Source organism: Jaculus jaculus, chromosome 14, assembly GCF_020740685.1.
Source record: "Jaculus jaculus isolate mJacJac1 chromosome 14, mJacJac1.mat.Y.cur, whole genome shotgun sequence".
Classification (NCBI taxonomy): Eukaryota; Metazoa; Chordata; class Mammalia; order Rodentia; family Dipodidae; genus Jaculus; species Jaculus jaculus.
Genome location: NC_059115.1, coordinates 9,331,513 through 9,614,921, shown reverse-complemented (window position 1 = coordinate 9,614,921; position 283,409 = coordinate 9,331,513). Strand labels below are relative to the sequence as shown.

The window sequence follows — 283,409 nt, the reverse complement described above, 5'->3', positions numbered from 1 at the left end:
CTCATTTTTATTCTTGACAGTCTGTCCCTGCGATGTTAAGAGGCCTTGTTCACGGTAGATGGCACCCTGAACATGAGCAGTGGCAAAGGCTTATCTGCTGTCGGTATAGATGTCGGCTATCAGTCCCTGGCTCAATTTGAGAGCTTTTGCCGGGGCTCTTGATTCAGCTCGTTGAGCTGAAGTCCCAGGTGGTAGGGCTGATGCCCAGGTGGTCTCAGAGAGGGTCACCACTGCTTCCCCAGCACACCTGATTCCATCCTGCACAAAACTGCTTCCTTCTGCAAAGCAGGTGACATATGGTTCAGTCCAAGGCACATCAGTCAGGTCTGGTCTGAGTCCTTGTGTTTGTTGAAGGACGTCAGTGCCATCATGGAGAATCTTTAGATCAGGGTCAGGTAATCAGGTAGCCGGGTTAAGGGCAGAACAGGCCTGAAAAGTTATCCTGGGAGGGTTGAGTAACAAGGTTTGGCAGTGAGTGACTCGGGCATTTGTCATCCACCTAGCAGGGAGGGTCTTTAGAACTCCCTCTATTGAATGCGGGCTAGTTATTGTTAAAGGCTGTCCCAGAGTCAGTTGACAGCATCCTTGATTAGCATAGCTGTGGCAGCTAGGAGGCGCAAACAGTCTGGCCATCCTGATGCCAGAGTCCAGCCTCTTGGATCGGCAGGCGGCTGGATGCTCCCAGGAGCCTAATTGCTGAGTCAGTACTCCCCAGCTCGCTCATCCAGAGACAGTTGGCAGGGCTTGTGGATATCAGGCAACATCAGGGCTGCTGCTTCTAGGAAAGCCTTCTTTATCTGTTTGAAGGCTTGCTCCTGTTTCTCATGCCAGATGGAAGAACTTTCATCACCTCGGGTTGACTGGTGTAAAGGCTGCGCTAACTCTGCAAAGCCGGGTATCCAAAGTCTACAAAACCCCGCAGAGCCCAAGAATTTGCGTATCTGTCTGCGTGACTTGGGCGGGGGTATTCCTAAGATAGTTTGTTCTCTGCCAGGGGTCAGCCACCTCTTTCCTTCCTCTAAGATGTATCCCAGGTAGGTAACCTCAGTAGCACAAATTTGGGCCTTCTTAGTGGATGTCTTTTATCCCAGAGTGGCCAGAGTCTATAATAAGTCTTCAGTGGCCTAGAAGCAAGTGTCTAAACCTTTTCTCTCCAAGAAGAGGTCACCCACATATTGTAAAAGGTTCACAGTGGGGTGAGCAGCCCGATGCTCACTCAGGTCCTGGTGTAAGGCCTCATCAAATGTGGTGGGCAAGTTTTTAAATCCTTCAGGCAGTCTAGTCCAAGTTAATTGTCCTTTTACGCTGAGTCTTAGGCCTTTCCTTCTGAAAGGCTTAGCAGGTGGGTCCCCCAATGGCTGACTGAACAAAGTTCCTGCTAGGTTGCCTATCTATTTCTTTATTTCCCATACTTGCTGCCAATAGGACTTTAGTGAGTTCTTTCATCTGCTTTTCTTCTGGGGTCTCTCTATTGCTAAAAACCTTGGTAGCAACTAACGAGAGAGGTTTTTACCTTCAAACCCATCAATATGCTGGAGTTTCCTCTTTATGTCTGGTGCTGCCTGGTTAACAAAGGCCAAATTGATAGCCATCTGATTTCCTAGGGCCTCAAGGTCCAGGGGAGTGTAAGTTCTATATACTTCCAGATGCCTCTGTAGAAAAGCCCCTGGGGATTCCTCCTTACCTGAATTACCTGGCTAACTTTAGACAAACTTGTGGGCCTCTTCGCAGCGGCCTGGAGCCCACACATTAGAATCTGGTGATAGACCTTTAGTCACTCCCTACCTTCAGTGGCGTTGGGGGTCCATTCTCTGCGGTCGGGTTGTGAGGTGGGAAAGGTGTCTGCCATCAAATGTTCACCTCCTGTAGGACGTCTGTCACGACCAGGGCCCAGTTTCTGACATTCTCTCTTAATTCTGTGTCTTTCCTCTATAGTGAAAAGAATCTGGAGGAGTTGTTGTCAGTCTTCCAAAGTAGGCTGCTGGGTAAAAAGAATTGTGTCTAAAAGATTTATTAAGGCCTGGGGGTTTTTCAGTAAAAGAAGGATTCTGAAGTTTCCAGTTATAGAGGTCACTGGTGGAGAAAGGAGTATAGACAAGAAGTTGGTGTCCCTCGCTTCAGGTGGTCCTAGGGCTGTGAGACGGGGTGCAGCGGGAGCTTGGGGTCTGGGTCTGCCAGGCCATGTATGGAGGGGGCTGGGTTCTGGATCTGAAGAGGTTAGAGGATTGGAAGGGGGTAGAGGTTGAGGAGAAGTAGGGAGAGGGGGAGAGGAGGGCTGCCTCAGAGCGGTGGACTAAGGGCTGTTGGGTGAATGGGGCTGTAGGGGGGGTGGGAAGATCATCCTCAGGGGGAACGGAAGTGGGGAGGACCTTGGGAGCGTTTGGGTCCAGCATTAAAATTGTGGACTTGTTGGCAGGGGGAACCAAGTGTCTCAACCAGGCCAGGGGGGTCCTAAGGTAAATATCATCAGGCCATAATGTAGGGGATCTGGTCAGTGTGTCCAGGGTGCCTTTTTAAAGATGACAGCCTGACTTTTGAGAATTAGAGATAGATCAAAGGTGCCCTCTGGTGGCCAACCTGGAAGGAAAGCCATTCGAGGGAACAAAGGGTTCAGTTTGCCTGGTTTCACTTTTGCAGTTGACTTGATGGCAGCCTCCTGGAAATCTTTGAAATGAGAAATAGGTCAAGGGGGGGCTGTAGGTTTGGATGTCATGGATCCCATTGTGTGTACACAGAACAAAGTTGCACACAATACAATAGCAAAACCCGCAGCAACAAAACATGCCGTTAAACCAGACAACACAACAGATGAGTCATTGCGCAGAACCTGAAAATTTCCAAAGGGCTGTAGATGTACTGCCCAGTGGCTAGAGTCCACGAAGGGCCAAAAATAAACAGCCCAATAGTCAGAGAAGGGGTCAGAGCATCCGCCCACACACACACCATTCCCCTCCAACTCTGAGATCAATAGTGCATCCACCTGTTCTCCTGTGAGCCCCAGTTTGTCTAGACACCAGAACCAGATATCAGAGAAAACCAGAAAAACCAGAGTGCCTGTACAAAAGAATAATAACTTACCGCTTGCAACCTCCATGTCAGCTTTCTTTCTGCAGAACCTCTTGATCCTGGATGAGCCCCCAAATACTGGGTCTGAGAATCGCAAGATAATGGAGAGAGAAAAGACCAGACAAAGGTGCACAGCAAAAGAATTTATTGATAGGCGCCTCAGGAAAATAAGCTGATTGATCAGGGATGCAGCCAGGCTTGAGAGCCAGGTCTGTGACCCCGAGGGGCAGAGGGAGGACAGGATTTATAAAAGGAAAAACCACAAACAGTTGCAAGGTACAGATAAACAGAACTTTTCATGGAATTTAACAAGTTTCAGTAACTTTCAGTTCCTGCCAGGGTGGATGCTATCTTTAGGGCTTTACAAGCACAGATGGTGAGGTCAGATGATTATATCAGGAAACTGTAAGCATTTTTATAAGCAACCACACAAGCAAGAATGTTCCTGTCAATACATTTTCTCGCCAAGTTCTATAAGATGGAGTCATGTTCCTAAAATGGAGTTTCTCTGGTCCTTTCAAGGTGTTTGTCTGAAAAGCCAAAGGATTCTGGTTCAACTCTCCAGGACCCACGTAAGCCAGATGCACATGGTGTGGTGGCACATGCATCTGGAGTTCATTTGCAGTGGCTAGAGGCCCTGGTGCGTCTATTTTCTCTCTCTCTCCCTCTTTCTGTCTCTAATAAATACATAAATAAAAATTTAAAAATATTTTATTTATTTGAGAGAGAAAGGTGGGGCGGGGGAGAGAGAGAAAATGGGCACACCAGGGCCTCCAGCCACTGCAAATGAACTCCAGATGCAGGTGTCCCCTGTGCATCTGGCTTACACAAGACCTGGAGAACTGAACCTGAGTCCTTATGCTTCCCAGGCATGCACCTTAACCACTAAGCCATCTCTCCAGCCCAAAATATATAGTTTTTTAAATATTTATTTACTGGTGGGCAAGGTGGCACACGCCTTTCATCCCAGCACTTGGGAGTGGAAGTAGGAGGATTGCCATGAATTCGAGCCACCTGAGACTTCATAGTGAACTCCAGGTCAGCCTGGACTAGAGTGAAACTCTACCTCAAAAAAATAAATAAATAAATAAAAATATTTATTTACATCAGACAGAGCACCAATGGCATATCAAAAAAATAATTCTACACATCTAGTGAACCAATGAGTTTACTCTGTTTACTTATAAGAGCACTGTTGGGCTGGAGAGATGGCTTAGCGGTTAAGGCACTTGCCTGCGAAGCCTGAGAACTCATGTTCCAACGTCAAGGTCCCACTTAGCCAGATGCAGTGACACAAGCATGCAATGTCGCGCATGCGTCAAGGGGGTGCGTCTGGAGCTTGTTCACAGCAGCTAAGCCCCTGGTACTCCCATGATCTCTCGCACGCTCTCTCAAAATAAATAATAAAAAGAGAGCACTGTTGACCCTCAGGCAGCTGCGGCATGGAAGACGACTCACGAAAACTGCCTCCCAAGAGCTCCCCGCACAACCTGCAAGGGTTTTCTCTAGCAGTTGTTTATTTTTTATATAGCCGTGAGGAGGGGCTTTGTGACTCTTGTACCATTCTTAGTGTCTAAAGTCGTAAGTTTTGTGAACTTCCCAAGTCTTGTAAGTTTTGTTAGTTTCCTGAATCTGATGACCACCCCCCCCCACTCCAGTACAGAATGGTTTAATTCTGAGGAAATAACTAAGCAGCAAATACTCACACCCACTAGAATAGCTGCAACGCTTCTAAGTTTTTTATTACTTACTGATATTTTTATTATAAGGTTGTGCTTTTTTTTGGTTTTATGAGGTAGTGTTTTGCCCTAGCCCACGCTGACCTGGAATTCACTATGTAGTCTCAGGATGGCCTTGAACTCATGGTAATCCTCCTGCCTCTGCTTCCCAAGTGCTGGGATTAAAGGCACGTGCCACCATGCCCGGCAAAAGGTTGCAGTTTTAGATCCATTTACCCCCATCCTAATTCTGCTGAGTGTCTACTTTGGTGGGGTTATTGGTATTCATGGGTGGAGACCAAAAAGCCTCAGTCAGCCTGAGGGCAGGAGACAGAGCCTCAGGCTCTTCCCTCCCACCCTGAGGCTCTTACAATCTCTCCAGAATGTTCCGTGAGCCTTGACAGGTGAGGTAGGGATCTAATTTGGTGTTCCTTTCTCTGTAGCCTCTGGATCTCTGTTGGATGAGGTCTGAGTGACCACAGTGTGGGTCACCATCGCCCTGGGACTCTTTCAGGCTAGCCACGAGCACGGCACTCATGTCACCATGGCCTCTGCAGTGACGTCTGGGTCCGGGCAGACGAGGTAGAGCTGACCCGTGTCATGGTAGACAGTTGGCTCTCTATTCTTGATGTGTCCTGGTTCTCCCCAGTATTCTCCATCATCTATAAGATAGAACTAATTGTCCAAGCAAATGCGAGAGCAGTTTGGACTAAAGGGGATAAGCCTAGTTAGTTATTAGAAAGTATTATGTGCACGTCCACTCTTTGTACTTTGCCGGAACCTGCCAGCTGAAAGGGTCAGAACCTGATGGAGAGTGAGGGTTAAAGAAAGACAGGAGAAAGAATGAAAGCAAGGACTCCAGTCCAGGACTGAAGCGCCGTTTATTTCTCAGAAGTCCTTTCTAATATCTTCTTGCAAACAGTTTGCCCATGTACAAAAATTCCATGACCTTCACACAAGTTTCTATCAAAACAACTTCTTTCTGTTACAGAGTTACGCACCTTGACCACTTCTCAGTATAAAAGATTATTCCAAGGTTGGGAGAGAAACAAACCCTCTGTTCCCAGCAATACAAGCATAAATGTTTAAGGAGCGGTCAGCTCTTGCCAGTAACACTGAATGTACATAATTTTGCGTACTTGCAGGTGCAAAAGTCTTGTTGCCAAACAGCCCAATGCTGCAGATTCAAGGCCAGCCCAATGGCCCCCAACACTACTTAAAGAACAGTGGAGGTTCTCTCTGGGGTCTATTGGCATCCTGTCCTAGGGAATCTAGCTTGGTTCCCTGAACTACATATGAGTTCTCCCCCACTGAGCAGATCTCATGTCCAACTTGGGAACAGTTGGTTGCCTGCATTGGCTGTGTGTCACTGTGGCACAAATGTGTACTTCTTGCTCATCTGGTTGGTTTTGTATCTGGCAGGATCTCCTGCTCATTCATTCTGTTGGCAACCGTTATTCTCCAGCTGCTCTCAGAGCACTTTCCAGTACTGTAAGCCTAGCAGGAAGGGAACTGGATTCCCTCTCGGTTCCAGCATGGTCACTTGATGTCTTGTGACCTCAAACTGTGGTGTCTTCAGCAATAGGAACTTACCTCTTAGCTCTTGCAGGTAACCAAGTGTTTTTGCAATGGCTTGTATTATTTTGGGGACCATGTGTCTCCCTGATCAATAACTTACTGTGGTTGGAACTTAATTCTGGCCCTGGGAATTACCAACCCGAGCCCATGGTTTTAGGGTTATGTTTTCTACACCTTCTATCAGGCTCTTCTGTTCAGGTCCTCCTCGCCCTTATTGAGGGTAAGGATTTACAGAACAGTATCCAGGAAGAAGGTTTCTACTGAATTGATTCATGTTGTCATTAGTTTTGTATAACCCCCGGTGCCCCCCCCCCATAGGCCCTTCCTCTACCCCAGGCCTTTCCATCTTTCTCTCTTTTTTTCTTTCTTCTTTCTTTCTTTGTTTCTCTGCTGACCATCAACTTGCTGTCAAGAAGCCCTTCTTCCCCTCCCTCCACATTTCTCCTTTTCCCTAGCCTCATTCTAGTACCATGTTGATACTTATAACACCTTACAATTACCTGATAGCTATAACTTTTTATTTTATTTTATTTTATTTTATTTTATTTTATTTTATTTTATTTTATTTTATTTATGAGAAAGAAAGAGGCAGATAGGGACAGAGAGTAGGAATGCCAAGGCCTCTAGCCACTGCAAACAAACTTCAGATTCAAACAACACCTTGTGCCTTTGCCTTTACATAGGTACCAAGGAATTGAACCTGGGTTCTAAGGCTTTGCACTCAAGTGCCTTAACCCCTGAGACTTATCTCCAACCCAGCTATTACAAAATAAAAAAACAAGTATTGGTAAGGATGTGTAAAATTCAAGGCCTTACATGGTAGTAACACATGATGATGTGCCATTTTGGAAAACAGTCTTGCAGATACTCAAAATGTTAAATATGGAGTTACTACATAACTGACCATTTCCACTCCTCAGCTCTTCTCATTGTGGTAGACTTGCAGTGAGTCTGGTGGCTTAAATGTAAAATGTGTCCCATAGCCACATAGCGTTTGTGATTTAACCTCATACTTGATCCTCAGCTGGTGCAGCCTTTGGGAGGTGGAGTCTTGCTGGAGGAGGTGTGTCACCAGGGGTAGATGTGGGATTTTATAATCTAGCTTCATTTGCCAGTGCCAGTTCAGCTCACTCTTGCTGCTTCCTCCAAGCTGAAATGACAATATATGATGCTGTACTGCCAGTCTTTGCCATGTTTTCCCTGTCGTGATGAAACTTCCCCTTGAAACTGTTAGACAAAATAAACTCTTGTCTTCCATAAGCTACTTCTAGTTGCATGTTTTGTGCCAGAAACAAGAAGTTGAATGTGACAGTGAGGGAGAATGTAATAACAGAAAGAACATGCCACAGAGAAAAGCCACGCAACTTATGGTGGCTAGGAAAGAGAGGAGAGAAAATAGAGCAAGATGTAGCCCCAAAGACACACTGTTGCAGTCAGGTTGCTGGTGGAAATCACCCAACCAAGAGCAGCTTGTGGGAAAAAGAGGTTTATTTTGGCTTACAGGCTCGAGGGGAAGCTCCATGATGGTAGGGAAAATGATGGCATGAGCAGAGGGTGAACATCACCCCCTGGCCAACATAAGGTGGACAATAGCAACAGGAGAGTGTGCCAAACACTGGCAAGGGGACACTGGCTATAACACCCATAAGAACAACCTCCAACAATACACTGGGTCCAGGAGGCATTAATTCCCAAATCTCCATCAGTTGGGAACTTGCCTGTGAAACCTGAGGACCCTGGTTCAAGGCTCGATTCCCCAGGACCCACGTAAGCCAGATGCACAAAGTGGCACATGTATCTGGAGTGTGTTTACAGTGGCTAGAGGTCCTGGTGCACCCATTCTCTCCCTCCTTCTCTCTCTTTCATGCGCTCTCTTGCTCTCAAATAAATAAATAAAATTAAACAAAAACTTAAAATATATATACTTTTTAAAAAACTCATTTGATGGTTAGAGAGATTGCTTAGTGGTTAATGCACTTGCCTGTGAATCCTAAGGACCCAGGTTCGATTCCCCAATACCCGCATAAGCTAGATGCACAAGATGGCACATGTGTCTGGAGTTCGTTTGCAGTGGCTAGAGACCCTGGTGGGCTCATGCTCTCTATATATCTTCATCTTTCTCTCTCTCTCTCTCTCAAATAAATAAATAAAATATTTTTTTAAAAAAACTGATTTGAGCTGAGCATGGTGGCACACACCTTTAATCCCAGCACTTTGGAGGCAGAGGTAGGAGGATCACTGTGAGTTCAAGGGCAGACTGAGACTACATAGTCAATTCCAGGTCAGCTTGGGTTAGAGTGAGACTACCTAAAAAAAAAAAAAAAAAAAACCTCATTTGAAAGACTGCTTTGAGAAGAGAGTTCCAAGACTCCCTGATTTCAAAACTTGGCTATGGAAGTATTCCCTCATGTTCAGCCATGCGGTATCTCAGAAGGGACACATGCATCTATAATCCCTACACACCTACAGCAGTGGGAGGTAGAGACAGAATACCAAAGTTTGTGGGCCAATTAGACTGGTTTTCTCAGCAGCAAAAGCAATACAGGAAACCTTGTTTCAAACAAGGTAAAAAGAGAGAACCAATGCCCCAAGGTTGTCCTTTGACTTCCACATGCATGCCATGAAGTGTGCGCATATGTACACACACGCGTGCACGCGCGCAATTTTAAAAACTTTTAGAACCCTCTGCCTGGCTCCAGGCTGCCTGAAATGGGTGGCATCAGTCATCCTGACTACAGAAACTAAGTCAGTGCTTTCTCAAGGGAGATTTCCCAAGTGGTTCACAGAGTGATAAATGCATAAATGAGCCATCATTGCCCTGAAGGGCCAATTTTCATCACTACAGGTATGAACCTGCAGAGTCAAGGCATTACAAGTACTTAATTTACAGTAAGAAGAATAATAAGCCCTCAGCACCCTCATTTTGTCCCCCCCCCCTGCGATGCACATGGGCACTCACAGACAACACTCTGGAGATCAACACCTAGCAGGAGGTGACCCAGTACACAGCCTTGACCAGCAACCAAGGCAGTGAAAGGCCCAAGAATTCAGAAGCTCAGAAATACTATCACGCTCCAAAGGGAGCTTAAGCGGGCCACCTGCATACCTCAAACTCCAGGTTTTACTCTCTGTCAGAAGCAAGTAAAGAATCCCTCTTCTCATTGTATCAGAGCCCACTCCTAATATAAAACTAGGTAAAAGGGCATGAGATAGCCCTCAAGGATGGGAAATGAGTAATGAAGTGAACCACTTATTTGGTTTCTGTAAATAGCCTGCACCATAAGCCTTAATAGCCCACACTGTAAGCCTTAGTAGCCTACACTGTAAGCCTTAGTAACTCGCACCATAGGCTGTAGCAGCCTGCCTCAGACCACCAAGGTCATAGGAGGCTGATACCATACTCTGTTACCCCCACCTAAGGAATTGCACAAGTGCTGACCTCCAAGGTCACAGGAGACTGATACCACACTCTGCTACTCCCACCCAAGGACCTACGCAAACGCTGACCACCAAGGTCATAAACTAATTGGCTTAGAAACTATGGGTGGCACCAACTGACTGGCTAACACCCTGCGGGGCTCCTAATATTAGAAAATGATTGGTCTAAGGCACAGGCTTTGTTAGAAACCCTATAAAAACTACCCCATTCCTGCATTCGGGGCTCTGCAGTCCTCTACCCCTGTGCGGTGTACGACTGTGGGCCCCAGCGCGCTTGGAATAAAATCCTCTTGCAGTTTGCATCAAGACTGCTTCTCGTGAGTGAGTGATTTGGGGTGTCGCCTTATCCGGGCAGAGCGTGGGGACCCCCTGTGGGGGTTTTTTCCTACAGCAGCCCCTCCACACACACACACACACACCCTCCGCCAAAGACTTTCAACTTCCAGGTCCACCCAGCTTTTTAAATTTTTGTTTATTTATCTGCAAGCAGAGAGAGATAGAGAGGAGAAAGACAAACAGAAATGGACATAGGCTTTGCAGGCAAGCATGTAGCCCTGGCCCAGTTTTATTTTCTCCTGGGCACTTACACCTCCAGCAAATGTCTGTTCTGTCTGCCAGTGTGTAGCCACTGAACTTGGGGTCCTGGTGAACCAGGAGTCCGCTTGCTGTTTTCCCAGCCTCAGTCCCTGAAAGACCTCAGCCACACAGCCTTCGGGAACCACCTGCCTGGCAGCTGCATGTGCTCAATCCCAGCCCCAGCCTTGATCTCCATGCGCAACTCACTCGGTTCCTTTTCCTCTCCCCACATTGGGCAGCTCCAGTCATCACCAGCTTAGGACCAGAGCCATGGGGCTTCATTTACTCATTTTCCCAGCCCTCCTCTAAATGATGCCTTTGAATGAGTAACTCTTAGTTTTAGTTTATGCCCCAAAATATACCACTGAAATGAACTTACACTATAGCAGTCATATTTAGTAGCAGAATTCGATGTATGTTCTAAATATGCATTGGGACATAATGATGAAAATATACTATTAACACTTAGTATGGTGTTTACTATAAGTATACCTCAAACATATCATTGGAGAGATATAAATGTATGCGTGGGATTTTATTTGGACAGGCTCTATGTAGTCCAGGCTAGCCTGAAACCCACTATGTAACCCAGGCTGGCCTCAGCAGCTGCAAACAAACTCAACACATATGCCACCTTGTGTGTCTGGTTTTATATGGGTACTAGGGAACTAAACCTGAGTCCTTTGGCTTTGCAGACAACCCCACCGTAACCATTAAGCCATCTCTCTAACCCAGCTTTGTTTTTTTATTGAGATGAGTCAATGTTGCCCACAGTGGTCTGGAGGTCCTGAGAACACATGTCAGGCTCCTTTTTTGTTGTTGTTGTTTGTTTGTTTGTTTGTTTGTTTGTTTTTCAAGGTAGGGTCTCACTCTAGCCCAGGCTGACCTGCAATCCACTATGTAGTCTCAGGGTGGCCTGAAACTCTTGGTGAAACTCCTACCTCTGCCTCCCAAATATCAGGATTAAAGGCTTGCACCACCACCATGCCGGGCTGTGCTCCTAGTATTTGAAAGTACAGGGGTGAGCCATTGTGTCCAGGCTTATTGGGTTATTTTTGTTTTTGGAGGCATGGTCTCAGTGGAGACAAGGCTGACCTGAAACTTACTCTCTATCTCAGGCTGGCAGCAAACTCCTGATGATCCTCCTACTTCAGCCTCTAGAGTGCTGGAATCAAAGGCATGCACCACTACACCCAATTCCATTTTGCAATTTTTAAAACATACATTAATTCATTCATCATTTATTTATTTATAGGAGGGAGGGATGACAGATGGGAGGGAGCCAGCCAGAGCCTCCAGCTGCTAGAGACAAACTCCACACACATGCAGCTCTCTGTGTCTGGCTTCACATAGGTACTGGGGAATAGAATCTGGACAGTAGTGCTTTGCAAGCAAGGCCTTTTAACTGCTAAGCCATCTCTCCCACCAATTTTGTATGGGGGGGTGCTGGGAAGGAGTAGGTTCGAGATAGGGTCTCACTCTAGCCCAGTATGACCTGGAGAGAGAGAAAGAAATCAAAATATAAAAAATTGGGCTGGAAAGATTGCTAAGCGGTTAAGGAGTTTGCCTGCAAAGCCTAAGAACCCCCAGGTTCGATTCCCCAGAACCCACGTAAGCCAGATGCACATGGTGGCCCACGAGCCTGGAGTTTGTTTGCAGTGGCTAGAGAACCTGCTGTGCCCATTCTCCTTATTGCTCAAAATTTATGCCTGTTCCCAAAATGAGACAGGCCCCCCGCGGTCTTCTGGGAGCTGTAGTTCTGAGCCGATCTGCGCACGCGCAGCCCCGGCTGGTAGCTGCATCCTCCCTCCGGCCGGCTACTGGGAAGTAGTGAGGGGAGTTTGAGCCTTGACTGCGCTCGGAAGACCACGCTCGGACTTGGAGTCTTGATGCCCGGGCTCCAAGATGTCGCGAGCTGCGTCGTGGGGACCGCGGGCGATACCGGAAGTCAGCACAAGGGCTTCTGGGAACTGTAGTCCGGCGCACGTGCACGCAGACGCGCTCCAAGCTATTGGTCCTTGGCGGCCTTGGTGTTTCCACTCAGCCGGTAAGAGAGATGGGAGGCCGGTGGGGGGGACGGGAAGGGTCCAGATTGGAGTGTTGTTTCCTCTTAGGTGCCTTGGGGGCGGGGCCTGTCTCAGGGGCTTCCTGGGTCTGTGGGGAGAGCCAGGTGCTAGGTTTGTTTTGGAGGGAAGGGGAATCAGCCTGAGTATTGAGTCCCAGCTACGTAGGATCCAGAAAACAAGCTCTCGTTTATCTCAGTGGTACTGTGTGTCTGCTAACCATCACTCACTCGTTTTCACTGATACTGCAAGTATATATTTGGATAGTGTCTACCCGCTGACAAGGACTCAGACAGGCCCATGATTATCTGCTACTTTAGTTTTTAACTCCCCACCACCATTTTATTTCAAGAGGTTTTTCTTCATCTAAAATTGTTAGAAGACAGGTGTAGGGGTTTGATTCAGGTGTCACTCATAAACTCAGGTGTTCTGAATGATAGGTTCCCAGCTGATGGAGATTTGGGAATTAACGCCTCCTGGAGGCAGAGTAATGTTGGGGGCAGGCTTATGGGTATTATGGCCAGTTTCCCCTTGTCAGTGTTTGGCACACTCTCCTGTTATTGTTGTCCACCTGATGTTTGCCAGGAGGTGATGTCCACCCGTGGCTCATGCCATCGTTTCCCCCTGCCATCATGGAGTTTCCCTTAGAGTCTGTAAGCCAAAATAAACCTTTTTTCCTATCAACTGCTCTTGCTCAGGTGACTTCTGCCAGCAATGCAAACCTGACTGTAACAACAGGTGTGACCTCTAGCATCCTAAGATACCCTTCCTCACATACATATGCCAGGACACACCTTCCAAATAACCTTACAAGAAAATCTGACATGGACACCATCTTGGAGAGAACCCTACCACACTTTACATTCCCCAGATGTCCCCACCAGACTGGCTCAGCTGAAAACACTTGTGATCTCAGGAGAAACTGACCTTCGGGCATGTGGTTATGGACTGGACTGAGGAGTGGGAGCAACTGGAGCCTTCCGGGAGGACGTTGTTCCACGATGATATGCTGGAGTCCTTGGGTAAGGCTGTGTCCATACCCACCATGGTGTAGAGTATAGATTCTAGTTCTCCTGGGTTAAAAATGTGCATATGGTTTGGATTTCAAAGCACATACCTGAGGGGTTTTTTGTTGTTGTTTTACTGTAGGAAATATCAAGTAGGATAAATATTAGTAATTCATAGATCAGAAAATACTAGAAGCAGAGAAACATGAGGTAAGTGAGACACACTGGCCCCAAGGTTGCAGAATCTGAGGGTGGACCTGGGTCTTCCCTTGGTGCTCTAAGGAGCCTCCTCTTTGGCACGGTAGATTTGGGGCTACTGAAACAAAATGTGTTAGCCTGAGTAATTTTTTTTTAATTTTTTTTGGTTTATTTTTATTTATTTATTTGAGAGCAACAGACAGAGAACGAGGCAGAGAGAGAGAGAGAGAGAGAGAGAGAGAGAGAGAGAGAATGGGCGCGCCAGGGCTACCAGCCACTGCAAACGAACTCCAGACGCGTGCGCCCCCTTGTGCATCTGGCTAACGTGGGAACCGAGCCTCGAACCGGGGTCCTTAGGCTTCACAGGCAAGCGCTTAACCGCTAAGCCATCTCTCCAGCCCCTGAGTAATTTTTAAACAATAGAAATGTCTTGTTCCTAGTTCTTTAGACTGGGAAGTCCAAGAACAAGGTACCAGCAGATTGTCTTGATTCATTTTTGATGGCACCTTCTGGCCACATTGTCACACGGTAGAAGGGACAAGGGAGCTCTCATGAGCCTCTTGTAAAGCATTAAGCCTGTAGCCACATCTCTTAATACTGTCATTAGGTTCTGACATAAGAATTTTAGTGGACAATGATTGAGATGGGGAGGTAATATGATGAAGAATGGAATTTCAAAGGGGAAAGTGTGGGGGGAGTATTACCATGGGATATTTTTTATAATTATGGAAAATGTTAATAAAAAATTGTGAAAATTTTTTTAAAAAAAAGTTTTAATGGGACACCCAACATTCAAATCAGAGCAGCTTGTGGTCTGGGGAGATGGCTCAGTGGTAAAGGCACTTGCTTCCAACCAAACAACCTCTTTCTGTCCTATTTGTACATAAACATTTTTGGAGATGACAATTAAAATTACCACAGTGCCTTTCTTGGTGCAAGGTCAGCAGAACAAAAATGGTCTACATCCCAGATATCTTTTAAAGACCCAAAAAGGTTCTTGGTTTGGCTACCAAATCACCTGCACTATGGTCATTTTTGTCAGCTGGAAGAGGCAGGGTACTGATGCACACCTCACTAGGGGTGGGGTCAGGGACTAAAAGTGTGGAAATGGATTATCTGAGGAACACTGGGGGCTGTTAAAATAACCACCTCAGCTACTCAGTATCCCAGCCCTTTGAGACATGGTACATTGCAAGGGGATGGGCAGAGGATCAGGCAGTTGCTGGGATACAAATATTTATGCCATGGGTGTCCCCTTGAGCAGGACGTTGGTTCTAAAAGCCACATCCCATCTCTTCTGCTGGAACATGGGGCTGAGCTGTGGGCAGCACACTCTGGAGTTTCTCAAAATGTTGCCCAGGTGAGACAGGTCTCCAAGACTGGGAAGAGCTCCCCAACCTGCACCTCCAGGTTCTTGGTGTCTGCTTTTTAATTCTGAGCAGATTGACCACTTACTGTTTTTAGTGAGTATTCACCACACACCCATTTTGGTGTGAGTCAACTTGAATTACCATCTTTACAGTTTTGTTTTGTTTCTGGCTTTTCAAGATAGTGTTTCACTCTACCCAGACTGACCTGGAATTCACTATATAGTCTCAGGGTTTCTCGAACTCACAGTGATCCTCCTACCTATGCCTCCTGTGGTCGTTTGGTTCAGGTGCCCCCCATAAACTTAGGTGTTCTGAATGCTAGGTTCCCAGCTGATGGAGATGTGGGGATTAACGCCTCTGGGAGGGAGTGTATTGTTGGGGGCGGGCGTATGGGCTTTATAGCCAGTTTCCCATGGCAGTGTTTGGCACACCCTCCGGTTGCTGCAGTCCACCTTATGTTGGCCAGGGGGTGATGTCCACCCTCTGCTCTGCCATCGTTTTCCCCTGCCATCGTGGAGCTTCCCCTCAAGCCTGTAAGCCAAAATAAACCTCTTTTTCTACCAGCAATGTGAACCCGACTGCAACACCTCCCAAGTGCTGGGACTGCAGTTGTGCACCACCATGGTGCACATGGAGGAGAGCACACAATAAACAAATGAAGTAAAAATAACCATAACATGATTACAAATGGTGATTGCTAGGGAAAGGAAAGCAAGGGTCCTTGGAGCTAGATGACTGGATTCTCCAAGGAGGAATGGACTCAAGGCTGAGTTGTGAGACAACATCATCCCATGAAGAGGAACAGGAAGTGCAGAGGCTCAGTCAACACTTACTTTGTAACAAAACATCAAACTGCTGTGGTATCAACCAGAGTCAGGTATTGACTCTTGCAGCATGGGTCGGTGAACCCAGACTGGGTTCTATGTGCCTGTAGTTAGTTAGGATGTTTTCTTATTTTTGCCCGGCTCTTAAGTCCAGCATGCAACAATGGCCCCTGACAGGTAGTTTTCCACTGACATTGGATTCTCACCCTGTTCCAACTGTGGCCTTTCCCCAGGTTTCAAACAAGACTGCAGAGACTGACCTGTTCATTCAGTATTCCAGCCAAGCTTTTGATGTTACCAGTAGCACAGTGGTTATCCATGTGGACTCAGCTATGGAAAGGCTAAGCTTCCTGTAGATATTTTCCCTGAATACTGTTGCCATTCTGTCCTTTCCCCAATCTGCTTCTCTGAGTTCCTGTATTAGTTATCTTCTCAGTGCTGGGACAAAATGCCCAACAGTTGCAGCTTCAGGAAGGAAAGGGTTTGTTTTTAGTTTTATATTTTCTAGAAGTTTCATCACAGTGGAGAAATTATGGCAGGAGCTGGAAGCTGGTGCACATCATCTCATCAGCAGGGAAGAAGTAGAGGTGCCACCAAGTCATAAAACCTTAAGGCCCACCCTTAGTGATATATTTCCTCCAGCAAGGCTTAACCTCCTAAAAATTCTATAACCTTCCCAAGAACACCATTTTGCTGGGGATCAAGTATTCAAAAACACATGAGGCTAGGGGCATTATACTGCTACCACTGTTCCCCTTGAAAATTCCATCCATAGTCCTAGCTCTAGATTTGTTTCTCTCCTGGTTTGTAAAACGTTTAAAACTATTTTTGCTGGGTATGGTGGCACACACCTTTAATCCCAGCAACTCTGGAGGCTAACATAGCAGTATTGCTGTGAATTCAAGGCCACTGTTAGACTACATAGTGAATTCCAGGTCAGCCTGGGCTAGATTGAGACCCTACCTTGAAAAACCAAAATACTGTTTTTTGTTGTTATTTTGAAACATGGCCTTGCAATGTATAGCCCAGAGTGGCCTGGATGTCTTTATTTTCCTTCTTTTTTTAGATATATCTTATTTATTTATTTGACAGAGAGAGAAAGAAAGAAAGAGAATGGGCATGCCAGGGCCTCCAGCCACTGCAAACCAACTCCAGACATGCTCCCTTGTGCATCTGGCTTACGTGGGTCTTGGGGAACTGAGCCATGGTCCTTTGGATTTGCAGGCAAATGCCTTAACCACTAAGCCATCACTCCAACCCCTTTATTTTCCTTCTTTAGCCCCCTAAATACTAGGAAGACAGGCACGTGTCGCTGTCTGGCTAAAACATAATTTTAAACTTGTATATCGATTTTTTTCAAAATTATCAGCTTAATATTTAATGTACCACTACCATCACCACCTTCACATACATTGCAAACATCTTTTACCCTTGAAAAGAGATTAAGGGGTTGTTTTTAATTTTTGTTTCTTTTAGACTTGGGAAATAGACAAGAAAACAAATTTTTAGCTCCAAAGCAAGGATCCTCTGGAGAATTGCCCAATAATATTTTCCTGGTGGAAAGACTGTGTATGATGTATGACAGCTCAAGAGTGAGGACAGTGTAGGCCTCTGTAAATGCAGGTAAAAGCCAGTGGGCAGGTGGCCTACATGCCTGTGAAGACACCCACTCAGGAGCAGAAGGGGAATGGGATAAGGGAAAACATGAGTGTGAGCAATAGTCTCTCAACCCAACTAATTACTGCTGAAAGGCAAGGCCCTCAGGTGTGTGAAACACAGGGAAAGGGGGAGACTGTTCAACCACAAACCTATGCAAAAAAAAAAAACTTCACAAATGCCAAAAATGTGTAAAGGCCTTTCGTCATAGCTCAGCACTCACTGAGCATCACCAAACACACACAGGAGAGAGACCTTTTGAAGGCCATGAATGTGGAAAATGTTTCTGAAGCAGTTCAGCACTTACCTAACACTGGGGAGAATCCCTACCAGTGCCTTCAGTGTGGCAAGTGTAAGGTTCAGGAGTGACCAAGGACCACAGAGACCACTCTGATGCAAAAATGGAAGTGTTTTTTTGTGGGGGGACACAAACTGCCAGGCCTGACACTCAAGAGCACAGCAGTCAGCTTGGGGTTGTTATGCCCAGCTCTCGGCACCCCCAATCACCACCAAGGAGAACCAAACACGTATGCAAAGGCAAGGAGCTTTATTTTGGGCTTAAGCTCAGACTCTTGACTTCAGCAGCGCAGTGGGTTTGTACCAGAGCCCTGAGCAGCAAGGGGGCAGGGTTTTTTTTTTGATAGGAATTTGAACAAAGAAGCAGGGGGTAATCGTTATGTGATTGGTTGATTTAAGCAGTAACTGCACTTGTATTTTTCTGAGAGGCTTAGGATGCTGGTGGGCAAAGCTGGTGGGCAGGGGCCTAGGGGAATTTCAAGCAGGGTAGGTAACCTTTATTGTGATTGGCTATGTGTGTTTGAGGAACTTAAGCAACTTATCTTATGACCATAGAAATGTATGGCATAAGCAGTCTGTGGTCTTTTTTTCAGTAACTGTTAAATTCTTATTTAAACCTTGCCAGGAAATAGAAACTTAGGCCTACTGGTGACTCTGAAGCCTGTCATGGCGTCCCTCTGGTTCCTGAGTCCTTCAGGGCTACAGATAGCAGCCTTTACAGGCTCTCCAGCTGGGGGAAGGGAAAGAATTTCTTTGTTGGGGCAGCAAATCTCTGTTCTTTACATTAGCCACAGCGTGAGGCCAGAAGTGACCCAGTGAGAAATAAGGGGGCAGTAACTCTAGACTTGGAGCCGTCTTAGGCAGGGGAGGGAAAATGGCTGGGCAATTGCTTGAGGAGTGTGGATGACCCACTTCTATGTTGCCCTCCTGCTGTCCTCGGCGACTCCATTTTGTCCTGACCTAGCAGTAGGGCCTTCAACCAGATGGCTCCATGATCTAGCACCAGAGAACTCACACTGGTGAGAAACCACATGAGTGCAGTAAATGTGGGAAATCCTTCCTTTTCAGGTCCTCCTTCAGTCAGCATGAGCAGACACATACAGGTGAGAAGCCCTATCAATGCAGTGAGTGTGGGAAGCCCTTCAACCAGAGCACACTCCTAACCGAGCACCAGAGGATTCACACTTGAGAGAAGCCCTATGGATGCAACAAGTGTGGGAAAGCATTCAGCCACAGTTGCTCTCTCAGCCAGCACGAGCGTTCACACACAGGAGAGAAACCCTGAAAGTGCAGTCAGTGAAGGAAAGCTTTCAGGCAGAGCCCTCACCTCACCCAGCACCAGAGAATCCACACTGGGAAGAAGTCTTACAAATGCAGTGACTGCGGCAAGACTTTTAGCCAGTGTTCATCTGTAACAAAACATCAGCGAATCCACACTGGTTAAAAACCCTATGAATGCAATGAGTATAGCCAAGCCTTTGGCCAGCTTGCTCCTCTTGTTCAGCATCAGAGGATCCACATAGGAGAGAAGCCCTATGAATGTAATGAGTGTGGCAGAGCCTTCAGCCAGAGCTCCCTCCTCATAGAACACCAGAGGATTCACACCAAGAAAAAGCCCTACAGGTGCAATGAATGTCAATGAATGCCTTCGGTCACAGCTCATCCCTCAGCCAGCATGAAAGGGCACACACTGGCAAAAAGCCCTACGAATATCAGGACTGTGGAAAGTCCTTCAGGCAGAGTACCCACCTCAGTCAGCACTGGAGGATCCACATGGGAGAGAGGTCATATGAGTGCAGGGACTGTGGCAAGGCATTCACACACAGCTCCTCCCTTGCCAAATACCAGAGAACTCATACTGGGTAGATCTACTCCACCTGGGGAAGCCTTAACCCATAGCCCATCCCATGTTAGACTAGATCTTGTCCTCATGGAAAACAACACAAATACATTTATAAATCAGCCTTCACATCCCACACACTCTTAAGGGTTCACAAATGACTGGGAATGCAAAGCTCCAGGTCATGCATCACCAGATCTTAACAGGAAAATGTGGAGATAATCAACACTGAGATCCTGAAGCTTGAGTACTCACTAATGCTGTTTTCTAAACCTACAAAAAAGAACCATATTCCAATCACATGTTCAAAGTGGGGAGAAATTTAGCAAATGCCTCTCATGAAAAAGAACCAGATGGAGCCAGAATTTGTTACTGCACATTATATTCTTGGGAGTGGTACTCATGAACCATTGAGAGTGATGATGATATTCCTAAAATATTCAGCCACATGTTCCCAGAGTGAGTGCTATCTTCAAGAAATCACTACGGATACTTGACCATCCTGGTACCCAGCTGATTTAATTAAATTTGCCAGGGTATGTGGCAACCTGTCCCACTTATTTCAGGTCTATATTACAAAATATCAGCATATTAGGAACAATTTAAGTTAGGTATCTTCATTACTTTGCATTATATTAACATTCATGTGCAATGATATTAAAAAAATATTGGAGCCAGGTGTGGTGGCACACACCTTTAGTCCCAGAGCTAGGAGGATTGTTGTGAGTTCAAGGCCACGCTGAGACTACATAGTGAATTCCAGGTCAGCCTGGGCTACAGTGAGACCCTACCTCAGGGAAAGAATAAAAGAAACTTTGTATGGGAAGACTTCAGACATAAAACTACTTCCATGAAGTATTATCTTTACTGTGTTTTCCATAAATTTTACTGTAGAACACACAGGCATTAGAAATGTGTATGTTGTTGCTTTACAAAAAGGAAAGATTTATTACACTGTTAACTCATTATTTCACAAACAACAGCACATCACATTTGAATCTGTTTTTTACAAGTTTTCTTTTGGCAAGTGCACAAGTTAACCCTCTCATGAACTACTGAATTACTTTTTAGTGTTTCTTCCTCCTGGTAGTAAGTAAATTTTGTTTTCTTTCATTTTTTCCCCCCTTAGTTTTTTGAGGTAGGGTCTCACTCTAGCTCAGGCTGACCTGGAATTCACTATGCACTATGCAGTCTCAGAGTGGCCTCAAACTCATGGAGATCCTCCTGCCTCTGCCTCCTGAGTGCTGTGATTAAAGGCATGCACCACCATGCCCGGCTTTATTTTTTTTTTTTTTTTTTTTTTTAAGAGAGAGAGAAAGAGGCAGACACAGTGAAAGAATGAGTCCAGGCACACCAGGGCCTCCTGCCACTGCAAACGAACTCCAGACACATGTGCCACCTTGTGCATCTGGATTTATGTGGAGACTGGGAAATTTAACCTAGGTTATCAGACTTTGCAAACAAATGCCTTTTGCCACTAAGCCAGCCATCTTTCCAGCTCTTGTTTTGTTTTCTTTTGATGTTTTAGTTTAGTTTTTGTTTTATAGCTTAGGCTGGCATGAACTCAGATTCTTTTGCCACCACATGCTAAATTCTGGGATTACAAGAGTACACCACAGTATCTAGTCAGCTTTTTTGTTTTGTTTTCTGGTTTGGGGGATTTGTTGTTGTTGTTTTCTGAGATCCGGTCTCACTCTAGCCCAGGCTGACCAGGAATTCACTATGTAGTTTCAAGGTGTCCTCAAACTCACAATGATCCTTCTGCCTCTGTCTCCCGGGTGCTAGGATTAAAGGTGTGCACCAGCTGGGCATGGTGGCTCGCGCCTTTAATCCCAGCACTTGGGAGGCAGAGGTAGAACGATTGCTGAGTTCAAGGCCACCCTGAGACAACATAGTGAATTCCAGCTCACCCTGGAATCCACAAATAGTATTTCATCTAAAAATCACCTGTAAATGGTAACTAGCCACCCTCATTAGAAGGTGCACTTGGGAGCTAGAGAGATGGCTTAGCAGTTAAGCACTTGCCTATGAAGTCTAAGGAACCTGGTTCAAGGCTCAATTCCCCAGTACCCACATAAGCCAGATGCACAAGGCAGTGCATGCATCTGGAGTTAGTTTGCAGTGGCTGAAGGCCCTGGTGCGCCTATTCTTTCTCTCTCTCTCTCAAATAAATAAATAAAAAAAAAAGAAAGTGCACTTGTGCTGTTTTTGGTCCTTGACTGTCAGTAGTGCTTATATCAGTTATGCTTATTTTTCTTTTTATAAATTTTTGTTTATTATTATTTCCATTTTTCAAGGTGGGGTCTTGCTCTAACCCAGGCTGACCTGTAATTCACTATGCAGTTTCAGGCTGGCTTGAACTCGTAGTGATCTTCCTACCTCTGCCTCCCAAATGTGGAGATTAAAAGTATGTGCCACCGTGCCCAGCTTTATACTTATATTAATAATTTTATTTATTTGAGACAGAGAAAGAGACAGAGAGAGGAAGAGAGAGAGAAAAAAATGAGTGCACCAGTGCATCCAGCCACTGCAAACAAACTCCAGACACATGTGCCACCTAGTGCATCTCGCTTATGTGGGTCCTGGGGAATTGAACCTGGGTATTTGGGCTTTGCAGACAAGTGCCTTAACTGCTAAGCCATCTCTTCAACCATATGCTGATTTTTCTATTCACAGTACTAATCTGAGATTTTTCTCTTGGGGTGAGTCACGCTGTAGTTTTCCAGTACTGTCCTTTGATATGCTTGTGGGATGCATTTTGGGAATTAAAATAATACAAAAGGTACATAAGAGAGTCATAGTAAATACTGTATAGCAGATATGTCAAAAACAATGCAAGCACACTGGTAATTTTATAAGCACTCCAGTAGTCCCATTTAGAAAGCAGTAAGAAAGTGGAATGTGGTGGTATACACCTGTAATTCTAGGACTTATGAGGCAGAGGTAGGAGGACTGCTTTGAGTTCAAAGCCACCCTGAGAATACATAGTGTGATTCCAGATCAGTCTGGGCTAGAGTGAGGTCCTATCTCAAAAAAGTAGGGGGCTGAAGAGATGGCTTAGCAGTTAAAGTGCTTGCCTGCAAAGCCAAAGGACCCAGGTTTAATTCCCCAGGACCCATGTAAGCCAGATGCACAAGGTGGTACATGTATCTGGAGTTTCTTTGCAGTCACTGGAGGCCCTGGTGCACCCATTCTCTCAATATCTGCCTGTATTTCTGTTTCTCAAACAAACAAATAAATAATTTTAAACGTTTTTTTAAAAAGAATATTTCAAATTCAAGACCAGCTTGAACTACATAGAAAATCGTCTCAAAACTGTAAAGGTTGGGGGTGTAGTTCAGTGGTAGAACATTTACCTAGTATGCACAAGGCCCTGGGTTTGATCCCTGGAGCATAAAATTCTGATCTTTTTATACATACAAAGTCTAATGACATATGTATGAAGATGCTGTAATGAAATCCATTACTTTGTATGTTAACCTAAAAATAGTCAGAAATAGGTATATATCAACAAATCTGGGCATGATAATACATGCCTGTGATCCCAGCACTCCTGAGTCAGAAAGATCATAAACTCAAGGCTAGCCAAGAAGACTGTACCTCAAACAAATTTAATTTAAAAAATACCTCGTGAGGTGTGATGGCATGCACCTGTAATATAAGCAGTAAATCATAAATTCAAAGTCATCGTCAGCTACCTATCAAGGATAGCTTGATCTATATGAGACCCTCTCTCAAAAATAAGTAAAATAAGTATTTACCCCCATATGTCCCATGTTGTTGTTGTTATTTTTGGTTTTTTGGGGTAGGGTCTCACTCTATCCCAGGCTGACCTGAAATTCACTCTGTAGTCTCAGGATGGCCTCGAACCCACAGTGATCCTCCTACCTCTGCCTCCTGAGGGCTGGGATGAAAGGCATGCCCCACCATGGCTGGCTCCATGGTATCATTTTGATGTGTAAAAATTATGGTTCCAGCTGGGTGTAGCGGTACACACTTTTAATCCCAGTACTCAAGAGGCAGAGGTAGGAGGATTACTGTGAGTTCAAGGCCATCCTAAGACTACATAGTGAATTCTAGGTCAGCCTGGGTTAGAGCAAAACCCTATCTCAAAAAGAAAAAAAAAATTATGGTGTGGGGGTGGGGAGGGAGGGAATTACCATGGGATATATTTTGTAATCATGGAAAATGTTAATAAAAATTTTAAAAAAATTATGGCTCCAGCCCAATGGGGTGACTCATGCTTATAATCCCAGCATTTGGGAGATTGAGATAAGAAGATAACTGAGGTCAAGGATAGTCTGGGCTACAGAGTGAATCCCAGGTCAGCCTGGGCTGAAAGAAGTAATAATTATGACTGCAATTTGTGTAGACCGTCTTTGACATGTGCGCACTTTACACTTACAGCACACCTCAGCTCTCTGGAGCTCCATTCTAAATGCTCGCTGGACACGTGCAGCCGTGCTGGACAGAGCACTTCACTAGCTGGTTCTTCACGCAGTTATGCTGGCTCCTTTCCCATTAATCACATGTATCTTCCTTTATCTGTGCATCCCTCCTTGAGCATCTACTCTCTTTACACAGCAGATGTATGGCAGAGATCAAATTAAGTGATTTGATGGGTTCCAGAATCTAATTTATTTTATTTTATCTTTATTTGAGATGCAAAGAGAGAAGGAGAGAGAGAATGGGCACACCAGGGCCTTCAGCCACTGCAAACGAACTCCAGATGCATATGCCACCTTGTGCTTACGTGGGTACTGAGGAATTGAACCTGGGTCCTTCGGCTTTGCAGGCAAACGCCTTAGCCGCTAAGCCATCTCTCCAGCCCCTAGATCCTAATCTAGTTGAGAAATATTATATCAGAAACACACACCTTTATTTGAGTGATAAAGACTGGAAGAAGGGAGAGCTTCTGCAGCTGAGTGCTGGGAGGAACCGGTAAACATGGAGGGAGAGGTAGTGTGGGAAACTGATCACAACAGTAGACTACTAACTCAGGCAAGAATCCTCAGTGGAAGATCAATGCATGCTCTGATCTTATAGTAACCTTTTTCATTGTCTTTTTCTTTAAAAAAAAAAAAAAAACTTGGAGACAGGCATAATCCCAGCACTGGGTGATGCAGAGGTAGGAAGATTGCTGTGAGTTCAAGGCCTGCCTGAGGCTACATAGTGAATTCCAGGTCAGCCTGAGCTACAGTGAGACCCTACCTCAAAACCTAAAAAGAAAAAAATTACTGCAAAGAGGAGAGAACTAGGGAATTATTGAACCTGAGCCATCAGGCTTTGCAAGCAAGTGCTTCTAACCATTAAGCAAACTCCCTGGCTCTGTTGGTTTAAAGTATTTTTCAATTTTTGCTTTCGCTTTATTTACTTGAAAGAGAGAGGCAGATATATATTTATATATAGAGAGAGAATGGGCATGTCAGAGCCTCCAGCCACTGCAAACAAACTATAGACACATGTGCCACTTTGTGCATCTGGTTTATGTGGGTCCTGGGTAATTAAACATGGGTCCTTTGGCTTTGCAGGCAAATGCCTTAAAATGCTAAGCCATCTCTTCAGCCCCCCCGTTATATTTTTAGAGTAGGATCTCAATCTAGCCCAGTGACCTGTAACTCATTCGGTAGCACAAGCTGGCCTCAAACTCAAAGTAACCCTACCTCAGCCTCCAGAGTGTGAGGATTAAAGGCGTGTGCCACTACAAAACAGCCCGACTGGTAATGATCTTAACACAGATTGCTTAGTAGTTGAGAAAAACCATGGAGAAACTGAACGCTATGAGCAGGTAGGCAGAAGAGGCCCAGGAGGGCTGTGGACTCTGACAGGATATACACATAAGGAGAGCGGCTCACCTTGTCAAGGAGTGCACAGGTGTCTGCACTGCTTTTATTTTTGTGCTTTTCCTCTAAGTTCAGGTTTGAATATAAACAAAAGGCACAGACCCCTGGTACTCTCACGCGTAACAGGAGATAAGACACTGAAAGGTCGGAGTGCTTTAACGCAACAGGAAGAAACCAGCGGCAGAAGGCGACAGGCTCACAGGTCACACCAGAAATGAGGTTGGGAAGGTGCCTTTAGGATTTTTTTTTTACTTACCAGGGTTGAAAACTTGATGAATAGAATGGCTTATCCCTTAGCATACCTGGTCACTTTTTTTTTTTAATTTTATTTATTTATTTATTTGAGAGCGACAGACACAGAGAGAAAGACAGATAGAGGGAGAGAGAGAGAATGGGCGCACCAGGGCTTCCAGCCTCTGCAAACGAACTCCAGACGCGTGCGCCCCCTTGTGCATCTGGCTAACGTGGGACCTGGGGAACCGAGCCTCGAACCGGGGTCCTTAGGCTTCACAGGCAAGCGCTTAACGGCTAAGCCATCTCTCCAGCCCAAACCTGGTCACTTTTTGTAACGACCTCCCTTGTTTAACAGTAATTTTGTCTAACATTGTGATTGAACTCCCATCCCGTTTTCACAACCTGTGGTTTTCTACGATAAAAGCTGACTCCCCGAGCAGTTGGGGGCTGCACTCAGATGATCCCGAGCTCTTAGGGTGTGGTCCTGATGCGTCAGCCCTTACCCAGCATCCTGTCGTCTGACCCTGGGCGGCAGCCTCTGCACGCCAGGCCTCGGGGGAAGGCCTAGTGGTCCACAGGGCGGGCAGGGCAGCGGGACAACGCCAGCAGAGAGCGCGGGAAGTGACTTCGCCACTGTACCGCAGAGGAGCCGCAGCACCGCCCGCAGAGGGCGGACGGGACGCAGGCTTCAGGCCGTCGCCCAGGAGAGCCGCAGCCCCGGGGAAGGGCGGCGTCAGCGGGAGCCCCCGCGGCGTGGGGCAGCAGCCTGGGGCCGGAAGGGATGGGAAGAGGACGCGAATGAAGACCCGGCCAGAGCGACAGCACACGAGTCCGGTAGGGCTCCACGACGCTGCTGGGGGCGGGGAGGGGCTGGGAGAACCCCGAACCCCGACTGCGAGGGGAGCTCACCTCTGACGCCACAATGCGCGCGTTGAGACACTCCGTTTGCTACATTCCCGGATGTGGCTGTCCAGACACTGCGTCTGCTGCATTCCCGGATGTGGCTGTCCAGACACTGCGTCTGCTGCATTCCCGGATGTGGCCCTCCAGACACTGCGTCTGCTGCATTCCCGGATGTGGCCCTCCAGACACTGCGTCTGCTGCATTCCCGGATGTGGCCGTCCAGACACTGCGTCTGCTGCATTCCCGGATGTGGCCGTCCAGACACTGCGTCTGCTGCATTCCCGGATGTGGCCCTCCAGACACTGCGTCTGCTGCATTCCCGGATGTGGCCCTCCAGACACTGCGTCTGCTGCATTCCCGGATGTGGCCGTCCAGACACTGCGTCTGCTGCTTTCCCGGATGTGGCCGTCCAGACACTGCGTCTGCTGCTTTCCCGGATGTGGCTGTCCAGACACTGCGTTTGCCAGATGCCCGGCTGTGGCTCTCCGCAGACCACGGAGCTGTCCGGGACAAAGCTTAGGCTCGGGCCAGACTGGGAGGGAGGGAGGCCACACCACAGGGAACAGGGTTTCCAGTCCCAGGTTCTGTAGTTAAATCTCCGCCCCCTGATGAGTTTAACGAACTGAAAACCAACATACTCACCTGCTGCCCAGCCCACAATCACAGAATCCCGATCGGTACGTGAACCTCAGAGCTGCACCTCAGTCCCCATCGGTATGTCAATGTCAGAGCTGCACCTCAATCCCGATTGGCACAGGAACGTCAGAGCTGCACAGCCGAAAAGTGGAACCCACATTGTAACCTCTAAACACGCGACTGTACCACTTTCTTCGGCTATCTACAGATTACTCAATGAACAAGATACTGGAAATTCCCAGGAATCTGAGAGAGAGAGAGAGCCAAAGTGTCTCGCTCGGAAAGGGATTTTACACAGTGGCTTCCAGGAGAGACTGGTGCCCAGACAGTGATTGGCAGGGCCACATCCAGACAAGGACTGCTCAGCAGTTAAAACCTTGAGCCCAACACTCATGCTATGACATGGTTCAACAAATGAAAAACTATAAATGAAATAAAATAACCAGAAAGGGCCATAGATTACATGCCACATTTTTAACTTGCCTATTAGACCATTTTCCTGGAAATGACCACTGTGTCAGCTGAATTCCTTGGGCTGTCTAGAGAGCATAAACTTTTTAATTTTCATATGCTGGCACTTGCCTGCTCATATTCATATATATTGGAGGATCATCGCCATTGCTCCTACAAATATTATTTTCCTTTGGGAAAGGCAGTTTTGCTGTCCACTCCTGCATCTTCTCCGGGGAAGCCATGCCTCTGACTGCTGCTGCCCATGAATTCCATTTGTGACTTTACTGCTCCTCCCAGTAACTGACAAGGCAGAGAATCACCCCTCCCCTAAGGCTACCCTTCTTATAAACACATTGCCCCTGGTGTCACTCTCCCTCCTTGGCTATATTCTTTCTCTCACCTCTGTTTCTCTAGTCTCTGTTAGAATCCAGGATTGACTGGAGCAACGTGAGAAATACAAGAGAGAAACGAAAGCCAACCTCAACAGCAGAGACTTTACTGAAGAGACAGTAGCTCTTCCAGGACGGAACTACCATGTTTGAATGTGAGAGTAGAGATATAAATGATGAGGGATGGCGGCGTGGTCTTTGGGAGTCAAGAATGGGAGGATAAGGACTAAAGGCCTGCCCAGGTGGCCCGGTAGCTCTCGAGGCTGGATCTTTGAGTCATGAGCTTGCTTTCAACAGGTGTGCCTTATGTTATGGTCCAGGAAAGTGTTATGGTCCACCAAGGTCAGTGGTCTGAAGTCAGTGGTTCATTAACCCTTCAGTTTCCATTCCAGTTGCTCTTCTCTCTGCTCAGCTAACATTTTCTGTTCTACAGGTTCCCTCACTGCCTTTAATACCCCTATATCCTCCTTACACTCTCAAAATACATTGCTCCCTTCACCTCTCAAAGCCCTCCATTCTGTTATCTTAATCCATTTTCTACTATAGCTCGCACATGATATTCTCATGAGTTTTTAGTATTTTATTTTTATTTATTTGAGACACAACAAGACAGAATGGGAGCACCAGGGGCTCCCGCCGCCACTGCAAACAATATCCAGAGGCATGCGCCACCTTGTGCATCTGGCTTAGGTGGATCCTGGGGAATCAAACTTTGGTCTCTTGGCTTTGCAGGCAAGAGCCTTAACCACTAAGCCATCTCTCCAGCACCAGGAGACGGAATATACTGACCATCCTTAGTCCCGATTAGAGACCCACTGCTCACACCTATGATGCTCATCAAATACTGGTTGATTGAATAACTGAGCTAGAAGATATATTCCAAAATATTAATAATGATTGCTTGACAGGTGAGATTCTGAACACATTCTTAGTGTACATAATTTTCTATATTCTTTTTTTTTTTTTTTTTCTGAGGTAGGGTTTCACATTAGACCAAGCTGACCTGGAACTCACTATGTTCAGGGTGGCCTCAAACTCATGGTGACCCACGTACCTCTTGTGTCCCAAGTGCTGGGATTAAAGGCATGTGCTACCATGCCCGGCCAGAGTAATTTTATGTATACATCTATCAAAAGGAATAAAATTTCAAAACAATTTTGATAGGCCTGGTGCTGGTGAAGAGGCAGAGGAAGAGCAATGTCACCTGTTGCTGGTGGGAAAGCAAAGGGCTGTGGTGCTATGGAAAGGAGTGTTCACAGCTTCTTACAGTTACAACTCCACACAGATTACATGGACCAACAATTACACTCCAAGTTGTTTACCCAACAGAAATAAAAACTTAATATAGAGACTGACCTTCATCAGAGAGCTGTGAAGAAATCCGTACCCGTTCTGAAACAACCAACCACACAAAGGTGCACCCTGCTCTTATTCTGGAGTGAGACCCAGGCAGGATGGGGTTCCATTATCGTTCATGTCTTCCAGAAGATGACAACCCATAGAGGACTCTTTTATGTACCTGCTACTACCACACTTTCCATTCCTTTCACATGCCCTACCCTTAATTAACTCATAGGATACAGATTAATGGAAAGTGAGGATACAATATCCATAATGATGAATGTCCCCAGTCTCCATGACGGTTATGAGAACCTGTTGTGATCCTCACATTCTTGGGCTCTGAACATGCCTGATCATGATCAAAGGTGCCGTCTCCTTAATAAACCAAGGAAGGAATGGGAGCACAGGTAATGGAAGTCCCTTCCTTACATTTTCTGAGATTTCTTTTCACTAAGGGCTACTCATTCATAGAATTTAATATTTAATTTTTTGGATAGTTCTAGAATTCAAGGTTGTGTGAATGCACAAAGGGCACCCAGCCCAAACAGGCCATTTCTACTTTCAAAGTAGACAAAAGCCAACAAAAGTCTTCCTCCTCTTCTTTTTTTTTTACTTATTTTGTTATGGAGAACTAGGCTTATTAACTTATAGGGCAGCAGAACACACTGAATAATTGAGTAGGGCAAATTGGAGGTCAAAAAGAAGTAGGGCTGGGAATGTTGGTGCACACCTTTAATCTCAGCACTCAAGAGGCAGAGGTAGGAGGATCGCTGTGAGTTTGAGGCCTCCCCTCATGAGACTACATAATGAATTCCAGGTCAGCTTGGGCTAAAGTCAGACCCTGCCAGAAAAAAAAAAAAAAAAATTAGAAGAAAAGAAAGAAAAAAGAACTAGAAAAAAAAAAACATATATATATTGCCTGCCTCATATAACAAACTACTGGAAATACTGTGGCTTAAAATCAAACATCGGTTCTCTCAATTTAGAAGAACTTAAGTCAAAACTCACTCTTTTTTGTTTTGTTTTACCAGACTAATAAGGACACAGCTGTCTGTTTTTAGTCTCGGGGGAGAATTCCATTTCCTTTTCCTTTCTGTCCTCCAAAGGCCACTTAACATTCTGTGGCTCGTGGATCCCCCAGCTTTGAAGCCAGGAATACAGTTGTACTCACCCTTTGAAATTCTTTACCTTGAGACATAGTTCAGTGATTAGAGGCACAAAGCAGCTCATGTGTCTGGAGTTTGTCTGCGGTAGCAAGACAAACAAATGCTCATTCATTAATTCTCATTCATTTTCTCTATCTCTTCCCTCATAGTGAAAATATTCAAAACAGCCCAGTGTGGTGGTGTATACCTTTAATCCCAGCACTCAGGAGGCAGAGGTAGGGAGATGGAGGCCAGCATGGGTAAAGAAGAGAGTCCTCTGTGAGTCTTCCAGAAGACATGAAGGATAATGAAACTGCTCTCTGCACGGGTCCCACTCCAGAATATGTAAGAGCAGGGTGCTCCTTTGTGTGGTTGTTTCAGCATGTAGTTTTCCCTCTGCCCTTCAGGTCTGATGATGGCTTCCTGTCCTACGATCTGACGTGTGGAACCAAGAAGCAGGGACAATGCTGATATCAACACTACATCTATATTTTACTTGAGAGTAGTAATTGCCTTGGGTGGTCTGGACAAAAACATTTTCACTAGAGGTTTGTGCATGCATGTACTTCTAAAGATAATCTTTAAGTTATAAATGCTTGCACATGCTCTGGGAATATCATACCACTTTTTTTTTTTCCAAAGTAGGTCTCGCCATAGCTCAGGCTGACCTGGAATTCACTCCATAGTCTCAGGGTGGTCTCAAACTCAAAGCAATCCTACCTCTGCCTCCCGAGTGCCGGGATTAAATGTGTGTGCCACCACACCCAGCTGACACTATGCTTTTCAACAATAGTCAGAAAGAATGGAGGTGAGATCTATATACACCTGTGTCAGCAAACGGTTGCGGGGTCCATCAGGTGCCTCTGTAGGGAGTGTTTAGCAGTCTCCTGGACCTACACCCACTAGGCACCAGTTCCTCCCCCTTAACACTCTGACATGACTATGCAAATGTCTCCACAAGTTCAAAGGGTAGCAAATGACCCCTGAATGAAAATTTTGCCAGTTTTCTATTTTGTCTAAATGGAATCTCACAGCATGCACTGTTGCTCAGCATCATGTCTATTAGATGTATACATGTTGTAGTTCATTTTTACCACTGTGTAATATGTCAGTGTGAATTCACTATTCTACTGGAAGCAGTGGTTCTCAATTGGGGAGGATTTTGATGTAGATATACTACCCTGGGGTTACAAGACAGAATGGTGGTAACATCATGGCTCTCCTCACCTAGGACTTTCCACCCACTCCTTGAGAATCTGATGAAAGAATCATCTGCATAGAAATTAAAGGCCATGGGCTGGAGAATTGGCTTAGCAGTTAAGGCGCTTGTCTGAGAAGCCTAAGGACCCATGTTCCACTCTCCAGGTCCCATGTAAGCCAGACGCAAGGTGATGCAAGTGCACAAGATCACACATGCACACTAGGTGGCACACACATCTGGAGTTTGATTACAGTGGATTGAGGCCCTGATGCACCAATTCTGCCTCTTTTTCTATCTCTCTCACTCACATAAAAAAGGCCAGCCTGTTGGTCTTGCCTCAATAAATAAATAAATAAATAAATAAATAAATAAATAAATGGTCATGTATACAAACATTTCAAGCATCCAATCTTCTTATAATGTTGGCACATGCAGTCAAGGACTACAAGCCAGGCTACAATGAATTAAGATGGGAACAAGGTCATACTCATTTCTCTTGTTTGGGGCTTAGCTGATCAGTTCACTATCAGAGGACTTCCACAGAGAGAAAACTGGTTTCTAATGTAAGCAACTCACAGCCTTAACTAGCTCCACCTTCATTCTGATTCATGGTCTACAAGAGAGAGACATAGGAGACAGGGCCAAGAGAAAGTTTACAGGGTATCACTCACAGGCACCTGAAGCTGTCAACCAACTTGCCTGGCTTTCAATCAGCAGTGCATTGCCTCCAATTCTTCATGACAAGATTATTTCAGACTTCATCCTGAGATCCAGCACCTTCCTCCAAATCTCCTCAAGGTCCAAAGGAAATGATTCTAGGCTGTGAGGTACTCTGGTTCCAGATATACAGCTTCCTAGCACCCTTATTTAGCCTCTACTGCCAAAGAAGATTCAAAGAAAGCCAAACCCACCTCCTTTTCAGTTTCCCTTATATACACATTATCAAATTACATAAGGAAAACCAATAAATAATTGTGGTCCCCTCAGAAAACTACCTATTTTCCCACCATCCATTTCTTTTTTCTTTTTGGTCTTTCAAGGTAGAGTCTCACTCTAGCCCCAGGCTGACCTGGAAGTACTCTATAGTCTCAGGGTGGCCTCATAGTGATCCTCCTACCTCTGCCTCCCAAGTGCTGGGACTAAAGGCATGTGCCATCTTGCCCAGCTTTCCACCATCCATTTCTTACCTACATCCAAATGTGCACATATGTTTACAAGACTGCAATAACACTCTCCTATTTTTTACTTCATTGCCATCTGATAAGCATTTTCAACATGGTAACAAAACCCATATAATTTTGATTCAAAATGGATGAACTTTGAACACATTAAAGTATCCTAAATGAATAACAATGGTGAGAGTAGGTTATAACCAACATAACAAAACAATATTTTGTCTTAACAAGAAAAGTAGTGTGTCATATTTCTTAAGAGCATCCCTTTCCATCATGGAGGGTGGTTTTAGTCTTAAGAAAGATAGTGTCATTTCAATCACAAACAACTTCTTCAACTATTTCCCTTGTTGAGTGAGTCCTCAGTGTTCTGTCAGGACTACAGCAGGCAACAAACTCTTATCCTGAGATAGCTGGGCAGCATCATGCAGACCTCTCACCAATGGCTTTGCTAACACAGGAAAGAAAGAGCTCTTGCCTAAAGCTTCTCTTCCTAATGACACAAAGTTTGATTTTAATAAGCATTTGCTTATGTACAGTAGGGTGGATATTCACTATTAAAAGATGCCTCTTACTGGTTACTTACTGAACATAAATACAAATTCTTTCCAACTTAAGCATCCTGATATAAAGGCAAATGATGTCTCTGGGAAAAATTTTCCTCACATTCTCATATTTTATTCCAGTGTATGTACTACATGTTGGACATAGGCTGCATCATCCCTGACACCATTCCCATATCATTCAATGAAGTTCCCAAGTAATAGATTTAATGAGGCTATGGAATGCTTCATGTTAATAAGTTCCCTTGACAAAAGATTATTTTTTACTGTTAGATTCACATCTGAAGGACATGTTCTTTATGCACATTTTCAAGAGGTTGGAAGCAGAGCATATAGCCCATGGTCACTATGCTTCCATGGGTTGTTCTTCCAGGTGTGTTTTCTGATGTCGGTCAAGGGCAGAGTTCCTTCTAAAGATCTTTCCACACTGAGGACACTGGATGGGGCTCTCCCTTTTATGGAGTCTCTGATGTACTACAAGGTGAGAGTTCTGCTTAAAAGACTTTCCACACTCCAGACACTGATATGGAGTCTCCTTAGTGTGAATTCTCTGATGCTTGGTTAGACAGGAGCTATCCCTGAAAGCTTTTCCACACTGACTACACTCATAAGGCTTCTCACCAGTATGAGTCCTCTGGTGCCGGATGAGTCCAGCAATGTTCCTGAAAAGCTTATGACACTGGTTACAGCCATAGGGCTTCTCTCCAGTATGAATCCTCTGGTGCCTGATGAGGTATGCACTCTCAATGAAAGTTTTCCCACACTCCTTACATTCATAGGGCTTCTCCCCAGAATGGATTTTTTGATGCACAATGAGGTGAGAGCTGCGATTAAAGGATTTCCCACACTCTGCACATTCAAAAGGCTTCTCCCCAGTGTGGGTCCTCTCATGCTGGGTGAGGTATGAGCCATCTCGAAAAGCCTTTCCACATTTGCTGCACTCATAGGGCTTCTCACCAGTGTGGATTCTGAGATGCACAGTAAGGTGGGAGATGTCAGTGAAAGGTTTGCCACACTCATTACATCTGTATGGTTTCTCCCCTGTGTGAGTTCTTTGATGCAAAATCAGGGAAGAATTTCGGTTGAAAGTTTTTCCACATTCTGGACACTCAAAAGGCTTTTCACCTGTGTGAATCCTCTGGTGCTGTGTCAGAGCTGATCCGTCACTGAAAGCTTTCCCACACTTAGTACATTTGTAGGGCTTCTCTCCTGTATGGATCCTTTGATGCACAATCAGATTATAGTTCTTGGAGAATGATTTTCCACACTCATTACAGTTATAAGGTTTCTCTCCAGTGTGAGTTCGGTGATGCAAAACAAGAGAAGAGTTGCGTTTGAAACATTTCCCACATTCAGTACATTTATACGGTCTCTCAGAGGAGTGACTTCTGTTTTCATTAAGAGATGAGCTGAGGGCAAAGATGTCCCCAAAGTCCTTACCTTTATAAAGTTTTTTGCTTCTTTTCATTACTTTTTTGTCACAAAGGGGAACAGTAAAATGACTAAAAGATTTAAGACTTTCTGAGTATTTATAAGGTTTGTCCCTCACTTGGTTTTTTGTAAGTTGAGTAACTTCCATGGAAGGAAGGAAGCTTTGACCACAAGCGTCACTGTCACCAATTCTCTTAGTTGCACAATTTGGGGTACAACTGTGTAAGGCTTGGTCACAATCCAAAATGTTAACATCAGAATCATGAACATGGAAAACATTAGTTGTAAGAACTCGCTGAGATGGTGGAAGGCCTGAGTTTATACTCAAATGCTCCCCTAAACAAAGACAGTCACAACTTGTTTCCTGAGCCCTGTTTTTCTCCCAATTTAAAGGAGATTTCCTCAAATGACTCTCATGATTCTCACAGTCCCAAGTGCCACCTAGAATAGAAAAACAGGGACCCTCCCTTGTTAATCCTTCCATTTCTACTTCATGAGATGGCTCTTCATCAGGAATATTCTGAGCATCTACCTTCAGTCTCATGTCTCACACTGCAAAAAAACAAAAAAGACATGTTAAGAGGAGTGAAAAATGATAATGGGCTAGATGGGTATGAATTTTCCTAGTTTCATTTTAAAACTCATATCTGTGAAAGAAACAGTAGAAACAAGGGCTGGAGAGATGGCTTAGTAGTTAAGGCACTTGCCTGCAAAGCCTAAGGACCCACTTTAAGCTCCCCAGATCCCACAGAAACACAACATGAAACATGTGTAAGTTCATACATGTGCACAAGATGGCACACGCATCTGGAGTTCAATTAAAGTGGCTGGAGGCCCTGGTGCACCAATTCTCTCTCTCCCTCTCTCTCTCTCTCTCTCTGCACACACACACTCTCATAAAAAAAAAAAAAAAGCCAGACATGGTGGCACACATCTTTAATCCCAGCACTCAGGAGGCAGAGGTAGGAGGATCACCATGAGTTTGAGGCCACCCTGAGACTACATAGTGAATTCCAGGTCAGCCTATACTAGAGCAAAACCCTACCTCAAAAAATTTAAATAAAAAAAAACAAATCCAGTCTGTTGGACTTAACTCAAAAACGAAAGAGAGAGAGAGAGAGTAAAATGAGAGCCAAGAGAAAAAAACAAGAGTAGGCTCAAGTCACAGGGGTTTGGTGAGATGGCTTAGCAGCTAAAGGCGCTTGCTTGTAAAACCTGCTGGCTCAGCTTCAATTTACCAGCATCCACATAAAGCCAGATACAATTCAAAGCTCAAGGGTAGCAACAAGAGATCCTGTGTCAGAAGGTGGAGCACAGACATCTTGAGGTTGTCCTTTGACCTCCACATATACAAAATAGTATCCATGCACATGTGCGCGCGCACACACACACAGGGCCTGGGGAGATGGCTCAAAGGTGAAAGGCACTTATTTGAAAAGCCTGAAGGGCCCAGTACCCAAGTAATGCTAGATATACAAAGTGACACATGCATCTGGGGCTCATTTGCGATAGAAAAAGGCCCTGGCATACTCATTCTCATTCTCCCCCACTCCCAGTTGCACATAAATGAGTAAAATGTTAAAAAAAAAAAAAAAGTAAAAGGAAGCTAGGCATAGTGGCACATACCTTTAATCCCAGCACTTGGGAGGTCAAGGTAAGAGAATCCTAGGCCACCCTGAGACTACATAGTGAATTCCAGGTCAGCCTATGCTAAAGCAAGACCCTACCTTGAGAAAAAAAGAAAAGAGAAAAAGAAAAAAAGAAAGAAGAGAACAGAAAAAAGGAAAAAAGAGAAAAAAAAAAGAATTAGACTGTGAGTTTTAGGTCAGCCTACATGAGACCCTGGCTCAAAAAATACAAACACACTCACACACATATCCATAACAATGAATGTGCATAAAATAAAAAAAGGTGTGCTCACACCGTACATACAAGTTCAAAGGCTATCAGTGAGCTTGACAGGATAATTTGGTAGCAGCTATTGAAATGTAAATACTTTTCTTTTTCATGTTCTTTTTAAACCATTTAAATTAGCATACAAAGAAATGGGTTTTATTATTGCATTGCCATACATGAGGTGTTATAGTTCATTTGTTGTAATTCATTCTCCTAAAATGGTTTTCTTGATTTTTTGTTTTTCTGGTAGGGTCTCCCTGTAGCCCAGGCTGCCTGGAATTCACTATGTAGTCTGAAGGTGGATTCAAACTCATGGCAGTTCTCCTTCCTCTGCCTCCTGACTGCTGGAATGAAAGCATGTACCACACCACACCCAGCCATGGTTTTCTTTCTTCTTCCTTCCTTTACAGCAATTCTACTTATAGGAACCTCAAAAAAGTATGAGCCGACTCCCCACCCTGCCGCCGGCGCGTGACGTCAGGACGCCGTGCGTGGCGCCGTCGGGCGTCAGAGAAGGGAAGCGCTGCCGCTGACGCTCGCTGCGCGCCGGCGTGGGGCTCGGGCTCACCGAGGGGAGCCGCGGGTGGCGGGCCGCCGCTGCGCTTCCTCAGCCTGCCACGGCGTCTATGGAGGTGCTGGAAGCGCCCCTCAACCTGGCTCACCAGCAGAGCAGGCAAGCAGACCGGTTGTTAGCTGCGGGGAAGTACGAAGAGGCAACTTCTCGTCACAAAAAGGCTACGGCGTATCTCTCTGCAGCCATGAAGCTGGCCCAGTCTGAGCAGCCTCGCTTGTCACTGGAACTGCAAAGGGACAGCCACATGCATCAGCTGCGCCTTACCCAGGCGAGGCGGAAGCGGGCGCAGCGAGAGGAGCGGCTGAAAGCGCCGCAGAGCACACAGAGACGGGGGCCGCTGCTGCGGCGTGTCCCAAGCGCTCTGCGGAGGTGGCGGGGGCCGGGGCCTCCATCTGCCTCAGGAGCACAGCCCTTCCACAGAGAAACACCTCCCTGAAGTCCAGGGGGTCTTCGACAGGGATCCAGACACACTGCCATTTTTACTTCAGCAAAAGAGAGAGGCAACAGAGCCGCGTACTGGCAGCAAAGCCCCCAAGGCCGAGAAAACCATCATGGAGGAGCAGGCCACCAAGACTGCAGACTTGACGCGGCACGTGGAGCTCCCGGTGGCGGAGAATGAAAGGCTAAGGAGGGAGAACAGGCAGCTCAAGGCCAGACTTGTGAGAGGCGCTGCGGAGAAGGAGCTGGACGTGGACACCGACTTGCTAGGGAAGTCGGAGCTGTGGAGCCTGCCCCCCAACTCAGAGCCATCCGCAGCCGCCTGCCTCCACGTGGCAGAAGTTCGCCACGAACACCGGGAAGGCCAAGGACATTCCGATCCCCGATCTGCCCCCACTGGACTTCCCATCTCCAGAACTGCCACTCATGGGGCTCTCGGAGGATATGCTCAAAGGATTCATAATCAATTAAAATGGGAGGCCATTGGAGAGAGAGTAACAGTTAATCCAGGGAAGAGGAGGGGAAAGCCAGAGGGTCATCCCGGCAGTGCTCGCGGCGTGCTCCGCAGAGGAGGCTGCCAGGACCTGGGAAAGTCACTGTGAAATGCGACGCCACTGAGGCGCGACTCAAGGTAATGACTCCAACCTGGCAGATGCTAAACTCTGGGAGGTTTGATTTCTCCTGATGCAAACCAAATGGCTACCTAGAATAATTTTTTCAAACTTATTTTTCTTCAGGGTTAAAAATGTATAAAAGTATGTCATATGTAATTAATCGATAATGCCATGAATGATAATGCAGAAGCCCACTGCGGTGGCCTGCAAGGCTGCCTGGGACTCGAACATGCTTTCTATCATGCATTGACTGTGCTGTGCACATTTTGTTTGTTGAAACAAAGGTGTGTCGGAGACCTTTCTAGAAACTACATGTGCCACACTTTGCACTACTCTTAACATAATGACAACCTCAAGACTATCAGGAGAAATATTTAAATTTCCATTTTATGAAGAAAGGAACCAAATTATTAGTTACGCATTTTTTAAAATATTACCAGGGCTGGAGAGATGGCTTAGCGGTTAAGCGCTTGCCTGTGAAGCCTAAGGACCCCGGTTCGAGGCTCGGTTCCCCAGGTCCCACGTTAGCCAGATGCACAAGGGGGCGCACGCGTCTGGAGTTCGTTTGCAGTGGCTGGAAGCCCTGGCGCGCCCATTCTCTCTCTCTCCCTCTATCTGTCTTTCTCCTTGTGTCTGTCACTCTCAAATAAATAAATAAATAAATGAACAAAAATATTATAAAATATTACCAGTTTACATAATTAATCAGGGTCCGTATTAGTTCTAACTCTGTGTGTTATATGACGCATCATTTGAAACTACAGAAGTGTCCTGTGTTTTAAATGATGCGTGAGAGTAACGCTAGCTAGCAACATTTGATTGTAAGATATCAATAAAGTCATTGTGTTTCAAAAAAAAAAAAAAGTATGAGCCCTAAGCCCAACAGATGAATATTTGTCATGATCTATGGAACAGTCAAAAGGCCAGAAAGAAGAAGATAGTCCAGTGTAGTAAAGAATAAATATTGCTGTAATATTAGATATTGATCACTCAATATCTAAATAGAAAACCATGGGAGGGCTGAAGAGATTGCTCAGTGTTTAAAGGTACTTGCTTGCAAAGCCTGGTGTCCCAGTTTAAAGTCTCAAGTATCCACATAAAGCTAGATGCACAAAGTGGTACATACATCTGGAGTTCATTTGCAGTGGCAAGATGCCCTGATTTGCCCATACTCACTTTTCTGTCCCTCTCTCTCTCCGGTCTTCCTCCCTCTCTCTGCTTGAAAATAAATAATAAAATGATTTTAAAAATATCATTCATTCATATATTTTTTTTTTCACTTATTTGAGAGAGATAAACAAAGAGAGATGACAGAGAGAATGGGTGTACCAGGGCCTCTAGCCACTTCAAACAAACTCCAGATGCATGCATAACCTTTTGTATCTGGCTTACATGGATATTGGGGAATCAAGAATGGGTCCTAAGGCTTCACAGGCAAATGTCTTAACCAATAAGCCATCTCTCCAACACAGTAAAATATTTTTAAACAAAAGAAAACTAAAGTTAATGATGTTTTCTCACAAACTGCTGAAGAAAAAACTATCAACTTCACTATAATTTGAGGACACTAAGATAAAGACAAATTCAGAAAAGCAGAGTTTAATTCCAAAGATTTAAGCCAAAATAGAGAAACTAGTTCTTCAGGAAGAGACATACACACAAAAAATTGAATGAAGGGAACAAAAAGAAAAAAGAAAATGAAGAAAGGATATTGAAATCAAATCCAGATGAATGCACCAATAACAGTGACTCCGGGAATTAACCAGAGGAACCAAATGGTGGCAACAAAACTAATTATTCTGGAGCTGGGTGTGGTGGTACACACCTTTAAACCCAGCACTTGGGAGGCAAAGTTAGGAGGATCACCATGAGTTCAAGGGCAACATGAGACTACATAGTGAATTCCAACTCAGCCTGTGCTAGAGTAAGACCCTACCTTTAAAAAAAAAAAAAAAAGATATAGTCCAGCACCAAAAGGCAATAGTGCTAAGGTAGAAAAATCTTAGAGGAAAAGAATAAAGAAAAGCATGGCACACTACTTTAATCCCAGCACTAAAGGAGGTAGAGGTAGAGGGAGGAGGATTGCTGTGAGTGTGAGGCCAGCCTGGGACCACAGAGCAAGTGCCAGGTCAGCCTGGGCCAGAAGATCCTACCTTGAAAAACAACAACAAAAATAAATCAGATCAAATTCAGAAGAAGCACAGATGAGGCAAGTTAACTGGAAAGTATAATCAGTAACAATACAAGCAAAATGCCTGCATGTAAAGACTATATTTAAAAGGTGTTTGTAACAGACTGTATTTAAAAGGCATTTGTAGGGCACAGGAGATGGCTCAGTTGGTAAAGTACTTGGCATGCAGGCATGAGGACCAGTGTTCTGATTCTCAGCAACCTCATAAAAGGTGGTCATGGTGGCATAAACATTTTTTGGCATATACATTTTTTTGTTTTTAGTATCTTATTTACTTATTTGTTAAGAAAGAAAGGCAGGCAGGAAGGGGGAAAAGAATGGGTGCACCAGGCAGGACCTCTGGCCACTGCAAGTGAACTCAATATGCATGTGCCACCTTGTGCATCTAGCTTACATGGGTACAGGAGAATCAAACCTGGGTCTTTAGGCTTCACAAGCACGTGCCCTAACTGCTAACCCACCTCTCCAGCCCAACATACACTTTTTCAAAAGAAGTCTTTATTTGCAAGTGTGTGTGTGTAAGAGATAGAGTGGGGGAAAGAAGGGAGGGAGGGAAGGAGAGTTTGTATGGGTATGTCAGGGCCTACTGCCACTGAAAATGAACTTCAGATACAAACACTACTTTGTGCATCTGGCTTTATGTGGATACTGGGGAACTGAACCCTGGCTGTTAGTCTTTGCAAGCAAATACCTTTAACCACTGAGCCTTCTCCCTAGCTCCATGGCATATAGTTTTTTGGGTTTTTTTTGTTTGTTTGTTTGTTTGTTTGTTTTGGTTTTTCGAGGTAGGATCTCACTCTGGCTCAGGCTGACCTGGAATTCACTATGTAGTCTCAGGGTGGCCTCGAACTCTCGGCGATCCTCCTACCTCTGCCTCCAGAGTGCTGGGATTAAAGGCATGCGCCACCACGCCCGGCTCATGGCATATAGTTTTAATCCCAGTGCTGAAATGGAGATAGGAAGTTCCCTAGGGCTTACTGGCTAAACTAGTCTAGCTGAAAATAGTCAACTCTAAGTTCAGTGAGAGACTTTGTCTCAAAAATATATTATGGAGAGCAACTGAGGAAGTCATCCAATATTGACCTCTGGCCTTACACACACACAAATTACACACCCAGATAGATTGATAGATAAGATAGATGATTTTATACACACACACGTTTTTTTAAAAAGGTATGTGTAATAGACATGCAAAAGTAAACACACACACACACACACACACACAGAGAGAAGATAAAATGAATAGACTGGAACAGGAAAACTGCTACTCAAAAAAAGATTTGGGGGCTGGAGGGATGGCTTCATAGTTAAGGTATTTGCCTGCAAAGCCAAAGGACTCAGGTTCGATTCCCCAGGACCCATGTTAGCAAAATGCACAACAGGGGTGCACATATCTGGAACTGGTTTGCAGTGGCTGGAGGCCCTGGTGTCCCATCTCTCACTCTTTCCCTCTTTCTCTGTTAAATAAATAAATAAATAATGTTTTTTTACGAAAAAGAGATTTGGGGGCTGGAGGGATGGCTTAGCAGTTAAGGCATTTGCCTGCAAAGCCAAAGGACCCAAGTTTGATTCCCCAGGACCCATGCTAGCCAGATGCATAAGGGGGTGTATGCATCTAGAGTTCATTTGCAGTGGCTAGAAGCTCTGGTGCACCCATTCTCTCTCTCTAGCTCGCATGCACTCTCTTGCTCTCTCTTTTTTCTCTGTCAAATAAATTAATTAATTAAAAATTAAAGTGTGGGGAGGGAGGGAATTACCATGAGATTTTTTTAATAATCATGGAAAATGCTAATAAAAACATTAAGAAAAAAAGAAAAAATTTAAAAAAATTAAAGTGATCATGTGAAAAAAAGAGAGATTTGGGTCTCTTTACTAATCAAAGATAAGCCTCAAGTGAAGATCAAAGATAGTACAACAGTGCTAAAGTGCATCAAAGCCAAGTGCAGCCAGACGTGGTGGCACACACCTTTAATCCCAGCACTCAGGAAGCTGAGGTAGAGGTTCACTGTGAGTTCGAGGCCACCCTGACACTACATACTCAATTCCAGGTCAGCCTGAGCTAGAGCGAGATGCTACCTCAAAAAACCAAAAACACCATCCAGGGACATGAGTGATGCATGCTACTCCTAGAGTGACTCTGTGGGCTTTATTGTGTGTCTAAAGTCCTTCACAGGCCAATTCGTTTGGACAAACCATAAATGCCCTTGAGTGTACTCCAGAACAACAGTATCTGTTCCACCATTAGAAAGACAACCAACATGTGGGCAATCCCTTGACCACCATACAAAACAATGAAAAGCAGCTTAACCATGCACAATGTGGGCTTTATTTGTAATTATTCTTTTATTGCCTTCTATTATGAAAATTGACTAAAAAAAAGATTGAAAGCTAGCTAGCTCACTGCTCATACTATACTCCATAAATATGTACAATTCCCATATAACAACTAGAAGTAAAAAACAGATTAAAAAGAAGAAAGATGGACCAGAGAGATAGCTTAGTGATTAAGGTGTTTGCCTGCGAATCCTAAGGACCCAAGTTTGATTCCCCAGAACCCACATAAGCCATATGCACATGGTGGTACATACACGTGGAGTTTGTTTGCAGTGGCTACAGGCTCTAGCATGCCCATATTCATTCACTCTCTCTAATAAATAAGTTAAAATAAAATATATTTTTAAAAAGAGAAAGAGCTGTAGAGATGGCTCAGAGGTTAAAGGTGCTTGCTTGCAAAGCCTGCCAGCCCAGTTTCAATTCCCCAGTACTCACATAAAGCCAGATGCACAAAGTAGCGCATGTGTTTACTTGCAGCAGCAAGAGGCTCTGGAATGCCCATTCTCTCACAAACAATAAATAAATAAATATATAAACTTTCAACTAAACAGTTTAATTAAATAAAAGTCAATATGAGCATTCATAGAAAAAATATCTCAAGGGGCTGAAGAAATAGCTCATCAGCTAAGGCACTTGCCTTCAAAGCCTAACAACCAGATCCAATTCCCCAGTACCCACATAAAGCCAGATGCACAAAGTGGCACATGTATCTGGAGTTCATTTTCAGTGGCTAGAGGCCCTGGCACACCCACTCTCCCTCTCTTGTCTCTCCTTGCAAATAAATAAATAAATAAAATTTTTAAGATTTTTTTTTAAGGTGTCACAAATGTCTAGCTTTCATTGGTAGCAACAAAGGCCATGGATCAACTGCTCTCCCCACACACATGTATATATGTAAATAAATAGTTTTAAATTTTATTTATTTGTATGCAGAGCAATACAGATACACAGAGAGCATATGTATGGGTGTGCCAGGGCCTCTAGCCACTGTAAACGACCTCCAGATGCATACACCTTTGTTCATCTGGCTTCACATGGGTATTGGGGAGTCAAACTCAAGTCATTGCGTTTTGCAGGCAAGCACCTTAACCACTGAACCATCTCTCCAGTCCAAAATAGGTTTATTTTCATATTTATTTATTTTTATTTTGTTTTGAGGTACAGTCTTGCTCTGGCTCAGACTGACCTGGAATTCACTATGTAGTCTCAGGCTGACCTCAAACTCATGGTGATCCTCCTACCTCTGCCTCCTGAGTGCTGGAATTAAAGGCATGAGCCAACACACTTGACAAGATTTATTTATTTATATGCAAGAAAAGATAGAAAAGAAATAGGGCTGGAGAGATGACTTAGCGGTTAAGGTAATTGCCTGCAAAGCCAAAGGACACAGGTTCAATTCCCCGGGTCCCATGTATGCCAGATGCACAAGGTGGCACATGCATCTGCATCTGGAGTTCATTTGCAGCCGTTAAAGGCCCTGGTGCACCCATTCCCCCCAATAAATGGGTGTGCCACGGCCTCTAGCCTCTATAAACTAACTCCAGATGCATGTGCCACCTTGTGCATCTGCCTTATGTGAACACTTGGGGAATAGAACACAAGTGGTTAGGCTTTGCAGGAAAGTGCCTTAACTGCTGAGCCATCCCTCCAGCCTAAATAAACATTCTTTTTTTTTTTAAAGGTAAAAAGGAAGGCAGGGTATGGTGGCATACACCTTTAATCCCAGCACTAGGGAGGCAGAAGTAGGAGGACTGCTGTGAGCTCAAGGCCAGCCTGGGCTTGAGCGAGACCCTATTTCAAAACAAAACAAAACAAAAAGCCATTCAAAGTAGCATCTCCATGAATGATTTTTAAAATTATTTTTTAATAATTAACAACTTCCATGATTGTAAACAATATCCTATGGTAATTCCCCCCCCCCCCCCACTTTCCCCTCTGAAATGCCACTCTTCCATGGATGATCTTCCAATAACAAAGAGGAAAGGTGGATAGCAAGTTTTTTTGTTCAAGGTAGGTCTCACTTCAGCCTAGGATGATCTGGAACTCACTCTCTACTCCCAAGTTGATCTTAAACTCATGGCGCACTTTGGCTCCCAAATGCTGGGATTGCAGGAGTGTGGCACCATGCCCAGAAAACAGCAAGTATTTTAACCATATGTTAAAAGATTACCACCACTACCAACTTCACAAAACACCGAGAGAGATTTTCACTTGGATAGTTTCCAGTGCAGGAGAACCTGAATTTAGTCATAACAGAATCAACCAAAGACTACGGTGCAACAAGCTGCCTCTTAAAAAAAAAAAAAAAATCAGGTCTGGAGAAATAAGCTAATGGTTAAGGCGCTTGCCTGCAAAGCCAAAGGACCCAGGTTCAACTCCCCAGGACCCACGTAAGTCACATGCACAAGAGGGCGCACGCATCTGGCATTCATTTGCAGTGGCTGGTGGGGCGCCCATTCTCTCCCTCTACCTGCCTATTTCTGTATCTCTCTCCCTCTCTCTCAAATAAATAAATAAAAATAAAAATTTTTAAAAAATCAATGACAAAACAAAACAAAATCGGTATCATGGTGTGGAGGGACGGTAACATTAAAGGTTAATGGAGGGCTGGAGAGATGGCTTAGCGGTTAAGCGCTTGCCTGTGAAGCCTAAGGACCCCGGTTCGAGGCTCGCTTCCCCAGGTCCCACGTTAGCCAGATGCACAAGGGGGCGCACGCGTCTGGAGTTCATCTGCAGAGGCTGGAAGCCCTGGTGCACCCATTCTCTCTCTCCCTCTATCTTTCTTTCTCTCTGTGTCTGTCTCTCTCAAATAAATAAATAAAAAATTTAAAAAAAAAAAGGTTAATGGAAACTTTAAAGACAACTTGAGGGACGGAGAGATGGCTTGGCGTTGAATCATTTGCCTGCAGGCAAAAAGACCTCTTTCAATTCCCCAGGATCCAGGTAAAACAGATGCACGAAGGGGCACATGGGTCTAGAGTTCATTTGTAGTGGCTGAAGGCCCTGATGTACCCATTCTCTCTCTGTCTCATATAAATAAATAAAATATATATTTAAAAAAAACTACAGGGTGTGGTGGCGCACGCCTTTAATCCCATCACATTGAGTTCAAGGCCACCCTGTTACTTCATAGTGAATTCCAGATCAGCCTCATCCAGATTGAGACCCTACCTCAAAACAAAGACAACTTGATACATGTGATCCTGGATTGAACCCTGAATATGTCTCTGTCTTTGTGTGTGACACACACACACACACACACACACACACACACACACACACACGAGAGACAGAGAGAGAGAAAGAAAGAGAGAAAGATGGCTAAGCGGTTAAAGGCATTTACTTGCAAAGCCTGAAGGTCTGCTTCCTTCCTTCCCCAGTGTCCACATAAAGTCAGATGCACAAATGCAGTGACAACCTGGCATGCTCATTCTCATTCTATCTTTAAAAATAAAAATTTTTACGGTAAAGCTAATATGGCCAAAAATGTTCATAAGAGAATCTGGGCGGTTCTATGAACGTCCAGGAAACTCTTCTTGCAATGTGGGTGTGAGACGTTCCAAAATCAAACGCTGGATGGAAGAATGGAAGAAAGTTGCTTGCGAGAGTCAACACTGGGCAAAAACAAACCGTGGCGTTCGGAACCTTTTTAGAAGGAAATGAGCCACTGAGACCTCGGGAAAAGGCGAAACCGCCAGCTACGCAGGAGAAACGACAAGAAACGCGGCCAACGCTGGGACCCAAAGTAACGTTTAGTGTCAAGGCCCGGCGGGGCGAGAAGACAGCACCGCCACCGCCGCGAGCCGGCCAGTTCCGGGCGGGAGGGACGGACGGACCCCGAGGGGCTCCGAAGACACGCGGCCCACGCGGGAGAATGCCGAGACACCACCTCGCCGGCCACGGGCGCCAGCCGGACAGCGACCTCCCCCGCCCCCGGGCCTGCCCGGCCCTCTGCCCTCGCGGAGCCGGCCGCCCACGCGCAGCTCGCGGCCACCCGCCCACGCGGCGCCCGGCGGGAAGGCTGAGGCACGGAGTCACTGAGGAGGCGCGGCGGGACTCACCGCGGGCCGCGGCGGCCATGTTGGCGGCGACTGCGCATGTGCGGAAGCGGGCCCCCGGATGTGCGCGTCCTAAGAGGCTCCGGCCGGGGCGCGGGGACCCGGACGTTTGGCTACAGCCGCCTGTCGGGGTTTATTGACGGATTCCGTTAGGGCTTCTGTCACTGGGGGGTCGTGGGTACTCGTTTTTCTGCCATGGTTTGAGTTTAACTGGTTTTCCTGGGCTCGAGGGCTCCTCCCGCCTGAGCCTCCCCTGGAGTCTCATCACCATTATTTTTATACAGAGCCTTATTTTTATGTTATCATTTGACAAAATGCTTTTTTAAAAAGCATATTTTATTTATTTATTCGAGAGAGTGAGAAAGGAAGAGAGGGAGAGACAGATGGGCGCGTCAGGGCATCCCGCCACTGCAGATGAACTCCAGACCCACGCGTCCCTTGTGCATCTGGCTAATGTGGGTCCTGGAGAATTGAACCGCGATCCTTTGGCTTTGTAGGCAAATGCCTTAACCACTAAGCCATCTCTCCAGCCTGACAAAATGCTTTAGTACAGAGAAAACTTAATCAGCTTAATGTGCCTCATTCATTGACAAGTGTACATTTGAAACAAGCCACACATTTTTAGAATAGGGTGTCATGAAGTCTACATGCTACTTTGTAGAAAACTTCCAACATCTAGAAATTAGTAACAGCCAGTTAGACACAGTTTGAAAGAAAGTAAATGTTCCCAATTTAATGTACATTTGTATAGAATAATTCTCATTTAAAAAAAAATTGAAGTCAAGCCATGGAGGTACATGTCTGTAGTCTCAGGACTTGTGATAATGGAGACAAGGAGGATCAGGGCTTCAAGGCCAGCTTTTGCTGCATGAAACCATGTCCCAAAAATCTTACCTCCCCATAAAAATGTACAAACAATAAATGTCTATATATTCCCCCACCATTATTTGCCAGGGAGTTTGAGTGGCAATCCCAAGCAGCCCTTGGGAGTTATGAAGCCCAGAATAGGAAACCTATATCCCAGAGCACAGTTGAAGCAAAGGCTCGAAGAAGTGAGTCTCACAGAATCTACATAATTTTATTATTATTATTTGAGAGAGAAAGAGATAGAGAGGATGGGCGTGCCAGGGCCTCTAGCCACTGCAAATAAACTCCAGACGCATGTGCCACCTTGTGGATGTGGCTTACATGGGTACTAGGGAATTGAACCTGGGTCCTTAGGCTTGGCTTAAATTATAATCTCAGAGATAATCACCAAGCAAAACCAGCATGAACAAGACAAGAACTGTTTTTTGGTTTTTTTTTTTTAATTTTTATTTATTTATTTATTTGAGAGTGACAGACACAGAGAGAAGGACAGATAGAGGGAGAGAGAGAGAATGGGCACGCCAGGGCTTCCAGCCTCTGCAAACGAACTCCAGACGCGTGCGCCCCCTTGTGCATCTGGCTAACGTGGGACCTGGGGAACTGAGTCTCGAACCGGGGTCCTTAGGCTTCACAGGCAAGCGTTTAACCACTAAGCCATCTCTCCAGCCCCCAACACTCATTCTTAATACTTTAGTTTTACTTATTTTTAACTTATGCCATCACTGAACAAGTCCATTTTTCTGCAAATTTCATAACTTCATTTTTCTTTACTGCTGAGTAGAACTCCAAGATATCAGAATATTTTAATTTGGTTTACAAAGTCCATGATGTTTGGCTATCAATAAGCATACATCACCGTCTGGAGTTCGTCTGCAGTGGCTGGAAGCCCTGGCGTGCCCTCCCTCCCTTTCTCCCTCCCTCCCCCCCCACCTCTCTGTCACACTCAAAATAAATAAATAAAAATGAACAAAAAAAAAAAGAATGAGTGTTGGAGGAATTGAGGAATTACATCTTAAATCACAACATAACATTGTTTAGAATTTCTTTTACTGTTCACCGTGAAGTAAGTAGTTTTCAAGTATGTGACAGATAAATGCTGTTAATGTTTCAAATGTGGCCCATTTATCTTATAAAATGGGGGGGGGAGTAAATAGTTCCTCTGTGAGATTTTTTTTGAGGCAGGGTTTTAAATATAACCTTAGGAGAGAACTAAATAACAATGTGTCAAATTTCACCTTAAGATTTAGCTAAACGGTTGCCAAATAGAGGAACCTAGTTAACTTGTTTGGGTACTCTAAATTCAGTGTTTCATGACCTTTATTATGACCAGATTAACATCAATGAGTTAAAGTTAAGTTTACAACCTGAATACCATAACAACCTGCTACCAGCCAAAGCCATATTTTGTTAGTCTGATGTAAACCCTAGGCTAATGGTCATTTTATATCTCAAGAAATCTGTAATCGGATTAAGTACTTTGTCTTTAACCTTCTGCTTAAGCTTCCTCATACCTTCATCTACTTACTTTACTCACATCTTCATCCACATATTTTACTCACACCTTCATCCACACACTTTACTCATGTCTTCATCCACACACTTTACTCATGTCTTCAACCACACACTTTACTCACACCTTCATCCACACACTTTACTCATGTCTTCATCCACATACTTTACTCATGTCTTCATCCACACACTTTACTCATGTCTTCATCCACACACTTTACTCATGTCTTCATCCACACACTTTACTCACACCTTCATCCACACACTTTACTCATGTCTTCATCCACATACTTTACTCATGTCTTCATCCACACACTTTACTCATGTCTTCATCCACATACTTTACTCATGTCTTCATCCACACACTTTACTCATGTCTTCATCCACACACTTTACTCATGTTTTCATCCACACACTTTACTCATGTCTTCATCCACACACTTTACACATACCTTCATCCACATATTTTACTCATGTCTTCATCCACACACTTTACTCATGTCTTCATCCACATATTTTACTCATGTCTTCATCCACACACTTTACTCATGTCTTCAACCACATACTTTACACATACCTTCATCCACATATTTTACTCATGTTTTCATCCACACACTTTACTCATGTCTTCAACCACACACTTTACTCACACCTTCATCCACACACTTTACTCATGTCTTCATCCACATACTTTACATACCTTCATCTACATACTTTTACTTTACAATCCACTAACTGCTGTGTAACAATCTTTCTTATCAAACATTTAACATCCAACATTTAAAGTTTCCTCTCCAGTTTATCTTCTTTAGTCTGTTCATCATATAACGACCAACAAAAACTTTTATTGTCCTTACCAGAAGACTTTTAATATGACCATTTAAGTTTTTTTCTCAAAAGGCCTTTTGAAATAACTTATTTTATGAAAGAGTAGACCAGATTTGACTTATACTATTTACCCAGAATAAACATATCGATTTTAGAACTTTGTTTCTTATAGCTTTCCTGAAACACAGTTTTGTTTTGTTTTTTTCTTTTTTGGCTTTTTGAGGTAAGGTCTCACTCTAGCCCAGGCTGACCTGGAATTCACTATGTAGTCTCTGCATGGCCTCAAAGTCATGATGATCCTTCTACCTCTGCCACCCGAGTGCTGGGATTAAAGGCATACACCATCATGCCTGCTCTGAAACAGATTTTTTAAAATATATGAAACCAGCTGGGCGTGGTGATACACACCTTTAATCCCAGCACTTGGGAGGCAGAGGTAGGAGACTCGCCATGAGTTCGAGGCCACCCTGAGACTACATAGTGAATTCCACATTAGCCTGGGCTACAGCAAGAACCTACCTCGAAAACATAAATCTTGAGGCTGCTGTTAGTTTAACAGAAGCATACAAAGATGAAGTAATACATTTACAAATTTTTTATAAGTCCCCATCTGTTTATAGTGACTTGCCATTTACCCATTATCATGCTGGAGCCAGGATCATGCGATTCCCTGTGCTTCCAGACCCTGGACTCTGCAATGTAGGAAACTAAAAAAGGGCCATTTTTCCCCTAAATTCCAGGGAGGATTTTGGTCTTCCCTTCCTTTCTGATCTTGCCATTTTAGAACTCTTTAAGGGTAGGAAGATCTTACTATTATTATTATTATTATTTTTAACCTACGATCTTAATTACTGTTAGTGTTCCTTCTGGGGGAAACTCAACAGTAAAAGTTGGCTATACCATCTACTACAGTGGGCTTAGTGGAGTACATCCCCACAGTGAAATGGCACTGCTCAGAACAGAAATCATTCTGCAGCCTTAGGGCTGTGAGCCACATACATACTCAAACATACACATTCATTTTAAGTGCACTTTTCATAGATTCTAGACAACCATTTCCCCTTCACACATTCATTCATTTATTTGTTTATTCAAAAGTTATGCATTCCCATTTTAAATTTCTATTTTATTTACAACTCCAGAGATTAAAATAAAATCTTCTTACCAGGCAGGAGTCAGGAGTGGCTGAGGGATCTGGAGGAGCTGTTGGGGTGAGGTGGCTAGAAGGACCTGGTAAGAATAGCAGGTAGAGGGCTGGAGAGATGGCTTGGCGGTTAAGTGCTTGCCTGTGAAGCCTAAGGACCCCGGTTCGAGGCTCAGTTCCCCAGGTCCCACGTTAGCCAGATGCACAAGGGGGCGCACATGTCTGGAGTTCGTTTGCAGAGGCTGGAAGCCCTGGTGCGCCCATTCTCTCTCTCTCCCTCTATCTGTCTTTCTCTCTGTGTCTGTCGCTCTCAAATAAATAAATAAATAAATTAAAAAAAAAAAAGAATAGCAGGTAGAGCAGAGAGAAGGCCGTGCACAGAGAGTGAAAAATAGGGTATTTCAGACCATTTGCCTATACATTGGCCAAAGTTATTTAAATCAGTGAGAATTTGGAAATCACAAGTACCATTCTCAGGCAATTTGGACCCTGGTCCAACTTATATTGTGGCCAGAAAGAGTTGCAAGGAAAGATGTCGTCCAAGAGTCATAGAGACTTTAAGTTCTTAAGGAGACAGGGAAAGCAAAACAAGGGAGAATGAAAGGAAGCAGGGCTTAAGCTGGGTTTACACAGAACACCAATATGACCCCCTGGCCCATCAGGGTGAACAGGGCCTGCACCTCCCATGTGGGCAAAGCCGTACAGGTCTGGCCGCCCAAGAGGGCAACTGGAAGCCTTCCTATCCAAGTAATGAGCACCAGATGTAAGATTCAGGAGTGACCAAGACCACACAGACCACTCTGAGGCAAAGATGAAAGCTTTTATTCTGGAAAAGCACAAGCTGCTAGGGCTGACTCGCAAGAGCAGAGCAGGGTCAACTTGAAATTCCAGATAGTGAGCTATATCATGCTCTTCAGTTGGGGGAAGGTGAGGAAGGGAAAAGTAAAAAAAAAAAAAAAAAAAAGGTTTCTTTAGGGGAGATCTAAGATAGCCAGGGTGTGACTCCAGAAAGTGACAAGATAAGGGGCAGGAAATCATGACCTGGGGGCACTGTTGGGCAAGGAAGGGATAATGGCTGGGCAGTTACTTGAGGAACGTGAGTAACCTACTTTCCTACATCGCTGTCACCACAAGGTGACTCCATTTCGGGAACCTGTCCCAACCCAACAGTGGCCAGCACTTTACCCAGTAAGCCATCTCCCTAGATCAAACCTCTCCTTTCACAATTATATTAACTGTTCTTAGCCCTGACAATTTCCCATGCTCTCAAGTCTGCTGGGTTTGATAATACTATTGTGTGTGTGTGTGTGTGGTGTGTTCACACGTGTGCAGATGTACATGGCCCTTGCAGGCATGTACACAGGGCAGAGGAAAACATTGAGTATTTTTGTCTATTGACCATCTGAGAGTTCACTTGAGATGAAATCTCTCACTGAACCAGGGCTGCCATTTTCTCAGTCAGATTGGCTGACCACCAAGCCTCAGTGATTCTCCATTCGCCACACCTCAGTAGAGGACTAGATTTCCAAGCAGGTACAGCCATTCAGCTGCTTATGTGGGTGCTAGGAATCAAATTCAGCAAGTTAGGCCCTCTAGGGCCCTTGTTCTTATTGTGGCAAACACTCTTTTTATCAGCTCAGCCATCTCCCAGCTGCACTATTCTTTCTTTCTTTCTTTTGTTCTTTTTCTTTTTTCCTTTCTTTTTTGATTGTTCAATGTGATACTATTAATATAATTTTTACTAATACAAATTTTACCAACACAATACTATTTTATGATCATGATAGTGTTCAGTGATAGACTAACAGTGGGATTAACCACAAAGTAAAAGCTTTCAAATCACAGACTTAAATTAGGGCTCCAGCTCATAAAGTCTTAAGTGAGTTGTTTTACCATTATGGATAATTTTTATTTAATATTTTATTTTATTTATTACAAAGGTAAAATGAGGGTGCTAGGGCCTCCAGCCACTACAAACCATCTTACATGGGCTTGGGGAAATCAAACCTAGGTCCTTAGGCTTCACAGGCAAGAGCTTTAACCACGAAGCCATCTCTCCAGTCCTACCATGTATAAGTCTCCCCCCCCCCCATGTAGTGTCCCGCTCTAGTTCACTAGCTCAGGCTGACCTGGAATTCACTATGTAGTCTCAGGCTGGCCTTGAACTCACAGTGACCCTCCTACCTCTACCTACCAAGTGCTGAGATTAAAGGCATGCGCCAGCACGCCTGGCTACATGGGTAAGTTTTTACACGGTTATAAAGACTAAACATTAGGGACAGACAGCCCTCAACACAGAACTACTACTACTTTGGTGTTCTGTACAACTTCTGAGCTTGAGTTCATCTTCATGACCTCTAAGTGAATGCACTTCCCAGCCGTATTGAACATGTCAGTTCAATTGCAAGTCAGTGTTAACTGGAACCTCTTCCCTTTTTTTTTTTTTCTTCCTGAGGTAGGGTCTCACTCTGGCCAAGGCTGATCTGGAATTTACTACATAATCTCAGGATGACTTCAAACTCACAGCCATCCTCCTACCTCTGCCTCCCAAGTGCTGGGACTAATGGGGTGCACCACCATGTCTGGCTCCTCTTCCATTTTTTGTCCTCAAGGGGAGGTAGGGAAAGAGGATGACATTCTCTTCCACCTGACTCCTGAGGCTCCAACTTCCCAGGGCAGGCACAGCAGCCTGCTCGGGCTGGTGGTGATCATGAGTGCACAGGGAGAATTTGAGCGCTGTCTGCACACCCTAGTCCATACAGCTTGTATTCACCTGTGAGCTAACTCAGCACCCATACTTCTCTCCTTATTACCTAACTACCATTGTTTCTAAACAAGAACCCTAACCAGTACATTTTTTTAAATAAATGAAAAGTAAATTGGTATCAGAGACACAAAACATTTTAGTATCTTTTCCTCCATGATTGAATATACAAAGATAATGGAAGTAATATAGTCTCCTGCTGGAAAGATGAGTCAAATATATCAAAATCCACTCACTGAATTTTCTTTAGTCCTCCAGAGAAACTATTTGAAGAAAAGGCAGAAATGCCCTCGCAGGAATACTTCTGTGGAAGGACCTCGAATGCTTTAGGTGCAAGTGTGCCTAGCTGGCAAAGTCATACATTACATCTCTTACATTTTTAGCTTGCTCCTCCATAGAACATCCTCGTGTGAAACAGCATGCAGCATACAAATACCCACCAGAAGGAACACTTTTCTTCTACTACCATGATAGGGAGTTTTCCTCAGGCAAGAGACAATACCTTGCGCCGTTCCAATGTGACCGGCAGCATGATCTGTGTCAACGTCCCTCACACCCAACACTTATAGTGTCAAATAAAGAAGAGAGCTCTCAGGGCTGGAGAGATTGTTTAGTGGTTAAGGTGTTTGCCTGCAAGGCCAAATGGCCCAGGTTCAATTCCCTAGAACCCACATAAGCCAAATGCACAGGGTGGTACATGTGTCTAAAGTTCATTTGCTGTGGCTGGAAGCCCTGATGCACTCATTGTCTATCAGCCTCTTTCTCTTTCACTCTCTCTCTCAAATTAATAAATAAAAATAAATACTTTTTTTTTTAAATGAAGGGCTGGGCTGGAGAGGTGGCTTAGTGGTTAAGCACTTGCCTGTGAAGCCTAAGGACCCCGGTTCGAGGCTCGGTTCCCCAGGTCCCACGTTAGCCAGATGCACAAGGGGGCGCACGCATCTGGAGTTCGTCTGCAGAGGCTGGAAGCCCTGGCGCGCCCATTCTCTCTCTCTCCCTCTACCTGTCTTTCTCTCTGTGTCTGTTGCTCTCAAATAAATAAATAAATAATTTAAAAAAAAAATGAAGGGCTGGAGATGACTAAGACTATATAGTGAATTCCAGGTCAGCCTGGGCTAGAGTGAGATCCTAAATCAAAAAAATAAAAAAGAGGGTAAGGGGGAAAGTGGCATTTTCTTTCTCTAAGATTCATGACCACAGTGAACTGCTCTTCTCTGCCACATCCTGTCAGCCATGATGGACTGAACTCTCTGAAACAGTGAGCCAGATTTAGCTTTCCCCCTTAAGTGTTTATGTTGGTATTCTCTCACAGTAAAGATAAAATGATTAACAAACCCACTGACTGACAAAATGAAAAGAGTACATGTATGAATGTGTCAGCAGAAAGGTAGAAAGTAGAATTTTTGGCTCTTTAGAACCACAACTGTACCGCAGACCACACATCCAACAGGACAATGAAATGTCTATAACTTTTGTGACAAAGGCTGCCCTTGTCTTCCACATTCAACATCACTGACCTAAGTTATAAGGGCACTTCTCTATATTAGTCCCTTAGCCTGTGGTGACCAGGACTATGAGGCCACGTAGATAAGGAGCAGGAGAGATAGGTATAACAAATGATACTTGGGAAAGCTCTGATTTGGGAAAAACTGTAAGGATAATGAATTTGGGGGGAGGTAATTAGAATCAAATTTTTCTCCCATAATTTCCATGACACAGTGAAAAACTGAAGTTTAAGTTTAATCAATTACCACTCACTGTACAGGAAAAATACAAAAGTCAAGATTGTGAGAATGCTTTTGGTTAAAACACTGAACCTTTTAAGTCTTACAAATGGTTCAGTGAAGAAAAATCTTATAAATAAAACAGATGTGGCAAAAAGTTAAATGTAACATAACTTTCTCAGCATATGTAAAGTAAGACCTGAGAGAGCCCATCTAAATGTAAGGAATGTAGAATGTTTATGCAGAGGTCCTACCACCACTGACTCAAAATAGCTGATCAAAGAGAAATCCTTTATGTTAGAAATCTCTTCAATCTCTTTGCATACTTTAATATTAGAGAAGTCATACTGCATAGAGTTCACATAAATGTTGAGAAGTCTTTGAACAGAGCACAGCTTTTTTTTTTTTCTTTAGAGAGAGAGAAAGGAGAGATAGAGTATTGGCACACCAGGGCCTCAGACACTGAAAGTGAACTCCACACACTTACACCTCCTAGTGGGCATGTGCGACCTTGCACTTGCCTCACCTTTGTGTGTCTGGCTAATGTGGGATCTGGAGAGTCAAAGATAGGTCCTTAGGCTTTGCAGGCAAGAGCCTTAACCACTAAGCCATCTCTCCAGCCCGAACACAGCCTTTTTGACCTATGAGTAAATGCTCTCAGGAGCCAACCTTCCACAAATGTTGTTGATTGTGGGAGTCTTTCCTAGGGAAGATTCTTTTCAGTACATTTCAAAACTCAGGAGAAAAAAAAAAATAACATAAATAACTGTTCTCACTTTGTCCCCCTATTAACATCAGAAAATGCACATTGTGGAAAACAAAAAAATGGAAGTAGTCATGGTGTGAAAAGCTTCAGACATAAATCAGTCCTTAGGCAGCAACATCAGAGAATTCACACTGAGAAAACTATACAAGAGCCTCCAGGTTTTCCTGCTTACTCAGTGTAAGAGGATTCACACTGGACACCTCTATGAGCAAAGCCAATGTTGGCAATATTTCAATTGCAGCTTTTACTTTACATCAAGAAATTCATGAAGGTTACAAGCAACTTGTAGAACATAATATTAAAGCACTTTCAATGGAATGCCATTTCAAATTTGTCATTAGAGATAAGCCATAAAGGAGGAAAACCACAGTATTTTTTCAGCGTAGGTAGTGTGCTGAATGTGGTATATGTGGTGTATTCCCAAAATGTGTGTGGAAAGGTGTACCTCAGGAACCAATAAGGCAGGAAAGTCAGGAGAACAAGGCCATACTCAGATACATAGCTAATATGACATGTAAATGAAAAGTACTGTGGCCATGGAAATAAAATGAGGCTGTGTGGCTACACTGAGGAGTATCACATGGAGCTGGGATTGAGAATCAGTTTCATGCATGTCTTCACAAAAAGCATCTGGCGGCTACAGAGATTGCCTAATGGTTAAAGGCACTTGCTTGCAAATCTTGTAGCCCAGATTTAATTCCCCAGTCACCCATGTAAAGCTGGACAGGCATTCATTTCAGTAGCATGAGACCCTGACATACACACGTGTGCAATTAAAAAATATTTTTATTCATTTTCAGGGAGAGACAATGGGAGTACCAGGGTCTCTTACCACTGCAAGCCAACACCAGATGTATGTGACACTTTGTACATCCACCCTTACATGGGCACTAGGGAATCAAACCTGGGCCAGAAGGCTCTGAAAGCAATTATCTTTAGCCACTAAGCCATCTCCACACCAAAACAAAAAGTTTTAAAGGCTACCTGGAGTGCTCATGGAGAAGTAATAGGGTTGGAAGTTTTCTCCATGCACCCTGATGACCTTCCTCTTGTTCCTTTTAGAAGGATCCTTTGAAATGCTATCTTCCTTCCTAAACACAAGAAAGCACTCACACTTTTCCTTTCCCCACTGTGGAAGGACACCTTTCCTTTCAAGCACTCCCAGCAAACTTTCTGCCAGGCTCCCCGTCTCCTGGCCACAACCTGCATATTAAGACTACTCAGTTCCAGGTCTCTTTTGGCAGCAAACCTACAGCATCAAATACACTCAACTTGGGCCTGTAGTCAACTCAACCTGAAGGGAAGCTTCTTGGACAGACGAGCTTCACCCAAGCTGGCCTTTGTGTCAAAGACTGTGGCTATGCCACCTTCTTTAAGTGAAACAGAACCTGCTTCCCTACAAGTGCCAAAATGGCCATCTACTTTACAACTACTCATAGCTAGTAAATCAATGTATGTGTCAATCCTTACCTAATGGGGTCTGAAAAATGTTTTCTGCCTTTTCTATAGTAGGAGCAAGAATATCTAACCACAGACAATGCCATTATGGTCATTACCTTGTGTGCTGAAAGGGTATTTGTAGATTTAACTACATTAAGGCTCTTTAGCTAGAGAGAGTATCAGAGAATATTTATATCAGGCCCAATGTCATCAAAAGAATCCTTGTATAAGGAGTCAAAGTTAGAGATACAAACATGCCAGTCTGCTGTTTTCAAAAGAACAGGAAAGGGCCAACAAGTCAAGAGATATAGGTACCCTCTAGAGGCTGGAAGAAGAAGTGCAATAGATTCTGTCTTGCATTGAGGGGGAGATGGGAAATTAAGAACATAATTTAGCAGTATAAAGAAACCAGAGAAAGCCGGGTGTGGTGGCGCATGCATTTAACTTGGGTCCTTGGGGAATGGAGCCTCAAACCGGGGTCCTTAGGCTTCACAGGCAAGCGCTCAACCACTAAGCCATCTCTCCAGCCCTAGAATCTCTTTTTTGTTGTTTTGAGACAGGGTCTCATTCTAACCCAGGCTTATCTGGAATTCACTGGAACTCATTCTGTAGCCCAGGCTGGCCTTGCTGGGATTAAAGGTGTGAGCAATCATGCCTCACATAAAACCTCTTTTCTTTTTGTGAAATTTTTGTTTATGCATTTGAATGTATGTGTTTGTGTGTGGGTAGACCAGGGCCTCTTGCCCCTGAAAATGAACACCAGATACTTGCACCACTTTTTGCATCAGGCTTAAGTAGTAGTTGGGGAATTGTCAATAGATTTTTCAAGAAACTTTAACTGTTGAGGCATCTTCCCAGGCCTTTATCAATCTTTTCACCTATATTTTTCCCCAAGGTAGGGTCTCACTTTAGCCCAGAATGACCCAGAACTCACTCTGTAGCCCCACAGACTGACTTTAAATTCACAGTAATACTCCAACTCAGTTTCTCAAGTGCTAGGATTAAAAGTGTGCATCACCAAGCACACTCTTAAAAAAATTATAAAAAATTAGTATTATAAAGCTACAACATTGGGGCTAGAGAAATTCCTCAGCGGTTAATGATACTTGGCTTGCAAAGCCCAATGGCCTAGGTTGATTCCCCATTACCTACATAAAGCCAGTAGTACATGTGTCTGGAATTCACTTGTAGTAGCAGGAGGCCCTGGTGTGTCCATATTCACACACACTCATTTTCTCTCTCAAATAAATATTTTTAAATTTACAAATTGTGGATTAACTGGCCTTTATACTGTCTTTTCTCAATCTTGTGCAAATTATGCACTTGACAAGCAGGCACTATACCAGATTGTGTGATGTTTTATGATGAGGGCTGACTGTATGTACTTTACTACCCTGCTAAAACCTAAATGTTTATAAATTCCACTAACTTTGGTCCTTAAGGTTTTGAACAAAGAGTTTGGACTTTTAATTATATTGTATGTTTGTTACAAAGTTTTCAATGTAGCCCATAGTAGACGTGAATTTGGCTGGCTTCAAATTTGCTGCTCCTTCTTCTGCCTTCTGAATGTTGAGATTACAAATATGCACCACCACACTCAGCTTGTTATCATTTGAGAAGAAAAAGGGACATAAGATTTTTATATCTGACATGTATAATAGTTGACATAGTCCAAATTCTTACTTTTTAAAACAAATCAAATCACTACTAAATACCATGAAAATCTGTAAGAAACAAAAAATCCAGCATAAGCAAATACTTAAATTAAGATGAATTTCAAATATCAATTGCTGGTCTCAAACTCACAGCAATCCTCCTACCTCAGCCTCCCAAATGCTGGGATTAAAGGAATGTGCCATCACGCCAGGCTCAAATATCATTTTTCAATGATATATTTAAACCAGCTTTCATCTGAAAATCACTTTTTTCAACTTTTTTTTTAAGGTTGGGTCTCACTCTAGCCCAGGCTGACCTGGAATTCACTGTGTAGTTTCAGGGTGGCCTTGAACTCAGAGTGATACTCCTACCTCTGTCTCCTGAGTGCTGCGATTAAAGGCATGAACCACCACACCTGGCTTAAATATATTTTTAGGTTTTATTTATTTATTTGAGAGAGAATAAGAAAGAGAAGAGAGACAGACAGAGACAGAGAGAGAAGAGAATGAATGGGTGTGCCAGGGCCTCTAGCCACTGCAAATGAACTCCAGAAAAATGTGTCACCTTGTGCATCTGGCTTTGTGGGTACTGGGGAATCAAACTCAGGTCCTTAGATTTTGCAAGCAACTGCCTTAACTGCTAAGCCATCTCTTCAGCCCCTGAAAATCATTTTTAATCCTATACCATATAAGTAGAAACCAATACAAGAACTTCAACAATGCTTGCCTCCTTGAGATGTTAAAGCCTCCACGTAAAGGTGAGCTATTCAAATCACTTCATATCCAAAAATTAAATTATTATTCATGACAATTCAGCAAGGATCTTCTACACAACATACTGTCATATTAGCCAGGATTACACATTTTTTTAAATTTTTTTTTCATTTATTTATTTATTTATTTGAGTGCGACAGACAGAGAGAAAGCCAGATACAGAGAGAGAGAGAGAATGGGCGCACCAGGGCCTCCAGCCACTGCAAACGAACTCCAGACACATGCGCCCCCTTGTGCATCTGGCCAACATAGGTCCTGGGGAATCGAGCCTCGAACCGGGGTCCTTAGGCTTCACAGGCAAGCACTTAACCACTAAGCCATTTCTCCAGCCCAGGATTACACATTTTAAAACATGAAAAAAGAAAGAATACTTATTCAGTGGGCTGGACTATAGGTAATGGCTAAGTCATTAAGAAAATACTGTAAGAATAAAAGACAGGTGTGTACCTGAACAATGTGTAGTCAGAGTGGATCCTATCTACCTTGGCCATAAAAATTCACACACCCCGGAACCAGTTTAGCAGCCACCATGAGCAGCATGCCTAAGGGGCAGAGCTGCTGACACCTTACCTGGAAACCCCAAAGAGGTAAGAACACGGGGCTCTGGAACCCAGGAGGACATGATGACAGAAGGCCCTAGGCATGGCGAGAACAGAATTCCTAGACCCTAAGGAAGATAAGCCCGCACCAGGACCTGAGACCAGAGGAAGGCAAGATAGACCAGGAGGAGAACACGAGACAGTGGTAAACAGAAAACAAGAGAAATACTTCCTCATCCTGGGCTGCAGAAGATGTGAGGCAGGCTTGTCAGGGGAGGACTTCCTCTTGTCCTTCTGGGATACCAGTAGGTCAGCCACCAGGGACAAACAACAGACACGGTGCCAAAGGACCGTGACCAGGTCACATCTCCTCCCCAAGCGTGGGGTAACCATTAGCCCTGCTCTTTTTCTCCAGACCTTGCCTGCACATTTGAGGCTCAGCCTCCCTGGAATGTAGTCGAGGGTGGGAGGGGGGGATGAAATTTAGCTCTTGCTTGCACACCTCAGACCTCCCTGGTCCCTTGCTCTGCTCGGGAGAAGTGGAGGTGAACATTTGACCAAGGGCCCCCCGTGCACTCCCAGTCCAACCAATCTCCAACACGCACACCAACCCCCTTTCCACCACCAGCACCACCAACTTTAGGAGCCCACCTAACCCAGGCCAACGTACACACTAGGCATGCGCGCCCGACTTCTCAGAAAAGCTTGGCAAGATTTTTGTTGTTCTTTGCTTCTTTTTATTATTATCATCATTTATTATTGTTATTATTAACAACATATTTTGTATAGATACATCATGTTAAACCCCGCAGACTTGTTCCCGGAACCTAGTGCTCTCCGAAGAGGTGGGCGGACCTAAAACACACCGGAACCCTTTTCTCCACCCAGGGAACTTGGCAGAACACCAGCTCTGCATCCCACTCCTTCCGCCCCCCACCCGCCGCCCCATCCACAACATGGGCACACAGTCAAATTTGGGGCCAGTCAGGGCCACTCTCCTCTACTTCACTAACTTCCTAACTCTCCAGCAAGCGTCCAGCGCTCCCACGCGGCCTAACGTATTCCTGCACTTCCTGCTCGCCCCTCCCCAACTTCCGGTCCGCCGACGCGCGGCCCCTGTCCCGCTGGCGGGGTTACAAAGTCTCTGGGTCTGGGGTCCCTGCCCGCGGGGGTGTGGGGTGGTGGGGACGCGTCTACCCACCTGAGGGCCACCCCTGGCTCCTTCGGGCTACCGACGACTGCCGTCTTCCTGCACACGTCGGCTTCGCCCGCCTACACACTTAGACGGGCGGCGGCGGGGTGCGCGGGGGCTTCTGGGAGTTGTAGTTCCAGTCTCCGCTGGAGCCGACGCATCTGGACCCGCAGGCCAACGGTCGCCATTGTTGGGCGCGCGAGGGGCCGAGTGCGCGCGTATGCGTGTGTGCGCGCGCGCGTGCGCGGGGTGTGCGTTTGCGTGTGTGTAAGACAGAGAGGGCTCGCTGTGGACTTCGTGCAACCTACGTCTTAGAATTCCGCCACAAGTTCAGGACCGGTCCTTTGGGTGCTGCCCACGCCTACGGGCCGGGAGAGGGGTCAGTGCGCTCGTGGACCCCGGATCGCCCGGGAGAACGACGGCGCGCTGGTGTGAGGCTGGGTAGCGGGAAACCCGCGCGTTCCGTTCCGGTTTGGGGCGAGTCCCGAAGAGCCAAGTCTGCTTTCTCTCGGGGCAGTCCGACCTGTACGCGTGTGGGAGTCGGGCACACGACTTAAACTGGGCATTTCCCGATGTGTGTGGGGTGGGGGGGACTGGTGATGTCCCACTGAAGGACGGACGGACTTGGGGCCATAGGCGGGAGGGACACCCTCCCACCCCGACATATCCCTTGAGACTCCCCCTCCTTGCTCCCCTACCTTTCCAACTTCAGTTTTCTCAGGACTCTGCCCACTCCCACGAGAGAAAAATTGAGGCGGAAAGCATGGCCTCCACACGCCTGGCAGCCTGGCCCAGAGTAAGTAGAGGTTTCTTTGAGGGTTTGTTTTGTTTTGTTTTGTTTTTGAGTCTGCACCTTCTATCAAATGATCCCCAAAGTCCAGAGCTCCCAAAGCGATGGAGCTTGAGAGACGGTGCCTGACAAATGGGAACCTCCTCGCTTGCTCTCTAAGGACTGATTTAGAAAAGAAACCGAATTCCGAACTGGAGATTCTCAAACTGGAGAAGGAAGTGACAGGTCTAAGCAGAAATGCCTGTATTTAGTTTCCACCCAGTACTTATAGCATCAACCAAGAGGTAACATGAGTTAAATAAGGAGACCAAGAGAGGTGTAGATTGAGTTCTGGCAGGGGCCAAAGGTGGGATCAGAAGGCTTGGTCAGCCCAGGGACTTTCCTGCTAGGCTCACACACCAATCTCAGAGTTTATCAATCACAGAATGATAAACAGGTTTTCATAAACCAGAGGTGTCTCTTGTCCCCCCCCCCCAACCTCCAACTAATTTTCAGGCTTGGCTTGGCTTGGCTCAAGGCTCCAAAGATAGGAACTTAATTAAGGGCCGTAGAAATGGCTTAGTGGTTAAGGTGCTTGCCTGTGAAGCCTGAGGACCCAGGTCTGACTCTCCAGAACCTTGACTCAGATGCACATGGTGATGCATGTGTCTGGAGCTCGTTTGCAGTGGCTAGAGGTCCTGACGTGCCCTCCTGCCAGCCCACCACCCCCAAACAAAAAAGAAATAATAAGTTTTTTAAAAAAGAGATAGGAACTTAAGATGAGACAGGTAGCATGATCTCAGGTGATCTTGGTCAGCTGCCCTTATCTTTCTGTCACTGTGGAGGTGGAAGTGCCCTGGCTAAGTAGGCTCCTGTGGGTTTTAGGAACCTGTGAACTTTGAAGATATAGCACTGACATTTACACCGAAGGAGTTGGCACAGATGGATATTAAACAGAAGTCTCTGTACAGAGAAGTGATGCTGGAGAACTACAGGAACCTGATTTCAGTGGGTAAGGCCAACTTCTGTGTCAAGAAAGATCTGTGTTCGAAGGGTGGTGATGGGGTCAGCACTAGCGAGGCAGATGTCACAAAAGGACAGCCTAGGCTACATAGTTCCAGGCCAGCTTGGGCTATAATACTGATATCCTGAATCAATTTTTTAAAAAGGAAAAGGGAAAGAAAGAAAAAAAAGTACTCTTTTTACCTCCAAATATGGTGCCTCTGAATTGTGTCTGCTTGGGCTCAGTCCGGAGGAATCAAAGTAGAAGTGTGAAGTAAGACCCTGGGAACCTGAGAGGACTTTTTTTTTTTTTTTTTGTACCCATAGGAAAAAGGCAACTTTCCTGCATGGCTTTGAAAACTTCATTCCAATGCATGCATGCATCAGAGCCTCAGGATACCAGGGATGGCCTGTCACTGAGGTTTTCAGTGATGTTGGAAGACCCTGATCTCTTCCATCTTTGTGGTTCTTAGAAACCTTTTTATTTTCTGGATGATTATTGTATGGCCGAGGCTCCATGCTTCATTTCTGTGTTCAAGGAAGAGAAGGGGACAGTCCTAGACAGCTCTCTTTCTGAGCTGTCATTTAGCAAGGAAACAAAAGCCTTCCAGGAGGTCCCCAAGTGAACGATCTTCATATTGTACTGGCTAGAACCGGCAAGGAAGACTGACAAAGGGAATGGATACATGGCTGTTTCTGCCCTAGGCCCAGAATCCTGTCATACCTGAGCAGGGGTGGAGGTTGGGGCAGAATATTACAGCAGAAAACCTTTTGCTCCAAGCACGCTCTCCAAGTTCTGTCTCTTTTCCCTTGAGCAGAGCGTCACCTTTCCAAGCCAGATATGATATCTCAGTTAGAGGAGGCGAAACACTTCTGGCAGATGGAGAAAGACATTCCTCAAGACACTTTTCCAGGTGAGAGTGAGACGTGTGAGGTTTCCCACAAGGGGTGGGCCTTGGTCCTCACTCAGTGACGTCCTGCTTGCTTGAAAGTGATCCTGGTAGTGGCAGGTGGTCGCGTGTCAACAGCAACTTCCCACTCGTGCTGCTCACTCTCTACTGCTTCCTGCTTCAGCAGTCACTTAGAACTGTGGATTTCCAGCCCGACATTTGTAGGTATGTTTACATAGGAGTATGTAAATGCATGTTTATTTATCGGAGAAGGCATAACCAGTACAGACAGGTCAGCATTCCTTTTATGAGCTTCAGTGTAGTCCATATTTGATTTTTTCCTATCTTGATGGCTATAACTTTATTGTACATTCTGCACATATAAGTTCATTTTTCTGTAGATTGAGTTCTTAGAGAAATAGAACCATTAGATTACCAGTTTATAAACTAAAACTCTGATGGCAGGGCTATAGAGACGGCTCAGTGGTTAATGTGCCTGCCTGCAAAGGCTTTCAACTAAGGTTCACGTCCCCAGTATTCACATAAAGCCATATGCACAAAGTAGTGCGTGCATCTGGACTGCATTGTGTCTGGAGGCCCTAGCAGGCCCATTCCCTCCCTCCCTCGCTCTCTCTCCTATCTCGCTCCACTTGTAAATAAATAAAATTTATTTTTAAAAAATCTAATAGCAACAGTTAACTTTCTAAATGTTGTAAAATACATGTAGTTGCTCAAGTGGATTAACATTCCTTTCCCCTTTGTCACCACCAATTTGTAATTTTTTTGTCTTTGTAACTCAGGCTGGCCTGAACATACATAGCTTTGCCTGGCCTCAAATTAATTGTGATTCTCCTTCCTCAGTATCCCAAATGCTGAGATTACACACATTTGGCTTATGATAGCCTTTAAGGTTTGCAAAGCTGATGAGCAAAAGAGAAAATGTTCATTTTGTGTGTGTGTCATAACAGCTAGAATAGACGATTTTGTGTGTGTGTGTTTATTGCATATATCACCTTTTGTCTATATTCTTTGGATTAATGGGAACTTATTCTGGTTATTAATATTGAAATATACTTTTCAGACCAACATTTCTATATTTTTTTTTTTCAGTTTTTATTTGTTTATTTTTATGTGTGTGTATAGTGTGTCATGGTCTCTTGCTGCTGCAAATTAATGCACTTCTAGCCTTACATAGGTGGCTGAGGAACTGAATACCAGGCTAGTAGGCTTTGCAAGCAAGCATCTTTAACAGCTGAGCCATGTCTTCAGTCCCATCTTCTACTTTACATGGTCTGCATACAGAACTTTTATAATTTCAAGAGCGATTTCTTTTCCAATCTGTGTTTTGTTTTGTTTTTGGTTTTGGTTGGTACTGGAGATTTAACTTGTGCCTGGTAAGCAGAAGACATGTTACTGCTAAATTAACATCCTCAGCCCCTGTCTTTCTTTATGGAGGAAGATTTGAGTGTGTGGAGGGTTGCTGTTTTGTTCATGTTGTTTATGTAGGTCAGGCTGACCTGGAACTCACTGTGCAGGCAAGGTAACCTTGAATTCCTATGTCCTCCTATCCTGACCCTCTTGCCTCCTTCTAAGTGCTGGGATCACAGGTTGAAGGTTTTCTTTTCCTTTTCTGAGGTAGGGTCTCACTCTAGCTCAGGCTGACCTGGAATTCACTCTGTAGTCTCGGGGTGGCCTTGCTGTCATGGTGATCCTCCTACCTCTGCCTCCTGAGTGCTGGGGATTAAAGGCGTGCGCCACCACACTTGGTGCCTTGTCTTTATATAATGTAAACATATTGTTCAGATGTTTTCATGAATTCAAACACTTAAAGGTTCTCCGTCCCACCAAGGTAGGGTCTCACTCTGGTCCAGGCTGACCTGGAATTCACTATGTAGTCTCAGGGAGGCCTTGAACTCATGGTGATCCTCCTACCTCTGCCTCCCGAGTACTGGGATTAAAGGCATGCGCCACCATGCCCAGCATGGTATTTTTTATTCAACTTATCTGCAGACTTTTTTCTGTTGACTTTGTACCAGGAAATTTAATGAAAACCTTATGGTATGGGGGCAAAGCTCTTTCAACACTATATACTGATTAGGTTTGCCGCTGCTGCTTGTTGGACAAACCATCTTTGTGTAGACTAAATTCATATTGAGATAGTGCACAGGCCTCTTTTGGGCTCTCCTTGTGCTTTCATTTTCTTTTTCTCTCTGGGTAAATGCCATATTAGTATGCTTATTATTGCTCTATAATGAGCTTGGCTAAGTTTTAGCTCCCTTATAATTAAAACAAAAAAATCAAGTTGGAGGGATGGCTTAATGGTTAAGGCATTTGCCTCCTCAAAGCCAAAGGACCCAGGTTCGATTCCCCAGGACCCATGTTAGCCAGATGCACAAGGGGGTGCACACATCTGGAGTTCATTTGCAATGGCTGGAAGCCCTGGTGTATGCATTCTCTCTCCCCCTCCCCTGTCTCTTTTTCTCTCCCCTCTTTCTCTGTCAAATGAATAAATAAATAAGAGTAAAATGTTAAAAAAAAAATTCTTAGATGCCCTCGGCCATCTGATCTCCAAATGAACACTTACTAGATTGTTGGAGTTAGATGAAAAAAAATCTGGTTCAAATGTGTACAACATTTGGTTGAATATACATTGTTGCTGTTACCTGATCCGGTTAACTGTTTCTCAGGCTTGCACGGTTGTTCCAGATGAACCTGTCATATTGATAATCCTGTGGTCATTTGCAATAGATATGTTAGGGTTTTTGTGAGATTTCTGGGATAGGATCTCATGTAACCAAGCTGGCCATGAATTTACGGGTGCTGAGATTATAGGCAGGCACCAGGCACACCTGGCTTGTGTTAATGGTTTTCTTTAAATTTCCTGGTACAAAGTCAACAGCAAGTGTAAAGTGGAAATTACATTAATATTTTCTTTTCTTTGGACAGCCCACATAGTTAAATCATCACATTCAAAACATGGTGCTGGGCTGGAGAGATGGCTTAGCTGTTAAGCCGCTTGCCTGCGAAGCCTAAGGACCTGTGTTCTACTCTCCAGATCCCACATTACACAGAAACACCAAGGTGAAGCAAGCACAAGGTCACACATGGCACAAAGGTGGTGCAAGCGTCTGGAATTCAGTTTCAGTGGCTGAGGCCCTGACACACCAGTTCCCCCCTCCCCCCCCATCTTGTGCTGACAGTGTGAAACTTCGGTGTCAAGATGGTAAACTTTCTGGGTTTTAACCAGTGTTGTGCTGGATTTTGTTTTGTTTCACATCACCTTTTACCTGGATGAAGAAATAGTGCTTTCTAATGAATAAAAAGTCAGTAAACACCCTGTACTTCCCTTTTCCAGAGTCTTCTGAGGGACTCGTAAAGGTTTTCTTTTTTCAGTGAACTGGTCGTATTATAGACTGCTCTGTTCTTTATGCTCTGGTAAGGAGCATCAGAGCCACCTATGTCTAGTCGTAATTAACTTTCAGATCTGCATCTGATCCCCATCTTTGATAATGACTTATTTACCACAAGAGGGACTAGTCATGTGACTCCTTGCTTCCTTTTCTGAACCTTACTCTGATGTCTTCATGCTTCAGCTTAAAGGCTTAGCATTAATGTTTTCTAGTTTTGTTTTTTGGTGGGTTTTTTTTTTTTTCCCCTGCATTCTGAGATCTTCCTTCCACTCACTTTAAAAATCTTTCTGAAGCTCAGTGGAGTGATGCACACCCTTTCCACGAATTGAGAGGCTGATGTAGGAGTGCAGCAAGTTCAATACCAGCCTGGGGTACAGGTCATCCTCTGCTAGAGTGAGAACCTGTCTTACCAAAGAAAGAAAGAAAGAGGGAGGGAGGGAGGAGAGAGGAGGGGAAGAGGAATAAAAGAAAAGAAAATCTTCCTGTTAGTATAGGCCACCAAGCCATACCTCACCTGCAAAACCCCAAGACACCATAGGCAGTATCTCTACCCACATGGTTACTCACTTTGCTCCAACTTGCCAGTGTCATTTCTTGTGTTTGTGTGAATGTCCACTTCCTGACAGTTCTGTGTCTTATCCTTCTTGGAACTCCTGTCCATGTCCTGCATCGGCATGCTTACTGGCTTTGCATTTCTAGGTAAGCTGGTAGTTTCCTGGAGCACTGTGGGTCCCTGTGGTTGCAGTAGTAGCGTCTGAGGAAAGCTGGACTCGCAGTAGCGAGGAAATTAGGGCAGTGTCCCAAGGTTAGAAGCCGTGTGAGGGGAGGCACGTCAGCACGCTCGCTCAGACTGGGCCTGAGGAGAAGGTGTACAAACCGTGTCCACTCTTACAGAAAGAATCCTCTGTGAGTTATTTTCCTCCTTGTCCTTCCCTTTCTTTTTAATTTTAACTTTTGGTTTTCCAAGATAGGGTCTTACTCTAGCCCAGGATACCATCTGGAGTTCACTATGTAGTCTCAGAGTACCCTTACGTTCACAGCAGTCCTCCTACCTCTGCCTCCACAGTGCTGGAATTAAAGGTAAACACCACCACAACGGGCATCTTCCCTTTCATTTTTTCCATATTGTATTTATTTATTTGAGAGAGAGAGAGGAGATTTTAAAAAAGCACATAAGAGAGAATGAGCACACCAGAACCTCTAGCCACTGCAAGGAACTCCAGATACATATGACAACTTGTGTATTCAGCTTTACATGCGTACTGGGGAATCAAACCTGGGTCCTTTGGCTTTTCAGGCAAGCACCTTAATCACTAAGCTATCTCTTTATCCCTTTTTCCCTTTCTAGTACTTCCCAAATAATTATCCAGGACCTCTTCTGTCTTCATAGACTAACTAGCTAACCACCTGTAAATAGATTGCATGAATGTGATCAGTTGTAAGAAGTGTTGAAAAGAATGTGGGTGCATGAGTGTGGGGGGGGGTGAGGAATTGCTCTTGGGAAAATAGCAACACTGTCCAATGACGTTTGCTTCTTTAAAGCAAACAATTCTGTAGACTGTAGGAATGGCAGTAAGCTCGTACAGCTCAGTGGTGGAGCACTTGCTAAGCAGCTGTAATGCTCTGCGTTTAATCCCAAGTAGACACATAAAGCAAATCCTGGGCATGGCGGTTCATGGATTTAGTCCCAGGCTAAGATAGAAGGACCACAGTGAACTCATGGTCATCCTGGAGCTACAGAAAGAGTTCCAGATAAACTTGGTCTAGAACTTGGTGAGACCCTGCCTCAAAGAAAAAACAAATAAATAACCACAAAATCTGTCTCAAAAAAAGAAAGACACGGGGGGGGGGGGGGGGAATTACCATGGGATATTTTTTTATAATGGAAAATGCTAATAAAAATTAAAAGAAAAGAAGACACATCCAGTCACAGATATATTATTTAATATCATCATGAGATGAAAAAGAGGTTGACATATTTAGGAAACAAGTGTTGACCACTGAGTTGGGAATAGGTGATTAAAATATATAAAAACATATGGATTAAGTTGGCAGAGCCCACATGGAGTCACAATCTGTGATTAGAACTTGACTTTCAGTATTATGCTGCTGTGTCCTAGTTTGTTTGGTTGGTTGGTTGGTTGGTTTTTCGAGGTAGGGTCTCACTCTAGCCCAGGCTGACCTGAAATTCACTATGGAGTCTCACGGTGGCCTCGAACTCACGACGATCCTCCTACCTCTGCCTCCCGAGTGCTGGGATTAAAGGCGTGCGCCACCACGCCCAGCTTCTGTCCTAGTTTTTGCAGCTCACTATGGTTGGTTTGTGCAAAGGGAGCCGTGATAGGATACCAGTGATGTCCGGCAGTAGCTGCAGTAGCACCCGAGGGAGAGGGCGTGACGACCGGGCCTGAGAACAACGGCAGGTTTAGGAGTGGGGGTGCTGAGGACAACAGCAGGTTTAGGAGTGGGGGCGCTGAGAACAACAGCAGGTTTAGGAGTGGGGGCGCTGAGGACAACGGCAGGTTTAGGAGTGGGGGCGCTGAGGACAACGGCAGGTTTAGGAGTGGGGGCGCTGAGGACAACGGCAGGTTTAGGAGTGGGGGCGCTGAGGACAACGGCAGGTTTAGGAGTGGGGGCGCTGAGGACAACAGCAGGTTTAGAAGTGGGGTGCTGGGCTCGGTGGGCTCAGTGGTGCGGGAGAGTAGTTGACTGGGAGCGGGAGGGATCCGCAGAGAACTGCTCACACACACTGGCATCTTTGAAGGGATGTTCTTTATAACCTCTGTGTTTGCTGCGTGTTGTTGTTTTGTTGTTGTTGTTGTTGTTTTTCAGTGTTAGGGATTGAACCCGTAGACTTACACAGCTAGGCAAGCACTTTCCCAGTCTACATTCCATTCACATTAGTTTTGCATATACTAAAATCGTGCTGTTTTTTAAAAATGCATTTTATTTTTATTTATTTATTTACTTATTTGAAAGAAGGAGGAAGACAGAGAAAATGGGTGCACCAGGGCTTCCAGCTGCTGCAAACAAACTCCAGATGCTTGTGTCACCTTGTGCATCTGGCTTACATGGGTCCAGGGGGATTGAACCTAGGTCCTTTGGCTTCACAGGCAAGCCCCTTAAACACTAAGCCACCTCTCCAGCCCAAAATTTGCTTTTGAAATCAGGAAAGGACAGATATTTTCTTGAATTTTTAGAATTAGCCAGTTACATGGAAAACTCTGGTGAAGGCAGACTTTTTTTTCAAGGTAGGGTCTCATTCTAGCTCAAGTGCGGGATTAAAAGCATGTGCCACCCCTCCCTACTATGACTCAAGTTTTTCAACCGTCTCATGTCTCTTCTGGTTTTGTTAATAAAAATTTAAATGAACAGAAACCATAGAGAGAGCCAAAGTTTGCAGAGCTAGTTAAATTCACTGGTTTGAACCTTGGAAGGAGGTACAGACAGCATAGAAAACATGGGAGTCGAGGCTGGAGAGATGGCTCAATGGTTAAGGCGCTTGCCTGTAAAGGCTAATGGCCCAGTGTGCTTCCCCAGTACCCCTATTAAAATCAGATGCACAAAGTGGCACATGCATCTGGAGTTTGTTTGCAGTGGCTATAAGCCCTGGCACACCCATTATTTCCTCTCTGCCCCTCTTCTTTCTGCATGCAAATAAATAAACAAATGTAGAAACTTATGAAATTTTATTATTGCTAAATGAGGCAATGCATCTTCTACAGTAGTCTATCCCAACATTGGTATTCTGTTTGTGTCAGTGCACATAACAAATTAAAGACAAAGCTGAGCCTTTTTTTTTTTTTTTTTTTTTTTTTTTTTTTTTTTTTTTTTTGAGGTAGGGTCTTGCTCTAGCTCAGGCTGACCTGGAACTCACTATGTGGTCTCAGAGTGGCCTCAAACTCACAGTAATCCTCCTACCTCTGCCTCTCAAATGCTGGGATTAAAGGTGTGTGCCACCACACCCGGCTAGTTAAGCCTTTTTTTTTTTTATTTGAAAGTGATAGACACAGAGAGAGAGAGAGAATGGGCACACCAGGGCCTCCAGCCACTGCAAATGAACTCCAGACATGTGTGCCTCCTGTGCATCTGGCTAACGTGGGTCCTGGGGAATTGAGCCTCGAACAGGGGGGTCTTTAGGCTTCACAGGCAAGCACTTAACCACTAAGCCATCTCTCCTGCCCAAGCTAAGCCTTTTTTAATATTGTATTTTATTTATTTATTAGAGAGACAGAGAAGGGACACACTAGGGCCTCTAGGTACTGCAAATGAACTCTAGACAAATGCTTCACTTTGTGCATCTGGCTTACATGAGTTCGGGTAATCAAACGTAGGTTTTAGGCTTCATAATCAGGCATATGCCTTAACCACTAAGCCATCTACCTGTCCAGCCGTAAAGCTGAGCCTTTATTTATTTATTATTATTATTTTTTTTTTTTTTGCCTTTAGCCCAGGCTGACCTAGAAGTCACTATGTAGCCTTAGGGTGGCCTCAAACTCACAGCAATTCTCTACCTATACCTCCCAAGTGCTAGGATTAAGGGCATGAGCCACCACACCCAGCTAAAGCTGAACCTTTTTGTCAGCTTAACCTGCATGCCTCCCTCCAGCTTTTCATCATATTAGACTGACAGCATGTAATAATTAGGAAAGCACTGCAGAAAAGAGACTGTTCAATAAGCCATGATCATAGAATACTTGACATTTTCAATTTAGAAATTAAGAAGGATCCAGATGTGGTGGGTTGTGCCTTTAATCCCAGCACTCTACAGACTAAAATAGGGAAGATCACCTTGAATTTGAGGCCAACCTGGGCTACAAGGTGAATTTCAGGTGAGTTTGAGCTAGAACAAAACCCTGTCTCAAAAAAAAATTGAACAGGGATCACCCTATAAGTATGTTATTGACAACTCTCAAAATAAACACTAAGTATGCATTTATAAACGTATTTATGTAATTTATATGAAAAGTACTTCCTTTTTTTAGTTTGGTTAAGGAATGGAAGCCAATACTTGTAGATTATATTCTTTGTGTAGCCTAAAACGATTCCCATATAGGCTATAGAGTGAACATAGTAGAGAATGAAGGACAATAATGGAGTACAATGTTTTTAAATATATTTATTTGTTTGACAGAGAAAGAAGGATAGAGAGCGAATGGGCGCACCTGGGCCTCCAGCCATTGCAAACAAACTCCAGACACGTGCGCCCCCTTGTGCATCTGGCTAACGAGGGTCCTGGTGAATCGAACCTGGGTCCTTTGGCTTTGTGGGCAAATGCCTTAACCACTAAGCCATCACTCCAGCCCCAATTGTTTTATATAAAACATAATTCATCAAAGAACAGAGTGGAATAATGTTTAGTGTGAGAAAGCCCAATTTCAGTTCATCTTGGAGATTACTAACTAAGAGAAGGCTCACACAAGTATTCATCTGTAAAGATCTCGATGAAGGAAATCTTTCATGAGATTTTCAGTATCTGAGGATCTGAAGGACAGAAATCTCAGGATTTCTGAAACTTAGCAGGAAAGACTAAGTAACTTGATTGTGGGTGAATTAACACTGCTCAAAAAAAAAATAAAAACTCAAGTCAGACCTGGTGGCACATGTCTTTAATCCCAGTACCTGGGTGGCAGAGGTAGGAGGATCACTGTGAGTTCAAGGCCACCCTGTGACTACACAGTGAATTCCAGTTCAACCTGGGCTAAAACAAATAAGTAAGCCCTCCAATTTTGAGTGGAAAATTCTTACACAAAATATATCTGAGAACTGAAATTAAGAATATAATTGCTACAGAAGGAGTTTCACAAGTAGTTCTTGATCCTCAACACTGAATTTATGCTAAAAGTAGCACACAAATATAATAATTAGAAAGTCATCAAGTGGGGCTGGAGCGATGACTTAAAGGTTAAGGCACTTGCCTTTGAAGCCTATGACCTAGATTTGATTACCCAGTATCCATGTAAGCCAGATACACAAGGTGACACACACATCCAGAGTTTGTTTGTAGTAGCTGGAGGCCCTGGTGTGCCCATTCTCTTCCCCCCACCATTACTCTCTTCTCTCAAATAAAAAATTAAAATATTCTTTTTAAAAAAGGAAGTAACCAAGTGTCACAAAATTCCCCTACAAGTAGCCCAGTGAACATAACAATATGAGAACTTCTTCAGTAGGAGTCCTCATTATGCTCCATATCAGAGGACTCATATGGGCAAAGATACTTAGAATGTATTCTATAGGGAAAATATAAGCCTTATTTGACAGTGAACAATAGAAATTTAATAGAAAGGATCTCACTGAATAATAAAAATAAATTGTCTTGGTTTTAGAAGCCATACTTCTAACCTAGAAGCCATTCAAAAGGAAAACTTAGTAAAAGTTGAACGTAATTGAATAAATTTATTAAACTAATACTGTATTTTCTAATTTGTCCTGAGCATCTAGAACAAATTTAAAATGGTATGGCTTAGAGTAGGCATCCTTATTTTGATTCTGAATTTCCCCATTTGTTAGTATGATGGCTGAATTACTTGGTGCTCATTATTTGATAGTGGATTTAAGACAGTAGAAAAGCCATGAGGTGGAGGTGGACATTGCTACATCAAATTCTGAGGGGATTTGGCTGAAAGTCCAGAATGTTGAGGGCCTATCAAACTTTTTAACTTTTTTTTTATTTATTAGCAAGCAGAAAGAGATAGAAGAGAGGCTGACAGAAAGAATGGGTATGTCAAGTCCTTCAGCTGCCACACATATTCCAGATGCATGTACCACTTTGTGCATCTGGCTTTACATGGGTACTGGGGAATCAAACTTGGGTCATTGTACACTATAGGAAAGCACCCTAACCACTGAGCCACCTCTCCAGCCCCCCTGCGAAACATTTTGCTGGAACCCAAGTCTATTCATGTGTTTGCATAAATTGTTGATCTTCAAGGATATTTTGATCCTGTTACTACTCTCTGGCATCCAGATCTAGTACCCAGGAGAATTCCATTGTCTGGAATGCCTTAACTATTAGGTACAAAGGAAAACCAGTGAGCTAAGTTATTGAAACAAACATTTGTAGGGTGAGAGTGGAGAAAAACCTTCAAAAAGTCTGATTAAAAAGGAGGAAAATGATTTGTTTTTAGTAGCTGGGCCTGGTAGTTCCTACAGGCCTGTTATCTCAACAGCCTGCCATAGTGAGGCAGAAGAACTGCAAGTTCAAGGCCACCCTGCACTACTTAGTTAAAAAAATGTGCTGGTGGCTGAGGAAATTGCTCAGCACTTAAGAGTACTTGCTGCTTAAACCTGAGGGCCTGGGAAGACCTGAGACTATTTAAGTTCTGTTGCTGCAGAAGCAACATAAACTGAGCATGATCATGCAAGTCTTACCATAATTTTCAGGGACGACCATGTTTTATGGTTGAGCAATAGAGGAAATCACCCAAAGTTCTCTTCTGACTGCAGTGTGTACATCTACACACATACACACTCTACACACAAATGCCTACATGCTTTTTAAAAATAAGAAGTGTTATGGGGATATCAGTCAGTGGTAGAGTGCCTGTTTGAGGCCCTAGCTTTAATCTCATCTCTAATACTGCAAATATGAGAAGGGGTTGAAGAAATGAAATCAGAAAGAAAATGGGAAGAAAACATTGTAAAAGTTCAACTTCTTTGTAGACAAAATGGGAGAAAATAAAAGCTCATTAAGTACAGAATAAAAGGCAAGCTAAAAAATAATAAAGAATGGGCCAGGCATGGTGGCATGGCTCACACCTTGAATCCCAGCACTTGGGAGGAGGAGGTAGCAGAATCACTCACTGTGAGTTCAAAGCTAACCTGGGACTACAGAGTGTGTTCAAAGTCAGCCTAGGCTACAGTGATACACTACCCCCAAAAATAAAACATAATAATAATGCTGTACAGATTCTGTGTCTTGTCCATCTGTCTTCTCAAGTCTGTGATAAATTGAGTACCTTTCTGATCTTCTGAGATAACAAGTCCAATCCAGGTCCACGTGAAATGAACCATGGGCTAGAATGAGACCCTTTCTTGACCAAATAATAATGGTAATACAGGATGGGGGAAAAAGTACAGATATTCACCAATTCTTGTAACCTACTGATAAAGCTTTGCATATGAGACTCTGTCAGATCCTTATTTGATGATACAAAACAATGTTTACCCCATGTTTCCCAAAATAACTATATGGAGATATATATTTTTAAACATGTAAGATGCGTATGTTTTTTTTAAATATATCCAAAGTAAACACTAATATTGCTGTGTCAGTTCTTCACTGGAAACATGGAAATTAAGACACTGATTGGTAGGTGGGTGATTTTTTTTTTTTTAACTGTGTTCCTTCTCTTAAGTCATCAAAATTGGTCCTATACAAAATGATAAAATGTATAATTTTTATAACTTTGTTTGAGTCGGGGGGATGGTGAGGAAGGGATGAAGGGAAGGAGAGCGGTGTATTTGGCAAACATGTGAAGATCAGAGACTAATGACTTCTACCTTGTTTGAGGCCATCTCTCATTGTTCCCTGCCTCCAAGAATTCAGGTGTCTGTCCTGACCTTTCACCTTGTTTGAGGCCGGCTCTCATTATTCCCTACCTCCAGGAATTGTTTCTGTCTTGCCATAGGCAGGCTAGGACTACAGGCCCTCTTGGGGTTTTAAAGGTAGGGTCTTGCTTTATCCCAGGCTGACCTGGAATTCATTATGTAATCTCGGGGTGGCCTCAAACTCATCGCGATCCACCTACCACTGCCTCCCAAGTGGTGGGATTAAAGTTGTGTACCAGCATATGTCCAATTTTACATGGGTTCTGAAGATCTTAACTTGGTTTTTCACACTGAGCCATCTTTCTGAACTTTCACCTTTTTTTTGTTTGTTTCCCGATGTGGGGTTTCACTCTTGCTCAGGCTGAGCTGGAATTCACTATGTAGTCTCAGGGTGGCCTCCAACTCACAGCAAACCTATAACTTCTGCCTCCCAAAAGCTGGTATTAAAGGCATGTGCCACCACTCCCAGCCACCTTATTCCCCCCGCCCCTGTGGTTTGGGGATTAAATCCAGGGCCTTGTTCATTCAAAGCAAATGCTGCACCAGTGAGCGACAGCTTCAGCACCACCCACCTTGTTTTTGGAGACAGGGTCTTGCACTGACTCTAGAGGCTAGAACAGCTAGCCAGCAAGTCCTAAGGGATCCTCCTGTAACTGCTTCCCCAGCACTAGATTACAGTTATGTGCCACCACACTCAGCATTTAAGTGAGTGGAATTTCAACTCCAATCCTCATGTTTGCTTGACAAGCTCTTTATCCACTGAGCTATTTCCCCACCCCAAACTCATGTTTTTAACCAATTCCACTTCAGTACTGTTCTGGGCAATGAGTATTTTTGAACTTTCTTTTTAAAGATGTTTATGGTACATGAACTTCTCAGTAATAATACAGGCTATAGTGTTGATGAATTCTTATTTCAGAGTACACCGTGCTTTCAAAATGAGCATCTTTCACTGCTAGGCCATGTCCCAGCTCCCAATACTGTTTAAACCCATCACCATTGAATAAATTATTATGTAGCATTCCTATTTGAAGAAAATTGTAAATTGCTAGAGTGTGGAAGACTTAAAGGTAGAAGTATTTGGGACTGGAGGATAGCTTATTGGTTAGGGAACTTGCCTGCAAACCCTAACAACCCCAGTTTCATTCCCTAGTACCCATGTAAAGGCAGATGCACTGTTACAAGCATCTGGAGTTCATTTTCAGCAGCTGGAGGCCCTGACATGCCCATTCTGTCTCTCTTCTATCTCTATCTGCTTGCAAATAAATAAATTAAAATATTCAAAAAGTAGAAGCATTGGGCTGGAGAGTTTGTTCAGTGGTTAAAGCACTTGCTTGCAAAGCCTGGCAGTCAGAGTTGAATTCTCCAGTACCTACATAAGGCCAGGTGCACTAAGTGGCACATGCATTTGGAGTTCATTGAGACCCTTGCATGCCCACAATCTCTCTCCTTCTCTGCCTCTTCCTCTCTCTCAAATAAATATATAAATAAAATATTTTTTAAGAAAACAACCAGTAGAAGCATTGACTTTTGTGAGACCTTTTAAAGACCATAAGTTCTTAATTCTTTCTTTACTGAAGTCAAGCAGTCATCCAAGCCTTTTGCCTCTGGAAAAATACAGCGGTTGCCATTTTACCAGTGACCAGGAATTCAAGTATCTTGCCTTGGCTGGATTGGAAAGAAGACAGGTTGAGTTATAAATCAAGTATGAAGTATTGATGTGCTGAACAACAAAGGGATGGTTCTTGTTTGAGGCAAGGTGGAGAAGACACCATGTGATTACAGTGCTGCTCAGAATAGTGTTTACTGTGAGACATGAATTATTTCTGGAACTTTTCAGGTGGTATTTTTGGATCCTAGTTGACCTTGGGATAGTGAAATATTTAAAACTAAAAGTTAGGGTAGGAGAAATGGCTTAGCAGTTAAGGCATTTGCCTGTGAAGCCAAAGGACCCAGGTTCGATTCCTCAGGACCCATATAAGTCAGATGCATAAGGGGCACATGCATCTGGAGTTTGTCTGCTGTGGCTGGAGGCCCTGGCATGCCCATTCTCTCTCTGTCTGTCTCACTTCTATCTCTCTCTCTCTGCTTGCAAATAAATTAAATTTTAAAAAAATAAACTAAAACTGAGCTGGGCAAAGTGGTGCACGCCTTTAATCCCAGCACTTGGGAGGCAGAGGTAGGAGGATCACCATGAGTTCAAGGCCACCCTGAGACTACATAGTGAATTCCAGGTCAGCCTGGGCTACAGCAAGACCCTACCTCGAAAAAATTTAAATTAAAAAAAGAAAACTAAAAACTAAATAAGGAAGGACCATACAGGGTTTTTATTATGCAGCTCTCTGACTGTGGCTACGTAGGTCAGTCACATCTGTAGACTTGGTCATAAGAAACTAATTTACCCATTGCAGTGATGAACTAAAGAGCTACTTTTTTTTTTTTTTTTGCTTTTTCGAGGTAGGGTCTCGCTCTAGCCCAGGCTGACCTGGAATTCACTATGGTGCCTCAGGGTGGCCTCGAACTCACGGCGATCCTCCTACCTCTGCCTCCCAAGTGCTGGGATTAAAGGCGTGCACCACCACGCCCGGCATAAAGAGCTACTTATGAAACAGTTTCCTGGGACAGAATTACCTTGATGGCTTGGAGATTGTCCATGCATTGAAGTTTTTAAGCACTGAAGTGCATAAAATGACAGAGACAAGCAATTCTCTCATGGGCTTCTGAGCGTGAGTCTTACTGTGTTGTCCTAGGTTTTCTCGTTTCCAGTTACAGTATCATGATAACTATAGAATATGTGTGAGCCAGGGCGATATCGCTGAGCGGGGTACAGGTCCACTGGGCTCCCAGTATCCTTTATGGTGCAGAGTCCCTGACATACCTAAATTCTAAGGCTCTGAGCTTGAAACAGAAAACAACTTTTTCTTTTGGTTTTTCAAGGTTGGGGTTTTACTCTAGTCCAGGTTAGCCTGGAATTCACTATGTAGTCTCAGGGTGGCCTCAAACTCAGTGATCCTCCTACCTTTGCCTCCTGATTGCTGGAATTAAATAGGCATGCGCCACCATGCCTGGCTTGGAAAATAACTTTTTTTTTTTGCAGGGGGAGGGGTTGAGGTAGGGTCTCATGGTGACCTAGAACTCACAGCAGTCCTCCTACCTCTGCCTCCTGAATGCTAGGATCAAAGGTGTGTACCACCACGCCTGGCTCAGAAAATAACATTTAAAAAAAAAAGATGTATTTATTTAAGAGAGAGAGAGGAAGAGGCAGAGAGAAAGAGAGAATGAATGAGCACTCCAGGGCCTCCAGCCACTGCAAACAAATTCTAGGCATTATGCACCCCCTTGTGCATGTGGTTTATGTGGGTCCTGGGGAATCGAACCTGGGTCCTTAGGTTTAACAGGCAAGCACCTTAACCGCTAAGCCATTTCCCCAGCCCAGAAAACAACGCTTTAAATGAGCATTCACTGAAAGGTTTGGACAAAGTACCGAGTTGTCACGAAGAAAACAGAATATATGCATGAGCAAGGTTATAGGACAAGCCAGATGTGCTGCTGGCCTGTAATCCCAGCATTCCGAAGGATCAGGTGAAGGAAGCAAGGGTTCCAAGCCAGCTTAGATTCCATATTGAGTTCCAGACCATCTGGACTAACATAGAAAGGCTGTGCCTCAAATAAGAAATGAAAAAAAAAAAAAAAATAGGGCTGGAGAGATGGCTCAGAGATTAAGGCACTTGACTATAAAGTCTAATGACATGAATTCAATTTTCTAGTACCCACGTAAATCCAGATGCTCAAAGTGGCACATGCATCTGGAGTTGTTGAAGGTCCTGGTGTGCCTATTCTCTGTGTGACCATGCCCTTAACCACACATTTGGGAGGCTGAGGTAGGAGGATCTCAGTGAGTTTGAGACCAGTGTGAGACTACATAGTGAATTCCCGGTTAGCCTGGGCCAGAGTGAGACCCTACCTCAAAAAAAAGGAAAGAAAATAGTGCTGAGGAGATGTCTCGGCAGTTAAAGGTGCTTGCAAAGCCTGCCAGCCTAGTTTCAGTTCCCCAGTACCCATGTAAAGCAGATGCACAAAAAGGTGCATGCATCTTGAGTTTGTTGGCAGCATTAAGAGGCTGTGCATGTTAATCTTCTCCCTCTCTTTTTGTAAGCAAAATTATTTATTTTAAAAATATATATTTTACTCATTAGTTGAGAGAGAAACAGGCAGAGAGTGAATGGGCCTAGCCACTACAAATGAACTCCAGATATGCATGCCACCTTGTACATTTGGTTTTACAGTGGTACTGGGGAATTGAACCCAGGTCCATAGGCTTTTGTAGGCAAGCACCTTAACCCCCTGAGCCATTTCTCCAGACCCCTCTACTTTTTTTTCTTTTCCTGTTCTTTTTTCAGTATTTTTATTTTTTGCTTTTTGAGGTAGGATCTCACTGTAGCCCAGGCTGACCTAGAATTCACTATGTAGTCTCAGGGTGGCCTCAAAAACACAGCGATCCTCCTCCCTCTGCCTCCCGAGTGCTGGGATTAAAAGCGTGTGGCACTGTGCTCGGCTCTTTTAGGAATTTTTTTTTTTAACAGATTATACTCTTTAAACTTCTTTTAAGACTTTATTTATTTATTTATTTTGTGTTTTGAGATAGCGTGTCACTCTAGCCTAGGCTGCTCTTGAATTCACTATGTAGTCTCAGGCTGGCCTCAAACTCAATAGTAATCTTCCTGCCTCTGCCTCCCAAGTGCTGGGATTAAAGGCGTATGCCACCATACCTGGCCTCTTCTGATTTTGTTCTTAATATATTCATATTTAAGATATGCAACATGCTTTGATATAGTCAGATACTGGCTTTGTCCTGGAAGTTTGATTTGAACCCATGCTACATTGTCCATAACATTCTTAAAAAAATCCTTAAAACCTTTAAAGGAAAAATTAATATAAAATATAGGATTTTGATTACTTTGATGTGAAAGGGAGATATGATGGGAAGAGCATGATACAATCTTCAAAGGTACTAATAAGCTTTTCTTTAACTTGTGCTATTTAGAGAACTGTACTTTTTAAATTATTCTTTTTTTTTTTTTAATTTTTTCTGGTTTTTCGAGGTAGGGTCTCAGTCTAGCTTAGGCTGACCTGGAATTCACTATGTAGTCTCAGGGTGGCCTTGAACTCATGGTGATCCTCCTACTTCTGCCTCCGAGTGCTGGGATTAAAGGCATGTGTCACCATACCTGGCCTAAATCATTCTTTAAACTGGAGGAGCGCATCTTATATAGTATGTTGTATACATTATATGATATTTACAAAAATTAATAGAACTGATGTAATAATAAAAATGATGCCTGGCAAATCTGCTGAAGAATAAATAATGGTGAATATATCTGATGAAAAGTAAATAATGAGTGGGAAAGAACTTGTAAGTTAAGCTGTAGGGCACATGAAGGTGCAAAGAGAGACGGCTGATTTTGAAGATAGGAAATTATAAATGATTTCCTTCAAATGTGCAACCCCTGTTCTTTAAGGAGTGTGATTTTTTCTTCTGATTTCAATATGAAATACTCAGCATGACAAGTATACTTTAACAACCACACTAAAACTTTTCCTTACCTGGGCCTGGTGTCTCACACTCAATCCTAGCACTCAGGAGGCTTAGGTTAGAGGCTGGCTGCAAATTCAAGGGCAGCTTCAGAAAAGCAACTCATTTCATACTGTTCTGTGTTCCTTTTGCATTGGTCACTCAGTTCAGTTCAGTAGCCGTGCTGTTTTTGAGGATTTGTTCAGGATCCAGAATTGAACTGCCCCAGGTTCTTGGCCCCAGTGGAGGTGGGAAGGAGTTCTTCCCCCTCAGTTCTGTAGGAATCTGCATTGTCGGGTCCTTTCTCCATCCTTACTGCTTCTTAGTCTATTTTTTTGTTATCAAATATTTATTTTTATTGACAACTTCCATAATTATAGACAATAAATCATAATTCCCTTCCCCACTTTGCTAGTTAATTTTTTTAAAGGTTTCTCAGCATACCAATTTTTTATGGTTTATTTATTTATTTATTCATTTATTTATTTGTGACAGAGAGAAACAAGAGACAGAGTGAGAATAGGCACACCAGGACCTCCAGCCACTGCAAATGACCTCCAGATAACATGTGCCACCTTGTGCATCTGGCTTATGTGGGACCTGGAGAATCAAACCTAGGTCCTGAGGCTTCATAGGCAAGAGCCTTAACTGCTAAGCCATCTCTCCAGCCCCTTAGTATAATTTTTTATTTAAATAGCTGTTTGGATATAATTTGCATACCATAAAGTTAGTTCCTTTTAAATTTTGTACTTATTTTCAAGCAGAGAAAGAAGACAGACGAGAGAGAGAGAGAGAAGGAGAATGGGCACTCCTGGGCTTCTAGCCACTGCAAATGAACTCCAGGTTCATGCATCACTTTGTATGTGTACTGGGGAATTGAACCTGAGTCATTAGAGTTTGCAGGCAAGTGACTCAACAGCTGATGAGCCATATCCAGCCCAAATTAATCATTTTCAAATGTATAATTAAATGGTTTTTATTATGTTCATAAGGTTATACAACTATCACCAGCATCTAATTCCAGACCATTTTTACCACTCTAAGAAGAAACCCCACCCTGGTGTGATTCCGTCCTACGTGTCTTGTATGAGGAGCTGTAGTTGTCTCCAGCCATCTCCTCACAGCCAAGTGCGTGCCACTCCCCCTGGAAGATCCGACGGACATGGACATGAGCCCACTGAGGCCTCAGAACTACCTTTTTGGTTGTGAACTAAAGCTGACAAAGATTATCACTTTAAGGTGGATAATGATGAAAATGAGCACCCGTTATCATTAAGAATAGTCAGTCAGTTGAGGGGCTGGGGCAAAAGATGAACTACACATCGCTGAGGCAGAGGCAATGAATTGTGTATGAAGGCAATCCAGTTAAGTAACACTGGCAACTTTGAAAATGTCTGCACAAGGTGGTGCATGCATCTGGAGCTCGTTTGCAGTGGCTAGAGGCCCTGACATGGTCATTCTCTCTATATATATCTCTCTTCTATCTCTCTTTCTCTGCTTGCAAATAAGTATTAAAAAAAAAATCGAACAAAATGGAAATGACTCAAAACTTTAAGACACCGAGATCAAAAGGTCAAGAAGCCTTCAGAAAACAGGGAAAAACTCCTAAAACACCAAAAGGACCTAGTTCTATAACCAAAAATGCAAGTAAGTATAGAAAAGGTGGTTCTCTTCCCAAAGTGGAAGCCACGTTCATCAATTGTGTGAAGAATTGCTTCCAGATGACTGACAAAAAGGCTATTCAAGATCTCTAGCAGTGGAGGAAGTCTCTTTAAGAAAGTAGTTGAAGCAGTTCCTTGAAATTTTCCATCTTCATTTCTGTAACCATTGATATCTGGCAGTCTTTTTTATAGTACAAAGTGAGAACTTTCTCTACCATGTTTGATAAATGTTGTCCAAGTTCCATTGCCAAGAATGTGTTGTCTAAAATGCCTCTTTAGTTTTTAAAGCTGGACTCCACCCTTTGCTTGGTTCTAAGTATGTATGGAATGTTATGATAGGCCATAGTAGTAGTGGCCAGACATGGAAATAGTGGAGAATCAAAAACGTCACCTGTGAAATAAGCCCAGTATTTTAATAAAGTAAAAAAAAAGGAAGGAGGAAAGAGAAGAAACCCCGAACCCTACGAGCCATCACGACGCAATGCCTTCAGTGCTTCCACCTCCTGTCAGCCACTAATCTATTTTCTGTTAGTGTGGATTTACCTGTCCTGGATATTTCGTACCACTGTAATTATATAGGATATAGTCTTTTATATTTGGATGCTTTCAATGATTCATTCTTTTTTTTTATTTTTTATTTTTAGGTTTTACAAAGTAGGGTCTCACTTTAGTCCAGGCTCACCTGGAATTCACTATGTAGTCTCGGGGTGACCTCAAACTCACAGTAATCCTACTACTTCTGCCTCCTGTGTACTATGGTTAAAGGTGTGTGCCACCACGCCCGGCCAATGCTTCATTCTCTTATTACCAAATCTTTCAGTCTACAAATGGACACCACTTTCTTTGGACACATGGTCTCTGCTTTGTAACAATTTGATGTGATGTATTTGTTACTGATGATAGTTCTAACTATAGTGGGTTTATCAACTCATAACCAAGTCAGAGCTGAGGATGTAATTCAGTGATATAACACTTGCCTAGCATGTGCAAAGCCCTGGGCTCAATCCCCAGCACAGCAGAGAATTTTTTTTTAAAGATCAGGGTTAGAACGTTGGCCCAGTGAGTGAGCTGTGAAGGCAAGCTTGATCCCCAGCACCTACCTGAAAAGCCAGACATTGCCACACATGCCTGTAATCCCTGAACTGGGGGAGGCAGAGATAGGATCAATGGGACTCACTGGTCAGCCAGTCTAACTGAAAAACAGGAAGCTCCAGATTCAGTGAGAGATGTCTCAGGGAAATAAGGCAGAACAGCAATTGCACAGGATACTCAGTATCCTCCTGGGGCCTCGGCATGCGTGTACATGGGCCGTGCACATTTACATACACAATTACCACTCATACTATACACACCAAAACATAAAAATTTAAAAATAATAAAAACATATACCCAAAGCATAAGCCAAGGACTCCCTGGTTCTGTAAGTTCAGGCCTAAGCCCAGCAAGGGGAAAGGACAGAAAAAACTCCAGTTCCACACTTTCACTCCAAGGCCTGCTTTAAGCAGTCCCTAATACTCCTTGCTTTCCAGGAGTTTGAGCCACTGCTTCAGGGATGTCTGATAACTTCATGTACTTTCTACCCTTTCCTCAAAGACTCACTCATCTTCATATTGTTTGACCATTAAAAATCTTTAAAAGGGGGCTGGAGAGATGGCTTAGTGGTTAAGGCATTTGCCTACAGAGCCAAAGACCTTGGTACAATTCCCCAAGACCCACATAAGCCAGATGCACAAGGGGGTACATGTGTCTGGAGTTCATTTGCAATGGCTGAAGGCCCTGCCATGCCCTTTCTCTCTTTCTCTGCTTCTTTCTCTCCCTCTCTGTCTCTCTCTCTCTCTCAAGTAAATAAAAAATAAAAATCTTAAAAGGGGGGGTTGGAGAGATGGCTTAGCAGTTAAGGTACTTGCCTGTGAAGCCAGAGGATCAAGGTTCAATTCCCCAGTACCCATATAAGCCAGATGCACTAGTTTTGCATGTGTTTGGAGTTCATTTGCAGTGACTAGAGGCCCTGGTGCGCCCATTCTCATTCTCTCTGTCTTTCCCCCCCCCCCCCACTTCAGTCATTTTTCATGCTCTGCTTTTGCTTTTGCTTTTGCTTCTTTCAGATTTTTCAGGTTTTGTTTATGGAAGATAAGATCTCATATATCTCTAATTGGCCTTGAACTTTTATTTCTGTTGTCTTCACATCCAGAGTGTTGGAATTATAGATGTGTATCAGTTCATTCAGTTTTATGTGTTGCTGGGGATTAGACCCAATGCCTCTTTGTACATGCTAGGCAAATACTCTTTTCAAGTGCTCTACCCCCTCAGCCCTACTTTCTGGAGTTTGTTTTGTTTTTGAGGTAGGGTCTGGCTATGTGGCCCTGTCTATACTGCAACTTGGTATGTATACCAGGCTGGTCTCTATCACGCAGAAGTCCTCCTTCCTCTGCCTTGGCAGTGCTAGGATTACAAGCGTATATCCCACTGCTTAGCTTTTGCTCTGCTTTTCATTTACAGAATGTCGTGGGGCTGCAGCAGACCCTCAAGTGATGCTCTTTCCTCCTGAGAGTCCCCTAACGAACATCAAAGTTGTTGAGGTCCTTACATTGAACCAACAGGTAGCTGGTCCTCGGAATGCTGAAATTCTGGCCCTCTATGCAGAAAATGGGGGCGTGGCTCAAGGCATCCTTACTGAGACATCTCAACAGCTAGGCAAGCATCTGGTTGACACTGAAGCCGCTCGTCAAAGGTTCCGGCATTTCCAGTATGAGGAGTCATCTGGTCCACAGAAGGCCGTGATCCGGCTTCGTGAGCTGTGTCACCAGTGGCTACAGCCTGAGGTACACTCAAAGGAACAGATTATGGAGTTGCTGGTGCTGGAGCAGTTTCTGGGTACACTACCTGAGAAGCTCCGATTATGGGTGGAGTCACAGCATCCAGAGGACTGTCAGGCAGCAGTGGCCCTGGTGGAAGGTGTAACCTCAGGATCTATGGAGGATGGTAAGTAAGAGATAGTTCTGTGAGTGCTTCTTGGAGGACTGAAGAACTTGAACTCCAGGCTTTCTGGGTAGTAGCTAGGGAAGGGTTGTTCCCACTCTATCCAGACCTAGAACATGTGACTTCCACGTGTTACCAAGTCAGAGCTAATGAAAACCTGAGGTGGAGCACCACCCTGCTGTGGTTCCTGGCTGCCCCAGGCCACTATCCATCAGTTTCCTGGAGGCATCCAGGCAACTATGTTGCAGGGTCTTGAGTGGCCGTGAGTGCGACAGGAAGAAACACCTAGGAGACTGTGACAGAAGACAGCTCATTTATTTGTTAGGGGAATGGGTTTATAAGCATTCATGTAGTAGCAAGAAAATGTACGGGTATGGGTCACAGGGGGATTGGCTGTGTGAAGGCTGCTTGCTGATACCTCATTAACATACAGGGTTAGGGTAGGGGTATGGGTCACATGGCCACAGGAAAACCAAAACCTAAGCTTATCAGGACATCCAGGTACCCAGGCGGGGGAAGGGAGCAATCTCACTCCTGCCAGTCTCGAGGCTTATCAGGGTCGAGGCCTGCTGTGGCCTGGGGCCCGTAGCTGTGCCTGACAGCTCAGGCCTGCGTAAACCTCCAGTGGCCCAGGGCTTTCAATTATGCCTGACAACGCACCCTTTGTTGTTATGATGGGGCAGTATCATCATATTGAATGAGATCTTTGTAGTCTATCACAGGTCTAGGTAGAGCTAGATGATACACAAGGACCTGATTGGTAGCAACCTTAGCAATATTAGTTATTTGTTGTCTGAGAAATTTGATAAGGCAGGGGGCCACAAGTAACAGGGTTTCTGTAGCCAGGAGGGGGCCAAGGAAGGGGAGGAGCCAAGTGGCTAAGAGGTTAGAGAACCAGGTGGTGGGGTCCTCAGGTTTGTAGCAGTCAAGTAGCTCCTTGCAGAGTTTTTTGAGAGTTTTAACATTTTTTTCAACGACATTTGAATCATTGACAAAAAAAACAACATGCTTCTCCCAAGACCACACATGTCCCCCCATGTTCATCAGTTGATGAGGTCTAAGACTGTGCAGTTTTGGAGTACCATACCCATGAGAGAGTTTAATTGTCTCTGAAGAGACTCGAGGCTGTTTGTAGTAGATATCATGGCCTGGTCAAGCGTGTCTCGGAAGTCTCCCACAAGGTGGTTGGCCTGGACAAGAGCGGCTCCTGTAGCTCCAAAGGCACCAAGGTACAGCGTCAGGCCAAGCCTACCAGTAGAGGGATGAAAATCTCTTGGTTGATGTAGGCGGAGCTGATAGGCAGCTTCCTCTTCCTCATAGAGATACACCCGTGGACCAGTCAAGACTGGGGAAGAATAAGTGGGAAAGGAAATATTTATGCATGGGGTAGTTAGCCCTTCACACCATAGGAGAGCAGGTGTCTTGACACAAGTGGTCCTGGTTATGGAAACATTAAGGAGGCATTCAGCTCTGGTCAGCTTGGAGCTGAACAGGCAAAGGGGCATATCTTGACCCAAATCAAAAAGGGGAATATCAGTAAGACAGGGTTGGGAATAGTTCGTTGTAGATGTGGGATATTCAAGGGTGGCATTATAGGGACCACGGTTGGGGGGGGCGGGTCATGAACACACAAAAGAAGCAGTTAGAAGCATTGGGGTGGTTAGTAAAGGGGTGAAGGTCCGCCACATGTTGGATGTATTGTGTCCAGGTTATGGCAGCTTGTATTTTTTTCCATGACTTGTTTTTCCTGTGAAAGAATGTGGTGGTGAGAAAGAACCGGGTGGGAGGCAGGAACAAGCTGTCTAGAGATAAGAAGGTCGATGGAGGGAGATAGTGAGAGGCCATGAATGTAAAGTTTTCCTGTCACCCCCACCCACCAGTGTTCATCCCAGGGGTCTAGTATGGCAAACTGTTTTTGGAGGAGCGGTAGACATATCTGAACCTTTAGTGGTGTGGTGTGGAGGACATTCCCCTTTCCAATGGCCTTTCTTTCTGCATTTGAAACATTTTCCTTTAGTCCTCAAGGCAGGAACAAAGGCCTGTGCTAAGGAGACAGCCTTATGTGAGGCAGTCGTGATATCATAAGTAGCAACTTTCCATTTATCATAATGCTCATCCTTAAGGCTTTGGCAGACCAGTCTACACTCTGAGGTCATGTCTTCCCAAATGATATTTGAGGAGGAGGCCCCTGGTTGTTGGGTCAGGATTTTTTTTTCTCTAGGTTGATTTTAGTTAATATAAAGTCAGAGAGGGTTTCCTCTGGCTTTTGACCTCCCTCCCAGGAAGGGTCCTGACTGTGGAAAAACAGTTCTTTGGAACTGGGCAAGAGATAAGAAAAACTTTCCTGCCCTTTTTACCTTAAAGGTTCCAGTCACCCCAACTCTACCCCCCTCATTTCTCCCTCTCATGAGAAGACACTCTAACTGCTGTTAGAGGACAAGGGGCGACGAAGTCAGATCCTTAACTATTTTCTGCTGAACAGGGCACGAAGTTGTGGCATTTAGAGTCTCTCCCAGAGAAGGGAATTACTCTAAAGGACCCTGGAAGTGTATTGATGGAGTGTAGGAAGATATTCTTGGAACAGAACATTGGGGAGAAAGAATAAAAGTAAGGATTATGGAAAATGTTAATAAAAATTGTGAAAATAAAAGATAAATAAATAAATTTTAAAAAAAGAAAAGAGTAAAAAAAAAAAGAATAAAAGGAGTTAATGAGAAGTGAGCACACCGCAAACTGGTCGCCTTCAGGGCCATCTTTCTTGTGGACTTCTAGGCCTTGGGGAGTATTTGAGTAGATGGAGTTGGATTGTCTCAGGACCATCTGAGCATGAACTGGCTGAGATTTTCTTCCAGAACTGTTCATCGAATGCCACAGTAGTATTTGACATGGCTTGAATCTGTTTCCATATGGCTTGTAAAGCAGATGAGATATTAGCAGTTATAAGAAACATATGCACAACATTTAACCTTGATAGTAGCCTTCCAGAATGTAACTTGCTAAATTCATCCTGGGGCTAGCCAAGGCCTAAAGTTTGGGCACCATAGGGCCATTGGGTGCCATTAAGGGCTGTACAAATATATTTTTGTTGTTTTTGTTTTGGGTTTTGGTTTTTTCAAGGTAGGGTCTCACTCTAGCCCCGACTGACCTGGAATTCACTATGGAGTCTCAGGGTGGCCTCAAACTCACGGCAATCCTCCTTCCTCTGCCTCCCAAGTGCTGGAATTAAAGGTGTGCACCACCACGCCCAGCTACAAATATATTTTTAGTCTCAGAACTTACTTAAGGATGTCCTGGCATGAGTTAGAAGAGACTCACCGTTGTTCCCAGTATAAGGAGGTCTTTTGAATTAAACCACCTTTAGTCAGAGTCATCTATATATATTCTAGGTTTGAAAATAACCCTTTTGACATCTATAGTTGTTTGTCCATACAGTTGAATTAGAGATGATGGCAGCATGTCTTAAGGTCTTGCTTGTTTCCCCTCTCGGAAAGCTCTCGTATTACTTGATAGGCCATTCATATATTTGAGGCATCTCTTTATCTTTGGTTATACATTTCTCTCTGAGTGTTTAAGACTAAGCAAGTAGCCAAAATTTAATCAAGGATTAATTTTGGAGGTCACTAATGGCTCTCCAAAGGAGACTTCGGGGACCCAGGATTAGCCCTATAGCTTACTGGTGTTTTCTGTCTGTTAGGAGGAGTCAGGGCCATGCTGGCCAAGTTGTTTTCACTTCTTTGGGAAGCCAGGAGGACTGATTGCTCATCAATTGTGACTGTCTTGTTTTAGACTGTACACCAATTTTTTGTTTGTGTCTCCATATCCTCCCTGCTCAGGAAGACAGGTGACTTACCAGGGGGCCAGTGTAGAAATGTACCATCATCTCCAGTGGCCTCATGACCTGGGAGCACAGGCCAAAATATTGGCCCTTTTAGCTCTGATGATTCCAATTGGCTTTGGCTTCTACATAGGTGATTAACACTTAGAAAGGAAGTTACAACAGCCTGGATGTATGTCCATATAGAGCACATTTGATTACTGAAATAGATTTAAAGAAGGGCACAAGAGCTTCTTAAAATCATTTTGTCCAACCTTTTAAAATTCTGTTGTCCCATGGCAGCATAAGCCATATATGAGGCATAGAAAGTTGGCATACAGCCGTTAAATATCTAATAGTTATAAATACAGGCAGAACCTGCTATCAGTCTTGAAAATACAAATTTAACCTAGAAAAGGACAAGTAAGACAGTCTTAGCACCTGTGTTTGAAAAAAAATTTTTTTTTTCCCAAGGTAGGGTCTCACTCTAGCTCAAGCTGACCTGAAATTTACTATGTGGTCTCAAGATAGCCTCAAACTCACATCAGTTCTCCTACCTCTGCTTCCCAAGTGCTGGGATCAAAGGCGCAGCCCTGAAAACATGTTTGATTAGTTCAGGTACTTGTATGGATACTAATTACCCAGGGAACATTGAAAACAGAACCACAGAACTTAAAATTATTTCTCTCAGATGAGGACCATTGTTTGAGCATTAGGCTAAAGTAGGAAGGACATGACTCTAAAGTAGGGAATATGTCTTAAGAGTTAATTTTGTTATAAGCACTGGACTTGAGATGCCAGAAATGAGGCAGTTACTTTACATACAATAGAGCAGAATCTGGTCTTTGTTGAACCAAAATAGCTAAGCTCTTGAGAAATCTCTTTTGAAAGAAAAATACACCACTTGACAATCAATGATTTTAGCTTAATCTTAATAGCCATTGATTTTATGTACCATAGAAATTGTTACTAACATAAAACAATTCTGTGTCTTACCCATGACTTAAATTTGATAATGCTTAAGCAAGCTATCCCAATATATTTTACCTAACAGGAGCATAAACGTTATAACCTTTATCTTAAGACTCAGTTTCTCCAATAGTTGACAGCCAGGTATGGTAATGCACGCCTTTCATCCCAGCACTCGGGAAGCAGAGGTAGGAGGATTGCCGTGAGTTCAAGGCCACCCTGAGACTACAAATTCCTTATTAGCCTGGGCCAGAGTGAGACCCTACCTCGGAAAAAAAAAAAAAAAAAAAGTTGACAAATAGAGGAACCTAACTTACTTTACAAGAGTTTTAAAGCCAGTTTTTATAACCCTTAAACCATAACAAATTAGCATCAGTGAGCTGTTAATGAGTGAGGCCTTAACCATAAGACTTAATTTCTAGGATTAAAACCTGGCATCAGGAAAACATGTTTTAGATTTTATCCAATTAAATGTCCTTCCCTGAGCAACTTTTATTACTATCATGATGTCCTGATGACATCTACCTTTTTTCTTTTTCTTTTTTTCCCTCTCTATAACCACCCCCCCCCCTTTTTTTGGCTTCCTGATTATAAAACAGAAGATGCCACCTGGAGCAACTGTGTTAAAGTTCTTACCCGGTTTGGTTACCAATTTTGTAATTTCTTACAAATACCAGATGTTGACTGAGTGAAGAATTTATGAGAAGAATTTCCTTCTCCATGGTATCTGGAGTTACATTAGTATGTTTCTAATGGTCTCTTTAGTCTTTGGAGAGAAGTAATGGGCAATTCCTGTCTCCCTGTATTATCCAAATGAGCTCAGTTGTTTGTTTGTTTGGTTGGTTTGGTTTTTCAAGTTAGGTTTCACTCTAGCTCAGGCTAGCCTGGAATTCACTATGTAGTCTTCATGGTAAAGTCATGGTGATCTTCCAACCTCTGCCTCCCAAGTGCTGAGATTAAAGGCATGCGCCACCACTCACAGCTGAGCCCAGTTTTTAAAGAGACAGGCTAGCAGAGACTTTGGGCTCTCTTGGAAACTGATTGTCCCATCTGAAATGAAATGGAGGAAAACAAGAAGAACCTATAGTCAGGTTATGCCCCATCCTAACTCAGATCTTCATGTTGGAGGGGGATATCCCTCCAGCTGGATTAGGGGAGAAATTTCCCTTGAGGTAAGGTCTCATTTTATCCTAAATTGACCTGAAATTCAGAGTGACCTCAAACTCATGGCCATCCTCCTGTTCAGCCTGCCTGAGTGTTGGTGTGCCTGGCTGAAACTTTTCCCTGTTTTCTCCCCAATCACAAGGGGCCAGACAGCACAGTCTATGTGCCTCCTAGAGCAAGGAAGGTCCAAGATACGTATCTGTGCTCACCCACAAGGCCTTCCAAGCTCAGGTTCTTGCACACTTTTCCCCCAGTCCCCAGCTGGCGCCTTACATCAAGTCATATAAAGTTAGCCACTTTTGCTGGAGAGATGGCTTAGTGGTTAAGTGCTTGCCTGTGAAGCCTATGGACTCCGGTTCGAGGCTCGATTCTCCAGGACCCACATTAGCCAGATGCACAAGGGGGCGCACACATCTGGAGTTCCGTTTGCAGTGACTGGAGGCCCTGGCACGCCTATTCTCCCTCTCTCTCTATATATATATCTGCCTCTTTCTGTCTGTTGCTCTCTAATAAATAAATAAAGTTAGCCCCTTGTCACTCTGAGCGCAGTTGTGGAGATTTCTGCCCTTGCTCCCATTTTGGTGCCTTAGATGCCAAGCTGGGCGGGGGCATCCTCTGGGACCATTTTCCCTTCTCCACTCTGTGGGAACCTAGGATATGGGACCTCCAACTGGTCAGTGAATGTTTGGGACTAAAGAGTTTTATTATTCTAAAGGTAATTTTTGGTCTTATTACCTTAAATATCCTACCCTTTGTTGATATTAGAGAGACAGGTGAGATCATTTACTTGATGTCTTTTTTTTTTTGGTTTTCGAGGTAGGGTCTTACTCTGGTCCTGGCTTACCTGGAATTCACTATGTAGTCTGAGAGTGGCCTCGAAATCACAGTGATCCTCCTACCTCTGCCTCCCGAGTGCTGGGATTAAAGGCATGCGCCACTACGCCCAGCAGTACTTGATGTCTTTTTATCATATGTTCTTACCTTGATATACACTTAGGTAAGTGTGATGCTTGTTTTATGTAAGGAATTTGTAACCTTGTAACCTTGATCAAATACCTTGACTCAGTTTACCTATCTGATCTCTTTATCTAGTGAGAAATTTCATCTAACAGATGTCACTTTAGGTGTTCAAAAGAGAAGAACTATAAAGAGAACCAAATGTTTGTCATTCCCTTTCCCTTCTGAGAGACAATTGGCCATTTTGTCTCTGGACAGGGTCTGGGGGACACATGGCTTAAACTTGCATAGGGTCTGAGATAAAAGGGGGCGTCATCCCTTTCTTCAGCTTGCCGTGACTTTAAATAGCATATAACAGTAAGCAAGAGCAAAAGGAAATAACAGAGCAGAGAGCTAAACATCCTGACATTCCTTGCCTTATGCTGAACTTGTTTGTTTTACCTAGGAAGTTTATTTTACTCATTTACAATACACAAGGCAATAGGGTCTTGTCTATGTCTAATGTGGTTAAACCTCCAAAGAATGTGAATTGCACCTGTGCTTATGACTTTGTGGCCCATGTAGATAGAACATCACCTGTGTCCAGTGTAAGCTGAATTTGCATTAAGTCTACGTCCCTGTATAAAACCTTAAGAGCACATGGTCTTATGGGAGTAGAGAGGGTGCCTCCAGAGTCCAGCCTCCTCACAGGGTGAATACTCCCCGGAGCCAGCTTCATGAAGGGGAAAGGAGGCAGGGGGCCAGGGCCACCAGGGAGGGAAGTGGAGACACTGCATCTGCACAGGCCGAGGTGCCACTATGTCAGCATGCATGTGCCTGCCACCAGACCCAAGCCTCCTTACCGTGCTTGCGCAGCCGTCTTGCAGCCCCGCCACCACCCTAGCAGAGAACTTGAAAGGAGATGACAAGGGAGTGAGGGGAGAGATGGGTGCACAGATCATGGATTACAGAGACCTGCCATCCTTTCTGAGACCCATATCCCTGCTGATCCATTCATGTGGTGTCCCTTTCAGCATTGCATATCTTTTCTGTGGCCAGTATTCAACAGGAGGGGAAGGAGGACATGGACATTCCGGTGATGGTGCTACCTGAGGTAAGAACTTTACCCTCTGTTTCTGTGGTCACAGCATCCTCTAGTGTGTCGCTCCTAAAGTGTCTGCGCTAGGCCTTACTGAGGCTACATACAGAGTAAGCCATTTCATCCTTTTGAGTTCTTGGGACTTACCGGGATTCTGAAATAGCCCAAGTTCCAGTCATTGTGACCTGAGAGCAGAAACAGCATGAAGCAAGAAGGTGACTAAGGGTTGGCTGTGATTTGAGAAGGGGAAACAATCACTGGCAGGCTGTGGGGACCACGTTGTACTGTTAGAACAGTACAGCTGTGTCTCCTTCAGAAACACATATTTAGGGAATTATAATTGAAAGACCGTACTAGGAGGTATGAACAAAACAGAACTGGCCTGACCCTGCCAACCATCAGGGTGATTTTGTTGTTGTTGTTTTGCATGGTTTTTTGAGTTAAGGTCTCACTCTAGCCCAGGCTGACCTGGAATTCACTATGTAATCTCAGAGTAGCCTTGAACTTGCTGTGATCCTCCTACCTCTGCCTCCCGAATGCTGGGATTGAAAGTGTGCACCACCATGCCCAGATGGGGTGGTGTTTTGCATGTTCCATTGGTCAGTGCTGTTTGCGCTGTATGTGGTAAAGTCCTCGTATAGTGAGCAGTCTGGGTTAGGCTTTTAGCAAGATTGATGTTAGCTAAGGTAAAGAATATGACCAAACACAGACTTCTGGTTCTGTTTTGTTCCTTCTGAGGCAGGCTTTGTTCCATCTGGACAAAATGCCTCCCAGATCCAGTCAAAGGAGTAAAGCAGGGAGAGAAGGTCTTTCCTCTTAGGGTCTTAATCATCTCCCCATAAAGAGGTGATCATGTATAGCTGAAGGCTGTACCCCAGGTCAGATTTGACCCAAAAAGCAACAGTTTAGTCTTCAATATTGGTTCTACCATGTGGGGTAAAGCTATTCCTAGAAGGGAGCATGTTCTCCAGTAGGATTTTGTGCATACAGTGCAGGCTTAATAGAGGTGTGGGTATGGTAGAAGTCATTGGTTTATTGCACTGTAACTCTTCGTGAGCCAGGAGCTCCACCTCCCAGCTTAGGACCCATACTCTGACCTGTGAAAAGGACCTAGTGGGCCTTTCCTGGGCTCAGTATTGTTGTCTTAAGCAATCTCTCAAGCAGAGGAGATGGTCTCTAGCTATCCTAATGTCCCAGTAGCCTTTCTTCTATCTCTACTAACAAGTCCCAAACATGTGTAATACTACAGGAGCCAGTGACCTTCCAGGATGTGGCTGTGGACTTCAGTAAGGAGGAGTGGACGTTGCTAGGCCCATCACAGAGGACCGCATACCATGATGTGATGCTGGAGACCTTAGACAACCTAGTCTCTGTGGGTAAGACTGAATTTGCTTTTGGAATAACTCAGGATCCAATCAGGACTCTTACCTTCTCAACCCTACTCCAAAACCTAAAGGGTATCTTGTTCTGTCCAGGTCCTTTAGCTGAAACTGCGGTGGGAGCCTTTGATGAACAGAGGCAACCTCAGGAGCTAGCCCTGAGGGAATGAGACAAAGCTCCTTAGCTTCACCCCTTCTTGGTCACCTAATGGTTTCGTTTTGCTGCTGCAGTTTTTCACAGACTGGATTGAATGACCACATGTGTATTTCTGGGGGAGGGTTCCCTTAATTATGTGTTACACTGTCAAATACATCCTGGAACTTTGACTTCAGTATCCACAACTTCTGGTTTCTTTTAGGATGGCAGACTACACTGGGAAGCAAAGAATTAACTCCAGGTTCAACAATGTCAGCAGTAGAACCAGTTCATGATGTGCAAGTGCAGGAATGCTCAAGGAGTGGTACCCATTCCTCTGTCGTAGAAGGTGTCTTTCAAGGGGGAGTTCAAGAAGTCATAGGCACAGAATTGGAACAAATGGAGCTTGTGCAAGAAACAGAAATCACTCAGAACCAGCTCTCTGAAAGCTCCAAATCCCAGGGAAAAATTAGTCTTCATACAAGCCAAGGTTCACTCCAGAATGTTCCTCCTAGAAAACACTTGCACACACCTGGCTCAGAGATTAAAAGTCTAACTCATGGGTTACATGTAAAAATTGACCAGATGTTCTGTGATGGGGGAAATGCCACAGACAGCATAAGTTCCATGACACAGGGTTCACCTGTAAAAACTCCCCAGAAGGGCTGTGAAGTGGAGAAAGCCAGAGACGGCAGTAATTCCATGACACGTCATTCACCTATGAAAACTTCCCAGAAGGGCTATGAAGTGGGAAAAGCCAGGGGCAGTAGAAATTCTATGGCACAGGGTTCACTTGTAAAAACTCCCCAGAAGGGCTGTGAAGTAGAAAAAGCCAGAGACAGTAATTGCATGACACATCATTCACCTATGAAAACTTCCCAGAAGGGTTGTGAAGTGGGGAACGCCAGAGGCAGTAATTGCATGACACAAGGTTCACCTGTAAAAACTCCCCAGAAAGGTTTTGAAGTGGAGAAAGCCAGGGGCAGCAGTAACTCCATGACACAGGGTTCACCTGTGAAAACTCCCCAGAGGGGCTGTGAAGTGAAGAAAGCTGGGGCCAGCAGTAACTCCATGAAACATGGCTCCCATCTTAGAATTCACCAGAAGGACTCTGAACGGGGAAAGACCAGGAATAGCAGCAGTTCCGTAAAACACAGTTCACCTGTCAGAATTCTCCAAAAGGTCTCTGAAGGGGAAAAGGACAGGGACAGCAGCAGATCCATGAAACAGAGATCACATATCAGAATTCTCCAAAAGGTCTCTGAAGTGGAAAGGGTCAGAGAAAGTAGCACTTCTGTGAAACGCACTTCACTTGTCAAAATTCACCAGAAGGACTCTGAAGTGAGAAAGGCTAGGGACAGCAGCAGATCTGTGAAATACAGTTCACATGTCAGAATTCACCAGAAGGACTCTGGAGGGGGAAAGGACAGGGACAGCAACAGTTCCATGAAATACGGTTCACTTGTCAGAATTTTCCAGAAGGACTCTGAAGGGGCAAAGGACAGGGACAGCAGCAGTTCTGTGAAACACAGTTCACATGTCAGAATTTTCCAGAAGGACTCTGAAGGGGCCAAGGACAGGGACAGCAGCAGTTCTGTGAAACACAGTTCACATGTCAGAATTTTCCAGAAGGACTCTGAAGGGGCCAAGGACAGGGACAGCAGCAGTTCTGTGAAACACAGTTCACTTCTCAGAATTCACCAGGACTCTGAAGGGGGAAAGGACAGGGAGAACAGCAGTTCTATGAAACACAGTTCACATGTCAGAATTCACCAGAAGGACTCTGATGGGGGAAAAGCCAAGAAAAGCAGCAGTTGTAGGAAGGGCAGCCGGCATGCTCAGCAAATTACTTTTATAAGAATTCACAAGGGGAGTCAAATTTGCAGATGCAGTGAATGTGGTAAAATATTCCGGAATCCAAGATACTTTTCTGTCCATAAAAAGATTCACACAGGAGAGAGGCCCTATGTGTGTCAAGCCTGTGGAAAAGCATTTGTTCAGAGCTCTTCCCTCACACAGCATCAGAGAATTCATAGTGGAGAAAGACCATTTGAGTGTCCAGAGTGTGGGAGGACCTTCAATGACCGCTCAGCCATTTCTCAGCACCTGAGGACTCATACTGGAGCTAAGCCTTATGAGTGTCAGGACTGTGGGAAAGCCTTCCGCCAGAGCTCCCACCTCATCAGGCATCAGAGAACTCACACTGGGGAGCGCCCATATGTGTGCAACAAGTGTGGAAAAGCTTTCACCCAGAGCTCACACCTTATTGGGCATCAGAAAACACACACTAAGATGAACCACAATGAGCATCCGCCTTGGGATGAAACTCTGGAGGATTGACTGACAGAGCTTAGAGGGTAATCCCCCATCAACGGGTAGCTCAGCACTCAGTAGACAGAGTGAGCAGGAGATTACCAATGAATTAACTTACTAATTTTATTTAGTTGGATATTTAGCCAAGCATAATTGTTTTTTAAATCAAGGAAGGGCTGGAGAGATGGCTTAGCAGTTAAGGCACTTGCCTATGAAGCCTAAGAACCCAGGTTCGATTCCCTAGTACCCACATAAGCCAGTTGCACATGGTGGCATATATGTCTGGGTTCATCTGCGATGGCTAGAGGTCCTAGTGCAAATAAGTAAAATAAAAATTGATGAAATTTTCAACTCATAAGTGTTGAAAAGCCAGTATAGGGTGGTAAGATCTATATACCATTTTTTTAAATAAACTTTTGCTGAGGTCGTACCTCAGTGTTAGAATGATATGCACTGATAATTATATTCAGGGTAAAGTATTTATGTATGTGTATGGGCAAGAACTAAAAGAATGTAGATAAATAAACTATTTTTCAGCATATAAACCTGTGTTTTCCCATTTAATTTGGCATCTTTAATGCTTACAATGATCAACATTCAAACAAGTATGTGGTCAGATAGTTCTAGCAAATTAGGGCAGTGGTACTGACCTCTAGCCCCCAAGTTGCAGGTGATTTGAAGGGGCAGGTAATTCCCCTCCTTAGGGTATGTGGTAGTAGGGTTAGACATGTAGATGGTGGGAAACTTCAAAGGGTCACTGGAGACCCAATGGGCTGGAAGTTTTCAGTGACCCAAGTGTCACCTGCAAATATTTACTCACTTTAAATTTCTACTTGTCCCAAGGGACTCAAGAGAACTTTCCCAGTAAGTTTCCCATCACTGAGAAAAGTAACAAAATACTGGCAGCACCAGGACATGTGACTGATACCAGCTCATATGATAGGAGAAATTCTCTCGGTCAAGCAGCTTTTCAAAGGTGCTGTACTTTGACCCATGCTCCAGGTCTCCGTCACGGGTTTTCTGAGTTCTGTATACCATTGGAAAACATATTTGGGCTGCTTATACCTCAGTGGTAGAGAACACGATTTGTATGTGTGAAGCCTTGTGGGTTCAATATCAGCATCATGCACACACAGTGTATTAGTGCCCTTAGGAGCTAATCCACAAGGCAGGTACAGTCATGTCCTAAGTGAATGATTTGCTGCTTTTTCTGAAGGAAATAGTCCATGGAGACTGGGTCAGAGGACATACAAGAGGCCACCAGTGGTAATACTGGGGGACGAGCTCACCCTGATATAAGGACTTCCTCCTTCAGTTAATCCTTCATAGAAGCAACTTCAAAGACCCACTCAAGAGGAATGTGTGGATTTCTAAACAGGTCAAGTTGACAACAAAACTTAACTTTAGAAGTCTACCCCTTGTCAACTTGACACCAAACCATATCACCTTACCTCATGCTTAATTTCCAAATGAAGATAGTAACAAGGTCATAATTCTGCCTAACATGGCATAACTGTCCCATGTACAACTGGAAACATACACTCTTACACCACCCCCAACACAAACCAAGGTCCCTTGAGGAATTTTTAGTCTCTAATATAACAGGTCAAATATAAATTCAACAGTTAACTAGTGATATAATCTTAATATTGATTGCCTAATAGAGATATAGAAAATCAAAAGCATCTTAATATTGGTGTAGATATGTGCAAACACTCATTAACAAGGTAGAACAGAAACATTCATTGCAGTTGCAGTCCTCGTTTTTGTAACTGGCCATGTTACCTTTGCTGGTATTTGAAACTACCATCTTCTACCCATTCTGTATTTCCTCCACTTTCAGCAAGAACCTCAGCAGGTCTTTGTTCTTTGCCTGCAGGAGTGACCCATACCTACATTCCTGAAGAAATCTGAGCTATTTAGCACACTGCCTTGATTAGGTTGTTAGAGTTGTCCACAGACTTTCATAATAGGGCATGGTAACACCAAGAGGAACCCTAAAGGATCTTTTGCTCTCCAGTCATACTCTTCCTTACCTGTATTGTGGAGGAGCAGTCCAATTCCCCCTGGCAATCTGGATCAATCACCGTTGCTAACACTAACTCCTTTCTTAGCCTGTTCACCCAAGGGCATCAGGAGCCCATTGTGGCCAGGGGGAAGTATTAGCTTCCAGTTCAATGGAATATTCTTTGTTCCTCCTGATAAAAGTACTTGCCCCTCTGGAACCAAGACTTCTAGGTCACCAGAGCATAAGGTTGTGGGAATAGAAAGCAAAAAAAAAAAAAAAAATTTTTTTTTTTGGTTTTTTGAGGTAGGGTCTCACTAGCCCAAGCTGAGCTGGAATTTACTATGTAGTCTCAGGGTGGCCTTGAATTCATGGCAATCCTACCTCTGCCTCCCGAGTGCTGGGATTAAAGGCATGTGCCACCACACCTGGCTTTAGAAAGCAATAATTTGACTCACTTGGGGTGATGGTAAGTGGTAACATTCCCATTTCCACCTCTTGATTCCTGGACCCATGAATTCGGGCTATAGGATAAACAGTACCATGTATAGGACGCTGACTCGGAGCATGTACAGCCTGCTGCAGCACACTCCCCCAGCCCTCCAAGCTGCTGCCACCTAGTTGGTGCCATAACTGTTTCTTTAAATGGCCATTCCACCATTCTGTCAAGCCAGCTGCCTCAGGGTAGTGGGTCACATGGTAAGACCAGTGAATCCCATAATCATGAGCCCACTGCCTCACTTCCTTGGCTGTGAAGTGAGTTCCTTGGTCAAAAGCAATGCTGTGTGGAATAATGTGATGGTGGATAAGGCATTCTGTAAGCCCAAGGATGGTAGTTTTGGCAGAAGCATTGTGTACAGGAAATGCAAATGCATACCCAGAATAAGTTGTCTATTCCAGTAAGGACAAAACTGCCCTTTCTATGATGGAAGTGGTCCAATGTTGTCAACCTGCCACCAAGTTGCTGGCTGGTCACTCTGAGGAATGCTACCAGGGGTTCAGAGTTGGTCTCTTGCTGGTGGATTTGGCGCTCAGCAACTGTAGCCAAGTCAGCCTTAGTGGAAGTCCATGTTGTTGGGCCCGTGCATAACCTGCATCCCTGTCACCATGACCAGTTAGTTCATGGACCCATTGGGCAATGACAGAGGTGGCTGAGGAAAGAGGTTGGCCACTATCCACAGAACAGGTCAGCTTGTTTGCTTGATTATTAAAGTCATCCTCTGATAAGGTCACCTGATGGGCATTAACATGGGACACAAGTATCTTTATATCCTTTGCCCACTTACAGTTCTATCCACAAACACCTTCCCCAAATGTCCTCACCATTTTTCTAACTGTGCTCCTTCCAAGTCCCAGACCATCCAGCCAAACCACTGGACACAGCCCATGAATCAGTGTATAACTTCACATCTGGCCATTTTTTCTTCCAAGAAAAATGCACAGCCATATGCACTGCCCATAGTTTTATCCATTCTGAAGGCTACCCTTCAACACAGTCCTTCAGAGTCATCCTGGAAAGGGCTGTAATGCTGCGGCTGTCCACTTCTGGGAGGTGCCCATATGATGCGCTGAACCATCAATAAACCATGCCTTAGTCCTCTCCTCCTCAGTCAATTGATCATAGGGCATGATGCCATATGTGCATGCTTGGGAACAGGAGGCATTAGAACAGGAGTAGAAACCATAGGAATTTGGCCAACTTCCTCATGTAACTTACTTGTGCCTCCAGGGCCTGCTCAAGCCTGATCACGTATATACCACTTCCACTTGATGATGGACTGCTGCTGTGCACGTCCAACTTTATGGCCTGGTGGGTCAGATACACCCAGTTCATAATGGGCAGCTCAGGTCACATAGTGACTTGATGACCCATGGTCAAGTGTTTAGTTTCCACTAAGATCCAAAAGCAGGCCAAGAGCTGTCCCTCAAAGGGAGAACAATTGTCTGCAGAAGATGGCAGGGCCTTGCTCCAGAATTCCAAGGGTTTCCCCTGTGATTTACCTATGGGGGCCTGCCAAAGGCTCCAAACAGCATCCCTATCTGCCACTGACAACTCAAGTATCATCAGATCTTCTGGAACATATGGCCCAAGTGGCAGAGCAGCCTGAACCTGTTGAAGAGCTGTTTCTTGTTTTGGGTCCCACTGAAAATTAGCATCTTCCTGAGTCACTTGGTATATAGGACAGAGTAACACACCCACATGAGGAATGTGTTGCCTCCAAAATCCAAATCGGCCCACTAAATGTGCTTCTTTCTTTTCTTTTTCATCTATTTATTTATTTATTTATTTATTTGAGAGCGGCAGACACAGAGAGAAAGACAGGTAGAGGGAGAGAGAATGGGCGCGCCAGGGCTTCCAGCCACTGCAAACGAACTCCAGACGCATGCGCCCCCTTGTGCATCTGGCTAACGTGGGACCTGGGGAACCGAGCCTCGAACCGGGGTCCTTAGGCTTCACAGACAAGCGTTTAACCGCTAAGCCATCTCTCCAGCCCTGGAATACTATTTTAAAGCAAGGCAGGAAACAAGGTCCCTATTCATTTGTATAAGAATAGACATATATTTTATACATAAAAATATATTATTTTGATCTGGGTGTGGTGGTGCACGCCTTTAATCCCAGCATTCGGGAGGCAGAGGTAGGAGGATCGCCATGAGTTCAAGGCCACCCTGAGACTACAGAGTGAATTCCTGGTCAGCCTGAGCTAGAGTGAGACCCTACCTTGAAAAACTATATGTGTGTGTGTGTGTGTATGTGTGTGTGTGTGTGTGTGTGTGTGTGTGTGTGTAAATTTCAGCAGGCTGGAGAGATGGTTCAGCAGTTCAGGTGCTTGCCTGCAGAGCCTAACAACCCAGTTTATTCCAGGTAAAGCCAAGTTCCAAAATTGGTAAATGAGTCTGGAGTTTGCAGTGGCTAGAGGCCCTGGTGTGTCCATTCTCCTCTGTCTGTCTCTCTTCTATCGCTTTCTGCTGGTAAATAAAAAAGTAATTAATTATAACATTTTACCTGGGTGTGGTGGTGCATGCTTTTAATCCGAGCATTCAGGAGACAGCTGTAAAAGGATCGCTGTAGTTAAAGGCCAGCCTGGGAGTGAGTTCCAGGTCAGCCTGGGATAGAGTGAAACCCTACCTCAAAAAACCAAAAATATTTTCTTGTATGCCAAAAACATACAATGAAGAAATGAATATATTATGAAAAATGCAAAAAAAAAGTTTTAGCAGAATGACCTTTAATCCCAGAAATTGGGAAGCAGAGGTAGGAGGATCACTGTGAGTTTAAAGCCACCCTGAAACTACACAGTGAATTACAGGTCAGCCTGGGCTAGAGTGAGACCCTACCTCAAAAAACCACAAAAAAAAGTACAAGATTATCCTTTATAGCCTACCATGAGTACCTATAAAATGACCAAAAAGCAAAGATGTAAATTAGATAAAACACAGAAATGAAAACATAATATGTTCAATAAGAATATGTGAAGCCTCAAATCACAATCAGTTAGGAAATACAAATTAAATGAAACATTATGCTCTTATTGTTTGGTTTTCGAGGTAGGGTCTTACTCTATCCAGGTTGACCTGCAATTCACTATGTAGTCTCAGGCTTGCCTCAAACTAACAGAGATCCTCCTATCTCTGCCTCCCAAGTACTAGGATTAAAGGTGTGTGCCAAATAATGCCCCTTTTTTGTTTTGTTTGGTTTGGTTTGGTTTGGTTTTTCAATGTAGGGTTTTACTGCTGCTCAGACTGACCTGGAATTCACTATGTAGTCTCAGGGTCACCTCTAACGCATGGTGATCTTCCTACCTCTGCCTCCCAGGTGCTGGGATTAAAGGCATGTGCCACCACACCTGGCAAATGCTACACTTTGTAAAAAATATTTTAATGTATGTATGTATTTATTTATTTATTTATTTGAGAGAGGGAAGGAAGGAGAGGGAGGGATAAGTAGGCAGCTAGAGACAGAGAATGGGGCATGCCAGGGCCTCCAGCCACTGCAAACAAACTCCAGATGCATGTGCCACCTTGTGCATCTGGCCTACAAAGATACTGGGGAATCGAATCTTGGTTGTTAGGCTTCACAGGCAAGCACCTAAACAATGAAGCCAACTCTCCAGCCCAAAATACACTTATTTTTTAACATGGAGCACTCTTTGGGACTTTGACAATAGAAATACAGGCACTAGTTATGGGTGCATGAGAGAGTTTGCCACAGCATTGCTTGTCAACATGTTTAAAGATTGGAAAATGTGCAAGATAAATCCTAGGCACTTACATTTGATGAAAGGAAAGTTGTAGAACTGAAACCGAATCAAAATGAAAACCAGTGTGCTACAAATAGGTCATGGGAAAACAAAAAAAAAAAATAGGTCATGGGAAATCTGAATGTAAAGTTCATGTATGAATTTTTAGTGTTAAAATTCATTATACACTTGGGCCAGAATAAAATAGAGACACATCACAAATGGAAGCATTAATTCATTAATTTAACTACCATATGGGAAACTAAATCATCTTCGGCTTGAATGTTATAGTCCAAGTTTTTTCCACTCCAGGTAACTCATGGCTGACAACATTTACACATATCTGGCTCACAAAGTAAAAACGTTTGAAAAATAAGTCCATTTTCAATAACCATTCATCAAACAACAAAAGTGGGAACAGAATGCAAAAAAAAAAAAAAAAGTGAGTATGCACATGCTACCTACCAAAGCTTCACCTTTAGCAACCAACAAAATATGAAAAATAAAATCAGGCTGGAGAGATGCCTGAGTGGTTAAAGCACTTTGCCTGCAAAGCCAAAAGATCTAGATTTGATTCCCCAGCACCCACATAAGCCAGCTGAACAAGGTGGTGCATACATCTGGAGTTTGTTTTCAGCAGCAGAAGGCCCTGGTATGCCCATTCTTTTTCCATCTCCTTCTACTTCTCTCTCTCTCAAATAAATAAATAAATAAATAATAAAATAAAATTTCCTTTAATATACTTAAAAATAAATAAGAATAAACATTACAATATTCAGTGATCATTCTTTTTATCATAATATGTTTTTAATAATCAGAAGAAATATCAAAGTAGAGGAAAAACTTGTGATTATAATAAATGATTCAGGGGCTGGAGAGATGGCTTAGCGGTTAAGCGCTTGCCTATGAAGCCTAAGGACCCCGGTTCGAGGCTCGGTTCCCCAGGTCCCACGTTAGCCAGATGCACAAGGGGGCGCACACGTCTGGAGTTCGTTTGCAGTGGTTGGAAACCCTGGCGCGCCCATCCTCTCTCTCTTCCTCTACCTCTATCTGTCTTTCTCCCTGTGTCTGTCACTCTCAAATAAATAAATAATGAACAAAAAAATATATTTAAAAAAAATAAATGATTCAGTATTTCACCATAATATATCCCTAAATGAATTCCAGACAATCCTTGCTGCAAAATAATTCAGAAGTTTTAGTAAATTTAAGAAAATAAATCTCTTTTCTCAAAGCTCATATGTTTCTCAAAATTGGGAAACTCACAGAAGAGGGAAATCATATGCATGCCATGAGTACTCATACCAACAAAGCTATAAGGATGCGATGAAATAGGAGGTCTACTAGCTGGTGCAACTAATTTGTTAGAGATTGTAAAACTCATATGGGAGTGCTTTTCTTCAAAAAGGCACAAATAATTAGCAATCAGTGAACTCACACTGAAGTAAAAGGATTTCTAATCCTTGAATGAAATGTTTCAGTTGTGTCCTTGATTTTGATACATCAAAACAGCATAGTTGACAAGACCATCATCAAATTAAGAAATCTATCAAATCTTTGGCCTTATTTAACAAAAGAAAACTCATTCTGGAGAGAAGTGTGGTGAGTAGAATTAACATGAGGACTTCAGCTGGAGTTCTCACTTTGTAACACATCAGAGAATTCATACTGAAGAGAAACAGCATGATTGACCTGAATATGCAGTTTGAACATCTCTTAAGAAACTTATGAGTGTTCTGAAGATGGAAAACCCATCATCCAGCCATGTGGAAAATCCTTCACATGTTCTCTTTTTTTTTATATTTTATTCATTTATTTGAGAGAGAATGAGTGTGACAGATCCTCCTAACATGGTAAATGAATTCCAGATACATGTGCCAAATCTGTGCATCTGGTGATATATATGAGTACTAGGGACTCAAACACAAGCCATCAGGCTACAAGTGCCTTTAATTGCTAAGCAATCTATTCAGCTCATGTTCATGTTCTTACGTTTGTTTTCTTTTCTTTTTCTTTTTTTGAGTAGAGGCTCACTCTAGCCCCAGCTGACCTGGAATTCACTATGAAGTCTCAAGGTGGCCTTGAACTCATGGTGATCCTCCTACCTCTGCCTCCCAAGTGCTGGGATTAAAGGCATATGCCACCATGCCTGGCTAATGTTCTCTCTTTGTTTTTATTTATTTTTATGTATATATTTTTGAGAGCAACAGACAGAGAAAGAGGCAGAGAGAGAGAGAGAGAGAGAGAAAATGGGTGCACCAGGGCCTCCAGCCACTGCAAACGAACTCCAGGTCCGTGCACCCCCTGGTGCATCTGGCTAACGTGGGTCCTGGGGAATCAAGCCTCAAACCGGGGTCCTTAGGCTTCCCAGGCAAGTGCTTAACCACTAAGCCATCTCTCCAGCCCCTGTTCTCACTTTCTTATGGTAAAAATATTCTAATTGGCATCCAGGTGTGATTGTGCATGCCTTTAATCCAGCACTCAAGAGGTAGAGATATGAGGATTGCTGTGAGTTTGAGGCCAGGCTGGGACTATGGAGTGAGTTCTAGATCATCCTGGGCTAGAAGGAAACTCTATCCAAAAAAAAAAAAAAAAAAAAAAAACCAATTTCTAATTGTGACATAATTAGCAAAAAAAACATGAATATAATGAATATGAAAAGATCTTCAGCAGGACATTTAAACTTATGTGTCAGCAGAAAATACTTAGTGGACAGAATCTCTCTATATATTTTCAGTTGCAGAAAAGATTTCAGGAAGTACTCTACTTATGTTGGGTATCAGATAACATATTCTTGAAAAAAATGGTGACATTTTAAAAAATATTTTCATTTATTTACTTGCATGTGAGTGAGTGTTTGTGTGTCTGTGTGTATGAGTGTGGGTTTGGGCATACCATAATGTCTTGCCACCAAATCGATGCCAGGTGCTTGCTCCTGTTATATATTTGTTTATTTATTTATTTATGAGACATAAAGGGAAAGAGGCAGAGAGAGAGAATGGGTAACCATGGCCTCTAGCCACTGAAAACAAACTCCAGCCTCATACAGCACCTTGTGCATCTGACTTACGTGGGTCCTGGGAATTGAATCTGGGTCCTTTGGTTTCACAGACAAAAGCCTTAACCCCTAAGCAATCTATCCAGGTCATTGCTCCAGTTTTTGTGTCTGGCTTTATGTGGATGCCGGTGAATCCAGGTAGTCAGGCTTTGTAAAAAAGCACCTTTAGGTTTAGAGATGGCTTAGCTATTAAGGTGCTTCCGTGCAAAGCCCAAGTACCCAGATTTGATTCCCCAGAGCTCATGTAAAGCAAATGCAAAAATAGTGCATGTATCTTGAGTGATTTTACAACATCTAGAGCCCTGGTGCACCCATTTATTCTCATTCGCATTCTGTCTTTCTCTCTCTCCTTGAAAATAAAAAAAAATTAAAAAACAAGACATAGCCGGGTGTGGTGGCGCACACCTTTAATCCCAGCACTTGGGAGGCAGAGGTAGGAGGATCACCGTGAGTTTGAGGCCACCCTGAGGCTCCATAGTGAATTCCAGGTCAGCCTGAGCCAGAGTGAGACCCTACCTTGAAAAAAAAAAAAAAAAACAAGAGATAGTAAAGTTGATATGATTTCTGTGAACATTAAAACAGGGCTGTGGGGCTGGAGAGATGGCTTAGTGGTTAAGCACTTGCCTGGGAAGCTTAAGGACCCAGTTTCGAGGCTCGATTCCCCAGGACCCACGTTAGCCAGATGCACAAGGAGGCGCACGCGCCTGGAGTTCGTTTCCAGTGGCTGGAGGCCCTGGTGCACCCATTCTCTCTCTCTCTCTCTCCCTCTCTCTCTCTCTCTCTCTCTCTCTCCCTCTCTCTCTCTCTGCCTCTTTGTCTGTCTGTCACTCTCAAATAAATAAATAAATATAAACAAAAATAATTTTTTTTAAAAAAGGAGCTGTGGCCATGGTTCTAGTGGTAAGAGATGGCTTAATGGGTAAGGTGCTTTCCTGAAAAGTCCATAGGCTTCAATTACCCACATTCTGATACACATGGTGGTACATGCATCTGGAGTTCATTTGCAGTGGCTAGAGACCCTGTCATACCCATTTTCTCTTTTTCTGTCTATCTCATAAATAAAATAAAATAAGAAAGCGTATTTTTCCATGCATAGTGGTGCATGACTTAATCCCAGCACTGGGAGGCAGAGGTAGGAGGATCACCATGAGTTCAAGGCCACCCTGAGAATACAGAGTGAATTCCAGGTCAGCCTGGACTAGTGTGAGACCCTACCTTGAAGAAAAAAAAAAAAAGGAAAAAAGAAAGAAAGTATATTTGTGTATTTTTTTTAAATGAAGAGTTTATTTATTTATGGCATACCAAGGCTTAGGTATCATTTACCCTAGCATTTTCAAACACAATTAAAAAAAATTTTTTTTAATTTTTTATTTATTTGAGAGCGACAGACACAGAGAGAAAGACAGATAGAGGGAGAAAGAGAGAATAGGCATGCCAGGGCTTCCAGCCTCTGCAAACGAACTCCAGATGCATGCACCCCCTTGTGCATCTGGCTAACGTGGGACCTGGGGAACCGAGCCTCGAACCGGGGTCCTTAGGCTTCACAGGCAAGCGCTTAACCGCTAAGCCATCTCTCCAGCCCCCCCAAAAATTTTTTTATTAACAACTTCCATTATTATAAAAAATATCCCATGGTAATACTCTCCCTCTCCCTTTGAAACTCCATCCTCCATCATATCCGCTCCCCATTTCAATCAGTCTCTCTTCTATTTTGATGTCATGATCTTTTCCTCCTCTTATGATGGTCTTGTGTAGGTAGTGTCAGGCACTGTGAGGTCATGGATATCCAGGCCATTTTGTATCTGGGGGCAGCACGTTGTAAGGAGTCCTATTCTTCCTTTGACTGTTACATTCTTTTCACCACCTCTTCCACAATAGACCCTGAGCCTTGGTAGGTGTGATAGAGATATTGCAATACTGAGCATTCCAGTCACTTCTTTCCAGCACTATGATGCCTTCTGAGTCATCCCAAGGTCACTGCTATCTGAAACACAAGATTCTCTACCAAAAGTGAGAGAAGCATAAATATAAGGGTATGAACATTAAGAGAAGTGTTTACTGGGCAGTTTGATAAGCACAGTATATATATTTAGCCAGACAGCAGCAGACATTATACCCCTAGGGCTCATGACTACCCCTATTTAAGTTTTCAGTATCAGGGATGTATTCCCTCCCTTGGAGCGGGCCTCCTGTCCAATTAGAGGGCAGTTGGTTTCCACCATACCAGACATGTCACTATTGTACCTGTTGGCTCATTCGGCCTGGCTGGCCTAATATATAAGGCTTTCAGTATCCACTGTTGAGTGTCTTCACTGGATATTTTTCTCTCTCCCATTGAACTGCATGCAGAATGGCTTCTTCCAGCTTCCTGTCAGGTGGCCTAAGACACATCTTTGAAGAGTCTCCCCAATCAGGCTGAGATGGTACAAAAATGCACAATTTGAGGATGCTTTCAAGTTTGGTTTTTTTTTTTTTTTTTTTTAGTAAAGAATATCAAAACCATATATCCACATGTGTTTTGTTTTTGTTGGCTTTACCTAAAATTTATATGTGTGGCTTGTTGAAGGCTCTAAACAAACAGGCATGCTGACATATGCATATAAGCCCAGTGCTCCAGAAGCTGAAGTAGGGGGATCGCTAGGTCAAGACTAGTCTGGGCTACATGTAAAGCTAAGTTTGCACTGCGATGGCACAGGAAGGGGAGAGCAGCTCAGCAACAGTTCAGGGTTCATTCGGAGTGAATGCAATGCCTCTGGCAGAGGATCCAGAGCCTGCATTCTGCTTACAGAGTGGGATAGTTATGGGCCCTACAACTACCCAATCCCTTGAGAGGAGGAAATAAGAGAGGCCATCACTGATCCCATTAGAAGAAAGGAAGTGGGGGTGGAAAGTTTCAGTTTAGAAAAAAAAAAAACACTAGATATTTTAATACTTGGGATTTTCCTCTGCAAAATGGAGGCTCCTAGAGCTAACAGGACATAGTGAGTTCAAGTCCAGCCTGAAATAGATTGCAAGACCTGTTTCAGACAGTCAAAACACACACCTGAACTAAAAAAAAAAGAGAGAGAGAAAGAAAGCAAGATTGGGGAATGGTAGAATATGCCTGTAAGCTTAGCACTTGGGAAGCTGAAGCAGGCAGATCACTAAGATGAGGCTACAAAATGAGTTCCAGGCCTGGTCCACATAGCATGACCCTGTGCCCCCCTCCCCCCCAAAAAAGATAGGAAAGGACTGGAGAGATGGCTTAGCAGTTAAGGTGCTTGCCTGTGAAGCCTAATGACCCATGTTCAATTCTGCAGATCCCATGTAAGCCAGAGGCACAAAGGTGAGGCAAACACAAGGTCACACATGCCCACTGAGTGGCCCAAGCATCTGGCGTTGGATTTCAGTGACTGAGGCCCTAGCGGGCCAAATCTCTCTCTCTCTCTAAAATTAAAAAAAAAAATAGGAAAAAGGGTTTTTAAAACTTGGAGGGGGCTGGAGAGATGGCTTAGCAGTTTAGGTACATGCCTGCAAAGCCTAAATCCCAGGTTCGATTCTCCAGGTCCCACTTAAGCCAGATGCACACGGTGGCACATGCATCTGGAATTCGTTTGCAGTGGCTGGAGGCCCTGGCATGTCCATTCTCTCCCTCCCTCTTTGTGTCTGTCTCTAACAATCAAATAAATAAATCTTAAAAACTGGATGGGTTGAGACAGGGTCTCATGTAGCCCAGGCTGGTGTCACATTGGGCTATTTGACAGAGGATAACCTTGAGTTTCTGATCCAGGCCTTCACCTCTTAACTGCTGGCATTACAGTCCACTATGCTGAGCTTGTTTGTTTGGTGTGTGTGTTGCTTTGTAATTTATTTGCAAGGAGAGAGAAAGGCGGAAAATGAGCATGCCTGAGCCACTTTGTGCGTCTGGCTTTATGTGGGTACTGGGGAATTGAATTCAAGCTATCAGGCTTTGCAACCTTTAACCACTCAGCCATCTCCCCAGGCCATTAAGATTTTTTAATGTTTTCACCATAAGGAAATGATAAATGGGCCAGATATGTAGTGTGTATTCGTAATCCCCAGCACTTGGGAATTAGGCAAGAGCTGAGTTCTGAACCAGTCTCCGCTATCCAGTAAGACCCTGTTTCAAAAATATAAAAATAAATAAATGTTTGAAGATTTGACAGAGGCTAGTAGAACAAAGAGGCTTCTTCTATGTCATCCAAGAGAGTGCTTTGGGGCTAGAGAAATGGCTTAGTGGTTAAGGTGCTTGTGTGCAAAGCCAAAGGACCCAGGTTAGATTTCCCAGTACCCACGTAAACCAGATGCCCAAGGTGGTGCATGAATTTTGAGTTTGTTTGCACTGGCTAGGAGTTTGTTTGCACTGGCTAGAGGCCCTGGCGCATCCATTCTTGCTATCTGCCTCTCTTCTCTGTCTCTCTCTCTCTTTCTTTCTCTCTCTCTCTCTTTCTCTCCCTCTCCCCTCTCAAATAAATAAGTAATACTCTTAAAGCAAGTGCTTGGTAGAGAACCTAAGAAAGAAGACTCCACCCTGCACGAGAGATACAGACAGGCAGGAGGAAAGTAGAGGACAGACAGACACTATGGTACTGGGCTGTTTAGAAGCTAACGGGGAAAAGTGCCTACCAGAGAGACAACAGGGGTGAGGGTAGAGAAAGAAAGAGGGAAAGGTGGCTGGGAAAATGGCTTAGCAGTTAAGGTCTTTGCCTGCAAAACCAAAGGACCCAGGTTCAAGTCCCCAGGACCCACGAAGTCAGATGCACAAGGTGGCACACACGTCTAGATTTCATTTGCAGGGGCTGGAGACCCTGCCCGCCCATTTCTCTCCACCCCCCCCCCCCGCATCTTTCTCTCTCCGTCTCAATTAGAGAGAGAGAGAGAGAGAGAGGGAGGGAGGGAGGAAAAGACGAGACAGGACCCGCTGTTCCACTCCTGATGATGTCTTACAGAAACAACACATCGCAGCGTGTGATGCTCATGCGTCTGTCTCACCTGCAGATACAATCTGGGACGTCCTCTGTGGTCACCACCTTCCCCTCCCCTCCGTGCCGCCCCACACGGGTGACAGTAACAAACTCAAAGGTGCCTGTCATTTTGGTTCAGGTAAATTTAAGTATAACCAGAGAGTAACGGAGCAAGAGGTCGAAAGCCCCGGGTTCTCCTGTGCATTTATTTCCAGCACCCGGAACTGGTCCAGGATCTCAAATTAAGCCATGTCATCCGCCGCAGAGAGCCGAGCGGCAGCAGAGACGCCGCCACCACCGAGGCGCCGCCGCGGCTCCGCGCACCCACCACTGCGCAGGCGCACGTCCCCCTTCGACAGACGGGCGGGAGGAGGACGACTTCCCTGCCACCCAGGGCCCGCTGGGACCCGCAGCCCCTGGAAACGGCTTGCTGCCTGCGCGTAACCCGCACGCTCCGCGGTCTGTGACTGCCATTGGCTGCGGCCAGAGCTGACGGTGGCTCCCATTGGTCTAGTTCTGCGTCTCGCCGCGTGGGCTTCTGGGAGTTGTAGTCTTAGCGTCACTGGCGCTGCCGCCATTGTCCGGAGGGCGACTGGTCGGGTGGTCCTTTTGACTAGAGCTGCTCGGCAGGCTTTGGGGTGGGGGTGGGGGTGGGGGGTCGCTTGGGGCGCCTGAGCTCGACCTGTGGGCCCAGGATGGACCTCCAGGACGAAGCGGCCGCAGTGGTGATGGCCTCGCGGCTGCCGGCAGCACGACTTCAGGTAACAATAGCAGCGGTGGCGACTGCGTGGGCTCCGTGCAGACGACTGGGCCTGGACGCCTTTTGCACGGAGGGAGGCAGACGCGGAGAGTCGAGCGCCGATCGGGGAGGGGGAGGGGGAGGGGTCCCGCCCAGGCCGCTGGGTCTTCCAGCGCGCATGCTCCGGCGCCCCGCCTCCTGCCATCGGGTAGCCCCAGGGGTCATCCCCTTGAGGCCCTGGCATACCCACCCTCCCAGGTTCATCTCCGCCCTAGACGACCCACTCCCCCATGTCAAGAGAAGCTGTTCTCGGGCTTGAAAGATGGCTTAGCGGTTAAGGCCTGCAAAGCCAAATTCGATACCCCAAGACCCACATAAGCCAGATGCACAAGGTGGCGCATGTATCTGGAATTCAGTTGCAGCAGCTGGAGGCTCTGGCATGTGCCTAATCTCTCCCTCTCTCTCTGTTCCTCTCTCTTAAATAAAAATAAAGTATTTTAGAAAATAAAAGGTCTGGAGAGATGGCTTAGTGGTTAAGGTACTTGCCTGTGAAGCTTAAGGATCCAGGTTCGACTCTCCAGGTCCCACATAACCCTTTTTTGGGGGGTTGTTGTTCCCCCCCCCCCCCGAGGTAGGGTCTCACTGTAGCCCAGGCTGACCTGGAATTCCCTATGGAGTCTCAGGGTGGCCTCGAACTCAGGCAATCCTCCTACCTCTGCTTCCCGAGTGCTGGGGTTAAAGACGTGCGCCACCACGGCCGGCTCAGCCTCTCTGTCTCTCTCTCTTTTTTTTCCCCTCTCCCTTCTCTGTCTCTTTTTAAAAGAGTTATGTGGAAGCCGGGCGTGGTGGCGCACGCCTTTAACCCCAGCACTCGGGAAGCAGAGGTAGGTGAATTGCCGCGAGTTCGAGGCCACGCTGAGACTCCATAGTGAATTCCAGATCAACCCTATCTCAAAAAACCAAAAAAGAAAAGAACAGAAAAGAAAAAAAGGCAGTTCTCGGTAATGACAAGAGGTCCAGCGCTCTAGATGGCAGGCCCTGTAGTGAGTGGACCCACAGGCCACAAGCATCAGGTTAGTGTGTCAGTAGGATTGGGAGCACAGCACAGGACTGTCAAGTGTGTGCAAAGCCGTCTTGTCATCAGAGCTCCAGCACTTTTAGGCAGCCCGGCTGCTTACTCTGATCTTCATAAAGTTTCATGGCTGCCTTAGCAGAAACCAAAAACAATTTGCAGTTCAAGTTCGGAACTTTGAAATTATGTACTTCCTATCTTGTGCGTTTATGGGTGTCTATGGGGTTTGCATTGTTCTGCATTTGGTACACAAAAAGAGATTATTTGTAGCCTTTCTTGTGTTTTTATTTATTTATTTGCAAGAGAGACAGAGAGGATGGGCGCGCCAGGACCTCCTGCTGCTGCAAATGAACTCCGGACCCATGCACTGGTTTGTGCATCTGGCTTTACTTGAGTACTGGGGAATCAAACCTAAGCCATCAAACTTTGCAAGCAAGCACCTTAACCGCTGAGCCATCTCTCCAGCTATAGTCTTAGATTATAATTTTTAAAACACCTGTTTATTTGAGAGACAGAGACAGGAGGGAGACGAAGAGAATGGGCACACCAAGGCCTCTTGCCACTGCACATGAACTCCAGATGCGTATGCCACTCTGTGCATCTGGCTTTATGTTGGGTACTAGGGAATTGAACCTGGGTCATCAGGCTTTGGAAACAAGCACCTGTAACCACTGAGCCATCTCTCCAACCCAGATTATAGATTTTTGCATGAAATATGAGCACAGAGTAGAACTGAGAATTTAGGCTGCCTGACAACAGCCATATGAGTGTGCCACTTTGGTGGGGAATCCTTTAGCTCCAGTCAAGGCTGAGGTAACAGTGACCAAGCATCTTGCTAGGATGTGTTATCTATTGCTCTGTAAGAACACACCAGAAAAATGTAGTGACCATGGGCTGGAGAGATGGCTTAGCGGCTAAGGCACTTGTCTGCAAAGCCAAAGTACCCGGATTCGCTTCCCTGGGACTCATGTAAGCCAGATGCACAAGGTGATGCATATGTCAGGAGTTCTTTGCAGTACCGGGAGGCCCTGGCACATCCAGAGTGAATGAGTGTGTGTTTGTGTATGTGTGTCTTCATCTTTCTCCTCTCTGTCTCTCAAATAAATAAAAATTTTTAAATGTAGCAATCTGAAACAAGTGTCAATCCTACTTCAGTTTCTGATGTACAGGAATCCAGGAATGGACTAGCTGGCGATTCTAGCCCAGGCTCATGAGAGATGGCTTAGCGGTTAAGGTGCTTGCCTGCAAAGCCTAAGAACTCATGTTCAAATCTCCAGGTCCCATGTAGCCAGACTCTGGGACTACAGAGTGAGTCCCAGATCAGCCTGGGCTAGAATAAGACCCTGCCTCAATAAAAACAAAATAAGGGCTGGAGAGGTGGCTTAGAGGTTAAGCACTTGCCTGTGAAACCTAAGGACCCCAGTTCGAGGCTAGATTACCCAGGACACACGCAAGCCATGTGCACAAGGGGGTACATGTATCTGGAGTTTGTTTGCAGTGGCTAGAGGTCCTGGGATGCCCATTCTCTCTCTCTCTCTCTCTTTTTCTCTGTCTGTTGCGCTCAAATAAATAAAATTTAAAAATAATAATATGAATAAGATGGTACCCTGAGGCTACATAGTGAATTCCAGGTCAGCCTGGACTAGAGTGAGACCCTACCTCGAAAAAAAAAAAAATTGAAGAAAATGGACACCCTTGTCTTGTTTCTGATTTTAGTGGAAATGCTTTAAGTTTTTTCCCCATTTAGTTTAGTGCTGACTACATGTTTGTTGCATATAGCCTTTATTATGTTGAGATATGTTCCATCTAGTCCAAGTTTCTTTAGTACTTTTGTCGTAAGATGATATTAGATTTTGCCAAATGCCTTTTCTGCATTTAGAGATGATCGTGTGATTTTGTCCTTAAATACATTTATGTGCTATATTATATCTGTTTATTTGCATATGTTGAATCATCTCTACATCTTTGGAGTAAAGCTAGTGTGGTCCTGGTGAAAGATCTTTTTGATGCCTTCCTATACTCTTATTTGCATATATTTTGTTGAGTTTATTTATGTTCACCAGGGAGGTTGGTCTCTAATTTTCTTTTTTTTGTTGTTGTTGTTTTGTTTTGTTTTATCTTTGGTTTTGTTATTAGGGCAATATTGGCTTCATAAAGGGAGTTTGGTAATGTTCCTTCCTTTTCTGCTTTACAGAATACTTTGAGAAGTATTGGTGTTTTAATTGTCCTGTGAAGGTCTGGTAAAATTCTCAACAATGAAGGCTTCTGGGGCCTGAGCTTTTATTTTTTTTTTTTTTCTTTTTGGGTTTGTGAGGGTCGAGGCAGGGTTTCACTGTAGCCCAGGCTGATCTGGAATTCACTGTGTAGTCGCAGGCTGGCTTCAAACTCACAGTGATCCTCCTACTTCTGCCTCCCAAGTGTCAAGATTAAAGGCGTGTGCCACCACACCTGGCTAGGCCTGAGCTTTTTTTAGTTGGAAGTTTTTTTTGGTTTGGTTTCAGTTTTGTTTGGTGGTGGTGGTGGTGGTTTTTGGAGGTAGGATCTCACTTTAGCCCAGGCTGACCTGGAATTCACTATGTATGTAGTCTCTGGCTAGCCTCGAACTCACAGCAATCCTCCTACCTTGGCCTCCCAAATGCTGGGATTAAAGGCATGTGTCACCACATTTGACTTAAATTTTTTTTAAATATTTTTATTTATTTATGAGGAAAGAATGAATGAATGGGAGCACCAGAGCCTCTAGCCACAGCAAATGGACTCCTGATGCATGCACTACTTTGTGCAGTTGGCTGTACGTGGGTACTGGAGAATCAGATTCTGGCCAGCACACTTTGCAAGCAGGTGCCTTTTAACTGTTGACCATCACCCAGCCTGTCTTCTTATGTTTAAATTTCTTCTTACCGTGTGTGTGTGTGTGTGTGTGTGTGTGTGTGTGTGTGTGTGTTGTACGTACATGAAGATGCAGATGCAGTGCCCACAGACTCAGAGCCCAGTGCGCACAGGATGCTAGAAGAGAACATCAGCTGTCCCCCTCCGTCGCTAATCTGCTTGCTTTCCTTGAGACCCAATCTCTTCACTTCTACAATTTGCATGTTACATGCTCCCCACCGGTTCCCTCGTCTTTGTTCCCCAGAGGACTTGGAGTTACTAGTGTGTGTGGCCACACCCAGTGATTTACATGGGTTGCGGTGATTCAGAGTCAACCATCTTGGCTCTGTCAGACCCCCATCCTTGCACAGGAAGTGCTCTTAACTGCAGAGCCACCTCTCTAGTCCTCATTTATTTGCTTACCAAACTCTAGATGCATAAAACAATTTGTGCATCCAGCTTTTAGGTGGGTTTTGGTGAGTCCAGCCTGGGCCATCAGGCTTTACAAGCAAGCACTAACTGCTGAGCCATGTCCCCAGCCTCACCTCTTCTCATTTTTGATAACCATTTGAACCATGAAAGCTTTTGGGGTTTTTTAAATTATTTTTTATTTATTTATTTGAGAGTGACAGAGAGAGAAAGAGGCAGATAGAGAGTGAGAGAGAGAATGGGCGCGCCAGGGCTTCCAGCCTCTGCAAACAAACTCCAGACACATGCGCCCCCTTGTGCATCTGGCTAACGTGGGTCCTGGGGAATTGAGCCTCGAACCCAGGACCTTAGGCTTCATGGGCAAGTGCTTAACCACTATGCCATCTCTCCAGCCCGTTTTTTTTTTTTTTTTTTTTTTTGAGAGCGACAGACACAGAGAGAAAGACAGATAGAGGGAGAGAGAGAGAATAGGCACGCCAGGGCTTCCAGCCCCTGCAAACAAACTCCAGACACATGCACCCCCTTGTGCATCTGGATAACGTGGGACCTGGGGAACCGAGCCTCGAACCAGGATCCTTAGGCTTCACAGGCAAGTGCTTAACTGCTAAGCCATCTCTCCAGCCCTCCAGCCCGTTTTTTTAAATATTTATTCATTTGTAAGCAGAGAGAAAGCGAGACAGAGAGAGACAGACAGAGAAAGCTATAGAGAGAATGGGTACGCCAGGGCCTCCAGCCACTGCAAACGAATTCCACATGCATGTGCCACTTTTTGCATCTGGCTTTATGCAGGCACTGGGGAATTGGACCAAAGTTGTTAGGCTTTGCAGGCAAGCGCCTTAACTGCTAAGCCATCTCTGCAGCCCAGCTGTGAGTTTTGATGAAATTTTATTTGTTGAAATTTTATAAATTTGAAAATTTATTTGTATTTTCTTTTTATTGTTTGTGTTTTGGGTTTCATATCCAAGAATCTTTTGCTAGCTCCAAGTTCACAACTAAGAGTTTTTATGATTTTAGCTGTTATATTTGCATATTTTTTCCATTTTTTAAGTTACTGTTTACATATGATGTGAGATTCAGAAACAACTCTATTTTTTTAATTTTTATTAGCATTTTCCATGATTATAAAAAAATATCCCATGTTAATTCCTTCCCTCCCCCCTGTATTCTTTTGTATGTGGCTAATTTTTTCTTCAAAAGTACTTTTTTCCATTTAATTGCCATCCCAGCCCCAAAGCAAGGGTTGTGTACATGGAAAGTGGGAGGCACAGGCAGATACATACTCGGTGTTTCTTGGAGAGGAACTGGCTAAGCCACTACTCTGATCCAGAAATAGCTGCCTTTCAAACATGGCCTCAGCCACCCTGCAAGCTCTGTTAGTAAGACAAATCTTCACAAATGACACATCATATTAACTTGATTTTTCACTTAAAAGTCTGGCCTGGGCTATACACATGGTGGTGCATACCTTTAATCCAATTTAGGAGGCAGAGGCAGGAGGTTCACTGTAAGTTCAAGGCCAGCCTGGGACTATACAGTGAGTTCCAGGTCAGCCCAGGCTAGAGTGAAACCCTGCCTTGAAAAAGACCATAAAGGCTGGAGAAATGGCTTAACAGTTAAGGCACTTGCCTGCAAGGCCAAAGGACACAAGTTCCATTCCCCATGACCCACATAAAGCCAGATATATAAGGTGGTACATGAGTCTGTAGTTTGTTTGCAGTGGCTAGAATCCCTGGCACACCCATTTTCTCTCTTTCTCTCTCAAAGAAAGAAAGAAAAAGACCTTTAAAAAAAAAAAAAAGTCTGGCTGGAGAGATGGCTTATCTTAAAGCCTTGGGTTTGATTCCCCAGTACCCACGTAAGCCAGATGCACAAGGTGGCACATGTGTCTAGAGTTCGTTTGCAGTGGCTTGAGGAAGTCTGGTTGGATGTGGTGGCAATGCCACTTCGGAGGAGAGGTAGGAGGATTGCTGTGAATGCGAGGCCACCCTGAGACTCCATAGTGAATTCCAGGTCGGCCTGGGCTAGAGTGAGACCCTACCTCGAAAACAAACAAACAAAATGTCTGGCCTGATTTCACCCTTATCTGTAGATTGACAGTTCTGACCATATGGACTTTGTATTTCTCCACAGTGAGTTTTCACTCCCTGCTGTTTCTTCAGGCAGGGTACATGTTGCAGTCCGGTTCACATTGCTGGTAGAAATCACCCAACCAAGAGCAGCTTCTGGGGAAAATAGAGATTTATTTTGGCTTACAGGCTCGAGGGGAAGCTCCACAATGGCAGGGGAAAACAATGGCATGAGTAGAGGGTGGACATCACCCCCTGGCCAACATAAGGTGGACTACAGCAATAGGAGGGTGTGCCAAACACTGGCATGGGGAAACTGGTTATAACACCCATAAGCCTGCCCCCAACAATACATGGATTCCAGGAGGCTTTAATTTCCAATTGCCACCAGCTAGGGAACCTAGTATTCAGAACACCTAAGTTTATGGGGGACACCTGCATCAAACCACCACAGTACATACTCCTTAGCTTCTGTCCCCACTACTCACACGGTTAGTCCTGTTACAGGCTCTTCCACCGCCCACTTCAGTCCCCTGCACCTGCCTGAAAGCAGATGGCTTTCTGATAGCTTTATTTGTTGTTGTTTTGTTTTGGTTTGTTTTGTTTTCATTTTGTTTAACTATGTAGTCTCAGGATGGCCTCTAACTCATGACAGTCCTCCTACCTCTGCCTCTGGAAGGTCTGGTAGCTTTCTTATCAAGGTGAATGATGACCCTCTCTTGGTATCTCAGGATCAGTAAGCATCTTACCTAGCTCCTGCTTCGTAACAGTATCACAAAATGTTATGTCTTAAAACAGTGATCTAGGGCTGGAGAGATGGCTTAGTGGTTAAGCCCAAGGACCTATGTTTGACTCTCCAGAACCTACATAAGCCAGATGCATGTGTTGGCGCATGCATCTGGAGTTCATTTTCAGTGGCTAGAGATGCTGGCTTGCCCATTCTCTCTCTCAAATAAATAAATGTGTTTAATGTTTCAGGAGCCAGTGACTTTCCGGGACGTGGCCGTGGACTTTACCCAGGAGGAGTGGGGACAGCTGGATCCTACCCAGAGGACTCTGTATCGTGATGTGATGCTGGAGACCTTTGGACACCTCCTCTCTGTGGGTAAGGACTGCTTCCTAAACTGGGATGACTGAATATTACTGACTATAGGTTGTGAGCCCCTGGGGTGGGGTACACGTGCAGAGAAGCAGGGCTGGTCTCTTGGTTACAGAGCAAAACCTTCTTTTGATTGTGAGGTGTCCATGTGTCCTGCCTGATGGTCAAGAGTCTGAGCTGCCTGGACTGGTTGCTTCCTCTGCAGAGCACTTTCTGACCTGCTATGTCTTTCCCTGTTTTCAGGTCCTGAGCTTCCCAAACCCAGAGTCATTTCCCAGTTGGAGCAAGGGACTGAGCTCTGGGTGGTCGAGAGAGTAGTCACCAGGGATTGCCATCCAGGTGAGAACCCCATCAAGTGGGTCCCCCTAGTGAGGGCATCCAGGCCACTGGAGATGCCCTTCATGGGAAGAGTGGTGTTTTGGGTCCTCCAGAGACAGCTTCCCACGAGTTGGATACTCCCGGCATGATCACCTATAGTCAGAAGATCGCAAGACCAGGCAAGAGAAAAGGTCAGGGCGAGGTCCCAAGCACAGCTCAGCCTGTGCAATCACATGGACTGTGCTCAGCGCGGCAGAGGAATGCTGTCTGCAGGGAGCCTGTTTAGGGACTCAGTATCCAGGCTTTTCTTAGGGGCTGGTCACATGGGCGCCATCTACCTTGTATGTAAGATTCCTGTGTTGGAATAAGTGACATTGTGTACACTTAACAGTGGCTCAGTGACCTACTATCACTAATCCTATGAGCAAGCTTCTCTAAGAATGGCAGCCTTGTTACGTTGTCAATTGCCTCCTCACTCTCCTCTGAGCACAGAGGCCATTCAGTGCGTCTCCAGTGGTGATGCCTGCTCCTCTCCTCCATTTTCCTTTCCAAATCACTCCTCTTCTCGTTCTGTGATTTCATGTGCAGGTCTTTAAGCCTGTCCCCACATCCGTCTGTTAGTAGAAAGGACCGGGTTAGGTACGAACCCTCAAAGCCAGGCCACAGCAGCTCAGGAGAAGAGGGAAACATTATTTTCAAGTAACAGTAACCTAAGTGGGTATGGTGGTGCACACCTTTTATCCCAGCACTTGGGAGGCAGAGGTAGTAGTATCACCATGAGTTCGAGGCCACCCTGAGACTACATAGTGAATTCCAGGTCAGCCTGTGGCTAGAGCAAGACCCTACCTTGGGGAAAAAAAACAGAAGAAGAAGAGGCAGGAATCTGAGATGGCACTGGCTTGGCATCTTCAAGGGCTCATGGTTTTGTGATGCTCAGGGTTACAGTGTGCCTATAGCAGTTCTACCCATAATATCTGTGCTCCAGACAGGAAGGGAGGAAGTGGGAATAGTGTGAGCCACATCTCTCATCTTTTATCAGAACTCCAGATATTTATTTATTTACTATTTGCAGGAAGAGAGAGAGAGAGAGAGGAAAAAAAAAAAAAGAGAGAGTATGGGTGTGCCAGATCTTCCTGACACTGCAAGTGAACTCCAGATGCATGTGCCACTTTGTGCATCTGCCTTTACGTGGGTACTGGGTAATTGAACCCAGGCTGTCAGGCTTTGCAAGCAAGCACCTTAACCGTTGAGCCATCTCTCCAGCCCTTTCTTAAGTTTTTTTTTTTAAGTTATTTATTTATTTATTTATTTGAGAGCAACAGACACAGAGAGAAAGACAGATACAGGGAGAGAGAGAGAATGGGCGCTCCAGGGCTTCCAGCCTCTGCAAACAAACTCCAGACACGTGGGCCCCCTTGTGCATCTGGCTAACGTGGGACCTGGGGAACCGAGCCTCGAACCGGGGTCCTTAGGCTTCACAGGCAAGCGCTTAACTGCTAAGCCATCTTTCCAGCCCATCTCAAGTTTTTTAAAAATTTAACTTATATATTTGAGTGAGAAGAAAAAAGAGGCAGATGGAGAAAGAGAGAAAGAATGGGCATACCAGGGCCTCTAGCCACTGCAAATGAACTCTAGAAGCATGTTCCACCTTGGGCATCTGGCTTATGTGGGTCCTGGAGAATTGAACCTTGGTCCTTAAGATTCACAGGCAAGTACCTTAACTACCAAGCCATTTCTCCAGTCCCCCCCCCACACACACTTTTTTTGAGATAGGGTCTTGTCTAGCCCAGGCTGACCTGGAATTAGTCTCTGCATGGCCTCCAACTCACGGCAGTCACCCTACCTCAGCCTACCAAGTACTAGAATTAAAGGCATGCACCACCACACCTGGCTTTTTTTTTTTTTTTTTTAAACAGGGTCTCATGTAACCCAGGCTGGCCTCAAAGTTGCTGTGTAGCATAAGGATGACCTTGAATTCCTCATCATCCTGCCTCCATTTCCTGAGTGGAAGGTTAAGTAAAGCAGGAAGAGCCTGGTAGCAAGTCTTTGCCAAAATAAATTAATTAATTAAAAAAAAATTTTAAACCACAGATTTCTTTTTTTTTTTTTTTTTTGAGGTAGGGTCTCAGTCTAGCCCATACTGACCTGAAATTCATTATGGAGTCTCAGGGTGACCTCGAACTCATGGCAATCCTCTTACCTCTGCCTCCCGAGTGCTGGGATTAAAGGTGTGCACCACCACACCCGGCAGATTTATTTTCTTATACTTGTGGAAGTTAGAGTCAAATGGTTCATTGGTGCTAATGTAAAAGTGTGTGTTGGGACTGTAGAGATTGCTCAGTGGTTAAGGCACTTACCTGCAAAGTGTAAAGCCCTGGGTTCAAATCCCAAGTACCCATGTAAAGCCAGATGCACAAAATAGGACAAGCATCTGGAGTTCACTTGTAGTCTCTGGAGGTCCTGGTACACCCATTCTCTCTGTGTGTCTTGTGTGTCTCTCTGCTTGCAAATAAATAAATCAAAATTAATTTTTTTTAAAAAGCGTGGGTTACTGTAAGGATCTCAGTTTGTGATAAGTTGTGACAGCTTAAAAAGCTAGTTCCTTTTTGGGGGTGGGAGAATCTTGCTCTAGCCCAGGCTGACCTTGAATTCACTATGTAGTCTCAGGCTGGTCTTGAACTCCCAGCGATCCTCCTGCCTTTGCCTCCCAAGAGTGCTGGGATTAAAAGTGTGCGCCACTGGCTGGAGAGGTGGCTTAGCGGTTAAGCGCTTGCCTGAGAAGCCTAAGGACCCCGGTTCAAGGCTTGGTTCCCCAGGTCTCACGTTAGCCAGATGCACAAGGGGACGCACGCGTCTGGAGTTTGTTTGCAGAGGCTGGAAGCCCTGGCGCGCCCATTCTCTCTCTCTTCCTCTATCTGTCTTTCTCTCTGTGTCTGTCGCTCTCAAATAAATAAATAATTTTTTTTTAAAGTTAAAAAAAAAAAAGTGTGCGCCACCATACCCAGCTGAAACTAGCACATTTTTACTCCTTTGTACCTGGCCCAGGAATGAGGCTTTTGAGGGTTTGTTATTTGATGTATTCATTTTTGGTAGCTACAGCAGTGTTCCTGACCAAAGCAACTCTGGAAGGAGAGGTTTGTTTTTACTCCTGGTTTGAAGTTGTAGTCCATGTTGGAGAAGGCATGGCATCAGGAGCTTGAGGTAACTGGCCACATTGCTTCTGCAGTTGGGAAGCAGAGAGATGAATACTGTGCTTATCTCACTTGCCCCTTTCCATTCAGTCTAGGTCCCCAGCCCATGGATGGGGGTCACCACGTTTGGGATGGGTCTTCCCACACAGACATGCCTAAAAATTTGTTGCTAGGATGGTTCCAAATCCCATCCAGTTGACAAGATTAATCATCACACTTGGTGTCTAAATAAGAGGGGCTCGGGGACTTTCTAGGGCAGGGTCCTAGGACCCTGTAACCATAGCAGACACCCAAGGTGTTGAGAGCATGCTTCCTCCTAATTCTTCCTACAACAGCTCAGCATTCTGTTTTTCCTATAGGCTGGGTGCTTGGACCAGAAATCCACACATCACTTAAGGAGCAAAGCCTTCTTGAGAAGGACCCATTCCCTGTCACAGAAAGGGAAGGGTTTCCAAGGAATGCTCCTTGTCACTCCATGACAAGAATAGATGGGAAGTGTGGGTCCCAGAGCCGAACATTCAGGAAGGACTGGAGTAATACGAAGCAGCTGGAAGGCCTCAAAGAAGTACCAGTTCAAAGTGAAAACTATGAGAGTCTTGGACTTGGGGGAAACTGTGACCTTAGTTCAAACCCAGACCCATTACCAGAGATTTCTGAGAGAAAGTATTCCTCTTATGACTCACAAGTGAAAAACACAGAATGTAACTCGAGCTTACCCAGGCAGCAGACAGACTCCCCAGTAGCACAGCCCCTCGATGGCAGTGGCCGTCACAAAGCCTCTGACCAGACTGTCTCTGCTATAGAACTCACAAAAAGCCAGGTGCAGGATAAACCCTACAAATGCACTGACTGTGGGAAGTCATTTAACCATAATGCACACCTCACAGTGCACAAAAGGATCCACACAGGAGAACGACCTTACATGTGTAAAGAGTGTGGGAAAGCCTTCAGCCAAAACTCCTCTCTTGTTCAGCATGAGCGAATCCACACTGGAGACAAGCCTTACAAGTGTGCCGAATGTGGAAAATCTTTTTGCCACAGCACACACCTTACTGTGCATCGTAGAATTCATACAGGAGAGAAACCCTATGAGTGTCAGGACTGTGGGAGGGCCTTCAATCAGAATTCATCCCTGGGTCGGCACAAGAGGACACACACTGGGGAGAAGCCATACACCTGCAGTGTATGTGGGAAATCCTTCTCTCGAACCACTTGCCTCTTCCTGCACCTCCGCACGCATACCGAGGAGAGGCCCTATGAGTGTAACCACTGTGGGAAGGGCTTCAGGCACAGCTCTTCCCTGACCCAGCACCAGCGGAAGCATGCCGGAGAGAAGCCCTATGAATGCCGACAGAGGCTGATCTTTGAGCAGGCACCAGCTTTAACAAAACACGAATGGGCAGAAACCCTTGGCTGTGACCCACCTTTGACTCAAGATGAAAGGACTCAACGGAGTGACAGGCCCTTTAAATGTAATCAGTGTGGAAAATGTTTCATTCAGAGCTCTCACCTCATTCGACATCAGATAACTCACACCAGAGAAGAAGGGCCCCGTGGACGCACCCGAAGACGTGAACAGTCATGTGGCCGGGCCTCAAAGCCCATGCGGCATCAACACTCAAATTCAGAAGAGAGCCCTGTAGACCAGGCAAAGGCAGGACAGCCAGCCAGCAGGGCTCTGGCCTTGTTTGACCTCCATGAAATCAGGCAGGAGAAAAACCCTGTGCATGTTATTGGGGTACAAGAACCTTCCCTGTTATTTGACATCAGAGAATCCACATAGCAAGGAAACTCCACATGACCTTTGAACCACAGGTGCACACAGTGGTAAGTCTACCCAATGTACTAAGTTAGAGAAGATGGCCTAATGCTGATGCGGATCTCTGACCTTTAACAAATGGTGCTTCCCAAACAACTGAGGTTGGTGATTCCCCCAGCAGACTTGGGTTTTGTTTTTGAGACAGGGTCTCATATAGCCCGGGCTGGGCTTGAATTTGCGTGTATCCAGGGATGACCTTGAACTCCTGATCCCCCAGCCAACACCTCCTAAGTGCTGGGTTACAGTTGTGTTACACCATACCCAGTGACAACAGACATTTTTGGTTTTGGGGTTTTTTTGTTTTTTTTGTGGGTTCTTTGTTTGAGGTAGGATCTCACTCTAGCCCAGGCATATTTGGAACTCTGTAGCCCAGGCTGGCCTGGAACACACTGCAGTCCTCCTACCTCAGCCTCTGGAGTGCTGGGAATTACAGGCATGATCAATGCGACAGACATCTTAAGATGTTTTCTCCGTCAACCCAGAGTGAGCTCGGCAGAGATAAAAATTTACTCACATAGATAAAGCCAAAAGATCAGCACATGACCCTATTTTTGTAAAGGACTGTTAAAGTGAGAGTAATTTTATAATAGAATAATGTGTACTGAGTTAATATGGTATCTCGCCATGTCATTATGCGGGCCCAGTTTCACCAGGAAATCTGAGGCAACAATATGTTACTTGCAGACTGGTAAAACATATCCTGTTTGCCCCCAAAATACCATAAGGGATATTCCTGTGCCAGATGTGATTTTCAGAGTAGTAACTAACTCTTGTGAAAATTCTGAACAAAACAAAATGATACTGCATTTCTGGGAAATTCTGCCCAAATTCCAAATATAAAAGAATTGGTTAATGTTTATGTTTGAATTCAAATGGAATCTCACTTTGTATGTTACGTTCAGGCTGAGTCACACCTACATAATGGCTTATTGGGGCTAGTTCTGTAATCATGGTCACCACTGTATGCTTGAATCCTGGTCACACTTCAGTTACACATACTGCTCCTCTCATTATCTGACAGAGAAGCCCCCACAAAAATTCCTTAACATTCCATGGGGGTGTCATAGCTCCCATGAAAACCACTGCCTTGCAGCATCTAGTGTTACATAAGCCAGACATTCCCAACTGCAGTGGTTTTGCCCTCTGAGGCTACTTAAGAAAGGATGCCACTGACATCTGGGTAGAAGCCAAGGTGCCTTTCAGTATCTTCCCAGTGTCCAGGGCAGCTCTTAACAAAGAGTGATCTGCCACAAGTGTCAGTAGTACCTATGTGGAGAAGCTCGAATATAACCCTAACCCAGCACTATAGTCAGCATTTTCTAAACTGTAAATGGAGCGACCAAATGATCAAAGCTGGATTAACACTCATGTAAGTTTGGCTTTAACAAAGATTTATGAATTTATATGCAATATTTAGCAAATCTTCACCATTCTGCAATACTTATTTTTGGTGTAAAAAGTCCATTTTTTCTGAACAGCCTTTTAGCATTTATGTCGATATTTTTAAAGAAGAATGGTAGATTTTCATTGGATCTTACACCCACCTCTTCACCCCTTTCATCCTTATATTTCATATCAGATCCAGAAAATATTTCATTCATAGTTCTGACTATATTTCTAAAAGGCTAGGTTATAAATATGTATAAACATACTGATCCACAGGGACAAAGCCATTTTCATTAAGCCATTATTTGAGTTTTTGCCACATTAATGTTTGCACTGGTAGTTAATGCATCTGGTCCTGAGTTTGAAAGTTATGCCCTGACATCATTGTTTATATTTTGTACTTGGTCATTGCAGAAAAGAAAAGAAAAAGTCAGGAAAAGTTATTCTATTACACCTCAAATAGTACTATATTGTTATATTTAAAACAATCTCATCAAATATCTAGTTTTCAAATGTTCCTGGTTACCTCATGGTTTTGTATTTATTTTATTCTAATCTTAATCTAAACAAGATCCACACAGTGCATTTGGTTAATATTTTTTTCTTTCTTAACTCTCCTAATTGTATTGTTTCTTAGTCTTTTGTTTATTATTTGATAATCTAAATTTTGTTCCCACTCAAGCCAGTGCATTGCAGCCTCCATTCTTTCACATGGTAGACTGATTACTGGCTTGTCATCAAGCCACTGAGCTCTGGTGAGGGGCCCTGTGGGTCACATAAGTCCCACTGTTCTCAAAGCTCATCTCCCACCTTGCACTGGACCTCGGCAAGAGAACTGTTGGAAGAACTTCCTCTCAGCTGTTAATGCCAAGAAAAGCTAGACTTTCATAGTTATGTGAGCAGCATATTCTACTTTGACCATTTTAGTACCCACTGTGGGAACATCACCCTTACCTATTGGTTTCTTCCAGTGTTCTGTTAAGGAAAGCTAGGTTTCCCAGCCTTTCTGCATGCAGTTCTTGACGTAAAAACAACACTCACTATTCATCGAATGTTATCCTAACAAGAGATGTGAAACCCAAGGATTTCACCCTACTTTTTGACCGAAAATGAATCAAGTTGAGGACTGTCCTTAACCTGCAGCTATAACTAAGTGCCTGTGCCAGGGGCACCGAGTGTGGTGCTCTAGTTACACAGAGCACTTGCCCGTCAGTGCACAACTTTAAGCAGGTCATTCTTTTGTTTGGTATTTCCACTGCAATTGCATCTAGTGAAACTAAAACATAGCAGCAACATCAGAAACTGGATAGAAGGAAAATGAATTGAGGTACAGCTCAACATATGAATATACTACATGAGGAACGTCGGATTGCTGGATGTGGAGCAGCAAGAGCAACCATCTGGGAAGCACAGCGGCCACCCTTAGCACTGTGGGAGAGCTCGGGCACCACAGCCTGTGGCTTCTGTTTTTGCTCTTGAATGCTGGGAGTGTCACAGCTGATGGGGTTTCCACTCGAGTCAGCCGGGTTTCCAGGATAGTTTGGAGCAGCCTGTTGGTTCCTCTCCATGGGTTCTACAAGAACCCTGCCAATGCCTTCAGTTTGCTTTTCTGCCTTGACCTTTTCCTCACGGTTATTGTTCCAGGCCTGACTTCATAGCAGCCCAGCTGCTGCACTTTGGCCTTGGTGTCTTTCGTGTGTGTAACTAAGACAAGGACAGCTTCTGGCAAACTGCCCCAGCGATAGTTCTGCTGGGTGGTGTTACTTACAGACGAGAAAAACGGAGGCACACAGCAATGCAACCAGCCCACTGCTACACAGGCAGAAAGTAACAGAGTAAGAATTTAAAGCCAGATATGGTGACGCACACCTTTAATTCCAGCATTCAGAAAGCAGAGGTAGGAAGATCACTATGAGTTCGAGCCACCCTGAGACTACATAGTGAATTCCAGGTCAGCCTGGGCTAGAGCGAGACCCTACCTCAAACACAAAAACAAGAATTTAGCAAGAATAACTACCTGACAGTGGCTGAAACAAATTAGGCTTTTTGTTTTGTTTTTTCAAGGTAGGGTCTCACTCTAGCCAAGGCTGTCCTGGAATTCACTCTGTATTCCCAAGCTGGCCTCGAACTCAGAGTGATCCTCCTACCTCTGCCTCCCAAGTGCTAAGATTAAAGATGTGCACCACCATGCCTGGCTAAATTAGGCTTTTTTTGAAAGCTGAGTTTCAGTGACTCAGTTATGTCAAAGACAGTGTTTTCCGCACCTCTCTCGACCTTCCTCATGGTCGTGGGCAAAATGCTAAAAGTGCAATCTATAATGAAGACTAGAAGAAGTGAGGCAACAGGACAGGCCAACACTCATCTCTTTTATAAGGTTTCAAATAAAAGCCTTTCTGGAAACCTATCACACGCTTATGACTTGCTGGCCAAGAATGGGTCACGAGATCACTTATAATGAGACTTGAAAAAGTAGCATTTAACATTGTGAGCTTTAGTGGATATAAGAGGATATGATAGGAAGTGGGGGATAGATAGGCAGGTGGCTTTGCTCCCTTAAATCGCCTGTGCTTCCCATTTCCTTGGTGGCAGGTCTTCCCTCAAGGCCCTTACTCTGGCCCTGCTGCTTCACAGAATCTCATGGCCACAGCCAGCTGCCACTACCGTTGCCTTAGCATGTGACCACTGAGGCTGGCCGATGTCCTTGCTGCACTCTGTCCCCATGTTTCTAGTTCTGTCTTCCCCTCTACGTGTTGGGGTCCTTGGACGTTGTCTGGGGGCCCATCTTATTCCAACACCTTCCCAAGGTGCCATCCACAGCCCTGGTTTTGTGTTGCTTACCCAGTGTCTGAGTATGTTGTGCTTCTGACTTCAGGCCAGATGGCAGCTGTCTGCTGTTGGTGACCTCCCCCAGATGTGCCATAAGCTCATACATTCAGCCTGTCCTGAAGAAAACTGGCCTTTCCTGATCCAAACTGGTCCCCCATCCCCTTCACCAGCCATCCCATCACTGAAGCCAAGAAATAAGCCTTTGGGGCTAGAGAAATAGCTTAGTGGTTAAGGTGCTTGCCTGCAAAGCTTACGGACCCATGTTCGGCTCTGCAGGTCCCACATAAGCCAGACAGACAAGGTGACGCATGTGTACAAGGTGGCGCATGTGTGTGGAATTCAGTTGCACTGGCAGGAGGCCCTGGCATGCCAGTTTTCTCTTGCTCTTGCTTTCATATTCATAAAAAAAAAATAATAAGCCATTGGACCTTCTTCCTTACTCTATGCTGGTGATCCTGGTGTTTTTACCATGTAGACATTGGGTCTGCCCACCTCATCCATCCTTACTACCGCTGTTGGTGAAGAACAGGTAAGATATGGTAACATGCTGTCAAGTGGCCTAATCAAGATCGGAACCTGACTCCACTAACCAGAAACCCACCTTTTCCCCCCTCTTCCTTCCTGCCCTATCAGGAATGTGGGGTTCAGGCTTGCAAATGCAGGTGGTTCATGGGGTACACCGTATAGGCAGTCTGGAAGCCAGGCTTTGACCCCCCCCACCACCACCACCACCTTGGCTCTGCAAGCAGGGTCATGTCTGGACATTTCTCATAGTGGATGCTGCTGTGTGGCTGAAGATACAGCAGTCCCTCCAAGGGGGCCAAGTTGGACAAGGAGCAGGAAACAGGTCTGCACACTTTCACATCTAGGTATGAGCTCCCCGCTAATTTTCTTGTAGATACCTTGAAATAGATGATAAAACTCCTCAGAGGGAATGATTTTAAACTGGGGCGGGCCTGATCATGTTTTATCCTTTCATGAAAGCATGAGTTCTTTGCAACATGTGTAAAATGCAGCTTTTAAAAGTATGAACATTACTTTAAAATTTAATCTTCATACCTCAGCCATCCAGAGATGATCATTGCCATTAAGATTTTGCTAGTTTTCCTTGAAGTTTGTTCTTAGATATGCATGCACACACACACAGTGTGCCATGAATCTTCAACATAGACCTATATGTGTAGTATGGATTTCCTGTGTTTATAATTTTTGGAATTTTCCCTGGCTGTCTTGTAATGCCTTCCTCTTGCTATATTTTGAGAATTTTCCTTCTTGATGGATTTCATGTAGCTTTTTTAAAAATATATTTTATTTATTTATTGAGAGAGAGAGAGAAAGAATGGGCGTGCCAGGGCCTCCAGCCACTGCAAACAAACTCCAGATGCATGCACCCCCTTGTGCATTACATGGATCCTGGAGAATCGAACTGGGGTCCTTTGGGTTTGCAGGCAAATGCCTTAACTGGTAAGCCATCTTCTCCAGCCCAGAATTTCATGTAGCTTTATTTAACTTTCTGGAGGATTCTAACATTATGCCCTCCACCTAGTTATTTTGCCAGCTTCTGTGGAGGACAGTTTGTCATTCACTAAGGTGCAATCACATGAACCTTTTGTCACAGCAGAGGTGTGGGAATGAATCCTACAGGGTGTGTCATCTGTCTGCACACATGCAGACTGTGTACAGGGTTTTCACTGTGGTGTTGATCTTAAAGTCTCAAAACAACATTCGTGTCTACCATAGAGAAGTAGATTTTATGGTGAAATATAGATCACAACCTTAAAATTGTAGACTGTCCTTCCTTACGTATTAATGTGAAAGCTCCAAGATACCCTAAGTGAAAACCAGCAAAGTGTAAAACTATCGTGTGTTTACATGTTTGTAAAAAGGAAACATTTTCCTATTTACACATGTGAACATATCTGAAAGAGTAAAAAAGCAAGCAGTTTTACTGGTTGTCCTTGGGAAGAAGGAGGGGTGTGCAAAGACAAGGAATAATTTTCACTATATCTTTTATATTTTTGGAATTTTAAAACATGTAAAAGTATGACCAGTTTTAAAAAATAAATTTAACATAAATCAAGCCTTTTAAACTAAAGAAAGTTTTATAATTTGATTCATTGTCTACTGTCTGCCTCCCCTGCTAGAATGCCCAAATGAACAGTGACAACTGTATGTCTTTGTGGCATCTGAGTATGTATGTTTTTTGAATATTTTATTTGAAAAAGACAGAATGGGTGTGTTGGGGTCTCTAGCCACTGCAAATGAACTCCAGATACATGCACCACATTGTGTATCTGGCTTTGCATGAGTACTGGGCAATCAAACTCTGGTCGTTAGTCTTTGCAGGCAAGCTCCTTAACTGCTGAGCCATCTCTCCAGGACTGCATTTTTTTTTTTTATTTGTGTGTATATATGGGCACACCAGGACCTCTTGCCACTAAAATTTAACCACAGATGTGTGTTCTATGTTTTGCCTCTCACTTTACATAGATATTGGGGAACCAAACAAGTAAGCACCTTTAAGTACTGAGCCATCCCTTCAAGCCCCTGAGTATTTTAGCCATATAAGCATGTCACAGCTTTAACCCCTTGATGGCACCAAAGATGAAAAGGTTGAGACGATAAATAATTTTTTTTTGCCGGGCGTGGTGGCGCACGCCTTTAATCCCAGCACTCGGGAGGCAGAGGTAGGAGGATCGCCGTGAGTTCAAGGCCACCCTGAGACTACAGAGCTAATTCCAGGTCAGCCTGGACCAGAGTGAGACCCTACCTCGAAAAACCAAAAAAAAAAAAAAAAATTTTTTTTTTGTTTTTTCGAGGTAGGGTCTCACTGTAGCCCAGGCTGACCTGGAATTCACTATGGAGTCTCAGGGTGGCCTCGAACTCACGGCAGTCCTCCCACCTCTGTCTCCTGAGTGCTGGGATTAAAGGCGTGCGCCACCACGCCCGGCCGATATATAAATTTTGAAATTATTTATTCCCTGTATCAGTCAACCCAACACAAGTTTAGTGAGAACCTCCAACATAAGTTATAGGCAGCAATAAAGACCCCCTGCCCGTGGTAACTTCACATCCTCTGAAGTATTCAAGTTGTTTCTGCAAAGGTTAACCGGGAAGAAATCGGCAGCGTTTGGAAAGCAGCCTCCTCATAAGGAAACCCACCATAAAACATCTAGAACACACTGCCATGTAGTTAGATGGAACGTTAATTAAAATTTAATACAAAATCTAGGTGTGGTGCCCACACTTTTAATCCCTGCACTCTAGAGGCTGAGTTAGGAGAGTCCTCACAAGCACAAGACCAGCCTGCACTACAGAGTACCACATCAGCCTAGGCTAAGGAGGTCCTGTCTCAAAACAACAGGGAGCCGGGTGTGGTGGCACATGCCTTTAATCCCAGCACTCGGGAGGCAGAGGTGGGAGGATTGCCATGAGTTCAAGGCCACCCTGAGAATACATAGTGAATTCCAGGTCAGCCTGGGCTACAGCGAGAACCTACCTCAAGGGGAAAAAAAAAAAACGGGAGCTGGGGAGATGGCTCAGAGGTTAAAGTTTCTCTCACTTGTAAAGCCTGCTGGCCTAGGTTCAGTTCCCAAACCACCAATGTAAACATATGCCTGCATTTTTTAATTCATGACAAATAAGCAGGTCAGTCTGAGCTAGAGCAAAACCCTACCTCAAGAAAACAAACTAAAAAGAAAGAAAAAATAGTGGATTCTGAAACTTCAGTATCACATAATACTATTGTTTTGATTCCTCCTGCCACAGCCACCTTCCCAAGCTCTAAAAAAAAAAAAAAAAAAAAACATAAAACTGGGCATTCTTAGCCGGGCTAAAGCTTATGGAAAGTCCAGATTCTGACCCTTACCTCCTAGGTCGTTTGTGACCCGCTTGTGCTTCTGCAGCTCACCTGTTGCTCACTCTCCACCTGCCCGACTCCCTGCCCCTGTTGTCACTGACTGGATTGTAAAGTAAGCTCTCAATCTCAGAGGCCCTCCCTGGCCATCTGGTCAAAAATAGGTACCACATCCACCCACCTTCTGTACTTACTGCTTTTGAAAACACTTGTTGTTCATGGTAGGCCAAGTTTCATGATGAGCTGTGCAGCCCACGGGATTGATCAAGTGACTGAGCACACAGCCTTCCACAGGAGGCACTCACTCCCTCTCCCTTTTCCAGATAGGAGACAGGTCATGCGGTGAGTAGCCAGAGTGGTGAAGGTGGCTTTGATCCTTGTGACAGAGCCCACATGTCATCGACAACGCGGAGAAGGAGGCGTAAGGTACCAGGCAAATCAAAACAAGGCCCAAGGGTCTACTCAGTACCCTTGCCTCTGAGGGCAGGAACAAAAGGCTTCCTTCCCTCCCTCCCTTGTTCCTTCCTTCCTTCTTTCTGAGGTAGGGCCTTGCTGTAGTCCAGGTTGACCTGGAATTCACTCTGTAGTCTCAGGGTGGTCTTGAACCCACAATGGTACTCCTACCTCTGCCTCCCGAGTGCTTGGACTACAAGCATACACCACCATGCCCGGCCAGTTTTTTTTCTTCAAAGCACTTATACCTGGTATTTTGCAGTCCTCATGTCCCCATAGAGACACCCTGTGGCTGCTATCAGTGAAGACTGATAATGTAGAGCTTAGGCTGCAAACAGTTACAGGGCACACAGTTCACTTTGTATGGAGCTCAAAAACAGGCCAAAGTAGAGGGAAAATATGGAAATCCCAGGAATAATCTCCCTTTGGCCTTTACTAGCAAGTGATGGAGCTGTCCCTGGTGCTGAAATGGCCTAGCCCTGAGCTGTCCCTCAGGGTTAGGATGACTTAGCAGACTGGCTAAACTCAAATAGAATTGCAGGCACTGTGGTTCACTGCACATTCTTAGTATTCACAAAGCCCTGTTTCCATCCTGGGCGCCAGAAAGTAAGTAGAAAAGGCTACAAACGCAGTTTTCTGGTCCCATGAGCCTTTTTCCTTGTTTCTTGTGTTCAGGAGCCACGTGAAGGGGATTTGCACTTTACGGGAAAAACTATCATATTCAAGTCCTTTTATCATTTATTTATTTGCAATGAGAGGTAGGTGTGTGTGTGTGTGTGTGTGTGTGTGTGTGTGTGTGTGCATGCGTGCGTTCTGCCAACAGTATGGTCTGAAAACAAAGTTTCTCCTTGACTTACCTTCCTGATCCTTGGTCCACCAGGCTCAGGAGGAAGTGTCCTGTACGCAGTGCCCTTCCATGTTCAACACAAAGAATTACAGCGGTTCCCTGAAGACATGTTAGCGTGACTTGTCCCCATTATATACAATTACTTTTCCCACAAGCTATGTGCACTAAGAGCATTTACTGAAAACAAGATGTGTACTTTGGCTGCTCTTACATTCTTTGAAAAAAATAACACACTGGAGCTGGAGAGATAGCTTAGTGGTTAAACATTTGCCTGTGAAGCCTAAGGACCCCAGTTCAAGGCTTGATTCCTCAGGAACCACGTTTGCCAGATGCACAAGGGAGTACATGCATCTGGAGTTTGTTTGCAGTGGCTGGAGGCCCTAGCGCACCCATTCTCTCTCTCTCTCTCTCTCTCTTTCTCTCTCTCTCTCTCTTCCTCCCTCCCTCCCTCCCTCCCTCTTTCTCTCTTTGTCACTCTCAAATAAATAAACAAAAATAAATTTAAATTTAAAAATAACATTGTTTTTATATCCTTGTCTATACCTTACTTGAGCTGTGCTGTGGGAAATATCTCAGTTCCCTCTGAGATCCCCAGCCTCTCCCTGCAAAAATTTCAACTAGAGGCCAGGTGTGGTGGGCATACCTTTAATCCCAGCACTCAGGAGACTGAGGTAGGAGGATCACCATGAGTTCAACGCCAGCCTGAAAGTACACAGTGAATTCCAGGTTAGCCTGGTCTAGAGAAAGTACTAAACACACACACACACACACACACACACACACACACACACACGAGAGAGAAAAAATGAGCCAGGCATGATGATGCATGCCTTTAATTCCATCTCTCAGGAGGTAGAGATAGGAGGATCAATGTGAGTTTGAGGCCAATCTGGAGTCCAAAGTGAGTTCCAGGTCAGCCTGAGCTAGAGTGAGATCCTACCATGAAAAAGATAAAAAAGCAAATGATGATTTTGATATATTCACTTCAGCCATGTACTCACCTCACTTCCTTGTATTCAGGCCTTGTCATGTGGAGTCATTCTTATTTCTTTTCTCTTTGTGTATGCATGGTGTATTTGGGGGGGTGCATGCTGCTAAACACATGTAGAGGGTCAGAGGACAACCTCAGGTGTTGATCCTGACCTTTTACCTGGTTTGAAGCATGGTTTCCTTTTTTTAATATTTTAGTTATTTATTATTTATTGAGAAAGAGGCAAAGATAGAGAATGGGCACACAAGAACCTCTAGCCATTGCAAATGAACTCCAGGTGCATGTGCCACCTTGTGCATCTAGCTTTACCTGGGGACTGGAGAATCAAACCCAAGTCCATATGCAAGCACCTTAGCCACTGAGCAGTCTCCCTAGCCCTGAAACAGGGTTTCTTGTTTGCCACTGCATTCCTTAGTCAAGCTGACCTGTGAGCTTCCAAGGATTCTCCCGTCTCCACTTCCTGTCTCACCATAGGATCACTGGGATTACTGATATTTATTACTGCATTTGGCTTTATATGAGTTCAAACCCCAGAACCCACATAAAAATGTCAAGTGTGGCCAGGTGTAGTGGTGCATGCCATGAATCCCAACATAGAGGTAGGAGGATCACTGTGAGTTAGACGCCAGTCTAAGACTACAGAGTGAGCTTCTGGTCAGCCTGGGCTACAGTGAAACCCTGCCTCAAAACACACACACACACAAAAAAAAAAAAAACTTTAAAAATCAGATGTAGGGCTGGAGGGATGGCTTAGTAGTTAAGGCACATGCCTACAAAGCCAAAGGACCCAGGTTCAATTCTCCAGGACTCACGTAAGCCAGATGCACATGGTGGCGTATGTGTCTGGAGTTCATTTGCAGTGGCTGGAGGCCCTGGCACGCCCATTCTCTCTCTCTCAAATAAATAAACAAAAATAAAAATTTGTTTAAAAAATGTCAGATGTAGGGGTCGTGCATTGGGGTAGACAGAAACAGGCTTGGTAGCTAGCTAGTCTAACCTAATTGGCAAACTCCAGGCCTGTCTTTCCCCTTGGGGCACATTCAAATCATAAATGGATATCAGGGGCACTGCTGCCAAGAAGAGGGAGCATGTGTTGAAGCCTACAGCTGCTTTCCAGACCTCAGTCAGCCACGGAGGTCCACACTTACGTGGACGGATGGCTTTGGCAAGAAAAATTTCCACATAAGCTACCAGGGGACTCCTGAGTGATGGAAGACCTGCAGATGTAAGGAGTGAGGCTGACAGTGATAGTCCACAGGTCAGCTACTGGTGAGTGACCAGAAGGAAGTGCAGGCCTGGTGCTGGGTTGGCCCTATAGGAGACTGACCAGCCAGCAAGGACGCAGCAGCCGGGGCACAGATTTTTGGACAGGAAAAAAAAAAAAAACAGAGTTTTTCTGGTATCTGAAGTTCAGGAAAGAGGCTGACAAAGGGTTATGGGGATCAGAGTCATTTTCTTGTTGTCAACAGCATGGTCTGAGGACAGATGGTTTCTCTGACTTAACTCCCTGGTTCTGGACGCACTGATCTTCGGAGGAAGTGTCTGCACACAGCGCCTTCCATGTTCAAAACAAGGAATTACTGCAATTTCCCTGAAGATGCGCTAGCAACTTGTCCACACACACACACACACACACACACACGTTATTTATATTTATTGTTCCCATAAGTTATGTACAATAAGAATACTGAAACAAGGGCTGGAGAGATGGCTTAGCGGTTAAGCGCTTACCTATGAAGCCTAAGGACCCCGGTTCAAGGCTCGGTTCTCCAGGTCCCACGTTAGCCAGGTGCACAAGGGGGCGCACGCGTCTGGAGTTCGTTTGCAGTGGCTGGAAGCCCTGGTGCGCCCATTCTCTCTCTCTCCCTCTATCTGTCTTTCTTTCTGTCTGTCACTCTCAAATAAATAAATAAATAAATGAACAAAAAATATTTAAAAAAAAAGAATACTGAAACAAGAGGTGTACTTTGGTTGCTCTTGTAATTAAAAAAAAATAACACATTGTTTTTCCATCCTTTTTTGTTTGTTTTGTTTTTTCAAGGTAGGGTCTCACTCTTTACTTTAGGTTGACCTGACCTAAAATTCATAATTCATTATGTAGTCTCAGGGTGATCCCCTACCTCTGCCTCCCAAGGGCTGAGATTAAAGTTTGTGGGGTTTTTTTTGGGGGGGGTATTTCAAGATAGGGTTTCACTGTAGCCCAGGCTGACCTGGAATTCCCTATGTAGTCTCTGGGTGGCCTCAAAATCATGGCAATCCTCCTACCTCTGCCTCCCAAGTGTTGGGATTAAGGGATTAAAGATGTGTGCCACCACACCTGGCTTTTGTTTTGGTTTGGAATTTTTTGTTTTGCTTTTTTTTTTTTTTTTTTTTTTTGGTTTTCCAAGGTAGAGTCTCACTCTGGCGCAGGCTGACCTGGAATTCACTATGTAGTCTCAGGTTGGCCTTGAACTCACAACAATCCTACCTCTGCCACTTGAGTGCTAGGATTAAAGGTGTGTGCCACCACGCCCGGCCCGGCTTTTGTTTTAACATCCTTGTTTAACTTCTTGAACTCTGCTGATAAAAGCTGTGGTGTGGGGCTGGAGGGATTGGCTCTGTGGTTAGTGCATTTGCCTAACAACTCAGGTTGGATTCCCCAGTACCCATGTAAAGCTAGATGCACAAAGTGGTGCATATGTCTAGAGTTCATTTGCAGTTGCAAGAGGCCCTGGTGTTCCCATTCCCCACCACCACCACCTCTGTTTCACGCAAATAAATAAAAACATTTTTTAAAAAATATTTTAAAGCTGCAGTATGCTGTGGGAAGTATCTCAGTGCGCTCTGAGATTCCCACCGCCCCCTTGCAGAAATTTCAACTGGCCTCAGAATCTTCAATGCTAAATGTTTCCAAATCAGACTGGAGAGATGACTAAACGGTTAAGTCACTTGCTGCAAAACCAGAGGACCCTGATTCAATTCCCAGTATCCAGGTAAGCCAGATGCACAAGGAGACACATGTGTCTAGAGTTTATTTAAGGTGGCTAGAGGGCCTGGCATGCCCATATTCTGTCTCTCTCTCTTTCTCTCTAATTAATTAATTAATGTTTCCAAGCCGCCCCAAGGCACTTCACAGATTTATTCTTCCCACCAGGACAGAAGGCCTCCAACTGTTTTTTTTGTTGTTGTTTTGTTTGTTTGTTTGTTTTGCCTTTGTCATTTATTGTTCACCTCTGTGCATCATGTGCCGAGGACTCGGGGTTCTCACTTTACCTTTTGGGGTAGCCCCTGGCAGGATGTAGTCTGGTGACCTAAGGAGGAAGAGGAGAATGATTGATTCTTACTCCCCGTAGCAACTGGAGCACTGAGGCACTGGGAGTGTCTTGAATCTTTTCCCCCGGCAGTCCCGAGTGTGGAGTTCAGAAGACTTGAATAGGCTGCGGTGGATCCTGCGGAGGATTTGAGAGGGTCTGGGCTGGAAGCTGCTGGATACTCCATGCAGAGTCCAGGCAGGTTGGGGAGTGGTCTGTGTACATCTCTAGTCCTGTATCTTTTTTACAACCCCTCACCTCTCATTCAGACACCGTAGACCCCACACAGGTTTCCTCAACTGCACAACGTCCAGCTTCTCAGGAAGTTGCGCACTGGGTCCGCAGCCACCCCCGCCCCGCTCAGCTCCGGTCCCTGCAGCGCTCCGGTGTGCCGGGACTACAGTTCCCAGCGGCCCCCGGGACGTGACCCTGCGCTTTCTGGGTCTTGTAGTACCAGTTGACGAGCGCTCCGGGGGGGGGGTCTGCCGCGCTGGGCGTGCTGGGAGTTGTAGTTCCCGGGAGCGACGGCGTAGATGGGGTTAGTCCGCCACCCGCGCCTCCGGAAGTGTCTTCGGGGCGCCCTGCAGAGGTGGTTCGGCTCCAGGCTGCGTGCGCCCGCGGCGGTCAGAGCGAGACGTAAAGGGTGGACGTGCGTGAGGGGCCCGTCGCGGGCCGTGACGTAGACGCCTGGCGGCCTGTGAGTGCCTGACAGCACCGCGCGACCTGTGCACCCAAGTGTGGGGACGAGCGACGGGGTAACAAGTAAACGCTGGGCGGAGGGGCTGGCACGGAAGGTGCCAGGCTGATGTGGCTCTGTGTAACGCAGCTGCAGTGGGTGCACGTTGAGTGGCTGACTTGAAGCGCGGGGTGGCAGAGCCGCTTGACAAGCTTCTGTAAGTGGGTCGTGTGAGTTGAGCGGGTGGGTGTGTGGCGGTGATGTCAGGAGTGACCGGAATTACCCTATGTGTTAGAGAGGGTGGTCAAGATTAGCCGTGGCTGTGGTGGAGTAATGATACACAGTCGTGCAGTTGAAGGCTTCCTTTGCTTCGTTGAACTGGTGATGGGAGATCCTGAGATATGGGTATGTTTTGAAGTAATATTGACAGATTGGGGGAAGGAGGGAGGGAGGATAGATGAGTATGAGAATGAGTGAGATTTTGTCCGGGGGGTTGGGGAGGACCTGAAATTGGTGTGATCCGCAGGGCGTTTACCAAGTATGTAACAGAACACTTGTGCCTTGTTATTGCTAAGTCTGCAGCTGAAATTGGACAACCAGTGATCATGTAGCCGGGCTGGCCTTAAGGGTAACTCCTCCTCCGTGTCGCTTACGTGAGGCAAGGGGCTGTGGAAGGCATCAGAGTGGACATTTACTGCATGCTTGCTGTGTGGCCGGCCTGTGCAGGACAGTTGTTGTGGATCACCTCCAGTAACCTCATAGCACACTCGGAGGTAGGTACTTTTGTCAGTCTAGGTGCAAGCTGAGACTGGGAACTGAAAAAGCCATCTTTCTCAGTGATTGTCTTATCCTCTTAAGAGCTCAGCAAAGGAGGGGTGCAGCCTGAAGCTTAGCATGGTTCACATGCACATGTTGTGGATGCTGTCACTACCCAGAACTGACAAGGCAAAGAGACCAAGGGCACAGCGACAGCAGGATTTAGCAGGCGTCTGGGATAGCTCACAGAGGTGGCAGCTAAGATAAGACCTGGAGAACCAGGAGAATGAATCAAGTGTGCAGAGAGATTCCACAACAAATGAACAGCAGGGGCAAAGGCCAGCGCATGTGCTGGTTACACCTAGGGCAAGTCGACAAGTACTGGGGAGATGGCTCTGCAGTTAAAGGCGCTTATTTGTAAAGCGTGATGACCTCGGTTCAATTCCCCAGTGCCCACATAAAGCCAGATACACAGTGCATCTGGTGTTCGTTTGCAGTAGCAAGAGGCCCTAGTGTATCCATTTTCATTCCCTCTCCTCTCCTAATAAATAAAAATGTTTTTTTTTTAAAAAAAAAAAAAAAGAGAGAGGGCTGGAGAGATGGCTTAGTGGTTAAGGCACTTGCCTGCAAAGCCTAAGAACACTTGTGCGGATCTCCAGATCCCATGTATAGCCAGACGCAAAAGTGACACAAGCATGCAATGTTGCACATGCACACAAGGGGGCGCACACGTCTGGCGTTCATTCACCTTGGCTGAAAGGCCCTGGTGTGCCCATTTTCTCTCTCTTTCTCTCTCTCTCTCTCTCCCTTCCCCCCCCCTTCCCTCCACCCCCATCCTCTCTCTCTCAAAAATAAGATAAAGTAAAAAGAGCCCAAGTAAGTGTTACAGAGGAATTAGGGACCAGTACATATGTTGAAAGATTTGGAAGCAAAAGGTTTTGGGGGCTGGAGAGATGGCTTAGCGGTTAAGCGCTTGCCTGTGAAGCCTAAGGATCCCGGTTCAAGGCTCAACTCCCTAGGACCCACGTTAGCCAGATGTACCAGGGGGCGCACGCATCTGGAGTTCATTTGCAGTGGCCAGAGGCCCTGGCTCGCCCATTCTCTCTCTCTATCTGCCTCTTTCTCTCTCTCTGTCCGTCGCTTTCAAATAAATAAAAATAAACAAAAAAATTTAAAAAAAAAAAAAAGGTTTTGGGATCGTGTTCTTGCTTTACTGACATTCCCTTCTCACTGGGCCAAGGCCATGTTCCTTCTCGGGCTTCCTGTGTCTGTTCAGAGTAGTTTCTCTTAGCAGGGCCTGGTCCAAGGAGAATGAACAGAGCTACAAACACTTAGGGGAGGGAAGGGATGGAGCATGGATCAGACTGGTAAACGACAGGGAAAGGAAGAACACTGGTCCAAAGCAGAGAGCTGGAATCTCCTGGGAGAGGTTGTATTCCATTTGTTTTTGTTGGTTGTGGTTTCATGCACGTGTGTGGTAGTGGTTTTTTAATACAGGACCTTACACAAGCATTCTACCACTGAGCTACCTACTCCTGCCTTTTTTTTTTTTTAATGTGTGTGTTCACATGCACATATGTATACACAGGACCTCATTGACTTAGAGCTCACCAATTAGGTAACTAGGATATTCCTGTGTCCTCCTCCTCGGAGCTGGGATTACAAGAGAGCGCCACCACTCTTGGCAATTGTACATGTGTTCTAGGAATTGAACTCAGCTCCTCAGGCATTCCAGGCAAGCACTTTTTTTTTTTGAGGTAGGGTCTTGCTCTAGCTCAGGCTGACCTGGAGCTCACTCTGTAGTCTCAGGGTAGCCTTGAACTCAGGACAGTTCTCCTACCTCTGCATCCCAAGTGCTGGAATTAAGGAGTGTGCCACACACCCGACTCAAGCAAGCCCTTTGCCAACTGAGTTGTCTTTGCACCTTTCTTGTTACTTTTTGGTCGGTTGGTTGGTTGACTTGTTTGCCTTGAGACAAGGGTCTCACTCTAGCCCAAGCTGATCTATAACTCACTCTGTAGTCCCCAGGCTTGTCTTGAACTCATTGTGATCCTCCAAACTCAGCTTCCCAAGTCCTGGGACTAAGACATGCACCACCATTCGCAGCTCTTTTTTTTTTTTTTTTAGGCAAGCCCAATAGACTGGCCTTTTTTTTTTTTTTTTTATGCAAGAGAGAAAGAGAGAGCTAGGCATGTTGGTACATGCCTTTACTCCCAGCACTTGGGAGGCAGAGGTAGGAGGATCGCCATGAGTTTGAAGTCACCATGAGACTACATAGTAAGTTCCAAGTCAGCCTGGGCTAGAGTGAAACCCTACCTTGAAAAAACAAAAAGAGAGAGTGAGAGAATTGGCACACCAGGGCCTCCAGCCACTGCAGTCGAACTCCAGACGCATGCGCCACCTTGTGCACATGTGCAACCTTGTGCACTTGCACATCTGGCTCATGTGAGACCTGGAGAGTCAAACATGAGTCCTTAGGCTTCACAGGCAAGCACCTTAACCACTAAACCATCTCTCCAGCCCTCTTTATAGTTGTTGAGATAGGGTCTCAGTAAGTAGCCCAAGCTGGCCTTGAACTCATTCTGTAGCCGAGGCTGGCCTTGAAACTCCTGGTCCTAGAGTCAGAGAGAGAATAGGCATGCCAGATCCTTTGGCCACTGCAAATGAACTCCAGACACATGCACCATCTTGTGTATCTGGCTTCTGTGGGTCCTGGGGAATCAAACCTGGGTCCTTTGGCTTTGCAGACAAGCATCTTACTCACTAAGCCATCTCTCTAGCCCCAGCTTTTTTTTTTTTTTTTTTTAATAATAATAAGGACTCACTATGTAGCCCATGCTGATCTGGAACCTGCATCACAAGTAATGAGATATAGCAGCTGTATGCTACCATATCTAGACTTAAGCATTTTTTTTAAACTTTTTTTTTTGCACTTTTAATCTATTACTCATTACAAAATAGGTAAATATGTATCAATTTACTTACTGGCATTTCCACTTCAAGCATTTAACTTTGCTTTCCTTCTTAACTTTTTTTTTAAATTTTTTTTGTTCATTTTCTTTATTTGTTTGAGAGTGACAGGCAGAGAGAGAAAGAAGCAGATAGAAAGAGAGAGAATGGGCATGCCAGGGCCTCTAGCTACTGCAAACAAACTCCAGACGCATGCACCCCCTTGTGCACCTGGCTAACGTGGGTTCTGGGGAATCGAGCCTCAAACTGGGGTCCTTAGCCTTCACAGTCAGGTGCTTAATCACTAAGCCATCTCTCCAGCCCTTAACTTTTTTTTAATTATGTGTGTGTTTATGTGAGAACGTGTATAAGTGTGGGTATGTGCATGCCATTATGTGTGTGAAGGCAACTTCCAGGTGAGTCTTTGCCTTCTACTTGTTTCGAGACAGGATCTCGTTGTTGTTTACCATTCCTCTCCATTTGTGAGCTTCTGGAAAATTCTCCTGCCTTTGCCTCCCATTTCGGCACAGGTATGCTGGAATTACAGAAGTCCACAGCAGCTTCTGGCTTTTACATTGAGTCCATGTATCTGAACTCAGGTACTCAGAGCACATGACAAGCAGCACTTTATCCAGCTCTGAAATTCATTTCTTTAATTGTTACATTTAAATCTTTTATTTGTTTTTTACTTATTTATTTATTTATTTATTTATTGCTTTTTGTTTATTTTTATTCATTTATTTGAGAGCAACAGACAGAAGGGAAAGAGAGTGAGAGAGAATAGGTACACCAGGGCCTCCAGCCACTGCCAAAGAATTTCAGGTGCGCGCACCACCTTGTGCATCTGGCTTTTGTAGGTATGGAGAATCGAGCCTTGAACCAGGGCCCTTAGGCTTCATAGGCAAGCACTTAACCCGTAAGCCATCTCCCCGGCCCCTATTTATTTTGTTTTGTTTTGTTTTTGAGGTAGGGTATTGCTCTAGTCCAGGCTGACCTGGAATTTACTATGTATTCTCAGGGTGGCCTCAAACTCACAGTGATCCTCCTACCTCTGCCTCCCAAGTGCTGCGATTAAAGGCATGCACCACCACACCCAGAAATTTTTAATTAATAATTTATTACTTAATTTGTGAGATAGAGAAAGAGAGAAAGTGGGCACACCAGGGCCTCTTGCCACTGCAAACAAACTCCAGATGCTTGCGCCATTTGTGCATCTGGCTTTATGTGGGTACTCCACATGCATGCATTTGCTTTACATGGGTACAGGGGAACTGAACCCAGGTCATTAGGTATTGCAGGCAAGTGCCTAAAGTGCTGAGCCACCTCCAGCCTGCTTTGGGGTCATTTGCTTGCTTGGTTGAATACGGGATCTCATGCATCCCACTGTGGCCTCAAACTTGCTGTGTAGCTGAAGCCATCTTCCCAGCCCCTTATCTGGAAAACTTCGAAGCAACTTTTTCCTCCTCTGTTTTGTTTGTTTGGTTGGTTGGTTTTGTTTGGGGGAGGTAAGTTCTCACTCTAACCCTGGCTGACCTGGAACTCACTCTATCATCCCAGACAGCTTTGAACTCACAGAGTTCCTCCTATCTCTGCCTCCTAAAACCTGGGATTAATGGTGTGCACCACACCTGGCTAAAAAAAAAGTTTATTTTGTGATGTGCTCCACCATGCCTGCCTCCCCCTCTGTTTTCATATAAAATGGAAATAAGGTTTGATGGAAGTTTTGAAAGCCAGCATAGAGAACCATGCTCAGCCCCGAGTGGGCATTGCCCTGGTCCTCAGGATAATCTGCGTCTCTGTGAGAGTGAATCACATCTCCAGGTGAGAGGGGGTACAATTAAGGTGCCTGGACTACTGAAAGTAAAAAAGGCAGGAAAGTCTGCACATGCTAGATGATCTGACTTATCTTTTGCCTAGTTCCCTAGGCCTGTTTTTCCACAAACAACGAGGACCCCTTCTGGAAGGGAGCTCTCTCATAGGATTTAAACATTGTGGTTGGTCACATTCAGCCCCTGAGAGTTGGTGTGAGGACTAACCTCTTCCTGATACAGCCCCTAGCCCTAAACCACCTGTCTGGCTCACCTGAGCTGGAAGACAGCCCATCACTCTAAGGCCTCCACATGGGATCTCTAGCCACATGGGTGCTTTTCCTGGGCTCGGTACTTCCCTCGATAAATACAATAGTTCAATAATGATCCTTCTGCGTTTTTTATTCAATCCTTTGATTAAAATTAGAAATGAACCTGGGCTGTGAAAGCACCGCATTACACAGACTTCAGACCTACACCTCCCCTCTTTCTTTTCAGGTGATGGCCGCACGCTGACGTGGCTGCAGACCGAGTTTTGAGGCTCCAGCCATCCTGTGGCTCAGCAAGCACTGCTTGCTACCCAATGGCCGCCCCCAAGTGCCCCTCGAGCCCAGTGCCCTGGGAGCAGGACAGCTTCCTTCGGGTGAAGGTAGAGGAGGAAGAGGAAGAAGCCGGCTTCCTCCCCGGCCGGGAATGCAGCCCCAGCCCCAGCGCCCGCCTTGAGGCTGCGCGCCTGCGCTTCCGGCGCTTCCACTACGCGGCGGCGTCCGGCCCCCACGAGGCGCTGGCCCGCCTGCGGGAGCTGTGTCGCGCGTGGCTGCGGCCTGAGTGCTGCTCCAAGGAGCAGATGCTGGAGCTGCTGGTGCTGGAGCAGTTCCTGGGTGTGCTGCCCCCTGAGATCCAGGCCTGGGTGGGAGCCCAGCGCCCCAAGAGCGGGGACGAAGCGGCCCTGCTGGTGGAGGGTCTGACTCAGCTGCTGGACAAGAGAGGTAAGGGGCAGCAGCCGGCAGGTGTCCCCCCAGCAGAGCCGGGGCCGCGGCGTGGGGGTGCAGGCTGTGGGGGGTGGGGGCCACTCACACGTAGTCTCCTGTCTGTGCCTTAGCCGCGGTTGTAAATGCCCACCTTCGTGTGGGACTCCTGAAGTTTGCTGGGCACAGGCCGAACACGAAGTTACACATGTAGGATAATGCCTTGAGCCCTGAGGTACAGACTCTGTCAATTACTTTTCTCTGTGCTGTGACCAAACTGCCTGGAAGAAGCAATTTAAGGGAGGAAGGAGGTACCTTGGCTCCTCGTTTCAAGGGGTATCAGTTCCTCATGGCAGGGGAAGCATGTCTGTGGGAGCGGGTTGATCTGTGGCAGCTGGGACATATGGCAGGGCACCTCACATCTTGGTAGACCAGGAAGCCAAAAGCTCCAGCCGGAATGTAGGAATAACCCTCAGGGTCTGCCCCCACCGACCTGCTTCTGCTAGCTGGGCCACATGTCTCAAAGGATCCACAAGCTCCCAAAATAGGGCGACCAGTTGAGGACTAAGTGTTAAAAACATGAGCTTGTTGGGACATTTCACACCTAAACCATAAAAGAGACCTTTCCAGAAGAGGCAGTTGGGTGCTTCCTTAGCCCTGTCAGCGGTGCCAGGCAGAGGCCCCATAGATAAGGAGAGGAACGGGTCCCTTCCTCTCAGTGCGGTGGCGAAGGCTATAGAGAAAAGGCAAATAGCTCTGGAGGAAGGGCTCTGGGCTGACGGCACAGAAGGGCAAAGACTCAGCAGTATATTTGGACTGGTGCATTTTGGGGAGAGGAAGTGGGGGCAAGAAAGAGAAAGATATGCCCAACGGTAGCTAGAGAGGCTGAGGAACGCGGAGTACTGGAGGAGAATTCCCAAAGTCCCAACTGACTGCAATCTGACATAAGTTCCTCAGCCTCTCTGTGCCAACCCTGATCTGTACCAAGTACTCCTCAGCCGGGCCTCAGTTTCCTCCTCTGTGGTGGAACCACAGAGAACCTCCTTCTGGAGTGGAAATGAGGCAATAGATATCACACACTGAACCTGAAGCCAGCACACGGCAAGGGCAGCAGCCCTGCGAAGCAAGTGGTAGCCCATCCCTCACTTGCAGATGGGTAAACGGAGGCCCAGGAGAGAATGAGATGGGTCAAGGCTTTAGAACTGGCCTGGTCAGTGCCTAGTGGTAGAGCAGCAGCTGTCACTCCTCTGTGGGATCCATCCACAAGTTGTGGCAGGCAGACTACCTGCAGGCACTCTTTGCACCCAGGAAGGGCTTGTCAGTGCACTCGTGCCTCCTGGGAGCTTGAGAGGCCTGGTGGGCACATTACCCACTTACTACCACCAGCAGGTCTCTGCCCGGGGTTCTACTGTGGGAAGTTTCACAGTCACGGGCATCTGGATTGATTCCCTCATTCAGCCAGTCATCACAGCCCCGGCAGACCCATCTGACCCAGAGACTGAGTGTGGAGACAGAGTTGGACTTCACCGAGCTGAGCCCTTCATGAGAAGTGTCTGAGGAGCACCAGCCTCCTGTGCTCTTGCTTCCTTCCTGTCAGTTCCAGCTGAGGGTTTCCTTCTCACTTTAGCCAGGTCAGGACCCCTAGAGGGCGGTGGACTCAGGAGGTGAGGAGAAAGGAGAGCAGCGATGCAGTTCTGGTGTGTGGGAAGACAGCCCTGCACCCTTTTGTCGTACAAGACACTAGAGGAGAAACTTCCTTTTGTAAATGAGGCCACATGTACCCTTACAGAGTGATGGGGGGGGCAGACACATAGGGTGGCTTGGTGTGACAAGCCATGACAGAGGAGAAATGACAATGTGGTTTGGATGGTTTCAGGATGGGAGCCAGGAGCTGAGCCTAAAGAGGCAGGCTGCAAGCAGGGAAGTTCAGAAGAGTCAGGGCCGCAAGATGTGGCCACTGAAATCTTCATGGGAGGTGGTTCCCCTAAATCCACCTTTGTCAGTGCCTGTGAACCTGAGGAAGGCTCAGAGAGTCGGGGACAACTCTTAGGGGCAACCTGGATGAGGTCTGCTGCCCAAGAGATGGATTTCAAAAGAGCTCTGGGCCCGCATGCGGATGCCCTAGAAGACCAGGCAGACCATGCGTCTGATGCTTCAGGAAGCAGTTCGAACGTGTGGCCAGACTTCCCCTGCCAAGAGCAGGCTTCTGCAGAGCAGAAATGTGGTCCATCGGACAGTTATGGGACAGTGGACACATACGCACCCTACAGGTGTGGTAAATGTAGGAGAACATTCCAGAACACCTCAGCCCTGGAGGCCCACCAGAAGAGCCACTCTCGAAAAACCCCTTATGCGTGCACCGAATGTGGGAAGGCCTTCAGCCGAAGCACGCACCTGGCCCAGCACCAGGTTGTGCACACGGGGGCAAAGCCCCATTCGTGTAAAGAGTGTGGGAAAGCCTTCAGCCGAGTCACCCACCTGACCCAGCATCGGCGCATCCATACTGGGGAGAAGCCATACGGGTGCGAGCACTGTGGCAAGACGTTCAGCCGCAGCACCCACCTCACCCAGCACCAGCGGGTGCATACAGGGGAACGGCCCTACGAGTGCAGTGAGTGCGGCAAGGCCTTCAGCCAGAGCACCCACCTGACGCAACACCAGCGCATCCACACCGGGGAGAAGCCGTACAGGTGCGAGGCGTGTGGGAAAGCCTTCAGCGACTGCTCGGCGCTGATCAGACACCTGAGGATCCACTCAGGAGAGAAGCCCTATCAGTGTAAGGTTTGTCCAAAGGCCTTCACTCAGAGCTCCTCCCTCGTGGAGCACCAGCGGATCCACACAGGAGAGAAGCCGTACAAGTGTCGCGACTGTGGGAAGGCCTTCAGCCGCAGCTCGGCTCTCATGGTGCACCTGAAGATCCACGTCACCGTGGTGCAGTGACTGGGAGCTCCCTGCCGAGCAGAGCCTCCCTCTGAGGCCTGACACCTAAGAAAACCCTGAATTCCACAAGAGCCACGAACCAGATGGGTTGGTAACAGAATGACAAGGTGCCTAAGGGAAGACTGGGGCCACCTGGAAACACCTCTGTATTTGAGGACCTGTGTGAAGTCTCCTGTTGAACACAGAGATTTTGTCCAGCTGGCAATGTTTCCAGAAGGTTCCTGCTGCCTTCCATATTCCACTCAGGCTGTTCCCAGACAGAGGACAGCTGAGCTGTGGATTTGGGGTTTTCAGGGCTAGAGCGAGTGAAGACCAGTGTCTTGTCGGAGCTCGAGGGCCCTGGGACAGGAGACCCCAGGTCTGTGTTTTCACGTGGCTGCCCTTGCCAGTTCCTCTGCTGCTCATCGCAGAAGGGATACACACCCATCCCTGCCTCTGTGCCTTCACACCCACCTCCACATTAACTCGTGCCTCACTCCAAGGCCAACTTGTGGGTTTGCCTCTCTGGTGAAGCCATCACACCCTCCTACCTTTCTCGGTCTACCCATGATGCTGCTTGACACCTGCCCTCACACCTCAGCCTCCAGTCCCGTTGCTACCTCAGGCTCATCTCTAATCCTGGCTCTCCTTCTCCACTCTTCTCTGAGAGCCCTCATCACCTCCCCCTGGGCTGATATCAGGGCTTTCCTTCCTCACTCCTCTTTGCCTTCATTCTCTCCTCCAGTTTCTTCCTCCAGGGCTCTTTCTGCCACCCAACTCTGATTGTGTCATTCCATGGCAGGAAGCCATCCAGTGGATCACTTTCTGCAGCAAACTTTCTTGCATAGGTGACAAGCTGGCTAAGGTATAGATCATTCAGACCTAAGCTGCTGTTGAGTTATCCTCAAATGTGCAGATGAATGTTGTCATTTGTACATGGTGATTTGAAAGTGGTGTCCTGTCGTAAGCCAAACTCCTCACTTGTTCTGGACCTGCCCTCCCCCAGACTCATATGCTACCTGAACCCCACCTCCCCATACCAGCCAGGCAGAACTGCTTCAGCTTCCCAACAAGGTGTGCTTTCCCCACCTGTGTGCCTTCTCACCTGTTTCTGGAGCTCAGATTTCCCCTTTCCTCCAGGAAGTCTCAAATGTCCTTCCCTTAGGAGCCTCCCCTACCACCGTGACCTGATTTCAACTTGCCCTCTCTGTTGCTGGGGGGTGCCCATACTTAACCTGTCTTACACCTCCTTCCCTATCGTTATACTTACTTCTTGCAGAGCCCACGGAATGGGTTTCCGGTGGACACAATGCACAAGCTGCAGCAGCCTCTGTCCACTGTCTCCTGAGTGTGACCTTCGGGCAGTCGCCATGCGTCACCCAGTACTGTCCTCATACACACTGACATGAATGCCTCAGTACCCAGATAAGTCCAGCTGCCTAAACCAAATGGCTGTGCTGACTCTTCCTCGTCTACGTCCCTTTATCCCCCGGTGCCACAGGCTTACAGCATGCCAGCACTCTGCCAGTATCCTTCTAGATCCCTGTGTCCTAGGGTCCAAGTCTGTAACTGGATACCTGTTTCTCTGGTGGGCCGATCATGTTCTGAATGCAGCAGCGTTCCTGTCACTCCCTGTCATAAATAAGCAGATCCCAGAGCCTGAAGAACAGGAAGGAGAGGCCTAGGAACACAGAGACCTTCCCTTATCCTTCCCATCCAGGCAGAGACAAAGCGTATTGTGGCTGAGGTTGAGAGACTGAGAGAAAGGTGACAGACTTAGCGAAGAACTCACAAGCAGGCCTGATGAAATGATGCTGTCAACTACAGGGAACAGAAGGGAATTGGGCTTGCAATGGGTCTGCAGAGCCCTACTCCTCCCAGAGCTGCTTGTGGAACCTCAAATAAGAGGCTCGCCTAGACTAGGGAGATGGCTCAGTAGTTAAAGGTGCTTGCTTGTAAAGCCTGATAGCCTGGGGTCAATTTCCAAGTACCCACATAAAGCCAGATTCACACTGTCACATGTGCCTGGAGTCCATTTGCAGCAGAAAGAGGCCCTGGAGCTCACTCCCTCTCTTCTTTCTCCAATTTTTTGTTTGCTTGTTTGTTTTGTTTTGTTGTTTTGTTTTTTCGAGGTAGGGTCTTGCTGTAGGCCAGGCTGACCTGGAATTCACTATGGCCTCGAACTCACGGCAATTCTCCTACCTCTGCCTCCCAAGTGCTGGGGTTTAAGGCGTGCGCCATCATGCCAACCAACCAACCTCCCTCCCTCTCTCTCTCTTTCTCTCTCTGAAATAAAATTTTTTCATCTCTAATTTTATTAATTTGTGTCTCTTCTCTTTTTTTTTTGGCCAGATTTGCTAAAGGTTTATCAATCTTGTTTATCCTTTCAAAGAACCAACTCTTTGTTTCATTGATTCTTTGGATTTTTTAATTTTATTTTGGTTTCTATTTCATTGATGTCTGCTTAATCTTTCTTATCTCTTCCCATCTACTAATTGTCAGTTTTCCTTGTTCTTTTTCCAAGGCTTTAAGGTTAAGCATTAAATTGTTTACTTGTGGCCTTTCTAATTTCTTAATATAGGCATTTAAAGCTATAAGTTTCCTTCTTAGAACTGCCTTCATTGTTTCCCAAAGGTATTGATATGTTGTATTCTCATTATCATTGACTCTGAATTTTTTATTTCCTTCTTGATTTCTTCATTGACCCATTCATCATTTAGTAGTGTATTGTTTAGTTTCCATGATTTTGTGTATGCTCTATAGCTTTTCTTGCTATTGATTTGTAGTTTGATCCCATTATGATCAGATAGAGTGCAAAGAATTATTTCAATTTTCCTGTATTTGTTAAGATTTGCTTTGTGTCCTAATATATGGTCTATTTTAGAGACTGTTCCATGTGCTGCTGAAAAGAATGTGTATTCTGCAGCATTTGAATGAAATGTCCTATAGATATCTGTTAGGTCCATTTCTTCTATGACCTCATTTAATTCAGATGCCTCTCTGTTTATTTTTTGCTGGGATGACCTGTCAATTGATGAGAGGGGTGTCGAAGTCACCCACTACCACTGTGTTTGGTGTTATCTGTGACCTTACTTCTAATACTGTTTGTTTGATGAAGTTGGGAGCCCCCATGTTCAGTGCGTATATGTTTAGGATTGTAGTGTCCTCCTGTTGGAGTGTGCCTTTAATCAATATAAAGTGACCTTCTTTATCTTTCCTAACTAATGTTGGACTGAAGTCTACCTTGTTAGATATTAAGATTTTTTTCTAGGCCCATTTTCTTGAAACACCATTTTCCAACCTTTAACCCTAAAATAGTGTCCATCCTTTGTAGAAAGGTGAGTTTCTTGGAGGCAACAACTTGAAGGATCCTGCTGTCTAACCCAGTCTGCAAACCTATGTCTTTTGGTTGGGGCATTGAGGCCGTTGATATTAAGAGTTACTATTGAAAGGTGTGTATTTATTTTTGCCATTTTTCTTATTTGGTTGTTCTTCTGGTTTTACCTTTCCTTTCTTGTATTAACTAGTATTTGAGTATGGTTTGGTTTTTCCAGGTTCCGTGTGTGTGTGTGTGTGTGTGTGTGTGTGTGTGTGTGTGTGTGTTTATGTGTGTTTCTCTTCAGCATGGAGGATTCTTTTTTTTTTTTTTTAATTTATCTCTTTTTATTTTCTCATTTATTTATTTATTTATGAGTGACAGAGAAAGAGGCAGATAGAGAGAGAATGGGCACGCCAGGGTCTCCAGACACGTGCGCTACCTTGTGCATCTGGCTAACGTGGGTCCTGGTTGGAATTGAGCCTCGAACTGGGGTCCTTAGGCTTCATAGGCAAGTGCTTAGCCACTAAACCATCTCTCCAGCCCATGGAGGATTCTTTCAAGTGTTTTCTGTGGAGTTGGTTTTGTCTTCAAATACTCTTTTAGCCTGATTTTTTTTTGTGGAATGTCCTTATTTCTCCATCTATCTGAATGGATAGCTTTGCAGGATCAATTAATCTTGGTTGACAATTGTTATCTTTCAGAACTTGGAATACATCACTCCAAGCCCTTCTGGCTTTGAAAGTTTGTGTTGAATAATCTGCTGTGACCCAGATGGGCTTGCCTTTGTATGTGACTTCATTTTTCTGTCTAACTGCTTTCAATATATTTTCTTTGGTTTGTATATTTGGTAGTTTGGTTATAATATGGCAAGGAGAGGCTCTTTCCAGGTTTTATCTTTTTGGTGTCCTAAAGGTTTCCTATATCTGCATTGGCATCTCTTTCCACATTTGGGGGAAGTTTTATTCTATGATTTTGTTGAAAATGCCTACTATGCCTTTGGAGTGAAATTCTTCTCCTTCTACGAGACCCAAATTATTTTTTTTTTTTTTTTTTTTTTTGGTTTTTCGAGGTAGGGTCTCACTCTGGCTCAGGCTGACCTGGAATTCATTATGTAGTCTCAGGGTGGCCTTGAACTCATGGTGATCCTCCTACCTCTGTGTTGCCGTCCGGTTCGCATTGCTGGTAGAAATCACTCAACCAAGAGCTGCTTCTGGGAAAAAGAGATTTATTTTGGCTTACAGGCTCGAGGGGAAGCTCCATGATGGCAGGGAAAAATGATGGCATGAGCAGAGGGTGGACATCACCCCCTGGCCAACATAAGGTGGACTACAGCAACAGGAGGGTGTGCCAAACACTGGCATGGGGAAATTGGCTATAAAGACCATAAGCCCGCCCCCAACAATACACTCCCTCCAGGAGGCATTAATTCCCAAATATCCATCAGCTGGGAACCTAGCATTCAGAACACCTAAGTTTATGGGGGACACCTGAATCAAACCACCACACTCTGCCTCCCGAGTGCTGGGATTAAAGGCGTGCACCACCACACCCGGCAAGACCCAAATTCTTATGTTTGGTTTTTTCATAGTGTCCTGAATATCTTGAAATCCCCATTCATACTTTCCTATTAGTTTGTCTTTCTCTTTTTTTGGACTGTATTAGATCTGCCACCTGGTCTTCTAGCTTAGATATTCTGTCCTCTCCTTCATCCATTCTACTGGTGAGATTTTCTACAGAGTTTTTATTTCATTGACTCTGTTCTTCCTTGTTGGTAATTCTGACTGGTTTTTCTTTATTATTTTCATTTCCTTATTCGTGTCTTGTTTTGACCTTCTCATTTCATTAATTTGGTTTCCTGTGTCTTCTTTGATTTCCTTCATGATTTCTTTGAACATATTTATAATCATTCTTTTGAAATATTTCTCAGGCATTTCCTCTAACTCATTCTCACTGGAGGTCATTTCTGATGCATTAATACTTTTTGGTGGATTTATATTGTCTTGATTTTTTTGTGTTTCTTATGTTGATAATGTACGTGTTTTTGCATCTTGGATTAATTTAATGCTTGGATTTTCTAGTTAGCAGCAGTATTATTAGATGTATCAATCAATCTGATATTATATCTTCAGGGTAGGAGCTTAAGGTGCTAGGTGTGGCTCTTAAGACTCAGAGTAACTACTAAAGTGACCCTAGATGTTGGGTCTGCCTGCTATGAGAGTATTCAAGAAGGCTGAGTGGAACAAAATACAGGCAGATTCTAAAATTTAACTAAACAATGTACACATTCAATGAAAAATAGCACAGAGTATTTATGCAAGAGTAGGTATTATGACAACCAGATCCTTAAGCAAAACCACAGTCCCTTATGATGTGTGTTGTCCCACACCCTTAATCCTGTCAACAAGGAGGCTAAGATTTCTGGTCTGTTGAGGGTTCTAAGTAAGCTTGTGACAAGTGAGACCCTTCCCTGATGTAATCCCAGTTACTTTTGGGATGATTTTGGTCTCAATTGTGCTGTGCTCCTGTGTGGGTCCGTCTTCGTTGTGCTGTGGGCTCAGTTAGGCTGGGTCGCTGGATCTCTGATCGCCTGTTGGATTCTGTGCAGGTGAGCTCCCTTCCCCCAGCTCTCTGGTGCTTGCTGGCAGTTATGCTGGTGGTGGGGGAAGGGTGGCTGTGGATGGTGGCTGATGTTCCTCTGCTGGTCCTCACAATCATCTTCCTCAAGAGCTGCTCCTCCATTCTTCCCTGAATTATCTTGAGTTTGTGAGGAGCTCTGGCGTGAGTGGAAAGTCTCCTCATCTGGCTTTTCCTGCAGCTCAGGCCGAACCTTGTGGCTGGAGCCATGCAGACCTGGTGCCACTGCTGCTGGAGCCGCTTCTGCCTGCTTCTGTGCTCTGGATGCTCTGGATCTCTCCTACTTCTCTGCTGCCATTGGTAATTTCTTATGCACCCCACTTTTTAGTAGAAGAGTATATTTTGCTGGGGGGGGGTTGTCTGTTTGTTTGTTGGTTGGTGTTTTGTTTTGTTTTGTTTTGTTTTTTCTCCTGTAGGCTGCTTTGGCATGGTTCCTACACCATCATCTTAACCAGAAGCCTGAAATAAAATTGTTAAGTAAAAAACATTTCAAAGGGCTGGAGGGCTGGAGGGATGGCTTAGCAGTGAAGGCGTTTGCCTGCAAAGCCAAAGGATCCCTCTTCAACTCTCCAGGATCCATGTAAGCCAGATGCACAAGGGGGTGCACATGTCTGTAGTTCGTTTGCAGTGGCTGGAGGCCCTGGTATGCCCATTCTTTTCTCTCTCTCTCCCTCTCTCTCTTTCTCTGTTAAATAAATAAAAATAAAAATAAATAGGTGACACTCCGAACAATTCGGAACTGCATCCTGAGATCCCAACTTCTGGAATGCAGACCTGGTGCACCAGAAAAAGAAGTGGGAGGGGGGTGGCTGGAGAGATGGCTTAGTGGTTAAGGCATTTGCCTGCAAAGCACAACATACCAAAATCTTTGGAACACAATCAAGGCAGTACTAAGAGGGAAATTTATAGCTTTAAATGCCTATACTAAGAAATTAGAAAGGCCAAAAGTAAACAACTTAATGCTTCACCTTAAAGCCTTGGAAAAAGAAGAACAAGGCAAACCAAAAATCAGTAGACAGGAAGAAATAATAAATATTAGGGTATAAATTAATGAAATAGCAGAAAACAATCCAAAGAACCAATGAAACAAAGAGTTAGTTCTTATTTATCTTTTTTATTAACAACTTCCATGATTGGAGACTACATCCTATAGAAATTCCCTTCTTCCCCCTCCTTTCAAAGTTTTTGTTTTTTTCTTTTTCTTTTTTAAAGAGTTGGTTCTTTGAAAGGATAAACAAGGTTGATAAACCCTTTGCAGATCTGACCAGAAGAAATACAGAAGAGACACAAATTAACAAAATTTGTGATGAAAAAGGCATCATTCCCCATCATACCTCTAAAGGGCCCTGGCTGAAACTAAGAACAATTGGCAGAACGAGCAAGGGTGCTGCTTTCCTGATGAACTGGATACCAGCACAAGGGGGAAGGAGACCAACACAGAGAAAAATCAATGCCTACCAAATCAGAGAGCCAGAGCCTCAGAGGCCCCCAACACCTCATCATTGAAGCAGACCAAAAATGGCTCAGGGAAATTTTCCAAAAAAGGGGGCAGAAAGAATGTCAGAGCCTCATGTTGGGTCATAATGTGCAGAGACATTTATCGTACCAATAATTGTGGGCTAACTCCACAATGCACGCCCCATATACCTCAACAAGGAGGGGCCAATGGGGAGGGGGTAGGTCACAGATGAGCCTAATAATGGTACCAAACTGCCTGTATTTGCTGAATACAAAACTAAAAAAAAAAAAAGGCATCATTACAACACATACCAAAGAAATTCAGAAAATCATAAAGACATGATTTAAAACTAAATATGCCTCTAAGATTGATAATCTGAAAGAAATTGATTATTTCCTTGATATATATGACCTACTAAAATCAAATCAAGATGAGATTAATCACTTAAGGAGACCTGTAATGAATATGGAGGTCCAAGCAGTTATACAAGATCTCCCAACTAAAAAAGTCCAGGCCCAGGATTCACTGGTGAATTTTACCAGACTTTCGTGGAAGAACTAACACCAATGCTTCTCAAGCTTTTCCATAAAATAGAAAAGGAAGGAATCCTACCAAATTTCTTCTATAAAGCCTGCTTCACCCTGACACCAAAACCAGACATAGATAGAACAACAACAAAAAAAAAAAAAAACTACAGACCAATCTCCCTCATGAACATAGATGCAAAAATTCTCAACAAAATATTGGCAAACAGGAGCCGGCACAGTGGCTCATACCTTTAATCCCAGCACTCAGGAGGCAGAGATAGAAGGTTCACTGTGAGTTTGAGGCCAGAATCTGAGAATAGAATGAATTCTAAGTCAGCCTGGGCTAAAGGGAGGCCCTACCTCAAAACAACAACAACAACAACAAAAAATCTATAGGGATGGTCCAACATATGCAAATCGATAAGTGTAATACATTATAATAATGGATTGAAGGACAAAAATAACATGATCATCTCATTAGATGCAGAAAAAGCTTTTGACAACATACAATATTCCTTCATGATAAAAGTCCTATAGAGCTAGGCATGGTGGCGCATGCCTTTAATCCCAGCACTCAGGATGCAGAGGTAGGAGGATTGCTGTGAGTTTGAGGCCACCTTGAGACAACATAGTGAATTCCAGGTCAGCATGAGCTAGAGTGAAACCCTACCTTGAAAAAAAAAAAAAGGGGGTCCTACAGAGACTGGGAATAGAAGGAACATTTCTCAACATAATAAAGGCTATTTATGACAAACCTACAGCCAACATAATATTAAATGGAGAAAAATTTGAAGCTTTTCCACTAAAATCAGGAACATGAAAAGGGTGTCCACTGTCCCCACTTTTATTTAATATAGAGAAGTCTCAGTCATAGCAATAAGGCCAGAGACACACATAAAAGGATAAACACAAAGAAATCAGTAGCCTTCTTATATGCTAACAACAAACACACAGAGGATGGAATCAGAGAATCATTCCCATTCAAATTGCATCAAAAATAAATAAAATAAAGTACCTTGGAATAGATCTAACCAAGGAGGTGAAGGATCTCTACAATGAACACTTTAAAACAATCGAGAAATTGCAGAAGACACCAGGAAACTCCTTGTTCTTGGATAGCAAGAATCAATATTGTGAAAATGGCAATCTTACCAAAAGCAATCTACACATTTAATGTAATCCCCATCAAAATTCCATTGGCATTCTTCACAGAAATAGAAAAAAAATCCAAAAACTCATTTCAAAGCACAAAATAGCTTGACTATCTGAAACAATTTTGAGCAACAAAAATAAGGTTGGTGGCATCACCATGCCTGACTTTAACCTGTACTACAGAGCCATAGTAACAAAAACAGCATGGTGCTGGCACAAAAGCAGGCATGTAGGTCAATGGAACAGAATAGAGGACCCAAATGTAAGTCCTGGTTGCTATAGTCACCTGATATTCAATAAAAATGCCAAAAATACTCATTGGTGAAAAGACAGCCTCTTCAGCAAATGGTGCTGGGGAAAGTGGATATGCATCTGTAGAAAGATGAAAATAGATCCTTATCCCTTCCATGCACAAGAATTAAGTCCAGATAGATCAAAGATCTTAATATCAGACCTGAAACTCTGAAACTGCTACAGGTAAAAGTAGGGGAACCCCTTCAACATATTGGTCTTGGCAAAGACCTTCTGAATACAACCCCAATTGCTCAGGAAATAAAATCACAGATCAACCGCTGGGAGCTCATGAAATTACAAAGCTTTTGTACTGCAAAAGACACTGTGAATAAAGCAAAGAGGCAAACTACAGAATGGGAAAAATCTTTTCCAGCTACACATCTGATAGAGGATTATTACTAGGATATGTAAAATACTCAAAAAATTAAATAATAAGAAATGAGACAACACAATTAAAATGAGCTATGGAACTAAATAGAAAGTTCTCAAAAGAAAAAGTACAGATGGCATATAAGCATCTTAAAAAATGCTCTACATCCCTAGTGATCATGGAAATGCAGATTAAAAGTACATTGAGATTCCATCTCACTCCTGGCAGATTGGCTACCATCATGAAAACAAATGACCATAAATGCTGGTGAGGAGGTGGAAAAGAGGAACCCTTCTACACTTTTGGTGGGAATGCAATCTGGTCCAGCCATTGTGGAAATCAGTGTGGAGGTTCCTGAGACAGCTGAAAATAGATCTACCATATGACCCAGCTATAGCACTCCTAAGCATGTGTCCTAAGGACTTGTCTCACTACCTTAGAGATGCTTGCTCAACCATGTTTATTGCCACTCTATTCACAATAGCTAGGAAATGGAATCAGCCTAGATGTCCCTCAACTGATACTGAAGATGTGCCACATTTATACAATGGAGTTCTATTTGGCTGTAAAGAAAAATGAAGTTATGAAATTTACAGGAAAATGGATGGATCTGGAAAGTATTATACTTAGTGAGGTAACCCAGGCTCAGAAAGCCAAACATAACATGTTCTCCCTCATATGTGGATTCTAGCTACAAATGATTGTACTTCTATGTGAGTAGGAGGAAAACTCAACAGCAGAGGCCAGTAAGCTAGAACAGAGATAGAAAGGGATGGAGGGCGGAGGGAGACTTAATAGAATGATATTGTATATATGTAAGTAGAAGAACAGATTAATGGAGATAAAAAGCCTAAGTGAGGTCAGGAGAAGAGATTGAGTCAAGGAAATGTGGAGGGAGGGCTAATCAAATTCTAAGAGGATATAAATAAGTCATATGGAAACCTACTTTTTTGAACAAGGGAACACTCAGGAGCCATAGATTGTTACTAGAAAAATTTCAATGCCAGGGATGGGATACTTTCCAGTGAGTTGTTGGCCAGGGAGGCCCCTGATGCCCCCAAAACATTATGGGTCTCAGCCATGGAGATATGATGGGGAGTGGAGTTTCAAAGGGGAACGTGGGGGGGATGAGGGAATTACCATGGATATTGTTTACAATTATGGAAGTTGTCAATAAAAAATAATATTCAACACTGCAAGTTTTGTATTTGGCCAGCCAGACCAAATGAGCCAATGGGTGCAATAGTGGCATGTCTGTTACGGAGGAAACCAATTGCCCTCTAATTTGGCTGGAGGCCTGCTCCATGGGAGGGACTACATCCCTGCGGGATTCTCCGGCAGGTAGGGCTGTGGGAGAGCCAGTCCCGCCTGTCTCTCCTTGGGGCTGAGCAGGATGGTGAGTGTGGACGACCCAGACCCTCTCCTAGTTACCAGAGAGAAACACACTGAGTCGGGAGACTTGTCGAAGCAGGATCTCACTTCATTGTAGCAGGCAGGCGTTTATATAGCTTTGAGAATGAAGGCGGGGATCTCAGGAAAGGATGAGGTGTAAGGGCCAATAGCATATCGCAACTTTTGAAATGATTGGTTCTAAGTGCACATGGGAACTCTAACTTTTTTTGCAGAAGTAGCAGGCCAGAGGCAATTTGGCGCCCTGCTGAGTCATAGCTGGCCAGAGACAGGTCACCAAACTTTAGCTAGGCTCAGGAAGTTCCACTAGGCCTGGCATCCAGGCCTCTCAAGGCCCAACACATCCCTGATACTGAAAACCTACAACAGGGGTAGTCATGAGCCCTGGGGGTGTAACGTCTGCTGCTGCCTGGCTAACTGTATATACTATGCTTATCAAACTGCCCAGTAAGCACTTCTCTTAACATTCATACCCATAGATTCTTTTCAGATGGCAGTGACCTTGGGATGACTCAGAAGTCACCAGAAGTGACAGAGAAATGCTCAGCACTGCAATATCTCTATCACACCTTCCAAGGCTCAGGGTCCATTACGGAAGAGGTGGCGGAAAGAATGTAAGAGCCAAAGGAAGGGTAGGACTCCTTACAACATGCTCCTTCCAGACACAAAATGGCCTGGATATCCATGACCTCACAGTGCCTGACACTACCTACACAAGACCATCATAATAGGAGGAAAAGATCATGACATCAAAATAAAAGAGAGACTGATTGAGAGGGGGAGGGGATATGATAGACAGGGTAGTTTCAAAGGGGAAAGTGGGTGGAAAGAGGTAATTACCATGGGCTAATGTATATAATTATGGAAGTTGTCAATAAAAAATAAATTAATAAAAACAAGAAGAGAAAAATGGGGCTGGAGAGGTTTAGTGGTTAAGCCATTTGCCTGTGAAGCCAAAGGACCCAGGTGCAGTTTCCCCAGGACCCAGGTAAGCCAGATGCATAAGGGGCATGTGTGTCTGGAGTTTGCAGTGGCTAGAGGCCCTGGTGTGCCCATTCTCTCTCTGTCTGCCTCTCTTCTATCTCTCTCTGCTTGCCAATAAATAAATTATAAGAAAAAGAACCATGCGTGGTGGCGCACACCTTTAATCCCAGCACTGGGGAGGCAGAGGTAGGATGATCTCATTGAGTTTGAGACCATCCTGAGACTACATAGTTAATTCCAGGTCAGACTGGACCAGAGTGAGACCCTACCTCGAAAAACCAAAATATGAAAAGAAAAATGAAAATGTCCTGTAGCGCAGGCACCACTCCCTTCTGTACATGGACACATGGAGCCGCAGGGCGCAGGACGCTGCTCGTTTACAATGAGAGAAGGAGAGGAATGCAGACAATTTAATAGAGAAAACATGAACAGTCATCTCACTAGGAGCGGGACTAGAATTTAGGGCAGGGAGAGGGCGGCTTCTTATGTTCTTTGGACCTTTCTGTTGTGCCCCCACCCCCTCTCCCCGCCTCTCCTGGAGGTAGGGTCTCACTCTAGCTCAGGCTGACCTGGAATTCACTATGTAGTCTCAGGCTGCCATTGAACTCATGGCAATCCACCTAGCTCTGCCTCCCCAGTGCTGGGATTAAATGTGCGCACACGCGTGCTAGTGTGTGTGTTTTGATCCTGGATCTGAGTACCAACTCGTGTGTGTGGGGGGGGGGGGGGTGCGTGTCGGTACTGGATCTGAGTACCAACTCGTGGGGGGGGTGTGTGTGGGTACTGGATCTGAGTACCAACCCGCGGGGTGTGAGTGTGCGTGTCGGTACTGGATCTGAGTGCCAACTCGCGGGGTGTGTGTGTGCGTGTCGGTACTGGATCTGAGTACCAGCCCGCGGGGTGTGTGTGTGCGTGTCGGTACTGGATCTGAGTACCAGCCCGCGGGGTGTGTGTGTGCGTGTCGGTACTGGATCTGAGTGCCAGCCCGCGGGGTGTGTGTGTGCGTGTCGGTACTGGATCTGAGTACCAGCCCGCGGGGTGTGTGTGTGCGTGTCGGTACTGGATCTGAGTACCAGCCCGCGGCGGGTTCGGGAAACAGCAGGAGCGAAGCCCGGGTGGAGGGCGGCCGCGGGGTCGCCCGCACGGGGAGGTGGGCTCGGTTCCAGGAGCCCGCTTGCCCTGGCACCGGGTGCGGGGCAGTCCGTGGTGGGAGAGGCCGGCGGGGCCGGAGCGGTAGGACAGACGCCCTGGCGGACGGAAGGACCGCCCTGTCTTCCCAAGCCTCCCGCGCGGGGCGGGGGACCGGAGGGATCGGCGGCCCAGGGCTGCCCGCGGGACGCCCCTTGCTGGCTGGCGGGGGGTGGGATACACCGTATGTTGTCATGGCAACTGACAGACGTTCTCAACCCCTTCCCCCCATAAGCCGGGCACAAAGCTCCGTGGTTGTCAAGGAGATGGCGTTGCTCACCGAAAAGCGGTGAATTGGCAGGAAGGCGGATTGATAGCCCCTAGGTCTAATCGTGTTTCTTGCTTAGACACATTTTACATTTATTTATTTGAGAGAAGGTGCAGAGTGGACGCCCCTGGGCCTCAAACCGCTGCAAACGAGCTTCAAACACGTGCGGCACATTGTGCGTCTGGCTTACGTGGGTCCTGGGGAATTGAACATGGGTTCTTTGGCTTTGCAGGCAGGTGCCTTAACCTCTAAGCCATCACTCCAGCCCTCCGATCATAATTCTAAGGGGTCCTGTCCCAGAACCGGCCTACCACTCCCCACTACGCTTGGCTAACACGAGTTGGGAAACTTTTGGGGAGCAGGCTGCTTTCCAGACCGAAATATCAGTTCTCATAGTGGAGTCCCTTGGGCATGGTGGCGCAGGCCTTTAATCCCAGCACTCAGGAGGCAGAGGTAAGAGGATCTCCGTGAATTGGAGGCCACCCTGACACTACATAGTGAATTCCAGGTCAGCCTGGGCTACAGTGAGACCCTACCCCAGGAAGAAAAAAAAAACAGCCAGTCGTGGTAGTGCGAGCCTTTAATCCCAGCACTCAAGAGGCAGAGGTAGGAGGATCGCTGTGACTTCAAGGCCACCCTAAGACTCCATAGTGAATTCCAAGGACTAGAGTGAGACCCTACCTCAGGAAGAAAAAAAAAAAAAAGAGTGGAGCCGGACATCTGTGTGCCAAAGTGACAGGAAAGTGAGAAAGGAAAACACTGGACTTGAACTCAAGAGACTATTGAAGCCTAGCCAGGGGCTACAACCTTCCCAGGGCATGGAGGCTGAAGCACTGAGCAAGGCTGGGGCCTGGGCTTCTAGGGAGGATCTTGAGAATGGACAGGACCAGGTGCAGTTTTCTAAGGGAAATTGATAAGGAACTGTAGCTGTTTGTGGCCCTGCTCAGAAAAAGTCAGAATAAGCTGTTTTAGTGAACTTATCTATGGCAGGATGTCCCAGATGGTTTCGGTTCCCTTGAGGCCTTCTGAGTTAAGGAAAGTTCTCCTGTTGCTATTGTCCACCTTATGTTGGCCTGGGGGCGATGTGCACCCTCTGCTCATGCCATCGTTTTCCTCTGTCACAGTGGAGCTTCCTCTTGAAAGCCAAAATAAACCTCTTTTTCCCAGAAGCTGCTCTTGGTTGGGAGATTTCTACCAGTAATGCAAACCTGACTACAACAATGGCACAGGCCTATAATCCCAGAACTTGGGAGGTGAAGGTAGGGAAATCAGGAATTCAGGGCCATCTTTGGCTACATGCGACCCTGTCTCCAACAAATAAACTAGTTAACTAGTTGACTAACTAAAACGCCATATATATGGATGGAGGGAGAGACCACAGAAGGCTTCAGGTGAAAGGTGGAATTCAAGGTAAGACTTGACCCAGGGAGGGTCAATGAACCCTGCTGGCGATGAGCAGGTTGCTGGTGAGAACAGTGAGGAGGCTGGTGTGACCCCACACAGGACGAGGGTGGAGGGCGACAGGAACCTTGTCTTGTGAGTTCAGCCGACATAGTGCACCTTGTCTTTTGCTCTAATGATACAGGGAGCTACAGAAGGCTCTAAGCAGGAGAGGGAAGAAACCTGACTTGGGCTTTCATGGACTCCCTTAGACTAGTGTGGACATTTCCCTGGGAGGCTAGCCGTAGTTTTTGAGCATGTGCAGGGTAGTATTTCTAACACTCAACCCAATGTGGCTGCCTCTGGAGGCTATGGGCCTTCTTGTCTTAAATCTGTACCAATCCATATCCTTTTCCTGCATTTTCTCCAATAAATAGGTATTACTTTTGGGGAAAAGATAGAAGGCTTCATCTCTTTTTCTGTCACAATACTACAACAACCCTGGTCTTAAAAAATGTGCTCAACTATCTTTTAGCAAGTAACAAACATCACACCAGGTTACTAACTATGTATGTTTCACTTCTATATAATCTATATATTGACCCAGGGAGGGTCAATGAGCTCTGCTGGTGATGAGCAGCTTGGTGGAGAGAACAGTCAGTGAGAAGGACTAGAACCTCAACTGGATGGCTCTGATGGCTAAAAGTGACATAAACCGTGGTGACACATACCTGTAATCCCAGCACTTGAGTAGTAGAAGCAAGAGGATCAGAAGTTCAGTCATTCTCAGCTGCTCAGCAAGGTTGAGGGCAGGCTGAGTTACATGAGGGAAAAAAAAATGAAGCTGTACCTGTAGCTCAGTAAGGCGCTTGCGTCACATGCATGAACTGGATGTCGTAGCATGCACAAGTAATTCCAGCACTCAGCCAGGAGAATCAAAAGTTCAAGGTCACGCTGGAGGGACAGCTCAGCAGTTAAGGCACTTTCCTACCAAGCCTAATGACCCCAGTTTGATTCCCCAGGACCCACATAAGCGAGATGCACAAAGTGGTGTATGCATCTGGAATTCGTCTGCAGTGGCTGGATGTGCTGGCACACCCATTCTCTCTCTTGCTCTAGCTCTCTTTCTGCTCGCAAATTAAAATAAATTTTGTTTTGAGACAAGCCCAATATACTGGCCTTTTTGTATGCAAGAGAATGAGAACAAGAGATGGAGAGAGAATGGGTGCACCAGGGCCTCCAGCCACTGTAATCAAACTGCAGACAGGTCATGCACCACCCCGCGTGCATGTGTGACCTTGCGCTTGCATCACTTTGTGCATCTGACTTACGTGGGACCTGGAGAGTTGAACATGGGTTCTTAGGCTTTGCAGGCAAGCACCTAAACAGCTAGGCCATTTCTCCAGCTTGACCTTGAACTTTAAAAAAAAAATATTTTAGGGCTGGAGAGATGGCTTAGCCATTAAGATGCTTGCCTGTGAAGCCTAAGAAGAACCCATGTTTGACTTTCCAGGTCCCACTTAAGCCATCTTCACAAGGTGACACATACATTTGGAGTTCATTTGCAGTGGCTGGAGGCCCCGTGTGCCCATTCTTTCACTCTGGCTCTTCATCTCTCTCTCAAATAAATAAGTAAATTAATTTAAAAAAAAAACAACAGGATATCGGGCATGGTGGTGCACACCTTTAATCACAGCACTTGGGAGGCAGAGGTAGGAGGATCACCGTGAGTTCGAGGCCGCCCTGAGACTCCATAGTGAATTCCAGGTCAGCCTGGGCTAGAGTGAGACCCTACCTTGAAAAACCTAAAAAAAAAAAAAAAAAAAAAGTTAAGCTGGAGAGATAGTTTAGTGGTTAAGGTGCTTGCCTGCGAAGCCTAAGAACTCACATTGGACTCTCCAGGTACCACATAAGCCAGACACACAGTAATGCAGTTGTGGCAATGTTGCGCATGTGCACAAGGGGATGCATGCGTCTACAGTTTGCAGCAGCTCAAGGCCCTAGCCATCTATTCTCTCTTGTGTGCTTTCTCTCTCTCAAATAAATAAAAGGTCATCCTCAGCAACATAGCCAGTTCTGGGCCAGCCTGGGCTACATTAATCCTGACATTCCTTCTTTCTGACAGGAAGAAAAAAAGTCAGCTAAACAGATGAAATGACAGTGGTGACAGCTACTGAAAGGTAGGTAGGCACACTTCTGCACAGGATCCTGGCTTTGGAGTTAAGACTCTCCTTTGGGCACCACTTGTCAGCCCATGTTTAGGAAGCTGAGAAACAGACTGATTCCTCACACCTAGGTGACAAAGGCTCCCAGACTCCATCCCTTTACAGTTGAGGCAGCTGCTGCTGAGAGAAAGGCTAAGCAGGGCCGAGCAGCACTCAATATGTAGGCTAAATTCCCAGAGCTCAGCTCTTCAGGAACTCACGAACGTCAGCTCCAAGGGTTGTGTGGGGCTTTTTGTGGTTCTGGATTAGTACTGGAGATAGACGCCCCCACCCCAGCTAGACAAGTGCCCTACAGCTGAGCCACACCGCCCAACCCTTCACTGTGGATTCTAGACAAGTGCTGTACCTCTGAGCCATGCCCTGAGCCCCTCACTGTGGAGTCTAGACAAGTGCTCTACCTCTGAGCCATGCCCCCAACCCCTCATTGTGGGTTCTAGTCAAGTGCTCTACCTCTGAGCCACGCTCCCAGCCCCTCACTGTGGGTTCTAGACAAGTGCTCTACCTCTGAGCCACGCCCCCAGCCCCTCACTGTGGATCTAGACAAGTGCTCCACCTCTGAGCCACAACCCCAGCCCCTCACTGTGGATCTAGACAAGTGCTCTACCTCTGAGCCACGCCCCCAGCCCCTCACTGTGGATCCTAGACAAGTGCTCTACCTCTGAGCCACGCCCCCAGCCCCTCACTGTGGATCCTAGGCAAGTGCTCTACCTCTGAGCCACGCCCCAGCCCCTCACTGTGGGTTCTAGACAAGTGCTGTACCACTGAACTTCATCTACAGCCTCTACTATTCTGTGATTTTCTTTTTTTGATTTATTTAAGAGAGAGGCAGATTAGAGAGAGAATGGCTGCACCAGGGCCGCTAGCCACTGCAAACTAACTCCAGACTCATGCACCACTTTGTGTATCTGGCTTACTTGGGTCCTGGGGCATTGAACCCGAGTTCTTTGGCTTTGCATGCAAGCGTCTTAACCACTGGGCCATCTCTCCGGCCCTCCACTATTTTTTACTCTAGGTGCTCCAAGTGAGAGTCTGGGACTGGACCCCAGTGACATACACTGTATCATTTTCCAGTCCCACAGACCCACCCTGATAACACATGGTCCCACTTTATAGCAGAAAAGACTGAGTAGTTCAGGGGGCTTAAAGCCAGGCCACCCACCAAGTCCAGAATCTCTCTTGCTAAACTAAATATTGAGATCATGCCACCCGCCCCTGCAGTCCAGCCTTGGACATGCTGGTTTCAAGGACAGCAAGGAAGCCCAGGGCAGTATGCAGATTCAGCTAGTGTGCCGCGGAGCCAATGGAAGACACCAAGCGGAAGACAGGGGGCTGCCAGAGTCAGAGAAGCAAAAAATGTGCCTATTACTAATTTGTTCTTTTTTGTTCCTTTGTTCCAGCAGGCTTGCTCTTCTGACCCCTTCAAGGCCAGCTATTCTGTCATTACGCCCAGTAACTGTGGCTATATAATAGCATTACTTTGGAAGAAAAAGACGGCTTACAGGCACAGAAAGTCCCTCTGTGGGTCATGCTAGTTCCACCCCTTATGGGGTTAGATTCATTTGTTCTTTGAGCAAATGTATCCTGGAAAGTATGTCTATGCAGGGACCCCCAGAACTGTGGGCACAACCCCACAATGTTGCAGTTAAGGGACAAGCTAATTAGGTGGGCTTTCTGCTTACTCACTACACACAGGCGAACAGAGACTCCCAAGAAGGCACGTTTCTGCTACTGAACTCCCTGAGAACGTTCAGGCTGCTGCCCGTTCCTGATTGGTTTGAGGCAGGGTCTCACTCCAGCCCAGGTTGGCCTCAAACTCAACAATGTTCTTCCTACTGAAGCCTCCCGAATGTGGCAACACTCCTGGCTCACAGAGGCCCTTGTAGCAGCAGCTGGGGGAAAGGGTAGGAGACCTTATCATCTCGTGGCTGTATCTCCCATCCCTACTTCTTTTGGCCTTAGGCCTCAAATGCAGAAGTCAGAATAAAGGGCGCCCATAAGGGGCGGATCGGAGAGCCCGTGGTGATCACCAAGTTGAGGGTGGGGGGGAGTCTCAGCCGTGGAGAACGTAGATAAAGCCTCCGCCCCACGGGCGATGCCCCGCCTGCCAGCGCCGTCGCTCCTCTAGCACGCCCCGCTGGGTATCCCAGCCCGGGTGGGTGACACAGCCGCGATCCCGGGGCCTTCCTCCTGGCTGGCGTCCGCGCCTCTCTCTCTCTCTCTCTCTCTCTCTCTCTCTCTCTGGCGGGACGCAATGACTGGGCACGAGAGGCGAGGGTCGCGAAAGGATGTAACCGGGATGCACACCGGGAGTGAAGGGAGGCGTCGGGGCGGAATCCAGCGCCAGCAGGAAGCTTCCGTCCCCAGAGCAGAGCTGGCCTAGGTCTGCAAGGGGGTGAAGGGCCCCGCGGGGACCGGGGACCATCCAGACCCAACTCCGCCGACCCAAGCCCGCAGCGCGGCAAGGCAGCCTGCGAGGGAAACTAATAATAATAATAATGGAAACAGCTCGAGAGCCACCAGTGATGGCGCGTTAGTTCAGTGGCCTAACAGTAAGGGCATGGGCTAGCCTACTGCCCTTGCCAGACATGGCGACGTCAGCCTCGCGGCGATCTCTGCGCTTGCGCACGGGTCCGAGCGCGCCGGCAAGCGTTCCCGACACCGCCACGGTCCGCCTAGAGATCCGTTCCCACGAGTGCGCATGTGCTAAGAAAATGTGGACGTCCTGTCCGGGCTAAAGAGCGCCCTTTTCATCCTCGCTCCGGATTGGTCCACAGTACACGCTGTCCCTGTACGCGTGCGTCGCTGCCGCTGACCCGGAAGTGCTTGCTTCAGTTAAAAGCGTCGGCCGGCGGCGCGCGGCCTCTTCCTGTCTCTGCCAGGACGGCGCGTGGTCCACGCCGAGCGACATATACGCCCCGGCTGCGCCCTCAGGTGAGGCCGCGGAGGGAACAGAGTGCCAAGGGGCGGCCAAGGGTCTTCTGAGGGTGCTCCGGGCAGCCGGGGACGGGGCCCGAGCTTTCTTATTTGCACCTCACCTCCTTTCCGGAAGAGATGCCCAGGAAACGGGCTCGATCAGTTAGTTGTTCTTGGCCTCCTGTTTGGGCTCGGCTCCTGCCCCTCAGTTAGGCTCCATGGTGACCACAGTTCCTCAGCTAGACACTTAAGGAGAGTGAAAGACGCAGATGGATAGAATGGGCGCGCCAGGGCCTCCAGCCACTGCAAACAAACTGCACACGGGTGCGCCACCTTGTGCATCATTACATGGGTACTAGGGAATCGAACCTTAGTACTTAAGCTTCGCAGGCAAGCGCCTTAACCCCTAAGCACCACTCCAGCAGCACTTTGTCGTTTTACTGATGAGGAAGGTGAAATGAACAGTTCGTGAGATTCACTAGCGCCCGAGCCCATATAATTGGTGTGGCCAGCATTTGATTCCCAATAGATGTACTGTCTCACTTGCGTCATATGCTGAGCCATTATAATGTGTTCTTTGCACCAGACCTTGGGCCCAGGAGCCCTAGAGAGAATGAGCACATGTCTCCCAGAGCTCAGTGGGTTTTTAAGCTTGAGAAAGGTGTTCACAGCTTTCTGTGGTGTCTCCTCAAGCTCTGTTAGCCATATGGTGGAGGTAAGCCTCAGTTTGAGGTAGGTGTGCCTGTCCCTTGGGCTTCCTGGGCTGTAACAGTTGCTTTTGGGGGTTTTAAGTAGGCTGTCGCCCAGGCTGACATGGACTTCACTGTGTAGTCTCAGGTGGCCTTGAACTCACAGCTGTCCTCCTACCTCTGCTTCCCAAATGCTGCGTTTAAAGGTGTGTGCCACCACACCTGCCCAGCACACACTCATGCGTTTTCTTCCTTTATCTTGTTCCCAGGATGACGGAGTGGGAGACAGCGGCACCTGCGGTGGCAGAGACTCCGGACATCAAACTGTTTGGAAAGTGGAGCACAGATGACGTGCAGATCAATGATATCTCCCTGCAGGTGAGAAGGAAGTGATGGTTGGTCTTCCTGGCGGTGGGTTGAGAGCAGGTCTCCATTCTCCCAGGAAAGGGCACCTGAAATTTATTCAGTTTTGCTATTAGGTCACCAGTTGACCTTATGATGGGTAAAAAAAAAAAGAGGGTGTTCTGAACACCACACCTATTCCATCTACAACCTGCCCAGAGCTTGCTATGGTTTGTTGCGTAGCGTTTACCTTCTCCAGTACTGGAGAGTGAAACAAGACTCAGGTGCGTGCTAGGCTAAAGCTCTGCCTCATCCCTGCCCTTACCACACTATTCCCACCCCCCCACCCCGTGGATAATTCCTTCTGGTATGAGTCAAGCATTGTTCTCTTGAATTATTTGCGAGAAGAAAGGGAGAAAATGGGTGTGCCAGGGGCTCTAGCCACTGCAAACAAACTCCAGCTGCATGCACCACTCTGTACATCTGGTATTACATGGGTACTGGGGAATTGAACCAGGGTCATTAATCTTGGTAGTCAAGCACCTTAACTGCTAAGTCATCTCTCCAGCCCAAGATACTGTTCTTTAAGCAGTGGAAATGGTCTTGACATCCTTGTCAAAGTCATCTGGCCAGCTGGGTGTGGGGGTGCACACCCGGAGTCCGCAGCAGATGAATCTCGCCTTTGAGGCCAGCTTGAACTACGAACTACATAAAATACCTGAACTCTTCCAGGTAGTCCTCAAACTGAGCAGTCCTGCCTCAGCCTCACAAGTGCTGGGATTAAAGGTGTACACCACCATATCTGGCCTCTTAAAGAGTCGGATTCTGGGCTTGAGAGCAGTTAAGCCTGAGGACACGGGTTCAATTCCCCACTACCCACGTAAGCCAGATGTAGAAGTGGTTGGCACATGTGTCTGGAGGGGTTTTGTTTGTTTGTGGGGGAGGGGTCGAGGTAGGATTTCACTCTATCTCAGGCTGACCTGGAATTCATTATGTAGTCTCAATCCTCCTCCTGCCTCCCAAGTGCTAGAATTAAAGGAATGTGCCACCACATCGCCATGCCCTTGCTTGGAGCTTTTTTTTTTTTTTTAATTTATTTATTTTTAAATTTTTTGGTTCATCTTTATTTAATTATTTGAGAGTGACAGAGAAAGAGGCAGAGAGAGAGAGAATGGGCGCGCCAAGGCTTCCAGCCACTGCAGGCGAATTCCAGATGCGTGCACCCCCTTGTGCATCTGGCTAATGTGGGTCCTGGGGAGTCGAGCCTCGAACCAGGGTCCTTAGGCTTCATAGGCAAGCGCTTAACCGCTAAGCCATCTCTCCAGCCCGGAGCTTATTTTTTTAAGTGCTTGGGATTTAAAAGCCAGGTGTGGTGGCACACACCTTTAATCCCAGCACTTAGGAGGCAGAGGTAAGAGGATCGCCATGAGTTTGAGGCCACCCTGACACTCTACACAGTGAATTGGAGGTCAGCCTTAGCTACCGTAAGACCCTACCTTGAAATTCCCCCCCCCCCAAAAAAAAAAAAGTTTGGGACTCATTGGTAGAATGCTTGCTAAGTAGCAGGTAAGAGACCTGGGTTCAAGTCCTGGCACAAAAATGACATTGAGATTACCCCATGCATGCTCACAAAAGTAATGATCTAGGCATTCGGAGTAGAAAAGCAGGTCTTGAATTCTCCTTTAGGTATAAGTGATCTTTTTTGTTTTTCTATAAGTGATACTTTTAGTGGCAACAAATAATTTTGAGACAGGGTCGCATTGGTCTGGGACTCCCCAGTCACATGGGACTAGCTGTACAGTGAGACCCAGGTGTTCTGTCTCCTAATTCTGTCCATTTGAGAGAGTATGTGCACGCCAGAGCCTCTTGCCACTGCAAATGAACTGTAGGTGCGTGCACCACGTTACCCATCTGGTTTTATGTGGGTACTGGGGATTGAACCCAAGACCACAGGCTTGCCTTGAACGGTCAAACCACTTCCCCAGCCCACCTGGCATATATATTTTGTTTTTCAACGTAGGGTTTTGATCTAGCCCAGGCTGACTTGGAATTTACTATGTAGTCTCAAGGTGGCCTCAAATGTGCAGCACTTCTCCTACCTCTTATCTTCCAAGTGCTGGGATTAAAGGCATGCATCACCATGTCCAATTTAAGATAATTTTTGCTTCTAAAGATAGCACAGGACTTAGATGTTGCACCTAAAAGATGCCTCAGGCCTATTTTTCCCCCTAAATGTCTGGTAGACCTTCAGTTTCATGGATTTGTTTGGGAAGGTTGGCTATTTTGTGGTTCTAGGGTTGGAGCCCAGTGCCTTGTACATGCTAGGGAAGCATTCTGTCACTAAACCCCACCTGCCCCAAACTTCATTAAGAAGTTGGGTTATTGAATGTTCCTGGCTTTGTGGATCTCAATTTTTGCTTTTTTAATTAACCCTTTTAAACAGTAAGAATTTTTCATTATTCATTTATTAAACATTCATTGGTTGTCTGCCGTATTAGAGTTACGAAATTTTTTAAAAATCAGTATAGTACTGGAGTGTTAAGAGGCTTAAACAGCTGTTCGGGGTGCAAAGTGGAGCCGAGTTTTTGCTGAACATTTGGTGATTAGGATTTTTTTCTGCACTTTGTGGCTCTGCTTAAGTGCCCTTCTCCCTGCTGGTGGGCCTGTCGTCTTGACATTGCAGATACTGGACTCTGAGTTTCTGTATGCTTTGTTTTTTTCCAAGTGATCCTCCTACCTGGGCCCCTCAAGTGCTGAAAATATTTTTTATTTGTTTATAATAAGCAAGCAAAGGGCAGGAGAGAATGCATTAGCTCTCCAAGGCCTCCAGCCACTGCAAGTGAACTCCAGATGCATGTGCCATGGTACATCTACCTTTACGTGGTACTGGGGAATCAAACCTGGGTTGTTAGGTTTTGCATACAAGCACTTTAACTGTTGAATCATCTCTGCAGACCTTCCCTCCCCCATCACTTTTTTGAGGTAGGGTCTCACTCTAGCCCGGGCTGACCTGGAATTTACTATAGGTAGTCTCAGGGAGGCCCTAACCCTCCTACTTCTGCCTCCTGAGTGCTGGGATTAAAGGTGTGCATCGCCATACCTGGCTCAAAAATATTTCTTATGCTTATTTATTTTTATTTTTTTCAAGGTAGGGTCTCACCCTAGCCCAGGCTATCCTGGAATTCACTCTGTAGTCTCAGGGTGTCCTCAAACTCACAGTCATCCCCTACCTCTGCCTCACGAGTGCTGGTTAAAAAGGCGTGTGCCACCATGCTCCACTTTTATGTTTGAGAGAGAGGATGGGTGTACCAGGGCCTCCAGTCACTGCACACAGACTCCAGACAGATGGGCCACCTTGTATGTCTGGCTTATGTGGGTACTAGGGATTCAAACCTGGGTTCTGAGGCTTCACAGGCAAGTGTCTTAACCTTAAGCCATCTCTCCTCCAGCCCTATCGTTTTTTGATTAGTCAAAATACATTAATAAGTCGGACATGGTGGTATACACCTTTTAACTTTATTTTATTTATTTCTTAGCAGAGAGAGAGAGGAGACAGACGGAGAATGGGCGTACCAGGGCCTCCAGACACATGTGCCCCCTTGTGCATCTGGCTTACGGGAGTACTGAGGAATTGAATCTGTGTTCTTTGGCTTGCAGGCAAATGCCTTAACTGCTAAGCCATTTCTCCAGCCCCAGAACTTTTATTTTTAAGTTGCACATGGGCTATTACTAAACATCCAAAACCCCCATAGCACAGTTTGAGGAATACTTGTGAAGTGTGTTCATGCTCCTTGCTTCCATATTGAAGAAAGTACTCTTATTTTTAGTGACTTAATAAGTCACAAGTTACTTGTTTAGGTTTTCTCAAGGCAAGCAGAACTCGCTTCAACCCCTTGGGCAGAGAGAGGCAAGCTGATACGGTGGAGGACAGGGGTGGTGATCTGTGCTGAATGTGTTCTCTGTCCCAACTGCCCCTTCACCCTCCACTCTGTTCCTGCAGGATTACATTGCAGTGAAGGAGAAGTATGCCAAGTACCTGCCCCACAGTGCCGGGCGCTATGCCGCCAAGCGCTTCCGCAAAGCTCAGTGCCCTATCGTGGAACGGCTCACTAACTCCATGATGATGCATGGTCGCAACAACGGCAAAAAGCTCATGACTGTGCGCATCGTCAAGCATGCCTTTGAGATCATCCACCTGCTCACTGGTGAGGTAAGACTCTGATGAGGCAGAGCAGGCAGTTCCTTTGACATACACCCAAGCTCCTCAGTATGCATGCCAGGCTTATCACCTGTGGCAATGCCATTTTGTTTAGTCTTGAAAATGGAGGGAGGGCCTAGGGTATTGTGCTCATTGCTCCTTTCTCTCCCAGAACCCTCTGCAGGTCCTGGTGAATGCCATCATCAACAGTGGCCCGCGTGAGGATTCAACACGCATTGGGCGAGCGGGGACAGTGAGACGTCAAGCTGTGGATGTCTCTCCACTGCGCCGGGTGAATCAGGTGGGTCCAGGGCTTGTGCAGGCGACCAGGCAGGAATCTCCACTTGGAGCGGTATAGTCCTGCCTGAGGCTGGAAGGCACGTCCCTGTCCTACATGTTTTACCTGGAGCCTCACTTCCTCCAGGAAGCCTTCCTGAAGTCCCACCCTGTGCAAAGCAAAACCTGGCTCTGGCCTCCCTTCAAAATCTGGTTTCATTTCCTTTCTGGAGTACAGTTTTACAGTGTGCTTCTCCTCATTCCCCAACTTGGGCACTTAAGAGTGGTGGCACACTCAGGTATTGAGGAAATAGAAGATCACTTGAGCCCAAAGTTCAAGACCAGTAATCTCCCATCTCAAAATTCAAAAAGCTACAGTCAGTTGGAAATGGGAAAGTGCTGGCCTTGCAAGCAAGAGGACCCACATGTGTAGTGCCAGCTTGGTGGTGAACAGCTGTAATCCCAGCGCTAGGACACAAGGAGATATCCCTGGTGCTCACAAGCCAGCTTACCTAGCCAAATTGATGAGCTCCAGGACATAAAGACCCTATTTCAGGTAGATGACATCCCGAGGTTGTCCTCTTGACTCCATGTGGACACACACGTGTACCCCTACACACAGCCAAACTAAATTAAAAAAAATTTTTTTAAGGGAAACATAGCTGGACAATTGGCTCAGTAGTTAAAGGTGTTTGCTTGCAAAACCTAGACTGGGACCCTACCTTGAAAAACCAGAAACAAAATTATTTTTTTAAGATATTTTGTAATTATTATTTACTTGAGAGAAAGAGGCAGATGGAGAAAGCAGATAAATTTTCTGTGTTTGTTTGGGTTTTTTGTTTGTTTGTTTGTTTGTTTTGAGGTTGGGTTTCAATCTGGCCCAGGCTGACCTGGAATTAAGGATTCAGTGTCAGGGTGGTCTCAGCTCACCGCGATCCTTCTACCTCTGCCTCCCGAAATTCTGGGATTGAAGGCATGTGCCACCATGCCTGACTTGAATAAATTTTTTTGTTGTTTTTTGAGGTAGGGTCTTACTTTAGCCCAGGCTGACCTGGAATTCACTATGGAGTCTCAGGGTGGCCTTGAACTCATGACCATCCTCCTACCTCTGCCTCCCAAGTGCGGGAATTAAAGGCGTGCACCACCATGCCTGGCTTTGAGTAAGTTTCTTAAGAGCAAGGCTAATCTGTTCCCATCAGTCCACCCCTGAAGAATTGGATAGCAGTAGGAACAGTTAGTTTGCTTATGTACTTAATTCTGAGCATGCCCTTTGTAACCTCTCAGAGGACCACATCATGAGCACACGTCACATTTGCTGTTGGGGAAGGCCTCAAGTCTTCATAAGAATCCCAAGTTTACGGAATCCTTATGTAGGCATTCTTTTCCAACCTTCTGATTCCTATTTGGTTAGGGTGGCATTTCCTCCTGCCATATCTCAGGTGACAATGTAGTTGGCAATGCCTGCTGAGTAGGGGCCCCGGTCACTGGAGGCTGGTGGTTCTGGTGTGCCAGCCTCACCCCTGCATCTGCTCTCTAGGCTATCTGGCTGCTGTGCACTGGTGCTCGTGAGGCTGCCTTCCGGAACATCAAGACCATTGCTGAGTGCCTGGCAGATGAGCTCATCAATGCTGCCAAGGTGGGTGTTTGAGCATACTCATTTGGGTGTTTTGGAGTTCTTCACATAGTGCTAATCCGCTGTCTCTTGCAGGGGTCTTCTAACTCCTATGCCATCAAGAAGAAGGATGAGCTGGAGCGTGTGGCCAAGTCCAACCGTTGATTGCTCAGTTGCTGTCCAATAAACTGCCTTTGGGGGCATTTCCACTGCCTGTGTGGTCTGTCATTGAGAACGTGGGTGGCTCCAGGGGCCAGAGGTGGTGCTTACCTTCCTGACATGGCTGTTAGCACACAGGGTCCTGGATTCACTGGGAAGTACCACTCATAGCCAGTGGCACCTCAAGACTAACAACAGCTGGTCACAGGATGCCAGCCCAGAGGCCTGGCTTGTCCTTAGCCTCTCGGGACATGGCATATAAACTGTGTCTGAGAAAGGGGCTGGGTCTGGGTGCTCAAGACAACCCAGGTAGCTGCAGACCCTTACCTGGTGTCCTGGTCACAACCATTTCTAGCTGTCGCCTGTAGCTGCGTTCCCTTACATATGCTGGAAGTTACTGGCCAACCCTGAATGTTCCAGAGCTGGGCCACTGGCAGGACCCCCTACTGCGAAGTCAGGCTCCAGGCATAGCAGAATCCGTGGGGGGAAGGGGGGCACAGCTGGTAGTAATGGAGATTTGGGGTGGTGGTCCATTAACTCCCTGACTTATGCCGCCCCAACATCCGGCCCAAGTCTTTTGCTGTGCATCATGGTGGGAGGGGATAGGAGGCGGAGCAGGTAGCCAGACGGGTTTGGCTGGTACCTGGGAACCTGGAAAGGGGTGGCTTAGGTCCTGCCCTGCCCCTTCCTAAGGAGGAGTATTTGCATGCCCAGTGACAGGTGAGACAGATCGGGGTCAGAACAGGAGGGACACGCCACTAACCAGAGAGGAGGTGTCAACTGGTAAGGAGAATCTTGACCCAGTCATGGAGGGTTGGAAAGGCCATGTTCTAGGATTTGAGGCTCCTCTGGGAGGCGGGGGGATTCCGTGGTTTTGCCAGGGGCAGTTTCTGATTGGCACCAACTGAAATTTGGTGGGTCACCAAGGCCCTTCTCCCTACTGATGCTCTTAGGTGCTCCACGTCAAGTTTTAAGTCTAGTGTGAAGAGTGCTGTGGGCCACGTCTACTGCTTCGAGCTACTCCTCTGCAAAACCGGGGTGATCTCCACAGTCCCAACTACTTTCAGGTGTCCTTAGTGACGCCCCTCCCCATCGCAGCCTCCCGTTCCCTGCCTGGCTGCTGCTCCCCGCAGGTCCACCTGGATGCCGTGCCCTCGGCCGCCCTGGCTCCGCCGCCCCCGGACCCCACAAAGCTCGGTCGCCGGTTCCCCCGGTGCTCCTTCGACGCCTCGCTCCCCGAGCCGAGAGGAAGATGAGGACGCCGACGACGAGGAGGAGGAGGAGGAAGGCGATGGCAGCAGCCCGGGCTCGGGCCCCATCCTGCCCCCGGCATCCCCGATGGAGTGCCTCATCTGCGTGTCGCCCTTCGACGGCACGTTCAAGCTGCCCAAGCGCCTGCACTGCGGCCACGTCTTCTGTCTCGAGTGCCTGGCCCGCCTGTCGCTGGCCACGGCGGGCGGCGGCGACGCGGTGGCCTGCCCGGTGTGCCGCGCGCCCACGCGCCTGGCCCCGCGCGGCGGGCTGCCGGCCCTGCCCACGCAGGCGGGGCTGCTGCCGCGGGACGCGCGCGCGCCGCCGCCCACGCGCCAGGGCTCCGTGCGCTTCGACCGCCGCCGCGGGCTCCTGTACGTGCGGCCGCCGCCCGCGGCCCCGGGGCCGCGCAAGAGCCGCTGGGCGCGCGCGCCGCCGCCGCCGCCCCCGCCGCCGCTGCGCCTTGGCCGCCCGCTGTCGCGCCGCCTGTCGCTGAGCAGCCCCGCCTGGGCGTTCAACGCGGCCGTGGCGCTGGCCGTGCTGGTGGCGGCGGGGCTCGTGGTGTCGGGCGTCTACATCTTCTTCCTCGTCCCGCACGCCGCCGCCTCGGCCCCCGCGCGGCCGCAGCTCGTGGCGCTGGCGCCCGCGCACGGCTTCTACTGGTTCCCGCCGAGACCCACGCCCGGCACCCCCCCGCCGGCCGCACACCCGGCCCGGGAAGAGTCCTTGCCCGAGGCCACGGAGGAGACCCCCGGGGACCCGGAGGCCACGGAGGAGACCCCCGGGGAGCCGGAGGCCACGGAGGAGACCCCCGGGGAGCCGGAGGCCACGGAGGAGACCCCCGGGGAGCCGGAGGCAGAAGCCGAAGGGAGCTCGGGTGGACCGTCCGGCCGCACCGTGGGGACAGAGGACGGCCTTGGCTGGGGCCTGCCCACGCGGGATGCAAGGAGAGCGTGGGGGCCATGGTAAATGCCTCTTCCCCGGCCTGAGGAAGGGCGTGAACTCTCACGAGGAGACGACTCCGCGGCCATCCTTCCACGAGGATTCTCTGGGAATGTCTCTCTGGCCCTCGTGGGGTTCACATGGAGTTCCCATCCGACTGATTCGCTTGGCCGTCCAACTGAAGGCTCTTTGTAAGGGTTATGCTAGGTTATGTGGGGGGGGTCACTTCTGAACCTCATCCTTGTGTTCGTTTAGTTGGGACACTGTAGGAGCTCAGATGGCCTTTTCCACACTAATGTCCTGTGCCAGGGCACCCCTAACCCAGATCTTAAGGGGGTGCTGCTGAGGATCACCCCAAGTCATCACACGAGCACCCTGGAGGAGTATCATTGGTGCTGGTAGACATCAGGATTTGAGACTTTTTTGTTGTTGTTGTTTGTTTGCTTCAACCCTCCCCCCGCCCTCAAGAAGGGTCTCACTCTGGCCCAGGTTGACCTGAAATTCACTCTACTCTCACGGTAGCCTCAAACTCAACGGCGATCCTCCTACCTCTGCCTCCTGAGTACTGTGACTAAAGGCGTGTTCCACCACGCCAGCTTGGTTTTTGGTTTTTTAGAAGTAGGGTCTCACTCTAGCCTAAACTGACTTAGAATTCACCATGTCATGTCAGGGTGGCCTTTAACTCACGGTGATCCTCCTACTTCTGCCTCCCAAGTGCTAGGATTAAAAGCTTGCCCCACCACACCCTGTTCTTTTGGGTTTTTGAGGTAGGGTTTCGCTCTAGCCCAGACTGACCTGGAATTCACTATATAGTCTCAGGGTGGCCTCGAACTTACTGCCACCTCCTCCTACCTCTGCTTCCCAGACTGCTGGGATTAAAGGCATGCAGTGGGTGGTGTTGGTTTTTGTTTTGAGACAAGGTCTCATGTAGCCCAGGCTGTCCCCAAACTCGTTATGACCTTGAACTTCTGATACTGTTGCCTCTTGAGTTCTGGTACTATAGGTATACATCCCCACAAATGGTTTTATACGGCGCTGGAGCAGATAGAGGGCTAAGTGCATCAAAGTAAGCACTCTGCCAACCGAGCTTACATCCCAGCCCCGAAGGTTCTCATCCACTCATCCTGCTGCTTGCTGCTGTTAACTCCGCGGCCGTGCCCCTCCCTGCCCATTGCAGAGCTGACCTCCTCCCACAGCCAGTCTCTTGAACTTCAGCTCTCTGCTCTTTTAGCTAGCACACAGGGTTGGAGGGGGAGGGGTGGCCTGGCTAGGGCTGGGCAAAGTCTTCACCCTTGAAGACTGACTCTCACCTAGATCCTGAATCACAAACTGCTCTGAGAGCCTTAACTTCCACCCAGGGTCGTGGCTTCTGGGATCTTTCCAATACATTGTAGGGCATCTGGGGTCATCATGACTCAGAGAAGCCAAGGATCGTCCCCTTGGATCAGAGGCACGCAATTGGCTGAGGTCCTGGCCCCTTCTCTGCTTGAGCCTCATCACCCTGGATTCTTTTGCTCTGGAGCCTCGCCTGTTTCAAAGCTGAAGCTGGAGACTTCCCAGAACACACCTCCATGGAAGGCTCCTCGGCTCCTAACCTAATCCCAGAAGCCTTCTTGCTTTAGTCACAGTGGTGGGGCTGGGGACATAGGGCAGCCACCCTCTGCACTGACCAACCACAGGCATCTGCGGGCCCCATCCTGCCTCACCTTACTTAGCATGAGGGGCTGTGTGTCAGGGGTGGCACTAGAATGTTCCAGAAAGAAACAGGGCTTCAGTGTAGCTGGAGGCTCCTGCGTGGTTTGTTTGCATGTGTGTCCCCAGCAGTACGCATGCAGCGAAAACTGAGTGATCACTAGCGACAGGTGACCGAGCAGCCGCCCAGGAATGTCTGTGGGCAGCTGAGGCTTACAGGGTCCCAGTCACCCTGGATCCAGCTATGCTCAGGTACGAGCTGCCGGAGTCCAGATGGGAAGACAAAGAACATGCGTCAAGGACTCTAAGGGTGTGTCTTTCCTGAACAGTTCCTGGCCCACACCCAATTGCCAACATTGCAGTCACCTACAGGGGCTGAGGTTAGTGCATTGGCTCACTGGAGAGCCTCAGCCCAGCCTCATAGGTGGATCCAGCAGGGGCAGGATTAGTAGTCTTAGTTTTCTTGAGCTATGGTCACAACTTACCTCCAACTCAATTCCTTTGAATCTTGCCTACTTATTATCTTACACTTCTGCAGTCCAAAACCCACCTCACCAGACTGAAGTTGAGATGTCTTGCTGAGTATTATGACATAGGCATTTAATCCCAGCACTTCAGAGGTGAAGGCAGCAGGAGGATCAAGAGTTCAAGTCCATCTTCAGCTATCTAGTGAGTTTGAGGCCAATCTGAACTAGATGAGACCCTGTCTCAAAGTTAAAAATCAAAAATAGGTCTGGAAAGATAGATAGCTTAGCAGTTAAGGCACTTGCGTATGAAGCCTAAGGACCCAGGTTCAATTCTCCAGGTCTCATGTAAACCAGATGCACAAGGTGGCACATATGTCTGGAGTTTGCAGTGGCTAGAGACCCTGGCATGCCCATTCTCTCTCTCTCTCCCTCCCTCTTTGCTCTTTGTCTCAAATAACTTTTAAAAAATCAAAAATAGCCAGGTGTGCTGGCGCACACCTTTAATCCCAGCACTGGGGAGGCAGAGGTAGGAGGATCGCCATGAATTCAAGGCCACCCTGAGACTACATAGTGAATTCCAGGTCAACCTGGGCTACAGTGAGACCCTGTCTCAAAAAAGGAAACAAAAAATCTAAAAGTTATTGCCAGTGGTGGTGGCACATACCTTTAATCCCAGGGCTGGGGAGGCTGAGGTAGGAGTTCTAGGCTATCCTGGGTCTACAGAACAAGTTCCAGGTCAGCCTGGGCTACAGTGAGGCTGTACCTTGACAAAAGCAAAAACAAATTAAAAATGTGAGGTGCCAATAGTGCTAGAGGCTCTGTAGAGCAATTTCCTTAAGCTTTTCCAGCTTCCCCAGCTATCCTTTCTTGGCTCATGGGTGCTTCAAAGTCAGCAGCATCATATCAAGTATCCCTAGAGCCCTCCTGCTACCGTCATTCACTTACAAGGAGAACCTTTGTTGAACTCAGTCTTCCTGCCTCAGCCTTCTTGAGCAGCTGGGGAGAAAGGGCTGAGCCACCAGCATGGCCTCCACTCCTGCAAAGTCCATTTTTCTGTGAAGATAGACAGCAGGTACATAGAGTCCACGGAGTAGGAGGCAGACATCTTTGGGAACCATTGCTCAACCCAGTGAAGAGTTTCAGATTCCCCTCTGTTGGAGAGCACTGTCCTCTGGGCATAGCAGCCGCTACCGTCTTCATCAGAGCAGCTGTGAGGACTTGCAAAGGAGCCCCGTGATCCGGCCTGTTGGAGCTGGGCAGATGGCTGAGGCAGCTGCTGTGCAAGCCTGATGCCCTGAGTTTGGAGCCCCAGAAACCATACAATGCTGGACAAAGTAGTACTGTAATTTAGCCAACCTACAGCAAGATGGGAGGCAAAGGCAGCGGCGTCCCGAAGTTCACGGCCTTCCTAGCCTGACATACACAGCAGTGTCTGTCTCTGTCTCTGTCTCTCTTAAATATATAAAGTTGACTGAAGAGAGGACTCCACCTGTACAGCTGTGAGGAGGTTAACTTTTCAGTGATGTGCAGCTCTGGGGTCACCCACACTCCTATAAGCAACCCCTTGCCCATACTGTATAAGCAAACCCAATAAACCAGTTGGTTCACAGAGTTGGAGTTGGGTAGAATCATGACTCTGGGCTGTCACTGGTGCCCTATGTTAGAGGAGGATTGTTTGCATCTCCACAGGAAGAATCTACATGACACCCGTCTTTGCCCTTTCCCTCCTCCACTTCAAACTGGGTGAGTAAAGGTGGGCTGGAATAGACATGGTCTGGATGGGCTATAAAGGGGTCCTTGGCTGGCAGTGCACAGAGGAGGGAGAGAAGATACTCTGCCTGAAGGTATTCTGGAAGGGCTGTGTCATATCCCAGAGCTGTATCTGCAAGCACGCCTCGGAGCTGCCATCACACCAAGGCATATGGGCATGTGGAGGCCAGGTAGTGCTGAGGGCCCCTCAATCCCAGTCTGTTTTGTTTCTTTGTTCTTGTTTTTCAAGGTAGGGTCTCACTCGATCCCAGACTGACCTAGAATTCACTATGTAGTCTCAGGGTGACCTCGAACTCATGGTGATCCTCCTACCTCTGCCTCCCGGGTACTAGGATTAAAGGCATGTACCACCATGCACTGTTCATTCCAGTCTGTTTTTTTTTTTCTATTGACAACTTCCATGATTGTAAACAATATCCTATGGTAATTCCCTCCCTCCCCACACTGTCCCCTTTGAAACTCCACTCTCCATTATATCCCCTCCCCCTTTTAATCAGTCTCTCTTCTATTTTGATGTCGTGATCTTTTCCTCCTCTTATGAGGGTCTTGTGTAGGTAGTGTCAAGCACTGTGAAGTCATGGATATCCAGGCCATTTTGTATCTGGAGGAGCACATTGTATGGAGTCCTACCCTTCCTTTGGCTCTTACGTTCTTTCCGCCACCTCTTCCGCAATGGGCCCTGAGTCATCCCCAGTCTTAATGACCTGCCTCCTGGGTGCTACTGTGTCTTCTGCATTACGCTCCCACCCACCTCACCAGGGGCCTCCTCCCCTAAAAGGAGGCTGGTGGTAGAGCCCCTTGGGTGCCAATTACTACCTCGTTGTCCTTCCTACTGCCCACAAAAGGGCTTCGTGAAACCACTCAGGACAGGATCATGGGAGAGGCTACTCCTCACACCCATGAGCCTCAAGTCCATCTCTTCTTCCTCCTCCTTTTCCTTCTCCTTCTCCTCCTTCTCCTAGGTGTTTTTCCCTTTGCCCACCCCACCCCTGGGAACACTCAACCCTTTTTTTTTTAAATTTTTTTGTTTATTCTTATTTACTTATTTGAGAGCAACACACAGGAAGAGAGGAGAGAATGGGCATGCCAGGGCTTCCAGCCACTGCAAACAAACTCCAGATGCATGTGCTGCCTTGTGCATCTGGCTAACATGGGTCCTGGGGAATCGGGCTCAAACCGGGGTCCTTAGGCTTCACAGGCAAGCGTTTAACCACTAAGCCATATCTCCAGCCCTCAACCCTAGTTTTGATGGTTTGTCCAGGCTTTCTCCTCCTCCTCTCAGAGTTTTGGCACTTTGGACCCAAGGATATCGGGCAGCCTCAGTATCTGGGATATGCACACTATGGGTCAGGCCCCTTGGGCTCTCTTTCTGTAAAGTGGGCAACAATAAACTCTCTACTTGCAGGGAATTTGCTCATCCACAAATATTTATTGGCTACCTCCAGTGTACCAGGGCCCATTAGGGCATCTCCAGAATAGGGACGAACTTCCAGTGGCAGATGAGGAGCTGAGCTGATGGACCCATCATTCGGACCACTCTTCCTCACTTAGTATGATCAGGAGGCCCCCAATCCCCAAAACTTTTCCCCATCCCCTCCCCCAGACCATCTCTCCCCACGCCAGGAGGAACGTTAGGGACTCTGTTATATGGGGTCTGTTGCAGTCCGGTTTGCATTGCTGGTAGAAATCACCCAACCAAGAGTAGCTTCTGGGAAAAAGAGGTTTATTTTGGCTTACAGGCTCGAGGGGAAGCTTCACGATGGCAGGGGAAAACGATGGCATGAGCAGAGGGTGGACATCACTCCCTGGCCAACATAAGGTGGACTACAGCAACAGGAGGGTGTGCCAAACACTGGCAAGGGAAAACTGGCTTTAATACCCATAAGCCCGCCCCCAACAATACACTCCCTCCAGGAGGCATTAATTCCCAAATCTCCACCAGCTGGGAACCTAGCATTCAGAACAACTAGGTTTATGGGGGACACCTGAATCAAACCACCACAGGGTCCCACCAACCTTACTCAGAGGATTAGAGAGGCCCTGTACAAGCCAGACCCGCTCCCCGCCACTGGAGGTCCTCTTGTAGTCAGGTAGAGATGGGGCTTCAACTGACTTTTAGCAGCAGAAATGTCTGGACTGACAGATGGGGAAACTGAGGCTGGTCTGCAAGATAAGACATGGATTAGAAACACGTTCCAGAGTCTGGATAGATAGATGACTCAATGGTTAAGGGCGTTTGCTTGCAAATCCTGACAGCCTAGGTTCAAATTCCTAGTCCACACGTAAAGCTAGATGCTCAAAGTGGTACACACGTCTAGAGTTCCTTTGTATTGGCAGGAGGCCTGAGTGTGCCTACTCTCTCTCTCTCTCCTTGTCTCTGTCTCAAATAAATATAAATATGTTAAAATAAAAAAGAAGGCCAGGGCTGGAGAGATGGCTTAGCGGTTAAACGCTTGCCTGTGAAGCCTAAGGACCCCGGTTCGAGGCTCGGTTCCCCAGGTCCCACGTTAGCCAGATGCACAAGGGGGCGCACGCGTCCGGAGTTCGTTTGCAGTGGCTGGAAGCCCTGGCGCGCCCATTCTCTCTCTCTCCCTCTATCTGCCTCTTTCTCTCTCTGTCACTCTCAAATAAATAAATAAATCTTTAAAAAATTATAAAAAAAAAAGAAGGTCAGAGAGATTGCTTAATGCTTGCCTGCAAAGCCTAAGCACCCAGGTTCAATTTTTCAGAACCCACGTAAGCCAGATGCACAAGGTGGCTCAGGCGTTTGCAGTGGCTAGAGGTCCTGGCATGCCCATTCTCCCCTTCCCCTAAATGAATGGATGAATGAATAAATAAATAAATAATATTTGAAAAGAAAAAAGAGTCTAGCGTGGTGGTACACGCCTTTAATCCCAGCACTAGGGAGACAGGGTAGGAGGATCGCAGAGAGTTCAAGGCCACCCTGAGACTACATAGTGAGTTCCAGGTCAGCCTGAGCTAGAGCGAGACCCTACCTCCAAAAAAAAAAAAAAAAGAAAAAAGAAAAGAAAAAGGAAAAGAGCCGGGCGTGGTGGCGCACACCTTTAATCCCAGCACTCTGGAGGCAGAGGTAGGAGGATTGCCATGAGTTCAAGGCCACCCTGAGATGACAGAGTTAATTCCAGGTCAGCCTGGACCAGAGTGAGACCCTACCTCGGAAAACCAAAAAAAAAAAAAAAAAAAAAAAAGAAAGAAAGGAAGAAAGAAGGGAAGCGTTCCAAAAAGCCTCTACAAAACCCCTTCTCCACAGCCTCAGTTTTCTCCTCCACGTTGGTTCTTCCCTGCATCCCATCAATCGCAGTGGCCCGCTCCTTTGTTCCAGCGACCAGTCACAGGGGAGAGAGGAGAATTTAGACAAGCGGACTAATCAGAGGCTGACGCTCAGAACTTCAACTCGAAACAGGCGTTGCCATGGCCACATAGACGCCTTCTAGGTGCCTGGTGGCGGCGGTACATGCGCTGGGCATTCGGACCACAGTGTGGCGCGCTGGAGCTGGTAAAGGCAGGGGTTGCTATGACGACCCGGACGCCTGAGAGCCCTCCCAAGTGCTAGGATTAAAGGCGAGCGCCACCGCGCCTGGCTCAATAATAACTCTTAATATCAACGGCCTCAGTGCCCCAACCAAAAGACTTAGGTTTGTAGACTGGGTTAAAAAGTAGGATCCTTCCACTTGTTGCCTCTAAGAAAATCACCTATCTACAAAGGATGGACACTACCTTAGGGTGAAAGATTGGGAAATGGTGTTTCAACCAAATGAGCCTAGAAAACAAGCAGGGGTTGCTAACCTAATAACTGACAAGGTAGATTTCACTCCAACATTGGTTGGAAAGAATAAGAAGGTCACTTTCTATTGATTACAGGCACACTCCAAAAGGAGGACATTACAATCCTAACATGGGGGCTCACAACATCAAAAAACGCTATTAGAACTAAGGTCACAGATAACACAAACACGGTTGTAGTGGGTGACTTCAACACCCCACTCTCATCAATTGACAGGTCATCCCAGCAAAAAATAAACAGAGAGGCATGTGGATTAAATGAGGTCACAGAAGGAATGGACCTAACAGATATCTACAGGACATTTCATCCAAATGCTGCAGAATACACATTCTTTTCAGCAACACATGGAACATTCTCTAAACTAGACCATATATTAGGAAACAAAGCAAATTTTAATAAATACTGGAAAATTGAAATAATTCTTTGCATTCTATCTGATCACAATGAGATCAAACTACAAATCAATAGCAAGACAAACTATACAGCATACACAAAATGATGGAAACTAAACAATACACAACTAAATGATGAATAGGTCAATGAAGAAATCAAGAAGGAAATCAAAAAATTCATAGAGTCAATGATAATGAGAACACAACATAACAAAACCTTTGGGACACAGTGAAGACAGTCCTAACAGGGAAATTTATGCCTTTACGTGCCTATATTAAGAAATTAGAAGGGTAAGCTGGGCATGATGGCGCACACCTTTAATCCCAGCACTCGGGAGACAGAGGTAGGAGGATCACCATGAGTTCGAGGCCACCCTGAGACTACAGAGTTAATTCCAGGTCAGCCTGGACCAGAGTGAGACCCTACCTTGAAAAACCAAAATAAATAAATTAATTAATAAAAGAAAAGAAATTAGAAGGGTGACTGGAGAAATGGCTTAGTGGTTAAGCACATGCCTGTGAAGCCTAAGGACCTCAGTTGGATGCTCAATTCCCCAGGTCCCATGTATGCCAGATGCAAAAGGGGGCACACACATCTGGAGTTCTTTTGCAGTGGCTGGAGGCCCAGGTGCACCCATTCTCTTTCTATCTACCTCTTTCTCTGTGTGTCTGTCTGTCACACTCAAATAAATAAATAAATGGGAAAGTGTGGGGGTGGGGAGGGAGGGAATTACCATGGGATATATTTTATAATCATAGAAAATGTTAATAAAAATTTTTAATTTAAAAAAAACCAAAGTAAAAAATAAAAGAGAGTTAAAAATCAAAAATAAATAAATAAACAAAAAATTTAAAAATAAGAGAAATTAGAAAGGACGCAAGTAAACAACCTAATGCTTCTCTTTAAGGCCTTGGAAAAAGAAGAACAAGGCAAGCCAAAAATCAGTATACGACAAGAAATAATACAGATTAGGGCAGAAATTAATAAAATAGAAAACAAAAAAAAATCCAAAGAATCAATGAAACAAAGAGTTGGTTCTTTTATTTATTTATTTTTATTGATAACTTCCATGATTGGAAAAATATACCATGGTAATTCCCTCCTCCTCCTTTCAAAGATCTTTTTAAATTTTTTATTTTTTTGAAGAGTTGGTTTTTTGAAAGGATAAGCAAGATTGATAAATCCTTAGCAGATCTGACCAGAAAAAAACAGAGAAGAAACACAAATTAATAAAATTGGTAATGAAAAACGCACCATTACAACTCATACCAAGGAAATTCAGAAAATCATAAGGACATGCTTTAAGACTTTATATGCCCCTAAATTTGATAATGTGACAGAAATTGATTCTTTCCTTGGCTTATATGACCTACTAAAATCAAATCAAGATGAAATTGATCACTTAAATAGACCTATAACAAGTATAGAGATCCAAGCAGTTACCAAACATGTCCCAACTAAAAAAAATGTCTATAGGCTGGAGATATGGCTTAGCAGTTAAGCACTTGCCTGTGAAGCCTAAGGACTGTGGTTTGAGGCTTGATTCCCCAGGACCCATGTTAGCCAGATGCACAAGGGGGCGCTCGCGTCTGGAGTTCATTTGCAATGGCTGGAGGCACTGGTGCGCCCATTCTCTCTCTCTATCTGCCTCTTTCTGTCTGTCGCTCTCAAATAAAAAATAAAATAAAAATAAACAAAAAAATGAAAAAAAAATTTTTTAAGTCCAGGCCCAGATGGGTTCACTGGTGAATTTTACCAGACCTTCCTGGAAGAACTAACACCGCTGCTTCTTTAACTTTTCCTTAAAATAGGAAAAGAAGGAATCCTACCAGACTCCTTCTACAAAGCTTGCATCACCCTGATACCAAAAAACAAACAAAGATAGAACAAAAAAAGAAAATTATAGACCAATTTCCCTCATGAACATAAATGCAAAAATTCTCAACAAAATATTGGCAAGCAGAATAAAAGAATATACCAGAAAAGATCATTCACCCTGACCATGAAGGCTTTATCCTAGAGATGCAGGGATGGCTCAACATATGCAAATTGATAAACGTAATACATTATATACATGGACTGAAGGACAAAAATCACATGATCATCTCATTAGATGCAGTAAAAACATTGACAAAATCCAACATTCCTTCATCATAAAAGTCCTACAGAGACTGAGGATAGAAGGAACATATCTCAACATAATAAAGGCTATTTATGACAATCGAACAGCCAACATAATACTAAACAGAGAAAAATTTGAAGCTTTCCCACTAAAATCAGGAAAAAGACAAGGGTGTCCACTGTCCCCACTTTTATTTAATATAGTCCTGGAAGTCTTAGCCATAGCAATAAGGCAAGAGACACACATAAAAGGGATACAAATTGGAAAGGAAGAGATCAAGTTATCATTATTTGCAGATGACATGATTCGATACATAAAGGACCCTAAAGACTCTACCAGTAAACTGTTAGAGCTTATAAACACCTATAGCTATGTAGCAAGATACAAAACAAACACACAGAAATCAGTAGTCTTCCTATATGCTAACAACAAACACACAGAGGATGAAATCAGAGAATCACTCCCATTCACAATTGCATCAAAGAAAATAAAGTACCTTGAAATAAACCTAACAAAGGAAGTAAAGGATCTCTACAATGAAAACTTTAAAACACTCAAGTGAGAAATTGCAGAAGACACTAGGGAATGGAAAAACATCCCTTGTTCCTGGATTGAAAGAATCAATATTGTGAAAATGGCAATCTTACCAAAAGCAATCTACACATTTAATGCAATCCCCATCAAAATTCCAATGGCATTCTTCATGGAAATAGAAAAAACAATCCAAAAATTCATTTGGAATCACAAAAAACCTCAATATCTAAAACGATTTTGAGGAACAAAAATAAGGTTGGTATTATCACCATATCTGATTTTAACCTATATTACACAGCCATAGTAACAAAAAAAAAACATGGTACTGGCACAAAAACAGACATGCAGATTAATGGAACAGAAGACCCAGATGTAAGTCTGGGTAGCTACAGACACTTGATATTCAACAAAAATACTCATGGGAGAAAAGACAGCCTCTTCAGCAAGTGGTGCTGGGGAGACTGGATATGAATCTGTAGCAGGATGAAAATAGATTGTCTCTCGCCATGCACAAGAATTAAGTCCAAATAGATCAAAGACCTTAATATCAGACCTGAAACTCTGAAACTGCTACAGGTAAAAGTAGGGGAAAAGACTTTATGGATATTACCCTAATTGCTCAGGTAATACAATCACAGATCAATCACTGGGACCTCATGAAATTACAAAGCTTTTGTACAGCAAAAGACACTGTGAATAGAGCAAAAAGCCAACCTAATGAAACCTAAAACAACCTAGAATGGGAGAAAATCTTTGCCAGCTATACATCTGACAAAGGATTAATATCTAGGATATACAAAGAACTCAAAAAATTAAATAAGAAGAAATCAAACAACACAATTAAAAATGGGCTATGGGCTGGGCATGGTGGTGCACGCCTTTAATCCCAGCACTCGGGAGGCAGAGGTAGAAGGATTGCCGTGAGTTCAAGGCCACCCTGAGACTACAGAGTTAATTCCAGGTCAGCCTGGACCAGAGTGAGACCCTACCTGAAAAAACCAAAAAAAAAAAAAAAAAAAAAAAAAAGGCTATGGAAGCCAGGCGTGGTGGCGCTCGCCTTTAATCCCAACAGCATTCAGGAGGCAAAGGTAGGAGAATCGCTGTGAGTTCAAGGCCACCCTGAGACTACATAGTGATTTCCAGGTCAGCCTTGGCCAGAGTGAGAACCTACCTCAAAAAAAAATAAAAGGGGGGGGGGCTATGGTACTAAATAAAGAGTTATTAAAAGAAGAAATACAGATGGCATATAAACATCTAAAAAAATGTTCTATATCCCTAGTCATCAGGGAAATGCAGATTTAAATTATGTTAAGATTCCATCTCACTCCTATCAGATTGGCTGCCATCATAAAAAGAAATGACCATAAGTGCTGGCGAGGATGCAGAAAAAGAAGAAGCCTTCTACACTGTTGGTGGGAATGCAATCTGTTCCAGCCATTGTGGAAATCAGTTTGGAAGTTCCTGATACAGCTAAAAATAGATCTACCATATGACCCAGCTATAGCGCTCCTAGGCATATATCCTAAGGCTCATCTCACTACCTTAGAAATACTTGCTCAAAATGCTTATTGCCGCTCTATTCACAATAGCTAGGAAATGGAACCAGCCTAGATGTCCCTCAACTGATGAGTGGATAATGAAGATGTGGTACATTTCTATGATGGAGTTCTACTCAGAGGTAAAGAAAAATGAAGTTATGAAATTTTCAGGAAAACAGATGGATCTGGCCAGGTGTGGTGGCGCACACCTTTAATCCTGGCACTCAGAGGCAGAGGTAGAAGTATCACTGTGAGTTCGAGGCCATCCTCAGACTCCATAGTGAATTCCAGGTCAGCCTGGGCTAGAGTGAGACCCTACTTCAAAAAAAAAGGGTGGATGTGGAAAGAATTATATTAAGTGAGGCAACCCAGGCCCAGAAAGCCAAACATTGCATGTTCTCTGTCATATGTGAATCCTAGCTACAAATGACTGGACTTCTGTGTGAGTAGGAAGAAAACTCAGTAGCAAAGGCCAGTAATATAGAAAGGAGATATAAAGGGAATAGAAAGGGAGGGAGGAGGCAACTTAATAGGATGGCATTGTATATATGTAAGTAGAAGAACAGATTAATGTGGGAGAAAAGGTCTAAGTAAGGTGAGGGGAAGAGATTGAGTAAAGGAAAGGTGGAGGGAGGACTAGTCAAAATCTAAGAGGATATAAATAAGTCATATGGAAACCTTTTTTTGGGCAATGGAACCCTCAAGAACCATAGATTGTTACCAGGAAATTTTCCATGCCAGGGATGGGATACCTTCCAGTGAGTTGTTGGGCAGAGAGGTCCCTGATCCCCTAAAGCATGACAGGCCATCGCCAAGGCCCTTGGTTTCCCACCAGGAATAGATGGTAAGACCCTACTGATGAAGACTCAATATACTTGGGCTGCAAGGTCACTGAGAAATCCTGCTGGAATGGAGCTGAAAACCTCTTCCATGTAGACCAGCTGACAAAGCTGGGAAAAGTGCCCCGGCCAGCGGGGAGTTGAACAAGGACCCAAGGGGAAGTTAACCTGAATGAGAAAAGGCAAACAGACCCAAGACGGACACCGTGCTAGATGTTTGTCAAGGCCTCAGAGTCTTTATTTTTTACACAGTGGTTATATAGGGGGAGAAAAAAAAGGGGGGGAATAAGCTGGCTGATGTAATTTAGGGGTTTGGAATGTGTCAGGAAACCTAGAGGGGATGTAATTAGGTGTTCATCTAATCTTGCCTCAATGGCTTAACATCCTAACTGCACCAGGCTTCACATCCTGACCATAAACTGGCCTTTTGCAAAAGATAAGATTCTGTAAGCAGTCTGCTGACTGATGTTCCAGAAGTACCTAACAGAAAGTGGATGGACCAGCTTTCTGAGTAATGAGTCAGCTTATGAGCAGGCCCAGGCAAAATGGAGAGGCTTTTGCTCGATGGCTCCTGACAGAAAAGCCATGCTGCATGCAGTTCAGTGGGAGAGAGAGAAATCACCAGTGAAGGTACTCAGTAGTGGACACTGCAAGCCTTATATTTGGCCAGCCAGGCCAGATGAGCCAACAGGTGCAATAGTGGTATATCTGTTATGGGGGAAACCAACTGCCCTCTAATTTGACTGGAGGCCTGCTCTATGGGAGGAAATACATCTCTGATACTGAAAACCTACAGCACCGGTAGTCATAAGCCCTAGGGGTGTAACATCTGCTGCTGTCTGGCTAACTGTATGTACTATGCTCACCAAACTGCCCAGTAAGCACTTCTCTTAATATTTATACCGATATATTAATACTCTCACTTTTGGTTAGAGAACCTTCTCTTTTCAGATGGTGGTGACCTTGGGATAACTCAGAAGGCATCATGGTATTGGAAAGAACAGGAGTTCTCAGTACTGCAATATCACACCTTCCAAGGCTCAGAGTCCATTGAGGATGAGGTGGTGGAAAGAATGTGAGAGCCAAAGGAAGGGTAGAACTCCTTACAATGTGCTCCTCCAGACACAAATGGCCTGTAGTATAGGGAAGTGCCTGACACTACCTACACGAGACCATCATAATAGGAGGATAAGATGATGACATCAAAATAAAAGAGAATGTTTGAGAGGGGGCAGAGATACAATGGAGAATGGAGCTTCAGAGGGAAAAGAGGGGGCAGGAGGGAATTACCATGAGATATTGTTTACAATCATGGAATTTGTCAATTAAAAAAAAAAATTGAGCTGGATGTGGTGGCGCACACCTTTAATCCCAACACTCGGGAGGCAAAGGTAGAAGGATCATGGTGAGTTCAAGGCCACCTTGAGACTACATAGTAAATTCCAGGTCAGCCAGAGCCGGAATAAGACCCTACCTCGAAAAAAAAAAAAAAAAAAAAGTTGAGCTGGGTGTGGTGGCACACCTTTAATCCCAGCACTTGGGAGGCAGAGGTAGGAGGATCACTGAGAGTTCAAGGCCACCCTGAGACTACAGAGTGAATTCCAGGTCTGCCTGAACTAACGTGGGACCCTACCTCCAAAAACAAAACCATTAAAAAAAAAATAGTTGAGAAAGGGCTGGAGAGATGGATCAATGGTTAAAGGCACTTGCTTGCAAAGCCTACCAGCCAGGGGTTCAATTCCCCAGATTCCACATGAACCCAGATGGACAAATTGGCACATGTATCTGGAGTTTGTTTGCAATGGCAAGAGGCCCTGTTGCACACATTCTTTCTCTCTCTTTGCTTGCTAATAATATATATGTGTGTGTGTGTGTTTGTGTGTGTGTGTGTGTGTGTGTGTGTGTGTGTGTATATATATATGTATGTATGTACGTATATAATGTTCACAAAGGGGCTGGAGAGATGGCTTAGCAACTAGGTATAGACCTGAGCTGTCAGAGGCTCTGTAAGCATTATACATACATATATATAAATATATCTTTTATATATATATACACATATTATATATACATATAATATATATATATGACAGATTCCTTCCTGGTTGGCATGGTAAATATTCTGAAACCTGACCTGCTTTCCACATTTGGGACTAAGACCTTTGAGAGTTGTCACAATGACAAAACTTCAGGCAGAGACCTGACACAGGTTTCAAATAAAGGCATCTTCACCCAGTTCCTCTAGGTTCCAGGGAAAGAGGGGAGCAAACAGGAAAGACCTGGCCAGTTATGAAAAAGGTGGCAACAGTCATGTGCTGGTGATTCTAACAGCTACATGACAGGGGCTACAGCACTAGGACCCTGAGCCTGATGTCCTAAGAAATGAGGGCCGTGCTGCTGTCTAACTGAGTGAGTACATTATGCTCACCAGACTGCTCTGTGAGCACTTTTCTTAATGTTCATATTCATATATTAACGTCACTCTCACTTTTTTTTGTTTGTTTTTGTTTTTTTGAGGCAGGGTCTCACTCTGGCCCAGGCTGACCTGGAATTCACTATGGAGTCTTAGGGTGACCTCGAACTCATGGAAATCCTCCTACCTCTGCCTCCTGGATGTTGGGATTAAAGGCGTGCGCCAACATGCCCAACTTTACTCTCACTTTTGGGTAGAGAAGCTTCTCTTTTTAGCTGGCAGTGACCACTGGGAAGACTCAAAAGACACCATAGTGCTGAGAAGAAGTGACAATGGAGTGCTCAGCACTGAGTCACACCTTCCAAGGCTCAGGGTGCACTGGGATAGGGAGGGAGGAAAGAATGTAAGAGCCAAATGAAGGGTAGGGCTTATAATGCACTTTTTCAGACACAAAATGGCCTGTGTATCCATGACCTCACAGTGCCTGGCACTACCTACATAAGACCCTCATAATAGGAGAAAAAGATGATAACATCAACATTAAAGAGACTAATCGAGAGGGGGAGGGGACCTGATAGAGGGTGGATTTGTGAGAGGGAAAGTGGAGGAGGGGAGGCAATTATCATGGTTTATTGTCTATAGTTATGGATGGAGAGGAAGAAGAAGAGAAGACAAAAGGGAGGAAACAGGAGATGGGCTTGGCTCCTGCTCTTGTCACTGCCTAGATAGGAGCTGGGCCTGTTTCCTTCACCATGAAGGCCCCACTGGGGCCCTTTCACAGGCCTGCCTGGTCTGACAGCCTCCTTTGGCCTCATCTTCTCAGGGCACAGGCTGGCTTTTTCCTGGGGCCGAGGACCAGGGAGGCAGCAATGCCCTCATGCCATCTGACAGTATGAGAGCTGCGCAGGCTGGGCGGGCCGTCTTGTCAGAGGTGTTTTTCTCACTTGCTTTTGGAAACATAGGCTCTTATTTCTTTTTTTTTTTTTTAATTTTTTTTGTTACTTTTCTTCATTATTTGAGAGCAACAGATAGAGGGAAAGAGGCAGATCGAGACAGAGAGAGAGAGAGAGAGAGAGAGAGAGAGAGAGAGAGAGAGAGAATGGGCATGCCAGGGCTTCCAGCCACTGCAAATGAACTCCAGATGTGTGCGTCCCCTTGTGCATCTGGCTAACGTGGGACCTGGGGAATTGAGCCTTGAACCTGGGTCCTTAGGCTTCACAGGCAAATGCTTAACCGCTAAGCCATCTCTCCAGCCCTAGGCTCTTATTTCAAAGAACTAAAATGAACTGGCCATTTGGCCTATGGTTCCACAGATCTCAACTCAGTTGAGTTAATAAGCTACATTGATAAAACCGGTTGAAGCAGCTGCCATCCAGAGTTTCTAAGAGACGCTCGCTATCCTTTCCTTAGACGGGGCCAACTTTCACACACGGACAGAGAAAGCCCGGTGCCGCTGTCTTTCCGTCAAACACGGCCTGACGAGGAAGCAGCGAAGGCAGTGAAGCCCTTACCGCGTGCAGGAGCCACACTGCTGCCCTTGCAGCTTCGGAAGCTCCACCGCAGGCTCTGCGGGCTCGAGTGGGGGACGGCGCGTTTGGCTGCCCGGCCCCGGAGCAATTTCTTTTTTATTCTCCCTTTTCTTTTCCTTTCGCCGATTGACTCTCTCTCTCTCTCCCTCTCCCTCTCTCTCTTACGTGTTTTAGAGGTTGGGTCACACTCAGGTCCAGGCTGACCTGGAATTCACTATATTTTCTCAGGGTGTTCTAGAACTCACAGCGATCCGCTTACCTCTGCCCCATGAGGGATGAGATCACCACGTCCGGCTTCTTTTCTTTCTTTGAGGCAGTCTCACCCTAGCCCAGGCTGACCTGAAACTCACACTGTAGTCCCAGGCTGGCCTTGAATTCACAACAATCCTCCTACCTCGGCCTCCCAAATGCTAGGATCAGTAGGGCTCCATCAATCAGGGTTTTTTTAAATATTTTTTTTCTGGGGGGGGGAGGCTGAGAGAGATGGGCTTGCCAGAACCTTCCCCCGCTGCGAACACACTCCAGACTCGTGCTCCACACGTGGCAAGTGTGTGACGTTGGGTGTTTGCGTCACTGCGGCTGGCTGCGTGGGACCTGGGGATGTGAACCTGAGTTCTTAGGCTTAGGAGGCAAGCACCTTAACCACTCAGCCATCTATCTGCCCAGCCCTCCATCAATCAGTTTCTAAGGGCAACAAGGGAAAAGCAGAGGAAAATCCAGAACGCTGGTTGGGGAGAGTGAAGAAGCCAAACTCTTGACCCGAGAAGCCATGTTTCCATCAGCCTGCTATAGATGCCTACAGGACATCTAAAATGAGTGTTTTGCTGTTATCTATTTATAAGACAGAGGAAATGATAGTAAGACGGGGCATGGGTGCACCAGGGCCTCCTGCTTCTCCAAGAGTCACTAATGAGCACACTATGGGTCTGGCTTTCCATGACTATGGGAAACCACAGCCTGGCTATCAACCAGGCTTTGCAAGCAAGCACTTTCTCCCCAGTTATGTTGTTGCATTTGTGATGCCAGGGGTCACACCTAGATATCCAGTTTAGCCTCGAACTCGCGATCCTTACTGCAAGTAGCGTTAGGATTACAGGCTTGCCTCACAACACCAGGCCTGACCAGGTTGTGCGGTGGGGAGAGACCAAGGCCTTTCAAGTTGCACTGCCAGCACCAGAGCCAGGATTCTAAGCAGAGCTCAGTCCCCACTCGATAAACCTAACACACCACCAAAGGACGGCATTCCGGTCAGCAGTGGAAACTGGAGGCATTCATCCTGAATAGGGCTCGTGGAACTTTCCTGATTCTCTTCCCCACCTGGATAGATATAGATAGATAGATAGATACAGATATATATCTTTTCGAGGCAGAGTCTCTCTGTAGCCCAGGCTATTCTGGAATTCACTTTGTAGTCTCAGGGTGGTCTCGCACTCACAGCGATCCACGCCGGCTTCTTTTAATATTTTATTTCCTCTTTTAATATATTATTTCCTTACTGGATAGAGAGAGAGAAAGAAGTAGAAAAAGAGGCAAATAGCATGGGCGCACCAGGACCTCCAACCACTGCAAGTGAACTCCAGACGCATGCGCCACCTTGAGAATCTGGCCTTTGTAGGTAGTGGGAAATGAAACTAGGTCCTTAGGCTTCGCAGGCAAGTGCCTTAACCGCTAAGCCACCTCTCCAGACCACGACCTGGATTTCCGCACAGCCACTCGTTACGGCGCACCGGGTCCCTGAGTCCTCTCATCAGCTCAAGGGAGACTCCCCGCGGTTCAGCCCGTCGCGAACCCCGCCTCCTGCGCTGTCACGGGCCCACCTGAGAACACGAGCAGCAGAAGTGGCTTGTGGGAATTGTAGTTCGCTGGAGTCCCCAGTCACGCCCGCCCCCGTTGCCCCAGCAACGGACAAACGCACTGACGGGAGCGCGTGGAAATGACGTCATAACGCGAAGCCCGCAGCCGGACTGAGAGGCCCTCGGTGCCCGGAGCCCTGCCGTAGCGTTCGGCGCTGGGGGGCGGGGAGCCCTGGTTCCGTGGCGGCGTGCGCGTGGCTCGGAGCGCCTGGGCGCGCGTCGGCGGGAGCTCGCCGGTTGCGTGCGCCGTGTCGCGGGCGCGAGCTCTGGCGGGCGCTGTCGCGCTCAGCACGCCGCTGCGAGCGTCTCGGAGGCGCGTCCCCGGCGGCGGGCGCCCGGACACCGGCCCGGGAAGGCTCCGCCACGCTGCTCGGCTCGCAGGTTGCGATGGCTCGGAAGCCGCCCAGGAGCAGAGGGTGTCCGAGGAAGAGTGAAAGGCCGTGTCAGGTGCCCAGACCGCGAGGGCTTCGGTGCAGATGGACGAGGGCGCGGGGGAAGGGGGCGGGTCCCGGATGTCCGCACCTGGTCCTCCACGTCCGGCTGGTTGGAGATGTGGGGCGGAGACGGAATCGTGGGCTCCTTGGGCCAATTGCCCTGGAGCCACCATGTAGCCTGCTAGGGTTGGACAGTCCTACATAAAAGCGCGCTGCCTGTGGTGGCTTGAGTGTAAATTATGTCCTCTGCATCCTGAAGTTTTACTCCAGCCCAGGCTGACCTGGAATTCACTATGGAGTCCCAAGGTGGCCTCAAACTCACAGCAATCCTCCTACCTCTGCCTCCCAGGTGCTGTGATTAAAGCCCTGTGCCACCAAACCTGGAAGGTATTATTTTTTTCCGAGGTAGGGTTTCACTGTAGCCCAGGCTGACCTGGAATTCACTATGTAGTCTCAGGCTGGCCTCAAACGCACAGCAGTCCTCCTACCTCTGCCTCCCAGGTGCTGGGGTTAAAAGCATGAGCCATCACACAGGCTTGCGAAGTATTTCTTAAAATATTTTATTATTTATTTGACAGAGAAAGAGGGAGAGAGAAAATGGGCGCACCAGAGCCTCCAGCCACTACACAAACGAACTCTAGACGCGTGCGTCCCCTTGTGTATCTGGCTAACGTGGGTCCTGGGGAATCAAACCAGGGTCCGGCGTTAACCACTAAGCAATCCCTCCAGCCCTGGAAAGTATGTCTTATTGAGGTTCAGCAGGCAGAGGATGGAAGAGGTGTGTCACTGGGGGTGGATCTCGAGTCCAGCCCTACCATGGTGTGTAGGGAGCCACCTTGAGCTTTGGCTGTTGGTTCTGCCTCTGATTTGGATGGATAAAGTGCGCCAGGTTCTTCCACCATGGTGCAGCTTCCCCTGTAATCTGTAAGGCTAAAACAAACTCTCTCCTCCCATCAGCTGCTTCTGGTATGCTCCAGCAACGAGAAAGTAACTGCACAGTAATTGTTACCAAGAAGTGGGTTGCTGCTGTAATTAATCTGCCATGTGGTCTTTGAAATGTATTTTGGGGAGGAATGTGGAAAGATTTGCTACTTTGGACTGGAAAGGCCTTGAAGTGCTGTTAAGAAGAGCTTTATGGGATATTTAGTGAGAGTTTTGAAAAATGTTAAGCACAGAGAGAATTGTGGACTGTGAAGACCTGGCTTATAAAGTGCAAAGAGGAAGGAGAGAACTATATTGGAACTGGGCTAGTGATGGGAAAGCTGGCTGTGTGTTTCGCCCATATCCTGAGAATTTAAGCAAGGTTGAGCTGGGTGTGGTGGTACATGCCTTTAATCCCAGCACTCCCAAGACTGAGGTAGGAGGATCACTGTGAGTTCGAGGCAACCGTGAAACTACATAGTGAATCCCAAGTCAGCCTGGGCTAGAACAAGACCTTACCTTGAAAAGAAAAAAAAAAAAAAAATAAAATAATAATAATAATAATAATAATTTAAGCAAGGTTGAATTTAAAAGTAATGGACTAGTGTGTTTGGCAGGAGTCTACAACAGAAAGAGATGTCAAGTTTATCACAGGAAAAATTCAAGCAAGCTTGAAGTTACTGGTGTGGAAACTAAACTAGCTTTAGGATACCTAAGAATGCAAATTCTTTTTTTTTTTTTTTTTGTTTGTTTGTTTAGGTAGGGTCTCACTCTAGCTCAGGCTGACTTGGAATTCACTATGTAGTTTCAGCGTGGCCTTGAACTCAGAGTAATCCTCCTACCTCGGCCTCAGGAGTGCTTGGATTAAAGGCATGCACCACCATGCCCAGCAAGAATACAAATTCTTAAAAATCCTGACCCACATGAGCTGGAGAGATACTCGGCAGTTAAGGCGCTCGCCTGCAAAGCTAATGACTAGGGTTTGATTCCCCAGTACCCATGTAAAGTTAGATGCACAAGGTGGCACTTGCGTCTGGAGTTCATTTGCAGTGGCTAGAGGCCCTGGTACATGAATTTCTTTCTTTTTCTATCTGCTTCCCTCTTCTCTCAAATAAGAATATATATATTCCTGAAAATCCTGACACACAGGTTTGGGTGTGTCCCTATGTTCATTTTTAAGGTTTCCCCCCCCCCTACCTACTGTATACCTTATCACAACTGAATTCATCATTGCAGGGCCTGTTGATGTTTGAGGATGTGGCCATCCACTTCTGCCGGGAGGAGTGGGAGCTCCTTAATGTGACCCAGAGGAACCTTTATCGTGAGGTGATGCTGGAGAATTTTACACTCATTAGCTCCTTGGGTAAGTTCCCCACTCTCCCCTCAGCACACTGACCACATCTGCCTTTTCCCTATGTAAAGTCCATTCATAACAAAGCTGGGCCACAGGGCTGCTTCCTTATAAGTATACCTGTTGTAGGTGTTATGGATGGTGGGGCAGAAGAAGCCGAGAGAAATGAATGCTGCTGTTCAGCTCAATTTTTCCTTCTCTTTTTAAAAAATGTATTATTTATTATTTATTTGTCTGAAGGAGAAGGAGGCAGATAGATAGGTAGAGAATGGGCTTGTCAGGGCCTCTAGCCACTGCAGATGAACTCCAGATACATGTGCCAGCGTATGCATCTGGTTTACATGGGTCCTGGGGAGTCAAACCTAGGTCCTCAGGCTTTATAGGCAAGTCTCTTAGCTGCTAAGCCATCTCTCCAGCCCCAGTTTTTCTTCGTTCAGTCCTGGACCCCAGCCCATGAGATGCTGCCGCCCACAGTGAGGTGGATCTCTCCACCACAGGTAACCTAATCTATGTTCTCTCATATACTTGCCCAAAGATTTGTCTCCTGGGTGAGTGTAGATCCAAGTATTTTGAAAATCTATGTGATTACCCATTACATGGAGCAACCTAGTTGCTTCACAGTTTAACCATCATTTCATTCAGCTCTGTCTCTCCCTGGCCTTGTGACTGTACTAAAGAGACATAGGGCCTTTTTACTCCAAGTTTTGCCTTCCTCCTCCAAAAGAAATTTACAGAGCCTTCCCTAGAACAGACTTGCGCCATGAACTTGAATCAGGAGGTCTTGTTTTTTTGTTTTTTCAAGGTAGGGTCTCACTCTAGCCCAGGCTGACCTGGAATTCACTCTGTAGTTGCAGGGTGATCTCAAACTCATGGTGATCCTCCTACCTCTACCTCCTGAGTGCTGGGATTAAAGGGTGCCACCATGCCCAGCCAAGGAGATCTTCTGAAGGAGTATTATCTCATCTATTTCTGTATTATGATATTAATAATAGTTGGGTATGTTGGCACACAACCCCAGCACTCAGGATACTGAGGTAGGAGGATCACCACAAGTTCAAGGCCAGCCTGTGCTTCAGAGTGAGTTCTAGGTCAGCCTGGGCTAGAGGGAGACCCTATATTAAAACTTAAAAAAATTTTTAAGGGGCTGGAGGGATAGCAGTTAAGGCATTTGCTGCAAAGCCAGAGGACCCAGATTTGATTACCCAGGACCCATGTTAGCCAGATGCACAAGGGGTCACAGGTGTCTGGAGTTCATTTGCAGTGGCTGGAGGCCCTGATGAGCCCATTTTCTTTATCTCTCTCCCTCTTTCTCTATCAAATAAATAAATATATATATATATTTAAAAAAATTAAAGGCAGGCTGGAGAAATTGCTCAGTGGTTAAGGTGCTGGCCTAATACCTAACAACCTGGCTTCGATTCACCAATACCCACGTAAAGCCATATGCAGAAAGTGGTGCGTGCATCTGCATATGGAGTTCGTTTGCAGTGGCTAGAGGCCCTGGAACACCTATTCATATTCTCTCTCTCTCTTGCAAATAAATAAAATAAAATTTAAAAGGGCATTAATGTCATTGTTGCAGAATCTCAGGTTCAAGTCAGTGAGGAACCAAAGCCCTACTTGGAAAGGTTGGCACTCAGGTTCGTTTATACCAGGGGTCCTAGAGGAGTTAGTACTCTAAGCTGCAGTTGCTGAGACTGTATAGGCAGTTTGACACCATCCTGGACTCCTCGAATTATTGGTAGGCTTAAACTTCTAGGCTACATGAATAGGGGCCACAGGAGGGACATTTTTAGCAATAAGCAGTTACAGAAGCTGAAACAGTGAGAAACAGGATGAGTTACAAAATAGAAACTAGGTTGGCTGCTGTCACATGTCACAGTCCACAGCTCCATGGTGAATACCAGCAATCTCACTGAGGAGAGTCCTCAGTGGAAGGGGCACAGGAAGGAGGGAAATGATGGTACCAACATATGATATGTCCATTTAATTTAAAGTTTCCATTTAATTAAAAATAAAAAAAAAAACTAAATAGAGCCAGGCTTGGTGGCACACACCTTTAATCCCAGCACTTGGGAGGCAGAGGTAGGAGGATCGCCATGAGTTTGAGGCCACCCTAAGACTACAGAGTGAATTCCAGGTCAGCCTGGACTAGAGTGAGATCTTACCTCAAAAAACCAAAAACAAACAAACAAACAAAAAACCCTAAATAAACTGTAGATTAGATCCTAGCCTTGAGACAATACAAAGACTGCAGAATAGAGCGTGGCCATGAGGCAGGGGTTTCAGGGCTGTGTGATTTTCTGAGTTAAATTTTTCTCCCATTTACTCCCATTACATTATTATTATGATAAGTTTTAAATGTCTTTTCACTTACTTAGCCTCTTTTTTTTTTTTGTTTGTTTGTTTTGTTTTGTTTTTTTTGAGGTAGGGTCTCACTCGCCCAGGCTGACCTGGAATTCACTCTATAGTTGCAGGTGGCCTTGAACTCACAGTGATACTTCTATCTTTGCCTCACAAGTGCTGGGATTAAAGGTGTGTGTTACCATGCCTGGCTTTGTGTTTTCTTTTTTTAATTGACAACTTCCATAATTATAGACAATAACCCTTGGTAATTCCCTCCCTCCCCCCACTTTCCCCTTTGAAACTCCACTCTCAATCGTACCCCTTCCCTCTCTCAGTCTCTTTTATTTTGATGTCATCATCTTCATATTATGGTGGTCTTGTTTAGGTAGTATCAGACACTGTGAGATCATGGATATCCAGGCCATTTTGTGTCTGGAGGAGCATGTTGTAAGGAGTCCTACCTTTCCCTTGGCTCTTACATTCTTTCCACCACCTCTCCTTGCAATGGACCCTGAGCCTTGGAAGGTGTGAGAGATGTTTCAGTGCTGAGCACTCCTCTGTCGCTTCTTACCAGCACCATGGTGCCTTCTGAGCCATCCCAAGGTCACTGCCATCTGAAAAGAGATGCTTCTCTAACCAAAAGTGACAGTAGCATTAATATATGTGTATGAACGTTAAGAGAAGTGCTTACCAGGCAGTTTGGTGAGCATAGTATATACAATTAGCCAGACACCAGCAGACATTATGATGTTTTCTAAAATTTATTTGAGAGAGAGGATGGGTGTGCCAGGGCCTTCAGCCACTGCAAACAAACTACAGACATATGCACCACCTAGTGCGTCTGGCTTACGTGGGCTCTGGGGTATCGAGCATAGGTCTTTGGCTTTTCAAGTAAGTTCTTTAACCACCAAGCCATCTCTCCAAACCTAGCTTCTTACGTTTTTTTTTCTCAACAGTGCCTTATATTTTATTTTACTTTTAAAATATTTTATTTATTTACTTATTTACTGGAGAACAAGAGAGAGAGAGAGAGAGAGAGAGAGAGAGAATAGGTATGCCAGGGCCTCTAGCCACTGCAGACAAACTCCAGACACATGTGCTACCTTGTGCATCTGGTTTAAGTGGGTACTGGGGAATTGGACCTGGGTCCTTAGGCTTCACAGGCTAGTGCTATAAATGCTAAGCCATCTCTCCAGCCCAGTAGTGCCTTATATTTTAATATGTAAGGCTTGTACTTAATTTATGAACTTTTTGTTGTTTTGGTGCCCTGAAACAGAGTCTCAGTGAGTTTCCCTGGCTGCCCTGCAACTTACTCTGTAGGACAGACTGAATTTGAATTTCTGATTTTCTTGCTGTAGTCACCAAGTACTTGGATTATAGGCATAAGCCACTATGCCCAACAAGTATTTAATATTTTGATAGTATTTTAATGGAATTGTCTTCTTAGAGTTTTCAGTCACCGTTGTAGAAATAGAATTGGTTTCTGAATACTTACATCTTGTGATCTTTGATTATTACTTCTAATAGTGGGTTAGTTTGGTATTTTCTCCACATAACATCCTGTCATCCATGACTAGGGGTGGTTTATTTGTCCCTTCCTGAGTAGCCTAGCTAGAGCTTCCAGTACTTCTCTAAATGTTTTTCAAGGTAGAGTTTCACTGTAGCCCAGGCTGACTTAGAATTCACATGTCTCAGGCTCAAACACACAGTGATCTTCCTGTGCCTCCCTAGTGCTGGGATTAAAGACCTTACTTAGCTTTTGTGGTTATTATGACAACACACAATTTAAGGAAGATGAGCTTGGTGGCTCATTCCTTAATCCCAGCACTGAGGAGGGTGAGGTGGGAGGAGCATCATGAGTTCAAGGATACAGAGGAATTTCCAGGTCAATCTAGGCTAAAGTAAGACCCTAAATAAAAGAAGAAGCAATTTAGCCAGGCGTGGTGGTGCACATCTTTAATCCCAGCACTCAGAGCAGAGGTAGGAGGATCACTGTGAGTCCGAGGCCACTCAGACTACATAGTGAATTCCAGGTCAGCCTGGGCTACACCGAGACCCTACCTTGGGGGGAAAATTGTTTTACTTATGAATGAAGAGAGAGGGAGGGAGAAGTGTGTGTGTATGGGTATACCAAGGCCTCTTGCCACTGCAAGCAAACTTCAGATACATCTGGCTTTATGTGGGTACTAGAGAATTAAACATAGGCTGGCCAACTTTACAAACACGCACCTTTTAACCACAGACCATCTCCCTAGCCTCCTATTGCTCAAGTGATCGCAAGCTCAGGGGTGTATAGCTGAGGGAGTGTGGCAGAGACAAACAATCCCAGTAGGGTTTTGCTCAGTAATGGAAAAGGCAGTGCCGTAACAGAGCCAGGACGGAAGTTGCTAGCTGCACATGAAGCACGGCAGCACACATCACAGCTTTAATAATTGTCAAAACAGCTGTTGTGGAATGCTGACCTCCGAGCATAACAGCCATTAGTTACCACCTTACAGACCCTCAACAAGGTTGGGCTATTAGGTTCCCTCAAAGAAGAAAGAGTGGGGAGGTGAATTATACCCTCACCTGAGATTCCAGCTGCTCCATGCTTTGTTTTTTTTTTAATATTTATTTACTTATTGGGGGGGGGGAAGAGTGTAACAGACAGCTTCAGGTTTGCTGAGATGAACTTCCAGACCAGGCACAGTTATGGAGGAAGGGATATCTATTGAAGCTTACAGATCCAGGGGAAGTTCTATAATGGCAGAAGAATCTGGCCTGCCTTCACATGACCAAGCAGAGAGAGAGAGAGAGAAGCACAAGCCAAAAGGTCAAAAGCCACAGCACACTTCAGGAACTCCAGTTAGGCGCACTTTGCATATCTTTAGGTTGAAATCTGAAACCCACCCCCACACCTTAAGATCCACCCAGTGACATTGCCTCCAGCCAGGTGGCTGCAGAATGCAAACTACAAACAAATAAATAGCTGAATATATTGGGGGCCATCTATTCTATTCAAACCACCACAAAGAGGCAGAGAGAGAGAGAATGGGCACGCCAGAGCCTCCAGCCACTGCAGACAAACTCCAGACACATGTGCCCCCCTTGTGCATCTGGCTTACGTGGGTCCTGGGGAATTAAATCAGGGTCCTTAGGCTTCACAGGCAAACGTCTTATAACCGCTAAGCCGTTTCCCCAGCCCTCAGATGCTCCCCCTTGTCTACCCTCCTCGGCTATTTGTAACTCTTACACAGCTGCTTGTAGTCTCACGAGGGTTTGAGTGTAGAGGGGTGAAGGCTCACTGAGGGGAACCAAGTCTGTGCAGCCGTGGAAGAGCTTCATTCATGGCAGAGTGAGGTTTTGGTGATGCGGCTGTTGTGAGGTCACCCATGTTCCGTAGAAGAGCTTCATTCACGGCAGAGTGGGGTTTTGGAGATGTGGCTGTTGTGAGGTCACCCATGTTCCGTGGAAGAGCTTCATTCATGGCAGAGTGGGGTTTTGGAGATGTGGCTGTTGTGAGGTCACCCATGTTCCGTGGAAGAGCTTCATTCATGGCAGAGTGGGGTTTTGGTGATGCGGCTGTTGTGAGGTCACCCATGCTCCTGTATGTAAGCCCAATAAACTCTGGTTTCTTTTCAGGCCAGACGTGGATTGGAGTCATTACTTCAGTCTGTGATAGGTGCTCTATCGGGGGTGAATAGATGGCTGTTTGGCCTGCTCAAGGAAAGTTAGTGCAGTGGGCCAAGGCTGTCTGTGTCCCCACAGCTGCTCTGTTTCATGATGCCAATAGTCTTCCAGCCCTGAGATTACAGCTTGTTGCAATCATCTTCAAGTTGCTGGCACAAAGCACTTGACCAAGAGCAGCTTGTGGGAGGAAAGGATTTTGTTTGGCTTACAGACTAAAGGGGAAAATCCTTGATGGCAGGGGAAACATAGCATGAGCAGAAGCTGGACATCACCTCCTGGCCTACATCAGGTAGACACAGCAACAGGAGAGTGTACTAAAAACACTGGCATGGGGAAGCTGCCTAGAACAACCATAAGCCAGCCCCCAACAACACAACTCCTCCAGTAAGGTTCCAATTCCTAAGGAGGACACCTGAATCAAACCACCACACAACTATACTGCACTCTTAAAAAAAAATTTATTTGAGAGAGAGCAAGAGCGAGAGAATGGGCACTTCAGAGCCTCCAGCCACTGCAAATGAACTCCAGATGCATGCGCCACCTTGTGCATCTGGCTTACGTAGGTCCTGGGGAATCGGGCCTCGAACAGGTTCATTAGGTTTCACAGGCAAGCGCTTAACCGCTAAGCCATCTTTCCAGCCAATATCACACTCTTTCTTTCTCTCTCTCTCTCTGTCTCTTTTCTCTCTTTCTTAGCCCAGACTGGCCTCAAACTCCTGATCCTCCTGCCTCCACCTCTTCAGCAATATCCTACCGGTTGCACCACCACAACCGGCTTACACTCCCTTTCATTCATGTAGGCTCCCCATTTCCCTCTGATTAGGCTAAGTAGGAACTCACTCAGTAACCCAGGCTGGCCAGAATCATGGAAATCATCCTACCTCAGCCTCCAGAGTACTGGGATTAAAGGTGAGCGCCATCACACCCAGCTGAGTGCTTCTCTCTTTGGAATTCCAAACAGCCCCATTTTGGGATAGAGTCCTTCCTTTGGAGAATTTACTTGTCATAACTTTTCTTCTATTCAAGATAGGGTCTCACTGTAGCCCAGGCTTACCTGGAATTCACTCTGTCTCAGGGTGGCCTCGAACTCACAGTGATCCTCCTACCTTTGCCTCCCCAGTGCTGGGATTATTAAAGGCACGTGCCACCATGTCTGGCCAATGAGTCCTTTCTTCATATGCCTGACATACATTGGTGATGAAGGCACCTCCTTCCTCTCATCCAGCTCCAGTAACTGGTCTTTGCTTTCAGGTTGTGAGTGTAGAGATAAGGAAGCTCCCCGCAAGCAAGCATCCGAGAAGCCCTGTATATGTAGACAAACTGGAAAGGACAACCCAGCCACCAGAGGCCTCCTCCAGCACCAGAGCTCCCCCAGCAAGGACAAATTGTGCAAGAGCAATGAGCACAAAGAAGCCTTCCCACCCAGCTCCACTCCTGGGCAGCAGCGGGTAGTCCACAGCACACAGAAGCCCTTCAGTTGCAGTGACTGTGGGGCAAGTTTCCAGGAGGCCTTCGCCCTCCTAACTCATTTGATAACTCACACTGAAGAGAGATCTCTAAGATGCCCAACAGGTAGAAATGGTCCCAACGAGAACTCAGTCCATGTTAGTCGCCAAAAAACTCACCTTGCAAAAAGAACCCATGTTTGTAATGAGTGTGGGCGGGCCTTCAGCTACCCTTCTAAACTGAGGAAGCACCAGAAGGTTCACACAGGCATAAAACCTTTCGAGTGCAGCGAATGTGGGAAAACCTTCAACCGCAAAGATGCACTTGGTCTGCACCAGAGGACTCACACGGGAGAAAGGCCTTACAAGTGCAACATATGTGGGAAGGCCTTCAGTGCTGTGTCCACCCTCATTCGGCACCGGAAAGTCCACATTGAAGAGCGGGGCTATGAGTGCAGGGAATGTGGAAAGTGCTTTAAAGACAACAGCAGCTTCATTCTCCACCAGAGAGTACACACTGGAATAAGGCCTTTTCACTGCAAGCAATGTGGGAAAACCTATGTGGCTCACTCGAGTCTGTATCGGCACTTGAAAGGCCACACTGGTGAGCGGCCCTATAAGTGTAGCCTGTGTGGAGAAACCTTCACCACCAGGTCCTACTGGGACCAGCACCAGCAGTTCCACACTGATGAGAGGTCCTACAAATGCACAGAATGTGAGAAAGCCTTCAAACACAGTTCTAATCTTGTTCGGCACAAGAGAGTCCATACTGGAAAAAGGCCTTAAGAGGACTGGGCCTGTGACAGCGCCTTTAGCCACTAGGATCCTGTTGATCATGAGACATCTCATTCCAGAAACAAGATGGGAGAGAGTAGCCTTTGGAAAGTGCCAACTGAAGGAAGCCAACCTTATACATTCCAGCACCCCTACGGCACTCCCCATGTGTGCCAGGTATGCGGGGAGATCATATGAGCCACTGTGCACTCTCCAGGGCTATTATCACCCAAGCCACCCCATTTCTGCTACCTGGCAGGTCTCCACTGTGTATATTGGTCACCCCAATCTGTTAAGGGAGGGTGATCTCATCTCCCTGGCCAAATAGAAGGCGATCATGAACGGTGGAGTCCAACTTACTAGGTTGTCCCCCTCTCGACTAGTTAGACATGGCATTACTTAGCTGTAGCTACATGGAGCTGAGTGGGGTGGTCTCTGTGTTGGGGGAGGGGTGTGCTTCAGAAATTACTGACTCTTTGTGGATAGTGTTGTCACTACACATGATGCTTGTCATGCCTGGGCAGACTTTCATGTTACTTGGGAATAGGTGACCTAATAAAGTACTATTTGTGCTGCTTCCTTTCTTTTGTTTGGTGCTTTCCAAGGTAGGATCTCCATCTAGCCCACACTGACCTGGAACTCACAATGTCGCTCCAGGCTGACCTTAAAGTCATGGTGATCTTTCTACCTCAGCCTCGGTGGCTGGGATTAAAGGCATGTGCCACCATGCACAGTTTTGAGCTACCTACTTTTTGTATTCCTGTACTGTGGAGAGACTGAGAGCTGAATTAGTCTCTTCCTGTAGAGGGAACAGGGCTGGGTAGATGGTGCATTTGGTTAAAGGTGCTTGACAAAACATGCCTACCTGGGTTTGATTCTCCGATACCCACATAAAGCATGATACACAGTGTGGTGTCTGGTGCTTGTATAGCTCTGAGAGGTTCTGTCGTGCCAATACATAATCATTCATATTCTCTCTGTGTCAGTAAATAAAAATATTGGAGAGCTAGGTATGGTGGTGCATACCTTTAATCCCAGCACTCAGAAGACAGAGGAAGGAGGATTGCCATGAGTTCGAAAATGCTCTGAGACTACATAGTGAATTCCAGGTCAGCTTAAGCTAGAGTGAAACCCTACCTCAAAACTCTGCCCCCTCCCTGAAAAATGCACTAAGTGGTGCATGTATATGGAGTTCATTTGCAGGAGCAAGGAAGCTGTGGCAATCTCTCTCTGTGTCTGCCTCTTTCAGTCTCTCAAAAATAAGCCGGGCGTGGTGGCACATGCCTTTAATCCCAGCACTCAGGAGGCAGAGGTAGGAGGATCGCCATGAGTTCAAGGGCACCCTGAGACTACATAGTGAATTCCAGGTCAGCCTGGACCAGAGTGAAACCCTACCTCAAAAAAAACAAGAAAGAAAAAACAAAATAAATAAATAAATAAATAAGGCTGTTGAGATCAGGCTGTGCCCTGCCCTGTTAATCCATATACTGTGTCAAACACTGGCTTTTCAGACTGTGCCTTGTTCTGTGGGACTCCATTTTATAAACAGCTTTTGATTGCATTTTGAGGGTGGAATATGACTACTTGGGTGAACATGTAAACGTGGGCACCATCTGTCCAGTACCATTCCTGTAGCACAAACTAATAAATGACTTACTCCTAAGAGTAGGAAGGGTGCCACCGTGTAAATTTATAGGGATGAATTGGAAGGAACATACAGGTATACTAAAAATCATATGAGCAAAACCAGGCCCAAGAGCTTATCAGACCCACCAAGTGGGAGGATGGGTAACTCCCTCATCTGAACCCCATTATGAAGTGGATATGTAGCACTGTGATGACAGTGGTCCCCACCAACCTGTCTCTGACCACCTGCTGTGTTCACCACGGGAGTCCCAAGATAAGCTTATGTAGATACAAAGATTTATTTACTGTATAATGTATGGCTTGGGAATTAACTTTAGTTATTAATATTAAAATAAAAGAATCAGGTCAAAAATTCAACATTATCCTAGTTTGAGGCCAGCCTAGACTACATGAGACCTTGTCTCAACAAAGGAGGAGAGAGAAAAGGGGTGGAGGGAGAGGGGAGAGTAGAGGTGAGGAGGACAAGAGGGAGAGGGAAAATGCGCTCTCATTTCTCCATTAAGCCTGTAGCACCAAGGCACAGATGGCATTCATTCATACTCCCTCCTTGTCCACGGCACTCTTCAGACTATGTGAACACCCTCAAGTCAATTCCTCCTTGCCACCTTTGCTTCCACCCTCAGCTGCCCAGCGCCGCGGGCAGATCTCTAGTCCCCCTACTCCTTTCTGCCTCTGCCGTTGCTGGGTGCCCTCCCCTCCTCAGTCCTACTGGCTAGCTCTCCCTGCTCTTCTAATACTCTAACGCCAGATCCACTGACCACATCCCTAGTCAACAGCTTGCTGACCTCTTCTGCTGCTTTATGAGTCTAACAAATCAAGGAAGATGGCTACAAAAACGGGTGGGGGAGCAGGGTGGTGTACACATTTAATCCCAGAATCAGAAGACTGAGGTAAGAGGATCGTCATGAGTTCAAGGCCAACCTGATCTCTCATTGCTTTTTAAAAACTGAGAGAGACAAGCCAGGCATGGTGGCACACGCCTTTAATCCCAGCACTTGGGAGGCAGAAGTAGGAGGATCCCTGTGAGTTCAAGGTCACCCTGAGACTACATAGTGAATTCCACATCAGCCTGGGCTACAGTGAGACCCTACCTTGAAAAACTTAAAAAAAAAAAAAAAAAAGAGAGAGAGAGAGAGAGAAGCAGGGAGAGGGAGGGAGGGAGGACGGGCATGCCAGGACCTCCTGCCACTGCAAAGGAAGTCCAGATGCATGCACCACTTTGCGCATCTGGCTTTATGTGGGTCCTAGGGAACTGAACCCAGGCCATCAAGGCTTTGCAAGAAAGTGCCTTTAACCGCTGTGCTCTCTCTCCAGCTCTTTTTTTTTTTTTTTTTTTAACTTTGAGAGAAGATCTTGCAAAATTACTCAGTCTAGCCTTAAGCTTGCTCTGTAGCCCAGGCAGGCCTTAAACTTGTGATCCTTCTGCCTCTGCCTTCTGCGCAGCGGGGATGACAGCCCCGTAGCACCACATCCATCCTATGCTTCTTGTGTACTAGGTCTAACCTCCGCTCAAGCTCAGTCAGTATTCTGAACCCAGCCCACATCTGAATGCAGTGCCTGCATACAACCCATTGCCCCCTGGATGTCTCCAGTGTGTAGCCCAATTGGCTCCTCAAGCCTGAGACTCCTCAGATACAGCATAGCCAAAATCCCCCCCCCACTCACATACACACCCCAGAATCTCCTTGTAGCAAAATGCACATGCTGAAATCCTCCTGTCAACCTGAGTATCTTACTTTCTCTAACTGACCCACATCAGATAATCTAGTTCCAAATTAAGCAGATTCAGCAACCATTCCTCCTACTCCACAGGCACTCCTGGTCCAGTCACCTGAAGCACACACCGGAACTATCGCGGTTACCTACTGGCTGCGCTTCCCACCATCCCCACATCCCCACAGTGTGCTCCTCACTAGGCCGCTATGGGAGTGTTAAGAGTCAGAACACGCCCCCTGCTACAAACGTTCCGTGCCCCCCACCACCACATTCAAAACAAGAGGCTGAGCCACTCCAGCAAACTAGAGACATGGGGTTCTCCGAATATTTCCATCTCGTCACCCCATATAACTGGGGCAGCCTTCCAGACCTCGTTTCATAAAAATTCGAGAAATGAAGCTGGGCCTGGTGGCGCACGCCTTTAATCCCAGCGCTCGGAAGGCAGAGGTAGAAGGATCGCCGTGAGTTCGAGGCCACCCTGAGTCTACATAGTGAATTCCAGGTCAGCCTGAGCTAGAGTGAGACTTTACCTTGGGGGGGGGGGAACCCGAGAAATGGAAAGTCCTGCATATTGTATACTTCTAGCCTACACTCAGGGTGCAGGGGACAGTGACTAACAGCCCCGGAGAGGAGGAGTCCAAGTCCAAGAGTCCCTGAACACCAACCTCCACACCAGGGCTCCAGGACCGTGAAGTCTGGCATCTCGTCGGGAAGAAGCCTGGACCCGCTCAGCTTTCCCGCGCCTCGGAGGACGGCGGGAAGCCACGCGGGGGGCGGACACCTCGGGGCCTCTGGCTGCACAGCCGGAAAGATGCAGGCTCTGGGAGGAGGAGGAGGCAGTGTCCGAGAGATAGACGCCCTTCTTCCTCCCCGTCCCGTCCCGGCAGACCCTCCGACCAGACGCGGGAGACGCTGGAACGGCGGAAGCCCACCCCGGCCGCCGCAGCCCGCGCCAGGTGAACCCTCCCGGCCCCGAGGTCAGCACGAGCCGTTTTCGGGACCGTAAGCGTGCGGGTCCGGTCGTGGCCACGGCGTCCTTTTACGTCCCGCTCACGCGACGGGGACTACAGCACCCAGAAGGCACTTCGCTGGGCATCGAGGCTGACCAATGGAAACTCAGGACGGCATTTATGGGCGGGCCGAACGGATGCTAGGCCAACTATGATAGGCTGGAGATTATTTCCTGGAAGGCGGGACTTCCTGCGCCTCTCTGTTACCGATCCTAGTCTAGAGAAAAGGCAGTGTTAACCTGGTAACCAACTGGAGACTTCCAGGGACCCAAGAGGGAAAGCAAGAGTCGCCCTGACTGCGGCGAGCTCAGGTGACCTCGGTGACCACCCGGGGGTCTCTATGACCTAGTGCGAGTGTCCAGCCAAAGCCCGAGCGTGCCCACCAGCCCGAAGCCGTCGAGCGTCATGCAGGCTCCAGAAAACATCTGAAGTCACACTTGTTCCCAGCTTCTCCTTGCCAGTTGTGCAGGTTGCATCATGGGCTAGACCTTCGTTTTGTGAGAGACATTTCTTCACAACTGCACAAGTGACCTCCTGCTGTGATCTATCCTTGAAATCGTCTTGACCTGGGATTGACTTCTCAACCAGGTTAATCTCACATAGGAGTCGCTGCCTCCATCCCCTCCTTACTCCTACAAACATTTGTCAACCAACTAGAGAAAGGGTGTGTGGGGTGGGGGGGTAAACACTGTGGCTGGTAGGTAGGGTAGTTCAAATCAGGCCAGGGCCAGGGAGGCACCCAGGAAGACCGGTGTTGACCCTGTGTTGCAGTCACCTTCTCACTTCTGCCATAAAATACCCAACCAAAAGCAGCTCATTGGAAGGAAGTTTATTTTGGCTTGCAGTCTTGAGGGTAAAGCTCCATGATGGCAGGGGGAAGATGGTAGAAGGTGGGACTGGACATCACCTCCTTGCCACAGCAGTTGCCAAACAGTAGCAGGAAACTGAGCCAAGTTCTGGCAAGGAAAGTCTGGTTATAACAGCCCTAAGCCCCACCTCCCCAAACAACACGCCTCCCCCAGCAAGGTTCCACTTCCCCGATTGCCTTTAGCTAGGGCTCAAGCATTCAGAACAGGAGTTTATGGGAGACATTTTTATTTATTTATTTGAGAGTGACAGAGAGAGAGAGAAAGAGAGAGAGAGAGAGCAAATGGGCGCGCCAGGGCTTCCAGCAAACGAACTCCAGACGCGTGCACCTAGCTAATGTGGGTCCTAGGGAATCTAGCCTTGAACCGAGGTCCTTAGGATTCACAGGCAAGTGCTTAACCGCCAGACATCTCTCCGACCCCTAAAATATATTTTAAAAGATATTTTATTTATCTCTTTGAGGGAGAAAGAAGTAGGGAGAGAGAGAGATAACGGGCACACCAGAGCCATCAGCCACTGTGAAAGAACTTCAGATGCATGCACCACTTTGTGCATCTGGCTTGCATGGGTTCTGGAGATTTGAACCTGGGTCCTTTGGATAGTTTTTTGTTTGTTTATCTTTATTTATTTGAGAGTGACAGAGAGAGAGAGGCAGAGAGCGAGAGAGGGCCAGGGCTTCCAGCCACTGCAAAGGAACTCCAGACACATGCGCCCCCTTGTGCATCTGGCTAACGTGGGTCCTGGGGAATCTAGCCTCGAACTGGGGTCCTTAGGTTTCACAAGCAAGCACTTAACCACTAAGCCATCTCTCCAGCCAGGTCCTTTGGATTTACAGGCAAGTGCCTTAACCACTAAGCCATGTCTACAGCCCCTCTTATTTTTTTTCTAAATATTTTTTTTTAATTTTTATTTATTTATTTATTTGAGAGCGACAGACACAGAGAGAAAGACAGAGGGAGAGAGAGAGAATGGGCACTCCAGGGCTTCCAGCCTCTGCAAACGAACTCCAGACGCGTGCGCCCCCTTGTGCATCTGGCTAATGTGGGCCTGGGGAACCGAGCCTCCAACCGGGGTCCTTAGGCTTCACAGGCAAGCGCTTAACCGCTAAGCCATCTCTCCAGCCCTTATTTTTTTTTAATACTCTATTTGCAAGCAGAGATACAGAGATATGCAGAGAGAATGGGTGCACCAGAGCATCCAGCTGCTGCAAACAAACCCCAGCTGCATGTGCCACTGTGCATCTGGCTTTACATGAGTACTGGGGAATCAAACCTGGTTCGTCAGGCTTTATAGGCAAGTGCCTTAACTACTGAGTCATCTCTCCAGCTCCCCAGAAAATATTTTCAATAGTAAGGCTTTTGTTTTTGTTGTTGAGGAAAGGTCTCACTCTAGCCCAGGATGACCTGGAATTCACTATGGAGTCTCAGGGTGGCTTTGAACTCACAACAATCTTCCTACCTCTGTCTCCTGAGTGATAGCATTAAAGGCATGCATCACCATGTCCAGCTAGTAAGGCTTTTATGATTCTCTGAAGGCAAGTGGATCCAGGGTTGAGCCGTTTGGAGGCTGGACAAATCTATTGCACGAGTCATGTGGAGACTCAACAAGAACCAAGGGAAGTCTGGATATCTATCCTCAGCATTCTCTTGGAGAGAAGTAGGTCAGGTCAATGTCTAAACCATTGGGAACAGAACACAAGTGGGAACTGCTGTGATCCAAAAGGGGAATGAGAGCTCAGAGGTCTGCATTCCTTGAGCGTGGCAGACACACTGAGGCCTGTTAGTAAAGGGGTGAGATGACATTTGGCAGTGACATAACCTGACAAAGGACCTGAACAGAACAGGAAGTGCAACGTAGCTCCGCAAAGCTTTCCCTATATCTGGCATTCATAGACCACCTTCCTGAAAGGGATGTTGGGACATACAAGTTTTAATTATCTGATGGCTTCCTCACAAAGGCTTTTCTCACCTCAGTTTTCTCATGAATGGGTCCTTTAACAGTGAAGCAAAGGAAAGCTCCAGACAAGTGCTTTCCCACACTGGTCACACATATAACAGCTTTTTCCAGTGTGACCTTTCTGGCACTAAGAGAAGGGGAAGCTTTGGCTGAAAGTGTTCCCATGCTCATTGCACAGGGAAAACTCATTCCCAGTGTGACCTTTCTGGTGGTTTTATAGGTTAAAACTATAGCAGAAAGCTTTCCCACAGTGGTTACATTCTTAAGATCTTTCACCAATGTGGGTCCTTTAATGTAGAATAAGGCTGGATGTTGCAATGTTTTCGCACATTCGTTGCACTCAAAGGACCTTTCTTGCTAGGCATGGTGGTACACACCTTTAATCACAGCACTCAGGAGACAGAAATAGGAGTATCGCCGTGAGTTCAAGGCCACTCTAAGACCACATAGTAAATTCCAGGTCAGTCTGGGCTAGAATAAGACCCTACCTTGAAAAACCAGTAAAATAAAATCAAAAAACAAGATGGGCTGGGTGTGGTGGGGCATGACATTAATTCCAGCACTTGGGAAGCAGAAGTAGGATTGCTGTGAGTCTGTTGAGGGTTCCAAGTCAGCTTGTGACCAAGTGAGACCCTTGCCTAATGAACAAAAGAAGAGTAAACAAAGCCACTATAAATCAGGAAGCAACAAATAACAAACTCAAATTATAACTTATTTAAGAAGAGCAAATCCAGCGGGGTACGGTGGCGCACGCCTTTAATCCCAGCACTCAGGAGGCAGAGTTAGGAGGATTGCCATGAGTTTGAGGCCACCCTGAGACTCCATAGTGAATTCCATGTCAGCCTGGGCTAGAGTGAGACCCTACCTCAAAAAAAAAAAAAAAAAGGGCTGGAGGGATGGCTTAGCGGTTAAGCGCTTGCCTATGAAGCCTAAGGACCCCGGTTCGAGGCTCGGTTCCCCAGGTCCCACATTAGCCAGATGCACAAGGGGGCACACGTGTCTGGAGTTTGTTTGCAGAGGCTGGAAGCCCTGGCGCACCCATTCTCTCTCTCTCCCTCTATCTGTCTTTCTCTCTGTGTCTGTCGCTCTCAAATAAATAAATAAATAAATAAAATTTAAAAAAAAATGGCAAATCCAACCATCCATCAGATTTAACATATAATTTATCCTGATATGGAAGGTGCAATTAGCACTTCCAATTCAAGTCTACATACCAGGCTTATTTGGTGGGCACTGACTTTGTGTAATGACTCTCATAGCAGGCAGACCCAACATCTAGGGTCACTTTTGTAGATACTCTGAAAGTCCTAAGAGCCACACCTAGCACATTAAGCTCCTACTCTGAAGATATATAACATCAGATTGATTGATTGATACATCTAATAATGCTGCAGCTAACTAGAAAATCCAAGAATTAAATTGATCCAAGATGCAAAAATATTTACATCATAACACAAGAAACACCAAAAATCAAGACAATATAAATCCACTAAAAAGTATTGATGCATCAGAAATGACCTCCAGTGAGAATGAGTTAGAGGAAATGTCTGAGAAAGATTTCAAATATGCTCAAAGAAGTCAAAGAGGAAATCGAAGGAATCAAAGAAGACACAGGACACCAATCTAATGAAATAAGGAGGTCAATACAAGATATAAATAAGGAAATAGAAATAATAAAGAAAAACCAGTCAGAATTACTAGCAATGAAGAACACACTCAATGAAATAAAAAAACTCTCTAGAAAATCTTACCAGTAGAATGGATGAAGGAGAGGACAGAATATCTAAACTAGAAGACCAGGTGGCAGATCTAATACAGTCCAACAAACAGAAAGACAAACTAATAGGAAAATATGAATGGGAATTTCAAACTATCTGGGACACTATGAAAAGATCAAACATAAGAATTCACAGTATAGTAGAAGGAGAAGAATTTCACTCCAAAGGCATAGTAGACATTTTCAACAAAATCATAGGAGAAAACATCCCCCAAATATGGAAAGAGATGCCAGTGCAGATACAGGAATCCTTTAGAACACCAACCAGACAAAACCTAGAAAGAACCTCTCTTCATCATATTATAATTAAAACTACCAAACATACAAAGCAAAGAAAATATATTGAAAGCAGTCGGAGAGAAACATCAAGTTACATACAAAGGCAAGTCCATCTGGATTACAGCAGATTACTCAATACAAACTTTAAAAGCCAGAAGGGCTTGGAGTGATGTATTCCAAGTTCTTAGGGATAACAATTGTAAAACAAGGTTACTTTATCCTGCAAAGCTATCCATTCAAATAGACTGAGAAATAAGGAACTTCCATGACAAAAGCAGGCTAAAAGAGTATTTGAAGACAAAACCAGCTCTACAGATAATACCTGAAGCTTTCCACTAAAATCAATGAAACAAAAAGCTTTTCCACTAAAATCAGGAACAAGACAAGGGTGTCCACTCTCCCCACTTTTATTTTATATAGTACTGGAAGTCTTAGACATAGTAATAAGGCAACAGACACACAGAAAAGGGATACAAATTGGAAGGAAGAGATCAAGTTATTATTATTTGCAGATAACATGATTCTATACATAAAGGACCCTAAAGACTCTACCAGCAAACTGTTAGAGCTGATTAACACCTATAGCCATGTAGCAGGATACAAAATAAACACACAAATCAGTAGCCTTCCTATATGCTAACAACAAACACACAGAGGATGAAATCAGAGAATCACTCCCATTCACAATTGCATCAAAAAAATAAATAAATAAATAAAGTACCTTGGAATAAACCTAACCAAGGAAGTAAAGAATCTCTACAATGAGAACTTTAAAACACTCATGCGAGAAATTGCAGAAGACACTAGAAAGTGGAGAAACATCCCTTGTTCTTGGATTGGAAGAATCAATATTGTGAAAATGGCAATCTTACCAAAAGCAATCTACACATTTAATGCAATCCCCATCAAAATTCCAATGGCATTCTTCACAGAAGTAGAAAAAACAATCCAAAAATTCATTTGGAATCACAAAAAACCTCGAATATCTAAAATAATACTGAGCAACAAAAATAAGGTTGGTGGTGTCACCATACCTGATTATAACCTATACTACAGAGCCATAGTAACAAAAACAATATGGTACTGGCACAAAAGCAGAACTGTAGATCAATGGAACAGAACAGAGGACCCAGATGTAAGTCCAGAGAGCTATAGCCACCTGATAGTTGATAAAAATGCCAAAAATACTCACCGGAGAAAAGACAGCCACTTCAGCAAATGGTGCTGGGAAAACTGGATATGTATGTGTAGAAGAACAAAGTAGATCCTTGTCTCTCTCCATACACAAAAATTAAGTCCAAATGGATTAAAGACTTTAACATCAGACCTGAAACTCTGAAACTGCTAGAGGAAAAAGTAGGGCAATCCCTTCAACATATTGGTCTTGGCAAAGACTTTTTGAATATAACCCCAATTGCTCAGGCAATAAAACCAGAGATTAACTGCTGGGAGTTCATGAAATTACAAAGATTTTGTATGGCAAAAGACACTGTGAATAAAGCACAGAGGCAACCTACAGAATGGGAAAAAATCTTTGCCAGATATACATCTGATAGAGTATTAATATCTAGAATATACAAAGAACTCAAAAATCAGGGCTGGAGAGATGGCTTAGTGGCTAAGCGCTTGCCTGTGAAACCTAAGGACCCTGGTTTGAGGCTCGATTCTCCAGGACCCATGTTAACCAGATGCACAAGGGGGCGCAACACGTCTGGAGTTCGTTTGCAGTGGCTGGAAGCCCTGGGACATCCATTCTCTTTCTCTCTCTATCTACCTCTTTCTCTGTTACTCTCACATAAATAAATAAAAATGAACAAAAGTATTATAAAAAAAAGAACTCAAAAATCAAATAAGAAATCAATCCGGGCATGGTGGCACACGCCTTTAATCCCAGCACACGGGAGGCAGAGGTAGGAGGATCGCCGTGAGTTTGAGGCCACCCTGAGACTACATAGTGAATTCCAGGTCAGCCTGAGCCAGAGTGAGACCCTACCTCGAAAAACCAAAATATATATATATATATATATATATATATATATATATATATATATATAGTAAATATATATATATTTTAGTAACGCTAGTGGTTACATTTTAAATGACTTATGAGCATTTCTGGAATCTCTCAACTTTGGTGCTTAGGCAACACAGGCTACAATATTGACTATGACTAGAATTCTGAAAAGTATTGTTGTGTCCATACAATCAAGGAAAGTTAGAAGAGAGAGATGGATGAGGGGACCTTGACAATGAGGAAGAGGAGGACAAAGAACACCCTCTTAGAAGTGAACCCCTGCCGGGCATGGTGGCGCATGCCTTTAATCCCAGCACTTGGGAGGCAGGGGTAGGAGGATTGCCGTGAGTTCGAGGCCACTCTGAGACTCCATAGTGAATTCCAGGTCAGCCTGGGCTGGAGTAAGACCCTACCTCGAAAAAAAAAAAAAGTGAACCCCAGAAACATGATATGGCAGGCATAACAGTAAAACTGTCATTCAAGAGCTGGAGAGATGGCTTAGAGGTTAAGTGCTTGCTTGTGAAGCCTAAGGACCCCAGTTCGAGGCTCAATCCCCAGATCCCACGTTAGCCAGATGCACAAGGGAGCGCATGCGTCTGGAGTTTGTTTGCAGTGGCTGGAGCCCTCACTCTCTCCATCTGCCTTTCTCTCTCTGTCACTCTCAAATAAAAAAATAAAAATAAAAACAAAAAACATTAAAAAAAAAAACTGTCATTCAAAACCCCTTGGAGCTGGGTGTGGTGGCGCATGCCTTTAAACCCAGCACTTGGGAGGCAGAGGTAGGAGGATCGCCATGAGTTCAAGGCCACCCTGAGATGACAGAGTTAATTCCAGGTCAGCCTGGACCAGAGTGAGACCCTACCTCGAAAAACCGAAAAACAAAACAAAACAAAACAAAACAAAACCTTGGAACCGAATATATTTTTTAAGTGTTTCTATAACATGTTGCAATGAAAAATGGTCTTGTTTTAATTTACATATCATTTGATTACTAATAAATTTTGATTTCTTTTCATATGTTAAAAAGTCAAATCACAAAAAGAAATAAAAAAAATATTTTTTAAATGAGACCCTTCACTGAAAAATCATGTTGGAACTGAGCTGAAAACCTCCTCCATGTAGACCAGCTGACAGAAAACTGGAAAAAGCCACACTGTATGCAGCTCAACGGAAGAGAGAGCAATCACCAGTGAAGATACTCAACAGCGGCCACTGTAAGCCTTGTATTTGGCCAGCCAGGCCAATGAGTCAATGGGTGCAATAGTGGCATGTCAGTTATGGGGGAAACCAAGTGCCCTATAATTGGACTGGAGGCCAGCTCCATGGGAGGGAATACATCCCTGATACTGAAAACCTACAACAGGGGTAGTCATGAGCCCTAGGGGTGCAACGTCTGCTGTTGTCTGGCTAAATGTATATACTATGCTCACCAAACTGCCTGGTAAGCACTTTTCTTAATGTTCATACCAATATACTAATGCTACTCTCACTTTTTTAGAGAACTTTCTCTTTTCAGATGGCAGTGGGATGACTCAGAAGGCATCACGGTGCTGAGAAGAAGTGACAGAGGAATGCTCAGCACTGCAATATCTGTATCACACCTTCCAAGGCTCAGGCTCCATTGCAGAAGAAGTGGCAGAAAGAACGTAAGAGCCAAAGGAAGGGTAGGACTCCTCCAGACACAAAATGGCCTGGAGATCCATGACCTCACAGTGCCTGACAGTACTTACAAAAGACCATCATAATAGGAAGAAAAGATGACGACATCACAATAAAAGACTGACTGAGAGGGGGAGGGGTATGATGGAGCGTGGAGCTTCAAAGAGGAAAGTACGGGGTGGGGGAGGAAATTATCATGGGATATTGTTTTCAATCATGGAAGTTGTTACTTATAAAAAATGAAAACTAGGGCTGGAGAGATGGCTTAGCGGTTAAGCGCTCGCCTTTGAAGCCTATGGACCCCGGTTCGAGGCTCGGTTCCCCAGGTCCCACGTTAGCCAGATGCACAAGGGGGCGCACGCATCTGGAGTTCGTTTGCAGAGGCTGGAAGCCCTGGCGCGCCCATTCTCTCTCTCTCCCTCTATGTGTCTTTCTCTCTGTGTCTGTCGCTCTCAAATAAATAAATAAAAAAATTAAAAAAAAAAGAAAAATAAACTAAAAATAAAAAATGAGACCTTTCTCCACACCACACTTGGTGGGGTTTCGGGCTAGGCCTGGCATGATGCTAGCGCTCCCAGCAGCAAGGAAGGACAGTGAAGAGGGAGGAGAGTCCATTCCCCTCGGGCTCGCGGCTCTGAGACCCAGTGCGCGGGAGGTCTGAGCGCTTCACTGCAGGACGCGGGCACACTCCGCTCACTCGCGGTGCCCGTGGCGGGGCTGGGCGCCGCAGCGCAGCCTGCCCTCCACCGCTCCAGCTGACCATCGCGCCGGGAACTGAAGTCTGGGGAGGGGGGGTGCCACCCTGCGGGGGTGCCCAGGAGCGGGGACAGTCAGGAGCACCGCCGGGGCAGGGAGCACGCGGAGGCGCCGTCCTCCTCGCGGGCCTCCCCCAGGGGTCGTGGGGAAGAGCCCGCAGCCGCCCTCCCCGGGCCGCGGGCGCGACCGCGTCGAGCCACAGGGGAAACTAACGTCCGCGGGGACGTGGCTGCCAGTCAGGCCCGAAACCAGCAACTTCTCAGTCCGTGGTTGGTCCAGAGCCGGTACGGTCTGCGTTCCCGCGCGGCATCCCGGCGAGCGCGCTGTCTCCACGGCAACGCCCAGGCAACACCGGCCAGGGGCCCGGGAAATAAAGTCCCAAAGGAAAACAAGCCGGGGCACAGATTGATGCCTAACGGTCTGCCCTTTAAGGATACCCTTTAAGTGACCAAAGGGCTTGGCTCAGCTGTTTAGTATTAAGTGTCCCAGCAGAGGCTGCAGAGATGGCTTAGCAGTTAAGGAGCTTGCCTGCCAAGCCTAAGGACCCAGGTTTGACTCCCCAGAACCCACAAAAAGCCAGCTATACAAGATGGCATGCATCTGGAGTCAGGGATGAGTCGTTTGTAGTGGCTAGAGGCCCTGGTGTTCTCATTCCGTCTCTGTCACTCTCTCACAAATAGGTGAATAAATAAATGTCTCTGTAATTAGGCAGTTTCTGGAGCAAAGCCATCAGCCTCACTGATGCATTTGCTAGTAATTCAAGCTCCCAGAGAGAGCTCCTCTGAGACGTCAGAAACATCCTTTGTGACCTCAGCAAGACCTCTAGAGGTGCTGAGTTCACTCAGAAGCAGCTGCAATTCGCAGCTCAGTGATAAATTTTGGATAATGTCACAACTTTCCATTTGAGGAGTAATGTGAAAAGCGTTCAGCACAGTGCCAAAAATATACTGTTTAAATATATCAGAACTTTTTGTTGGTTGTAGTGATTAGGGTTGAATGCTAGACAGGTGGTCTATATCTCAGTTCTTTTTAAAGAAATATTTTATTCACTTAAGAGAAGGAGGCAGGGCTGGAGAGATGGCTTAGAGGTTAAGCTCTTGCCTGTGAAGCCTAAGGACCCTGGTTCAAGGCTTGATTCCCCAGGACCCACGTTAGCCAGATGCACAAGGGAGCGCACGCGTCTGGAGGTCGTTTGCAGTGGCTGGAAGCCCTGGCATGCCCATTCCCTCTCTCTCTCCTCTTCTCTGTCTGTCACTCTCAAATAAATAAATAAAAATAAACAAAAAATCTCTTGCCGGGCGTGGTGGTGCACGGCTTTAATCCCAGCACTCGGGAGGCAGAGGTAGGAGGATCTCCGTGAGTTCAAGGCCACCCTGAGACTACAGAGTTAATTCCAGGTCAGCCTGGACCAGAGTGAGACCCTACCTCACAAAACCAAAAAATAAAAAAATAAATAAATAAACAAAAAAATTAAAAAAAAAAGAGAGAAAGAGGCAGATAGAGCTAGAGAAAGCAAGAGAGAATGGGTCCACCAGGGCATCCAGCAGCTGCAAACGAACTTCAGACGCATGCAGCACCTTGTGAATCTGGCTCATGTGTGTCCTGGGGAACTGAACCTGGGTTCAGGCTTTGCAGGCAAGCATCTTACCCACTAAGCCATCTCTTCAGCCTTTTTTTAAAAAAGGGTTTTCAAGGCAGGGTCCCTTTTGAGCCCAGGCTGACCTGGAATTCACTATGTAGTAGTTGTTGAACTCCTGGCAATCCTCCTACCTCTGCTGGGATTAAAGGCATGCACCACCACACCCTGCTAATTTTTTTTTTTCAAAGTGGGCTGACCTCTCTCTGCCTCCCTAGTGCTGGATAAAAGGTGTGCACCACCACGCCTGGCTTCATGTTCTTTCTCCCTCTCCCCCCCCCTCCCTCCCTCCCTCTCTGTCAAAATAACTAATCTTGCAGGGCATGGTGGTGCACAACTTTAATGCCAGCACTCGGGAAGTAGAGGTAGGACGATCACCGTGAGTTCAAGGCCACCCTGAGACTAGAGTGAATTTCAGATCAACCTGGGCTAGAGTGAGACCCTACCTCGAAAAACCAAAAAACAAACAAACAAAAAAACTGATCTGGACTTCACAGGACACTGATGTACACAAGTTAAGCCCCCCCCCCACCTTACACCCAAACACACACGGTACACAGCAGGAAAGAGACAGGACAGTTATGGTGTTTAGAGCTTTGGAGTGTACAGGTGAGAACTGCCATGCCTGGCTCATCCTCCTCCGTGCTCCTCGCTGGGTCGCCTGGCTCATCCTCCTCCGTGCTCCTCGCCGGGGTCGCCTGGCTCATCCTCCTCCGTGCTCCTCGCTGGTGTCGCCTGGCTCATCCGCCTCCGTGCTCCTCGCTGGGTCACCTGGCTCATCCTCCTCCGTGCTCCTCGCTGGGGTCACCTGGCTCATCCTCCCCCGTGCTCCTCGCTGGGTCGCCTGGCTCATCCTCCCCCGTGCTCCTCGCTGGGGTCACCTGGCTCATCCTCCCCCGTGCTCCTCGCTGGGTCGCCTGCCCCCGTGCTCCTCGCTGGGGTCACCTGGCTCATCCTCCCCCGTGCTCCTCGCTGGGTCGCCTGGCTCATCCTCCTCCGTGCTCCTCGCTGGTGTCGCCTGGCTCATCCGCCTCCGTGCTCCTCGCTGGGGTCACCTGGCTCATCCTCCCCCGTGCTCCTCGCTGGGTCGCCTGGCTCATCCTCCTCCGTGCTCCTCGCTGGTGTCGCCTGGCTCATCCTCCTCCGTGCTCCTTGCTGGGGTCACCTGGCTCATCCTCCTCCGTGCTCCTCGCTGGTGTCGCCTGGCTCATCCTCCTCCGTGCTCCTCGCTGGGTCGCCTGGCTCATCCTCCTCCGTGCTCCTCGCTGGGTCGCCTGGCTCATCCTCCTCCGTGCTCCTCGCTGGGTCGCCTGGCTCATCCTCCTCCGTGCTCCTCGCTGGTGTCGCCTGGCTCATCCTCCTCCGTGCTCCTCGCTGGGTCGCCTGGCTCATCCTCCTCCGTGCTCCTCGCTGGTGTCGCCTGGCTCATCCTCCTCCGTGCTCCTCGCTGGGTCGCCTGGCTCATCCTCCTCCGTGCTCCTCGCTGGTGTCGCCTGGCTCATCCTCCCCCGTGCTCCTCGCTGGGTCGCCTGGCTTCTGGAATCTCGAAGTCAGCGCCTGTTCACCTCCTCCCGGATTCGTCCAGGGACACTGCCGGGACAAGGGACGCAGAGAACCCAGCCAGCGCTCCGCAGGAACCCCGACGTGGCCGTAAAGCTCAACTTCCAGCCCCGCGTCGCGACCACGCTTGGGCGTTGCCATGGCACCTCCGCGCGCGTGCCGGAACGCAAGCACAAGCTACGTGCACTGGGCCAATGAGGGCCCGGGGCGGAGGCGGGACTTCCGGCGTTGCTTCTGTCACGGCTGCCGGGCACCGGGCCACACCGGTGACTGCCGGCTCGTGTTTGAGGTGCTGGGCTGGCTCTCCCGGAGGCTCTGGGGGGTCTCGAGACGAGGTCCGTGAGGAAGAGACTCGCTTCGTACCGCGCCTGCGCACCCGGCGGGACGGAGAGCCCGTGGCCCCGCCTCCCCCGTGCCTCAGTTTCCCTTGCCCGTCCGCAAGCAGACCGTGGGGCCCCGCCGCACCCACGTGCTGTGCGCGCCTGCTCTCAGCGGCACCCTGTTCCTTTGTCTGGCGGGGAAACTGAGGCCCAGGCGAGCTGCGCGAGGCCGTGGGCGGGGTCCGGCGCTGCCGGGGTCGCCCCCCCACTGTGTCTCGCCCCAGCCGCAGGTTCCAATGGCGGCGACGGAGGCGCTGACCGATGCGGCCCGGGTGAGTAGAGACCCTCCCCCAGACTCGAGGTAGACGATCGGCGCTCCCTGGATGGAGGGAGGCGGTTCTTTCCACACACCGAGTCCTGAGGCCTGGCGGGCTATGGGATCATCACTTCTAGCAACCACAAGGGAAGGGGAGACCAATGGTTCTTATGGACTCGGCATTCTTTTTGTTCTGTTTTGTTTTTTCTTTTTAAAAGATTTTTTATTTCTTAATTAGACAGAGAACGGGTGCGCCTAGGGCCTCCAGCCACTGCAAACTCAAGATATGCCTGCACCACCATGTACCATCTGCTTATGTGGATTCCGGGGAATCGAACCTGGGTCCTTAACCTGAACAGTCAAACATACTAACCGCTAAGGCATCTCTCCAGCCCATTTATTTATTTATTTTTCTCACGCAGGGTCTCATCCCATGTAGCCAGGCTGGCCTCTTAAACTTCTGATCCTCCTGCCCTCTACTGAGTGCTAAGATTGCAAGCATGAGCCACCACGCCCATCTAGTTTATTTGGTGCTGGGAATTTTCTTGTAGGTGGGACAAAACACCCGACCAAAATCAGATGGTGGGAAGAGAAAGACTATTTTCGCTTATGGTCTCTAAAGGAAGTTTCATAGTGGCAGGTGCAGGATGGTAGAGCAGAAATTGGACATCACTTCTTGCCACAGCAAATAAATAATAGCAGCAAGAGCCTGAGCTGAGCTAGCACTGGCAGTCTGGGGCTAGTTAGCCTCAAGGGCCACCCCCAGTGACACACACCTCCAGCAAAGTTCCACCTCCCAAGCTGCCACCAGCTAGGGACCAGGCATTCAAAGTACATGAGTTGATTGGGGGGACATCTGATTCAAACCGCTGCAGAATGGAACCCAGTACTTTTTAGTAAGCACTCTTCTCTGAGCTACCTTCCCAGCCTGGAACTCAGCAGTATAGATGTAGAGCAAGCAGAGGAGGGTAGAGATCTTACGAGCCTAAAACAACAGGCATAGGAATTGGGACTTGGTTACAGTGGCATTGAAAGCCATGGAATGTTTTAAATAAAATGGGGCTGGAGTGATGGCTCAGCAGTTAAGGTGCTTACCTGCAAACGCTAAGGACCCAGGTTCATTTCCCCAGGACCCACACAAAACCAGATGCACAAAGTGGTACATGCATCTGGAGTTTGTTTGCAGCGGCTGGAGGCCCTGGTGGACCCATTCATTCTCTCTGTCTGTCTCTCTCTCTCCGTCTCTACTTGTAAATAAATAAATGAAAACTTTAAAAAATGGACATTTTCCCAATTAGGATCTTATAAAATAACTGTATTTATTTGAGAGAGGGAGAGAAAAGGAATGGGTATGCCAGACCTCTAGCAGTGGCAAATGGAGTCCAGACACATACCCCACCTTGTGCATGTGGATTTATGTAGGTCCTGGGGAATTGAACCTGGATCCTTTGCCTTTGCTGCGAAGTGCCTTAATTTATCTCTCCAGTCTAATTAGGATTTTTTTGGCGGGGGGGTGGGGGTTACTACGTAGGGTTTCACTGTAGTCCAGGCTGACCTATGTAGTAGTCTCAGGTGGTGATCCTTCTACCTTTGCTTCCTCAGTGCTGAGATTAAAGGCGTGTGCCTGGCTCCCAATTAGGTTTTTGTTTTGTTTTGTTCTGCTTTTTGTTTTTCAAGGTGGGGGTCTCACTGTAGCCCAGGTTGACCTGGAATTCACTCTTTATTTTCAGGGCAGCCTTGAATTCACAGCCATTCTCCTGAAGGCTGCACCACCACACCTGGCTCCAATTAGGATTTTAAAAGCTTTTTTTTTTTTCCCTGAAAGTAGAACAGACTTGGAGGAGGGTGTCCTACAGGGAAGAGGCTGTTACTGTCCAGATAAAGATGCCACCTTGCCCTGGACCACAAAGGCAGTGGTGATAGGAAAGTGGTTGAATTTGGGACAGATCTATAGATAAATCAGGTGCAGGGTGTGAGCTCGTGTTGTGAGCGAACCATTCCAACTGTTTTTCAGCCCAAAGGAAAGTACGTTTCCTTCAGAGGAAAGATCGCAAGTCTTCAGTGTCCTTGAGTGTAGTTGTTGGTGAACCTGAAGTTGTAGATGTCCAGTGAATATGTCTTGGTGTTATGGCCCTAACGTAGCACCTGAGACATGGACTGAGGAGGCGTGCTTTCATAGAGTACGTCAGGGGTGGTCAGTCAGGACTTAAGAGCAGAGAAGAAAGGTGGTGTGCGCCTGACGCTATGAAGGGAAGATCTGGCAGGTAGCTCAGGGAAAGAAGGGTTGCAGCAGAGTGGAAAGGAAGTGGAGGAAGGAAGGGATTGACTTTCTGTATGCCCACCAGGTGGATGAGGCCACCTCTCCTGTTCCTCAGTCTGGAGGGCCGGCCTTGACATGTCTGACAGGCACAGCAGGGGAGGATCTGCACAATTGCTCTTCCTTCCTTCCTTCCTTCCTTCCTTCCTTCCTTCCTTCCTTCCTTCCTTCCTTCATTCCAGAATCTACAATTTAGAGCTAAGCAAGTGCTGTGTATTTACTTATTTATTTTGTTTTTTCATGGTAGGGTCTCACTGTGGCTCACGCTGACCTATAATTCACTATGTAGTCTCAGGCTGGCCTTGAATTTATAGCAATCCTCTTGTCTCTGCCTTCTGAGTGCTGGGATTAAAGGTGTGCACCACCACACCCAGCTTAATTATTTTTTTAATATTTATTTACTTGTTAGAGAGAGGAGCAGTTAGAAAGCAAAGAGGCATGTCACGGTCTCTAGCTACTGCAGATACTCAGACACATGCACCACCTTGTGCATCTGGCTTACGTGGGTACTGGGTGATTGAACCTGGGTCCTTAGGCTTTGCAGGCAAGCACCTTAACCACTAAGTCATCTCTCCAGCCCTTATTTATTTATTTTGATTTTTTAAAAATTTATTTGCAAGTGGGGGAGAGAGAAAGAGAATGGGTGTGCCAGGGTCTTTAACCATTGCAGACAAACTCCAGACATATGTGTCATTTTGAGCATTTGGCTTATGTGGGTACTAGGGAATTGAACCTGGGCCATTGGGCTTTGTATGCAAGTGGATTAACCGCTTAGCCATCTCTCTAGCCCCTACTTATATATTTTAAAATGTATTTATTTATTTGAGAGAAAGACGGGGGGGGGGATTTGGGCACGCCAGGGTATGGTGGTTTGATTCAGGTATCCCCCATAAACTGATGCATTCTGTTCCTCGCTTGGGAATTAACACCTCCTGGACACAGTATTGTTGAGAGCGGACTTATGAGTATTATAGCCAGTGGCCCTTTGCCAGTGTTTGGCACACTCTCCTGTTACTGTTAGCCATGGGTGATGTCCACCCTCTGCTCATGCCATCATTTTCCTCTGCCATGATGGAGCTTTCCCTTGAGTCTGTAAGCCACAATAAACCCTTTTTCCCACAAGCTGCTCTTGGTCAGGTGATTTATGCCAGCAATGCGAACCTGACTGCAACACAGGCCTCTTGTCACTACAAATAAACTCCAGACACCTGAGCCTCTTTGTGTGTCCGGCTTTATGTTAGTGCCAAGGAACAGAACCTAGGCTGTCAGGCTTTACAAGCAAGAACGTAGCCACTTCTCCAGCCCTCTATTTATTTATATTGAGGACTGAGTCGGGGCCTCCTAGTCAAGTGCTCTTCCACTAGCTGTGTCCCCAGCCTGTGCGTATGTCTTATTGTTTTCTTTGTATATGTGACGTGCAGATGTTTGCATGTATGTGTGTTTGTACGGGTGGGTGTGGGCACACATGTATTCATGGGTGCATATGTGTAATATATATGGACAACCTTGGGTGTCATACTCATTTACACATATAGTCGACTGTTTTGTTTGTTTGTTTTTTCAAGGTAGGGTCTCACTCTAGCCCAGGCTGACCTGGAACTCATTCTGCAATCCCAAACTGGCCTCCAACTGACAGTGAACTGCCTACCTCTGCCTCCCAAGTGTTGGTATTAAAGGTATGTGTCTGCTGTGGGCTTGTTGTTGTTTTTGGTTTATTGAGGTAGGGTCATGCTCTAGTCCAGGCTGACCTGAAATTCACTATGTAGTCTTAGGGTGGCTTTGAACTAATGACAGTCCTCATACCTCTGCCTCCTGAGTTCTGGGATTAAAGGCATGTGCCACAATGCCCAGCCACTGTGGGGATTTTTTGTTGTTGTCATTATTTGTTTGTTTTGTATTTATTTATATGAGAAAGAGAAAGTGAAGCCTTTAATCCCAGCACTGGGGAGGCAGAGGTAGGAGGATCGCCCAGAGTTCAAGGCCACCCGAGACTATATAGGTAATTCCAGGCCAGCCTGGACCACAGTGAGACCCTCCCTCGAAAAACCAAAAAAAAAAAAAAAGAGAGAGAGAGAGAGAGAGAGAAAGTGAATGGGTATGCCAGGGCCTCCTGCCTCTGCAAACAAATTCTAGATGCATTGTAGAAGTTGGCTTTAGTTGCTGGGATGAACTTCTAGAGCAGACACAGTTATAGGTGGGATGGACTTTCTTGACACTTACAGATTCAGAAGAAGTTCCATTATGGCAGAAGAAGCTGCCCCTTTCATAGATCTACGCAAAGAGAGAAAAGCAACCACCACCACCACAAGCAAGCACACTCCAGGAACCCCAGGCAGAGCTCGAGTACTCTGCATATCGTAGACTGGAATTCATATCTGCCCCCAAACACACCTTGGGGCTGGACCCTAGGATCCACCCACAGTGACATCAGGTTACAAACTTGAATAAAATTCCCAAATCTGCTGGGCATGGTGGTGCACGCCTTTAATCCCAGCACTTGGGAGGCTAAGGTAGGAGGATTACTGAGTTCAAGGCCACCCTGAGACTACATAGTGAATTCCAGGTCAGCCTGGGCTAGAGTGAGACTCTACCTCGAAAAACAAAAACAAGCAAACAACAACAACAAAAAATTCCTGAATCTACTGAGGGACATCCATTCAAACTACCACATGCATGTACCACATAGCGCATCTGTCTTTACGTGGGTACTGGGAAATCGAGCCCATGCTGTCAGGCTTTGCAAGCAGGTACCTTTATCTACTCAGTCATCTCTCCAGCCCTTGTGTTTTTCTTTTTTTTGCTTTTGTTTATTTATTTACAAGCAGAAGGCTGGGCATGGTGTCACACACCTTTAATCCCATCACTTGGGAGCCAGATGTAGGAGGATCACCATGAGTTCGAGGCCATCCTGAGACTACATAGTGAATTCGAGGTCAGTCTGAGCCAGAACGAGACCCTACCTTGAAAAACTAAAACCATAAAAATATTTACAAACAGAGAAAGATAGAAGAGTGACTGACAGAATGAGTAAGTCAGGGCCTCCAGCCGCTCACTGCAAATGGACTCCAAATGCTTGTGCCACTTTGTGGCATCTGACTTTACATGGGTACTAGGGAATTGAACTTGGTTTGTTAGGCTCTGCAGGCAAGTGCTTTAACTGCTGAGCCGTCTCTCTAATCCTCTTTCCTTATTCTTTCCTCCCCCCTTCCCCCGAGGTAACATCTCACTCTGGCCCAGGCTGACCTGGAATTCACTATGGAGTTTCAGGGTGGCCTCGAGCTCACAGCAATCCTATCTCTGCCTCCCGACTGCTAGGATTAAAGGTGTGCATCACCACGCCCAGCTTATTCTTTTTTTAAAATATTTTTTATTTATTTATTTGAGAGCGACATAGTGAATGGGCACACCAGGGCCTCCAGCCACTGCAAATGAACTCCAGATGCTTGTGCCCCTTGTGCATCTGGCTAACGTGGGTCCTGGGGAATCAACTCTCAAACTGGGGTCCTTAGGCTTCACAGGCCTACACTTAACTGCTAAGCCATCTCTCCAGCCCTCCTTATTCTTTTTTCTTTTTTTAAGCAGGGTCTCATTATAGCCTAGACTGACCTGAAACTGACTATAGAGCCCAAGTTGGCCTTAAACTCATGGCAATCCTCAGAATTATAGGCGTGAGCCATCATACGCAGCTACTTCTTTTTATTTTACTGGGAACTTTAATATGTGTACGGCAAATTGGTCATATGCCCATCTGGTTATCTTTTTTTTTCAAGGTAAGGTTTTGCTATAGCCTAGGCTGACCTGGAATTCACAATGTAGTCTCAGGGTGGCCTCAAACTCTCTACAATCCTCCTACCTCTGTCTTCCGAATGCTGGGATTAAAAGCGTACGCCATTGGCGCCTGGTCCATCTTGTTATGTCTCTTCCCCAACTGGCTACTTTTAAGATAAGGTCTCTTGTTGGACTGCAGCTCACAGACAAAGCTACACTGGCTGGCAGGTGAGCAACAGGCGCCGCCTGTTTCTGTTGGCTCAGTGCCAAGACGACAGGCTTCAGCCGCCACCCCCAGCAGTTACCTGAATACAGGGGTAGAGCTCCGTCTTTACTGACCAAGCTGTCTTTTTTTTTTGTTGTTGTTGTTGTTGTTTTGAGGTAGGGTTTCACTCTAGTCCAGGCTGACCTTTGACTGAGCTGTCTTTGTAGCCCCATGTTTAGTTTCAGTTTAAGAGAGCTCCCTAAATTGCTCCGGCTGGTTTTGAACTTTCAGTACTTCTTTAACCTCCAGAGAATCTAGGATTCTAGGACTGTGCCACCAGACCCAACTCAAACTTGTTTCTTAGCTGAGCATGTTGGCACACATCTTTAATCCCATCACTCAGGAGGCAAAGGTAGGAGGATTGTTGTGAGTTCGAGGCCAGTCTGAGACTGTGTTGTGAATTCCAGGTTAGAGACCATCCTGAGACTACACAGTGAATTCCGGGTCAGCCAGGGCTAAAGCAAGACCCTACCTTGATAAAACAAAAATAGTAACAATAATTGTTTCTTGCCAGAGGTGGTGGCACACGCCTTTAATCACAGCATTCAGGAGGCAGAGATAGGAGAATTGTTGTTAGTTCAAGGCCAGTCTGAGACTGCATTGTGAATTCCAGGTCATCCTGGGCTAGAGTGAGACCCTATCTCAAAAAAGCAAAACAAAATAACAACAGCCAAAAAAAAGCCGGGGTTGGGGGGATACATGTGGTGGCACACTTCTTTAATCCCAGCACTTGGGAGGCAGAGGTAGGAGGGTATAGAGTGGGAGAGATTCAATAAGCATCTGTGCCCTGGATCAGAGGCTCAGGCCAGGGATGCTCACAGGTGAAGGAAGTGCCATTTGTAGATACTTCTGCAATAAATCCAGGAAAAGAGAATTAGTTTCTGAGAGGCTTCAGGAGGAGTTGGCCACTGGGATACCAAGCTGGGTCCTGAGTCACATAGATATACCAGGTGTGATGGTTTGATTCAAGTGTCCCCCATAAGGTGTTCTGAATGCTGATTTCCCAGCTGATGGAGATTTGGGAATTAACACCTGATGGAGGCGATGTATTTTGGGGGTCAGGTTTATGTGTGTTATAGCCAGTTTCCCCTTGCCAGTATATAGCACATTCTCCTGTTGCTATTGTCTACCTTATGTTGGCCAGGGGTTGATGTCCACCCTCTGCTCATGCTGTCTTTTTCTCCTGCCATTGTGGAGCTTCCCCTGCAGCCTGTAAGCCAAAATAAACCTCTTTTCTCTCACAAGCTACTCTTGGTTGGTTGATTTCTACCAGCAATGCGAACCTGACTGCAACAGTAAAATGGTACCGAGAGTGGGGTTGTTGCTAGACACCTGACGGTGTGGCTTTGGCCTTTTGGAGCTGATTTTCAAGAGGAATGTGGAAGGATTTGAAACCTTGGTCTAAGAGTTGCCTTGCAGTGCTGTAAGTACAGCTTGATGGACTATTCTGGTCTGAGCTGCAAGACCTGAATGCAGTAACTATGGACTGTGAGGCTTGGCTTATAAGGGTGAGGAAGAGCTTTGCCTGGACTGGGCTAGCAGTTTGTGTGGAAAACTTGCTGATAATGCCTGGGTCCTGAGAAGTTGTGCAGGGTTGCTTTGCATAGAAATGAACTGGAGTGAGCAGAGGGATATGGCAAAGAAAAAATGAAATCTTTGAGTGAACTGCTGCTGGTTCAGTTGCAATTGGTAGATTACGACCTTTGAGATTGGGCTAGCTGACCTGTGTTGGGGCAACAGGAAGAATGTAGACACTTTTGAAGGGGCCTGAGTGCTCATGGAGTGTCCTGTTCTTCAAAGTCTGCTTTATTCCCCCCCTGGATTAACAAATTGCCACCCTCCCTGGTATTGTGAAGTATAAGAAATGCAGGGAAGAGAGCATCATTGAGTTTGCAACACGGTCTTGTGTTTTGGAAATGGCTGTGGGCAGTGTGAAGCAGGTTTGCTGGTTGCCTGCATGGAGACCCCATGGGGCCATGAGGATGAACTGTAGATTGCAGTAGAGACCCAGTGGAGATGCCGGGATCATGAGATGGCTGCTAAGGAGCTGCCGGGCCCTGATGAAGTTTCCCAGGACTGTGAGTAGCCTAGCTGGAGGGGGGAAATTGGAGTGCCAGAGACTTGGTGCTGGTTAGAATTATCGGACTTAGAGATTTGTCACTAACTAGAGTTGTTGGACTTGGAGCTACAGAGTTTGGTGTTTGCCCTGTTTAAATCATGTATTGGGGCTGGAGAGATGGCTTAGCGGTTAAATGCTTGCCTGTGAAGCCTAAGGATCCCAGTTCGAGGCTCGACTCCCCAGGACCCACGTTAGCCAGATGCACAAGAGGGCACATGCATCTGGAGTTCGTTTGCAGTGGCCCTTTACTATGCCCAATGCCATCTTTTGCAGTGTGAATGTTTATTCTGTGCCATTATGGGTTTTGGGGGGATTTTTTGGTATTATGCCTCAGTTAAAAGATCTTGGACTATGGGGATGTATTAACATCATTGGAATTGATAAAGACTATGGGGACTCTTAAAGTTTTACTGAATGCATTGTATTTTACATCATGTATGAATATCAGTTTATGGGGGCCAGGGGCAGAATGTGGTGGTTTGATTCAGGTGTTCCCTCATAAACTTAGGTGTTCTGAATGCTAGGTTCCCAGCTGATGGAGATTTGGGAATTAACGCCTCTTGGAAGCAGTGTATTGTTGGGGGTGGGCTTATGGGTGTTATAGCCAGTTTCCCCATGCCAGTGTGTGGCACACTCTCTGGTTGCTATTGTCCACTTTATGTTGACCAGAAGGTGATGTCCACCCTCTGCTCATGCTGTCATTTTCCCCTGCCATTGTGGAACTTCCCCTTGAGCCTGTAAGCCAAAATAAAACCCTTTTCCCCAGAAGCTGTTCTTGGTTGGTGATTTCTTACAGAAATGCGAACCTGATGGCAACACCGGGTTAGACTGTGTCTCCCCCTTTTGGTTGTAGGGCCTCATGACGTTCGAGGATGTGGCTGTGTACTTCACCAGGGAAGAGTGGATGCTTCTGAACACAGCCCAGAGAGACCTGTACTGCCATGTGATGCTGGAGAACTTCACCCTTGTGGACTCCATAGGTAAAGCTCCAGGGAAGCAAAGTTGGTGCATGACTGGCCATTAGGACTGTCCCCTTTCTAGATTCTGTGAGCAGGACCAGGGGCCATGTGAGATGTGATTTGGACCCTGGAGACATGCAGACATGCAGTGTACTTAGCTCAACCAATTTTTTTTTTTTTTTTTTATGTTTTGTTTTGGAGGGGGTTTTTGGAGTTAATGTTTCACTCTAGCCCCAGGCTGACCTGGAACTCACTCTATAGTCCTAGACTAGCCTCCAACTCACGGCAGTCCTCTACTTCTGCCTTCTGAGTGCTGGGGTTAAAGATGTACCACCAGGCCTGGCCATTTTTCTTTATTCTCAAGGTAGGGTCCCACTCTAACCCATGCTGATCTGGAATTCACAATGTAATCTCAGAGTGGCCTTGAACCCATGGCGATCCTTCTACCTCTGTCTCCCGAGTGCTGGGATTAAAAGTGTGTACCAGGGCTGGAGAGATGGCTTAGCAGTTAAGCGCTTGCCTGTGGAGCCTAAGGACCCCGGTTCGAGGCTCGGTTCCCCAGGTCCCACGTTAGCCAGACGCACAAGGGGGCGCACACGTCAGGAGTTCGTTTGCAGAGGCTGGAAGCCCTGGCGCACCCATTCTCACACTCTCTCCCTCTATCTGTCTTTCTCTCTGTGTCTGTCGCTCTCAAATAAATAAATAAATTTTTTTTAAAAAGTGTGTACCATCATGCCTGGCCAGCCCTATTTTTTAAAACATTTTTTAAAATTTATTTATTTTGGTTTTTTTTATTTTAAATTTTTGTTTATTTTATTTATTTATTTGAGAGCAACAGAGAGACAGGGAAAGAGAGAGAGAGAATGGGCACGCCAGGGCTTCCGGCCACTGCAAATGAACTCCAGATGTGTGCACCCCCCTTGTGCATCTGGCTCATGTGGGTCATGGGGAATCGAGCCTCGAACCAGGGTCCTTAGCCTTCACAGGCAAGTGCTTAACCACTAAACCATCTCTCCAGCCCTTATTTTGGTTTTTTGAGGTAGAATTTCACTGTAGCCCAGGCTAACCTGGAAGTTACTATGTAGTCTCAGGATGACCTTGAACTCATGTCGATTCTTACCTCTGCCTCCCAAGTGCTAGCATTAAAGGTGTGCGCCACCATGCCTGGCTGTAAACTTTTTGTTGTTGTTGCTGTTGAGTTTTATTTATTTGAGAGAAAGAGGCAGATAGAGCCAAAGTGGGCATGTCAGGGCCTCCAGCTGCCTCAAACAAACTCCATACACATGCATCAGCTTGTGCATCTGTCTTATGTGGCTACTGGGAAACAGAACCCAGGTACTGTAACCGCTAAGCCATCACTCCAGCTCCATGCTTTTTTTTTTTCTTGTTTATTTTTATTTATTTGAGAGAGAGAATGGGCGCACCAGGCCCTCAAGCCACTGCAAACGAACTCCAGATGCATGTGCCACCTTGTGCATCTGGCTGACGTGGGTCCTGGGGGATTGAGCCTTGAACCAGGGTCCTTACACTTCACAGGCAGATGCTTAACCTCTTTTCTTCTTCTTCTTTTTTCTTTTCTTCTTCCTTTTTTTTGAGAGGTAGCCTTCAGCTGCTGCAAATGAAGGTGTGCCCCCCCCCCCCGTGTGCATGTGCGTCATTATGTGCTTGCATCATGTGCATATTGCTTATGTGGTACCTGAAGATTTGAACATGAGTTCTTCAGCTTCTCAAGCAAGCACCTTAACCACTAGGCCATCTCTCCAGCCCTTTGTTTGATTTTTTAAATGTAGTTATTTGATTTTTTTTTTTTGGTAGTTATTTGATTTTTAAAAATGTCTTATTTATTCATTTGAGAGAAAAAAAGGCAGATAGAGAGGGTGGGTGAGCCAGGGCCTTCAGCCACTGCCAACAAACTCCAGATGCATGTGTCACCTTGTGCATCTGGTTTATGTGGGTCCTGGGAAATCAAACCTGAGTCCTTTGGCTTTGCAGGTAAGCACCTTAACTGCTAAGCCATCTCTCCAGCCCCTTGGCTATTTTATAAAATATATCTTTATTGGTTTATGTGATGCTGTGTGTGTGTGTGTTTGTGTTTGTTTATGTATGGGTGTGCTAGGGTTTCTTACCACTATAAACAAACTCCAGTGCATACACCACTTTGTGCAGCTGGCTTTACGTGGGTACTGGAGAATTGAACATGGACTGGCAGGCTTCACAGGCAAGTACCTTTAACCCCTTAGCCATCTCTCCAGCTCTCAAGCAATTCTTGTGACTATGCTCGACTCCTGTGCTTGTGTTCTCCCCTTCCTTTGGAGCTACTGACCCAGTGGTTGCTCTGAGTTTTCCTAGTGGCACAGATGGCATTGTCTATTTCCATGTAGCCCTGCATCCTGCTCTGTGCCAGGGCTGGACTATCCTGAGCTATGACTGGTCTTTCACCTGTCTTCTTTCCTCTCAGGACTCTCTGCCTCCAGACCTCGGGTGATTATCCAGCTCCAACGCGGTGAGGAGCCCTGGGTTCCCAGTAGGACAAACACAACCCTGGACAGATCCACAGGCATCCACAGGAGGCCCAGCCTTGGTGAGTTGGGCTTAACGTGGGGTGAGTTCAGTGTTAGCCTGGACTACACCTGTCTCCCACCCCACTTCCTCAGCTTCCTTCATCAGCCTCTCCTAAAGGCTGAGGCCTTAGCTGTCCTTGAAGGGAGAGCTCCAAGAGAACAGGGGCTGCCTTCATGCAGGAAGTCGGTGAAGCCTGTTCAGATGCCCTCTCTCCCCTGGGCTGTGTGGCTTCATCTTCCACCTCAAGCTGCCATGTTTCTGGATCATTCCTTCACTCATGTGGGGACACAGCCAGGAAACTATGTCTTGCCATGTGTGGCTGATGCCAGGAAGAGGTAGTGAGCAAGTAGGATTCATAAGTAGTGTGTAGAGTCAGAGACTGCCACAAGGGGAAAGCAGTCTGGGGGAGTGCTGGAGAGAAGCCATGGGGCAGCCAGCACATACACCCTCCGGGGGCTACAGTGTTTGCTCACTTTCCCACTCCCCACAGGCTGGGTGTCTGGGAGGCACAGCTGTCAGGAGAAATGCTTCCCTTCCTAGTCCCTCAGGGCTGGCCGAGGTCTCTGTTTTTCTACCTGGTTTCCTGTACCTAGGCCTTAGTTTCTCCCCCTATCTGATCAGGTAGCTTACCGGGGTCACTCCTTAACGAATGCCTCAGCTAACACCCCTTGTCTACCTTCCTCTGTCTTCAGGACCCCGTTGCTGTGCAAGCGACATGCATATTTGTGGAGAAACCGCACTGCCAAAGTCCACCTCCAGTAGCCCTGATGGGACACCTGCTAGTTTCCTCCCTACTGCTAGTGCCTGTCCTGTTGCAAAAAGCCTGGAGGGACATCAGGGTGCTTCCCCTTCTTGTGAGAGAAAACCCACAGGGGTGTCAGTGATATACTGGGAGCAGCTCCTGCTAGGTTCCAGCAGCAGCGAAGCAAGCATCAGCTTGCGATTGACTTCCCCAGTGAGGGTTCCCGAGGATGGCTCATCCCAGGCGAAGGTCTTCACAGATCATCTGGCATCAGGGAAGCCGACGCGGGCAGCAGAGAGGCAGAAGCCGGGTGTGCAGCAAGCCCCAGGGAGAGCCTTACAGCGCATGTCGGAGCTCCTTGAAGCTGAAGAAGATGGAGTGAGTGGGGCTTGGCACGGGTCTCAGAGACTTCCTGGCACCCGGGAGCCTGCGTCGTGGGATGAGCTTGGTGAGGCTCTCCCAGCTGACCCCGGTCTCCTCTCCGGGGAGAAGACTTTCGAGTGCAGGGCGTGCAACAAAGTGTTTGTGAAAAGCTCGGACCTCCTGAAGCATCTGCGCACGCACACCGGGGAGCGGCCTTACGAATGCCCGCAGTGCGGCAAGGCCTTCAGCCAGACCTCGCACCTGACGCAGCACCAGCGCATCCACAGCGGCGAGACCCCCTACGCGTGCACCGTGTGCGCCAAGGCCTTCCGGCACAGCTCCTCTCTGGTGCGCCACCAGCGCATCCACACGGCCGAGAAGTCCTTCCACTGCAGCGAGTGCGGCAAGTCCTTCAGCCACGGCTCCAACCTCAGCCAGCACCGCAAGATCCACGCGGGCGGGCGGCCCTACGCCTGCGCGCAGTGCGGCCGCCGCTTCTGCCGCAATTCTCACCTGATCCAGCACGAGCGCACGCACACGGGCGAGAAGCCCTACGCGTGCGCGCTCTGCGGCGCCGCCTTCAGCCAGGGCTCGTCGCTCTTCAAGCACCAGCGAGTGCACACCGGAGAGAAGCCCTTCTCCTGCCCGCAGTGCGGCCGCGCCTTCAGCCACAGCTCCAACCTCACGCAGCATCAGCTGCTGCACACCGGAGAGCGGCCGTACCGCTGCGGGGACTGCGGCAAGGCCTTTGCCAAGGGCGCGGTGCTGCTGAGCCACCAGCGCATCCACACGGGTGAGAAGCCCTTCGTGTGCACGCAATGCGGCCGCGCCTTCCGCGAACGCCCGGCGCTCTTCCATCACCAGAGGATGCACACCGGGGAGAGGGCCCTGCGGCGGCCCAGGGGCGGCCTCCGTGGCCAGGCCAGGCCTCCGCGGGCAGCATTGGAAAGCGTGTCTTCTAAGGCCTCTTCCACCGCAGGTCCAGCCCCGGTACTGAAGCCATCTGAGGCCTGAGGTCACAGCTCTGCCCTGTCCCAGCCACCTTTCGGTGTGAAAGGACCCGTATCCGGTGCAAATCCACAGTGAGAAACAGCCCTGAGTGAGAGCCAGGCAGGAGGAAGACCCTTGGCTGCTGTTCCGTTTGCCTGGGTATGGTGGTACCTGCTTTTAACGCCAGCACCTGGTAGGCTGAGGTAGGAGGATCGTGTTAAATTCAAGGCCAGCCTGGGCTACAGTGAGACCTTGTCTCAGCCCTAGCTCACCTCAGTCTGGAAAGAGAGGCCACATTGCGGATCTGCAGAGGCATCGGGGGATTGGTGATGGAGCGGTGCTGCAGGCAGAGGCAGTGGGCAGGCGGCCGACTTGTCTGCGAGCTGGTGCCACTTCCCGTTTCCCATGACTGGATCTGAAGGGGAGGAGGGGAAGCACGTGACAGGGTGGGGACTGCCCAGAAGAATCTGCCTGCCCACGACTGGCAGCAGAGGATACCTTTCATTCAGATTCCTAATGCAGCCCTTGGGCAAATAAATGGTTTGTTTCTGAGTCTTATCTTCCTTCTCTGGGGGAAAAAGATTTGGAACTATTAAGGGTGGTGGTCAAAGACAGCCTGACAGGCTCCAAATAAGATCCAACATGTGTTCACTGTTCAAGGTGTTGGAAAGTTCCTCCTACTTCAAAAATGGGAAACTTGAGCTGGAGAGATGGCTTAGCAGTTAAGCACTTGCCTGTGAAGCCTAAGGACCCCAATTTGAGGCTCGACTCCCCAGGACCCATGTTAGCCAGATGCACAAGGGGGCGCACGCGTCTGGAGTTCGTTTCCAGTGGTTGGGGGCCCTGGCACGCCCATCCTCTCCATGTCTGTTGCTCTCAAATAAATAAAAATAAAATTATTTTTTAAAAAAATGGGGAAACAGGGCTGGAGAGATGGCTTAGCGGTTAAGCGCTTGCCTGTGAAGCCTAAGGATCCCGGTTTGAGGCTCGCTTCCCCAGGTCCCACGTTAGGCAGATGCACAAGGGGGCGCACGCGTCTGGAGTTCATTTGCAGTGGCTGGAAGTCCTGGGGCGCCCATTCTCTCTCTCTCTCCCTCTATCTGTCTTTCTCCCTGTGTCTGTCGCTCTCAAATAAATAAAATATGAACAAAAAAAAATATATATATATATATATAAAATGGGGAAACAGCGTGTAGAGATGGCTTAGCAGTTAAGGCATTTGCCTGTGAAGCCTAAGGCCAGGTTCAATTCTCCAGGTTCCACGTAAGCCAGATGCACATGGGTCTGGAGTTTGTTTATGCCCACCCATTATTATTATTATTACTATTATTATTTTGGTTTTTCGAGGTAGGGTCTCACTTTAGCCCAGGCTGACCTGATATTCACTCTAGTGTCAGGGTGGCCTTGAACTCATGGTGATCCTCCTACCTCTGCCTCCCTAGTACTGGGATTAAAGGCCTGCGCCATTTAAAAATCAGTAACACTGGGCTAGTGGTGAAAGCCCTTGCCTGTGAAGCCTAAGGACCTAGGTTCAATTTCCCGGGACCTAAGTAAGAACAAGATGATTCACGAATCTGTATTTTGTTTGCAGTAGCAGGGGGTCCATTCTCTGCCTATTTCTGTCTCCCTAATAAATAAATAAAAATAAATATATTTTTTAAGACACTGTGTGATGGGAGAGAATAAATAAATATGGACCAGCGTGTCTCGTGTGGTCCCTAAAGTAAAAGGTGGAGTGCTTCTCAAACGCAGACACTCCTTGGTCTTCGTGTGCAGGGCTGTGATCTGAAGGCCTGGCAGAAGGCGATCCCGGCGGTTCATCTGAGTGCCTGCCGAGCCGAAGCGAGGCCTCCACGCCCACCCCGACTCCTGACAGGGATCTGGACGGAACTCTCCCGAGGCCGCCGTGCAGCCTGGGCTTCTCCAGAGTCGGGCCACGCGTCAGTCGTCGCCACGGCAACAGCTGAAAGCAGGCGGCGCGCTCCGGGACTCGGCGAGACCGTCAGGGGCGGGACCTATGCAGAGAGCCGACTCTGATTGGTCGAGAGTCCGTCAGTATCCAACAGATCCGTTTTGCGCACGCGCAGACCGACTCGTCAGCGAGCGCTTGAGCCCGAAAGCAGGTCTGAATGCTGCGGTACCCGGGGCTCCTCAAGAGGAAGGGCGAGACTGAGACGTGAAGGTCTCTGAAAATGTGGTTTTGTCCTCACTGGGTTCCTGGGAAGTGTAGTCCGAGAGGAGAGGGAGGTGGGAACCGTGCTTGTTGGGAAGATGCGGGATTGGTCAGAGCAACGTTGCTAGGGAAACGCGCAGGCGGGGCTCTGCGAGTGGCCGTCGCACCGGCAAAATGCCACTTCCGGGAAGTAAGTTCAGCTGCTGGGGCGCCGGCGAGGCTGTAGAGGTGAGCTTGCCGCGGGCGCCCCGGGACCTGCGCTGCCGCCACTCCCTGAGCTCCAGGCCCCCCCACCCCCCAGTATTTACGTAGACCTTTTCCCCACCCAGAACACTGTTCTCTTTCCCGGCCTCATCCTCTGCTCCTTTCTTTTTGTTTTGTTTTGTTTTCCCAAGGTAGGGTTTCGCTGTAGCCCAGGCTGACCTGGAATTCACTATATATAGTATCAGCCTGGCCTCGACTCACCGTGATCCTCCTACGTCTGCCTCCCAAGTGCTGGGACTAAAGGCTTGCGCCACCACCCCTGGCCTCTACTCCCCTTTCTTCGATGTAGAGGAGACGGGCCTCCAACATCTGAGGGTCCCCTGGACCGAACACATTTACCCCCTCCTTAGGTGAGCGTGTTTCAATCCAGAACCTCACTCAGGACAAGGACGTAGTTACCAGTGCACGATTGCACGCAGCACATGGCTGTTTTGTTCGGTCTTGAGTTTTGCATGCGTGGGTGGAGGCATTGCAAAGCCACAGTCCACACCGGTCAGCAGGCAGTGTCTTAGAACCCTCATCCCTGCGGGTGTACCACTCTGCATCTCCCCATGACGTGAATGCTCCTTTCCCATAGCCAACTCCTCAGGCAACATGTCCCAGAGACCGGGAGTGGGGGGAGGGGCCTGGACTGTGGTGCTGCTTGCTGCTTCACTGAACCCTTGTCCGCTGTCATCTCCCAACAGTCTTCCATATACCCAAGTGTTTAAATCTGTTTGCAGTTTCCTGGAAGCTGCCTAGATGCCTTGTACCCAAGCCATTTGTCCCCAGGGCTTCCCTCTTGGTGTCAGTGACTATCAGCATCTAGAGTCTCTTTCTTGGCTTCAGGATCCTTTGCCTTGGCCCCTGAGCTAGGTGTGTCGGCCTTTCCTTGGCCAGGCATGCTTGAATCACACTCTGATTGCTCCTTTTATATAGGTCCCTCTTGTCAGCTCCAAAAAGACACTTTGAAACAAGAATGCCATCTCCTCTGGGTCCCCCACATCTGTCCCTCAGGGACCCCAAGACCACCCTGAAGGATCCGGAGGCCGCGCGGCTGCAGTTCCGGGGATTCTGCTATAAGGAAGTGGCAGGGCCCCGGGAGGCGCTGGCCCACCTGCGAGAGCTGTGTCGTCAATGGCTGCGGCCTGAGTCCTGCTCTAAGGAACAGATGCTGGAACTGCTGGTGCTGGAGCAGTTCCTGGGTGTGCTGCCCCCTGAGATCCAGTCCTGGGTAAGAGGGCAGCGACCAGGCAGCCCTGAGGAAGCTGCGGCCCTTGTTGAGGGGCTGCAGCAGGACCCTGAGCAGCTACTGGGCTGGGTGAGTGTTGACTGGAACTTTTCCCAGGGGAGGAGCACAGATAACATGTTGAAGCACACTTAACACCAACATCCAATTTTGGTGAACCAATGAGTTTACTGGGGCTGCTTACAGAAGTATGAGTGACTCAAAGGCAGCTGTACCACAGAGGCCCTCCTGCATCCTGGATGGTGACTCCATGGAAACCGAACCTGGAGCTCACTGCACACCTGGCAGGCACTTGGGCTGATCGGAGTCTCCCAGTCAGCAGCTCTTTCCTGATTCTGTAACTTTGGATAATGGTCTTTGATTGTATAAGTTTCAGGAGCTTCCTGGGACTTGGGAGGAGCTCAGCCTTGTTTATTAGGCCTTAATGAGCCTCTGAACTTCCCGGGTCGTGTGCGTATATGCCCATGTGCCATCCCATGTGCTTGCCTGTGGTGGCCTCTCCTTGTCCATCACTCTTCCACTGCTGCTTATTTGAGCTAGAGTCTCTTACTAACCCTAGAGCTCCCCCTTCTTTTTTTTTCTCCAAGCTCCAGTTATAGCAGTTCTCCAGTCTCTGCTCCCCTACAGACTGGGGGTACAGACATGTGTGGCTGTGCCCAGCTATTTATGTGGGTCCTGGGTATAGAACTTGAGTGTTCTCTTAGGGATCCTCAGGTCCTCATACTCCTTGGTTTTTCTGAGTTAAGGTTTCACTCTAGTCTAATCTTCTGAGTGCTGGGATTAAAGATGTGCACCACCACTCCTGGCTGTCCTCTGATACTCTTAGCCATTGAACCTTCTCTCCAGCCCCTGAGTCTTTAGGAAAAAAAAATTTTTTTTATTGCGTGTGAGTGCAGGTAAGTGTGTGTAATGGCTTTGGGGTTTTTTGTATGACATCTGGGGATCAAACCCAGGTACTTTTGTTTTTTTGGGGAGTGCTTTATCACTGGGCCCTCTCCCCAACACACTTCCTAAGTCTAATGAACTTTACTTGCAGATGAAATGATTCAATTCCAAGGAAACTACTGAACAACAACGAGTATAATGGCATTAGCTTCTTAGAGAGGCAGACTGAAGGTCCAACCCTGTGACACGCCTCTTCTCTTCAGATCACAGCCCACATCCTAAAGCCGAAGATGCTTCTTGGAGTCCAGAAGACAGAGGAGTCCTTGGAAACCCACCATACATCAGAGACAATGGAGCCCGCTGAGACAGGCCCTGGGGAGGAGCCACAGGATTCCAGGATGGATGGGTCTGCCCAACTCACTTGCACTGTGAAGGAAGAGCCCAGCACAGATGGACAGGAGATGGGTGAGGGGGTTGCTACACCACAGCTGATGGCTAATGCAAGAAGTAGAGGGGCGGGCCTCCAGGAGAGGTTGTTCCAGGGCTGAGACTCCTGAAATGAGTCTGGATATCCCAGCTACAGCAAGGGATCCTTGCAACCCTGGAGAGACTGCAAAGGTAGATCCTGGAGGCAGGGGCATAGGCCTGGCTGTCCACCATGTCAAATGACAGAGGATGGCCAAGGCAGTAACACTTGCCTCTGATACTCCTTTCTGTCTGCTTCACTTCTCAGCATCTCCCAGCCCCCTCCTTCCAGCTAAGTCCCTTGAGGGGCATCTGGGACATGAAGAAGCAGCCTCCACATCTTTCCACTCACACAGGATTCAGGTAATCAGCCCCCATCAGGGAGTGAAGGTCATGGGAAGGAGGGTAGTGTCCCTGGTGACTGCCTTCTGTGTGGAGGTTTCTGCAGGGTCTGTGGCCAGGGACTCCTGTGCCGCTCTCTAATGTCCAGAAGTAGAGAGTAGTCAGAGGTGTCCCCACAAGTCCTGCGGGCAGAAGGACAGACGTAGTCTCTGGAAAAGATGTAGGCCTCATGCCATAGAAACATGGATCAGAATGTCTAGAACTGGTAGGCTTGGTTTTCTCACCCTTCAGAGAAGTTGGTGGAGAGGTTCTGCAGCCTCCAGAGGCCCTGGGCCAGCCAGGAAGCTTAGCTCAAAGCCCAGCTAAGACATGTTTCTTTGTTTGTAGTGTGTGTATTGGCGGAGGGGGTGTCTCTTCCTCTCCCAGCTTTCCTGCTTCTAAGCTCCTCCATTTGGGAACTTCCATCTCCGGGACAATTTCTGGTTGAGCTGTTCTTCAAGGCTGAGAAGGCCCTCAGCCTTCCCCATGGTGTCCTTCCAGCCAGCACCAGCTCGCGCTAGAGCTGTTCTTGTCTGCCATCTCCCTCACTCTAGACCTGTTTTGGCTCGTTCTTCTGTATTATTTTTCCCAATCCAGCATGGCCCCATCTGGATGGTAGGATTTGGAGCAGAGGAGAGTGTGTGTCTTTGTAACACCATTGCATGCTGATCCCCACCGTGCCACTAAAATCACTCTGTTGGGCCCTTGCCTGAGTCATCTGGTACCTGCTTCCAGAACTTTCTCTACCACTGCCCCCTCACCTCAGCAAAGGTGCCTGATTATACCTCTTACCCTAGGTCCTCCTGCCTTCTGCGCCCCCCTCAGCCAGGTGCCCACATCCAGAATTACCCTGTTAGCCAGGTGTAGTGACACATGCCTGTAATCCTAGCACTGAGGAGACAGAGGCAGGAGAATCAGAAGTTTGAGGCCTGCCTGAGCTACATGGTCAGACTGTGTCTTGAAAAGCAAAAACAGCCAGGTGTGGTGGCTCATGCCTCCTCCTCCTCCTCCTCCTCCTTCTTCTTCTTCTTCCTCCTCTTCCTCCTCCTCTTCCTCCTCCTCTTCCTCCCTCCTCTTCCTCCTCCTCCCTCCTCTTCCTCCTCCTCCCTCCTCTTCCTCCTCCCTCCTCTTCCTTCTCCTTCTTCTTCCTCCTCCTTCTTCTTCCTTCTTCTTCTTCCTCCTTCTTCCTCCTTCTTCCTCTTCCTCCTTCTTCCTCTTCCTCCTTCTTCCTCTTCCTCCTTCTTCCTCTTCCTCCTTCTTCTTCTTCTTCTTCCTTCTTCTTCTTCTTCTTCTTTTTTTGAGAGAGAGAGATAATTGGTGCACCAGACTTTCAACCACTGTAATCAAACTCCATATGTGTGTGCCATCTTGTGCATATGTGAACCTTTCACCTTGCATCACCTTGTGTGTCTGGCTTATGTGAGATCTAAAGAGTCAAACATAGGTCTTTAGGTTTCACAGGCAAGTACTTTAACCACTAAGTCATTTCTCCAGCCCGTGGTTCATGTCTTTAATCCCAGCAGTTGGGAGGCAGAGTTAGGAAAATCAACATGACTTCAATGCCAGCTTAGGCTACAGTGAGACCTTATCTCAAAAAAATAAATAAATAAATAAATAAAAGGAAGAGCCCTTTTTTATTTTTTCTTGTAGTAAAAGTACTTTATTTTCCTCTTGTATTTGCTTTATATCTTCCTTTACAAAGTTATAAAGTTCACAGCTTTATACAAAAATTTAAAAGGGTAGGCTCTTCGTTTATAAACCTTTTCAGTCAAGTGTCACCTGACTTTTCTTCTAACCCATATTCAATGTTTTGGAAAAAATCAGAAACCAAGCTGGGTGTGGTGGGGCATACCTTTAATCTCAGCACTGGGGAGGCAAAGGTAGGAAGATTGCCATGAGTTCAAGGTCACCCTGAGACTCCAGAGTGAATTCCAGGTCAGCCTGAGCTAGAGTGAGACCCTATCTTGAAAAATGAAAGAAAAAAAGAAAAATCAGAAACCAAGGGTGCTGGAGCAGCTCTGGGCATCTACTTCTCCTTAGCAGCCTTTCCTTCTTAACCCCTCAACCTCCCTATCACCTGACCTTGAAGTCATAGCAAATCTGGGAAACGTTAGTCACCACATGTCCCAGCAGAGCCACGTATTTGGGGTTGGAGGTGAACGGAGCTTACTATCTGGTTTACATGAGGATTTCCTGTCCATCTGCATATGGAAATAGCCAAAAGCTCTTTACCAACGCTTTTTCCTATCTATCAGGCCCTTCTTTTGAACCCTGAAGGTCCTAATGACAGTAGGGAGGAAACCACCATTTTCCAAAATGCGGGCATGGTCTTTAGGGTAATTCTACGAACTGTCCTTTGGTTGGTGAGTGAGCATGCACACGTCACAGCTGCTCGAGTAAGCCGAGTGCCGGCTCGGACCTCGTCTCACAGTGGCGCTCCACTCGCCTCTCCAGTGGATTTCAAAAATACCTCTTGCCATTCCTCTAAGTGTACACCCGCGACCTCTAACCAGCCACACGCCAACTCACTAAAGTTATCCACTAGAGTTTTCTTGTAACCAGAGGCTTGGCAGAAGGTGGCTGGGTCCCAGGCGGTCCTCTGGTCTCTTGCTGTCCTTTCAGCACATCCTCTTCAGAACTTGATGACAGGAAGGAGACAGTCATGTTGCTCTCAGGCCTCTGCAAAGCCCACCTTCAGTTTCAGTCTCCCTGGCCTGCACTGAGGTTGGTAGCTGGGTGGACAAATGGTGGTAGGTGGGCCAGGTGAAGGCTGACCCACTTTCCACAAACATCTTCTTGGCTTGGTCCTTAGCCTGCCGCTGATGTGGCTTACTTATCAGGTAGTGGGTGAGGCTGAGTGGGAAGGGCAAGAACAAGTGGCATCCTTGCAGGAGGAGTGGGGTCTGTTGGACATGTCACAGAAGGAGCTGTACTGGGACGTGATGCTGGAGAAGTACGGCACAGTGATGTCCCTGGGTAAGGACCTCTGACCCTGCCTTCCTCCGTTCTCCATGTGCTTCCCCACATGCCCTACGTCCCCTCTGGGGCTCACATGAATCTCTCTCCTAAAAGGTGCCCAGCCCTGCCCTTCTGTGAAAGCCCCACACACGAGGAAGCAACCAACTGACCATCTTTCACCCACTCCAGCAGGTCTGCCGTCCTCTGGGCCAGAGGCATCAACTGAGTCAGAGCCAAGACCAGGGCAGCAGATAGCAAGCTCAGAGCCCGAGGCCCACAGGAGCCACCTCTCAGGAGTGGGGGCCACTGTATCACCAGGGCTCCACCAGGCCTGCACATCCCCTCCAGGTGAAAGCCAGAGCCCCTGCAGGGACCCACTAGGCTTGTCTCCTGCACTGCTTCCTGAAGCTCCCACTGGGCCGGCACCCCGAAAGACGTACACATGCGAGCAGTGTGGCCTCAGTTTCGAGTGGAAGTCAGTGTTCGTCATCCACCACCGCACACACACAGGTGGACAGGGCCTGGAAAAGCCACTACAGACACGCCAGGAGTCCACTGTGCGACGCCCCGCCAGCTCGAAGAGCTACGCGTGTGAGCAGTGTGGTCGCAGCTTCAGCTGGAAGTCCCAGCTGGTCATCCACCGCAAAAGCCACGTGGGCCAGCAGCGCCACTTCTGTGTGGACTGTGGGTGTGGCTTTGACTGGAAGTCCCAGCTGGTTATTCACAGGAAAAGCCACCAGCCTGAGGCCCCATGAGCAACCAGAGTGGGTGCATGCATTTGGGGAGTGTCTAGCCCTTGATGTAGCACCCAAGCACCCACTCCAGTCAACACAAGGCTCTGGAGGTAGCAGGACATACCCCAGCGAATCAGGGATCCCGAGAAGATTCACTACTCCCGATGTGTAGGAAATAAGCTTTGTCCTTTTGCCCCTGCCTTCTAGAGCTAACCCTGGGTTTGACTTCCCTGACCCATGCTGGAGTGATGCCGAGGCCCGGGCTTCCACCAGCAGAGGCACTTGCGTCCCTTAGGTTGCCAGCCTCGTTGCTGGAGTCTCTGTAGAAAGAAGGCACAGGAAGCCCCCCCCCCAAAAAAGCTGGCTTCCGTGCTGCTGCATGCGCTCCCTGAACTAACGTCCTCAGTTTTTAACATAAATTACACTTTTTTTTGAGGCAGGGTTTCACTAACCCAGGCTGACCTGGAACTCAATGCATCCTCCTACCTCAGCATCCCAAGAGCTGGGATTAAAGGCATGCACCACCATACCCGGCTCTAAATTAAACTTTTATGATAGCAGTTTCCAAGTAAGAATCCTAAGTGGCTTTTGCTGATTGGAAAAGTGGTGTGCTACTCCTGGCTGGCCACTGGACCCACATAACAATGAGGCCAGAAGGACCATCCCCATTGTCACCACAGTCATGTCCCCCAGCCTGCCTGGATCCTTGGCCACCCACATCACTCACCACTTCACTGACCTTTGAACTCCTGAATGTGGGCTTGGGTACCCACAGTAAGGGGATTTCCTTTCTCAGGGTGGGTGGATATGAGTGACCTCTGAGAAGATAGGCAACAAACAGATGCTTTAAACTGCGCTCACTTCTAGGTCAGAGCTATACACCCTACATAGCCAGTCAGTCATGAAGCAGGAGGGCAAGGGCCTACTCTACTGCCCAGGGAGCTCTGAGCAGTCACTTGGGACCTGTCTGCACTGTACTGATAGTTATCCGCCAAAACTATTGGTGAGTGCCCTGAAACAACAGACTTGCTTACTGCTCGAGGTATCGCACTGGCCCAAAGGGGGCAGCAGAATCCTTCTGCCTCAAGGCTTCCTGAGTCCTCTGGCTCTTCTGCATCTCCAGCAGTGTCTGGTCAGGTTTCTCGTACTGTATCACTGACACTCGGCCACTTACAAGGTGTTCTGATGACATTGGCTCAATTGGATACTCCAAAGTAATGTATCTTGACGGTCAGATGAAGGGACGTATGTTTTTGTTTGGTTTTTAGTATTTTTATTTATTTGTGAGCGGAGGGCATAGGTGCACCAGGTCCTTCAGCCACGAGCTCCAGATGTATGTGCCACTTGTGTATTTGGCTTTGTGTAGACAGTGGGGAATCAAAACCAGTCATTAGCCTCTGCAGGCAAGCGCCTTAACTGCTGAGCTCTCTCTCCAGCCCTGTACCAGTTTTTGGATCTGGCTTATGTGGTTGGCTTGGGAAATAAACTTGGGCTAGCAGGTGTTGCAAACACGTACCTTTAACTGCTGAGCCACCTTCCTAGCTGCTGGCCATTCCCCGCTCCCCATTTCTTTAAATTCATTTTTTAAAATATTCATTTATTTGACAGGGAGAGAATGGGTACACCAGGACCTCTAGCCACTGCAGGGAATGAACTCCAAATATATGTGCCACTTGTACATCTGGCTTTACATGGGTACTAGAGGATCAAACTGGGATCCTCAGGCTTTGCAGGCAAGTGCCTTAACTGCTGAGCCATCTCTCTAGCCCTTAAATTCATTTTATGTTTCTCAATTTTTATTAAGATTTTCCATGATTATAAAAATATCCCATGGTAATACCTCTTCCCCACCCCCCGCTTTCCCCTTTAAAATTCCATTCTCCATCATATCCCCTCCCCGTCTCAAATTAATTTTTAAAAATAATTTATTTGAGAGGAGTATAAAAGGACATTCCAGGGCCTCTTTCCACTGCAAACACAAACTCCATATGCATGCACTACTTTGTGCATCTGGCTTTATGTGGACACTGAGGCATTGAAATCAGGCCATCAGGCTTTGTAAGCAAGAGCTTTTAACCACGGAGCCATCTTTCCAGCCCTCTTTTTTTTTTTTTTTTTTTTTTTTTTTTGAGGTAGAGTCTCACTCTAGTCCAGGCTGACCTGAAATTAACAATGTTGTCTCAGGCCTGCCTCATACTCAGCAATCCTCCTACCTGGGCCTCCTGAGTTCTGGGATTAAAGGCATGTGCCACCACGCCCATCCCTTCCCCCATTTTTAAACTTTTTTTTGTTTTTTGAGATAGGGCCTCGCTCTAGCCCAGGCTAGCCTCAAACTCACAGAAATCTTACCTCAGCCTGTTGATTTCTGGGGCTCTTTTTTTTTTTATTTTTTTGAGGGAGGGTCTTGCTCTAGCCCCAGGCTGACCCGGAATTTACTTGTTGTCTCAGGCTGGCCTTGAATTTATGGCGATCGTGCTACTTCTGCCTCTCACCCCCAGCCCTCCAGATTTTATTATTTTTTTTTTATTAGAGACAGAGAACGGGAGAGAGAGAGAATAGGTGTGCCAGGGTCTCTAGCCACTGCAAACAAACTCCAGATGCATGCACCACCATGTGAATCAAGCTTACGTGGGACCTGGAGAATCAAACCTGGGTCCTTAGGCTTTGCAGGTATGTGCCTTAACCGCTAAGTCATCTCTCCAGCCCCAGTTTTTAATTCTTGATGGGTTCATCAAACTATCTTCCAGAGATCTGGACCAGAGTACCACTTGGAAAGGTTTCAACATGCCAACTATTTGCCCTCCCTCATTGCTCCCCTGTTGTAGGTAGAACATGATTGAAGTGCTCAGTCTGTCTGAGCCCTCCTTTCTGTTTGCTCACATGTGTGTCTCCTTGCACCACGTGTTCCTCCTGCACTTGGCCATTAGTGGTTTGAATTTCATGCCTCCAGGTATATTCATATCTTCATTTGCCCATTACCTCTGTCCCAGACAGCTCAGCCTCTTTGTTAGCCCCAAGTTGCATTCTAGAATCAACCTCTTCACATTAATTTTAGTTTTGTGAAGAGTGGATGAAATAGTCTCACTATATAGTCCAGTCTGGCCTTGAGTTCTTTTTTTTAATTATTTATTTGCAAGCAGAGAGAAAATGGGTACTCCAGGACCCCTTGATGCTGCAAAGAAAACTCCACACACATGTACCATTTGTGCATGTGGCTTTTCATGGGTTCTGAGGAATTGTACCCAGGCCATCAGGCTTTGCAAGCAAGTTCCTTTAACTGCTGATTGATTTCTCCTGTCCACCCAAGTCCTTGATTCTTGATGACTTCTTGATCATGAGGTCAGCCTGGGCTAGAGTGAGACCCTACGTCAAAAAAAAATGCTAGTCATGTTGGCACATGCAGCACCCGGGAGGCAGAGGTAGGAGGACCGCTGTAAATTCGAGGCCACCCTGACAATACATAATGAAATCCAGGTCAGCTTGAGCTAGAGTGAAACTCTTACCTCAAACCCCCCCCCCCTCAAAAAAAGAAACTTGGGAGGCAGAGGTAGAAGGATCACTATTGAGTTCGAGGCCGGCATGAGACTACATAGTGAATTCCAGGTCAGCCTAGACTAAGGAAACCCTACCTCAAAAATACATATATATTTTTTCAAGGTAGGGTCTCACTCTGTCCCAGGCTGACCTGGGATTCACTATGGAGTCTCAGGGTGGCCTCGAACTCACAGTGATCCTCCTACCTCTGCCTCCTGAGTGCTGGGATTACAGGCGTGTGCCACCATGCCCAGCTCTCAAAAAATATATTTTTTTAAATCCAACAAATTAACTTTATAGCCAGGCCTATTGGCACAGACCAAGACCTGATTGAGTTACAAGAGTTCAAGATCCAGGATAATAGTAGATTAAGGCTCTATATAAAAAACATTTTATTGCTGTGCATGGTGTCACACGCCTTTATTCTCAGGAGGCAGAGGTAGGAGGATTGCCATGAGTTAAAGGCATGGGGGGGGATTTTATTTTTATTTAAAAATTAGTTTCGGCCGGGCATGGTGGCGCACGCCTTTAATCCCAGCACTCGGGAGGCAGAGGTAGGAGGATCACCGTGAGTTCAAGGCCACCCTGAGACTCCATAGTGAATTCCAGGTCAGCCTGAGCTGGAGTGAGAACCTACCTTGAAAAAAACCAACAAACAAAAATATATATATATATATATTTTTTTTTTTTGGTTTGCTTGTTTTGCTTTCTGAGTCTCACTCTGGCCCAGGCTGACCTGGAGTTCTCTATGGAGTCTCAGGGTGGCCTTGAGTGCTGAGTTTAAAGGCGTGTGCCACTACGCCAAGCCTATTTTTAAAATATTTTTATATTTATTTACTTCAGAGACAGGCAGACAGAGAGAATGGGCATACCAGGGCCTCTAGCCACTGCAAACAGACTCCAGATGCATGTATCAACCCTGAGCATCTGGCTTACATGGGTACTGGAGAATTGAACCTGGGTCCTTAGGCTTCACAGACAAGTGTCTTAAGTGCTAAGCCATCTCTCCAGCCCTACTTTATTTTTTTATATTTTAAATTTATTTTCATGTGTTTATGAGAGAGAGAGAGAAAGGCACACCAGGACCTCTAGCCACTGCAAACTCCAGAAACATGTACCACCATGTGTATCTGGCTTACATGGGTACTGAGGAATTGAACCTGGGTCTTTAGGCATTGCAAGCAAGTGCCTTAACCATTAAGCAACCTCTCCAACCCTTTTAAAAAAAAAAACATTTTATTTATTTATTTGAGAGAGAGAGAATGGGTGTGCCAGGGTTTCCAGCCACTGCAAATGAACTCCAGACACATGTGCCCCCTTGTGCATCTGGCTAACGTGGGTCCTGGAGAGTCGAACCAGGATCCTTTGGCTCTGCAGGCAAATGCTTTAACTGCTAAGCCATCTCTCCAGCCCTTTTAAAATATTTTTATTTATTTATTTATTTGAGACAAAACATGGCAGACAGAGGGAGAATGGACACACAAAGACCTCCTGCCTCTGTAAAGGAACTCCAAATGTATGCATCATTTTGTGCATCTGGCTTTACCTGGGTAGTGGAGAATCAGTACCTGGGCCGTTAGATGTTGCAAGCTAGAGTCTTTAAGCATTGAACCATCTCTCCATCCCTTTTCTAAAATTTTTATTTTTATTTATTTATTTTACCAAAGGCTAAGGATATATAGCTCAGTTTATGGTAGATCACTTGTCTAAAATCCACCAGTGAGGGGCTAGGGGCATGGCTTGGTGGTAAAGTGTTTTCCTGGCTTGCTAGAGGCCCTAGATTCATTCTCATGCCTTTAATCCCAGCACTTGGAAGAAACAGATAGGCAGTGGCTAGAAGCCCTGGCATGCCCATTCTCTGTCTTTGTCTCTGTCTCTCTCTCTCCAATTGCAAATAAATAAATAACAAAAAAAGAAAGAAATCCTAATTTAAAGAGATCATTCAAAAGCCGGGTGTGGGTGTGGTGGCGCACACCTTTAATCCCAGCACTTGGGAGGCAGAGGTAGGAGGATCACCATGAGTTCAAGGCCACCTTGAGGCTACATAGTGAGTTCCAAGTCAGCCTGTACTACACTGAAACCCTACTTCAAAAAAAAAAAAAAAAGTCATTCAAGCTGGGCGTGGTGGCACAGGCCTTTATCCCAGAGGCAGTGGTAGGAGGATCACTGTGAGTTACAGGTCACCCTGGTACTACATGGTGAATTCCAGGTCTGCCTGGGCTAGAGTGAAACCTCACCTCAAAAAATCCCTCAGCCAGGATTTGATTCCCCAGTATGTATTTAAAACCAGATGTACAAATAGGTGCATGTGTCTGGAGCTCATTTGCAGCAACAAGAGGCCTGTTCTGCGTGTGTGTGCATGCACACATACTCGCTATCTCTTTCATAAACAACAAGCTGGGTATGGTGGTGCACGCCTTTGATCCCAGCACTTGGGATGCAGAGGTAGAAAGACTGCCATGAGTTCAAGGCCACCCTGAGAACTCCAGGTCAGCCTAGGCTAGAGTGAGACCCTACCTTGAAAAACCAAAATAAACAAGTAACAAAAATGAATAATATATATGTAAAAGGACAAGTTCATTCCAAGCTGAAATTTCTTTTCCTGCCATAAATGCTCCTGATTTTTAGGCCTTCAGACTTTCACAATCACCCTCCTAACTTCCCCAGTACTTAGGTCTTTGGATTCATGCTAAGATTTTTTTTTCCCCCAGTACTGCTGATTGATTGAACTGTGAACTTAAGTTCAGATCAAAAAGCCACACCCATGTTAAAGATTTTTCAAGGCTGATTGACTGATTAGAAGTTTATGATTATGGATAATTGGAATGTGGCATATCTGGAGCCAAATTATCTTAGGCTATCTTCAGCCCCGTTAATAGCCATTCATTGCCCACCTGTGGGTGACCTTCAGGAAAAACCTTTTGGAATGTATTAACAGATCTCTAGCTTCCACCAACACAAAAGCTAAGAATGTGATGACATTTGAAACACATAGCAGATTATTTCTTTGTTGCAACCTACCTACCCAATATTTCCATCAGTGTACTTAAAAACTACTTTGAACTGGGTGTGGTGGCACACTCGGAGGCAGAGGTAGGGGGGACCAAAAAACAACAACAACAACAAAACTTGATTTATGACTTTTTTTTTTCCCATTTTTCAAGGTAGGGTCTTGCTCTAGCCCAGGAGGCAGAACTCGGGGCCATCCTCCTACCTCTGCCTCCCAAGTGCTGGGATTAAAAGTGTGCCACCACACCCAGCAGTATGACTTCTTTTGTTTGTTTTTAGAGTAGGGTCTCACTTAGCCCAGCCTGACCTGAAATTCACTCTGCAGTCCCAGGCTGGTCTCAAACTCATGGAGATCTTCCCACTTCAGCCTCTTCAGTGCTTGATTAAAGGCATATACCACCACGCCTGGCTGTGTGTCTAGCCCTAAGTGGATTCTGGGGAATACAACCACATCTATCAGGCATTTTGGCTTTGCAAGAAAGGCCATAATGCTTAATGGGAACACGAGAGGATGCAAGACAGTAGGTGATGAACCCTTATGGGTGTTTTCCTGAGTGAGCCAGTCAGATTGCTTTTAGTTTATTATTTATTTATTTGAGAGAGAGAGAGATGGGTAAAGAAATAGAGAATGGGCACACCAGGACCTCCAGCCACTGCAAATGAACTCTACACACATGCACCACCTTGTGCATCTGGCTTATGTGAGTCCTAGAGAATTGAACCTGGGTGCTTTGGCTTTGAAGGCAAGTGCCTTAACCGCTAAGCCATTTCTCCAGCTCTAAGTTAAAAAAAAAAAAATTGTTTTGTTTTGTTTTTTTGAGGGAGGTTCTTGCTGTAGCCCAGGCTGACCTGGAATGCACTATGTATTCTCAGACTGGCCTCAAAATCATGGTGATTCTCTTACCTCTGCCTCCTAAGTGCTAGGACTAAAGGCATGTGCCACCACACCCAACTAAAAATTTTTTTTTTTTTTAAGTACGTGGTGGCACATGCTTGTGGATTACTTTATATGTATGGGTCCACTGGCCTGACAAGTCAGCGTGAATCAAGGATTTTGGATTTCTGTTTCCAGACTGTTCTCTTAAAACTTTGTGTTGGGGCTGGAGAGAAGGCTTAATAGTTAAAGGCACTTGCTTACAAAGGCTGATGCCATGGTTCAATTTCTCAGTACCCATGTAAAGCCAGATGTACAAATGGTGCATGCATCTGGGGTTTGTTTGCTGTGGCTAGAAGCCCTGGTGTGCCTGTACTCACTGTCTTTCTATATGCTTTCTCTCTTTCTCACAAATAAATAAATATTAAACAAACAAAAATCTCTGTGTTTGGCCAGGTGCTCTGCATGCACCTTTAATTCCAGCATTTGAGAGGCAAAGAAGAACATCATGAGTTTGAGGCCAGCCTGGAACTACAGAGTGAGTTCAAGGTCAACCTTAGCTGTAGAAAGAGCCCCCCAAAAAAGCACATTTAGCCGGGTATGGTGGCACATGCCTCTAATCCCAGCACTTGGGAGGCAGAGGTAGGAGGATTGCTGTGAGTTTGAAGCCACCTGAGACTATAGAGTGAATTCCAGGTAAGCCTGAGCTACAGTGAGACCCTACCTCTAAAAACAAAAAATTAAAATATTGGGCTGGAGAGATGGCTTAGCGGTTAAGCGCTTGCCTGTGAAGCCTAAGGACCCCGGTTCGAGGCTCGATTCCCCAGGACCCACGTTAGCCAGATGCACAAGGGGGCGCACGCGTCTGGAGTTCGTTTGCAGTGGCTGGAGGCCTTGGCACGCCCATTCTCTCTCTCTCTATTTGCCTCTCTCTCTCTCTGTCACTCTCAAATAAATAAATAATGAAATATATATATATATATTCTCCAGACATATGTACCACTTTGTGCATCTGGCTCTACATGGGTACTGGAGAATCAGACCCAGCCCTGCAGACTTTGCAAACAAGCACCTTTAACTGCTGAACCATCTCTTTGTCCCCCGCTTTTTAAAAATATTTATTTATTTGCAAGCAGAGACAGAATAGGCACACCAGGGTCTGCAGCCACTGCAAATGAACTCCAGACACTGCCTTTATGCGTGTACTGGGGAATCGAACTCCAGTCATTAGGTTTTGCAGGCAAGCTCATTAACTACTGAGCCATCTTTCCAGCTGTGTTTTATTTTCTGACAGACAGAATGAGAGACAGAGAACTGGCACACCAGGGCCTCTAGCCAGTGCAGTAGAACTCCAGATACATGCGCCACCTTGTGTGCCTGGTTTATGTGTGTTCTGGTGAGTTGAACCTGGGTCTTTAAGCTTTGCAAGCAAGTGTCTTAACCACTAAGTCATCTCTCAAGCCCCCTCTATCTTTTTTTTTTTTTTTGTAAGTTTTATTGTTGTTGATGTTGTTTTTCGAGGTAGGGTCTCACTCGAGCTCAGGCTGACCTCCCCTCTGTAGTCTGAGTGGCCTTAAATCACAATTTACCATGTACCCTATTCCTTTCACCCATTTCACACTCACATTGACGCAGACTTATACACACACATTCAAATTTATTCTCGATGTTATCTACTGGGTCTGGGATCATGACAACTTCGAGGAGGTATGGTGTGACACCAAGTGAGGGTGGCTGGTCGCCACACTTTCAGACGTCCTCTTGGCTGGCCAGGTAATCAGAGCTTCCTGGCTCCCTCACACACAGCGCGGTATGTGTCTGCTGTTAGACTCTGGAAGGTCCGAGCCTGGTTGTCCAGTATGAACAGTGGGTCAGCAATGACTCCCACATCAAAGCCCTCACGCACCAGTTGGGATTTCACCAGTTTGAACGTGCTTGTGACTTCCAGGGAGTCCTGCAAGGCAGTGACGGAGTGAACCCTCTGACTGTGGCGCCAACTCCCCCTCTGTCCGTGACCCCCTTCCCAGCTACTCCTGCCACCTTAGCTCACCTGGACACGAATGAAATGGGGTGTGGCATACAGAGGGAGCCAAGCAGAGACATGCTGGTATAGCTTCTGTCCATCAAAAGTCTGCCCGGGAGCCAGTTTCACGGCAGCCATGCCCACCTTGCCCTCACACCCTGGGAAGCACACCGGTCACTCTCAGCTGCGTCTTCAGCCTGGCCCAGCTCCACTCACGGTGCAGCTGGGCGGGCAGGTCTCAACCTCCCCACAGGCCCATCTCTGACGTCGGAATCTAGCAGCCCCCACCCCCACAGAGCTGCTGGGCGTTTAAAAGTGGGCGAACCCTCCGCACCTGGCACGGACACGCCGTAGACATTCACTTCCTGTAGGAAGTCCACGAGAGACAACACTCCTTCCACCTCCCGCGTGGACACGTTCTCGCCCTTCCACCTGCAGGCCAGAAACCGGAGCTCGAGCCCCGCCCCCTCGTGGAGCCCCGCCCCTCGAGGTTAGGCCCCGCCCCTCGAGGTTAGGCCCCGCCCCCTCGTGGGCCCCGCCCATCGGAGCCCCCTGTAGCTCCCGACCTGAACGTGTCCCCGAGGCGGTCGCGGAAGTAGAAGAAGCCTTCTCGGTCCATGGCCATCACGTCCCCAGTGTTGTAGTAGAGGTCACCTGGGCGCCGCACGTTCGACACCAGCTTCCTTTGTGACTGTTCCCGGGAGCCACGGTAGCCCATGTAGGGTTGGTGGCCTAGTACCTGGGTCAACAGAAGACCTGCTTCCCCTGGAGGAAGAAATGGGAGTCTAGACCGTGAACAAGAACCACAGCAGCCCACCAACCAGCACCAGAGGTTTTCAAGGACCATGGAGTCTTCTCGAGGTCAGAGATAAAAAATAGGTTAGCCGGGCGTGGTGGCACACCTTTAATCCCAGCATGGGAGGCAGAGGTAGGAGGATCGCCGTGAGTTCGAGGCCACCCTGAGACTACATACTTAATTGCAGGTCAGCCTGGACCAGAGTGAGACCCTACCTTGAAAAACCAAAAAAGAAAGAAGGGAAAGGAAGGGAAGGGAAGGGAGGGGGAGGAAAGGAAAGAAAAGGAGAAAGGAGGGAAAAGGAAAGGAACAGGGAAGGCAGAGGTAGGATTCCTGTGAGATCGAGGCCACCCTGAGAATACAGAGTGAATTCCAGATCAGCCTGAGCTACAGCCAGACCCGACCTCGAAAGAGCAAAAAGAAGAAGAAAAAGCCAGTGTGGTGGTGCATGCCTTTAATCCCAGCACTGGGGTGGGGTTGGGGGCGGGGGGGGGGGCAAGGAAAGAGGATCGCTGTGAGTTCAAGGCTAACCTGAGACTAATTCCACGTCAACCTGGGATACAACCTATGGTGAAAAAAAAAAAATGAAAAGAAATAGACAAGGGGATAGAGAAAAATGGTGACAGGAAGAAAGTTAGCTAGGCTCCTTTGGAAAGTTCCAGAGGCTACTATGAGACAAGTCCCAGACAAGGGACTGGTGCCTAGGAGGTTGTGAATGCTCAGAAAGCTTAAGGCACTTGATGGGCATCCAGAGATAGTCCACCAGAGCAAGAGACTGAGGCAGGAGAGCTGCGTTAAACCTCAAGTGATGGTTAGATAGGCCAGTGACTCATTCAAGGTTAAGATGTGGGACTGAAGAGATGACTTAGTAGTGAAGGTGCCTGCCTGCAAAGAGAAAGGACCCAGGTTCAATTCCCCAGGACCCACATAGTCCCAATGCACAAGGTAGCACATGTGTGTGGTGTTTGTTTGCAGCAGTTGGAGGCCCTGGCATGCCCATTCTGTCTCTCTCACCTCTTTCTCTCCCCAAAAGTAAATAAAAATAATTAAAAAAAAAAAAAAAACGGTTGGGATGATGACTACTGACACGCCCACTTGGACCCAATGTCAAGACTTTGGACTAGGTGTGCTGTCACACCCCTGTGATCCCTGGGCTTGGTAGGTGGGGAAGGAGGATGTGGATCTTGGGACACAGTATGATCTTTGTTCCAAGTTGGACAGCCTGGTTACCTGAAACCTAGTTTCCAAAATCAAAAACAAAACAAAAAGACTTTGGAGGCTGGGGTTGTGGTGGCACAAGCCTTTAGTCCCAGGCAGAATTAGGAGGATTGGGTCACTGGTGAATTTGAGGCCACCGTGAGACTAACAGCAAATTTCAGGGTAACCCGGGGCTAGAGCAAAACCCTACTTCGAATTAAAAAAAAAAAAAAAAAAAAGACGACGACGACTTTGGGTAACTTGCCCCAAGCAAGGAGAAAACTGAGGGCGTCCCTGTAGCATATATCTAAAGAAGGCTCTGTGAGCCTCATACCTGGTCCTACAGGAATGCAGAGGCCCTGCTTGTCCCTCAGGGGGTCTGCCATCTCTGTGTCAAACTGTACAAGCTCGAAGGGACACAGCATCTAGGATAGAGGGAGACAAGCATTGGCAGATGTCCTGTGGGCCTCAGCTTCAGCTAGGGCCATTGTCACACTGAACACCTCACTCACTCGAAGGAGGCAGCTCATCTTGCCTATAGCTCCGCGGCGCCCGGCGTAGTTGACCAGGCCCATGTTGCCCTCTGTAGCTCCGTAGAATTCCCAGATCTTGATGGGACCAAAGCGTTGCTGGAAGGTTTCCCACACCTCTTCCCGGAGTCCATTGCCCATGGCTAAGCGGACTGTATGTGTCTGATCTTCTGGTCGCTGTAGGGACATCACAAAAAGACTGAGGAGGTGGTGGCCTTGGGAGTGTGGCTGAGAACTCTTATGGGTCTTAAGAGTTACCTAGGACTTGGTGGGGAAACTTGTCTGTGGGGCTATTTTTTGTTTGTTTTTTAGGTAAAGCCTAGTAGCCCGGGTTTGATTCCCCAGTAACCCAAGTAAAGCCAGACAGGCATTAGTGTACAGCATCAAGAGTCCCTACCACATACACACATACACACATGCAAATAAATAAACATAAATAATAATTTTAAATCAAGCTAAGTGTGGTGGCACAAGCCTTTAATCCTAGCATTCAGGAGGCAGAGGTAAGAGGATCACCATGAGTTCAAAGCCAGCCTGGGACTACAGAGTGAGTTCCAAGTCAGCTGGGCTACAGTGAGACCCTATGTCCAAAAAACAAATAACAAAAAGAAAGAGAGAGAATGAATGAAAAATGGTTACCAGAGTCTTTACCTGGTAGGTTAATTAAGAGGTTTGCCTGGAGAAAGTTGCCTGCCTTGGCCTTACCTCTAGAGTTACCTAGTTGGCACTTGGGAGGCAGAGGTAGGAGGATCACTGTGAGTTCAAGGCCACCCTGAGACTACAGAGTGAATTCCAGGTCAGCCTGGGCTAGAGTGAGACCCTACTTCGAAAAAAACAAACAAAATAAATAAACAAATAAATAGAGTTACCTAGTTGGGAGTGACTAAAGATATCAACATCTATGGCCTCACATGAAGGAAGCATCTGGTGTTTTACATGAGGTACTAACTTTGACCTGTAGTGGTGGAGAGGCTACCTGGATGCCTTACCTAAAAGGGTTTCTTGATGGCACTCACCAGGAAGTAACCTGGAAAGTGACTTGATTATTTTCAGGGGTTACCTGAGGGAGGGTATTACCAGAAGGGGAAGGGACATCTGCCTAGAGATGTCTACTTGGAGTCCATAACCCATTGCTGTGTAAGGATGAGGGCAGCTTGTATGTCCTGAGTTTATCTTTTTTTGTTGTTGTTTATTTATGAGTTTATCTTGAAATACAACTTTTGTAGGAACTTTATATATATGTATTGATTTTCATTTTGGAGGTAAGGCCTCACTCTGTAGCCTCACAGTGAACCTCCAAACTCTGCCTCTTGAGTGCTGGGATTAAAGGCATGCTCCAGGGCTGGAGAAATGGCTTAGCAGTTAAGGGACTTGCCTGCAAAGCCAAAAGATGCAGGTTGAATTCCCCAGGACCCACATAAGCCACATGCACAAAATGGCACATGCATCTGGAGTTCATTTGCAGCACTGTAGGCCATAATATGCTCATTCTTCCCCCTAAATAAATATATATGTATTTATATAAATATATATTTATATAAATTTATATAAATAAATATATATTTATATAAATTTATATAAATAAATATATAAATATATATTTATGCCGAGCGTGGTAGCATACACCTTTAATCCCAGCACTTGGGAGGTAGAGGTAGGTGAATAGCTGTGAGTTCAAGGCTACCCTGAGACTACATAGTGAGTTCAAGATCAGCCTGGACTGTGAGACCCTACCTTGAAAAAAGAAAAAAAAACTGTGCTTCATGAAACCCGGAAGACCAGCATTTTTTTTTTTTTTGTGGGTCCCGGGGAACTGAACATAGGCAATCATACTCTTGCATGGTAAGTGATCTTACCCACTGAGCCATCTCCTCAGGCCCATTTTTTTTGTTTGTTTTTTGTTTTTCATGGTAGGGTCTCACTCTATTGAGGCTGACCTGGAACTCACGATGTAGTCTCAAGGTGGCCTCAAACTCATGGCAGTCCTCCTACTTCTGCCTCCTGAGTGCTGGGACTAAAGGTGTGTGCCACCATGCCTGGCTTTTTTTTTTTTAAGTGTATTTATTTCCAAGGAGACAGAGTGGGGGAGAGAGACAGACCACCAGGGCCTCCAGCCACTGCAAATGATCTCCAGATACATGTGCCACTTAGTGCATCTAGGTACCGGGGAATTGAACCCAGGTCCCTTTTTTGTGAGACTTAGTCCAGGCTAGCCTTCAACTTACTACATAGCAAATGTGTAACCTGAGGGACCTTACTTGAGCCTCATAATTAAATCTTTCTACTTTCTTTACATATGTGTGTATTGTTTTTTATTGGGTGCTAGGGATTGAACTTAAGGCTTCACACATGTTAGGCATGAACTCTCCCACTGATACGTACCTCCAGCACACCCCCATCTTTTTCTGAGAACTTTGCCTGCAGCTCATACCTGGAGTTTTCACCATGGAGCCCTAATCTCACAGGCTCACCTGGGGAGCACTGCACAGGTACCTCAGAACCTCGCCCACATACTGGATCACTGTCACGCCGTGCTCCCGACAGTCATCCCAGAAGCGAGAGGCAGAGAACTTGGGGGCCAGGACACACGTAGCTCCTGGGAGGGAGAGGAAGAGTGGTCACACTCAGGTTGCTGTGAGAAGCTACTTGGTTATAAGACCATGGCACTTAGCCAGGCATGGTGGCACATGCCTTTTATCCCAGCACTTGGGAGGCTGAGGTAGAAGGACGCTGTGAGTTCGAGGCCACCCTGAGACTACAGAGTGAAATACAGGTCAGTTTGGGTTGGAGCAAGACCATGCGTCAGGTGGGGGGGGAATGGCACTTCAAACAGAACAATGCCAGATTTATGTATCTCTGGTCAACAGTGAGGTAGGGCAGGAATGGCTCAGCAGCAGAGTGCCTGCGTAGAATCCTGAGGGGAGGTCTGGTGGGATGGCTCCGTGGTAGAGCACTTGTCTAGCATGCAGAAGCCTCTGGGTTCCAACCCCAGTGCTGCCAAATAAATGATAATAGAAACTGAACCTAAACAGCCTGGAGTGTAGCTCGGTGTGGTGGCGCATGTCCTTAGTCCCAACACTCGAGAGGCAGAGGCAGGAGGATGGCTGTGAGTTGAGTTTGAGACCATCCCGAGACTACATAGTGAATAACAGGTCAGCCTGAGCTAAAGTGAGACCCTACCTCAAAAAAAAAAAAAAAAAAAGCCTAGAGTTTAGAAAGTATTTTATTTGGAAGGGCTGGAGAGATCACTTATCTGTTAAGCACATTTGCTTGCAAAACCTGAAAGTCTGACAGCCTGGGTTGGAGTCCAGTGCCCACACACAACACAAGAGTGCATCTGGAATTTGTACTGGCAGAAGGCCCTGGCATGCCCATACCCACTCTCTGTCTGCCTCTTTCCTTTTGTCTCTCTCACAAATAAATAAATATATATACTTTTTTTTTTTTCTTTTTCTTTTTTTTTTTAATTTTCAAGGTAGGGTCTTGCTCTACCCCCAGGCTGACCTGGAATTCACTCTAGAGTCTCTGGGTGACCTTGAACGCATGGTGATCTCCCTACCTCTGCCTCCCAAGCACTGGTCTTAAATGCATGTGCCACCTCACCCAACTTAAATAATTTTTATTTTTAATTATTATTATTTATTTATTTTTATTTTATATTATTATTATTTTTTTTAATGTTTTGGTTGTTCGAGGTAGGGTCTCACTCTAGTCCAGGCTGGAATTCACTCTGTAGTCTCAGGGTGGCCTCGAACTCACAGTGATCCTCCTATCTCTGCTTTCCCAGTGCTAGGTTTAAAGGTGTATGCCACCACGCCTGGCTATTTTAAATTTTTGATGTTTTCATAAACATATATATTTGGTTTTTCATGGTAGGGTTTCACTCTAGCTCAGGCTGACCTGGAATTCATAATGTAGTCTCAGCGTGGCCTCGAACTCACGGCGATCCTCCTACCCCTGTCTCCCGAGTGCTGGGATTAAAGGCGTGCGCCACCACGCCCGGCTGCACATATTCTACGGTGTGCATGTGTAGTGTGTAAAGCGTGGGGTGTGTGCAGAAGCAGGCGCTCTGTATGTGAGCAGGGGAGCCCAGAGGAGGAAGTCGGGGGCACTCTCCTTGTCTGCGTGTTTCTTTGGGTGAGAGCCTTTCGCTGAATTTGAGCTACTGTGTTTCATGAGCCACTCAATTCCCCAGTCTTTACTCCCCACGAGACTGAGGTTACAGGCAAGCGCAGCCGTGCCTGCCTGCCTGTGGGGGTGCTGTGGAGCGTGGAATCAGGGTGAACAGTCTTCCTAGCCCACGATACCAGGTTTATAATCTTTATATGTTAGAGATGCATACTATAATATTTACAAACATAAAGATACAGTGTCAGGCTGGAGTGATGGCTTACCAGTTAAGGCACTTGCCCGAGAAGCCTAAGGACGGAAGTTCAACTTCCCAGAATCCAGTAAGCCAGATGCACAAGGTAGCGCATACGTCTGCAGTTTGTTTGCAGTGGCTAGAGGCCCTGGTGCACCCATTCTCTCTCCCCGCCCCCAGTTCTCTTAAATTAATGAATTAATAAAATATTTTAAAAGATAGTGTCTAGAGCCAGGCATGGTGGCGCACGCTTTGAATCCCAGCACTTGGGAGGCAGAGGTAGGAGGATCGCTGAGAGTTCGAGGCCACCCCAAAACTACATAGTGAATTCCAGGTCAGTCTGAGCTAGAGTGAGACCCTACCTCAAAAAACCAAAACATTAAAAAAAGATAGTGTCTTCTAGCCAGGTGTAGTGGTACATACCTTGGATCCCAGCACTCAGGAGGCAGAGATAGGAAAATTGATGAGAGTTCAAAGCCAGCCTGGAACTACAGAGTGAGTTTCAGGTCAGCCTGGGCTAGAGTGAGACCCTACCTGGAAAGAAAACAAAAACAAACAAACAAAAAAAAAAACCCAGAAGATGGCTGGAGAGATGACTCAGCAGTTAAGGTGTTTGCCAGCAAAGCTTAATGACCAAGTTCTCATGTAGCCTGAGCTACATGAGACCCTGCTGAGACACACCAGCTAAGGTTGCCGGATAACCTATGGGATCTTGTCATCTGGGTTGTCCCACTGTAACACCCACTCTAATGACCCTGTGAATTAGAGGGGTCCTCAGGTGACTTACCGAGCTCTAAGCAGCCAAGGACCCCTACAACCAGCCCCATGGTGTGGTACAGAGGAAGGACGGTGTAGATCACATCGTCAGCTGTGGCATCAAGGAAGGCCAGCATCTTGCACATCTGAAGCACCCGCTCCTGTGTGAGGATGGCTGCCTTCGGGAGCCCTGGGAGAGAGAGAGTGAGAGGGGCTGGAGGGATGGCTTAGCAGTTAAGGTATTTGCCTACAAAGCCAAAGGACCCAGGTTGGATTCCCCAAGACCCACATTAGCCAGATACACAAGGGGCCACGTGCATCTAGAGTTCATTTGCAGTGGCTGGAAGCCCTGGCGTGTCCATCCTCTCTCTCTCTCTCATTCTCTGTCTTTCCCCCTCTTTCTCTGTCAAGTAAATAAAAAATAAAAATAAATTTAGAAAAGAAAAGAAACAGGCTGCCTGACTTTGAGGCTCTGAGAGGTTCAAGTATCAAACCTTGCCAGGCACTGGGGCACAAGTCTATGAGGGTCATGAGTTCAAAGAGAGCCTGAGTTACTTAGCAAGACCGTGCCTCAGGAAAAAAAAAAAAAAATACAAAAATTAACCAGGCATGGTGGTGCAAGCCTTTAATCCCAGCATTTGGGAGGCAGAGGCAGGACAATCGCTGAGTTTGAGGCCCCCCTGAGACTACAAAGTGAATTCCAGGTCAGTCTGGGCTAGAGCAAGACCCTCCCTCAAAAAACCAAAGAAAGAAAAATACAAAATTTAGATGTGCTCCAGGCAGAAAGCAGTGAGAACTGAGGACAACCGAAATCTATCAACAAGGCAAGAATAGACAGCTGACTCCCTGGTAGGACATGAACCACCCCCGGCACAGCAGCTAGGGCCCAGGTGAAACCACAGAGGAACTGGAGAGATGAACAGAGTGCTGCTTCCATGGGGAGCCAGACAACCTGGTCCAGAGTAATGGAGACAGACACTGAGGCTACTCAAAACATACCTAAACAGAAATCCAGAAGCTTCTGAGACCTCAACACTAAAGTAGACTTAAAGCAAACCCACCAAGGCTCAGGGAATTTTGTGGAAGAGGGGCCAGAAAGAATAAAAGAACCACAGGATGCGAGGGAACATCCAGAAACATTGCCCCCACTTCCCGCACAAAGACTGACTGCTGCCCTCACACGTATAGCCCACAATCCCATGGTGAACACCAGCAATCCCACCGAGGAGGGCCCTCAGTGGAATGGGGCCAGGGAGGAGGGAAATACGGTACCAACACATGATTTGCCCATACAAAGTTTATACTTAATTAAAAAATAATTAATTAAATAAGCCTAAGCATGGTAGTTGGTGCCTTGAATCCAGCACTTGAATCCCAGGCTAAGGCAGGAGGATTGCCATTAGTTCCATCTTAAATATCAACAATACCATCTTAAACAACAGAGTGGGTTCCAAGCCAGCCTGGACTACAGTGAGACCCAGCCTCAAAAAACACAATATATATGTGTGTGTGTGTGTGTGTGTGTGTGTGTGTGTGTGTGTGTGTATGTATGTATGTATGTATATGTGTGTGTGTAAATATATATATATTATAAATATATATATATATACACACACACACACACATATATACACACACACATACACATACATACATACATACATACTGGGCATGGTGGTGCACACCTTTAATCCCAGCATTCAAGAGGCAGCCGAGATCCTATCTCAAAAAACAACAACAAAAATAACTGATTGAGGTGATGGCTTAGCAGCCAAAGGTGCTTGCTTGTGAAGTCTGCTGTTATGGGTTCAATTCCCCAGTACCCATGTAAAGCCAGATGCACAAAGTGATGCATATGTCTGAAGTTCATCTAAAGCAGCAAGAAGCCCTGGCATGCCCATACTCTCTCTCTAGTAAATAAATAAAATATTTTTTAAAAAACTTAAATTACTTATGTAGGGCTACATATAGCATCACCCATAAGGAGCAGGAATAAGCCCAAAAAGCTGCCCAAGGCAGAAGAGCCTGCAGGCAGAGGAGCTTGTTCAGAAGAGGTTGGAACTTGAGGCAAAGGGGCTCCGGGAAGAAAAGAGTAGTCAGCAGGGTCAAATTCAACATAGGAGGGGGCTGCAGAGATGGCTCAGGGGTCAATAGTCCTTGCTTGCAAAGCCTGATGGCCCAAGTTCAATTTCCCAATACCTAGGTAAAACCAGATGCACAAAGTGGCGCATGTGTCTGGAGCGCATTTGCAGTGGCAAGAGGCCCATACTCACTTTCTCTCTGCCTCTTTTTCTCTCAAATATATACGAATATATAGTATATATATTTAAAATATATATTTATATATATTTTAAATATAATATACTATATATTCGTATATATATATATTTTAATCAAACAGACCTGAGACTACATAGTGAATTCCAGGATTGCCTGGGCCAGAGTGAGATTCTACCTCAAAGAACCAAAAAAGACAGCTGAACATGGTGGTGCATGCCTTTAATCCCAGCACTTGGGAGGCAGAGGTAGGAGGATTATCATAGGTTCAAGGTCACCCTGAGACTACATAGTGAATTCCAGGTCAGCCTGAGCTAGAGTAAAACCCTGCCTTGAAAAACCAAAAAAGAAAAAAATTAAAAATCAAACAAAAAAGTTTTCTAGAAAAAAAGGCTTTTCCTATAGTAACAGGATCTAAAATGCAGTGTAAATTTGGCAAGGAAGGTCTGTTTCTTAGGTAGCAAAAGACTCTTATACATATGGGATTTCTAACCACTTGCTGTTGCGTCATATGAAACTATCTAAACCTGTAAAAATTTTCATGCCAAAGGTACCATCCTCTACCAGGCATTGCAGTTCATGGCTTTAATCCCAGCATTCTGGAGGCAGAGGTAGGAGGATTGCCATGAGTTCGAGGCCACCCTGAGACTCCACAGTGAATTCCAGGTCAGCCTGGGCTACAGTGAGACTCTACCTCGAAAAAACAAAAACAAAAACAAAAAAAAGGTATCAATCAGGGCAAAATCTTTACATGGAGAAATAAGGAGCACAGATGTTCTCATACCTTTTTGTATTTCCCAAAGTGGGGAGAGAACAAGGTTTCTGAATCTCAACTGGTTTGGGGGCAATGGGATCTTCGGAAGATGACCTATGTGTCCAGAGACCTGGTAGATCCACCAGAGAGTGGGAGCCCATGTCAAGCCCAAAGCAAGCCTTGGCAAAGGCAGGAGAAGGAAAGGGGTTAGGGGAGAGTCCAGGCGACGGTGAGTTCCAGGTCAACTTGGGCTAAAGTGGGACATCTGACTTAAATAATAAATAAACAAGGAGATGGATCAGCAGTTTGAAACACTTGCTTGCAAAGTTTGCTGGCCTAGGTTCAACTCCTCAGCCACCTACATAAAGCCAGTTTGCAGTAATAAGAGACCCCGTTGGGCACACACGCATAAATAAATAACTAATGAATAAGAATGAAAATGGGTGGTTTCCTTTCTTATTTTTTAAATTTTTTGTTTATTTTTATTTGTTTATTTGAGAGTGACAGACAGAAAGAAAGAGGCAAATAGGGAGAATGGGTGTGCCGGGGCCTCCAGCCACTGCAAAGGAACTCCAGATGCATGTGCCACCTTGTGCATCTGGCTTATGTGGGTCCTGGGGAATCGAGCCTCAAACCGGAGTCCTTAGGCTTTACAGTCAAGCGCTTAACTGCTAAACCATCTCTCCAGCCCTCCTTTCTTATTTTTCTAGTGGGGAGGGAAGGTGGGATTTTTTTTTTTTTTTTTTTCCCTGAGACAAGGTCTCACTCTGTAGTTTGGGCTGGCCTGGAACTCCGTATCTAGCTCAAGACTCTCTGCCTCTCCCTCTGCCTCCTGAATACTGGGACTGTGGGCGTGTACCACAGTACCACCTTGTCCCAACTGTGTTTGCCTTTTGAGAACGGTGCTAATAGATCAAAATAAAAAGAAGTCCAAAGATCAGCTAGACCAAAGATCAGCAAGGGTGCTGTTTACTGGGCAGAAGGCAAGATTCTAGCCATGATGGCCCCAAACCACACTTAGGATCAGAATTGAGGTCAGTGGTCCTGATCAAATGGTAGGGCAGGTGTTAGAAGTCAGACCGAGCTGGGCCTGTTGTCTCAAGCAGGGGCAGAGGCAGGAGGATCGCTGTGAGTTTGAGGCCAGCCTGAGACTACATAGTGAATTCCAGGTCAGCCTGGGCTAGAGTGAGACCCTACTGCAAACACACACACACACACACACACACACACACACACACACACACACACACCCCTCAGGCCATGAATGGTGTAAGAGAAAATCAGTTTGTCTATTTGGACCAGGCGTGGTGGCACACGCCTTTAATCCCAGCTGAACTCAGGCGGCAGAGGTAGGAGGATCACTGTGAACACTGTCGGAGGCCAGCCTACGACTACACAGTGAGTTCCAGGTCAGCCTGGGCTAGAGTGAGGCCCACCTCGAAAAACCAAAGTGGGGGAGGGGGGAACCAGACTGGAGGCATGACGCCAGGTGGATCAGGTCAGGATGAGACAAGAGAGAGTGGGGGTGGGGGAAGGGCTGTGGGCACCCTCACCAGTGGTCCCCGAGGTGTAGATGAACAGGGCAGGGCTTCGCCTCCCGGTCCGAGCGCGCAGGTCGGCGGGCACGGGGTCAGAGCGCGCAGCATCCAGGGCGGCCCCCAGAGCCTCCACGCCGGGCGTGGGGGAGGTGTGTCCGAGGTAAAAGCAGCGGATGTTCCCGGCTTGCAGTTTGGGAAGGACGTCTTCCAGGCTCTCCCGGAGGTCTACGGGGATCATCAGAGGAGACACCGAGGCTAAGCTTACCTTCGAGTCAAGAGGGAGGACTGGAGATGAACCGGCAGAGCAGCTACAGGGAGTGGTGGTGCACGCCTTTAGTCCCAGCACCAGGGAGGCAGAGGTAGGAGGATCGCTACGAGTTCGAGGTCACCCTGAGACTACACAGTGAATTCCAGGTCAGCGTGAGCTAGAGCGAGACCCTACCTTAGAAAACAAAACAAAACAAAATTATCAAATAGGATAAAAATAGCCAGTTGGAAAAAAAAATAGTTGGGAAAGAAAAACTTGAAACTGTTAACCTTAGAGTTACTTTCTAGATAAGCAACATTTTGATCCTAATTGCCTGTGATAGAAGTAGATTGGAACAAGAGGTTCTACCTAACCCCTACCTGGACTTTATTTGTTTTATGTTTTTCAAGGTAGGATCTCACTCTAGCCCAGGCTGACCTGGAACTCACTCTGTAGCTCCAAGCTGGCCTCCATCTCATGGTGACCCTTCTACCTCATCCTCCTGACGGTTGGAATTAAAGGTACAGTGTGCCACTGTATCTGGCAACTTTATTTATTTTTTTTTCATTTTGAAGTCCTACCAGGACTGCTGACTCCCCTTCGATCCCCTTCCTCTCTCTCTCCACCGGCTTTGGAGCCCTCACCTGTGTCCACAACCAGCACCTGGGCCCCAGAGCTCAGCACAGAATGAACCAGGGGCATTCCCCTGCCGTGAGGGTTGATCCAGGCCACCGGGCAGCCCAGCTTGGCCAGCCCCAGAAACAAACTCAGAGCAGTAGTGGCCTTGGAGGGTAAAATCAAGAGAGCAGTGGAGACTCTGGTTTCTAGGCTTGCAGGACCACCCAGTTTGTCCTTCAGCACCCAGGCTGCCTGACAGGCCCGGGCGTCCAGTTCACCATAGGTGATTGAACAGGGCTTGGGCCCCGTGCACACCAAGGCCACTTTGTCGGGTTGGGCTCGGGCTCGTCGCTCAAAGGAATCCACAAAAGTGTCAGGAGGCTGCAGGCTCAAGCGTTTTCTGATGCTTAGGCCCACGTGGATGATCTTAATGAAGAAGGCCAAGTCTTTGTGTAGCCACCTTAGTCCTGGAGGTGGCTGTGAGGGTAACAGGATGAATGTGAGGGCGGCAGCTCCCAGGCTCAGCCAGTGGGGCATCCATGAACTGATCCAGGGCCATGCCAGCACCGCCAGGCCAAGCAACACGAAGCATGCAGTGTCTCCCAGGAGCCAACGCAGGGCCAGGACCACAGGAGCTGGCCACCAGGGCTGTCCCAGGCCCACCAGCAGAAGCAGCAATGGTAGCAAGATCAGCTGCCGCCTGATACCCATGGCACCGGTTTTCTCTGAAGTGGCAGAGATTGTGCAGTCTCAACCCTGCCTCAAAGCTCTGGAACCCTGTCTTCCCGCCCCTGTGGGAAACTCGTCCAACTCGCCTCCTAAACTTGGGGAGGTGTCGTCGCCCTTTGCCACTCCTAGCCTTGGACTCTGCTCTGTTCCTGTTGCTTGGCTGGGAATTCCTCATGTAGCTCCAACCCCACTGCAGATTGACCAGGCCTGGCCCCCCTCTCTGGGCGTTGCCTCTGGATCCCCTGGTCCCTCCTCCTTTGGACTACCACCACCAATCTCCTTCCTCCTTCCTCCTTGTCCATTTCCCCCCTCCAGGGCTGGCAACTGCCTTCCTCCATTCCCCCTCCTGTCTGCTGTGAGACCGGGAGAACATTCCCCATTCTAACTAAATGGAAAAGCAACAGGTAACAAACATGGTGGTTCTGCCTCGACCGGCTGGGAGGTCCCGTCGGGGCAGCCATTCCCTGTCCTGAACAGTCAGGGGAGCCTAGCTTCCTACAAGGTATGCAGCAGCTGCCCTGGAAGCACGTGGAATTCAAACCCAGCTGTGCCCACCATGGGCCCGTGCTTCACCTCAGATGCCTATGTGGACTGGGGTTTTGTGTGTTTGTTTCGAGGAAGGGTCTCACTCTAGCCCAGGCTGACCTGGAATTAGTCTCAGGATCCACAGCGATCCTCCTACCTCTGCCTCCCAAGTGCTAGGATTAAAGGCGTGCGTCACTACATGGGGTTGGACTGAGTTTTGGGGCCCAGGAAGCTGAGTTCTGCCTGTGTCACAGAGTTCTTGGGGCCCAAAAGCCAAGCAGGTAGGGTTGGGGTCTGACCCTCCAGGCTGGAGTCCACTCCCCCCCCCCACTGGCCCCAGATCCTTACAGTGGGACACCCACTGCACTGCTTAGTGGGAGATGATGTCGCATGACCCCTTGCTGAGTTGACCCTAGTCACCTCTGGCGTTGCCTACATCATCCACCCGCAGTTCCTGCTTCCCACCCTGCCCCTCCAGATGGCTGCCCAGTTTACTCTGGGATCTCTAGTATTTGGCACTCAGCAGCCAAGGAGGTATTTTGGGGCACATGTGGCCACACAGCGGCCTAGCCCTAAGAAACTCCCGAGCTCCTCATAAGGTGTTCAACCACCATTCTCATTAGAATGGGGGAAGAAGGCCTTTAATCCCAACACTCTGGAGGCAGAGAGGTAGGAGAATTGCTGTGTGTTCAAGGCCACCCTGAGACTACCTAGTGAATTGCAGGTCAGTCTGGGCTACAGTGAAACTACCTGGGGGGGGGGGGTACAAAAGGAGGAGTGGGGGGAGGGAGCCTGGAGTCTAAAAGGCTTCTGATAGGACGGCAGGAGGGCTCGGTTTGTAGGGACTGCAGCAGCTGGTCGGATGACAGGGGCTGTGGTCCTCCTCCCCACAAGAAAAGTGGACATCAGTTACACATGCAACCTACCTGGCAGTCCCCAAACAGAAGTTCAGGACAGCAGATTGTTCCTGCCTTCACGGGAAGTGGGGGAGAGCGAAGGGCCAACCGAGAACGTGCGCACCAAGCCCCAGTTCCCACAACTCACAACAGCATGAGGCACACATTCGCCCAAAGTCCTTTATTAGAATGGGGTCCCAAAGTCAGACCCATTCCATGAGGAATCCACCTGAGCCTCCACAGGCGCCTGATGAGGGACGACCTGGGGTAAGGGAAACAGTATTCGCCCAGCCCCGCACTGGGGCAGAAGACACCCCCAGGAGCAACAACACCCTGGCGGGGTGGCGGGGGGGGGGGGGTCGGGGCCGGGGAGGGGGTCGTGAACCGGAGACATTAATCCATGTAGTTAGTTCCAGTAAGTGGTCCAGCTCTCAGAGGAGGCAGGGCCCATGACCATCCTCTACCCAGTCCTGCCCCACAGGGAAGATCCAAGCACGCCCGGGAAAGAAAAAAACGGGGACCGCCCCCCCCCCCCCGTCCACGCGGGGAGAGGGGCTGGAGAGGGGCAGGGCGCGGGGTGTGCGGCCAGGGGGCGCTCCAGCAGCGCGCGGTGCGAGAAAACCTTGCCGCAGGGCGCGGGGCGCTCAGGGCGCGGGGCGCTCAGGGCGCGGGGCGCTCAGGGCGCGGGGCGCTCAGGGCGCGGGGCGCTCAGGGCGCGGGGCGCTCAGGGCGCGGGGCGCTCAGGGCGCGGGGCGCTCAGGGCGCGGGGTGCGCGGCCAGGTGGCGCTCCAGCAGCGCGCGGTGCGAGAAGACCTTGCCGCAGGCCGGGCAGGGCGCGCGCTCGGGCCGGTGCGTGCGCATGTGCACGTTGAGCGAGCTCTTCTGCGTGAAGCGCTTGGCGCAGACCGCGCACTGGAAGGCGCGGACGCCGGTGTGCGTCACCATGTGCTTGAGCAGGTAATCGCGCAGCGAGAAGGATCGCCAGCAGACTGCGCACTGGTGTGGCTTCTCCCCTGCGGACGACACGGTGGGCCGCGAGTGTCAGGCCCGCCTGTCCTCCCAGGAGCTGGTCCCCGGCAGGGAGTCCTGTCTCCGCCCTCTTGCCCTCTTCCTAACTGCGGGACCCTTTTTCTTGTTAGGGAAACCACTCTGAAATTCTACTTTGCAGCGAGTTCCCGCCCCCGGACCCGTACCCTCATTTCGTGATGCCACTGCAGTGCAGGGGCCCCCAAATCTTAACAGGTACCCAAGAAAGCAACCCTACCGGATGTGGTGTCTGTCACACACCTTTAATCCCAGCACCCAGGAGGCTGAAGTGGGAGGACCGCTGTGAGCTCGAGGCCAGCCTGGGCTAGAGTGAGACCCTACCTTGAGAAGGGAAAAAAAGCAACCCTGCCTGTCTGGAACAACATCCACTGCTTTCAGGATCCCACTCATTTCTCCCCCGGCCCACCCTTGGCCTGACACAGGGAGACACTGGGACCCAGACTTTGGCCTCCAAACTCCCTACGCCCAGATTGCTATCTTCTTTTCTGGGGTTAGTACAGCAAGGACCGGCACCTTTCACAAGGAAAGCCCCAGCCGCCCAGATTCCCTTATGGTGGTGACAGTGAGCTGGATTGGGAGAGGCAGGCTGTGCATGGGCCTAGACTCAATCGGGTGTTGACAAAACGCCTGTCTCAGACACAGAAGTGCCTGTTGGGGTCGGAGCAGGGGGATGTCCCCCAAGACCACAGGCCACCCAGCTCCCTTTATTCCTGAGCTTAGCCAAGGCACATGTGTCCTTCCGGTCACACCCCAGCTCAGAATGCTGATGGCTTCCCCATTTGGGCCACTCAGTCAAGCCCCAAGTTCCTGCCCGAATAACCTCCCCCCCCACACACACACACACAAACCCCACCAGTTCAGGCTCAGAGCCTTCCAGTCAAGTTTTCAGTTTTCTTGAAAATGGCTACTTCTGCCGGCTCACAGGCTCTAGCTTTCTGTACCGCTGCGGCCACTCCAGCCCGCGGGAAATACTCTGCACCGGGGCATTCACACCACCTCAGGACGCATCTCCCCGTGTCACCTCCCGCTCTCACTTACCCTGAACCCTGCACAAATTCCCCTAGCAAGGCCAAAAGCAGAGGGAAGGAATGCATTCCCCATGCCATGTTTTCCTCCTCCCCTCCTGGTCTCGGGCCCTCAACAAGCCACCTGTGCTGGCTTTCCATGCCTTCCGTGGGCCAGCGAACCCACCTTTCCTTCCCCGTTATCCCCACGCCACCACAGCCTCCCATCAAAGTTCCATCCCTTCGGCCCACCCCAAGCCAGGACCAACCCTCTAGAGACCCTGGGCAGGCTCTTACTCCCCAACCTCTTTACAGGTGGGGCAAATTTCCAGGCTTCCTGGTACCAAAGAGCAACAAAACTTCACCAGTGTCCCACTCCCCTTAGAAAGTTAATTTCCAATGACCAAGGGGCTCAGAGGGAGTACAGGTGGTCTCCTCCCATCTCCCATCCCCGGCTCACCGGAGTGGATGAACATGTGCTTCGTGTAGTTTTTCCGAGAGCTGAATGTCTTGCGGCAGTGGCTACACTCATAGGCGGGTTGCTCGGTACTGGTACCGGTACCGGCACCGGCACGGGGGGTGCGCACAGTTGTGCCTGAGGGGGCAGTGGTAGAAGCGGCAGGTGGGACCGGGTTTTCTCCCAGCTGACCACTGGGCGCCACATCAGGCTGGAGCGTGGGGTAGAAGGCCGGTGGGGGTGCCGGTGCTGGTCCCGATGGGGCAGGAGGGGTTGGCGCGGGTGGCCCCGGGGCACCAAGGTGAAAGGGGAAGAGGGCCACAGGCGGCCCCTGGGTCTTCATGCCAGATGGACGAGGCCCAGCCAGGGCGCAGTCGGGAGGGGGAGGAGGAGCAGGGGTCTCTGTGGGACAACTTTCCGGGGCAGCGCTATCTTCCTCATGCCAAGCGGACACATAGCTATCTGGGAATACATCCTCGGCCACTGCAGTCCCTCGAAGGAAGTCTCTGCCGGCACCACCATAGTCAGCGAGGCCAGTGGACACAGGGGGGTCCTCGCGCACGCTGTTGGCAGCCGTGGTGAGAAAGCCAGCTGCACAGTCGGGGAAAGAGGACGCCTGGCCCTCACCCGGGCCTCCACCTTCGCCATCCTCAGCGTCGGTCTCTTCATCGGTCTCCTCCTCGTCGTCTTCCTCACCTCTGTCTTCAGGGGCCGTGGGCAGCGCTGGCTCAGCATCGGGGCCCTCGGCTTTGATCGGGGCTGGGGGCGCGGGCAACTGCAGGCGCGCAGGTTGGCGCTGCTTGCGGCTGTGCACGGCGCTAGGGTGACCCGGGGGGCGCGCGGCCAGCAAGTGGCGCAGGCGGTGGCGTAGCTGCGCGGGTGCAAGCGGAGGGGGCACGGGCGCGGGCAGGGGCGCGGGCGCGGAGGTGCCAGGGATGCGGGCACGCGCGATGATCTGCGTGCACTCGTCGATGACCGTCTGGATGCGAAGCACCGACGCGGCCGTGAGCACCTGCAGCGCTTCGCCCTGGGCTACCACGAGCGAGCCGCTGTAGAGGAACTCGACCAGTTGGCGCACTGTCTGCGCGGGCACCACGGGCGGCACGCGAATCTCGGAGTGACCCAGCAGTAGCTTGTCCTGGAAGAAGGGCGAGCCGGCGGCTAGCACGCAGCGATGGGCCCGCAGCGAAGACTCACGGATGCGTACCGTCACGTCGCAAAAGTGCCCGCCCAGTCTCTGCCCGTTAAGGGTCTCTAGGAGCGAGCGAGAGAAGTTCTGCAGGTGGATATGGTGTACTGCCTCTGTTGCTGCCATCTGCGGGGGAATGAGGAAGTCAGAGCAGCAGCAAGGTCAGCTAAGGATTCCACTCTTAGCAAGGAAGGGCGTAACATCTAGGCGTGATGGCGCACGCCTTTAATCCCAGCACTCAGGGAGGCAGAGGTAGGATCGCCATGAGTTCGAGGCCATCCTGAGAGAGACTACATACTGAATTCCACGTCAGCCTGGGCTAGTGTGAGACCCTACCTTGAAAAAAAAAACAAACAAAAAAGGAAGGGCGTAACATATACCCAGACCTGCCAATCCTACTCTTCCCCAGCAGCCCATCTCAGACCCTATCCCCAGTACAAAACATGTGACCCCCCCTCACTCCAGAGGTGCCGCTCCCACAAGGCTAGCACACATTCTAGCTCTGCTCCCAGCTTCAAGGATCCTGGGCCTAGATCCCTTGTCTGGCATGCCCCAGCCTCCCCTCTGGGATGCCTATCCAACTCCTCACACACAGGCCTGCCTCCTATCAGAATGATTAGTGTGGCCTGTACTAAAGGAAGGACGTGGCAAGGCCCTCCAGCCCTCTTTTTTAGCATCTCTTGAGGCCTGAGAGGCTCTTTGGTGTGGGCGTGGCGTAAATACCCAGGGTCTTTGACCCTGCCCAAGTCACGTGAAGGAGCGGCAGACTCTTTCCAGCGTGGTAGAGCAATTCCCTTCTCATGAATGTGAGAGCACTGCCCACCTTCATGCATTGGAAAGGCTAGGTATTCTGCAAGAGACTTGGAATCTTAGGATGTGCCATTTCACCAAGCAAGTAGGTGACTCCAGCTCTGTGGACCTGCTTCCCTTATACTCTGCTCAGACTGCACACACTTCTGGTCTAGGGGAAAGCATTAAGAAACAAAGTATACCCTGTTACCTGTGCACCAAACTGTGTTATCCAGGGCGCCATCACCACTAAGTGGAGCCCCACTAAATCCTGTCTGTACACCCACAACTCTACAGATTCAACACGTCAGGCTCCTTAGGCAAAAATTTCCTTCTTTTTCCTGAAGCTAGTCCCTTCCCTTTCTCCCGGTTTATCTCACATATATTGCCAGCTACCAGTGACCTGGACTGGTGAAGTCACCTTATTCCCTCCACATCTCCGCCACGGGCCTTTCCCCACAGAGCAGCCAGAGGGAACATGCTTAGAACTAGCAGATCGGTCCCTCTACGGTGATGAATTAATTAATTCCTCAAGCAAAACAAGTCAAGCTCCCTGCACCAGCTTCTGCCAGACCTTCTCCAACCTGTGTACCACCCCACGGGGCTTGAACCCCTCATTCAAATCAACCTCCCCTCCTCCCCGCAGGGCTCCATTCCTCGCCCAGTGCAGCAGGGCCTTCTTAGACGCCCTCAGAACAAAGGCACCTCCCACATCTAGGGCAACATATTCGTTGCCAAGCCTTCGCCCACGTCGTGCACTTTGCTCCAGGCACCTTGCTTCTTATCCTATACCATGGCTCGCTCTGTACCCTCGAGCCCGGAGCCCACCCTCGGGCCCCACACGACTGCACCCCGTGCAGCCACCAGAAACCCAGGCTTTTCCCGCCTCCGCCCACTGCCCCGATCCTGCAGCGCCCCCTCGCGTCTGCTACGAGCGCCCACGTGGGCGCCCCACCGCTGGCACGTCCCGACCTCCCCTCTGGCTATACGGCAGGGGGAGGCCTATCCGACCCCCACCTCCGACTCCTCTTCAGGTACCAGGCCCTGCAGTGGCCGCCTCCTGCTCCTCGCCCAACTTGAAGGCCGCACTTCCGGGCCGCGACCCACGCGGAACCGAAGGCCGAGGTCCACCACCACGCCGACCGAACCACAATCCGAGAGCACGCTTCCGGTGTTTCTAGTGCGGGGTGGGCGGGGGAAATAGGTCCGCCGTGGGACCACATTTTCGGTTTTCATCAGAATGGGAACCAAAGTCTCAAGCTGTAGGGTGGCTGGGGGGGGTGGGGGGGGGGGCGTCGGGAATCTTTGGGCGTGAGCACACTTCCGGAGTCGCCCTGGTAACCGGAGGGGCGGGACGTGAGCTATCAATCAATCTGTGGGCCGGCCACGCCCCCGGCGTGCAGCGGGGCAGGAGAGGGCGCTCAGGCTGGCTCCCCGCGGCCTGCCGCTGCCACCCCGGGGACAGAAAAAGAGGGTCATTCCTCGCCGGACCCGAGGAGGGCGCGTGCAGTCCCCCCAGACTCGCACTTCGTCTGAGAAGCCCGGCTGGCCCCGCCTCAGGACGCAGCCTGACTCCTAGCTCCGTACCAGCCCGCCCGGCGCTTTCCCGTTGCATAAAAACTATTACCTCGACCAGGCCGAACCTTAGGGAAAAAGAAAAAGAGGGAAAGAGCCGGGCGTGGTGGCGCACATCTTGAATCCCAGCACTTGGGAGGCAGAGGTAGCTGGATCGCCTGAGTTCTAGGCCACTCTGAGACTAGAGTGAATTCCACATCAGCCCGAGCCAGAGTGAGACCCTACCTCGGGAAAAAAAAAAAAAAAAAAAGCCAAAAAAGAAAAGAAAACAAGTGTAAGGCGTGAGGTGGGGCTAGGGAGTGTCAGAGACCAAATATCAGAAGTCACCAGAAAGGAGTTCCACAGCCAGTCAAAACAGCCTTGATCTGAAAAGGGCCCTGAAGTGTGGATGGTCATCCTAGGTGAGCCAAACTCAAGTGAGGGGCTGCCCTGGACTGCTGCTCCATTTTTGGGGCAACCCCTCAGCCAGGTATCACTTTGTGAAGGCTAAAAAGAGAAGCCAGGGCCAGGCATGGTGGCTCGCCGCTTTAATTCCAGCACTTGGGGGGCAGAGGTAGGAAGATCACTGTGAGTTCGAGGCCACCCTAAGACTACATAGTGAATTATAGGTCAGCCTAGGCCAGAGCCTGGCCCTGCCTCTAAAAACAAAAACAAAAAAAAAAGAGATAGAAGGGCTGGGCTTCAGTGCAGCCGGTACTGTGGGGTCTGGAGTTGGATGGAACTTCAGTGGGAAGACAAGGTCCCGGATGCTTGTTCTCCATTCTGGACTATACTGGATAGCTGTGGTGTAAATGAGCTTTTTTTTTTTTTTTTTTTCCCCTGCAGGCCTAGGGAAGGGAAAGTTGTGCTAGGTGGGAAAGCTGATTAGAATCCAGTTCTAGCAGATGGACCTATAGCCCAGCTAATAGATGTGCTTTCCTAGCATGGGGAAACCCTGGGTCCCTACCCCAGTACTTCATAAATTGAGCGTGTGGTGGAGCACACTTGAAGTCCCAGCATCCAGAAGGTAGAGGCAGGAGGATCAAAAGTTCAAGGACTGGGTTAGAGAGATGGTTAAGGTGCTTGCCTGTGAAGCCTAAGGACCCATGTTCCACTCTCAGGATCCAACATCAGCCAGACACACAAAGGTAAGGCAAGCGCAAGGTTGCACATGCCCAGGAGGTGGCGTGAGCGTCTGGCATTCGGTTGCAAAGGCTGAGGCCCTGGCAATTCATTCTTTCTATCTCTATCTCTCACTCTAAGAAAAAAATAAAAAGAAAAGAAAAGAAAGAAAGTTCGAGGAAGTTCAAGGTCATCCTAGGCTATATGAGACCCAAATAAGGCACCTAAGGGGCTAGAAGAAATGATAACCTCCTTTTTTGTTGTTTGTTTTGAGGAAGGGTCTTGCTCTGGCCCAGTAGTCTCAGGGTGGTCTTGAATTTATGGCAATCTTCTACCTCTGCATCCTAAGTACTGGGATTAAAGGCATATGCCACCATGCCCGGCTAAAGGTGCTTTCTTGAAAAGGCTGCTGATCCAGGTTCAATTCCCTAGCCACCCATATACAGTCAGATGGGCATTCATTTTTTTAATTATTTATTTCTTATTAACAACTTCCATGATTGTAAACAATATACACGGTAAGGTCCTCCCTCTCCCCAATTTCCCCTTTGAAACTCCATTCTTCATCATATTCCTTCCCCCTCTCAATCAGTCTCTCTTTTATTTTGATGTCATGATCTTTTCCTCCTATTGTGATGGTCTTGTGTATGTAGTGTCAGACACTGTGAGGTCATGGATATCTAGGCCATTTTGTGTCTGGAGGATCACGTTGTAAGGAGTCCTACCCTTCCTTTGGCTCTTACATTCTTTTTTTTTTGTTTGTTTGTTTGTTTATCATTTTTATTTATTTGAGAGTGACAGAGAGAGAAAGAGACAGAGAGAGAGAGAGAGAGAGAGAGAGAGAGAGAGAGAGAGAGAGAATGGGTGCACCAGGGCTTCCAGCCACTGCAAACAAACTCCAGACACGTGTCCCCCCTTATGC

At 46.8% G+C, this 283,409-nt stretch overlaps 11 protein-coding genes, 1 long non-coding RNA gene and 1 pseudogene across 24 annotated transcripts; 10 read left to right on the top strand and 3 right to left on the bottom strand.

The window, feature by feature from the left end:
• The first annotated feature begins 12,341 nt into the window (after positions 1–12,341).
• LOC123454867 lies at positions 12,342–19,867 on the top strand. Its single transcript, XR_006633530.1, has 3 exons — positions 12,342–12,423; positions 13,138–13,461; positions 18,860–19,867. It is a non-coding gene; the product is annotated as an uncharacterized LOC123454867 (long non-coding RNA).
• A 13,176-nt stretch (positions 19,868–33,043) lies between these two features.
• Znf329 (zinc finger protein 329) lies at positions 33,044–62,343 on the bottom strand. Of its 2 annotated transcripts, none has more exons than XM_045133422.1 (2): positions 62,259–62,343; positions 33,044–35,494 (listed from the first exon to the last, which is right to left on the bottom strand). In XM_045133422.1, exon 2 carries the CDS (start codon positions 35,484–35,486, stop codon positions 33,858–33,860), a length of 1,629 nt encoding a protein of 542 aa, XP_044989357.1. In that variant the 5' UTR covers positions 35,487–35,494; positions 62,259–62,343; the 3' UTR covers positions 33,044–33,857. The 2 variants fall into 2 exon arrangements, with proteins under 2 accessions (XP_044989357.1, XP_004672958.2); XM_004672901.2 differs by lacking the exon at positions 62,259–62,343 and adding an exon at positions 47,051–47,081.
• LOC101604926 lies at positions 37,465–38,389 on the top strand (annotated as a pseudogene).
• A 116-nt stretch (positions 62,344–62,459) lies between the features above and the next one.
• Znf274 (zinc finger protein 274) lies at positions 62,460–99,390 on the top strand. 3 transcript variants are annotated; one of them, XM_045133411.1, is made up of 8 exons: positions 62,460–62,628; positions 62,962–63,045; positions 63,904–64,030; positions 64,839–64,934; positions 86,603–87,085; positions 95,000–95,079; positions 96,314–96,440; positions 96,803–99,390. In XM_045133411.1, the coding sequence occupies exons 2-8, from the start codon at positions 63,013–63,015 to the stop codon at positions 98,917–98,919; spliced, it is 3,063 nt and encodes a 1,020-aa protein (XP_044989346.1). In that variant the 5' UTR covers positions 62,460–62,628; positions 62,962–63,012; the 3' UTR covers positions 98,920–99,390. The 3 variants fall into 3 exon arrangements, with proteins under 3 accessions (XP_044989346.1, XP_044989347.1, XP_044989345.1); XM_045133412.1 differs by having other exon boundaries at positions 62,460–62,680; XM_045133410.1 differs by having other exon boundaries at positions 62,460–62,774.
• A 14,404-nt stretch (positions 99,391–113,794) lies between these two features.
• On the top strand, positions 113,795–127,628 carry Znf8 (zinc finger protein 8). 2 transcript variants are annotated; one of them, XM_012952357.2, is made up of 4 exons: positions 113,795–113,921; positions 121,313–121,439; positions 121,677–121,772; positions 125,302–127,628. In XM_012952357.2, the coding sequence occupies exons 1-4, from the start codon at positions 113,856–113,858 to the stop codon at positions 126,723–126,725; spliced, it is 1,713 nt and encodes a 570-aa protein (XP_012807811.1). In that variant the 5' UTR covers positions 113,795–113,855; the 3' UTR covers positions 126,726–127,628. The 2 variants fall into 2 exon arrangements, with proteins under 2 accessions (XP_012807811.1, XP_044989355.1); XM_045133420.1 differs by lacking the exon at positions 121,677–121,772.
• Positions 127,629–140,983: 13,355 nt separating this feature from the next.
• Positions 140,984–152,521, top strand: Zscan22 (zinc finger and SCAN domain containing 22). 3 transcript variants are annotated; one of them, XM_045133423.1, is made up of 4 exons: positions 140,984–141,107; positions 141,662–141,859; positions 147,098–147,588; positions 149,444–152,521. In XM_045133423.1, the coding sequence occupies exons 3-4, from the start codon at positions 147,183–147,185 to the stop codon at positions 150,505–150,507; spliced, it is 1,470 nt and encodes a 489-aa protein (XP_044989358.1). In that variant the 5' UTR covers positions 140,984–141,107; positions 141,662–141,859; positions 147,098–147,182; the 3' UTR covers positions 150,508–152,521. The 3 variants fall into 3 exon arrangements, with proteins under 3 accessions (XP_044989358.1, XP_044989359.1, XP_012807812.2); XM_045133424.1 differs by having other exon boundaries at positions 141,105–141,165; XM_012952358.2 differs by lacking the exon at positions 140,984–141,107 and adding an exon at positions 141,148–141,303.
• A 17,972-nt stretch (positions 152,522–170,493) lies between these two features.
• Positions 170,494–177,940, top strand: Rps5 (ribosomal protein S5). Its single transcript, XM_004672890.3, has 6 exons — positions 170,494–170,627; positions 171,568–171,676; positions 175,641–175,850; positions 176,011–176,139; positions 177,652–177,750; positions 177,823–177,940. Exons 2-6 carry the CDS (start codon positions 171,569–171,571, stop codon positions 177,889–177,891), a joined length of 615 nt encoding a protein of 204 aa, XP_004672947.1. The 5' UTR covers positions 170,494–170,627; position 171,568; the 3' UTR covers positions 177,892–177,940.
• Positions 177,941–179,028: 1,088 nt separating this feature from the next.
• Rnf225 (ring finger protein 225) lies at positions 179,029–180,105 on the top strand. The gene has a single exon (XM_045133278.1). It carries the CDS (start codon positions 179,029–179,031, stop codon positions 180,103–180,105), a length of 1,077 nt encoding a protein of 358 aa, XP_044989213.1.
• Positions 180,106–199,368: 19,263 nt separating this feature from the next.
• Znf584 (zinc finger protein 584) lies at positions 199,369–210,552 on the top strand. The gene is made up of 3 exons (XM_004672896.2): positions 199,369–199,480; positions 201,625–201,751; positions 209,006–210,552. The coding sequence occupies exons 1-3, from the start codon at positions 199,421–199,423 to the stop codon at positions 209,983–209,985; spliced, it is 1,167 nt and encodes a 388-aa protein (XP_004672953.2). The 5' UTR covers positions 199,369–199,420; the 3' UTR covers positions 209,986–210,552.
• Positions 210,553–227,097: 16,545 nt separating this feature from the next.
• On the top strand, positions 227,098–242,123 carry Znf324 (zinc finger protein 324). Its single transcript, XM_012952355.2, has 4 exons — positions 227,098–227,502; positions 236,809–236,935; positions 239,373–239,495; positions 240,169–242,123. The coding sequence occupies exons 1-4, from the start codon at positions 227,467–227,469 to the stop codon at positions 241,593–241,595; spliced, it is 1,713 nt and encodes a 570-aa protein (XP_012807809.2). The 5' UTR covers positions 227,098–227,466; the 3' UTR covers positions 241,596–242,123.
• A 1,732-nt stretch (positions 242,124–243,855) lies between these two features.
• Positions 243,856–251,997, top strand: Znf446 (zinc finger protein 446). 4 transcript variants are annotated; one of them, XM_045133426.1, is made up of 6 exons: positions 243,856–243,972; positions 244,927–245,308; positions 246,385–246,586; positions 246,855–246,949; positions 249,859–249,943; positions 250,040–251,997. In XM_045133426.1, exons 2-6 carry the CDS (start codon positions 244,967–244,969, stop codon positions 250,678–250,680), a joined length of 1,365 nt encoding a protein of 454 aa, XP_044989361.1. In that variant the 5' UTR covers positions 243,856–243,972; positions 244,927–244,966; the 3' UTR covers positions 250,681–251,997. The 4 variants fall into 4 exon arrangements, with proteins under 4 accessions (XP_044989361.1, XP_044989363.1, XP_044989362.1 ...); XM_045133428.1 differs by lacking the exon at positions 243,856–243,972 and adding an exon at positions 244,157–244,358 and having other exon boundaries at positions 250,118–251,997; XM_045133427.1 differs by lacking the exon at positions 243,856–243,972 and adding an exon at positions 244,157–244,358 and having other exon boundaries at positions 250,115–251,997.
• A 7,716-nt stretch (positions 251,998–259,713) lies between these two features.
• On the bottom strand, positions 259,714–273,886 carry Slc27a5 (solute carrier family 27 member 5). The gene is made up of 10 exons (XM_004672893.2): positions 273,202–273,886; positions 272,326–272,535; positions 267,773–267,931; positions 265,094–265,218; positions 262,605–262,799; positions 262,427–262,517; positions 260,666–260,864; positions 260,434–260,531; positions 260,127–260,257; positions 259,714–260,030 (listed from the first exon to the last, which is right to left on the bottom strand). Exons 1-10 carry the CDS (start codon positions 273,884–273,886, stop codon positions 259,854–259,856), a joined length of 2,070 nt encoding a protein of 689 aa, XP_004672950.1. The 3' UTR covers positions 259,714–259,853.
• A 2,195-nt stretch (positions 273,887–276,081) lies between these two features.
• Positions 276,082–281,050, bottom strand: Zbtb45 (zinc finger and BTB domain containing 45). Of its 4 annotated transcripts, none has more exons than XM_004672892.3 (3): positions 280,829–281,050; positions 277,837–279,148; positions 276,082–276,338 (listed from the first exon to the last, which is right to left on the bottom strand). In XM_004672892.3, the coding sequence occupies exons 1-3, from the start codon at positions 281,045–281,047 to the stop codon at positions 276,082–276,084; spliced, it is 1,788 nt and encodes a 595-aa protein (XP_004672949.3). In that variant the 5' UTR covers positions 281,048–281,050. The 4 variants fall into 4 exon arrangements, with proteins under 4 accessions (XP_004672949.3, XP_044989352.1, XP_044989353.1 ...); XM_045133417.1 differs by lacking the exon at positions 280,829–281,050 and adding an exon at positions 280,023–280,688; XM_045133418.1 differs by lacking the exon at positions 276,082–276,338 and adding an exon at positions 276,354–276,676.
• Between the last annotated feature and the right edge of the window lie 2,359 nt (positions 281,051–283,409).

Coding starts and splice junctions, on each gene's coding strand:
- Znf329 (XM_045133422.1), bottom strand. CDS start 35,486: ATGAGACTGAAGGTAGATGCTCAGAATATTCCTGATGAAGAGCCATCT.
- Znf274 (XM_045133411.1), top strand. CDS start 63,013: ATGGCCTCCACACGCCTGGCAGCCTGGCCCAGA. Junction 64,935..86,602: donor TCCTCAAGACACTTTTCCAG/GTGAGAGTGAGA, acceptor TTTCATTTACAG/AATGTCGTGGGGCTGCAGCA. Junction 87,086..94,999: donor CTCAGGATCTATGGAGGATG/GTAAGTAAGAGA, acceptor TGTCCCTTTCAG/CATTGCATATCTTTTCTGTG.
- Znf8 (XM_012952357.2), top strand. CDS start 113,856: ATGGACCTCCAGGACGAAGCGGCCGCAGTGGTGATGGCCTCGCGGCTG. Junction 121,440..121,676: donor TGGACACCTCCTCTCTGTGG/GTAAGGACTGCT, acceptor CCCTGTTTTCAG/GTCCTGAGCTTCCCAAACCC. Junction 121,773..125,301: donor CACCAGGGATTGCCATCCAG/GTGAGAACCCCA, acceptor TTTTTCCTATAG/GCTGGGTGCTTGGACCAGAA.
- Zscan22 (XM_045133423.1), top strand. CDS start 147,183: ATGGCCGCCCCCAAGTGCCCCTCGAGCCCAGTGCCCTGGGAGCAGGAC. Junction 147,589..149,443: donor TCAGCTGCTGGACAAGAGAG/GTAAGGGGCAGC, acceptor GGATGGTTTCAG/GATGGGAGCCAGGAGCTGAG.
- Rps5 (XM_004672890.3), top strand. CDS start 171,569: ATGACGGAGTGGGAGACAGCGGCACCTGCGGTGGCAGAGACTCCGGAC. Junction 171,677..175,640: donor TCAATGATATCTCCCTGCAG/GTGAGAAGGAAG, acceptor CTGTTCCTGCAG/GATTACATTGCAGTGAAGGA. Junction 175,851..176,010: donor TCCACCTGCTCACTGGTGAG/GTAAGACTCTGA, acceptor TTTCTCTCCCAG/AACCCTCTGCAGGTCCTGGT.
- Rnf225 (XM_045133278.1), top strand. CDS start 179,029: ATGCCGTGCCCTCGGCCGCCCTGGCTCCGCCGCCCCCGGACCCCACAA.
- Znf584 (XM_004672896.2), top strand. CDS start 199,421: ATGGCTCGGAAGCCGCCCAGGAGCAGAGGGTGTCCGAGGAAGAGTGAA. Junction 199,481..201,624: donor AGAGTGAAAGGCCGTGTCAG/GTGCCCAGACCG, acceptor TCATCATTGCAG/GGCCTGTTGATGTTTGAGGA. Junction 201,752..209,005: donor TACACTCATTAGCTCCTTGG/GTAAGTTCCCCA, acceptor CTTTGCTTTCAG/GTTGTGAGTGTAGAGATAAG.
- Znf324 (XM_012952355.2), top strand. CDS start 227,467: ATGGCGGCGACGGAGGCGCTGACCGATGCGGCCCGG. Junction 227,503..236,808: donor CGCTGACCGATGCGGCCCGG/GTGAGTAGAGAC, acceptor TTTTGGTTGTAG/GGCCTCATGACGTTCGAGGA. Junction 239,496..240,168: donor CCACAGGAGGCCCAGCCTTG/GTGAGTTGGGCT, acceptor CTCTGTCTTCAG/GACCCCGTTGCTGTGCAAGC.
- Znf446 (XM_045133426.1), top strand. CDS start 244,967: ATGCCATCTCCTCTGGGTCCCCCACATCTGTCCCTCAGGGACCCCAAG. Junction 246,587..246,854: donor CACAGATGGACAGGAGATGG/GTGAGGGGGTTG, acceptor TTCACTTCTCAG/CATCTCCCAGCCCCCTCCTT. Junction 246,950..249,858: donor TCCACTCACACAGGATTCAG/GTAATCAGCCCC, acceptor GCATCCTTGCAG/GAGGAGTGGGGTCTGTTGGA.
- Slc27a5 (XM_004672893.2), bottom strand. CDS start 273,886: ATGGGTATCAGGCGGCAGCTGATCTTGCTACCATTGCTGCTTCTGCTG. Junction 267,932..272,325: donor CTACACCTCGGGGACCACTG/GTGAGGGTGCCC, acceptor TCTCTCTCCCAG/GGCTCCCGAAGGCAGCCATC. Junction 262,800..265,093: donor ACCTGTGCAGTGCTCCCCAG/GTGAGCCTGTGA, acceptor ATGTCCCTACAG/CGACCAGAAGATCAGACACA.
- Zbtb45 (XM_004672892.3), bottom strand. CDS start 281,047: ATGAAAACCGAAAATGTGGTCCCACGGCGGACCTATTTCCCCCGCCCA. Junction 279,149..280,828: donor TACCTGAAGAGGAGTCGGAG/GTGGGGGTCGGA, acceptor ATTCCCCCGCAG/ATGGCAGCAACAGAGGCAGT. Junction 276,339..277,836: donor GCACATGTTCATCCACTCCG/GTGAGCCGGGGA, acceptor TGTCGTCCGCAG/GGGAGAAGCCACACCAGTGC.